We start from the raw sequence: 243,793 nt of genomic DNA on the forward strand, positions 1-243,793 counted from the left end.
GTAACGGGTGACTTTTCGTTTTCAAATGCATCCATCACCAAGTCTGCAGGCTGTGCCATTTCCACCCCGGTGGTGGGCAATGGTACCCGACTGAGAGCATCAGCGCAGTTCTCTGTGCCTGGTCTGTGACGGATTACATAATTATATGCAGACAGCGTGAGCGCCCATCTTTGGATGCGGGCAGAGGCATTGGTATTAATACCTTTGCTCTCTGAGATTAGTGATATGAGCGGCTTATGGTCAGTTTCTAACTCGAACTTAAGCCCAAACAGATACTGGCACACTTTTTTCACCCCGTAAATGCATGCCAGAACTTCTTTTTCAATCATGTTGAAGGCCCTTTTGGCCTTGGACAAACTCCTGGCCGCATAAGCGACCGGTTGCAATGTCCCCGATTCATTTGCTTGTTGTAACACACACCCAACACCGTACGAAGACACATCACAAGCTAGCATTAAACGTTTACATGGGTCATGTAGAACAAGCATATTGTTCGAACATAACAAATTTCTGGCTTTCTCAAAAGCAGTCTCTTGTGATTTCCCCCATACCCAGTCATCTCCCTTGCGTAGCAACACATGTAGAGGTTCTAGCAAGGTGCTATGGGTAGGAAATGACCAAAATAATTGAGGAGTCCCAGGAACGAACGCAGCTCCGTCACGTTCTGTGGTCTCGGCACATTCTTTATGGCCTCCGTCTTGGTGTCGGTGGGTCTGATGCCGTCTGCCACGATTCTTCTCCCTAAGAACTTGACCTCTGGTGCCAGGAAAACACACTTCGAGCGTTTCAACCTGAGTCCCACACTATCTAGCCGACTTAGAACCTCTTCCAGGTTCTGCAAGTGTTCGATGGTGTCCCAACCTGTGATCAATATGTCGTCCTGGAAAGCCACGGTGCGTGGAACCGACTTTAGCAAACTCCCCATGTTCCTTTGGAAAATAGCCACGGCTGCCCGAATCCCAAACGGGCATATATTGTAGATGAACAGACCTTTGTGCGTGTTGATGCAGGTGAGGCCTTTCAAAGATTCCGCCAGTTCCTGCGTCATGTAGGCCGAGGTCAGGTCCAACTTGGTGAATGTCTTCCCTCCTGCCAGCGTCACAAATAGTCATCTGCCTTGGGTAGCGGGTACTGGTCCTGCAGTGAAAAACGGTTAATTGTTACTTTATAGTCCCAACAAATTCTGACTGTGCCATCACCCTTGAGAACCGGTACAATCGGACTGGCCAACTTGTTGAATTCGGCCCTTCGAGCCTGCACCGCCATTCAATGAGTTCATGGCTGAACATGCAAATTCAGTACCCCATTCCTGCTTTCTCGCCATACCCCTTGATCCCCCTAGTAGTAAGGACTACATCTAACTCCTTTTTGAATATATTTAGTGAATTGGCCTCAACAACTTTCTGTGGTAGAGAATTCCACAGGTTCACCACTCTCTGGGTGAAGAAGTTTCTCCTCATCTCAGTCCTAAATGGCTTATCCCTTATCCTTAGACTGTGACCCCTGGTTCTGGACTTCCCCAACATTGGGAACATTCTTCCTGCATCTAACCTGTCTAAACCCGTCAGAATTTTAAACGTTTCTATGAGAGCCCCTCTCATTCTTCTGAACTCCAGTGAATACAAGCCCAGTTGATCCAGTCTTTCTTTATATGTCAGTCACAGCATCCCGGAAATCAGTCTGGTGAACCTTCGCTGCACTCCCTCAATAGCAAGAATGTCCTTCCTCAAGTTAGGAGACCAAAACTGTACACAATACTCCAGGTGTGGCCTCTCCAAGGCCCTGTACAACTGTAGCAACACCTCCCTGCCCCTGTACTCAAATCCCCTCGCTATGAAGGCCAACATGCCATTTGCTTTCTTAACCGCCTGCTGTACCTGCATGCCAACCTTCAATGACTGATGTACCATGACACCCAGGTCTCGTTGCACCTCCCCTTTTCCTAATCTGTCACCATTCAGATAATAGTCTGTCTCTTTGTTTTTACCACCAAAGTGGATAACCTCACATTTATCCACATTATACTTCATCTGCCATGCATTTGCCCACTCACCTAACCTATCCAAGTCACTCCGCAGCCTCATAGCATCCTCCTTGCAGCTCACACTGCCACCCAACTTAGTGTCATCCGCAAGTTTGGATACTACATTTAATCCCCTCGTCCAAATCATTAATGTACAATGTAAACAGCTGGGGCCCCAGCACAGAACCTTGCGGTACCCCATTAGTCACTGCCTGCCATTCTGAAAAGTACCCATTTACTCCTACTCTTTGCTTCCTGTCTGCCAACCAGTTCTCAATCTATGTCAGCACACTACCCCCAATCCCATGTGCTTTAACTTTGCACATTAATTTCTTGTGTGGGACCTTGTCAAAAGCCTTATGAAAGTCCAAATATACCACATCAACTGGTTCTCCCTTGTCCACTCTACTGGAAACATCCTCAAAAAATTCCAGAAGATTTGTCAAGCATGATTTCCCTTTCACAAATCCATACTGACTTGGACCTATCATGTCACCTCTTTCCAAATGCGCTGCTATGACATCCTTAATAATTGATTCCATCATTTTACCCACTACTGAGGTCAGGCTGACCGGTCTATAATTCCGTTTTCTCTTTCCCTCCTTTTTTAAAAAGTGGGGTTACATTGGCTACCCTCCACTCCATAGGAACTGATCCAGAGTCTATGGAATGTTGGAAAATGACTGTCAATGCATCCGCTATTTCCAAGGCCACCTCCTTAAGTACTCTGGGATGCAGTCCATCAGGCCCTGGGGATTTATCGGCCTTCAATCCCATCAATTTCCCCAACACAATTTCCCGACTAATAAGGATTTCCCTCAGTTCCTCCTTCTTAGTAGACCCTCTGACCCCTTTTATATCCGGAAGGTTGTTTGTGTCCTTTTTAGTGAATACCGAACCAAAGTAATTGTTCAATTGGTCTGCCATTTCTTTGTTCCCCGTTATGACTTCCCCTGATTCTGACTGCAGGGGACCTATGTTTGTCTTTACTAACCTTTTTCTCTTTACATATCTATAGAAACTTTTGCAATCCGTCTTAATGTTCCCTGCAAGCTTCCTCTCGTACTCTATTTTCCCTGCCCTAATCAAACCCTTTGTCCTCCTCTGCTGAGTTCTAAATTTCTCCCAGTCCCCAGGTTCACTGCTATTTCTGGCCAATTTGTATGCCACTTCCTTGGCTTTAATACTATCCCTGATTTCCCTTGATAGCCACGGTTGAGCCACCTTCCCTTTTTTATTTTTACACCAGACAGGGATGTACAATTGTTGTAGTTCATCCATGCGGTCTCTAAATGTCTGCCATTGCCCATCCACTGTCAACCCCTTAAGTATCATTCACCAGTCTATCCTTGCCAATTCACACCTCATACCTTCAAAGTTACTCTTCTTTAACTTCTGGACCATGGTCTCTGAATTAACTGTTTCATTCGCCCTCCTAATGTAGAATTCCACCATATTATGGTCACTCTTCCCCAAGGGGCCTCGCACAACGAGATTGCTAATTAATCCTCTCTCATTACACAACACCCAGTCTAAGATGGCCTCCCCCCTAGTTGGTTCCTCGACATATTGGTCTAGAAAACCATCCCTTATGCACTCCAGGAAATCCTCCTCCACCGTATTGCTTCCAGTTTGGTTAGCTCAATCTATATGCATATTAAAGTCACCCATGATAACTGCTGCACCTTTATTGCATGCACCCCTAATTTCCTGTTTGATGCCCTCCCCAACATCACTACTACTGTTTGGAGGTCTGTACACAACTCCCACTAACGTTTTTTGCCCTTTGGTGTTCTGCAGCTCTACCCATATAGATTCCACATCATCCAAGCTAATGTCCTTCCTAACTATTGCATTAATCTCCTCTTTAACCAAGCAATGCTACCCCACCTCCTTTTCCTTTTATTCTATCCTTCCTGAATGTTGAATACCCATGGATGTTGAGTTCTCAACCCTGATCATCCTGGAGCCACGTCTCTGTAATCCCAATCACATCATATCCGTTAACATCTATTTGCACAGTTAATTCATCCACCTTATTACGGATACTCCTTGCATTAAGACACAAAGACTTCAGGCTTGTTTTTTTAGCACCCTTTGTCCTTTTAGAATTATGATGTAGTGTGGCCCTTTTTGTTTCTTGCCTTTGTTTACTCGGACTTCCACTATGCCCTCTCATTGCAGCCTATCCAGCTCGAGCTCCACTTTCTCTCTCATCATGTATGGCACCGCACATGCCTTGTGGTGGATAGGTCGTGTACCGGGGACCAAGTGGATCTGCACCTTCGCCCCAGAGAAATTTCCGATGCCTGGCTCAAACAACGACGGGAACTTGCTCAAAATATCGCTTCTCGGCCTTTTGGCTAAGATCTGCATAACTAACCTGACCAGCCACCATGACCTCCGGGTGGTTTCTCCCTGGTCAGGAAGGTATATGCTTACATTTTTGTAAACAGGAGGTGGGTGGGATGGCTTGACCCATCCACCTCCACGGAGGTGTGTGGGGGACCTGACCCATCCACCTCCATGGCACGAACCTGGTATTGCAGTACTTCCAGGAACGGTGCAGTGGCTCTAGGCCTTTTGGCTAAGAGCATTGGCGCAGAGTGATCCTTGACTGGTGCAGGGTGACCTCTGGCGTTTGTGACTTGACAAAGAATTGGAAACGATTGGCTACGAATTTAAAAAAAAAAAAAAAAAACTTGCTCAAAACCTGGGCACATGAGGCGGCGTAGACGAACGGATGTCGTGCCAGTTCCAGTGGATTTTTCCCAGCCAGCTTCTACCGACAGTGTGGGGTCATCTCCTGGTACAATCCATAGTGGTAGTTCGTGCACCACTCCATCAAAGGAGACTTTTACTGCTGCACTGCCAATTACAGGGATCAGCTCTTTAGTATAAGTTCTCAGCTTGGATATGAATAGGGCTCAGCTTGGGCCTTTGTGCCTTTTTGCACCACAGCCTCTCGAAGGCCTGTTTGCTCATGATAGACTGACTCACACCCGTGTCCAATTCCATGGTTACTGGAATTCTGTTCAGTTCAACTTTTAACATGATCGCTGGCCATTTCGTGGTGAAGGTGTGTACCCCGTACACTTCTGCCTCCTTGGTTCGAGTCTCTAGTTCAGTTTGATCCGCCATGGATCAGTCTTCCTCTGCAATGTGGTGGTTTGCAGAGTTTGCAGCTCATCTGCACATTCGCTGGAAGTGTCCCATTGTTCCACAGCCTTTGCATGCATAGTGTTTGAAGCGGCACTGGTGGGCTCGATGATCACCTCCGCAGCGCCAACAAGGTGTTGATTGCCTCGCATTCACACTTGATGGCGGATTCTGAGTCATCTCAGGTCGTGCAGCTGCAGGCATGTGCGTTCTGCCATATGCATTCCTGCTTGAAAACGACGTTACTTTGTGTACAGTACTTTCCAATGCATCTTTATGCTGTGAAATTTGTTTGGTGTTATCGCTGGTGGACATAAATTCCTGGGCTATCGTTATGGTTTTGCTCAGGTTCGGTGTTTCAACAGTCAATAGTTTGTGAAGTATAGCCTCATGGCCAATGACAAGCACAAAAAAGTCTCTTAGCATTTGCTCCAGGAATTCATCAAATTAGCAATGTCCTGCTAGGCGCCTTAGTTCGGCGACGTAGCTCGCCACTTCCTGGCCTTCAGACCGTTGACATGTGTAAAATCGATACTTTGCCATCAGAATGCTCTCCTTCGGATTTAGGTGCTCCCGGGCCAGCGTACACAGTTCTTCATATGATTTGGTTGTTGGTTTCACCGGAGCAAGAAGATTCTTCATGAGGCCATAGGTTGTTGCCCCGCAGACAGTGAGGAAGATCGCCCTTCATTTGGCAGCGTTCTCATTCCCTTCGAGCTCGTTGGTCACTAAGTATTGATAGAGTCACTCCACGAAGGCTTCCCAATCGTTACCGTCTGAGAATTTTTCCAGTATACCAACAGTTCTCTGCATTTTTGCATGATGGTTCGTTATCTATTACTCGTTGCAAATAAAGCAATGTGACTGATTACTGTAGACTTGACTAAGTGTGACCTTAGTCTCTTTATTCTGACTCCAGAGTGCTGGCACAGCATGGGAGGCCTGCTTATATGCAATGCTCCTTGGGACTCCATCAGATGCGCCCTCTGGTGGCGGTCGAATGCTGGTTACGCGGTGTTGCATACATAACAAGAACTGCACGCAGTACTCCAGCTGTGGCCTAACCAAAGTATTATACAATTTAAGCATAACCTTCCTGCTCTTATATTCTATGCGTCGGCCAATAAAGGCTAGCTTTCCGTATGCCTTCTTAACCACCTTATCCACCTGGCCTGCTACTTTCAGGGATCTGTGGAGAAGCACTCCAAGGTCCCTTTGTTCATATACACTATTAAGTGATATACCCTTTCCTTATTAGCCCTCCCAAAGTGCATCACCTCACACTTCTCTGAATTAAATTCCGTTTGCCACTGCTCTGCCCACCTGACCAGTAGATTGATATCTTCCTGCAGCCCATGACTTTCCATTATCAACCACACAGCCAATTTTAGTGTCGTCGGCAAACTTCATAATCAACTCCCTATATTCAAATCTAAATCTTGATATATACCACAAAAAGCAAGGGACCCAGTACTGAGCCCTGCGGAACCCTACTGGAAACATCCTTCCAGTCACAAAAACATCCATCAATCACTACCCTTTGCTTCCTACTCCCAAGCCAATTTTAGATCCAACTTGCCACCTTGCCCTATATCCATGGGCTTTAACCTTCATGACCAGTCTACCATGTGGGACCTTATCAAAAGATTTGCTAATGTCCATATATACTACCCTCATCAACCCTCTTGGTTACCTCCTCAAAAAATTCAATCAGGTTAGTCAATAGGCAAGCCCGCTCCCAATTGCCTGCAGAATCAGACAGCCCACTGTCACGTGCAATTTCAGTGCAATTCCCGACTGTACTTAAAGAGGAAATGCATCTCTGAAAGGAAGATTACATTTTTCGCTTTCTTTATCTGTGGTGAAACTGCTTTTAAACTGGTGAAAGTTGTTGGAATAGCTTTCTGGCAGTCAGGATGAGCAGAAGGTTGGCTCCACGATTCTCTGATACCTCCGTAGAGGCTTTAGTTGAGGAAGTGAGGTTGAATGAGGAAGCAACTCTTCGTCACAAGCTGCAAGGTCAGGATGAAGCAGATATGGACAGAGGTACTGAAAGTACCTTCACGACCTGGCTTCAGTGTTGGAAGAGGTTCCATGACCTCACAGGAACAGCAAGGGTAGTACACCTATTAGCTTCTCCAACTGGCTCAACAACACCTCATTCTTTTCACCGCCCCTTTAAAAGTGCAGTCTGCGTTTCACACTGCAGGCTAGCTTTAAATAGTAATTGGGTTCCCTGTGAATGTTGCGTGCTGCCTGCATTACGTTCAACGGGCGCGGCCAGACCGTGCATCACGATCCCAGCGCCCGTTTTGGGACCTTATCGAATTTAGCCCGCTCAGAGTTTTGGACTTCAAAGCTTGCATGAGTCTCATTAAGCAACTTAAGAAGTGCATCGGCTTTGATTTTCAACATGTGACGGCAGTACGAGCCAGCCCCAAGCCCACAAATGCGATTATCTGAGGAGAAATCTCCTGTTACAGCATCAATGGTTAGGATGGGGAGCAACATTTGTGCCGATATACAAGTGTTTAGAGATATAGGGCTTGATTTGAACTCCCGGTCAGGAATGTGGAAAATCGAGCTGTGTGTTCATTCCGGAGCGGCAGCAGGCAGGCTCGGACGAGTTTAATTGCAGATCCTTATTAATATTCCACTTACAGATTTCCTGACCAAAGAGGAGGGATGTCGGCAGAAAGCCCAGTCATTAAAATTGGGTGGCAGGTGGCTGCTGCCGGGGATCTGCAGGAATGGTCCCCGGCACAAGGTCTCGGAGGGGAATCCTGGTCGTGGATGGGAGGAAAGCTCACAGCAGGGGTGGCTCAAGGTTTCCTTGTGGAACCCAGAGAAGCATTCCTGCTCCTTCTGACCCATAAGGGAACTAAAAATACATTTTAAAAACTTGCTTTACCAGGCCTCTTCTAGCTCTCACTTTGTTCCTGGCAGAGAAGCCATCACTGCATCCCCACTCCAGCCTTAGTTTAAATAATAGACCGGGCTCCAATAGCATCATCAGAGACTGATCTACATACTTAAAGGGGACCTTGTTGGTTTTTGGTGGGAGTTCGTGCCGCCTGCAATTGATAACTGCAGTCAGCTAGATTGGAGTGGGAAAGGAGTGGGTAAATCCCCACTCCGCTTTAACTGCCCCCTTCCCCCAACCTGGTTTTCTGCGAAAGGAAGACTTGCATTTAGATAGTGTCTTTCACGACCACCGGACATCTCAAAGCGCTTTACATAAGAACATAAGAAATAGGAGCAGGAGTAGGCCATACGGCTCCTCGAACCTGCTCCGCCATTTAATATGATCATGGTTGATCCAATCGGGTCCACTTCCCTGCCTGCTCCCCATAACCCCTTATCGGTTAAGAAGCTGTCTATCTGTCTTAAATTTATTCAATGTCCTGGCTTTCACAGCTCTCTGAGGCAGTGAATTCCACAGATTTACAACCCTTTGAGAGAAGAAATTCCTCCTCAACTCAGTTTTAAATGGATGGCTCCTTATTCTAAGATTATGCCCCCCTAGTTCGAGTCTCCCCTACCCTATCAGTGGAAACATCCTCTCTCCATCCATCTTGTCAAGCCCCCTTATAATCATATACATTTCGATAAGATCACCTCTCATTCTTCTGAATTCTAATGAGTAGAGGCCCAACCTCCTCAACCTTTTCTCATAAGTCAACCCCCTCAACTCCAGAAACAACCTAGTGAACCTTCTCTGAACTGCCTCCAAGCAAATATATCCTTTTATAAATATGGAAACCAAGTATATCCTTTCGTAAATATGGAAACCAATGAAGTACTGTTGGAGTGTAGTCACTGTTGTAATGTGGGAAACATGACTGCCAACTTGCACACAGCAAGCTCCCACAAACAGCAATGTGATAATGACCAGATAATCTGTTTTTGTTATATTGGTTGAGGGATAAATATTGGCCAGGACACCGACGATAACTCCCCTGCTCTTCTTCGAAATAGTGCCTTGGGATCTTTTACATCCACTTGAGAAAGCAGGTTTAACATCTCATCCGAAAGACGGCACCTCCGACAATGCAGCACTCCCTCAGCACTGCACTGGAGTGTTAGCCCAGATTTTTTTATGTGCTCAAGTTCCTGGAGTGGGACTTAAACCTTCTGACTCAGAAGCAAGTGTGCTACCCACTGAGCTACAGCTGACACTGACACTGCTAGGCAGGGAAGTTAACATAAATTGCTTCATAATTCATAGAGATTTACGGCACAAAAGGAGGCCATTCGGCCCATCATGTCTGCGGCGGTCAAAAAAGAACTATCCAGCCTAATCCCGCTTTTGGTCCGTAGCCTTTCAGGTTACGGCACTTCAAGTGCATATACAATACTTTATATTTTAAATGCAATGAGGATTTCTGCCTCAACCACCCTTTCAGGCAGTGAGTTCCAGACCCCCACCACACATCTGCATGAAAAAAATCATCCGTAACTCCCCTCTAATCCTTCTATCAATTATTTTAAAACCAGTAGCAACCATTGACATTAGACTATTTACAAAATGCAAACATTGACAAAATGATTTCACATCCAAATTCCAATTTATATCAAGGAGTAATGCTGCCCAATCAGCAGCATCATTTAGGAAAATTGAGTGCTTGACAACTACAGAAATAATCTGTATTGCAAATAACCCATACTGCAGAAACATAGAAACATAAAAAATAGGTGCAGGAGCAGGCCATTCGGCCCTTCGAGTCTGCACCACCATTCAATATGATCGTGGCTGTTCATGCAACCTCAGTACCCCACCCCTGCCTTCTCTCCATACCCCCGATCCCTTTAGCCATAAAGGCCACATCTAACTCCATTTTGAATATGTCCAACGAACTGGACTCAACAACTTTCTGTGGCAGAGAATTCCACAGGTTCACAATTCTCTGGGTGAAAAGGTTTCTCCTCATCTCGATCCTATATTGGTTACCCCTTATCCTTAGATTGTGACCCCTGGTTCTGGACTTTCCCAAAGATAACAGTTGCAAAACTAACAGTACTAAAAATAATATAACTGTTACTATGCAGATAAAATAATAAACAATTTGTTTTATAGGTGAACTTCGACATTGTCCCTTTTCTCTCAATTAAGCTGATCACTTCAGATTCAAATCAATCTATTCAGATTCAAATCAATCTATAAAGTCTATTTATGGAGATGCTGAAATCTATTTTTAAATATTTAATTAACACAGAATTAATTATTGGCATTCTGTTCCAAGTAACCGCTTCCTCTATGAAAAAAAATATTTTCCTATCTTGAGGATAATTCATTTTAAATCCATGTCTCTAATTCTCCACACACAGTCCAAGTGAAATTACCTGCTTAAAGAAAGAAAGAAAGAAGAAAAACTTGGGGCTCAATTTTCCCCAGTGATTTGTGCTGCTTTTTTGTGGAGCAGGCTGCTCTTCTTGGCCTAATTTGAAAACCAGTTTCCCCAATCAATTTGCACCAGTGTAACTCAGTTACGATTTTTTTAGGTCAGTTTTTTTTTCAGCCAAAGAGGGCGTAACCAGCCACCTACGCCAATTCTGGCCATTTAGGAAAGTTTGACCAGCTGAGAGTTACTCCAATTCTGCTTAGGCCAGCGTATGTGGCCTCTCCAGAAAAACCTTCCGGAGAGTTAAGGAAATCGGTGCAGCAGATGGCCGGACACACTAAACGAATTGAAAAATACATAGCAGCAACTTATCTCCAACCCCGCCTGAAGGGCTTGCTGGTCCGGTCCCATTCTCGGTCCCCATTCTCCCAGTCCCATTCTCTGTCCCCGGTTCACACGCACACGCCAAAAAAATGCTTTGGGGAAAATTGAGCACTTGGATTTATATAGCGTCTTTCATGACCACCGGACGTCTCAAAGTGCTTTACAGCCAATTAAGTACTTTTGGAGTGCAGTCACTGTTGTAATGTGCGAAACATCTACATCATCTTTACCTCTCAGTAGTTTGAAGATCAGGATGATCTTCAAACTTCTTTCTTTTTGTTGTGCATACGTTGGCTGTTTTCAATTCTATTTGCACTGCCTTACATTTATTGGCTCAAAAATAAATCTATCATCCATTAGACCATCTGCTTAATGAGCTCATATTTCTTTATCTCTTTTACATATGGCCACATAGATTGTCATCATTAACATATTGGGCTGGATTTCGGCTCTGCTCATTTCGGGGCAGTAATGGCGGCGGGGCGGTAAATTTTGCGCCCAGGAATAGTTTGCGCCTCAGTGAGCAAAATTGGGCAGCTGGGCCCTGAGTGTGAGGCGGAGCACTGAGGGAGGCGTTGCACACCTCTCCAAGGGCGCTAGGCTGGCTGAGCAACTGAAAATCCTGAGCTTAAAAGCTGGCCTCGGAGCGCTCTGATAGAGGCCTGGGGGGAACAAAACCCCCGAAAAAAACCCAATAAAAACATTCCCAATAAGTAACTCATGCCACAACATAAATAAAAATAAAAAACAATCACACTTGCCTGAGGTGGACATTACTGCCCTCACTGCAGCCCGTATAGGTTGGATTACCTATATTTACAGGCGGTCCCAGTGGGGTGCTGGGAGTTGGCAGCCCGCCCAGAAGAGCTTAGCGCCGCCATTGCCACCCCTCCGGGGCACTAACAGGGGCATCTAAATGCCGAAAATCCAGCCCTTTCAATAATGTTGCAAGAAGTGTTCTCCTCCAAATTTCTTGTTATTATATCCATTTCCACTACACTTTCAGGCAGTGCATTCCAGATGATAACAGCATGTTGCGTCATTTTCCTCATGTCGACTCTGGTTCTTTGACCAATTACCTTAAACCTCTGTCCTCTGGTTACCGACCCTTCTGCCATTGGAAACAGTTTCTATACTCTTATCAAAAAGGCTTCATGATTTTGAACACTTCTATCAAATCTTCACTTAACCTTCTCTGCTTTAAAGAGAACAATCCCTGTTTCTCCAGCCTCTCCACATAACTGAAGTGTATCAACGTGTGTCATGGGCGATGTGGCAGCTTCCATTGCAGCACAGGCGGAAGCAAAGCAACATTGTGGTGCTGCAATAGTCAATGGATGCTCAGACTGCTCTCATACGGTCTCAGCCTCATGCCATGCGATGTCTGGGTGATGTCATGCAGTCTCAGCTGCATGCCACGCAAGCCCTGACTGCTACCATTGCCGCTGGGTCTACCACAGTCAACCTGGGATGACACGGTGCCACAGCAGCCCAGCAATCTGTGCTCCATCAGGGGAGTGGTACTGGGTCAGTGGAGCAGAGGCCTGCTGTCCTCGCTCAAGATGACAGCATTCCCGACCCCATCACTGCCACTCCACCATTGTCACCCAGCCAGCCCAGACTGCCGCCGCCGAGCCTGAGATGGTGGAGTCTGCAGCCGGGCCTTCCAGGCTGGTCGACGGGTGTCCTAAAAGACCATCTGTAGTCTCTGGCCCTGACATACAGCACCCTTCCACCAGCTGTGCTGCAGCCACAGGGGACACACTGTGGAGAAGTTGTAGAATAGGGCGTCAAAAAAGGGGCTATAAGGAAATCTGATCTCTCACCATCTCCCCGAAGGGCGCTGCTCAGTGCCAAGCTCACACCGTGCATCCCACCGTAGGTAATTAGGCCCATACAGCAGTGCCTGGTCTCCAGTCGTCTTGGACCCCCTTGCCACTGGACCAAGACCTTGCTCTGCTAAGCCCGTGTGGTAGCCGGTGTGCAACGGCCACCCCATGTTAAAAGAACTCAAGCACAGGCATCTTCCACCCCTTCAAAATGAAGTTCGGAACCTGGAACGTCAGGACCCTCATGGACAACCCCAACAACGACAGACCGGAACGCCGCACCGCCATCATTGCCCGGGAACTCAGATGCTTCGACGTCGACATCGCCGCCCTAAGCGAGACCCGGCAGGCAAGGGAAGGCCGGTTCAAAGAACAAGGTGGAGGTTACACCTTCTTCTGGAAAGGCAAACCAGAAGAACGCGCCTCCATGGAGTTGGCTTTGCCATCAAGAATAAGCAGGTAGGCCGCCTCAGAAACTCCCCCTGTGGAGTACGCAACAGATGAGGCCAAAGAGGAATTTTACTCCAGCCTCGAATAATTCCTGTCCCGAGTCCCTACGGTCAAACTGATCCTCCTTGGTGACTTCAACGCCAGAGTCGGTAAGGACATAGACCTCTGGGGAGACGTGATTGGTAGGGAAAACCAACTCCAGCGGTACCCTGCTCCTGACAAAATGCCTAGAACACGACTTTGTCATCACGAACACCTTGTTCTGCCAGAGGGACAAGTGCAAGGCATCGTGGCAACACCCTCACTCCAAGCAATGGCATCTGCTCGACTACGTCATCGTCCGAGCGAAGGACCGCAAGGACGTGCGCATCGTCCTGCTCCTGGCGCCTTACCGACGACTGCTGGTGGACCACCACCTAATCCGTTCCGTTACAACATTAATATAGCTTCAAAGTGGCAACAGCAACCGAAGCAATACCGCAGAAAAATCAATGCCAGGGCACTCAAAGACCCAGTTAAGAGAGCCCTATACAGCCAGCGCCTCACTGCCAATCTGGCGACCCTCGATGACCCCAAGACACAGAGTGCCCACAGCATTTGATTTGCCCTCAAGGCCACCATAGCCAGCGCCAGCGAAGAGACGCTCAGTCATTCAACCAGGAAACACTAAAACTGGTTTGACAAGAACAACCAGGAGATCCAGGAGTTAATAAACCGCAAGCACAGGGCATTTCTAAACTTAAAGCAGCAACCCAATTCAGGAGCAGCAAAGCAGCTCTACAGATGGCTGAAAAAAGTCACATTTCGCTACATTATACTCCATCTGCCATACTGCCCACTCACTTAGCCTATCTAGATCCTTTTGCAGGCTCTTTGTGTTCTCCTCACAGCTTACTTTCCCACCTAGCTTTGTATCATCAAACTTGAATACATTACACTCGGTCCCTTCATCTAGTTCATTAATATAGACTGTAAATAGCTGAGGCCCCAGCACTGATCCTTGCGGCACCCCACTAGTTACAATCTGCCAACTTGAAAATGTCCCATTTATGCCTACTCTCAGTTTTCTGGCCATTAACCAATCCTCTATCTATGCTATTATTATCCCCAACTCCATGAGCCCTTATCTTGTGTAATAACCTTTTTTGTGGCACTTTATTGAATGCCTTTTCGAAATCCAAATATACTACATCCACTGGTTCCCCTTTATCTACCCTGTTAGTTATATCCTCAAAAAGTTCAAATAAATCTGAATTTTCATAAAACCATGTCGACTCTGCCTAATCATTTTATGATTTTCTAAATGCCCTAATACCTCTTCCTTAACAATGAATTCCAACATTGTCAGACTAACTGGCTTGTAGTTCCCTGTTTTCTCTCTCCTTTTTCAAATAGAGGCGTTACATTTGCTACCTTTCAATCCGCTGGGACCATTTTAGAATCTAGAGAATTTTGGAAAATCGAAACCAATGCATCCACTATCCCTGTAGCCACTCTTTTAGAACCCTAGAATGTAAGCGATCAGGTCCAGGGGATTTGTCGGCTTTTAGTTCCAATAGTTTCTCTAGTACTTTTTCTCTACTTATGTTAATTACTTTAAGTTCCTCGCCCTCATTAGACCCTTGGTTCCCCACCATTTTTGGTATGCTTTTTGTGTCTTATACTGTGAAAACGGGTACAAAATATTTGTTTTACATTTCTGCCATTTTCTTATTTCCCCATTATAATTTCTCCTGTCTCAGCTTCTAAGGGACCAATGCTTACTTTTGCTACTCTCTTCCTTTGTACATTCTTGTAAAACCTCTGTTCTGATATTTCTTGCTAGTTTTCTATCCTATTCTAATTTTTCCCTTTTTATCAATTCTTTGGTCATCCTTTGCTGGTTTCTGAAACTCTCCTAATACACAAGAACACAAGAAATAGGAGCAGGAGTAGACCATTTGACCCCTCGAGCCTGCTCCGCCATTTAATAAGATCATGGCTGATCTGATCATGGACTCAGTTCCACTTCCCTGCCCGCTCACCTTTATTCCCTTATCATTCAAAAATCTGTCGATCTCGGCCTTAAATATATTCAATGACCTAGTCTCCACAACTCTCTGGGGCAGAGAATTTCACAGATTTACAACCCTCTGAGAGAAGAAATTCCTCCTCATCTCAGTTTTACATGGGCGGCCCCTTATTCTGAGACTATGTCCCCTAGTTTTAGTTTCCCCTATGAGTGGAAATATACTCTCTGCATCCAACTTGTGGAGCCCTCTCATTATCTTATGTTTCGATAAGATCACCACTTATTCTTCTGAACTCCAATGAGTATAGGCCCAACTTACTCAACCTATCTTCATAAGTCAACCTCCTCATCTCCGGAATCAAGCTAGTGAACCTTCTCTGAACATCCTTCAATGCAAGTATATCCTTCCTTCAATACTGAGACTGCATGCAGTACTCCAGATGTGGCCTCACCAATACCCTGTACAGTTATGGCAGGACTTCTCTGCTTTTATACTCTATCCACCCTTGCAATAAAGGCCAACACTCCATTTGCCTTCCTGATTACTTGCTATACCTGCACACTAACTTTTTGTGTTTCATGCACAAGGACCCCCAGCTCTCTCTATATTGAAGCACTTTGCAATTTTTCTCCATTTAAATTATAATTTGCTTTTCTATTTTTTTCTGCCAAAGTGGATTACCTCACATTTTCCTACATTATACTGAAGTTACCAAATGTTTGCCCATCACTTAGCCTGTCTATATCCCTTTGCTGATTTTTTGTGTCCGCCTCACAATTTGCTTTCCCATCCTCATTGTATCATCAGCGAACTTGGCTACATTACACTCGGTCCCTTCATCCAAGTCATTAATATAGATTGTAAATAGTTGAGGACCCAGCACTGATCCCTGCAGTACCCCACTAGTTACTGTTTGCCAACCAGAAAATGATTCATTTATCCCGACTCTCTGTTCTGTTCATTAGCCAATCCTTTATCCATGCTAATATATTACCCCAACCCCATGAACTTTTATCTTGTGCAGTAACCTTTTATGTGGCACCTTATCGAATGCCTTCTGGAAATCCAAATACACCACATCCACTGGTTCCCTCTTTTCCACTCTGCTCGTTACATCCTCAAAGACCTCTAGAAAATTTGTCAAACATGATTTCCCTTTAATAAAACCATGCTGGCTCTGCTTGATTGAATTATGCTTTTCCAAATGTCCTGCTACTACTTCCTTAATAATGGACTCCAGCATTTTCCCAATGACAAATGTTAGGCTAACCAGTCTACAGTTTCCTGCTTTCTGTTTGCCTTCTTTTTTCAATAGGGGCGTTTTATTTATGGTTTTCCAATCGCTGGGACCTCCCCAGAATCAAACAATTTTGGCAGATTACAACCAATGCATCCACTATCTCTGCAGCCACTTCTTTTAGGACCCTAGGATGCAAGCCATTAGGCTTACTACTATTCTTCACAACATTATAAGCTTCTTCTTTCAATCTATTTCTATCCTTAACTTCTTTAGTTAGCCACAGATGAATCACTTTTCCCGTGGAAGTTTTGTTTCTCAATGGAATATATTTTTGTCGAGAATTATGATATATTTCTTTAAATGCTAGCCACTGCTTGTCTACCGCCATACCTTTTAATCTATTTTTCCAATCTACCTTAGCCAACTCGCCCTTCATACCTATGCAATTGGCTTTATTTAAGTTGAAGACTCTAGTTTCGTCCTTAGGCAAGACATTCTAAAACCTAATGGGCCAAAAATTGCAGCCTCTACGGGCACGTACGAGGTGTGCACACACCCGTAGAGGCCGTGTAAGTTCCTGGTTTAAGTGCGTGATGCATATACACAAGAGCCTCTGGGAGGCGCTAATGGGGGGCAAACCCCTTTTTCGACCAGGGATAAGTGGCAGAAGCACCTCAACCAGAATTGCCCCCATCATTGTGGGGATGATAAAGGCTTTGCATCCCGTGGGGGAAATTGCCCTGCGGGATGTGAGGCCACCGTACAGGGGAGGCCGGGGCTCTCCTTAAAGGGGAGTGCCTTTGCGCGCATCTGCCATGTTTTTCTATCGGCTGACTTTTCAGTTGGCCCAACAATGATGTCCGTTGATCGGGCCAAAAAAGTTCCTGGTGGCCCAGTGGTGGCTACCAAAGCCAATGTAGAGTGCTCAGCGGCCCTCCCCTTTAAAAGAAGCACAGCACTGGGAAGTGCACCTCGCTACCACCCCGAGAGCCCCTCAGAAATGAGGCAGAACACCTCAGACAGCGATCCTCCTAGTTTCCGGGGCATTATGGCCTAATTCACCGAGAGGGGCTGTACTTCTAACCCAGGTGCAAAAAGGCTCGGGTTCTGAGGTTACCACTCTGCAACACTTCTATCGAATGCATGAAGCATTCATAATGATATGCAAATTAATGGCCTAAATGGAGATAAATGGGTTTGATCTAGCCATTACAGAGACGTGGTTGCAAGGTGACCAAGGTTGGGAACGAAATGTTCCAGAGTACATGATGTTTTGAAAAGATAGGCAGAATGGAAAAGGAAGGGGGATAGCCCTTATAATAAAGGATAACATAAAGACAGTAGAGAGAAAGGATCTTTGGCCCAATGTGAAATTCTATCATATTAGGATCACTCTACCTCAGAAGATTCTTTACTTTGAGATTGCTAATTAACCCTGTCTCATTACACAATACAAGATCTAAAATAGCCTCTTCGCTGAGAAGATCAGAAAGTGGATTAGTATGTGTGGAGATAAGGAATAACAAGGGGCAGAAAACATTGGTGGGAGTAGTATATAGGCCCCCAAACAGTAGCTATACCATTGGACAGAATATTAAGCAAGAAATAATAGGAGCTTGTAACAAAGGTAATGCAATAATCGTGGGGGACTTTATTCTTCGTAGACTGGACAAATCAAATTGGCAAAGGTAGTCTGGAAGACGAGTTCATGGAATGCAATCGGGACAGTTTCCTAGAACAATACATAATGGAACCAAGCAGCGAAGAGGCTATTTTAGATCTTGTATTGTGTAATGAGACAGGGTTAATTAGCAATCTCAAAGTAAAGAATCCTCTGAGGTAGAGTGATCCTAATATGATAGAATTTCACATTGGGCCAAAAATTGCAGACGGAGGCTTCCCACGGACGCAATCCTCTGACCACCATATGCGATGTACACCTACCTGCAGTCCCTGCGCACACGGAGAATTCCGTTTTGAACCAACAGAGTCCTGGGCAGCGCATGATGCCACGCCGCCCAGGAAGGCTGCGTACGCGAAGCCTATGGCTTTGTTCAGAAAATAGTACCGCCCACAAGATCTGTCAACAAAGTTAATTTAAATAGGCCAGACTTTTTTTTAACTCCAGTCTTCAGTGTTGCAAGTCGCTGCAAAACCTTTAAGGTAAGATGTCTCTTTATAGTTTTTAAAGACTATTGTAATCTATTAGAACATTGAAGAGATATAAAACAATTTAAAGACATTAAAAAAACTTTTAGAACATTTTAAAGATGAACAAATTGATATGAAAAATTTTAAATAGTTTCAAAGACTTTCAAAGAGATTTAAAGCAATTTAAAGGGCTAGACTTTCGCCTTCATTGTCGGCAATTTTCTCGGCGGTTCAGCTGTTTTTCCGCCTGGTGAAAGTTTTAGCGGGGTTTAGCTCCACCCGTTATCGCCAAAAATGGGATGAGAATGATCAGGAGATACAAGAGCTAACAGAGACGGGACCAATGTGCTCGTGGGTGGTTTTGATAGTATGGTTGGGAGGGCTTTAAACGAGCTTGGCCGGGGGATGGGAACCCAGGAGAGGGCTCTGAGCTAGTTAGAGTGGGTGAGAGCTCAGATGAACAGAACCCCAAGAAAGAATGCAAAAGGCAGGAGGCAACAGAGCAGAGTAGCACTGAGGTAAGTGTAAACCACAAGGTGATAGGGACAATATGTATGAATATAAAAGGGCTGCAGCAGGGTTCAAAACTAAAAATCATGGTTTAAAAACTAGTATTAAAACACTTTACCTAAACGCACGCAGCATTCGAAATAAAGTAAATGAGTTGACGGCACAAATCATTACAAATGGGTATGATTTGGTGACCATTACTGAAACGTAGTTGCAGGGTGGCCAAGACTGGGAATTACACATACAGGGGTATCTGACAATTCGGAAAGATAGACAAGAAGGGAAAGGAGGTGAGGTAGCTCTGTTAATAAATGATGATATCAGGGCAGTTGTGAGAGATGATATTGGCTCTAATGAACAAATTGTTGAATCATTGTGGGTGGAGATTAGAGATAGTAAGGGGAAAAAGTCACTGGTGGGTGTAGTTTATAGGCCCCCAAATAATAACTTCACAGTGGGGCAGACAATAATCAGGAGAATAATGGAGGCATGTGAAAAAGGAATGGCAGTAATCGTGGGGGATTTTAACCTACATATCGATTGGTCAAATAAAATCGCACGGGGTAACCTGGAGGAGGAATTCATAGAATGCATACGGGATTGTTTCTCAGAACAGTATGTTACAGAACCTACAAGGGAGTAAGCTATCTTAGATCTGGTCCTGTGTAATTGAACAGGAATAATAAACGATCTCCTAGTAAAAGATCCTGTCGGAATGAGTGATCACAGTATGGTTGAATTTGTAATACAGATTGAGGGTGGGGAAGTAGTGTCTCAAATGAGCGTACTATGCTTAAACAAAGGGGACTACAGTGGGACGAGGGCAGAATTGGCTAAAGTAGACTGGGAACACAGACTAAATGGTGGCACAATTGAGGAACAGTGGAGGACTTTTAAGGAGCTCTTTCATAGTGCTCAACAAAAATATATTCCAGTGAAAAAGGGCGGTAAGAGAAGGGATAACCAGCCGTGGATAACCAAGGAAATAAAGAAGAGTATCAAATTAAAAACCAATGTGTATAAGGTGGCCAAGGTTAGTGGGAAACTAGAAGATTGGGAAAATTTTAAACGACAGCAAAGAATGACTAAGAAAGCAATAAAGAAAAGAAAGATAGACTACGAAAGTAAACTTGCGCAAAACATAAAAACAGATAGTAAAAGTTTTTGCCGATATATAAAATGGAAAAGAGTGACTAAAGTAAATGTTGGTCCCTTAGAAGATGAGAAGGGGGATTTAATAATGGGAAATGTGGAAATGGCTGAGACCTTAAACAATTATTTTGCTTCGGTCTTCACAGTGGAAGACACAAAAACCATGCCAAAAATTGCAGGTCACGGGAATGTGGGAAGGGAGGTCATTGAGACAATCACTATCACTAGCGGGGTCGTGCTGGACAGGCTAATGGGACTCAAGGTAGACAAATCCCCTGGTCCTGATGAAATGCATCCCAGGGTATTAAAAGAGATGGCGAAGTTATAGCAGATGCATTCGTTATAATCTACCAAAATTCTCTGGACTCTGGGGAGGTACCATCGGATTGGAATGCAGCTAATGTAACGCCTCTGTTTAAGAAATTGGGCAGACAAAAGGCAGGTAACTATAGGCCAGTTAGTTTAACATCTGTAGTGGGGAAAATGCTTGAAGCTATCATTAAGGAAGAAATAGCGGGACATCTAGATCGGAATAGTGCAATCAAGCAGACGCAACATGGATTCATGAAGGGGAAATCATGTGTAACTAATTTACTGGAATTCTTTGAGGATATAACGAGCATGGTGGATAGAGGTGTACCGAAGGATGTGGTGTATTTAGATTTCCAAAAGGCATTCGATAAGGTGCCACACAAAAGGTTACTGCAGAAGATAAAGTACGCGGCGTCAGAGGAAATGTATTAGCATGGATAGAGAATTGGCTGGCTAACAGAAAGCAGAGAGTCGGGATAAATGGGTCCTTTTCAGGTTGAAAATCGGTGGTTAGTGGTGTGCCACAGGGATTGGTGCTGGGACCACAACTGTTTACAATACACATAGATGACCTGGAAGAGGGGACTGAGTGTAGTGTAACAAAATTTGCAGATGACACAAAGATTAGTGGGAAAGCGAGTTATGTAGAGGACACAGAGAGGCTGCAAAGAGATTTAGATAGGTTAAGAGAATGGACTAAGGTTTGGCAGATGGAATACAATGTCGGAAAAAGTGAGGTCATCCACCTCAATAAAAAAACAATAAAAGGGAATATTATTTGAATGGGGAGAAATTACAACATGCTGTCGTGCAGAGGGACCTGGGGGTCCTTGTGCATGAATCCCAAAAAGTTAGTTTGCAGGTGCAGCAGGTAATCAGGAAGGCAAATGGAATGTTGGCCTTCATTGCGAGAAGGATGGAGTACAAAAGCAGGGAGGTCCTGCTGCAACTGTACAGGGTATTGGTGAGGCCGCACCTGGAGTACTGCGTGCAGTTTTGGTCACCTTACTTAAGGAAGGATATATTAGCTTTGGAGCGGGTACAGAGACGATTCATTAGGCTGATTCTGGAGATGAGGGGGTTACCTTATGATGATAGATTGAGTAGACTGGGTCTTCACTCGTTGGAGTTCAGAAGGATGAGGGGTGATCTTATAGAAACATTTAAAATAATGAAAGGGAGAGACAAGATAGAGGCACTGGCCGGGGAGACTAGAACTAGGGGGCACAGCCTCAAAATACGGGGGAGCCAATTTAAAACCGAGTTGAGAAGAAATTTCTTCTCCCAGAGGGTTGTGAATCTATGGAATTCTCTGCCCAAGGAAGCAGTTGAGGCTAGCTCATTGAATGTATTCAAATCACAGATGGATAGATTTTTAACCAATTAAGGGTTATGGGGAGCGAGCGGGTAAGTGGAGCTGAGTCCACGGCCAGATCAGCCATGATTTTGTTGAATGGCGGTGCAGGCTCAAGGGGCTAGATGGCCTACTCCTGTTCCTAATTCTTATGTTCTTATTATGTTCTTATGGCTAAGGGGATCAAGGGCCATGGAGAGAAAGCAGGAAATGGGTACTGAGAGAATGATCAGCCATGATCTTATTGAATGGCGGTGCAGGCTCGAATGGCTGAATGGCCTACTCCTGCACCTATTTTCTATGTTTCTATGTTTCTAATAGATCGCAAGCGCAGGGCATTTCTGAGTCTTAAACAACAACCCTGTCATGTATGCAAACTCTTTGTATTCACTATGTAACTTGTGGAAATGTATTTTTATCTAAGCTGTATTTGTGTGCCCTTTGCGATATATATATATCAAAATGGAGTCCTGGCCCTTCCAGAACTTTCTGCATTTTAGCAGTCAGCTTGCATAAACAGCTAAACCTGGTTTGAGATGGCTGATGGCCATCAGATAGCTAGGAGACAAGTCATGCTGAGACAAGTACCCCCCCATGGTGCTCTCCTAGTTCCATGTCACCCCACCCTTATCTTCTAGCCATTATCTCTTGCAGAGACCTCATCCATTTGATGCAAACAGATAAACTGACCAGGAAATTGAACTATCCTGACACAATACAAGACAGGTGATAGCCCATTACCTATGACTCATGGAGTAATGGCCGGCTGGCCAACTGATAACCCTGACAAAAGGAAATATCTGGATACCATGTCAGGACCAGGATATAGTAATTAACTCTTTATCTGTATTCACTGACTGTGAGACAGAGCAATACACAGGGAGAGGCCATAACTTGGGTTTTGCTGTATAAATATCTTGTTAAACTGAACCATTTCGGAGGTGTTCACTTAGCCCTTGACTGAGTGTGACCTACCCCTTGCTAGCAAGCGAATTAAAGAAACTTCTGCCGGAGCTGTAAGTGTCGGAGTCATTCTTTTCGGAGGTCGAGATTTCGACAGTTACTTCTTGGAGGTTCCACCGAGATGCATACTCTCTGTCCTGTGAGTAAAACAGATACAGGCATAGTGCCTCTCCAGTGAAAGGCTTCAGTGGCCAAACAAGGTGAGCCTTTTGCTCACAAGAGGTTTCTTCACTGTTGAGTCGCATATGTAATCTGTTGTCCACAGGGGAGGTACTGCAATCTACAAGACTCGGCATTTAAAAGCTAAAGGTATTTTTTATAACCATTTCTTTCTCAGCTCGCCAGCAGAAGAGAACAGGTTCTGGAAAAATCTCGAAACAGCCCGGGGAAGATTTCAGTAGGTAAGGGAGCGCTAGTCGATCGAAAAGGTTTCCAGGTTCTTATGTGATAAGATTTTTATTGTTTTTAATTCGGAAGGGGTTCTTATGTGATAAGAGTACAGGAAAAAAAAAGAAAGCGCAATCGATCAAAGAATTTGGGTACGGAACCATAAGTTTTATCAGTTTTTTATTAGGATAAGTTAAGGACTCGGTCTGTAGTGGCATACAATGCAGACTGAGAATTTGTTTAGATAAGGTGTAAGGTTATGATTTGTGTACTCGCGGGAATATTGTTTGTTGTCCTTGTATTACTGTTGTGTGCAATACCTTTGTGAGTCATTGCCATTAGAGAAACGGGAAGAGTCACTAGGGAAAATTGTGATTCGGAAAAAAAAAAGACAAGGATTGATTAAGAAAAGAAACAGTAACTGATTGATCAACTATGGTTGGTTCGTTCCAACATATCTCACACACCCAGACTGAGCCCGAATTAAGAGCCTTTTCAGGCCACGTAACGGCCAGGAGAAGTGGGCGTAGAGAACTCGGTTGGCCGAAAGGATTGTGAGATCAGAAACTGTGAAAATCTTAATCATCCAGAATGGGTGCTAGAGCAAGTTAAAACACCACAAAAGGCACACCAGCCTATGTCATGCTCCAGAATTGTGGTCAGTCTTCAATTAACCAAAGAAACAAAAACCGGTAAAGTGGACTAAGGGTGAAAACAGGCCATTTCCACCCGATGGTTCATTTAATTTAGAGAGAACAACATGTCTAGAGGAGTGTCTTATAAACAGAGATCCAGGTAGAAGAAAAAAAAAGGAAAGTAATAGAAAAGACCTGGGTTCCGATTCTTCAAGCCCATGTAAAATTAACAGAGGAAGTAAATCAAATTAAAAAAAAGAGAACCTGATAGTGACTTATGGATTCAAAAAAAAATAAAGCTAGCAAAAAAAAAGCTTTATTGAATGGAGAGAGACTTTTGTGAATGTCTTGTCTTTGAATGAGAGTGCGTGAATGTCTTGTCTTTGAATGAGAGTGCTTCTGTGCTTTTTCCTTGTGTCTGGAAACCTGTTTGGAAAGGTTGTGGAGCTGCCTGTTTGTTTTAGCTCCACCCACTTTTTCAAACAAAGTGAAGTTTTTTAACCCTTCATAGTGTTGTCCTGCATGTGGGAAGTTTAAGACATTTTAAGTTAGAAGCGCAGGTGTGGATTTATTCGGATGAGAAGTTACGGAGCTAGGAAATGCACAAAGGATAGGTTTGTTGAGACATGGTCTCGGTGGTTAAAAGTTGTAATGACTTTTTTTTTAAAAAAGCCTTTGTGGGTCTCTCGAGGTGCAGGCTGGGGGAGTACACTTTCATTGTCCTTGGTGTAAAATCTTGGTACAAAAGCTTCTAGCTCAGTAAGAGGATTTTTTTTGGATAAAGAATGGCAGTACAATATTTGAATTGTGATTTTGAGATATTTCAGGTGATCTCCTTGATCAACATTTTGAGTGCATTGGAAAAATATTGGGTTTGGAAGCCTTTTAATAAGATTAGAAAACAAGTACTTTACATTCTGTGATCTGTGAATCACTATAAGCATAAACGAGAAGTCCGTGTAACACACCGATTCTTCCGGTTCAGAAGCCCACACAAATGGAGGTTTGTCCATGACCTACGAGCTGTGAATGAATCGACTATATTCTCACAATGCTTAAAGGATGTGGAATGAAGTATCCCGGAATGCTTTCCAGAGTCTTAAGCAGTCCCTCACTTCAGCACCAGCCTTGGGATTACCAGATTACACGAAGCTATTCAACTTATTTGTGCATCACAAGTCGGGTTTTGCACAATCTGTTTTGACTCAGTTACATGGGGACAGGCAGCGACCGGTAGCATATTTCAGTACCCAACTAGACCCAGTGGGACGCGGACTACCAGGATGTCTTCCTTCGTTGGCAGCAGCTTATTATGCTATGCAACAGGCTCAGACAATAACTCTAAATCATCAGACCATTTTGTATATCCCACACTCTGTCGAGATTTTACTTACTAAATGTGCCACCTAACACCTAACCTCTGCAAGAACCATGAAATATGAAACTGTTATCAAATCCGAACCTTATCAAAAGATGCACTACCTTAAATCCAGCCACTCTACTCCCCACGGAAGACGACGGCGAACCCCATTCATGTGAAATGGTAACCGAATTAGTGACTAAACCACGTATCAATCTAACAGATGTACCAATGTGTAACCCTGATTTAGTGTACTATGTTGACGGATCAGCCCTACGAAATGATAGGGGCCAACCTAGAGCGGCTTATGCAATTGTAACTCAGTTTAATGTTGTCGAAACAGCTTCTCTTCCAGACTCCTTTTCAGCCCAACAAGCCGAATTGTTTGCGTTAACTCGAGCCTGTATTCTGGCTGAAGGACACAATTAATATCTACACTGACTCCAGGTATGCTTTTGGGGTATCACATGACTATGGACAAATTTGGAAGATTCGCGGGTACCTGACTTCTTCAGGAACCACTATCAAAAATGCAGAACAAGTGGAAAATCTCCTGCGAGCCATTCAATGCCCCTTGAAACTTGCCATTATCAAATGCCAAGCACATACAGGCCAGTCGAATGAGGTGGCATTTGCGAATGCCAGAGCTGATAATGCAGCTAAGTCAGCAGCTCTGTCAAAAGGGGGGATGCAGGTGTCATTGTTCCCACTGAGGAAAAATAATTGTTCAGACCCACCACCCACTATTAATGAGGTGCTGGCCTTTCAGACACAGGCCAGTACGGAGGAGGTGGTGACCTGGACGAAGGATCAATGTTATAAAAATCCAGAAGGAATATGGGTTCACCACGACGGCCGCGTGGTGGCCCCCAGATCCTTACTTCCATGGATTGCCCGATGTGTTCATACATTCACACATGCGGGCAAAGGGGGATTGGCAGATTATATTTTGGCAACTTGGTATGCACCAGGTATTTCGGCAATTGCAAAACAAATCTGTGAAAATTGTGTTACCTGTCAGACAATGAATCCGGGTAAGACGGAAAAAGTAGAGTCTGCCACCCACCCAAATCCAGTGGGGCCTTTTGTACATTTACAAATGGATTTTATTGAATTACCTATGTGTATGGGATTCAAGTATGTATTAGTTATTGTAGATGTGTTCTCTAGATGGATTGAAGCCTTTCCATGTAAAAAGGCCGATGCCACTACTGTTGCTAAATGTTTGTTAAAAGAAATTGTACCGCGCTTCGGAATCCCTGCTAAGCTTTCTAGTGATAACGGGTCACATTTCACGGGAACTGTTATAAGAGAAATGTGTAAAGCTTTGCAGATTAATCAACGTTTTCATTGCAGTTATCATCCACAATCAGCTGGACTTGTTGAAAGATATAATGGAATGCTTAAAAATAAGCTGGCAAAACTATGCAATGACACTGGACTGAAATGGACAGAACTACTGCCCTTAGCTTTGATGGTAATGCGATCTGCAACCAACAGAACAACAGGCCTGTCACCGCATGAGATAGTTATGGGACGTCCCCAACGACTACCTTTTACAGCACCATTTACTGCAAAACAGATGGACATCCACAAAATGGAGGAAAATATGTTGAATTATTGTATTGCACTAACCAAATGTATTTCCAGCTTTCATTCACAGGTAAAGGAAGCCCAAGTCAAGCCAGCGGAAGGGAAGTGTCATAACCTGGAGCCAGGGGAATTCGTTTACATCAAGAATTTTAAAAGAAAAAGCAGTCTACAGCCAAGATTCGAAGGACCATACCAGGTCTTGCTGGCGACCAATACTGCAATCAAGGTAAAGGAAAGACCAACATGGATCCACGCATCCCATTGCAAACGGGCACCTGACCAGGAGGAAGGGAAGAAGGAACCAGAGGAACAGAAAAAGGAAGACTGAATAAGGAACTGTATGGACTATGGGGACTGATGGTGCTGGGCTTGACAGGGTTTTACTTCGCATTATTGATTACACCAGGGGTACAGACCCGCCACCGAAGGGAATTGCACGTAAACGTATTTATGGCACTGAGTCATAAGTATGCTTAAGAAAGAAATTTGTCGAGTTGTTGGATATGTTCCCATGTACCTGTCCACTCCGAAGGGGGTATTCCCCTGAGATCTGACCCCTTTAACGAATCAGAAATGGGAGAATGGTTGATAGTGCCAAATAGGACAAACCTAACTAAGGGGCCAGAAACGAAGGAGCAAACAGAATGGAGGTTGGTACGGTATAAACTTCCAGCCTTCCAGGGATGGTACCAGCCCAATTATGATAATAACCATCAGCCTCCCTTCCTAAGCATTACTCCCAGAATAGGAAATCCTGAAGGTATAATATGCCTAGTGAGTAATGAGACTAAAGGACCAGAAATGGGACGCAGCAAGTGTTCCCAAATGATTAAATGGCAAGCCACAACTAATCCCACTGAGAGAAAGATAGCAACCGTTGGCTGGACAACGGTCCATAACAAAGCCCCAGGTGAAGGGTGGGAAGGTGAGACCACTCGAGTAGGGATAGTGCGAAAGGACCAGGAGCTGACGCCCTATAATTGCACCTACTTTATTTGTGGCCATAAAGCCTACCCATGGTTACCTGCCAACTGGACAGGGTCCTGTTACTTAGGATATGTGGTACCCCTTATCAGATCAGTAAAGACTCTAAGGGAGGCCTATGGAAGTCACAGATTTAAACGGGATTTGACGTGGCTAAACGGAATATTCAAGGTAATGGTGCCACCCTATGGAATAGCATTAACCGAATGGCAGTTACGGGAACTGGCTAACTTAGTCGAATCAGTAGCCAACGCAACTTTCCAAGCCTTTGAAGGGATAAATGATGAAATGGTAGCTATTCGAACAGTGGCTCTCCAAAATCGTATGGCCTTAGATTATCTCCTAGCCAAGGAGGGAGGAACATGCGCATTAATAGGTGAAGAATGCTGTACATATATCCCAGATAAATCAGAAGATATCGGCAGTCTAGCTGAAAACATCAGGAAAAAGGTAATAGAGTATAAACAGACAGTTGGCCAGGACGGTATCACCTTGTGGGGTTGGGCATCAGGATGGTTGGGAGCCCTGGGGAAATCTGTGGTACATGGTTTGATCATATTCCTGCTGATAGTCTTCGCCCTGTATCTATTATTTGTCGTCGTTAAGTGTTGCTGTGCCAGGGTGGGAGAAACTATGTTACCTACCGAGACCACGGCTAGAGTTATGGTAGCAACAACTGCTGAAGGCTCTTGTGTGGAAATGGAAATGGAGAGACTGTACAAGATCAGAATGGATTGAGTTGTCCTTGTGAAGGACAAAATGGGGGAATGTGGAAATGTATTTTTATCTAAGATGATACCATACGGTATTTGTGTGCCCTTTGCAATATATATATATCAAAATGGAGTCCTGGCCCTTCCAGAACTTTCTGCATTTTAGCAGTCAGCTTGCATAAACAGCTAAACCTGGTTTGAGATGGCTGATGGCCATCAGACAGCTAGGAGACAAGTCATGCTGAGACAAGTACCCCCCCATGGTGCTCTCCTATTGTCTACACGACACAAGTTCCATGTCACCCCACCCTTACCTTCTAGCCATTATCTCTTGCAGAGACCTCATCCATTTGATGCAAACAGATAAACTGACCAGGAAATTGAACTATCCTGACACAATACAAGACAGGTGATAGCCCATTACCTATGACTCATGGAGTAATGGCCGGCTGGCCAACTGATAACCCTGACAAAAGGAAATATCTGGATACCATGTCAGGACCAGGATATAGTAATTAACTCTTTATCTGTATTCACTGACTGTGAGACAGAGCAATACACAGGGAGAGGCCATAACTTGGGTTTTACTGTATAAATATCTTGTTAAACTGAACCATTTCGGAGGTGTTCACTTAGCCCTTGACTGAGTGTGACCTACCCCTTGCTAGCAAGCGAATTAAAGAAACTTCTGCCGGAGCTGTAAGTGTCGGAGTCATTCTTTTCGGAGGTCGAGATTTCGACAAACTATGTACAATGTACCACATGAGGGCATTGCTGTTGGAGGCCCAGGGGTTTCCTGCCCTGATGTGCAGGGGATATCAAAGGCAGCCAGCCATGCTGCTCCTCACTTTGCAGTTGTATTAAATGGACTGAAGTCACACAGCTCTTACTCACAGTACAAGGCCTCATGGAGTTATTCGATTGTAATTGCAGATATAATAACTGCCAACGAGAATACGGACTTTCACGCGATTATGGCTACCTTTGGCACACTAAAAGACTTCACAGAAGGTGATGACTGGGATGCCTTCATGGAAAGGCTCGAGCAATATTTCATGGCAAACAATCTGGCGGGGGAGACGGACACATTGGCGGAGAAGTGCATGGCTATACTGCTGACCAGTTGTGGGCCCGAGGTCTACCACCTCGTCAGGGACTTGCTGGCACCCACGAAGGCCAAGGATAAGACATAGATGAGCTGAATGAACGAATTTACGATACCATACAGATGACTTCCTACCAGAATCGGAGCTCACTGGCAAGTACTGTACGTAAAATAACGCCGATTGCAGGCAGAACTGTTCAACTAATAAGAACTGTACAGAGCAGAGCCTACATGCCTGCTGCTGCCAAGTGGTGTAAATGCGAAATCATTAACACAATGCTGGCGTTGCGGGGGTAATCATGGGGCCCATCAATGTCGATTTAAAGACTATGTGTGCAAGAGCTGCAGAACAAGGGGCCACCTCCAGCGAATGTGCAAACGTACTGTGACTCACCACGTGGCAGTGGAGTCGGCAGAAGAGTCCCGATCCAGCGTGGATCACAAAGGACAAGCTAGAGTGGCAACTCAGCCCGAGGGAGCAGAGTGCAGGGTGCACACCCTCTCCACAAAAAGTTCTCCCATGATGATAAAAGTCAAATTAAATGGTATTCCTGTATCCATGGAGCTGGACACGGGGGCGAGTCAGTCAATTATGAGCCAGAAGGCATTTGAAAGGCTGTGGAGCAACAACAAAGCACAAAGACCCAAGCTGAGCCTGATTCAGATAAAGCTGCGCACTTACACCAAGGAACTGATACCAGTTATTAGCAGTGTGAACGCAAAAGTATCCTATGATGGAGAGGCACACGAGCTGCCACTGTAGATTGCATCAGGCGATGGGCCAACACTGCTTGGCAGAAGCTGGATGGGGAAGATGCGGTGGAACTGGGAAGATGTCAAAGTATTGTCAGTGGACAAAGCTTCCTGTGCTCAAGTGCTGAGCAAGTTCCCATCTTTATTTGAACCAGGCACTGGCAACTTTACAGGTGCCAAAGTACAGATCCACTTGGTCCCCGAGGCACGGCCCGTTCATCACAAGGCTCGAGCGATCCCCTACATTATGAGGGAGAAAGTGGAGATCAAATTGGACAGACTTCAATGCGAGGGAATCATATCGCCAGTCGAGTTCAACGAGTGGGTCAGCCCGATTGTTCCAGTACTAAAGAGCGATGGCACGGTCAGAATCTACGGTGACTACAAGGTAACGATCAACCGAGTCTCGTTACAGGACCAGTACCCACTACCCAAAGCCGATGCCCTTTTCGTGACATTAGCAGGGGGAAAGGCGTTCACCAAGCCGGATCTAACCTCCGCTTACATGACCCAGGAGCTGGTTGAGTGACGGAAAAATTAACACGCACAAAGGACTGTTCGTGTAGCACAGGTGCCTGTTCAGGTTTCGTACGGGTGCAGCCATATTCCAAAGAAAATGGAGAGCCTGTTGAAATCGGTTCCATGCACCGTTGTATTTCAGGACGACATCCTCATCCCGGGCCGCGACACCTCCGAACACCTGCACCTGAAAGAAGTTTTAAATCGGCTAAACAGAGTTGGACTCCAGTTGAATCGATCCAAATGTGTCTTCCTGGCGCCAGAGGTAGAATTCCTGGGGAAGAAGATTGCGGCAGACGGCATCAGACCCACAGACTCGAAGACAGAGGCCATCAAGAATGCACCCACACCACGAAATGTAACGGAGCTGCGCTCGTTCCTGGGACTCCTCAACTATTTCGGTAACTTTCTTCCAGGGTTGAGCATCTTGCTGGAACCATTGCACAAGCTGTTAAGCAAGGGAGATGACTGGGCTTGGGGTAAAAATCAAGAGGCCACCTTTGAGAAAGCCAGAAACCTGCTGTGTTCGAATAAGTTGCTGGTATTATATGACCCATGTAAACGTCTAGTTTTAGCATGTGATGCATCGTCGTACGGTGTCGGGTGTGTTTTGCAGCAAGCCAACCGGTTGCATATGTGTCCAGAAGCCTATCAAAGGCCGAAAGAGGCTACAGCATGGTCGAAATGGAGGCTTTAGCCTGTGTTTATGGTGTAAAAAAGATACACCAATATTTGTTTGAACTCAGGTTTGAGTTACAGACGGACCACAAGCCCCTAATCTCACTGTTTTCGGAAAGCAAAGGCATAAACACCAATGCTTCGTCTCGAATCCAAAGATGGGCACTAACATTGTCTGCCTACGACTATGTGATCCAGGTACTGAAAACTGCGCCGATGCTCTCAGCTGACTACCATTGCCCACCACCGGGGTAGAAATGGCGCAACCCGCAGACCTGCTACTGGCCATGAATACCTTAGATAGCGAAGGGTCACCCGTAACGGCCCACCAAATTAAGACCTGGACCAGCCAGGATCCTCTGCTATCCCTTGTAAAAAGTTGTGTCCTCAATGAGAGCTGGTCAGCGGTCCTGAGAGACATGCAAGACGAGATCAAGCCATTTCACCATCGTAAAGACGAAATGTCGATCCATTCAGATTGCCTCTTATGGGGCAATTGCGTTCTCTTGCCAAAGAAAGGCAGGAAAACCTTCATACATGACCTACACAGCACCCACCCAGGCATAGTTATGATGAAGGCCATCGCCAGGTCCCACATCTGGTGGCCCGGCATTGACTTGGACCTGGAGTCGTGAGTGCACCAGTGTAACACGTGCTTACAACTGAGCAATGCTCCCAGGGAGGCTCCACTTAGTCTCTGGTCCTGGCCCTCAAAACCATTGTCCAGGATCCATGTGGATTATACGGGCCCCTTTCTGGGAAAGATGTTCCTGGTTGTTGTGGATGCCTACTCCAAATAGATTGAATGTGCTATAATGGCATCCAGCACGTCCGCAGCCATCATTGAAAGCCTCAGTGCCATGTTTGCCACCCATGGCTTACCCGATATTCTTGTCAGCCACAATGGTCCGTGCTTCACCAGCTCAGAATTCAATGAATTCATGACCTGTAATGGCATCAAGCGTGTCAGATCTGCCCCGTTCAAGCCCGCATCCAACGGCCAAGCGGAGTGGACAGTCCAAACCATAAAGCAGAGCTCGAAACATGTCACTGAAAGCTCCTTACAAACCCAGGTACTGCTCAGCTACAGAACACGACCCCATTCACTTACCGGGGCTCCCCCTGCAGAATTACTAATGAAACGAGCACTCAAAACCAGGCGCTCCTTAGTACACCCTGACCTCAGTGATCAGGTGGAAACCAGACGTTATCAGCAAAACACGTACCATGATCGCGTGGCTGTATCACGCGACATCACTGTAAATGACTCTGTGTTTGTGCTGAATTACGGTCAGGGCCCCAAATGGGTCGCCGGCACTGTATTAGCCAAGGAGGGGAATAAAGTATTTGTTGACAAACTGCTTAACGGTCAAATGTGCAGAAAATATTTGGACCAAACCAAATTACGATTCACATATAACTAGGAACCACCGGAAGAGGACATCATCTTCAGCGACCCATCGACACACGCCCAATCGACAACAGGCCTCACTGCCAACCACGAGGATGATCCCACCATCCCCAACAGTCCAGCCCACCCAGTCGCGCTGCAAGTCAGCAGTGGCCCAACCAACTCACCCAGGCCAGAAGTGACACTCAGACGGTCAACAAGGGAGCGCAGGGCTCCTGTTTGCCTTAACCTGTACTCAACTCATATCAAAGACTTTGGGGGGGAATGATGTCATGTATGCAACCTCTTTGTATTCACTATGTAACAATGTACGATGTACCACCTGAGGGCGCTGCTATTGGAGACCCAGGGGTTTCCTGCCCTGGTGTGCAGGGGATATAAAAGGCAGCCAGCCATGCTGCTCCTCACTTTGCAGTCGTATTAAATGGACTGAAGTCACACAGCTCTTACTCACAGTACAAGGCCTCGTGGAGTTATCTGATTGTAATTGCAGATATAATAAACCCAACCCGGGAGCAGCAAAGCAGCATTACAGACGGCTCAAGGCTGAGGTCCAACAAAAAACCCGGGACCTAAAGAATGGGTAGTGGAGATACAGCAGCTGGCCGACAGCCATGATATGTGAGGATTCTTCATCGCAGTCAAGGACACCTACGGTCCAAACACCCAAGGCCCCACCCCACTGCTGGCCAAGAACGGGGAAACACTCATCAACGACACTGAGGCAGTCAGGGCCTGCTGGAAGGAGCACTTCGAAGATCTCCTCAATCAAGATTCTGCCTTTGACTTGAGTATTCTCGACTCCATCCCGCAGCATGCTACCCGCCACCACCTCAGTAAGACCCCAACACTGCACGAGGTAGAAAAAGCCATAAGGCAGCTTAAAAACAACAAGACTACGGGTGCGGAAGGAATCCCTGCTGAGGCACTGAAGTAAGGCGGAGATCTCAAAGATGCAGTGATCATGACCATCTTTAAAAAAGGGGACAAGTCCAACTGCGGCAACTACAGAGGAATCTCCCTGCTATCAGCCACTTGGAAAGTCGTCACTAGACTCCTCCTCAATCGTCTTCATCCTGTGGCCGAGGAGCACCGCCCGAAGTCGCAGTGCGTATTTCATCCCCTACGGGCACAACGGACCATGATTTTTGCAGTGCGTCAGCTGCAGGAAAAATGCAGGGAACAGCGCCAGCCCTTATACATGGCCTTCTTCGACCTTACAAAGGTCTTTGACACTGTCAACCGTGAGGGTCTATGGAGCGTCCTCCTCCATTTGGGATGCCCACAAAAGTATGTCACCATCCTCTGCCTGCTCCACGATGACATGCAGGCCGTGATTCTTACCAACGGATCCATCACAGATTAATCCACATCCGGACAGGGGTCAAGCAGGGCTGCGTCATTGCCCCAAACCTCTTTCAATCTTCCTCGCTGCCATTCTCCACCTCACAGTCGACAAGCTACAGAGTGGAACTAAGCTACAGAGGAATTTGCTCAACCTTCGCCGTCTCCAGGCCAGATCCAACACCACCCCAACCTCTGTCGTCGAGCTACAGTACGCGGACGACGCCTGCGTCTGCGCACACACAGAGGCTGAACTCCAGGACATAGTCGACGTATTTACCGAGGCGTACGAAAGCATGGGCCTTACACTAAACATCAGAAAGGCAAAGGTTCTCCACCAGCCTGTCCTCGTCGCCAGTCATCAAGATCCACGGCACGGCCCTGGACAACGTGGACCACTTCTCTTATCTCGGGAGCCTCCTATCAACAAGAGCAGGCATTGACGACGCGATCCAACACCACCACCAGTGCGCCAGTGCAGCCTTCGGCCGCCTGAGGAATAGAGTGTTTGAAGACCAGGCCCGCAAAACTGTCACCATGCTCATGGCCGAGAGGGCTATAGTAATACCCTTCCTTCTGTATGGCTCAGAAACATGGACCATATACAGTGGACACCTCAAGTCGCTGGAGAAATACCACCAACGATGTCTCCGCAAGATCCTACAAATCCCCTGGGAGGACAGACACACCAACGTTAGCGTCCTCGACCAGGCCAACATCCCCTGTATTGAAACACTGACCACACTTGATCAGCTCCGCTGGGCAGGCCACATTGTCCGCATGCCAGACACGAGACTCCCAAAGCAAGCACTCCTTCACGGCAAACGAGCCAAAGGTGGGCAGCGGAAATGTTACAAGGACACCCTCAAAGTTTCCCTGATAAAGTGCGACAACCCCACTGACACCTGGGAGTCCCTGGCCAAAGACCATCCTAAGTGGAGGAAGTGCATCCGGGAGGACGCTGAGTTCCTCGAGTCTCGTCGCCGAGAGCATGCAGAAATCAAGCGCAGGCAGCGGAAAGAGCGTGCGGCAAAGCAGTCCCACCTATCCCTTCCCTCAATGACTATCTGTCCCACCTGTGACAGATTGTGGTTTTCATATTGGACTGTACAGCCGCCTAAGAACTCATGTTAAGATTGGAAACAAGTCCTCCTCGATTCCGAGGGACTGCCTATGATGATGATGAATTTGGCGAATACATGGCGGCAGCCACTGTTCCACCAGCTGGCGGCAAGTGGCCATCATTTTCAGATGGTCGGCAGCGCTGCCAATATTAGCGCTTGCTAAAATCATGGAAATGATGCATATGGTGATGTCAGTGAGTGCGCAACGTTCACTTGACCACCGATCTGCGAGTTTGGAGTCTGTCATTCAACTTATCAGCATGTCTTAAGTGCGACGAATTGAGCAAGTGTTGACAAGCAGCAAGGAGGCTCCAGCAGCGGTATTTAAATGGATCATCAGCAACTACTTGCATTTGCACTCATATTCACACTAACGATGCGAACTAATCACCCTTTGATTGACTCTGTGTGACTTCCAACGGCTTTGTTAAATTATTTCAAGGTTCTATAGTAGCAGGGAATGTTGTTGCAAGTGCAGACGCCTTCATTATTATTTAAAGGCTTATGCTAACAAAATTTGCTCACCATCATGGGGGCTCTACTGGCAGTCCCCCTCCCGCTTGAATATCTTCGGGAGAAGGAGCAGAAGCAATGACGAAGATTAGAAGATGTGCGCAGAGGTAGGAGGGCCAGGAGGACTCTCAACAGGAGGCCTTACCAACCTAGGATCTTCTGAGAGCACTTCTCTTATATCCACTTAAGCAAGGAGCAGTGTATTAGGAGACTATGCTTCACCAAGGAGGTGGTCACAGAACTCTGCCAACTCCTGCAACCAGACCTGCAGCCTGAGAGCAAGGCAAACACGCCTCTCTCAGTGGCAGTCAAGGTCACCATGGCCCTCAATTTCTTCGCCAGTGGATCCTTCCAGTCTGCAGCAGGAAACATAGCTTCATAGTTTACCATCCATTGCCGTATTCCAATTTAACTGAGGCTCTCTACACCAGGAGAAGGGACTTCATTGTCTTCTCTCTGAGCAGAGAGAAGCAGAACGAGGGCGCATTTGGCTTTGCCAGAATATCGTCGTTCCCCATGGTGCAGGGGCCATCGACTGCACCCACGTGACTTTGCAGGTGGCATATAACAATCTTGAGATCTTCCATAACTGCACTTAATGTGCAGTTGGTGTGCGACCTCGCCCAGTGATTCTTCAATGTCAATGCCCACTATCCTGGCAGCCATCATGATTCCTACTTCCTGCAATCTTCCAACCACGACAGCAAATTTGGTTGCTTGGAAACGAGGGCTATTCGCTCTGCATGTGGCTCATGACTCCCCTTGACCACCCCAACACTGTTGCCCAGCACTCATATAATGAGAGCCATGCTTCCACCAGGAACATCATCGAGCAGACCCTTGGGCTACTGAAGCAATGGTTCTGCTACCTTGACCAGTTGGGAAGAACCCTCCAGTACTTCCTGGAGCAGGTGCCTCATTTTGTGGTGGTCTGCTGTATGCGTCACAACTTGGCCATCAAGATGGCGTAGCCCTTGCCAGCAGGAATTGCAGGACCACCTCAGGAGAAGAACGAAGGAGAGAAGGAGGAGGAGGAGAAAGAAGAGAAAAAGGACCAGCACGAGGAGGTAGGAGGAGGCAGACAACCAATCACCCTTCCGGACTGTCCGTGAACACCTTATCAGATTCCAATTCCAATGAATGAAACCCCAGATCTCTGCTCACCATATCCCCATCATACCATTCCTCTGTTACGGAACATCACTGCGTCCTCCTGGGCACAAAGCTGAAATGAGAGTCACCACAAAAGACTCCCCAAAAAATTAATAAATTTATCAAAAATCAATTCACTCATATTCACACTAACTATATGAACTAATCACTCTTGTACAATCTCTTAGTCCCTGTCATTCGGGTGCCCTTTCCTGTCCTAGTGCTCATGAGAAGTGCTCCTCCCCCTGTGGCTGCAGCATGGCTAGTGGAAGGCTGCCTGGCAGGACGACCTCAAGCAGCTCTGGCCTCAGAAGACCCGGCTGTAGACTAAACCACCTTGGCATGGGCAGAAGCAGAGTGGGATGGCTGGCAAGCAACAGCAAGGGCAATGGCAGAGTAGCAGTGGTGGACATAGGAATGCCGTCATCTTTCTCCACTGATCCACTGCCATTCCCGTGGGCCTCAGCATTCCTAGCAATCTGTTGCAGCACAGACTGTTGGGCTGCTGCGAGACCCTGCAAGCCCCGGTCAACACTGGTACACCCAGTCATGATGGCAGCAGTCTGAGCTTGGGTGGCATCAAGCTGAGACTGCATGAGAGCGGTCTGCGCTTTCGTTGCAGCACTAAGACGGTTGGTTGCTTCTACCTGTGCTGCAATGACAGCCGCGACATCGCCCATCACACATGCCATCAAGCCTGGGTCGACGAGGTCTCTTTGGGAGTCTTCCATCATTTCTTGCCTGGAAATCCTGGGCTCCAAGCTCTGCGCAGAGTCTCATGCAATATTGGAGGCAGACTCCTCCATGCTCCTTGACATTGCTGAGATGCTCTCTGGCAGGCTTGCCATTGCACCTAGTAATTCGATGTGTATGCCCATCACCCTTCTCTGAAGTCTGCCCCCCATCCAGGTCCTCATCTGAGTCCTGTGCAGTAGACCTTGCACGTAAACTCACCCTCCGGGATGTTAGCCCTCGAACTATCCTTTCTCCTGGCCTACACTAGCCTCTAATGTACATGCAGTGTGCAGTTTATGAGCTGGTGAATGCGGGTGACAGATGCAGTGACACTGTGTCTTCTTCTTCTCCCCCCTTGCTCTCGTACATCGCCTCGGGAGCAGGCTACTCGGGAGCTTGTTGTTGATTATCTGAAAGCAGAAAGGCACAAGAATTGGAATGGGGGAGGAGAGGAAGCAAGAAATGCCACTCACTTTATGCATACAGCATCAGCAGCTTGAAAGCGAGAAGAGATTGTGGGAAGAAGGGGAAGTGGGATCTGAAAAGGATTAGGAATGTCCATACCGTTGTTGTTCTCAAGGGGTTCAACCTCGTCGGTTACCACGGCCTCTATGATCTGCTGTCCAATTATGTCCCGCACGCTCTCCTCCAGTTGGCTAAGGTTCTGTATGGCAGCTTGCCCACCACCTGTCTGCCACTGCTCCTTCCGGTTATGTGCGACCTTGGCCTGCAAGAGAAAGGAAAGTGAGTCAGTGTGTGCGGTGCAATGTGTTTGGGTGATGAGCCTGTCATGGTTGAATAGCTGACATTATGTGTAAGGTGTGACATGTGGGTGTGATTGAGATGTGGTTGTGAGGCTTGCAGCAGTGGTAAGTGTGAGGGTGAGGTGAAACTATAAATGTGAGGTATGCGTCGTGATTGTTAGAGATTGTTGGTAGGTGAGTAATGGGGGTGTGGTGTGTTGAGCAGTGTGTGAGGCTAGTGGTGCAGTTGGTAGGATATGGCATTTGAAGTTGCATTCATTGAACTTGACCACTTGTGTGTGGTCATTAAGTCTCTTGCGGCACTGGATCCATATTCTGGGGCAACACTAGTGGCACTGATGGCTTGGACTATCTCCTCCCACTGTCTTCTGCCATTTTGTCTTGAAGGACGCCCTGTTGGTCGAGGACCTGATGGCTTCTGTGTATCCCAGGACCAAGAAGTCCAGTGCTGCATCTGAGAAGCGCGTGCCCTCTCTCTTCACTGTGGCGACATGGCTGCATCCAGAGTGACAATGAGGTGCTTATGCAACAAAGCCCCTCCCCTTTAAGAAGTGCAGAGAGGCTAGGCAGAATTTTATTGGCCAGTAGACTGCACACGATATTGGCTCCTCTCTTGAGCGCTGAGCAACCACCAGTGCTTTTAGGGCTGGGCTCAGCGCTCCAATCATTATAATGAGCAAAATTTGTGCTGCAGGCACCACTTTAATGGGCGTGGGCAGATTGCGTTTTCGGGCCTAATCTAATTTCATCCCCACTGTCTATACCACACAGGTGCTCATCTCTGAGTTATCGTTTGGGAAAAGATGAGCAAATGATGGTGCACCTTTAGGAAGGCAGTCCCACCTTCCCATTTGCGCAGCTGCAGCACCGGAGTCATCAGTGAGATCTAAAACGACCTCATTTGTTCCATTCGATCATGAGCAAATCCAAGCAACTTTCTTTCACCTCTGCTTTGAAAAAAGGGTGCCTTCCCCTCCAAACAAGGTGTCATATATTCAACCAGCATTGTAACCCATGTATAAACTGACAAGTTGTACACTTTGAGAACAATGACCACTAGATGGTGAACTTTTGGGAGACACTCCTAACCTGGACCTTCAGGTACAAAAGGGGAAGTTCCACCCACGTTCATCACTTGAGTGCGATGGAATAAAGGACAGGTCACAGACTGACCTTCTCTCAAGCATGGGCCTCGTGTGCAATTATACTGTATAGTAAGGACGTATCAATGGCGACAAGAAACTGGGATCTAAACCACGCGAGCATGGCCACTAGCAGAACAGATGAGAGATACTGTGTTAAGGAATGGTTGGGACAGAGAATCAACATTGTTAAAGCAGCACGCAGTTCTCCAGGCAGACAAGGGCAATTGGGCATGCCCCAACATATAGTTGAGCCCAGAGGGGGAGTTCGACAGAGACAATGGCTAGCCGAACGGCACTTCACGCCATTGCAAGGGACAATGTGGCCAGTAATGGGGCCATCAACACCTGTTAATGGTGCACTTAAGGACAGTCACAGAGGTAGTCAGAGACCATCGACTGACAAGGGGCCTTTTGTTTCCAACAACAGCTCATATTGGAGGTGTGGAGGCACACACTCAGCCGGAGTTTGCAGAGATGAGCAAAATACCTGCAGAAATTGCAGAAATGAACACTGGGGAAAATCGCTGGAAGCTGAAGTTCAGTGAGTTCATGTGGAGCACGTATACAGTTCATACACCAGAACGCCACCGATAATGATGAAAGTGCTCCTCAATGGCATCCCAGTATCAATGGAGTTAGACACAGGGGCCAACCAGTCCCTGATGAGTATCAAACAGTTCAAAAAGTTGTGGGTGTCCAAGGCCAGGTGCCAAAATTATCGCTGATTGACGCACAGCTACGGACTTACACAAAGGAGATCATTCCGGTGCTAGGCAGCGCCACGGTAGTCGTGACCCAGAAAGGTACGGAGAACAGGTTGCCACTCTGGATTGTCCCAGGGGACAGTCCCGCACTCCTGGGGAGGAGTTGGCTTGCTGTCATGAACTGGAAATGGGACGATGTCAATGCAATTTCCTCTGTGGAGCGAGTATCATGCTCACAGATCCTGGACAAATTTGACTCACTGTTTCAACCCGGCATTGGCACTTTCATGGGGACCAAGGTAGTGATTCACATAAACCCGGACGCCAGGCCAGTACACCACAAGGCCAGAGCAGTGCTGTACGTGATGTGGGAAAAGATAGAAGGCGAATTGGACCGCCTGTTGAGGGAAGGCATCATCTCGCCAGTCGAATTCAGTGACTGGGCAAGCCCGATTGTGTCGGTGCTCAAGGCGGATGGGTCGGTCAGGATATGTGATTACAAGGCCACCATCAATCGGGTGTCACTCCAAGACCAGTACCTGCTACCGAGACCAGAGGACCTCTTTGCGACGCTATCCGGTGGCAAACTTTTTTCAAAATTGGACCTGACCTCAGCTTACATGACCCAGGAGCTGGCGAGTGAGTCGAAGAAGCTGACCACCATCACGACACACAAGGGGTTGTTTGAGTACAACAGGTGTCCGTTCGGGATTCGCTCCGCCGCCGCGATCTTCCAACGAAATATGGAAAGCCCCCTCAAGTCGATTCCAGGGACGGTGGTTTTTCAAGACGACATCCTCATCACGGGTTGCGATACTGAAGAACACCTCCACAACCTGGAGGAGGTGCTACACAGACTGGACTGGATAGGGCTGCGACTGAGAAAGGCGAAGTGCATCTTCCTAGCTCCAGAGGTAGAATTCCTGGGGATGAGGGTAGCAGCAGACGGGATCAGCCCTACTGCATCCAAGATGGAAGCGATCCAGAGACACCCAGACCCCGTAACACGACGGAGCTGCGTTCGTTCCTGGGGCTCCTGAACCATTTTGGTAACTTTCTTCCCAAATTGAGCATGCTGCTAGAGCCGCTACACGTGTTCCTTCGCAAAGGTCGCAAATGGGTCTGGGGAGACAGCCAGGAAAGGGCTTTTAATAGAGCACGCAATTTGTTATGTTCCAACAATCTGTTAATGCTATATGACCCATGTAAAAAGCTTGTGTTAATGTGGGTTGCGTCGTCCTATGGTGTCGGGTGTGTGTTGCAGCATGTCAATGCCAAGGGTCAGTTACATCCGGTAGCTTATTCCTCCAGAAGTCTGTCCCAGGCAGAAAGGGGCTACGGGATGGTAGAGAAGGAGGCGCTTGCATGTGTATATGCGGTAAAGAAAATGCACCAGTACCTGTTTGGCAGGAAATTTGAGCTGGAGACAGATCACAAACCCCTAACGTCCCTTTTGGCCGACAACAAGGCCATAAATGCAAACGCATCGGCCCGCATATAGAGCTGGGCACTCACATTAGCCGCCTATGACTATACAATTCAGCACAGACTGGGCACCAAAAACTGCGGCGATGCACTCAGAAGGCTCCCACTAGCCACCACTGAGGGGGCTACCGGGCATGCTGCTGAGATGGTCATGGCTGTTGAAGCTTTCGGAAGCGAAGGCTCACCCGTGACAACCCGTCAGATTAAAGTCTGGACAAATAGAGACCCTTTATTGTCTTTAGTCAAGAAATGTGCCATGTACGGGGTATGCCCTGAGGAATTTAAGCCATTTCACAGGCGCAAGGATGAACTCTTGATTCAGGCCAATTGCCTACTGTGGGGAAACCGCGTAGTCACGCCCCAGATGGGCAGAGAGGTGTTCATCAGAGAACTCCACAATGAGCACCCGGGCATTGTCACGATGAAGGCAATTACCAGGTCGCACGTTTGGTGGCCAAGGATAGACACAGATCTGGAACTTTGTGTTCGCAGGTGCAACACGTGTGCCCAGCTGGGCAATGCGCCAAGGGAAACCCCCCTTAGCCCCTGGCCATGGCCCGCCAAGCCTTGGTCACGCATCCATGCGGACTACACAGGTCCTTTCATGGGAAAAGTGTTTTTGGTTGTAGTAGACGCCTACTCCAAATGGATCGAGTGTGACATTTTAAATTCAAGCACATCCTCTGCCACGGTAGAAAGTCTACGGGCAATGTTCGCCGCCCACGGTCTACCGGCTATCTTGGTCAGCGACAATGGCCCGTGCTTCACAAGCACTGAATTCCAGGACTTCATGGCAGACAATGGAATTAGCCATGTCAGTACGGCACCGTTCAAACGGCCAGGCAGAACGAGCAGTGCAGATAATCAAACAGGGGATGCTCAGAATCCAAGGGGGTTCCCTACAAAGTCGCTTATCACGCTTCCTGTTGGCCTACAGATCCCGACTACACTCACTCACAGGGGTTCCACCCGCAGAGCTGCTAATGAAAAGGACGCTCAAAACCAGGTTATCCCTTATGCACCCCATCATGAAAGAAATTGTCGAGGGCAGGCGCCAGTCACAATGTGACTACCATGACAGGAATGTGAGGGCGCGATGTATTGATCTAAATGACCCTGTCTTTGTCCTCAACTACGCTGCAGGGCCCAAATGGCTTGCAGGCACCATGATTGCAAAAGAGGGGAATAGGATTCTGGTAGTTAAACTTACCAATGGACAAATCTGCCGCAAACACGTGGATCAAACAAAAAGGAGGTTCAGCAACCCCGAAGAAGCAGAGGAAGTACACGATATAGAGTTCACTCCACCACAGGTGACCGAACACCGGAACCAAAGGGAGGAGAGCCCAGTCACTGTGGGCAGTCCGTACAGGCCTGAGGCACCGCAAACAGCAGACACTCAACCGGAGCCCCAACTCAGGCGCTCTACAAGAGAGCGTAAACCACCAGAGAGACTCAACCTGTGATCCCAATAAGACTTTGGGGGGGGAGGTGATGTCATGTATTCAACCAGCATTGTAACCCATGTATAAACTGACAAGTTGTACACTGTGAGAACAATGACCACTAGGTGGTGAACTTTTGGGAGACACTCGTAACCTGGACTTTCAGGTATAAAAGGGGAAGCTCCACCCACCTTCATCACTTGAGTGCTGTGGAATAAAGGACAGGTCACAGACTGACCTTCTCTTAAGCATGGGCCTCGTGTGCATTTATACTGTATCGTAAGGACGTATCACAAGGCTCACTTTCTTTATTTCATTTCTTTTACCAAGACCTTCAAAGTATTATCCTCCCTTCCAGCAGGATTTGTGGCAGCCATCCCAGATACCTTTTGCACTTGCTCACAGTTCTCCCTCAAATGCAGCGCTAGTAAAAATGAGCAGGTGCAGCTTGATATAATCTCCCTTTTAAGAGCTAGAATGAGCCAGTGTGAAGGATTGCAGGTTGATTGCTGAATACAAGTCATCTGAAATTGGGTAGTGCTTTGCTTGTTAGTGCCCCTGCTGAGGTCATTAGTGCCTCATTTACCATTCCTTTCCTACCTGGGATGCTAAAGCCCAATTTAGAAGTTAGGATTCTGAATTTCTCCCCCAAAGTGTTTGTGTTTGGACAGTCCTGTTAAATCAGGAATCTTGAAAGATGGCAAGATAAAGAGAGAAAGTAGGACATTTTACTAAGTTAAAGGTGCTATATAATTGGAAGTTGTTGTTGTTCTTGTGTAGATAAGCAAACATGGTCAACCAATGAGGTAAGGTACAGCATAAAGCCAAAACAAGTTTACACAAGTGCAAAGTAAAGTGGAAATCCAGCGCACTGGGACAGCTATGAAACGCAACAAAGGGATACAAAGAAAATATTAAGAGCTGCAAAAAGGAATACAAAAAAACCTGCAAGGGATATCAAGGTTAACAGTAAAAGTTTTTATAAATACATTAAGAGAGATTAAGGGTAATGTGGGCCCATGAAAGAGACACACAGGTGAATGTGTAACCAACAATAAGAAAATGGAAGATTTGTTAAATGAATACTGTCCCAATCACTTATAGCGGGCAAGTGGTGTCAGCATGATTTTCCCGCTTTTCGCGGTAGGCGCTGAAACCAATAATTACCGTGCAAAAGCATCGTGGTTGTGGCCGAGACCTTCAAGAAAGCGTCGTGGTCAGGGCCAGTGTCCTCAAGCCCAGGTAAAACAGTCGGATCTGGAGCTGGTGTTGGAGTCCTCAGCCCATGTAAGAGCATTGGGGTCGGAATCATGGTCGAGGCCGGTGTCCTCAAGCCCATGTAAATACGTCGTGGCAGAGGCCAGAGTCCTCACGAAAGTGCAGGGGCTAGGGTCGGGTTGTCGCTATATATTTTGTTTGCTTATTGACATTCCTGTGAAAGGTACCAAAGGGTGTCCATGGGGATAGGAGTTAACTGACAGCCCCTTGCTCAGACAGATATATAGTTGGTTGATTTAGATCAGCTCTTCAAAGTTGAGCAAGATAAGGGTTCAAGGTTCAGGGCTCAACGGTGGTTAAATAAAATCTCATCAATTTTATGTTACAGATATAGATCCAGGTTTAGAATTATTAACATAGTTAACTGTTTTATTTTTTGCACCTGAACAAGTATAAGTTAAAAGTTCCATAATCAAGTGATTTTCAGCTATTGTTTACTTTGTATTTTTAATGAACCTGATTTGGAGTTTCTAATATAAGTTACACAACGTTAGTGTTTTATTATCCAAGAACTAGAGCTTGTGTCAATTCAGTAAATTACCAGATACTGGGCATACACAGTCACACTCTAGTTTATAGAATGTTGGGGCTTGTTTACAGGAGTGGTAATTGGTGCTGAAAATGAGAGAGATGAAGAAAGATTTGCAATAACCTAGTGGGCTAAAAATTAAGGTACTGAACTCCACCCATCACCGGCAAAACATGGCGAAAAGAGGGCAGCCACCATTCTTTCACCAACTGGTGGCAGGTCCCACAGCATCCTCCATTTTCGAAGGCCATTATGATGTATCCCCCTGCAAAGAAAAATGGCGGACTGGTGACGTCAGAAGACATGCAACACCGACTTAACGTAATCACGGCGAACTTAGAGCCTAGCAATAAGTTCAGTGCTGGGTCTTAAACACGCCAGGTAAACCCAGCATGGAAACAGACTCACAGAGGCGCAGTCAGCACTTCTTAACAGGACACACACATATTTCAGGTAAGTTTGCATTTAAGCTTTTGGGCTGGGTGTTTTTGATTTTACTGAAGTAGTGGTTTAGTGCGATAGATGTTAAAAGTTTTTAAGTGTGTAAGGGGTGCTACTGGACATTTCCAAGGTCTTAGATGGTAAAGAAAGGCCTCTAAGATGACAGAAAATGCTGCACATATTTAGCAGATCCGGCAATATCCGTGGAGAGATGAAACAGAGTTCACGTCTCAGACCGAGATGCTGCCTGACCTGCTGAGTATTTCCAGCATTTCATACTGTAATTTTAGATATACAGCATCACTTGCAGAGAGAAGAGGAAGATGAAAAAGAGGAAGAAACAGAAGGGGAAGAAACAAAAGAGGAGGAAGCAGAATGATGCAACCCAGACTGCCCCTTTCTGGCCAGGATATCCGGGATGAAATCATCCCCCTGCATAATTCTCCTCAATTCTCCTTTCAACATTAGCCCTAAACCTTAACTTCCTTCTGTTACTGACCATCACAGTATCATTTTGGTCACAATGCTGAAATAAAAGCAACCACAAAGCAAACTTTCCAATTTAACTTTATACATCTATCCATCCAGCGTGAGCCTGGAGCAGCTGGAGGGAGATTTAAACATCAGCGTCCCCTGACAACGGAGGCAGCTCGAGCCTGGAGCTATTACAGGTCCTATCAAGAGGACAAAATGAGAAATAAAAAGTAATAAAATTATGACATCACAAGGATGGAGGATGGTGATTGGTTCTTCCAGGTTACTTGAATCTCTGGACAGGGAATGAATCTTAAAGACAGCAAATAACTGACTTAATTTGATTCAATTGCTGATTTTCTAATTTTATCTTAATTTATAATTATGGTATATATTATTTAATTTTGTTTAATTATAATTAATCTTTATTATACTGATTTTACTATTGTATACTGCTTATTGTATTATTTACAATGTAATTTGAATTTCTTTTTTTCGTTTATTCGCCTGTGTCTATCTGCGTGTGCATTTTGGCTGTCGCTTCGGTCCTGGGCCTTTAACCTTTTTAGACTTCCTTCTCACGCTTTTTCTCTCTTTCCCTCAATGGTCAATATCTAATGTGTTGTAAAATTGTTGTGAAGCACCTTGGAACGTTTTACTACATTAAAGGCGCTATATAAATACAAGTTATTATTCTAATATGTCATCAAGAAATAAACATCACTCATACATTCTCTTTGTGACTGTCTTCTGTATGCCTTTGCCTATCCTACTGATGTCATGCAGTGGTACCCCAGTAGCTGCAACATGGCTGGTGGAAGGCTGCTGAGTTTCACTGGGGGGCACTGCAAATGGCCTTGCTAACGACCTTGAGGAGCTGGTGGCTGGGAGTGTAAAATCAAGTGACAGTGTTTCTTTTTCTTCACTCGCCTCTCCCTCTTTCTGGCCAATGGTTGGCTGGACAGGCTGCAATTCTTGGGTGTGGGAAATGAGGAAGACACAAGAGTGGAGTTGTGGTGAGGGGAGGGCAGCAAGCGGTCATGCAAGGAGGACAGCGTATGCGGATACCAGCATCGTGTATCCTTTCTGCCCCAAGGACTCAGCTATGCCCCTAAACTGTCTCCTCCAAGTGGCCGAGGTGATGCTAGGAATGGGAGATGTGCCACGTGTTTGGTACAGATTGTTGGTAGGTGAGTGATTGGAGCCGGGGAAGGGGCAATCGTGCATTGAGCAATGTGTGAGGCTAGTGATGCAGTTGGTAGGAAACATCTTTTAAATATGCATTCACTGACCTTAACCAGTAGTCTGAGGTCATGAAGCTTCTTTCGGCACTGGAGCCAGAAGGTGGGGGCAACACTACCAGCAGTGATGATGGTGATATGATCCCGCATCGATCTCTCTGGAGGGTCTCCTGGCCCATCTGGGTAAAGGATCTCTCTTGCAGTGTTGACCCCCTACACAAAGCTGGAGTGCGGCATGCAAGTCCCTGGGCACCCCTTCCTTGACTTGCTGAGCCATTTGTGCTATTGTTGAAGCACTTTTCACATTGTTTGAGGGTTGGAAGTGCTGAAGACTCCCATTTGGGACATTTTTAATTCAAATTATTTTTTTTAAAAGGTGGTAAGGGCTGAAAACTGCATTTTTTCCACTTAAAATGATTAGTTGTCCTTTAATTCATAGCCCTTTTAATTGCCAACAATTGCTTGTAAACTCCACAGCCTTGCGCCCAGAGGCTATTAGAAGCTGGAATGCCGCTCCCATACACAAATTTTGACTTCCAGTTCTGCACTAATGCCACCAGGTGGGCGTAACACAGTAAGTTAGTGCTGGGCTAAAAATAAGTTAGTCCCTAGCCCAAATTTTTCTTGGGTATCACTGCATCTATTTTCACTGGCCATTAGCCCGAGTTGTCGGAGACACCAGAAACTCTGGTGGCGCCGATTCATTTTTCCCCCAGCATCTTTCATAACCTCAAGTCGTCTCAAAGCACTTTACAGCCAATGAAGTACTTTGAAGTGTAGTCACTGTTGCAATTTGCACACATGTCCCACAAACAACAATGTAATAATGACTAGATAACCTGACTTGAATCCACAACACACTAACTCCGAGGCAAGAATACTATCACTGAGCCACGGCTGACACCTAATGATGTCAAGATCATGGAGAGGGTCCAGAGGAGATTTACTAGCATGGTACCAGGGATGAGGGACTTTAGTTGTGTGGAGAGACTAGAGATATTGGGATTGTTTTTCTTGGAATTGAGAAGATTATGGATAGATTTAATAGAGGTGTTCACATTCATGAAGGATTTTGATAGAGTAAATTAGAAACTGTTTCCACTGGCAGAAGGGTTGGTAACCAGAGAACACAGATTTAAAGTAATTTGCAATTGTGGAATATTTTTACGCAGCGAGTTATTATGATTTGGAATTCATTGTCTGAAAGGGTAATGCAAGCAGATTCACTAGTAATTTTCAAAAGGGAATTGGATAAATACTTGAAGGGAAGAAAATTGAAAGCCTATGGGGAAAGAGCAGAGGAGTGAGTCTAATTGGATAGCTTTTTCAAAGAGCCGGCACATTCACGATGGACCAAACATCTTCCTTAAGTGCTGTAAGATTCTATGATTCTATAAAGAGAAATATTTGCAGCAAAACCTAAAAATGTAACAGCCTTTTTAAGCCTATAATCATATTCCGAAGTAGCCTTTCTTTATTGATACACTTTCAACACACTAATAAACAAATTCAGTTTAACAATACCTTCTTAAAACTATGGAAGCAAACATGGCTGACGCTTGTATTTTCCTTGGTTAGTCATTTGAGCAAGGCAAGATAATTGGCAATCATACGCATAACGTTAGATAATTGCCACACCCATATGTAGCAGGGCAAGATAACAGATGGATATCCCTATTGCAAACCTTTGCATTTTTCTTTGAATCTTCCAAGTGCAGCTGGTTGTAGACACTAACCCCATACTGCTGAACCCTGTTTATTCATTGGCTGCCTTTTTGACCTCTACAGTGCATTCTTCCAATCCCTCATGCTGTTCACAATAATCTGAAATGCTTCTAAGTAGTGGTCTTTTCAGGTTTCTTAACCCCCTCCAATTAGTATTGCATAGCTGCCTTGTAACAATGAACTGTTATTTGCAGCAATAATATACTTATCATGATGGTTATTATGTGAATTAGCAGAATTGTTGCATGCATTTTGATTGCCTGCTCAGTTATGCTTTCATCGTAATGCATCTTCCTCCAAGAAAGTGTGCTGAGTAAACATGTCCATTCCTGAAAATGTACTAAAAAGAGAAAGGGTGTGATTTAATGCACTTTTAATGTGCCAAGAAGAAATTACCCGTCATAACACTTTGGGATTGTTCTGTTCCTGAGCAAAAAACTTTCAAACTGGATAGTGTTGTGTTGACTGTTTGTCCTTCCTTACTATAGAGAGGAACCATGGCACTGAGCGCCTGCTGAATCAATATAATCTTTTAGTAAACAGGTTTACTATTAATAGGAACTGACACCAATGTTCTGCTGCCATCTATACAGAACTGATTTTAGAACTTGCCATGTTGTAGCTATTTGTCGTGCTAAAGTCTACAAAAACGGTATACATTTGGTTGAAAATTCATTTGGTTTTTAGCATTCAGCCAGTCTGTTTTCCTGTCCCTCAACATTGACACCGTTAATGTCAATGTTGCTTTTTTAATAGACATCATATACAATAATACTTTTCATGAAAATCCCATTATGTAAAAACATCTTGTAACTCATAGGAAGCAAAGATAATTTAAGAGTATATTAGGGGAGTTGATTACCATTGAGCAAAGTTCATCGTTTCTTTAATAGATGCATAAAACAGCACCCGATTAAACACAAATAACTGAAGTTATAAAATAACCACAATAAATTATTAATTGGAATAAGGTAGTAAAATTGAAAAATAATTAAAAAGTGAGCTGTAAGGGAGAACTGTAATAGCAAGCAGTATAGATATAAATCTTACCAAGAAATATTGAGCTCTATTTAAACCATTTGTGGTTCCACTGTCACTTATGGAATTGTAAGACATTGTCATACTACAGGTACCAGTTTGAGACTTGTACCTGTTTAAAGCAACATGGGGGCCAGCAAAACCAAGTAATTTACGACTGGTTCAATGTTGTTCTTTTGCCATGAAAAATACCTTTCCTCTCTCTCCTCCTTCTCTTCCATCACTTCTGTCTCACTTTATTCTCGCCAGTTTCTTGTTCCTCCTTGCCATACATTTATCTCTCGGTCATCCGTCCCTTATCTCATTCACTCATCCTTCCCTTCCGCTTTTCTCTCTCACTTCTTTCTCCTCTTCCATCTCTTTTTTGAATCACTCTTTTCTTTCCCTTCTGTCTCTCACTGTTCTCTTGTCTCTATCCCTTTCTTTCTGTCCTTCTTTCTCCTGCTCCTTTCCATGTAGCTCTCATTTTCTGATTCACCCTACCCAATTTTAGTTCACAGTCTTCTTTTCTGGTCTATTGTCATCTCATTTCTGCTTCTTTCCGCTCTGCTTCTCTATCTTGTACTCTTCCCCCAGCCCCGTCCACCCTTTTTCATACCTATCCCTTCTGTTTAGCTTTATATGGGGAGACTGCATGGTAGGGAGCAGCTATAATGCGTGGTTGGATATGGCAAGGGTGGAAAGGCATTGGGGTCTGGGCATGTAGGGGAGGTAGGGTTCTTTGGGTCTGGGAGTAATGGGAGGCATTTCTGAGTTCTAGGAATATTTGGATTAGCCTGTTGGGAATGTGTAAGTGGTGGTAGGGTTTGCTGGACTTTGCCATTATTGAGATGGGGAGGCCAAAATTGTCCCTTTCCTTAAGGCCTCTTAACAGTGGAAATCGGCGGAAACACTGTAGAGTGCAATGGCCGCCAACTTTTCGTGTAATGTCCGCCATTATCAAAATTCCGCTCCTGCGGTATCCCGGTGGTGACCCGCTCCCCCTTTACCGCTTCACTGCTGCCAATTATGCTAAGTGTGGCATTACAGTGCACACCGCGATGTTTCCTCCCCCCCAGATGGCGAAATTCCGCCGTGAAAATCTTCCTCCCGCCGGGCGGTGCCAAAACCTGTTTTTCAAACGTGGTGCAGTGAGGCTGTGGCCTTCTGCAATGGCGGTGCGACTCCCATGTTTTTTTTTGTCAGTCGACTGCCATGTCGGGCTGACAATTATGTCCCTTGATTCAGTCAGGCTGCCAACAGTAGAGTGAGATGGCCCTCATCTCATGGCAGCTCGGTCCTGAGGCTGCATCTCATGCTGTCACATGGGCAGTCTGGTCCTGCCTCCTTTCTACCACATTTACAGGCATCTTAGGGGGTGGTTGGGGGGGCCTGCATGGGCTACTTTCCTAAGAGATATGAGAATGTATTTCTGCTATGCCATTTGTAGTGCTACTATCAACCCACACTGTGATCTATGGATAGTAGGAACATGCGTGCGCACTAGGTCCGTGCAGCAGAGCTTGGTCTCCAGTCGTCTTGGTTAACCCTTGCCACTGGATCAAGACCAAGTTCTGTCAAGCCCGTGTAGTGGCTGGTGTGCAACGGCCTCCCCATGTTAAAAGAATCCATGCACAGGCATCTTCCACCCTTTAGTATGTAGTACAGGACCTAGATTGTCAGGTCCCTCATTGAAACACCTGTGAACTCATCTATTTTTGGTGTGGAAGCAGGTCATCCTCGATACGAGGGACAGCCGAATACTAATATACTTGTAGTGGGTATTGGTTATTTGTGGCCATTAATCAATAGCACTGCACTCTAATGGTATCAATCAGATCAGTAAAGCCCCAAAGCGATGGTTGTCTGTAAGTACTCACCAAGCCTATCAAAGCCAGAAGACACAGACTGCTCCACTCTGGCACCCAAGGCCTCTATTGCAGTAGTCTGAGCTTCCATGACAGAAGCCAAGATTGCCCTGACAAACTCTGTCATGGTGGCCTCCACTGCAGATTGTCCTGGAGCTGCCATACATTCCAGGATGGACTGCAGTGCTGTGAAGCCATTAATCATGGCCATGCAAGTAATGCAGTCCTCCAAGTGAGTTGCCATCTGTTGCACGTCATCAGAGACTCCTGTTAGCACCTGCAAATACATTTGATACTCTGCCATCATCCTTCTCTTAGCAGGACCTGTGAGGTCTTGTATATTCCAGTGAGCAGGAAAGGGTGTAAGAGAAAAGATAGCCATCCGTGGCTAACTAAAGAAATAAAGGACGGTATCCAATTAAAAGCAAGAGCATACAGAGTGCCCCAAATTAGTGGGAGGACAGAAGATTGGGAAGCTTTTAAAAGCCAGCAAAGAATGACTAAAAAAATGATTAAGAAAGGGAAGATAGACTATGAAAGTAAACGAGCACAAAATATAAAAACAGATAGCAAGAGTTTCTATAGGTATACAAAAAGGAAAAGAGTGGCTAAAGTAAATGTTGGTCCCTTAGAGGACAAGACCAGGGAATTAGTAATGGGGAACATGGAGATGGCAGAAACGCTGAACAAATATGTTGTATCAGTCTTTACGGTCAAGGACACTAACAGTATTTCAACAGTGGATAGTCAAGGGGCTATGGTGTGGGGGAGGGGGGATGGAGGACCTCAACACAATCACAATCACAATCACTAAGGAGGTGGTACTCAGTAAGATAATGGGACTAAAGACAGATAAATCCCCTGGACCTGATGTTAAGTATGGAAGAATTCCACAAGACTGAGTACTGTGAGCTAAAACTGATGTGACCTTAGTCTCTTTAATACATCTCCAGAGTGCCTAAGCAGCATGGAAGACAACCTTTCTATACTCCCTTGCACAAGTTGTATAGGTGACCCTTGGCCCCCAACAGTTGCGCCCTCTGGTGGCAAGTCTTACACAGTTACAATGTTTACATACATAACATCACTCCCCCCCAAAGTCTTTGATACAATATATTTACAAGTTGAGACAATCCGGGGCCCTACGGTCCCTGGTTGATCGTCTGAGTTGGTCGGACCATTGCTGCACTGTGGCACGGCTGGTCTGACAGGACTGTTGGGAATGGTGGGTTCATCCTCTTGATTGACAGCGAGGTCGATTTGCTGGTTAGGTGTGTGTTGTTGGATCGATGATGGTGATGTCCTCTTCAGGTTGTTCCTGGTTGTTGGTGAACCGCAGTTTGGTCTGATCCAAATGCTTTCTGCATGTTTGTCCATTCACTAGTTTGACTATAAACACTCTATTCCCCTACTTGGCCAAGACAGTGCCAGCAACCCATTTAGGACCATGACCATAATTCAGGACAAACACAAGGTGATTAATATCAATGTCACATGATACAGCCGCGCGATCGTGATACATGTTTTGCCGGTGATGCTGGGTTTCCACATGATCATTTATATCCGGGTGGACTAGGGAGAGCCTGGTTTTGAGTGCTCTCTTCATTAACAATTCTGCTGGGGGACCTCCAGTCAACGAGTGGGGTTGCATCCGGTAGCTGAGCAGCACCCGAGATAAGCAGGTCTGCAAGGAGCCTTCCATCACGCATTTCAAGCTCTGCTTGATAGATTGGACTGCCCATTCCGCTTGACCGTTGGTTGCAGGCTTAAACGGGGCAGACCTGACATGCTTGATGGCATTGCGGGTCATAAACTCGTTGCTTCATAGCTAGGGGATTTGAGTATAGAAGCAGGGAGGTCTTACTGCAGTTGTACGGGGCCTTAGTGAGGCCTCACCTGGAATATTGTGTTCAGTTTTGGTCTCCTAATCTGAGGAAGGACGTTCTTGCTATTGAGGGAGTGCAGCGAAGGTTAATCAAGACTGACATATGAAGAGAGACTGGTTTGACTGGGATTGTGCTCACTGGAGTTTAGAAGGATGAGAGGGGATCTCATAGAAACATATAAAATTCTGACAGAACTGGACAGGTTAGATGCAGAAAGAATGTTCCCGATGTTGAGGAAGTCCAGAACCAGGGGACATAGTCTAATGATAAGGGTTAAGCCATTTAGGACTGAGATGAGGAGAAACGTCTTCACTCAGAGAGTTGTTAACCTGTGGAATTTCCTACCGCAGAGAGTTGTTGATGCCAGTTCACTGGATATATTCAAGAGGGAGTTAGATATGGTCCTTACGGCTAAAGGGATCAAGGGGTATGGAGAGAAAGCAGGAAAGGGGTACTGAGGTGAATGATCAACCATGATCTTTTTCAATGGTGGTGCAGGCTCGAAGGGCCGAATGGCTTACTCCTGCACCTATTTTCTATGTTTCTATGAATTCCAAGCTGTTAAAGCACGGGTCATTGTCACTGACAAGGATGTCGGACAAGCCATAGATGGCGAACATAGCCGGAGGCTTTCAATGGTGGCAGTGGATGTGCTGGATGACATGATTATGCAGTCAATCCATTTGGAGTAAGCATCCACTACAACTACAAACATCTTTCCGAGAAAGCCGCCAGCAAAATCTACGTGGATCCTGGACCACGGTTTGGAGGGTCATGACCACAGACTCAATGGAGCCTCCCTTGGTGCTTTGCTCAATTGTAAGCACGTATTGCACTGTGTATGCATGACTCTAAGTCTGAGTCAATGCTGGGCCACCAAACATGCGATCTGGCTATTGCCTTCATCGTGACTGTGCCTGGATGGGTATTGTGTAGGTTGCATATAAACGTTTCCCTGCCTTTTTTTGGCAAAACCACGTGATTACCCAATAAGAGACAATCCGACTGGATGTGTAAATGTAGATTCTTTTCTCTCAATCTGGTTCAGCAAAATTACTGAAACGAATACCGTTTGTGCTTTAAACAAAGCAAGCTTTTATTTAAAAAGCAAATCCCGATCGGGGACCTTATCAGACAGAAGGAATGCACTCTGATAGAACGCACCCACTTCCTACGGACAAAGTGACGTTACATTGTAAAGGCACGACGGTTATACATTTTCGGCAAAAGATAACAAGATAGGGCTAGAGTGATATCCTAGTCCAGCCTATCCCTTTTGATCCCTCTTTCCCTTTGTCCACTCATAAGCCGACCTAAGTATGGTCTGATTTTAAACAAAGACCTTCTGTTAATATTTCAGGTTAATAACATGATTTAATAAGACCTTGAGGTTTTTCTGCAAGCTGTGGGTTTTGTTTCAATATGTGTTAGTGTTGTAACATTTCGCAGTCTCGATTCTGAGATGTCATGGCTATTCCTCCATGAATTCTTTGTTAGCTTATACTGTCCCTATACAATTCCCACATTCTCAACTTCAATGTCTCTATACATTTTTAAACATTCACAGATGGACATTTCATTTTTGCGTCAGTGTAATGGCTTAATTTCATCTTGCATTTCAAGGGAACGGCTTACCAGCTCCCATTGAGGACGCAACTTTTTACAAGTGATAGCACAGGATCCTGGCTGGTCCAGGTCCTGATCTGGCGAGCAGTGACGGGTGACCCCTCGCTCTCAAAAGCATCCATGACCAGAAGCAAGTCTGCGGGCTGCGCCATTTCCACCCCGGTAGTGGGCAATGGTAGCCGACTGAGGGCATCAGTTCTCCGTGCCTGTCTGTGGCGGATAACACAGTCATAGGCGAATAATGTTAGTGCCCATCTTTGGATGCGGGATGAAGCATTGGTGTTTATACCTTTGCTTTCTGAAAAAAGCGAAATGAGCGGTTTGTGGTCAGTTTCAAGCTCAAACCGAAGTCCAAATAGGTATTGGTGCATTTTCCTAACCCAATATACATATGCTGATACCTCTTTTTCAACCATACTGTAGGCTCTTTCAGCCTTAGACAGATTTCTAGATGCGTATGCAACTGGTTGAAGTTTGCCCGATACATTGATTTGCTGTAACACACAGCCGACCCCATACGAAGATGCATCACAAGCTAGCACTAATCGTTTACATGGGTCATACGGTACAAGTAGCTTATTTGAACAAAGAAGGTTTCTGGCCTTCTCAAAGGCTGTCTCTTGAGATTGACACCAAACCCAGTTGTCACCCTTACATAGCAACATGTGCAACGGTTCCAGCAAAGTGCTTAATCCAGGTAGAAAGTTAGCAAAATAGTTGAGGAGTCCCAGGAATGAACGCAACTCCGTCACATTCTGTGGTCTGGGTGCATTCTTGATGGCCTCTGTCTTTGAGTCTGTGTGTCTGATGCCATCTGCCGCAATCTTTCTCCCCAAAAATTTGACCACCGGTGCCAGGAAAACACATTTGGAGCATTTCAGCCCGAGTCCCACTCTGTCTAATCGACTTAGAACCTCTTCCAGGCTGTGCAGGTGTTTGGTGATGTCACGACTGGTGATCAGGATGTTGTCTTGAAACACAACGGTACACGGAACCGATTTCAGCAGACTCTCCATGTTCCTCTGGAAGATGGCAGCAACCGAGTGAATCCCAAAAGGGCATCTGTTGTATATAAACAGTCCTTTGTGCATGTTGATGCACGTCAATTTTTTCGAAGATTCAGCCAGCTCCTGTGTCATGTAGGTGGAGGTTAGGTCCAACTTGGTGAACGATGTCCCCCTGCTAATGTGGCGAACAGGTCATCCATCTTGGGTAGCGGGTACTGGTCCTGTAACGAGACTCTGTTGATCGTTACCTTGTAGTCTCCGCAGATTCTGACTGTGCCATTGCTTTTCAACACCGGAACAATCAGACTGGCCCACTCGTTGAACTCGACTGGCGATATGATTCCATCTCGTTGAAGTCTGTCCAGTTCGATCTCGAATTTCTCCCTCATCATATATGGAACTGCTCGAGCCTTGTGATGAATAGGCCTTGTATCGGGGACTAGATGGATCTGCACCTTGGCGCCTGAGAAATTGCCGATGCCTGGTTCAAATAGCGACAGAAACCTGCTCAGCACTTGGGCACCGGAGGCATCATCCACTGAAGATAGTGCTTTGATGTTGACCCAGTTCCATCGAATCTTTCCCAGCCAGCTTCTGCCGAATAGCATTGTGCCATCGCCTGGTACAATCCACAGAGATAAATCATGCACAGCTCCATCGTACGATAACTTAACTGCCGCACTGCCAATGACTGGTATGAGCTCTTTGGTGCAGGTACGCAGCTTTGTCTGAATCGGGCTCAGTTTGGGCCTTTGTGCCTTGTTGCACCACAGTTTCTCAAAAGCCTTCTGGCTCATAATTGACTGACTTGCCCCGTGTCCAGCTCCATTGATACTGGAATACCGTTCAATTTGACTTTCAGCATAATAGGAGGGCTCTTGGTGGTGAAGGTGTGTATCCCATACACTTCTTCCTCGGGTTGAGTCGCCTCTCTTGTTTGTTCTGTGTGATCCGCGCCGGATCAATCATCCTCTGCCGCCTCTGCCACGTGGTGAGTCGCAGCACTCCTGCACATTTGCTGGAGGTGCCCCATTGTTTCGCAGCCTTTGCTTGTAGTGCTTGAATTGACATTGATGGGCTCGATGATTACCCCCGCAGCGCCAACATGGTGCTAATGGATTTGCATCCACGCCCAATGGCGGACTCTGAGTCATCCTAGGTCTTGCAGCTGCAGACGTGTAGGCCCTGCCATATACAGTTCTGCCTGCTAGCGACGTTATTTTATGCACAGTACTTGCCGGTGAGCTTCGATGCTGGGAAGATATCTGTCTGGTATTATCGCTCTTGGATATGAATGCCTGGGCTATCGTTATCGCCTTGCTCAGGTCTAGGGATTCGGCGGACAGCAGCTTGCGAAGAATGACCTCGTGGCCGATGCCAAGCACAATAAAGTCCCGCAGCATTTCCACCAAAAATCCAGCAAATTCGCAAGTTCCCGCAAGGCATCTCAGGTCGGCGACATAACTTGTCACGTCCTGGCCCTCGGAGCGGTGGTGCGTGTAGAAGCGATACCTGGCCATTAAGACACTCTCCTTTGGCTTGAGGTGGTTCTGAACCAGCGTACACAACTCTGTATATGTCTTCTCTGTTGGTTTCTCTGGTGCTAGCAGATTCTCCATGAGGCCGTATATTGTGGACCCACACATGGTGAGGAGAATCGCAATGCACTTGATTGCTGTATCATCCCCATCCAGCTCATTGGCCACAAAGTACTGATCGAGATGCTCAATGAAGGCTTCCCAATCATCACCCTCTACAAATCTCTCTAAGATACCAATGGCAGCCATAACCGCGTGAAAGTTCGTTATCTGTTACTCGTCGCCAATTGTTAAGTGTGGAAGAACTCCACAAGACTGAAACTGTGAGCTAAAACTGATGTAACCTTAGTCTCTTTAATACAACTCCAAAGTGCCTAAGCAGCATGGCAGACAACCTTTTATACTCCCTTGCAGGAGGTGGGGTCTGGTGCGGTAGCTGAGCAAGACTCAGGACAGGTGGGTCTGCAGGGAGCCTTCCGACATGCACTTCAAGCTTTGCTTGATGGTTTGGACTGCCCGTTCTGCCTGGCCATTGGATGCGGGCTTGAACGGGGCAGATGTGGCGTGCTTGATCCCATTGCGGGTCATGAATTCCTTAAATTCAGCGCTGGTGAAGCACGGCCCAGTGTCGCTGGCAAGGACATTAGGCAGGCCGTGCATGGCAAACATGGCTCGTAGGCTTTCGATGGTGGCAGTGGACGTGCTCACAGACATTATTACACACTTAATCCATTTTGAATAAGCATCCACAACAACCATTTCTGACGTCCTCACCCGGTCTGGCCTATATGTGACTCCAGACCCACAGCAATGTGGTTGACTCTCAACAACCCTCTGCAATGACCTAGCAAGCCACTCAGTTGTACCAAACTGCTAAGACAAAGTCAGCACCATGGGAGTACCTTCATTACATTTGGATAAGCAAAATTCGGTCAGGCAGAGTCAGCATAGATTTATGAAGGGAAAGTCCTGTTTGACAAGTTTGCTGAAGTTCTTTGAGGATGTAACAAACAGGGTGGATAAAAGGGAACCAGTGGATGTGGTATATTTGGACTTCCAGAAGGCATTGGACAAGGTGTCACAAGATAAAAGTTCATAAGGTTGGGGGTAATATATTAGCATGGATAGAGGATTGGCTAACTAACAGAGAGTCGGGATAAATGGTTCATTCTCTGGTTGGCAACCAGTAACTAGTTGGGTGCTGTAGGGATCAGTGCTGAGACCCCAACTATTTACAATCTATATTAACGACTTGGAAGAAAAGACTGAGTGTAACATAGCCAAGTTTGCTGACGATACAAAGATGGGAGGAAAAGCAATATGTGAGGAGGACACAAAATAATCTGCAAAAGGACATAGACAGGCTAAGTGAGTGGGCAAAAATTTGGCAGATGGAGTATAATGTTGGAAAGTATGAGGTCATGCATGCACTTTGGCAGAAAAAATATCAAAGAGCAAGTTATTATTTAAATGGAGAAAGATTGCAAAGTGCCGCAGTGCAGCGGGACCTGGGGGTACTTGTGAATGAAACACAAAAGGATAGTATGCAGGTACAGCAAATGATTAGGAAGGCCAATGGTATCTTGGCCTTTATTGCAAAGGGGATGGAGTATAAAAGCAGGGAAGTCTTGCTCCAGCTATACAAGGTTTTGGTGAGGCCACACCTGGAATACTGCGTGCAGTTTTGGTTTCCATATTTACAAAAAGGATATACTTTCTTTTGAGGCAGTTCAGAGAAGGTTCACCAGGTTGATTCTGGAGATGAGGGGGTTAACTTTTGAGGAAAGGTTGAGTTGGTTGGGCCTCTACTCATTGGAATTCAGAAGAATGAGAGGTGATCGTATCGAAACGTATAAAATTATGAGGGGGCTTGACAAGGTGGATGCAGAGAGGATGCATCCACTGATGGGGGAGACTAGAACTAGGCGACATAGAATAAAGAGCTGCCCATTTAAAACAGAGATGAGGAGAAATTTCTTCTCTGAGAGCTGTAAATCTGTGGAATTCACTGCCTCAGAGAGCTGTGGAAGCTGGGACATTGAACAAATTTAATACAGAAATAGACAGTTTCTTAAACGATAAGGGGTTATGGGGAGCGTCGGGGAAGTGGAGCTGAGTCCATGATCAGATCAGCCATGATATTATTGAATGGTTGAGCAGGCTCGAGGGGCCGTATGGCCTACTCCTGTTCCTATTTCTTCTATAGCTATGTGAAGAGAAAAAGATTAGTGAAGACAAACGTAGGTCCCTTGCAGTCAGATTCAGGTGAATTTATAATGGAGAACAAAGAAATGGCGGACCAATTAAGCAAATACTTTGGTTCTGTGTTCACGAAGGAAGACACAAATAACCTTCCGGAAATACTAGGGGTCCAAGGGTCTAGTGAGAAGGAGGAACTGAAGAAAATCCTTATTGGCGGGAAATTGTGTTAGGAAAATTGATGGGATTGAAGGCCGATAAATCCCCGGGGCCTGATAGTCTGCACCCCAGAGTACTTAAGGAAGTAGCCCTAGAAATAATGGATGCATTGGTGATCATTTTCCAACAGTCTATCGACTCTGGATCAGTTCCTATGGACTGTAACAAATGGACTGTAGCTAAATGTAACACCCTTTTTAAGAAAGGAGGGGGAGAGAAAATGGGTAATTATAGACCGGTTAGCCTGACATCAGTAGTGGGGAAAATGTTGGAATCAATTATTAAAGATGAAATAACAGTGCATTTGGAAAGCAGTGACAGGATTGGTCCAAGTCAGCAGGGATTTATGATAGGGAAATCATGTTTGACAAATTTAGAATTTTTTGAGGATGTAACTAATAGAGTGGACAAGGGAGAACCAGTGGATGTGGTGTATTTGGACTTTCAGAAAGCTTTTGACAAGGTCCCACACAAGAGATTGGTGTGCAACATTAAAGCACATGGTATTGGGGGTAATGTACTGATGTGGATAGAGAACTGGTTGGCAGACAGGAAGCAGAGAGTTGGGATAAACGGGTCCTTTTCAGAATGGCAGGCAGTGACTAGTGAGGTGCCGCAGGGCTCAGTGCTGGGACTCCAGCTAATTACAATATACATTAATGATTTAGATGAAGGAATTGAGTGTAATATCTCCAAGTTTGCAGATGACACTAAGCTGGGTGGTGGTGTGAGCTGTGAAGAGGATGCTAAGAGGCTGCAGGGTGACTTGGACAGGTTAGGTGAGTGGGCAAACGCATGACAGATGCAGTATAATGTGGATAAATGTGAGGTTATCCACTTTGGTGGCAAAAACACGAAGGCAGAATATTATCTGAATGGCGGTAGATTAGGAAAAGAGGAGGTGCAACGAGACCTGGGTGTCATGGTACATCAGTCATTGAAAGTTGGCATACAGGTACAGCAGGCGGTGAAGAAGGCAAATGGTATGTCGGCCTTCATAGCTCGGGGATTTGAGTATAGGAGCAGGGAGGTCTTACTGCAGTTGTACAGGGCCTTAGTGAGGCCTCACCTGGAATATTGTGTACAGTTTTGGTCTCCTAATCTGAAGAAGGACGTTCTTGCTATTGAGGGAGTGCAGCGAAGGTTCACCAGACTGATTCCCGGGATGGCAGGACTGACATATGAGGAGAGACTGGATCGACTGGGCCTTTATTCACTGGCATTTAGAAGGATGAGAGGGGATCTCATAGAAACATATAAAATTCTGACAGGACTGGACAGGTTAGATGCAGGCAGAATGTTCCTGATGTTGGGGAAGTCCAGAACCAGTGGACATAGTCTAACGATAAGGGGTAAGCCATTTAGGACTGAGATGAGGAGAAACTTCTTCAGTCAGAGAGTTGTTAATCTGTGGAATTCCCTACCGTAGAGAGTTGTTGATGCCAGTTCGTTGGATATATTCAAGAGGGAGTTAGATATGGCCCTTACGGCTAAAGGGATCAAGGAGTATGGAGAGAAAGCAGGAAAGGGATACTGAGATGAATGATCAGCCATGATCTTATTGAATGGTGGTGTAGGCTCGAAAGGCCGAATGGCCTACTCCTGCACCTATTTTCTATCTATCTATCTATCTAAAAACATTTTGCCTAGAAACGGCCCACCAAAGTCAATGTGGATCCTAGATCACGGTTTGGAGGGCCATGAACACAAACTTAACGCTGCCTCCCTGGGTGCATTGCTCAGCTGAGAGCAAGTGTTTCATTGGCGCACGCAAGACTCCAAATCTGAGTTGATGCCGGGCCACCACATATGGGATCTGCCTATAGGTTTTATCAATACTATGCCTGGTACTGTGTAGGTCGCGGATGAACGTTTCCTTGCCTTTCTGAGGCAAAACCACGCGATTACCCCTCAAAAGACAGTCGGCCTGTAGGGACATTTCGTCTTTGCGCCACTGGAACGGCTTGATTTCGTCATGCATCTCCGCTGGGACGCTGGACCTGCTCCCATGGAGGACACACTTTTGTACAAGGACAGTAAAGGATCCTGGCTGGTCCAGGTCCTGATCTGGTGGGCCGTAACGGGTGACTTTTCATTTTCAACTGCATCCATCACCAATAGCAAGTCTGCAGGCTGCCATTTCCACCCCGGTGGTGGGCAATGGTGGCCGACTGAGAGCATCAGCGAAGTTCTCTGTGCCTGGTCTGTGGCGGATTACATAGTTATATGCAGACAGCGTGAGCGCCCATCTTTGGATGCGAGTAGAGGCATTGGTATTAATCCCTTTGCTCTCTGAGGATAGCGATATGAGCGGCTTATGGTCAGTTTCTAATTCAAACTTAAGACCAAACAATTACTGGTGCATTTTTTTTTACCCCATAAACGCATGCCAGAGCTTCTTTTTCAATCATGCTGTAGGCCCTTTCAGCCTTGGACAAACTCCTGGACACACAAGCAACCGATTGCAATGTTCTCGATTCGTTTGCTTGTTTTAACACACACCCGACCCTGTACGAAAATGCATTGCAAGCTAACATTAAACATTTACATGGATCATACAGAACAAGCAGATTGTTGGAAGATAACAGATTTCTGGCTTTCTCAAAAGCAGCCTCTTGTGATTTCCCCCATACCCAGTCATCTCCCTTGCGTAGCAACACATGTAGCGGTTCTAGCAAGGTGCTTAACCCGGGTACGAAATTACCAAAATTGAGGAGTCCAAGGAACGACCCCAGCTCCGTCACGTTCTGTGGTCTCGGCACGTTCTTGATGGCCTCCATCTTGGCGTCAGTGGTTCTGATGCTGTCTGCCGCGATTCTTCTCCCTGAGAACTCGACCTCTGGCACCAGGAAAACACACTTCGAGCGTTTCAACCTGAGTCCCATACGATCTAGCCGACTTAGAACCTCTTCCAGGTTCTTCAAGTGTTCAATGGTGTCCTGACCTGTGATCAATATGTTGTCCTGGAAAACCAAGGTGCGCGGGACCGATTATAGCAGGCTCTCCATGTTCCTTTGAAAAATAGCCACGGCCGATCGAATCCTAAACGGGCATCTATTGTAGATGAACAGACCTTTGTACGTGTTGATGCAGGTGAGGCCTTTCGAAGATTGCGCCAGTTCCTGCGTCATGTAGGCCGAGGTCAGGTCCAACTTGGTGAACGTCTTCCCTCCTGCCGGCGTCACAAATAGGTCGTCTGCCTTGGGTAGCGGGTACTGGTCGTGCAGCAAAAACGGTTAATAGTTACTTTATAGTCCCCACAAATTCTGACCGTGCCATCGCCCTTGAGGACCAGAACAATCGGACTGGCCCACTCGTTGAACTCCACTGGCGCGATGATGCCTTCTCGTTGCAGCCTGTCCAGCTCGATCTCCACTTTCTCTCGCATCATATATGGCACTGCCCGTGCCTTGTGGTGGATGGGTCATGTAACGGGAACCAGATGGATCTGCACCTTCGCCCCCAAGAAACTTCTGATGCCTGGCTCAAATAACGACGGAAACTTGCTCAGATCCTGGGCACATGAGGCGTCGTCGACAGACGAGAGTGCTCGGATGTCATCCCAGTTCCAGCGGATTTTTCCCAGCCAGCTTTTGCCGAACAGTGTGGGGCCATCTCCTGGTACAATCCATAGTGGGAGTTTGTGCACTGCTCCATCATAGGAGTCTTTTACTGCTGCTCTGCCAATTACAGGGATCAGCTCTTTAGTGTAATTTCTCAGCTTGGTGTGAATAGGGCTCAGCTTGGGCCTCAGCCTGTCGAAGGCCTTTTTGCTCATGATAGACTGACTCGCACCCGTGTCCAGTTCCTTGGATACTGGAATTCTGTTCAGTTCAACTTTTAACATGATCGGTGGACATTTTGTGGTGAAGGTGTGTACCCCATACACTTCTGCCTCCTTGGTTTGAGTCTCTAGTTCAGTTTGATCCGCCATGGATTGGTCTTCCTCTGCAACGTGGTGGTTTGCAGGGTTTGCAGCTCGTCTGCACATTCACTGGAAGTGTCCTATTGTTCCACAGCCTTTGCACGCATAGTGTTTGAAGCGGCATTGATGGGCTCAATGATTGCCTCCGCAGCGCCAACAAGGTGTTAACTGCCTCGCCTTAACGCTTGATGTCGGACTCTGGGTCGTCTGAGGTCATGCAGCTGCCATATGCATTCCTGCCTGAAAACAATGTTACTTTGTGTACAGTACTTGCCGAGACTTCTTTAAGCTGCAAAATTTGTTTGGTGTTTTCGCTGGTGGACATAAATGCTTGGGCTATCGTTATGGTTTTGCTCAGGTTCGGTGTTTCAATAGTCAATAGTTTGCAAAGGATAACCTCATGGCCAATGCCAAGCACAAAAAAGTCTCTTAGCATTTGCTCCAGGAATCCATCGAATTCGCAATGGCCTTAGTTCGGAAACATAGCTCGCCACTTCCTGGCCTTCAGACCATTGACATGTGTAAAATCGATACCTTGCCATCAGAACGCTCTCCTTTGGATTTAGGTGCTCCCGGACCAGTGTACACAGTTCTTCATATGATTTGGTTGTTGGTTTCACCGGAGTGAGAAGATTCTTCATGAGGCCATAGGTTGTTGCCCTGCAGACGGTGAGGAGGATCGCCCTTCGTTTGGCAGCTCCAGGATGATCAGGGCTGGGAACTCAACATCCAGGGGTATTCAACATTCAGGAAGGATAGAATGAAAGGAAAAGGAGGTGGGGTAGCATTGCTGGTTAAGGAGGAGATTAAGGCAATAGTTAGGAAGGACATTAGCTTGGATGATGTGGAATCTATATGGGTAGAGCTGCAGAACACCAAAGGGCAAAAAACATTAGTGGGAGTTGTGTACAGACCTCCAAACAGTAGTAGTGATGTTGGGGAGGGCATCAAACATGAAATTAGGGGTGCGTGCAATAAAGGTGCAGCAGTTATAATGGGTGACTTTAATATGCACATAGATTGGGCTAACCAAACTGGAAGCAATACGGTGGAGGAGGATTTCCTGGAGTGCATAAGGGATGTTTTTTTAGACCAATATGTCGAGGAACCAACTAGGGGGGAGGCCATCTTAGACTGGGTGTTATGTAATGAGAGAGGATAAATTAGCAATCTCGTTGTGTGAGGCCCCTTGGGGAAGAGTGACCATAATATGGTGGAATTCTGCATTGGGATGGAGAATGAAACAGTTAATTCAGAGACCATGGTCCAGAACTTAAAGAAGGCTAACTTTGAAGGTATGAGGCGTGAATTGGCTGGAATGGATTGGCGAATGATACTTAAGGGGTTGACTGTGGATGGGCAATGGCAGACATTTAGAGACCGCATGGATGAACTACAACAATTGTACATTCCTGTCTGGCATAAAAATAAAAAAGGGAAGGTGGCTCAACCGTGGCTATCAAGGGAAATCAGGGATAGTATTAAAGCCAAGGAAGTGGCATACAAATTGGCCAGAAATAGCAGTGAACCTGGGGACTGGGAGAAATTTAGAACTCAGCAGAGGAGGACAAAGGGTTTGATTAGGGCAGGGAAAATGGAGTATGAGAAGAAGCTTGCAGGGAACATTAAGATGGATTGCAAAAGTTTCCATAGATATGTAAAGAGAAAAAGGTTAGTAAAGACAAACGTAGGTCCCCTGCAGTCAGAATCAGGGGAAGTCATAACGGGGAACAAAGAAATGGCGGACCAATTGAACAAGTACTTTGGTTCAGTATTCACGAAGGAGGACACGAACAACCTTCCGGTTATAAAAGGGGTCGGGGGGTCTAGTAAGGAGGAGGAACTGAGGGAAATCCTTATTAGCTGGGAAATTGTGTTGGGGAAATTGATGGGATTGAAGGCCGATAAATCCCCAGGGCCTGATGGACTGCATCCCAGAGTACTTAAGGAGGTGGCCTTGGAAATAGTGGATGCGTTGACAGTCATTTTCCAAAATTCCATTGACTCTGGATCAGTTCCTATGGAGTGGAGGGTAGCCAATGTAACCCCACTTTTTAAAAAAGGAGGGAGAGAGAAAACAGGGAATTATAGACCGGTCAGCCTGACATCGGTAGTGGGTAAAATGATGGAATCAATTATTAAGGATGTCATAGCAGTGCATTTGGAAAGAGGTGACATGATAGGTCCAAGTCAGCATGGATTTGTGAAAGGGAAATCATGCTTGACAAATCTTCTGGAATTTTTTGAGGATGTTTCCAGTAGAGTGGACAAGGGAGAACCAGTTGATGTGGTATATTTGGACTTTCAGAAGGCGTTCGACAAGGTCCCACACAAGAGATTGATGTGCAAAGTTAGAGCACATGGGATTGGGGGTAGTGTACTGACATGGATTGAGAACTGGTTGTCAGACAGGAAGCAAAGAGTAGGAGTAAATGGGTACTTTTCAGAATGGCAGGCAGTGACTAGTGGGGTACCGCAAGGTTCTGTGCTGGGGCCCCAGCTGTTTACACTGTACATTAATGATTTAGATGAGGGGATTGAATGCAATATCTCCAAGTTTGCAGATGACACTAAGCTGGGTGGCAGTGTGAGCTGTGAGGAGGATGCTAAGAGGCTGCAGGGTGACTTGGACAGGTTAGGTGAGTGGGCAAATGCATGGCAGATGCAGTATAATGTAGATAAATGTGAGGTTATCCACTTTGGTGGCAAAAACAGGAAGGCAGAATATTATCTGAATGGCGACAGATTAGGAAAAGGGGAGGTGCAACAAGTCCTGGGTGTCATGGTACATCAGTCATTGAAAATTGGCATCCAGGTACTGCAGGCGGTGAAGAAGGCAAATGGCATGTTGACCTTCATAGCGAGAGGATTTGCGTAAAGGAGCAGGGAGGTCTTACTGGAGTTCTACAGGGCCTTGTTGAGGTCACACCTTGAATATTGTATACAGTTTTGGTCTCCTAATCTGAGGAAGGACATTCATGCTATTGAGGAAGTGCAGCGAAAGTTCACCAGACTGATTCCCGGGATGGCAGGACTGACATATGAAGAAAGACTGGATCGTCTAGGCTTATATTCACTGGAATTTAGAAGAATGAGAGTGGATCTCATAGAAACATATAACATTCTGACGGGATTGGACAGGTTAGATGCAGGAAGAATGTTCCCAATGTTGGGGAAGTCCAGAACCAGGGGTCACAATCTAAGGATAAGGGGTAAGCCATTTTGGACCAAGATGAGGAAAACCCTCTTCACTCAGAGAATTGTGAACCTGTGGAATTCTCTACCACAGAAAGTTGTTGAGGCCAGATTGTTAGATATATTCAAAAGGGAGTTAGATGTGGCCCTTACGGCTAAAGGGATCAAGGCGTATGGAAAGAAAGCAGGAATGGGGTACTGAAGTCGCATGATCAGCCATGATCTTATTGAATGGTGCTGCAGGCTCAAAGGGCCGAATGGCCTACTCCTGCACCTCTTTTCTATGTTTCTATGGGGTCACAGTCTCAAAATAAAGGGTCAGCCATTTAGGACTGAGATGGCATGAAGATTCTCGGAGCGGGCCTCCTTCCAGTGGAAGGTTAGAGTACATTCCAGGGCATCTCCACCGATTCCACTAATGCGTCCACATGTCGTGGCTGAGAAGCGGTGTGCACGATGGCGTCCTCCTTCAATCTCCATTTTCTCGCTCTGAGTAGACGGAGAAGTTGGAATTGCGCATGTGCATACTTATCTTACCACGCCTTGAAGAATCGGCTGTTCACGGGATGTATAGCGGCCTTTGGTAAGTACCTAGTAAAATTAATTTTAAATACCTCTAAACTACCTCTTAATTATGTTAATTGGCTGACCCCTGCTTGGTGTCGGGTTTGTGACGCTCGCGGCCTTCCGCGAGAAGTGGGCGCCGGAGGGACTGGAGTGCATCGTTACCCCCGGCAACCAAATTTTAATTTGATTTTATTTGTTTTAAAGTTTAATTTGCTTTAATTGCCGGAATTTTAGTGTCCCCTCCCCTTTTATAGGGGGCACTTGTAATATATGGTTTTAATGCCCCTCAAAAAAAAACATTTTTTTTAAAAAGGGGCAGTTAAGTGTCTGGAGTGTCCCCCAGATCGGGGGGCACTTGATCTAACGTTTATTTTGTTCCCACCCAAAAGAGTTGTAGGGTCTGTGAACCTCAGCCAGATCCCACACTTTGGAAACTGACAATGAGGCGTGTTCAGAACGGGATCCCGCCCCGTCAATCTCAGCCACTTTGACAGCGGGCCCGCCTCCAAACCCGCACTCGCAGGGATGGTGACATACCAGCCCCGAGAAGGCGCCCGGCCCACCCTGTCACGAATTCGCTGAGCCACTCCTTATACAACGGAGACACAATAAAAAAACAATCCCACTGTTTCCGCATTGCTAAGCAGAATGCCCAATTCTTGATTCGCTTCCTAAAGAAAAAAAATGCTTTTTTTCAACTGGAGACTTTGAGTTAAACAATGTGAACACTGTCATCAAACCAAAGGTCATCTCACCGAGACAAATATATCAAAAGAACCAGGCGCACCCACAGAAAGGTTTAGCCGCAGGGGGAACTTTCCTTTCAGCTTCTGAAAAGTCGTCACATCTTAGCTGTAGCCCATTGTCAATTTCAATCAGCACAATGATAATTGAAAGAAATACAAAGAATGTTCTTATTGTCAGCTTCGGGTTTTTGTTCCTGTTTACTGCATATGGAGGACTTCAAAGTCTCCAGGTAAGTTTTCAGTATAATAAACGTAACCTTTTAATGTAACTTACAATTGGGAACTTCAGGAGGGATACATGTTTACATTGTTGTAATTTGTTTCGCCATTGTAGTATGGTTTGCTCTGGATACATTTCCACCGTCAAACAACACGCGTCTCCCGAGGTCCCAATTTCAGTTCGCGTTACAGGATTCAGACTATTTTCAACATCCCCAAGCTGACAATTTTTTCCACCAGAAAATAAACGGATCATTTATTTATTTTGGGACCTGTATAATGCCAACTGGGTTGTCAATAGGGTTTCCTGCTATTGATGCACGGCAAAGCGGGTTCTAACCCTAACCATGCATCTTAATCTTATTCTTGCCAAGGAATATACTGTAGGCGAGGAATGATCGATCCATCGGTGGGTCCATGTGGCAATGCACGGTGCAATGTGGAAGCAGGGAAATTCCAGGTTCAATCTCCTGCCTGTGCTAAGTTAGCCGATCTCAGGGTGCCAGTGGCAATGCTTCAGTTATTTTCGGTGCCCTTAGACCAGGGAGGGGGAAATCAGGTAGGGTGTCCATTTCTGACCCCCTACCCATTAACCTTTGTGTGTCTACACAGTTGAACTCAATGCCCCAGGTTCACATGTGAAAAATGACCAGTTTGGCCAAAGTACTAGAGGACTGTTTGGACCCAGGGGATGATATGCCAACAAAAGGGGAAATAAAATTTGGAGGGCAAAATTCAGTTTCAAGGTAATATTCTGAGCAGAAAAAAGGAAACCAATTCGATATATATATATATAATTAATCTGTAAACTGAGTATGTACATGCTCAGTGCTACTTTAGGTTTTGATTCAGACAATTTAAATTTTTCGAGTGACATCACAAGAATATCTGCTTGAGAGAATTCTCTGACATACAATTTTACTTTCCTTGGCTGCGTAGTATGCTCTATTTCCACTCTCCCACTCTGTCCGGGGAGGCTTTGAGGGTGTCCTTATAATGTTTCCGCTGTCCTCCTTTGGCTCGTTGACCATGAAGGAGCTCCACACAAAGCATTTGCTTAGGGAGTCTTGTATCTGGCATGCGTACTATGTGGCCTGCCCAGCGAAGCTGATCGAGTGTAGTCAGTGCTTCAATACTTCAATGCGCCTGTCCTCCCAGTGAGCCATTTGGGACCATGTCCATAATTGAGTACAAACACAGGGTCATTGACCTCAATATCGTGTGACAAATTTGCGCGGTCATGGTACACACTTTGTTGATGCTGCTTGCCCTCCACGTGATCATGGAAATCAGGGTGGACAAGAGAGAGCTTTGTTTTGAGTGTACTTTTCAAGAGCAGCTCGGCTGGGCGAACCATGGTGAGTGAGTGGAGTCTGGTGCGGTAGCTGAGCAGCACTCGGGATAGTCAGGTCAGCAAGGAGCCTTCCGACAAGCTTTGCTTGATGGTCTGGACTGCCGTTCTGCCTGGTCGTTGGATGCGGGCTTGAATGGGACAGATGTGATGTGCTTGATCCCATTGCGGGTCATGAATTCCTTGAATTCAGCACTAAAGAAACACAGCCCATTGTCGCTGACTAGGACATCAGGCAGGCTGTGCGTTGCAAACATGGCTCAAAGCCACTCAATGGTGGCCGTGGACGTGCTTACAGACATTATTGCACATTCAATCCATTTTGAGTAAGCATCCACGACAACCAAGAACATTTTGCCTAGAAATGGGCCTGCATAGTCCACGTGGATCCTCGACCATGGTTTGGAGGGCCACGACCACAAACTTAGCGGTGCCTCTCTGGGTGCATTGCTCAGCTGAGAGCAAGTGTTGCACTAGCGCATGCATGACTCTAAATCTGAGTTGATGCCGGGCCACCACACATGGGATCTGGCTATGGCTTTCATCATTACAATGCCTGGGTGGGTGCTGTGCAGTTCAGAGATGAACGTATCTCTGCCTTTCTTGGGCAAGATCACGCGATTACCCCACAACAGACAGTCCGTCTGCAAGGATATTTCGTCTTTGTGCCTGTGGAACGGCTTAATCGCCTCCTGCATCTCCACTGGGGCGCTGGACCAGCTTCCATGGAGGACACAGTTTTTTTTACCAAGGACAGTAAAGGATCCTGGCTGATCTGGTGGGCCGTAACGGGTGACTTTTCGTTTTCGAATGCATCCATTACTGTGAGCAAGTCTGCAGGCTGTGCCATTTCCACCCCGGTGGTGGGCAAAGGTAGCCGACTGAGAGCATCAGTGCAGTTCTCTGTGCCCGGTCTATGGCAGATTACATAGTTGTATGCCGACAGCGTGAGCGCCCATCTTTGGATGCGGCCAGAGGCATTGGTGCTAATCCCTTTGCTCTCAGAGAACAGCGATATGAGCAGCTTGTGGTCAGTTTCAAGCTCAAACATGAGGCCAAACAAGTAGTGGTGCATTTTTTTTACCCCGTAAACACATGCCAGAGCCTATTTTCAATCATGCTGCAGGCCCTTTCGGCCTTGGACAAACTCCTGGACACATAAGTGACCGGTTGCAAAATGCCCGATTCGTTAGCGTGTTGTAACACACACCCGACCCCGTATGATGACGTATCGCAAGCTAGCACTAATCGTTCACAAGGGTTATACAGGACAAGCAGTTTGTTTGAACAGAACAGATTCCTGGCTTTCTCAAAGGCAGTCTCTTGTGAATTCCCCCATACCCAGTCGTCTCCCTTGCGCAGTAGCGCATGTAGGGGTTCTAGCAGGGTGCTAAACTCAGGTAGGAAATTACCGAAATAGTTAAGGAGTCCCAGGAACGACCGCAGCTCCGTCACGTTCTGTGATCTCGGCGCATTCTTGATGGCCTCCGTCTTGGCGTCGGTGTGTCTGATGCCATCTGCTGCGATTCTTCTTCCCAAGAACTCGACCTCCGGCGCCTGGAAAACACACTTTGAGCGTTTCAACCTGAGTCCCACGTGATCCAACTGACTAAGAACCTCTTCCAGATTCTTCAAGTGCTCAATGGTGTCCCGACCTGTAACCAGTATGTCGTCCTGGAAAACCACGATGCAAGGAACCGACTTTAGCAGGCTCTCCATGTTCCATTGGCAGATTGCTGCGGCCGACCGCATCCCGAACGGGTATCTGTTATAGATGAATAGACCTTTGTGCGTGTTGATGCAGGTGAAGCCTTTCGAAGACTCCTCCAGCTCCTGCATCATGTAGGCCGAGGTCAGGTCCAACTTGGTGAATGTCTTCCCTCCAGCCAGGGTCGCAAATAGGTCGTCTGCCTTGGGTAGCGGGTACTTGTCCTGCAGCGAAAAACAATTAATCGTTACTTTATAGTCCCCACAAATTCTGACCATGCAGTCCTCTTTAAGTACCGGGACAATCGGACTGGCCCACTCGCTGAATTCCACTGGTGCGATGATGCCTTCTCGCTGCAGCCTGTCCAGCTCAATTTCCACTTTCTCACGCATCATATATGGTACCGCCAGTGCCTTGTGATGGATGGGTCGCGTATCGGGAACCAAATGGATCTGCTCTTTCGCCCCCGAGAAGCTTCCAATGCCTGGCTCGAACAACCTGCTCAGAACCTGAGCACATGGGGCATCGTCGACGGACGAAAGCGCTCGGATGTCATCCCAGTTCCAGCGGATTTTTCCCAAGCAGCCTCTGCCAAACAATGTGGGGCCATCCCCTGGCATGATCCACAGCGGGAGTTCGTGTACTGCTCCATCATAGGAGACTTTGACTTCAGCACTGCCAATTACAGGGATTAGTTCCTTTGTGTAAGTCCTTAGTTTGGTGCGAATGGGGCTGAGCTTGGGCCTGTGTCCCTTGTTGCACCACAGCCTGTCAAAGGTCTTTTTATTCATTATGGACTGACTCGCACCCGTGTCCAGTTCCATAGATACTGGAATTCCATTCAGTTCGACTTTCAACATTATTGGTGGATATTTCGTGGTGAATGTGTGTATCCCGTACACTTCTGCCTCCTCGGTACGAGTCTCCACTTCAGCCTGATGCACAGTGGATCGATCTTTCTCTGCAACGTGGTGGTTTGCAGGGTTTGCAGCTCGCCTGCACATTCGCTGGCGGTGTCCCGTTGTTCTGCAGCAGTTGCACGCATCGTGCTTGAAGTGGCATTGATGGGGCCGATGATCACCTCCACAGCTCCAACAGGGTGTTAACTGCCTTGCATTAACGATTGATGGCAGACTCTGGGTCATCTGAGGTCGTGCAGCAGCAGCTGGCGTGTACGTTCTGCCATGTATATTCCTGCACAGCACTGGCCGAAACTTCTTTACTCTGCAAAATTTGTTTGGTGTTGTCGCTGGTGGACATAAATGCCTGGGCTATCGTTATGGCTTTGCTTAGATTCAAAGTTTCAACAGTCAACAGTTTGCGAAGGATTACCTCATGGCCAATGCACAGTACAAAAAAGTCTCCAAGCATTTGTTCTAGGAATCCCTCAAATTCGGAATGTCCTGCGAGCGCCTTAGTTTGGTGACATAGCTCGCCATTTCCTAGCGCTCCGATTGTTGACACGTGTAGAACCGATATCTCGCCATCAAAACGCTTTCCTTAGAATTTAGGTGCTCCCGGACCAGCGTACACAATTCTTCTTAGGGTTTAACTGTTGGTTTTACCGAAGCTAGAAGATTCTTCATGAGGCTATAGGTTGGTGCCCCACAGACAGTAAGGAGGATCACCCTTCGTTTGGCAGCATTCTCATCCCCTTCCAGCTCGTTGGCCATAAAATATTGGTCGGGTCTCTCCACGAAGGCCTCCCAATCGTCCCCTTCTGAGAACTTCTCCAGGATATCAGCTGTTCTTTACATTTTCGCACGGTTGTTCGTTACCTCGTCGACAATTGATGCGTTCATAATAAAGGATGAAACTGAGTACAGTGAACAATGAGCAAGTGTGACCTTAGCTCCTTTAACAAGACTCCAGAGTGCAGGTACCTCGTGGGTGGCCTGCTTATATACCGTGCTCCCAAGGGATGCTGGGATCCCTTGGAACTCCAACAAGTAGGCCCTCTGGTGGTAGTGTGATATAGGTTGCAAGGGGTTAAATACATAACAGTAATACTCCCTAACTTTAGGTGACAAAAGGGCAAGAAGCTATGAGGTAGGTAGATGGGAGGGACAGGTGCAAGGTAAACCACTTTATTTTATCAAGTACTTTCAACATGAAACGTACTGTATAAGTTCCAGTATGACTATTATTAAGGAGACATTAAAGTGGCCACACTGGGTAAAAAAAGACAGGGAGGCAATATCAGGGAGATGAGGGACAGGGAGGTAACATCATGATGGACACAGGCAATACTGTGCAGAAGGGAGACATCTCATTTTGATTTTTGTCAAACAATTGAGTTGGCAGCAATTTAGAAGATGTTGCGCTTGCAAATTGCCTGTTCATTCGTGGAATAGTGTTCTTTGTGATTAATGTATACAAGAAAATTGTGCTTGGTGTGCTAACTTCAATAGGGCAAATTTCCAACAGATTCAGGTGTGTGAGGATCATGAAATTGATTGGAGGTCACATTCACTCAGTCCTCATTGAAAACTCCCCTGTGATCAATTAATACAGAAACCAGTCTTTGAAATAACAATGGATCCCACTTCTGCCAAGATTATGTTCTGTTGTGCAAGCATAAATTGCTATTTTAAGCCTATTTGTTAATACTCTGGCTAGCTTATACTCCCCACATAACTGGCTCCAGATCTCAGGCTTCCCAGCTACCAAATTTAATTAAGGGCAGTCAGCATGAATTTGTTAAGGGAAAGTTGTGTTTGACTAACTTGATTGAATTTTTTGAGGAGGTAACAAGGAGGGTCGATGAGGGTAGTGTGTTTGATGTAGTGTACATGGATTTTAGCAAGGCTTTTGATAAGGTCCCACATGGTAGACTGGTCACGAAAGTAAAAGCCAATGGGATCCAAGGCAAAGTGGCAAGTTGGATCCAAAATTGGCTCAGAGGCAGGAAACAAAGTATAATGGTTGATGAGTGTTTTTGTGACTGGAAGGCTGTTTCCAGTGGGGTTCTGCAGGGCTCAGTACTAGGTCCTTTGCTTTTTGTCGTATATATCAATGATTTAGATTTGAATATAGGAGGTATGATTAAGAAGTTTGCAGATCATACAAAAATTAACTGTGTGGTTGATAATGAAGAAGGAAGCTGTAGACTGCAGGAAGATATCAATGAACTGGTCAAGTGGGTAGAACAGTGGCCAATGGAATTCAATCAGGAGAAGTGTGAGGTAATGCATTTGGAGAGGGCTAACAAGGGAATATACATTAAATGGTAGGACACTGAGAAGTGTAGAGGAGCATAGGGACCTCGGAGTGTATGTCCACAGATCCCTGAAGGTAGCAGGCCTGGTAGATCAGGTGGTTAAGAAGTCATATGGAATACTTTCCTTTATTAGCCGAGGCATAGAATACAAGAGTAGGGAGGTTATGCTTGAACTGTATAAAACATTAGTTAGGCCACAGCTAGAGTACCGCTTGCAGTTCTGGTCACCACATTACAGGAAAGATGTGACTGCACTGGAGAGGGTACAAAGGAGATTTACGAGGATGTTGCCTGGACTGGTGTGGTAATGCACCACATTGTATTTGTCCTGCTTTTTGTGGACAGGACATACCTGGGCAGTTTTCCACATTGTCAGGTAGATGCCAGTGTTGTAGCTGTATTGGAACAGCTTGGCTAGAGGCGCGGTTAATTCTGGAGCACAAGTCTTCAGCGCAACAGCCAGGATATTGTCGGGGCCCATAACCTTTGCTATATCCAGTGCACTCTGCCGTTTCTTGCTATCACGTGGAGTGAATCGAGTTGGCTGAAGACTTGCTTCTGTGATGGTGGGGACCTCAGGTAGAGGCCAAGATGGATTATCCATGTCATGTATCTCACACCACTGTATATAACTGTATCTTACTATGCTATACATGACTGTAACTAGATATGACCTGTAATCACAAGCTTACCTTACCACCAGGGGTGCACTTGCAGGAGACGCTGGATACCTGTCCCAGACAGGTATATAAGGACAGGTCTCAGGCAAGTGTGGCATTCGAGAGCTGTGTAATAAAGGTGCAGGTCCTGAGTGACCTTGACTTCAGTATGTGCCTCGTATGAATCTGTACTGCAGGGACAGGACTTTACAATGGCAACGAGTTACGGGATTACAGAATCCACAGAATGGCGAACAACGGCTCAGATGAAAAATACAATGCTGGAGATAATTGGGAGGACTTTATAGAAAGGCTCCAGCAAAGCTTTGTAACCAAAGACTGGTTAGGCGACGACAAGCCCAGACAAGAGAAGAGCCCAACTCTTGACCAGCTGTGGTTCGAAAACATACGCTTTAATGAAGGACCTGCTGGCACCCGAGAAACCAGCAAGCAAGTCGTTTGAAGAGTTGAGCACACTGGTAAGAGATCACCTGAAGCCAGCGAGCAGCCTACACATGGCCAGACACAGGTTCTACAACTACAGGCGCTGTGTGGGCCAGAGCATACCCGACCGTGGCGGAACTTCGGAGGTTGGCAAGCTTATGTGAGTTCTCCAATGAACTAAGGAGAGAAGTACTGAGAGACTTTTTTATTGAAGGAATAGGCCACACAGGCATATTCCGAAAGCTCATAGAAACCAAGAACTTGACCCCAGAGGCAGCAGCACTTGTTGCACAGACATTCTTGGCAGGAGAAGAAGAAACAAGGTTGATCTACACTGCGGGTACGACAATTAACGAAACATCGGAACAAGGGGTTCACAGCGTGAAACAAGCTGCTACCCCCACACACAGACAAAGGCAGGAGATCAGGCCCTCAACAGCAGGCAGTGAGCCAGAAGCCATCAAGGACCACATGAACGGCCGTTCACACCTCATCAACCCACAATGCGAGCAATCAACTACAAACTGAGAGAAGCTCAAGAGAGATCAGCCAGACGCAGCTCATTCTTTGGAAACAATGGAAGCGGTCTGTGCTGGAGATGTGGGGGAAGGCACTCATCAAGGGGGTGTCGATTTCAGCATGCTGTTTGCAGAAACTGCGACTATACAGGGCATCTGGCCCGCATGTGCAGAAAAACGGCAGCTCGGCTGGTATACAAATCGGAAGGGTCGGAAAGCGGACCAGAAGACGGTGGGGACAGTACCCGGGATACCGACGTACAGCAGGTCAACATGATCAATGGCCACTGCTCCTCCAACAAGACGCCTCCAATAATGATGAGGGTCCTACTCAACGGGATACCCGTCAACATGGAGCTGGATACGGGAGAGAGTCAATCTCTCATGAGCGCTCAACAATTTGCACAAAAGAGACAGACAAAAACTCACAAGGATTGACACCAAACTAAGGACCTATACCAAAGAAATCATCCCAGTCCTCGGCAGCGCCATGCTCTCTGTCACACACAAAGGGACAGTGAACCGACTTCCCCTGTGGATTGTCCCCAGAGATCTCCCAGCACTGCTGGGGAGAAGCTGGCTGGCAAAACTAAATTGGAAATGGGTTGATGTTCACGCCATGTCGTCAGAGGAACGGACCTCCTGCTCAACAGTTCTAAGTCGATTTGAACATCTCTTTCAGCCAGGTGTGGGCACCTTCAAAGGGGCTAAATTCAAAATCTACATCACACAGGATGCTAGACTGGTCCATCACAAGGCTAGAGCTGTGCCCGATGTGATGAGGGAAAAGATTGAATATGAACTGGACAGACTTCTGCGGGAAGGCATTATCTCACCCATGGAATTTAGTGACTGGGCAAGTCCCATCGTCCCAGTCATGAAGCCTGATGGATCTGTACGAATTTGTGGGGACTACAAATCTACCATAAACAGAGTCTCCCTACAGGACCAGTACCCGCTGCCCAGAGCAAAGGACTTATTTGCCACATTGGCTGGAGGAAAACTTTTCTCAAAACTAGATCTCACATCTGCGTATATGACGCAAGAATTGACCGATGAGTCCAAGCTACTCACCACCATCAACACGCATCGAGGCCTTTTCATGTACAATCGATGCCCATTCAGCATCAGGTTGGCAGCTGCTATATTCCAGCGCAACATGGAGAGTCTGCTCAAGCCCATCCCGGGGACGGTTGTATTTCAAGACGACATACTTATCATGGGCAGGGACACTGACTCCCATCTCCGCAATTTGGAGGAAGTACTAAAGCGGTTGGATCGGGTAGGCCAAAGAGTTAAGAAATCCAAGTGCCTGTTTCTCGCGCCCGAGGTTGAATTTGTGGGCAGAAGGATTGCCGCTGATGGAATCCGTCCAACAGAGTCCAAAACCGAAGCAATTCGCCTGGCACCCAGGCCCCCGGAATGTCTCAGAACTGCGCGCCTTTCTCGGGCTACTCAGTTACTTTGGGAACTTTATGCAGAACTTAAGCACGCTGCTGGAGACTCTCCACGTGCTACTCAGAAAGGGGTATGATTGGTTTTGGGGGGACGCCCAGGAACGCGCTTTCAATAAGGCACGCAACCTTCTGTGTTCCAACAGTGTTTTGGCTTTCTTTGATCCAGGTAAAAAGCTAGTTCTTACATGTGATGCATCAGTGTATGGAGTCGGGTGCGTTTTACAACATGTCAATAGTGCGGTAAATTACAACCCACAGCTTATGCCTCCAGGTCACTTTCGCGGGCGCAGCGTGGGTATGGAATGGTGGAGAAGGAGGCGCTCGTGTGCGTGTACGGTGTCAAAAAGATACCTTTTCGGGGCCAAGTTCGCGTTAGAAACCGACCACAAGCCCCTCACGTCCCTACTATCCGAAAGCAAGGCAATAAACGCCAACGCCTTGGCGCGCATTCATCGGTGGGCACTCATGCTGGCGTCTTACGATTACACCATAAGGCACAGACCAGGCACAGACAACTGTGCCGACGCGCTTAGCAGGCTACCCCTGGCGACCACGGAAGGGTCTGATGAACAGGACTGTTAGATAGTCATGGCAATCAATGCCTTTGAGTCCACAGGTTCGCCCTTGACGGCTCGCCAAATCAGAGCCTGGACAACCAGCAACCCCACGTTATCCCTGGTAAAAAGATGTGTCCTAACCGGTGACTGGGCAGAGGCTCGCGATGCCTGTCCCGAGGAGATCAAACCTTTCCATAGGCGCATGCATGAGCTGTCACTTCAAGCAGACTGCCTGATGTGGGGCAGCTGAGTAGTTATGCCTCTGCGAGGCAGAGAGGCATTTGTCTGGGAGCTCCACTGCGAGCACCCGGGGATCGTTCTCATGAAGGCCATAGCCAGATCCCACATCTGGTGGCCTGGCATTGACGCAGCCTTGGAGCCCTGCATCCGACGGTGCACCATTTGTGCCCAACTCAGTAATGCCCCCAGGGAGGCACCCCTGAGCCCCTGGCCCACCAAACCGTGGTCGCGGGTGCACGTAGACTATGCGGGCCCATTCATGGGCAAAATGTTCCTCGTAGTTGTAGATGCATTTTCTAAGTGGATCGAATGCACCATTTTAAACTCGAGCACCACCTCCACCACTGTGGAGAGCCTTGGAACCATATTCGCAACGCACGGCATTCCTGACATATTGGTCAGTGATAAAGGTCCGTGCTTCACCAGCGCAGAAATCCAAGATTTTATAAGTGACCACGGCATAAATCACGTTAAGACGGCACCGTTCAAGCCGACTTCCAACAGCCAGGCGGAGCGAGCAGTGCAGATCATTAAACAAGGCATGCTCAAAATCCAAGGTCCCATGCTGCAGGCCCGCCTGTCGCGACTGCTGCTGGCATACAGATCTCGTCCGCATTCATTGACTGGAGTTCCTCCCGCGCAACTATTAATGAAACGGACCTTAAAGACAAGGCTCTCATTAATCCTCAGACATGCATGAAATCGTTGAGGCAAAGCGCGTAAGCTAACCAAGTACCATGACCGAAATTCAAGGGGGAGGTGGAATGAGATAGGGGACAAAGTGTTTGTGCTAAACTATGGCAGGGGTCCCAAATGGCTTGCAGGGACAGTAACAGGCAAGGAAGGAAACAGGCTACTGGTAGTACAAATGGACAATGGCCAAACCTGCCGGAGGCATGTAGACCAAGTCAAAAGTAGATTTACCAACAACACTGCTGAACCAAAGGCAGACTACAATGTGGAACTCACACCATACCTGGTGGACAGACAGAGGGAACAACCTGAGGAAAGGGCAATTCCAACAGACAGCCCAGGCGAGACACCAACAATCATACTGAACGAAACAGACAGCCCAGGCGAGATACCAGAAATCACCCCGAAAGAACAACAGACACCAAGGCAAACAACTGAACCACAACTAAGACGCTCCATGCTAGAGCATAGACCACCTGAGAGACTGAACCTTTCAAGACAATAAGACCTTGGGGGAGGGTGATGTCATGTATCTCACACCACTGTATATAACTGTATCTTACCATGCTATACATGACTGTAACTAGATATGACCTGTAACCACAAGCTTACCTTACCACCATGGGTGCACTTGCAGGAGACACTGGATACCTGTCCCAGACAGGTGCATAAGGACAGGTCTCGGGCAAGTGTGGCATACGAGAGCTGTGTAATAAAGATGCAGGTCCTGAGTGACCTTGACTTCAGTATGTGCCTCGTGTGAATCTGTACTGCAGGGACAGGACTTTACAATCCACTCGACAGTTCTGGCGGAAGGTGGTTGCGAATGCTTTAGCCTTATCTTTTGCACTCTCGTGCCATCATTGAGGATGGGAATGTGCATGGCACCTCCTCCTCCGATTAGTTGTTTTATTGTCCACTACCATTCGTGACTGGATGTGGCAAGACTGCTGAGCTTTGATCTGATCTGTTAGATGTGGGATTGCTTAGCCCTCGCCATAGCATGCTACTTCCATTATTCAGCATGTATATAGTCCTATGTTGTAGCTTCACCATGTTGGCACCTCATTTTTAGGTACACCTGGTGTTGCTCCAGCCATGGCCTTCTATACTACTCATTGAACCAGAGTTTGTTCCCTGGCTTGATATTAATGGTAGAGTGAAGGATATGTTGGGCCATGACATTACAGATTGTGTTGGAATACAATTCTGCTGCTGCTGATGCCCCACAATGCCTCATGGATGCCCAGTTTATAGCTGCTATTTCTGTTCTGAGTTTATCCCATTTAGCATGGTGGCAGTGCCACACAACACAATGGCGTGTCCTCAGTGTGAAGGCGGGACTTTATCTTCACAAGGACAGTGCGGTGGTCACTCCTACCAATGTTCCCATGTACAGATGCATCTGGGACAGTAGATTGGTGAGGATGAGATCAAGCAGGTTTCTCCCTCGTGTTGGTGCTCTCACCACCTGCCAAAGGCCCAGTGTGGCAGCTATGTCCTTCAAGACTCGGCCAGCTCGATCGGTAGTCGTGCTAGCGAGCCACTTTGATGATGGACATCGAAGTCCCACATCCAGAGTACGTTCTGTGCCCTGCTCCGTGCTTCCAAGTGGTGTTCAACATGGAGGAGTACTGATTCATCAATTGATAAAGAAAGGGAAATAGAATATGAGAGTAAACTAGTGAGAGGCATAAAAACAGACTGTAAAAGCATGTATAGATACGTAAAAAGGAAAAGATTAGAGAAAGTAAATGTGGGTCCCTTACAGGTGAGACAGGAGAAATTATAAATGGAGAATAAGGAAATGGCAGAGAAATTAAACAAATACTTTGTGTCTGTCTTAGAATCATAGAATGGTTAAAGCACGGAAGAAGACCATTCAGCCTGTCGAGCTCCTGCTGGCTCTCTACAAGAGCTCCTGAGCAAGTCCCACTCCCCCGCGCTTTCCCCGTAGCCCTGCAATTTTTTTTCTTTTAGGTACTTACCCAACTCCCTTTTGAAAGCAGTGAATCAGTCTGCCTCCAACAACATTTCAGGCTGTGCATTCCAGATCCTAACCACTACTGTGTAAGAGGTTTTTTCTTATGTTCCCTTTGGTTCTTTTGCCAATCACCTTAAATCTGTGTCCTCTGGTTCTTGACCCTTCCGCCAATGGAAACATAAGAACATAATAGGAGCAGGAGTAGGCCATACGGCCCCTCGAGCCTGCTCCACCATTTAATACGATCATGGCTGATCCGATCATGGACTTGGGTTCACTTCCCTGCCCGCTCTCCATAACTCCTTATTCGCTTATCGTTTAAGAAACTGTCTATTTCTGTCTTAAATTTATTTAATGTCCCAGCTTCCACAGCTCTCTGAGGCAGCGAATTCCACAGATCCACAACCCTCTGAGAGAAGAAAGTTCTCCTCATCTCAGTTTTAAATGGGCATCCCTTATTCTAAGATTATGCCCTCTAGTTCTAGTCTTCCCTATCAGTGGAAACATCCTCTGCATCCACCCTGTCAAGCCCCCTCATAATCTTATACGTTTCGATAAGATCACAGAGAAACATAGAAAATAGGTGCAGGAGTAGGCCATTCGGCCATTCGAGCCTGCACCACCATTCAATAAGATCATGGCTGATCATTCCCTTAGTATCCCTTTCCTGCTTTCTCTCCATACCCCTTGATCCCTTTAGCCGTAAGAGCCATATCTAACTCCCTCTTGAATATATCCAATGAACTGGCATAAACAACTCTCTGCAGCAGGGAATTCCACAGGTTAACAACTCTCTGAGTGAAGAAGTTTTTCCTTATCTCAGTCCTAAATGGCCTACACCTTATCCTAAGACTGTGTCCCCTGGTTCTGGACTTTCCCAACAGCGAGAACATTCTACCCACATCTAACCTGTCCCAACCCATCAGAATCTTATATGTTTCTATGAGATTCTCTCTCATCCTTCTAAACTCCAATGTATAAAGGCCCAGTTGATCCAGTTTCTCCTCATATGTCAGTCCTGCCATCCCGGGAATCAGTCTGGTGAACCTTCGCTGCACTCCCTCAATAGCAAGAATGTCCTTCCTCAGATTAGGACACCATCACCTCTCATCCTTCTGAATTCCAATGAGTAGAGGCCCAACCTACTCAATCTTTCCTCGTAAGTCAACCCCCTCATCTCCGGAATCAACCTTGTGAACCTTCTCAAATGCCTCCAAAGCAAGTATATCCTTTCGTAAATATGGAAACCAAAACTGCACGCAGTATTCCAGGTGTGGCCTCATGACAGTTTCTCTCTATCTAGTCTGTCCAAAACCCTCATGATTTTAGACACTTCTGTCAAATCTCCTCTCAATCTTCTTTGCTCCAAAAAGAACAACCCCAGTTTCTCCAGTCTAATAACTGAAGTCCCTCATTCCTGGAATAATTCTCGTTAATATTTTCTGCACTTTCTTTAAGGCCTTCACATCCTTGCTAAAGTGTGTTGCCCAGAATCGGACATAATACTCCAAATGAGGCCAAACCACTGTTTTATGCAGGTTCATCATTATTTCCATGCTTTTGTACTCTACCTCTATTCATGAAGCCCAGGATGCCTTAAGCTTTTTTAACTGCTTTCCCAACCTGCCCTGCCACCTTCAATGATTTGTGCACATATACCCTCAGGTCTCTCTGTTCATGCACCCCCTTTAGTATTGTACCCTTTAGTTTAAAATTCCTCTCCTCATTCTTTCTACCAAAATGTATCACTTCACACTTTTCTGCATTAAATTTAATCTGCCATGTGTCTGCCCATTCCACTAGCCTGTTTATGTTCTCTTGAAGTCTATCACTATTCTCCTCACTGTTCCCTATACTTCCAAGTTTTGTGTCATCTGCAAATTTTGAAATCGTGCCCTGTACACCCACATCCAAGTCATTCATCTATGTCAGGAACAGCAGTGGTCCTAGTAGCGACCCCTGGGGAACACCACTGTGTACCTTCCTCCAGTCCGAAAAACAACCGTTCACCACTACTCTCTTTTTTGTCACTTATCCATTCTGCCACTGTTCCTTTTATTCCATGGGCTTCAACTTTACTGGCACTTTGTCGAACGCCTTTTGGAAATCCCTGTACACCACGTCAACCGCATTGCCCTGATCAAATGTCTCTGTTACCTCATCAAAAAACTCGATCAAGTTGGTTAAACACGATTTGCCTTCAACAAATCCGTGCTGGCTTTCCTTAATTAATCCACACTTGTCCAAGTGATTGTTAATTTTGTCCCTGATTATCGTTTCTAAAAACTTCCCTGCTACCGATGTAAAACTGACTGGCCTATAATTGCTGGGTTTATCTTTACACCCTTTTTTGAACAAGGGTGTAACATTTTGCAATTCTCCAGTCTACTGGCACCACCCCCATTTCTGAGGAGGATTGGAAGATTATGGCCAGTACCTCCAGTACCTTTGGATTACCTTTTATATCCCTCATCATCATAGGCAGTTCCTCGGAATTGAGGAAGACGTGCTTCCACTCTTAGAATGAGTCCTTAGGTGGCTGAGCAGTCCAATATGAGAGCCGCAGTCTCTGTCACAGATGGGACAGACAGTCGTTGAGGATAAGGGTGTGGGTGGGACTGGTTTGCCGCGCATTCCTTCTGCTGCCTGTGCTTGATTTCTGCATGCTCTCGGCGATGAGACTCGAGGTGTTCAGCGTCCTGCTGGATGCACCTCCTCCACTTAGGGTGGTCTCTGGCCAGGGACTCCCAGGTGTCAGTGGGGATGTTGCACTTTATCAGGGAGGCTTTGAGGGTGTCCTTGTAACGTTTCCTCTGCCCACCCTTGGCTTGTTTGCCATGAAGGAGCTCCGAATAGAGCGCTTGCTTTGGGGGTCTCGTGTCTGGCATGCGGACAATGTGGCCCACCCATCAGAGCTGATCAAGCGTGGTCAGTGCCTCAATGCTGGGGATGTTGGCCTGGTCGAGGACGCTAACGTTGGTGCGTCTGTCCTCCCAGGGGATTTGTAGGATCTTGCGGTGGCATCTTTGATGGTATTTCTCCAGCAACTTGAGATGTCTACTGTACATGGTCCATGCCTCTGAGCCATACAGGAGGGCAGGTATTACTACAGTCCTGTAGACCATGAGCTTGGTGGTAGATTTGAGGACCTGGACTTTGAACACTCTTTTCCTTAGGCGGCCGAAGGCTGCGCTGGCGTACTGGAGACAGTGTTGAATCTCCTCATCAATCTCTGCTTTTGTTGATAAGAGGCTCCCGAGGTATGGGAAATGGTCCACATTGTCCAGGGCTGCGCCGTGGATCTTGATGACTGGGGGGGCAGTGCTGTGCGGTGAGGACAGGCTGGTGGAGGATCTTTGTCTTACGGATGTTTAGCGTAAGGCCCATGCTTTCATATGCCTCAGTAAATACATCGACTATATCCTGGAATTCAGCCTCTGAATGTGCGCAGACGCAGGCGTCGTCCGTGTACTGTAGCTCGATGACCTGGCCTGGAGGCGACAAAGGTTAAACAGCTTCCCACTGGTTCTGTAGTTTAGTTCCACTCCAGCGGGGAGCTTGTTGACTGTGAGGTGGAGCATGGCAGCGAGGAAGATTGAGAGGAGGGTTGGAGCGATGACGCAGCCCTGTTTGACCCTGGTCTGGATGTGGATTGGGTCTGTAATGGATCCATTGGTAAGGATCACAGCCTGCCTGTCATCGTGGAGCAGGCAAAGGATGTTGACGAACTTTTGGGGGCATCTGAAATGGAGGAGGACGCTCCATAGACCCTCGCGGTTGACAGTGTCAAAGGCCTTTCTAAGGTCTAAGAAGGCCATGTATAAGGGCTGGTGCTGCTCCACGCATTTTTCCTGCAGCTGTTGCTCTGCAAAGATCATATCCGTTGTGCCTCGTACGGGCGAAATCCGCACTGTGACTCCGGGAGGAGCTCCTTGGCCACAGGGACAAGACGGTTGAGGAAAACTCTAGCGACAACTTTCCCAGTGGCTGATAGCAGGGAGATTCCTCTGTAGCTGCCGCAGTTGGACTTGTCCCCTTTTTTAAAGATCACTGCATCTCTGAGATCTCCCGGCATGCTCTCCTCCCTCCAGATGAGAGAGATGAGGTCATGTATTCGCATCAACAGCGCCTCTCCGCCATACTTTAGCGCCTCAGCAGGGATTCCATCCGCTCCTGTAGCCTTGTTGTTCTTGAGCTGTCTTTTAGCTTTTCCTATCTCGTGCAATGTTGGGGTTTCACTGAGGTGGTGATGGGTCGCATGCTGCGGGATGGAGTCGAGAACACTTGAGTCAAAGGCAGAGTCTCGATTGAGGAGGTCTTCAAAGTGCTCCTTTCAGCGGGCCCTGACTGACTCGGTGTCCTTGATGTGTGTTTCCCTGTTCTTGGCCAGCAGTGGGATGGAGTCTTGGAAGTTAGGGGTGTTAGTGACCTCGACTGCGATGAAGACTCCTCACATATCATGGCTGTCGGCCAGCTGTTGTTTTCTCCTGTGCTTTCTCCATCCACCACCTGTTCTTTAGGTCCCGGGTTTTTTGTTGGACCTCAGCCTTGAGCCGCCTGTAATGTTGCTTTGCTGCTCCCGAGTTGGGTTGTTGCTTGTGGCTCAGAAATGCTCTGTGCTTGCTGTAGTGCATGGAGAAAGAATCAGACTGAACACTGTGAGCTCAAAATAAAGTGTGACTTTAGTCTTTTATTGCAGGTCTCCAGAGTGTCTCTCCAACCTGTGAAGCACTCTTAAATACCTGTGCTCCCAAATGATTATGAGATCCCTGGGACTCCGGGGAATGAGCCCTCTGGTAGCTGTACAGATTATATACAAGTCCAGATACATAACAACATTCCCCCCTAAAGTCAATAGTGTAACTATTTACAATGTGAGTCGATCTGGGGTCTTTCTTGCCCTGGTTGATTGTCTCGGTGTGAAGGCTGGTGTTGTTGAGTCATTTGTTGGTCCCTCGCTGGGCTGCTGTGCAGCTGGCCTTGCTGGGCTGTCTGGTGTGTTGTGTCCTGCAGGGCTGCTGTGGATGATGGGTTCTGCTTCGTGGTCAACCGTGGTGTCGATTGCCACTGGTGTGTGTTGGGGGATCAAAAAAGGTAGGGTCCAAGGTGGGTTGCTCAGGGTAGTCCGTGACTCTGAGTTTGATTTGGTCCAAGTGTTTCTGGTGAATGAGTCCATTTGAAAGTTTGATCTGAAACACCCTGCTCCCCTCTTTGGCCACGACAGTGCCGGGAAGCCACTTGGGACTTTGCCCATAATTTTGATACAAATACAGGATCATTGACTTCAATCTCGCGTGACACATTTGCGCTATCATGGTATGCACTTTGTTGAGGCCGCCTGCTCTCTACCTGTTCATGTAGATCAGGGTGAACTAACGAGAGCCTTGTCTTAAGTGCTCTTTTCATGAGCAGTTCAGCAGGTGGGATCCCAGTGTGTGAGTGTGGTCTCGTGCGGTAACTAAGCAGGACCTGGGATAGGCGAGTCTGCAATGAGCCTTCAGTTACCCTCTTCAAGCCTTGCTTGATGGTTTGCACTGCTCTCTCTGCCTGATCATTGGGCGCTGGTTTAAATGGGGCAGATGTGACATGTTTGATCCCGTTACAGGTCATGAATTCTTTGAACTCAGCACTGGTAAAACATGGCCCGTTGTCGCTCACCAGGACATCGGGTAAGCCGTGTGTGGCAAACATGGCCCGCAGGCTTTCAGTGGTGGCAGCGGACGTGCTAGCCGACATTATCTCACATTCAATCCATTTGGAGTACGCGTCTACAACCACAAGGAACATTTTACCCAAGAACGGGCTTGCATAGTCGACGTGTACACTAGACCACGGTTTGGAGGGCAAAGACCATAAACTTAGCGGCGTCTCCCTGGGTACATTGCTTAACTGCGAGCATGTATTACATCTGTGAACGCAGGACTCTAAGTCCGCATCGATGCCAGGCCACCACACATGGGATCTAGCTATCGCTTTCATCATTACGATGCCTGGGTGGGTATTGTGGAGGTCATTGATGAAGGTGTCTCTGCCCTTCTTGGGGACCACTACTCGATTGCCCCACAGAAGGCAGTCTGCCTGTATAGACATTTCATCTTTGCGCCACTGGAACGGCTTTATCTCTTCCTGCATTTCCACTGGGACACTAGACCAGCTCCCGTGAAGCACACAGCTTTTGATAAGGGGTCCTGGCTTGTCCAGGTTTTGATCTGCCGGGCAGTGATGGGTGATTGCTCACTCTCAAATGCTTCCATAACTATGGCTAGATCCGCGGGCTGCGCTATTTCCACCCCCGTGGTGGGCAATGGCAGCCTACTGAGAGCATCAGCGCAGTTTTCTGTGCCTGGCCTGTGGCAGATGGCGTAGTTGTATGCGGACAACGTGAGCGCCCATCTCTGGATGCAGGCCGATGCATTGGTATTTATCCCTTTGCTCTCGTAAAACTGGGATATAAGTGGCTTATGGTCAGTTTCCAATTCGAATTTTAGCCCAAACAGGTAGTGATGCATTTTCTTTACTCCATAGACACACGCTAACGCTTTTTTTTCAATCATGCTGTAGGCTCTCTCGGCCTTAAACAGACACCTGGATGCATAAGCAACCGGTTGCAGTTTCCCGAAATCATTAGCTTGTTGCAATACACACCCGACGCCATATGACGACGCATCACATGCTAGTACTAAACGCTTACATGGATCATACAACACAAGCAATTTGTTTGAGCATAACAATTTTCTCACTTTTACAAATGCATTTTCTTGGTTTTTGCCCCAAACCCATTCGCCCCCTTTTTCGTAGTAAGATATGTTAGTGAGTGCTGAGACCTGGTAAGAAGTTACCAAAGTAGTTCAAGAGTCCCAGCTCCGTCACGTTCTGTGGTCGCGGTGCGTTCTCGATTGCCTCCGCCTTCGCATTGGTGGGCCTGATGCTGTCCACCGCAATCCTCCTTCCCAAGAACTCCACTTCAGGCGCCAGGAAAACGCAGTTCGAGCGTTTTAACCTGAGCCCCATGCGGTTGAGCCGACTGAGAATCTCCTCCAGGTTCTGCAGATGCTCGACTGTGTTCCGACCTGTGACCAAGATGTCGTCCTGGAAGACCACGGTGTGCGGGACCGACTTCAGTAAACTTTCCATGTTTCTCTGGAATATCACCACCGCTGATCGGATTCCAAACGGGTATCTGTTATAAACAAAAAAACCTTTGTGCGTGTTGATGCAGGTGAGGGCCTTCAATGATTCCTCCAGTTCCTGCGTCATGTAGGCTGAGGTCAGATCCAGTTTCGTTAACGTCTTTTCTCCCGCCAGCGTTGCAAAGAGGTCGTTGTCTTTTGGACGTGGGTATTGGTCCTGCAGGGAGAAACGATTGATAGTTACTTTGTAATCGCCACAGATTCTGACTGTGCCGTCTCCCTTGAGGACTGGGCCAATAGGACTGGCCCACTCGCTGAACCCGATCGGTGAGATGATGCCCTCACTTTGTAGCTGGTCGAGCTCGATTTCTACCCTTTCTTTCATCATGTATGGTACTGCTCTCGCCTTGTGATGTCTGGGTCGCGCCCCCGGAATTAGGTGGATCTGCACTTTTGCTCCTTGGAATTTCCTGATGCCAGGTTCGAACAGCGAAGGAAATTTGTTTAAGACCTGTGCTCACGAAGTGTCGTCAGCGGGCGATAGCCTCAGATGTCGTCCCAGTTCTAGCGTATCTTTCCCAGCCAGCTCCTGCCGAGCAGCGTGGGACTATCGCCCGGTACCACCCAGAGTGGTAGCTTGCGCACCGCTCCATCGTAGGAGACCTGTGCGGCAGCACTGCCGATTACAGGAATCAGTTCTTTCGTGTAAGTTCTTAGTTTCATGCGAATTGGAGATAAGAGTGGCCTTGAGGCCTTGTTGCACCACAACCTTTCGATAGTCTTTTTGCCCATGATGGACTGGCTCACGCCCATGTCCAGCTCCATTGACACCGGGAGTCCGTTTCGTTCAACCTTCAGCATTATCGGGGGACAATTCGTGGTGAATATGTGCACCCCATGTACCTCTGCCTCCTCTATCTGAGGCTCTGGTTTGTTGTGATCCTCCATGGATATGTCCTCCTCTGCAACGTGGTGGTTTGCAGGTTTAGCAGGCCTGGCAGCTCACCTGCACACTCGTTGGAGGTGTCCCATTGTTCCACAGTCCTTGCAAACGTATCCTTTGAATCGGCATGAATGGAAATTATGATCAGCCCCGCAGCGCCAACAAGATGTTAATGGCCTTGCATTCATCACCCTTGATGGTGGACTCAGACCTGTCTTTTCCGTTATGATTCAAAAACAACATCACTTTGTTCACTGTACTTGTAGCAGCACTTGTGTGCTGAGAGATTTTCTTCGTATTGTCACTGGTGGCAATGAATGCCTGGGCTATCGCTATGGCCTTACTCAAGATTGGGATCTCTACAGTCAAAGGTTTGCGAAGTATGGTTTCGTGGCCAATGCCAAGTACGAAAAAGTCTCTGAGCATGTGCCCCAAATGTCCTTCAAATTCGCAATGTCCTGCAAGGCATCTTAGCTCGGCGACATAACTCGGCACTTCCTGGCCTTCAGACCTTTTGTAGGTGTAGAACCGGTACCTCGCCATCAGAACGCTTTCCTTCGGGTTCAAATGCTCTCGGACCAGTGTACACAAATCGTCGTATGACTTCTCCTTGGGTTTCGCTGGAGTGAGCAGATTCTTCATGAGGCCATACGTTGGTGCCCACAGACGGTGAGAAGGATCGCTCTACATTTGGCAGCGCTCTCTTCCCCATCTGACTCGTTGGCCACGAAATATTGGTCGAGTCGCTTCACAAAAGATTCCCAATCATCTCCCTCTGAGAATTTCTCCAGGATGCCCACTGTTCTCTGCATCTTTGGGTTCGCTATCTGTATCTTGTCGTCGGTTGTAGTGTATGGAGAAAGAGTCAGACTGAACACTGTGAGCACAAAGTAAAGTGTGACCTTAGTCTTTTATTGCAGGTCTCCAGAGTGCCTCTCCTACCTGTGAAGCACTCTTAAATACCTGTGCTCCCAAGGGATTATGCTAGGTCTTTAAGTGCCCCGGCATTTACTTTTTTGCGGCACTGCTTCTGCTGTACCCTCCGCTTTGGGGTTATGTTGATGTCAATGATGGATCGGATTAGGCTGTGGTCCGTCCAGCAATCGTCAGTTCCTGTCATGGCGTGGGTGATGCACACATCCTTGCGATCCCTGGCTCGGACGATGACATAGTTGAGCAGGTGCCAGTGTTTGGAGCAAGGGTGTTGCCACGATGCCTTATATTTGTCCCTCTGGCAGAACAGGATGTTGGTGATGAGAAGTTCATGTTCTAGGTATTTTGTCAGGAGTAGGGTACCGCTGGAGTTGCTTTCCCTACTCCCTCTCTGCCAATCACGCCTCCCCAGAGGGCTGTGTCTTTGCCGACCCTGGCGTTGATCAGTTTGTCGCCCGCGGGGACGCGGAACAGAGATGTTGAGAGGTTGGAATAAAAACCCTTTTTGGTCTCATCCGTTTCATCGAGTGTTGGGGCGCATGCACTGAAGACTCCGCATTGGTTCCGGGATAGGGTAAGTCGAAGAGTCATGAGGCATTCGTTAACCCTGCAGGGGGAGTCTTTGAGGCGGTCGACCAGCTCATTTTTGATGGCGAAGCCGACTCCGTGAAGGCGGCGTTCTTCCTCTGGTTTCCCTTTCCAGAAAAAGGTGTAACCTCCATCTTGTTCCTTGTGTGGCCTTCCCCTGCCCACCGGGTCTCGTTTACGGCGGCGATGTCGATGTCAAAGCATCTAAGTTCCCGGGCAACTATGGCGGTGCGGCGTTCCGGCCTGTCACTGTTAGAGTTGTCTATGAGGGTCCTGACGTTCCAGGTCCGAACCTTATGTTAAAGGAGTGGAAGATGCCTGTGCGTGAGTTCTTTTAACGCGGGATGGCCGTTGTACACTGGCCACTTCACGGACTTAGCTGAGCAAGGTCTTGGTTCACTGGCAAGGGGGTCCAAGATGCCTGGAGACCAGGCCCTGCTGTATGAGCCTAATTGCCTACGGCGAGATGTTGGCCGCAAGCTCCGTCCCGAGTAGCGCCCTTGATGGTGGGTGGCTTGAGGCTTAGTTGGGGGCAGGCATGAGAAGGGTCAGTTGTCCGCTGGAGTTCCGGGTAGAAGGTCAGCAAGGAGTGGAAGGGTGGAAGAGTCATAGCCGTGATGGAGGGATGAAGGCCCGCTGCTGGAGGGATGAAAGCCCACCACTGGAGGGGTGTAGGCCCGCCGCAGGAGGGGGGGGGGGAGAGATGATGTCCCGGTCACCTGGTCGGAGGCTCACCTGCTCGCCGAGCATCGTCGTGACTAATCCGGTTTCAAATGTCCGAAAATGATGCTAATAAAACACACTAAACTATTTTCTAGTTAGATTGGGGTACAGTATTCAATTCCTTAGTAAAACATTTTTTTTTAAATAATTCTTAAAAGTTCCTCCATGTTGTTCAAAAGTTTCTCCCAAAGTTTTAAAAGTTTTCCCAAGTTGTTTAATAAAAGTTTCTCCCGAAGTTTTAAAAGTTTTCCCAAGTTGCTTAAAAGTTTCCCAAGTTGTTGAAAAGTTTAAAATGTAAGTTAATAATAAGTTACTTCCTTTGGTATTGTTCCATGGGTGCTGCCAGTCCTCTGCAGTTGTACAAAGCCCTGGGTAGACCTTTTATATTAGCTGCCATTCTATTCTCATACCCTCTCTTTGACCCTCTTATTTTCTTTTTCACTTCTCCTCTGAACATTCTATATTCAGCCTGATTCTCAGATGTATTCTCGACCTGACATCTGTCATAAGCCCTCTTTTTCTGCTTCAACTTACTCTCTATCTCTTTTGTCATAGAAACATAGAAAATAGGTGCAGGAGCAGTCCATTCGGCCCTTCAAGCCTGCACCACCATTCAATATGATCATGGCTGATCATGCAACTTCAGTACCCCATTCCTGCCTTCTCTCCATACCCCCTGATCCCTTTAGCCGTAAGGGCGACATCTAACTTCCTTTTGAATATATCCAACGAACTAGACTCAACAACTTTCTATGGTAGAGAATTCCATAGGTTCACAATTCTCTGGGTGAAAAAGTTTCTCCTCATCTCGGTCCTAGATGGCTTACCCCTTATCCTTAGACTGTGACCCCTGGTTCTGGATTTCCCCAGCATCGGGAACATTCTTCCTGCATCTAAACTGTCCAATCCCGTCAGAATTTTACAGGCTTCTATGAGAACCCCTCTCATTCTTCTAAATTCCAGTGAATATAAGCCTATTCGATCCAGTCTTTCTTCATATGTGAGTCCTGCCATCCCGGGAATCAGTCTGGTGAACCCTTTGCTGCACTCCCTCAATAGCAAGAATGTCCTTCCTCAGATTAGGAGACCAAAACTGCACACAATACTCAAGGTGTGGTCTCACCAAGGCCCTGTACAACTACAGCAAGACCTCTCTGCTCCTATACTCAAATCCTCTCGCTATGAAGGCCAACATGCCATTTGCTTTCTTTACTGCCTGCTGTACCTGCATGCCTACTTTCAAAGACTGATGTACCATGATACCCAGGTCTTGTTGCACCTCCCTTTTTACTAATCTGTCACAATTCAGATAATAATCTGCCTTCCTGTTTTTGCCACCAAAGTGGATAACCTCACACTTATCCACATTATACTGCATCTGCCATGCATTTGCCCACTCACCTAACCTGTCCAAGTCACCCTGCAGCCTCTTAGTATCCTCCTCACAGCTCACACTGCCACCCAGCTTAGTGTCATCTGCAAACTTGGAGATATTACATTCAATTCCTTTGTCTAAATCATTAATATATATTGTAAATAGCTAGGGTCTCAGCGCTGAACCTTGCAGTACCCCACTAGTCACTGCCTACCTGCCATTCTGAAAAGGACCCGTTTATTCCCAATCTTTGCTTCCTGTCTGCCAACCAGTTCTCTATCCACGTCAATATATTACCCCAATCCCATGTGCCTTAATTTTGCACACTAATCTCCTATGTGGGACCTTGTCAAATGCCTTTTGAAAGTCCAAATTCACCACATCCACTGGTTCTCCCTTATCCACTCTACTAGTTACATCCTCAAAAAATTCTAGAAGATTTGTCAAGCATGATTTTCCTTTCATAAATCCATGCTGACTTGGACCGATCCTGTCACTGCTTTCCAAATGCGCTACTATTATACCTTTAATAATTGATTCCAGCATTTTCCCAACTACCAATGTCAGGCTAACCGGTCTATAATTCCCTGTTTTCTCTCCCTCCTTTTTTTAAAAAGTGGGGTTACATTAGCTACCCTCCAATCTATAGGAACTGATCCAGTGTCCATGGAATGTTGGAAAATGACCACCAGCACATCTACTATTTCTGGGGCCACTTAGTTAATTACTCTGGGATGCAGACTGTCAGGCCCTGGGGATTTATCGGCCTTCAATCCCATCAATTTTCCTAACACAATTCTGACCCCTCCTTCAGTTCCTCCTTCTCGCTAGACCCTCGGTCCCCTACTATTTCCGGAAGGTGAAGACAGAACCAAAGTATTTGTTCTATTGGTCTGCCATTTCTTTGTTCCCCATTATAAATTCACCTGATTCTGATTAGGGACCTACATTAGTCTTCACTAATCTTTTTCTCTTCACATATCTATAGAAGCTTTTGCAGTCAGTTTGTATGTTCCCTGCAAGCTTACTCTCATACTCTATTTTCCCCCTCCTAATTAAACCCTCAGTCCTCCTTTGCGGAATTATAAATTTCTTCCAGTCCTCAGGTTTGCTGCTTTTACTGACCAAATTATATGCCTCTTCCTTGGATTTAACACTATCCCTAATTTCCCTTGTTAGCCACGGTTGAGCCACTTTCCCCGTTTTATTTTTACACCAGACAGGGATGTACAATTGTTATAGTTCGTCCATGTGATCTTTAAATGTCTGCCATTGCCTATCTACCGTCAACCCTTTAAGTATCATTCGCCAGTCTATCCTAGCTAATTCACTTCTCATACCATCAAAGTTATCTTTCTTTAAGTTCAGTACCCTAGTCTCTGAATTAACTGTGTCACTAAGAATTCTACCATATTATGGTCACTCTTCCCCAAGGGGCCTCGCACAACAAGATAGCTAATTAATCCTCTCTCATTACACAAAACCCAGTCTAGAATGGCCTGCTGTCTAGTTGGTGCCTCGACATATTGGTCTCGAAAACCATCCCTTATACACTCCAGGAAATCTTCCGCCACCGTATTGCTGCCAGTTTGGTTAGCCCAATCTTTATGTAGATTAAAGCCACCCATGATAACTGCTGTACCTTCATTGCACGCATCCCTAATTTCCTGTTTGGTGCCATCTCCAACCTCACTACTACTGTTTGCTGGTCTGTATACAACTCACACTAACGTTTTCTGCCCTTTGGTGTTTCACAGCTCTACCCATATAGATTCCACATCATCCAAGCTAATGTCCTTCCTTGCTATTGCATTAGTCTCCTCTTTAACCAGTAACACTACCCCACATCCTTTTCCTTTCTGTTTATCCTTCCTGAATATTGAATACCCATGGATGTTGAGTTCCCAGCCTTGGTTACCCTGGAGCCATGTCTCCGTAATCCCAATTACATCATATCCATTAACAGCTATCTGCGCAATTAATTCATCCACCTTATTACAAATGCTCCTCGCATTGAGACTCAAAACCTTCAGGCTTGTTTTTTAACACTCTTTGTCCTTTCAGAATTATGTTGTAATGTGGCCCTTTTTGATTTTTGCCCTTGATTTGCCTGCCCTCCACTTACTTTTCTCCTTCCTACCTTTTGCCTCTACCCCCTTTTTACTTCCCTCTGCCTCCCTGCATAGATTCCCATCCCCCTGCCATATTAGTTTAAACCCCCCCCAACAGCACTAGTAAACACTCTGCCTAGGACATCGGTTCCGGTCCTGCCCAGATGCAGACCGTCCGGTCCCACCTCCCCCAGAATCGGTTCCAATGTCCCAGGAATTTGAATCCCTCCCCCTTGCACCATTCCTCAAGCCACGTATTCAGCTGAACTATCCTGCTATTTCTACTTTGACTAGCACGTGGCACTGGTAGCAAGCCTGAGATTACTACCTTTGCGGTCCTACTTTTTAATTTAACTCCTAGCTCCCTAAATTCAGCTTGTAGGACCTCATCCCATTTTTTTGCCTATATCGTTGGTATCTATATGCACCACGACAGCTGGCTGTTCACCCTCCTCCTCCAGAATGCCCTGCAGCCGCTCCGAGACATCCTTGATCCTTGCACCAGGGAGGCAACATATCATCCTGGAGTCTCGTTTGCGGCCGCAGAAACACCTATCTATTCCCCTTACAATAGAATCCCCTATCACTATAGCTCTCCCACTCTTTTTCCTGCCCTCCTGTGCAGCAGTCACCCTTAGTGCCATGAACTTGGCTGCTGCTGCCTTCCCTTGATGAGCCACCTCCCTCAACAGTATACAAAATTGTATATTTGTTTTGGAGGGAGGTGACCGCAGGGGACCCCTGCACTACCTTTCTTCCCCTGCTCTTCCTGATAGTCACCCATTCCCTATCTGCCTGTGTAACCTTTACCTGCGGTGTGACCAACTCACTAAACGTGCTATCCACGATGTCCTCAGTATCGCGGATGCTCCAGAGTGTATCCATACGCAGCTCCAGTGCCGCAATGCGGTCTGTCAGGAGCTGCAGCTGGACACACTTCCTGCACACATAGTAGCCAGGGACACTAGAAGTGTCCCTGACTTCCCATATAGCACAGGAGGAGCATGATACAGCTCTGGGCTCTCCTGCCATGACTTAACCCATAGATTAAATTAATTTGGCAACAATGCCAAAGGTTTCCTGCTGATAAGAAAAAGAAAAAGAAAAATACTCAGTAATCAACCAGCTAATCACTTACCCGCTTGGCTGTGATGTCACACTTCAATTTCTTTTTACTTCTATTTTGTTTTTTGTCCCTGCACCAGCTAGCTCCTCCGACTGCTGCTCCTCCTGATCTGCCGCTGGTCTTTTATAGGCCTCGATCCTCCCGCTCGCTCCTCCCGCTCCTGCTGGTTCCTCCGACTGCATCCAGGGAGCTCTGACTTTAGTTGCCCTAGCTTTCCCCTTAGTGGGAATGTACCTTGACTGTAACCTAACTATTTCCTCTTTAAAGGTAGCCTATTGTTCCACTGCAATTTTGCCTGCCAATCTTTGATTCCAATTTACCCGGGCCAGATCCATTCTCATCCCACTGAAATTTGCCTTCCTCCAATTATGTATTTTTACTCCAGATTTTTCCGTGTCCTTTTTAATAGCTAATCTAAACCTTATGATACCATGATCACAGTTCCCTAAATGTTCACCTATTGACACTTGCTCCACTTGACCTATCTCATTCCCCAGAACCAGATCCAGCAATGCCTCGTTGGGCCGAAAACATACTGATGAAAAAAGTTCTGACACATTTCAGAAATTCTTCCCCCTCTCTGTCCTTTACACTGTTATTATCTCAGTCTATATTAGGATAGTTGAAGTCCCCTATTATCAGTACTCTATAATTTTTGGACGTCTCTGTAATTTCTCTACAAATTTGCTCCTGCATAATTTTCCCACGAGTTGGTGGCCTATAGAATACAGCTAGTAATGTAATAGCACCTCTATTATTTCTTTACTCTAATCAAATAGATTCTGTCCTTGAGCCCTCCTCTTTCTCCAGCACTGTAACATTCTCCTTAACTAATACTGTCCCATCACCTCCCATCTTCCTGAACACCATATATCCAGGAATATTTAATACCCAATCCTGACCATTTTTGAGCCAGGTCTCTTTTACTGCCACATCATCATTTTCGTATGTGGCTTTTTGCACCTGCAGCTCACCAACCTTGTTTACTATGCTTTGTGTGTTCATATACAAACACTGTAAACCTATCCTAGACCATCCTGTGTTCTCTCTTAGTCTGACCCATCTAAAACCTTACTATTTCTTGCTTTAGTGCTATCCATCTCTCCCAATCCTTTGTTTCTCCTTTCTAATGCTACATCCTGGTGCCCACCCCCCTGCCAACTTGGTTTAAACCATCCCCAACAGCATTAGCAAACCTGCCCACGAGGATCTTGGTAGCGACTCTGTTGAAGTGCAACCTGTCCGGCCTGTACAGGTCCCACCTGCCCCAGAACCAGCTCCAATGCCCAGGAATCTGAAGCATTCCCGCCTACACCATCTCTCCAGCCATGCATTCATCTGCTCTACCCACCTTTTTCTATACTCACTCGCACATGGCACCGGGAGTAATCCAGAGATTACTACCTTTGAGAGCCTACTTTTTAATCTCTTTCCTAGCTCCCTAAAATCTGCCTGCAGGACCTCATCCCTCTTTCTACCTATGTCGTTGGCTGTTCACCCTCCCCCTCAGAATGTTCTGCAGCCATTCAGTGATACCCTTAACCCTGGAACTAGGGAGGCAACATCCCATCCTGGAGTCACGCCTGCGGCCGCAAAAACACCTGTCTGTTCCCCTAACTGTCGAATTCCCTACCACTATTGCTTTCCCTGTCTTTCTCCTCCCCACCCCCATACAGCTGAGACACACGTAGTGCCATAGACATGGCTCTGGCTGTACTCCCCAGATGAACCATCACCCTCACCAGTACTCAGAACAGAATACTGGTTAAAGAGTGAGATGCACTCAGGAAGAAGATGCAAAAAACTTCCTGGAAATAGTAGAGAACCAAGGGTTTAGTGAGAATGAGGAACTGAAAGAAACTAGTGTTAGTAAGAAAATAGTACTGGAGAAATTAATGGGACTAAATACCAATAAGTCCCCTGTACCTGATGGCCTACATCCTAGGGTTTTGAAAGAGGTGGCTATAGAGATAGTGGATGCATTGGCTATCATCTTCCAAAATTCCATAGATTCTAGAATGGTTCCCGCGGATTGAAAGGTAGCAAATGTAACCCCAAAATTTAAGAAAGGAGGGAGAGAGAAAATGGGGAACTGCAGACCAGTTAGCCTGATATCAGTAGTCGGGAAAATGCTAGAATCTATTATTAAGAACGTGGTAATAGGGCACTTATTAAAGAATAATAGGATTGGGCAAATTCAACACTGATTTATGAAAGGGAAATCATGTTTGACAAATCTGTTAAGAGTTTTTTGAGGTTGTAACTGGTAGAATAGATAAGGGGCAATGAGAGGATGTGGTGTATTTGAATTTCAGAAGGCATTCGATAAGGTGCCACTCAAGAGGTTATGAAACAAAATTAGGACTCATGGGATTGGGAGTATATATTAGCATGGATTGAGGATTGGTTAACGGACAGGAAACAGAGAGTAAGAATAAACGAGTCCCTTTCGGGTTGGCGGGCTGTAACTCAAGGATCTATATCAATGATTTGGATGACGGGAACCAAATGTAATATTAAATAGAATGTATGGCACATAAACAGGCCATTCGGCTCAACCAGTCCATGCCGGCGTTATGCTCCACTCGAGCCTCTACCCGTCTTTCCTCAACTAAATCTATCAGCATAACCTCTATTCGCTTCCCCCTCATATGCTTGTATAGCCTCCCCTTAAATGAATCTATACTATTTGCTACAACCACTCCCTGTGGTAGCAAGGTCCACATTCTCACCACTCTTTGGGTAACATACAAACATAGAAAATAGGTGCATGAATAGACCATTCGGCTCTTTGAGCCTGCACCGCCATTCAATATGATCATGGCTGATCATGCAACTTCAGTACCGCATTCCTGCTTTCTCTCCATACCCCTTGATCCCTTTAGCCATTAGGGCCACATCTAACTCCCTTTTGAATATATCTAATAAACTGGCCTCAACAACTTTCTGTGGGAGAGAATTCCACAGGTTCACAATTCTCGGAGTGAAGAAATTTCTCCTCATTTCGGTACTAAATGACTTACCCCTTGTCCTTAGACTGTGACCCCTGGTTCTGGACTTCCCCAACAGTGGGAACATTCTTCCTGCATCTAACCTGTCCGATCCCGTCAGAATTTGATATGTTTCTATGAGATCCACTCTCATTCTTCTAAATTCCAGTGAATATAAGCCTGTTTGATCCAGTCTTTCTTCATATATCAGTCCTGCCATCCCGGGAATCAGTCTGGTGAACCTTCGCTGCACTCCCTCAATAGCAAGAATGTCCTTCCTCAGATTAGGAGACCAAAACTGTACACAATATTCAAGGTGAGGCCTCACCAATGCCCTGTATAACTGCAGTAAGACCTCCCTGCTCCTACACTCAAATCCTCTCACTATGAAGACCAACATGCCATTTGCCTTCTTCACCGCCTGCTGTATCTGCATGCCAACTTTCAATGACTGATGTACCATGACACCCAGGTCTCATTGCACCTCCCTTTTTCCTAATCTGTTGTTGATACGGATTCTTTTCCTTCAATCTGTTTCAGCGAATACACTGATTCGAACACTTTAAAGTTTAGTTCAGACTAACTTTATTCAGGCTTCATCGATGAAGGGTCTTGCTCTGATAAAGGGGCACTGACTCCATGAGTCTGTCGAATCCATCAGAGCAAGCAAAAATCATTACAAAATCAATACATTTATACAGTTCGTGAATGGTACCACCCCTTTTCATTGTCCTATCACATCAGCTACTGTGGCATAGATACAAGCTAAATTAGTAATTTACACAGTTAATTAAGCAATGCCCCTAATCATGAGAGAAGATTAAGTCATCTCCAGCTTATCCTTGTTTTGCAGACAAGGAAGGCACGCATAGTTCTGTTTCTCTGACTATTCCTACATCTGTTGCTACATTCACATATATGGTTCCTCAAGGTTGTTTAACAAAGACAAGTCACTCATTGTTTTCCCCTACAGTGAGATCTAAAGAGTCAGCAATAACCATGAGCGGCCATTTTAGAAAGAGTTAATACATTTGAAATTAGTACGGATAATACATATAAAGTTGGTAGCTACAGTGATACAGATTCTCATTCCCCCCTTTTATCATTTAATGATAACTCTGGTGGCTAATCCAGGAGTATTGCGTTTAACCATTCGCATTCCCGCTCCTGATCCTCTTTGTTGTCATCGAGTAGATCTTTAGTTTGTTGGACCATAATCCAGGGATCCATGGCCGTAAGAGAGTTTTCCAACTTTGCCATCATGACTTTACAACAGACATTAAAACAACTGATGATCAAGCAACAGGTAATTATTATTATAACGAGAATAACTACTCCATGCGTTAAATAGGACCCCCAGGATCCCCATAATAGCCAGTCAAGCCAGCTATTCCCCTTCTTTGGGCCTTGTCGAAACTCATCGAGTTGTTTCCGTATAGCATCAATAGCTTGGGTGATATTGTAGGACTTGTCCGTGACATGGGTGATACATTTGTCTCCTATTATCGTGCAGACCCCTCCTTGTTGGGCCAACTGATAATCTACTGCATAACGGATCTGTTGGGTATATAAGCCACAGCTCAGACAATTCCCGGTTGATAGCATCCAATCCCTTAGAGGTGCTGTTTCCCAGGATGGTCAACCCACAAATAAGATAGTTCCTATTTTTGGCACTAATTACCCGCACTGATCCCCCTACAGATAGGGCCCCGAGGAAACCGTAGCCGAGTGATGATCCCAGCGTGATAGGATCCTCCCAATCGGCACAGAACTCCTTGCTGATGGCCCGTGTTACTATCCTTTTCCGGGTATGAAATCTTTTGGGGCATGGGACAGTGAGTGGTCCTATGGTTCCTACTGCAAAGAGGACCGGGAGGGTCGGTGTTGCTGTCTTGAAGGTGCCGTTGAGGAGGAACACGAATCCTTCCTTAGCTCTATAACACTTTACGTCGGTGTTGCTAACACTCGTAAACTGCTTATACCACCAATTGCTCGGTTCCCTTGAATTTGTGCCCGATGCTACCAATTGGTAAGCATCAAACGGGTATGCCCATGTTTCTGAGCTAACATGAGTTCCGTTACACTGACCGCAGATAACTTGCCTTCCCCCGGTCACGTTCAGGCATCTTTGCTTGTTACAGGTACAGGTAAACTGGCCTCCATGCACTCGACAGTGCTGATGGGCACACTGCGTCTGCACACAGGTGGCATTCCCGGGGACCAGGGCATATACACATCCCCACCCTTGCCCTGAGAAGCAAAGCGGGTAGCTTGCATTGTCTGAGCATACTGCTCCATTCTTTCCCTGGGATCCCCCGCACTCAGGATTTGTGGAGTCTATTAATTCCACACATCTTCCCTGTATACCCCTTTTATATTCGCCCGTTTGTCCCTCACAGGGCGCGTCCAAGGTATCTGCCGTATATAAATCGCGGGGGGTCCACCCAGGGGTGGCCACGAACAGGGCTTCCACTGATTGGGCTAGTGGGTAGCACACGGTTCGATTGCCGTGCAACCGAATATGGGTCTTGAAAAACAAGTTATCTTCTAACCCCTTTAGCTTTGCGACCGTGACGACATAAAGTAACGCAATTATATACGCTATCTTAGGCATGTTTGTTACGCTCAAACAATATTATACATTAGTAGTAGCCGTAAGTTGGATCACAACTGGGTCTTTTCCTCCTCTTGAAAAAAAACCTTCGCCGAGTTGAAGAGTCCGATTTCCTCGTTTCCTCTTTAGTCTACTGCTGGTACAAATGCTCGTCTATCATGCCGGGCGGGGATTCAAACTGCCTTCCTCGGGATTCACTATGCCAATCGAGAAGCTTCTAAGAAGGTCCTTATTCAGCTATGGAGAAGAGGAAGTCTGGAATAGAAATAAGGGTTAGGAAAGCCAGTAAAATGGGTTCATTATAGGGTGATAAGTTTACAGTGGTGCAGGTGAACCCAGGCGCTCCTCCCCTCAACCTTGGCGGCGGTGGGGGTGGTAAGCAACACCTGAAAAGGCCCCTCCCATCGAGGCTCCAATCCCTTCCGAATCCATTTCTTTATCAGGACATACTTTCCTGGTGCCACGAGAGATGATTCAGGTAAGACTGGGAGGTCGAGGTGAGCATCTCGGACCTGGTTGTGGGCTATTCGCAGGTCAAGCCAAGAACATAGGTAGTCATTTCTTCAGTCATATGGTGGAATTGGACAGTGGAGGGGAAATTCTGATTCCATGGGGTCCTAAGGGACCTACCATAAATGACCTCAGCAAGGGTCAATCTAGCCTTCCCGGCGGGGGTAGTTCGGATCTGGAATAGGGCTATGGGAAGGAGTTTGTGCCAATTGAGTCCGGTTGTGCTACCAGTTTTGCAAGCTTGGTTTTAAGAGTTTGATTAGCCTGCTCAACTAGTCCCGCAGCTTGGGGTCGGTAGGCACAGTGCAGCTGCTGGTTAATGCGCATCTGGGAACAGAATTCCTTGTTAACTTGGCCAATAAAGTGAGGGCCATTATCGGAACTCAGTCGAGCTGGGATACCATATCTAGGAACGATTTCCCTCATTAACACCTGAACAACAGTTTGAGCCTTATTATCCAGGGTAGGGTAAGCCTCGATCCATTTGCTAAACACATCTACTATTACTAACACATATTTGTAACACTGAACTCTTTGCAACTCAATGTAGTCCAACTGCAAGGTCTCAAAGGGACCTTCTGGTAGGGCGTCTTACCCCAATCGCAGGGGACTCCTTTCCCCGGATTATGCTGTTGGCAAACAAGGCAGCGACTACTAATGTTCTGGGCCAGCGCCTGGAGTCTAGGATGCCACCAAGTGGCCAAAAGCGTGTCACTTGTTGTCCTTGCTCCACAATGAGTAGCAAAGTGCATACATTCAATAACCCATAGGGCCAACTCGTCAGACATGCAAGTCTGTTCCGCGGGAGTGGTCCAGAGTTTAGAAACATTGTCAGAAGTATATCCATAATCTTTCCACAACAGTTTATCTTTTTCAGGAGCGTCCTCCTGTGCTTTAATGACATCTTGGATGGTTGGCATTGGTTTTTCCGAGGCTGACTTATCCTTTGCAAGCTTTTAGTCTGACTCATCTTTTATCCATGCATGTCGAGGTCATTCCGTGAAATCGGAGGTCAGGGTTAGGTTGGATTTGTGGACTCCCCACCGTGGGGTACATTGGCTCTTTTGCCACAGGTGATGGTGCTATGGCTGTGCACTGTACTATCTGTATCTGTCTGCTCCCGTTTAAAAAAAAATCTCTTTTAGCTTATTTATCTTAGCCTTTTAACTCTTCGATTTGTTTTGTTTGAGTATCTATTTCTTTATTGTATCAGGCAAGTATTATTACATAAGCTCGTTCTATTTTATTCTGACTATCCCACCATTTCCTTTATCTGTCAGGTGAGTCTTTATTCTATTAAGAAATCCAAATTAATAATGTTCAGTATAAAACGGCTGTCAATGGAAAGGGTTAACTCCTTTACAGGTTTGTAAGAAGACCTGATGTCATTACGTGACTTCGCGTAATCATCTGAAAAAAATTTTTTTTTTTAAGTCTTTGTGCCTTCAAAACTTGCTTAGAAATTAGGAATCTGTTAAAACAGCAGAAATCATTAGTAAAGCCGTCATAATCAAAGTCTTCTCATCAGGAAAGGCAGCATTTTAGATTAAACTCCAATTTTTTTTAACTTCTAATTCAAGTACTTGCCAAAGATTTTTTTTTTAATTGATTTAAAACGAGACCACACATTTTTAATAGCTATTTTGTTTACTGAAATTCAATTTCGTCATCAGCCTCGGTCAATGCAAGGCCAACCATTTGACTACGTAGTCTATCAATACCTTTTTCAGAGGTCCGAGTGGAGCTCTTGGTACGTTTTTCGTGCGCGCACTCTCTCTTTAATACATCTAGGGGTTTAACATGTCCTCCTTCCATTAACTTAGTGCCGTTTTCCTGCCAACTTGACAGAAGTGATTCATCCAAATAAATCCACACCTGCGTTTCTAACTTAAAATGTCTTAAAATTTCCCACATACAGGACAACACTAAAAAGGGTTGAAAAAAACTTTCACTCTGTTTGGAGAAGTGAGAGGAGCCTAAATTAATAGACAGCTGTACCGCTTTTCCAAACAGGCTTTTAAAAAACATGAAAAGATAAAAATTCATTCCGCAGTCAAAAAATCACAGAAGGACTCTCACTCAACGACAGACATTCACAAAAGTCTCTCTTCATTCAACAAAGCTTATTAATTAATTTTTTTTCTTTGGCCGGCTCTATTTTTGGATCCATGATTGCCCATTCCTGCGTTGCCCCGCGGTAAATAAATATTTTATCCTTACACAATTTATTTTATCCTTACACAATTCCTCGCGTCGCCCCGCGATTTAGTTCTACACAATTCCTCACGTCGCCCCGCGATTTAGTTTTACACAATTCCTTGCGTCGCCCCGCGGTAATCGTATTCCGGTTAGTCTGTTTAAGTCCAATCAGCGCCTAGACAGGCCAAGTGATATACAAGGTCGACGTCGTACCTGACTTGGACACTTATTTTCTAAGTTTAAAAGGTATTCGACAGATTGACCTGGATCTCGTTCAGATGCTACCTGAGAACTAGCGAGTGGCCAAACTTTCCTCAGACTTTTGGAACTGAAGGAAACCGAAGTGGTATTTAAAGAATACTCACTCCAGTGGCCATTTTCCTCCCGTCTCGTCCAAGGTTAGTTTGGCTCTTAGTTCGCAAGTTACAGGCGGTCGTCCGTTGAGATCCCACTTCTGACACCAAATGTTGATACGGATTCTTTTCCTTCAATCTGTTTCAGCGAATACACTGATTCGAATACTTTAAAGTTTAGTTCAGACTAACTTTATTCAGGCTTCATCGATGAAGGGTCTTGCTCTGATAAAGGGGCACTGACTCCATGAGTCTGTCGAATCCATCAGAGCAAGCAAAAATCATTACAAAATCAATACATTTATACAGTTCGTGAATGGTACCATCCCTTTTCATTGTCCTATCACATCAGCTACTGTGGCATAAATACAAGCTAAATTAGTCATTTACACAGTTAATTAAGCAATGCCCCTAATCATGAGAGAAGATTAAGTCATCTCCAGCTTGTCCTTGTTTTGCAGACAAGGAAGGCACGCATAGTTCTGCTTCTCTGACTATTCCTACATCTGTTGCTACAGTCACATATACGGTTCCTCAAGGTTGTTTAACAAAGACAAGTCACTCATTGTTTTCCCCTACAGTGAGATCTAAAGAGTCAGCAATAACCATGAGCGGCTATTTTAGAAAGAGTTAATACATTTGAAATTAGTACGGATAATACATATAAAGTTGGTAGCTACAGTGATACAGATTCTCACTGTCACCATCCAGATAACATTCTGCCTTCCTGTTTTTGCCACCAGTGGATAACCTCACATGTATCTACATTATACTGCATCTGCCATGCATTTGCCCACTCACTTAACCTGTCCAAGTCACCCTGCAGCCTCTTAGCATCCTCCCCACAGCTCACACTGCCACCCAGCTTAGTGTCATCTGCAAACTTGGAGATATTACATTCAATTCCTTTGCCTAAATCATTAATGTATATTGTAATTAGCTGGGGTCCCAGCACTGAACCTTGCGGTACCTCACTAGTCACTGCCTGCCATTCTGAAAAGGACCCATTTATTCCTACTCTTTGCTTCCTGTCTGCCAACCAGTTCTCTATCCACGTCAATACATTACCCCCAATACCATGTGCCTTAATTTTGCTACTAATCTCTTGTGTGGGACCTTGTCAAAAGCCTTTTGAAAGTCCAAATACACCACATCCACTGGTTCTCCCTTGTCCACTCTCCTAGTTACATCCTCAAAAAATTCTAGAAGATTTGTCAAGCATGATTTCCCTTTCACAAATCCATGCTGACTTGGACCAATCCTGTCACTGCTTTCCAAATCCGCTGCTATTACATCTTTAATAATTGATTCCAACATTTTCCCCACTACCGATGTCAGGCTAACTGGTCTATAATTCCCTGTTTTCTCTCCCTCCATTTTTAAAAAGTGGGGTTACATTAGTAACCCTCCAATCTTTAGGAACTGATCCAGAGTCTATAGAATGTTGGAAAATGACCACCAATGCATCCATTATTTCTAGGGCCACTTCCTTAAGTACTCTGGAATGCAGACTATCAGGCCCTGGGGATTTATCGGCCTTCAATCCCATCAATTTCCCAAACACAATTTTCTGACTAATAAGGATTTCCTTCAGTTCCTCCTTCTCGCTAGACCCTCGGTCCCTTACTATTTCCAGAAGGTGAAGACAGAACCAAAGTATTTGTTCTATTGGTCTGCAATTTCTTTGTTCCCCATTATAAATTCACCTGATTCTTACTGCAAGGGACCTACATTTGTCTTTTTCTCTCCATATATCTATAGAAGCTTTTGCAGTCAGTTTTTATGTTCCCTGCAAGCTTACTCTCATACTCTATTTTCCCCCTCCTAATTAAACCCTGCTGAATTCTAAATTTCTCCCAGTCCTCAGGTTTGCTGCTTTTTCTGGCCAATTTATATGCCTCTTCCTTGGATTTAACACTATCCCTAATATCCCTTTGTAGCCATGTTTAAGCCACCTTCCCCATTTTATTTTTACGCCAGACAGGGATGTACAATTTTTGAAGTTCATCCATGTGATCTTTAAATGTCTGCCATTGCCTATCCACCACCAACCCTTTAAGTATCATTCGCTAGTCTATCCTAGCCAATTCATGTTTCATACCATCGAAGTTACCTTTCTTTAAGTTCAGGATCCTAAATTAACTGTGTCACCCTCCATCTTAACAAAGAATTCTACCTTATTATGGTCACTCTTCCCCAAGGGGCCTCGCACAACAAGATTGTTAATTCATCCTCTCTCATTACACAACACCCAGTCTAGGATGGCCAGCCCGCTAGTTGGTTCCTCGACATATTGTCTAGAAAACCATTCCTTATGCACTCCAGGAAATCCTCCTCCACCGTATTGCTACCAGTTTGGTTAGCCCAATTTATATGTAGATTAAAGTCATCCATGATAACTGCTGTACCTTTATTGCACGCAACACTAATTTCCTGTTTGATGCCATCCCCAACCTCACTACTACTGTTTGGTGGTCTGTACACAACTCCCACTAGCGTTTTCTGCCCTTCAGTGTCCACAGCTCTACCCATACAGATTCCACATCATCCAAGCTAATGTCCTTCCTTACTATTGAGTTAATCTCCTCTTTAACTAGCAACGCTACCCCACCTCCTCTTCCTTTCTGTCTATCCTTCCTGAATATTGAATACCCCTGGATGTTGAGTTCCCAGCCTTGGTCACCCTGGAGCCATGTCTCCGTAATCCCAATTACATCATATCCATTAACAGCTATCTGCACAGTTAATTCATCCATCTTATTACGAATGCGCCTCGCATTGATACACAGAGCCTTCAAGCTTGTTTTTTTAACACTCTTTGTCCTTTTCGAATTATACTGTAATGTGGCCATTTTTGATTTTTGCCTTTGATTTCTCTGCCCTCCACTTTTCCTTATCTCCTTTCTACCTTTTGCTTCTGCCCCCATTTTACTTCCCTCTGTCGCCCTGCATAGATTCCCATCCCCCTGCCATATTAGTTTGGATGCCAACGTTGGTGTGTCTGTCCTCCCAGGGGATTTATAGGATCTTGCGGAGACATCGTTGGTGGTATTTCTCCAACGACTTGAGGTGTCTACTGTACATGGGCCATGTCTCTGAGCCGTACAGGAGGGCGGGTATTACTTGCTCAGCTAAGCCCGTGTGGTAGCGTGCAACGACCACCCCACGTTAAAAGAACTAACGCACAGGCATCTTCCACTCCTTTAACATGAAATTCAGGACTGTATGCAGTCGTCCCAAGTGTGGTCTAACCAAGGTTCGGTACAGGTTAAGCATAACTGCGCTATTTTTCAACTGTGTACCTCTGGAAAGAAAGCCTAGTGTTTGGATTGCTTTTTAATTTATGGCCTTGGTAATCTATGTGGCAACTTTGAGTGATTTATGTATTTGTACTCCGAGATCCCTTTGTTCCTCTTACCCCACCCAACTTCCACTCAAAGCGCAGCGGCACACGTTGAAATACCAAGGTGAATCAACTTACGGGCCTGTGCTGACCGTCACATGGATGCAGCTATCTGCCCCCCCCCCCCCCCACCCCTCGTGACAGGACATCCTTTATCATTGCAGCCTCCCTCCACATGCCATATTTTGGCGCGCGTCTCCCAACGGCCGGCGATTTGAAAACGCTCGCGCCCAACGGCCGGCACGCGCGCACCCTGGGCTCGCGCGCTTCCAACCGCCTCCCCGCTCCTCATCCAACTGAGGCGCAGTAAACAACAACATAACCTCAACTCTTTCTGTATTTGCTGAGCGCAACACCAACATTGTTGATTCGATCTCCAAAAGGAAAGGAAATAATTTTTTTCAACCGGAGACTTTGAGTTAAACAATGTGAACGTTGTCATCAAGCCAAAGGTCATCTCACTGACACAAATATATCAAAAGGACCAGGTGGACCCACAGAAAGGTTTGACTGCAGTGGGGGGAACCTTCCTTCCAGCATCTCATCGTTAAACCCCGCTCGCTGAAAAGTCGTCAGTTCTTAGCTACATGTAGCCCATTGTCAATTTCAATCAGCACAATGATCACTGCAAGAGATACAAATAATGTTCTTATTGTCAGCTTCGGATTTTTAATGCTGTTTACAGCTTTTGGAGGACTTCAAAGTGTCCAGGTAAGTTTCCAGTATAATAAAGGTAACCTTTTAATGTAACTTACAATTGCGAACTTCAGGAGGGATGCATATTTACATTATTATAATTTGTTTCGCCATTGTAATATAGTATGCTCTGGATACATTCCCACCGTCAAACAACACGAGGTCCCAATTTCAGTTAGTGTCACAGGGCTCGGACTATTTTCAACATCCGCAAGTTGACATTTTTTTCCACCACAAAATAAACTGATCATTTATTTTGGGACCTGCATAATGACAACTAGGTTGTCAACAGGGGTTCCTGCTATTGATGCAAGGCAAAACGGATTCTAAACCTAACCATGAACCATAATCTTATTCTTTCCAAGGAATATAATGTAGGCGAAGAATGAACCATCGGTGGGTCCGTGTGGCAGTGCACGGTGCAATGTGGAAGCAGGGAAATTCCAGGTTCAATCTCCTGCCTGTGCTAAGTTAGCTGATCTCAAGGTGCCAGTGGCAATGCTTCAATTGGTTTTGGTGCCCTTAGACTGGGGAGGGGGAAATCAGGTCGGGTGTCCATTTCTGACCCCTACCCATTAACCTTTGTGTGTCTACACAGCTGTACCGTAGTGCCCCTCATAGTGTCCAGGTTCACATGTGAAAAATTAACACTTTGGCCAAAGTACTAGAGGACTGTTTGCACCCAGGGGATGACATGCCAACAAAAGTTAGCACCTTCAAAAGGGGAAATAAAATTCAGTTTCAAAATAAAAATCTGAGCAGAAAAAAGGAAGCCAATTCAATATATATATATCTGTTATATATGCAGACTATAGATATACTCTGTGTAGTCCAATGTATAGTTGCATAAGATAGAGACTTGTTTACCTGATGTACTATCAATAAGATTTACACTGTGTATATATATGCTGGCACCACTAGAGGGAGACTGGGGTTTCCTGCCCTGGTGGCAGGGGCTACATAAAAGGGGAGCCACCATGCGGCTGCCTCATTCTGGAGTTACGAATAAAGGACCAAGGTCACTACAGTTTGAGTACAACACATTGCCTCGTGGAGTCATTCATAAGTACACTACAGACATAATAATATCAATCTGTAAACTGTGTATGTACATGTGCAGTGCTACTGTAGGTTTTGATTCAGCCAATTTAAATTTCTCGGGTGACATCACAAGAATATCATTTTTATTGAGGTAATTCTCTGATTGCAGAAAATACAAATGTGTGAGGATCAGGAAATTGATTGGTGAATACTTCCACTCAGTCCTCACTGAAAAACTCCACCGTAATCAATTAATGTCGAGAAACCAGTCTTTGAAATAACAGGGGGTGCCACTTCTGCCAAGATTATGTTCTGGTGTGCAAGTATAATTGCTATTTTAAGCCTATTTGTTAATACTGTGGTCAGCTTATACTCCCCACATAACTGGCTCCAGATGCATTTCCAAGGTAGGTTCTCCCTATGGCCACCCATTTGAGGAATGTGAAAATCAGGTTTCTCATCCAACACAAGCTTCTGCCATGTGTTTCTGCTATTATCCTGCCATGCACACCATAACCCTGCTTCCAGATACTCGGGCCGTGATTTCTCCTACCTTGGCTGGTCCGGTGCGGCCGGGGTCAGTGGCCGGTCCCGACATCGCTGCTGGCTCCAGCCCATTGTGTAGAATGATTTTCCCCTGATTGGGCCCGCCCAGGGTATTATCTGGACAATTAGAGGAAGCGGGTCTGAGGACGTCATGAGATGACTCGTCATCAGCCGCTTTCCTTAAAAGAACCATGTGCAAATTTAGATTGACAGTTCTGCTGTCAGTGTTCTACAGCATTGCAGTGCTGCAAACACTGACGGAGGTGCACAGCTGCACCCAGGCTCTCCCATGACTCCCTCTGTATGTTTATGGAGGGAGTCACAGCACGCAGAGAGATTGTCTTTGTTTCCAATGCGCGGAAGTGACCTCCGCAGGAGAACAATGCAGCCTTGTTGCCCATTGCACAGGAGGACTCAAGCAGGATGTAGTCAGAAACCAGGCTGCAGTGTCGCAAACCATTCAATGATCTCAGTAGATCACGAAACATTACTGCAAAGCCACACTCAACCTCATCCTGCTGTGCCACTCATCACATTCCCATCACTCTGCCTTCCCTACCTTACTCCTGCACATCCTTATGCACACCAACTTACCTTGCACCTCACCTATCCCTCTCTATCTACATTATTACCTCCCCATCTCACTAGCCACCCCTTACACTCAACCTCATCCTAGCCCATTCATAGCAACAAACAACACACAAGTTCATGTGCTGTCAAAGATTGAAATCTTTATTTTCAACACTTTGCATTCTTGGACAGATTGGTGTGCACCTTTGGAAGTGGCTTAGTGTGTTGCAGTGAATGGTGAGACATAACAGTACCCCCTCCAATGTTGATTAGTGTGAAAGGAATAGCATGGGCATTGTAGGGATGCTTTATGGTGCTGGTGTGGGGTGGTGCCAACCTGGCGCATCATGTGGCAGCCAGGGTGTACAGCGTCAAGTGAAGTCAATCTGGCCATGATGAGGCGATCCCAGGCTTTCTGCGGCCCAAACTGGTCGCGTGCTGATGCCCTGTGTCCTGTGCAGCACCAGTTGATTGCAGAGCAGTTGTTGGTGTTGCTGATGTGCCTGGTGCTGCTGGTGTTTGGGCTGATCGTGGTGGGATTCTGAGGACCAAGATGAGATCGGTTCAAGAGTACCTGAATACAGTGGACACAGAGTTTACTCCAAACACTTGAAACCTGCAAAAAGCTCAATCTGTCTTCTAAATACAGTAAGCACCAGCTTCTGTGCTTGAGATGGGAGCTTTTATGGGAAAAACATTTGCAGCAATCAAGTAAGTAGATGATCCCATGCTGATTCAGCTCTCGACGACCTTACCTGACATGATCCCTGAGCAGCTTTGACCCTGTGGGCAACCTCGTAAAATGGTACAGTGAACTCAAAATACTGTTTAATGGGCTGTTAACAAGGTCATAATGACCTGAATTTCCTCCCCTGCCGCTGCGTGTTGGGTCTGTTCAGCCCTGACAGACCAGACATCTGGGAAAATAGCGTGGCGGCGAGTTGACAGCGGGGTCCTCCCCTGCTGACAGCAAAAAATTATTTCGCAACTGACCCACCACCAAACGCGCTTGCTGAGCCCCCTAAAAATCTCCCCTCGGCTCAGCCTACCATTCCGTCCACACTAGCATCTCCCCATTCTACTTGATATTTTCCTAGATTATGGCACAGTTAGCTGAATCTGATTGCGAAGTCTAAGCATGTGTGGTATGCCAAGTTTTGCAGGATGCATCTGTAACATTCAGTCAACTGAAATGCTAGATTTTTTTTTAGCTTCTAACAGTTTCTGCTCCATTGTTTCTTAAATTATTTGACAAAAAGCTGCAGAACAAATTTCAAAAGCTTTATTTAATTAAAGTTTGCTTGTTTTTTAAATGTTATATTGGTTTGGTAATTGATTTGAAGAAAGGAGACAGAGAGTAGAGAGAAAGAGAATGTACGCTTTTTGGTGGGACAGGACAAGTGGTTTTCCCCAGAGATCTGTACTAGGACCTCAGCTTTTCACTTTTTATATATGAATGACTTGGATGAAGGAATAGAAAGTTGTTTATCCAAGTTTGCAGATGACACTGTAACGAGTGATGAAAGCAGGAAGTTGAAAAGCTATCTAGACAGATTAAGTGAGTGGGCAAAATTGTTGCAAATGGAGTTCCATGTGGGTAAGTGTGAGGTCATGTACTTTGGATACAAGAAAGGCAAATTGAAATATTTTCTTAATGGCAAGAGACTTAGAGCTGTGGAGGGGTAGAGAGATTAGGGTACCAAGGTATTCAAATCACTAAACGTTAGTGCACAGTTACAGAAAGTAATCAAAAAGGCTAATGGAATGTTGGCCTTTATCTCAAGGGGCTGGAATACCAAGGGGAGGGAGTTATGCTTCAGTTATATTGGGCCCAAATTTCTCCAGCCGCTTAGAGCGGCGTAGTTAGACGTGGTGCGCCGACTTCATGGTGGAGAAAATGCGCCGAAAACTTACTGGGGTGATTTGGCCGCTCCTGGATCCCTGTGGTCCTGTGGCATGGCACTGCGAAACCTGCGGGGGGGCGGAGCTTGGGTCACGTTTGTTCAGCGCAGTCAGCAGGGGAACGGGGCTTGGGCCCAGCGTATCTTCGAGTGCCGGCAGGGGGACACATGTCCGTTTGCGTGCGCGCATGAGCAATGCGCGTTGAAGCGTGCGTGCATGTGCAATGGGCCAGGAACCTTGGCAATCGGCCATTTAAAGGGAGAGCATCCTCAGTGCATCAGCAGCATTGGCAGTGGGCCATATTGGAAGGTAAGGTGTTAATATTGATTTTTGGGTGGCTGAGGGAGTGGAAAGGAGTGCTGCATAGGTGCACGTTTTTTCAACATTACCTGAGTGTGAATCCGATACACCAATGACGCAAGAGCATGCAACAAGAATGAAGAACTTCTTGCATGAGGAAGTGGAAAAACTAGTCACTGTCATTGAGGACAGATGGAAGGAGCTGGATATCAGTAAGAGTGGTCCCACAAAAGTTCCACCCAAAGAAATGAGGAGACGCTGGAACCTAAAGAATTCTCTGCAGGGGTGAATACCACAAGAATTGGAAACCAGTGTAAAAAGAAATGGCAGGACATTGGTCAAGTAGTGAGTAAGTATTAACTTGAGTTTTAAAAGAAATTGCAATTGTTACTGTGATCATCTGTATATGTCCCATCCATCAGAAGCTCACCATGCGGCAAAAATTATATTTTTATCTTTGCAGCAGAAATTGGCCGAACAAAAGGGAGAGAACTAGAACAGGAGGGCCACCAAATCTGCACCAACTATCACCATTGGAACAGAGGGTTGCTGAGTCGTACCTGCAGAAAAAGTATCAGCTCTGCACAAGCTGGGCCCACACGTGAGGGTGAGGGTCAATCATGAAAATGCATCGTCGTCCTTCAAATCAACCTGCTGACTGGCCTGCTACACATGAGACTACTCATTCCACCCATCCTGCCACCTCCTTTCCTGCTAATCATTTGACTGATCTGTTGTATTTTGCAGAACAAGAAGATAATCCTGAACATCCTGAAGATAACCAAGAAGAACCAGATGCGTCCGGTCCAGACCAAGGCGGGTGAGGGGAGGAGAGGTCCATGGATCTGTGTTCACGGGAGAATGCTGATCGTGATATGGATCAGTCCATGGTACAGGGCATCACTTTGCCAGACACCTCCATGAGCTCTGCCACGACATTCCTTGAATTCACACCTTCCGAGGTTGCGGGTCTCAGTGGCGGTGGTAGAATGCAGGTTGGAACATCTAGGGCCCCACCGTCCCAGCCTGCGCCTCGCACTGGACGGGTGCCGCTATGCAAACCTATGGCGAGGGGAAGGAGAAACCGACCAGTCTCTCCTGAGATGCAGCCTTCATCAAATGTACATCAGGTTATGTCATTGGGTGAGGAGACCAATGCCCTTACCTGATCACTCGTGGCCACCATCAGTGGGGTGTGTGATGAAGTTGCGACACTGTCAGGAGAAATATCAGCACTGAGGGTGGGCATATCAGAGGGAGTGCAAATGATGGCAGAGGCCATGAGGGAGCTAGCTGCTGCAATAAGGGCACGCAGGCCTAACAATCAAATGCCACTCCCACTGCAATCCTCACACCAGCCTCTGCTGAGACCCAAGTCGGGCTCCCACCACCATCACCACCCCTATGAGGAAGTGCACATTCCCCGATATGTGGGTGAGAGATGGGTGCAGCCTTTCTTTGCTCTTGTTCTTGGGTTGTGGAAGTGCATTGTAAACTTTCCAATAAAAGATTTTTTGCATTAAATCTGAATCATGTTCCATTATCACCACACAAGATTTAGGAACAATTGTAAAACAAAAAAAAGACTGCCGCCCCTAGCCCTGGCCGAAGGGCTAGCCGGTGAGTTCTGCAGTCGGCCAGGCAGGACTGCTCTATTTTCAGTAGCTGATTTATCTTTAATTTATTTTTGATGATGTCGTGAAGATGTTGTGCTGAAGTTATTTTGATGTTGTGCTGATGCTGTGAAGTCTCATCGCCGAGAGCATGCAGAAAGCAAGCACAGGCAGTGGAAGGAGCGTGCGGAAAAAACCAGACTCCCCATCCACCCTCTCCTTCAACGACTGTCCCACCTGTGACAGAGTCTGTAATTCCCGTATTGGACTGTTCAGTCACCTAAGAACTCACTTTTAGATTGGAAGCAAGTCTTCCTCGATTTCGAGGTACTACCTCTGACTGACTAACTGCATATAGTTTTGGTCTCCGTATTTAAGAAAGGATCATGATCATCATCATCGGGATAAATGGTTCATTCTCGGGTTGGCCATCAGTAACAAGTGGGGTGCCGCAGGGATCAGTGCTGGGACCCCAACTATTTACAATCTATATTAACGACTTGGAAGAAGGGACTGAGTGTAACGTAGCCAAGTTTACTGACGATACAAAGATGGGAGGAAAAGCAATGTGAGAGCAGGACAAAAATCTGCAAAAGGACATAGACAGGCTAAGTGAGTGGGCAAAAATTTGGCAGATGGAGTATAATGTCGGAAAGTATGAGGTCATGCACTTTGGCAGAAAAAAATCAAAGAGCAAGTTATTACTTAAATGGAGAAAGATTGCCAAGTGCTGCAGTACAGCGGGACCTGGGGGTACTTGTGCATGAAACACAAAAGGATAGTATGCAGGTACAGCAAGTGATCAGGAAGGCCAATGGAATCTTGGTCTTTATTGCAAAGGGGATGGATTATAAAAGCAGGGAAGTCTTGCTACAGTTATACAGGGTATTGGTAAGGCCACACCTGGAATACTGCATGCAATTTTGATTTCCATATTTACGAAAGAATATACTTGCTTTCGAGGCAGTTCAGAGAAGGTTCACTAGGCTGATTCCGGAGATGAGGTGGTTGACTTATGAGGAAAGGTTGAGTAGGCTGGGCTTCTACTCATTGGAATTCCGAAAATTGAGAGGTGATCTTATCGAAACGTATAACATTATGAGGGGGCTTGACAAGGTAGATGCAGAGAGAATGTTTCCACTGATGGAGAAGACTAGAACTAGGGGGCATAATCTTAGAATAAGGGACTGTCCATTTAAAACTGAGATGAGGAGAAATTTATTTTCTTAGAGCGTTGTGGATTTATAGAATTTGTTGCCTCAGAGAGCTGTGGAAGCTGGGACATTGAATAAATTTTAGACAAAGATAGACAGTTTCTTCACCGATAAGGCATAAGGGGCTATGGGGAGCGGGCAGGACAGTGGAGCTGAGCCCATGATCGGATCAACCAAAATCGTATTAAATGGTGGAGTAGGCTCGAGGTGCCATATGGCCTACTCCTGCTCCTATTTCTTATGTTCTTATGCTCTTATCATAGGCAGTCCCTCGAAATAGAGGAAGACTTGCTTCCACTCTAAAAGTGAATTCTCAGGTGACTGAACAGTCCAATATGAGAATTACAATCTCTGTCACAGGTGGGACAGACAATGGTTGAAGGAAAGGGTGGGTGGGTAGTCTGGTTTTCCACATTCTCCTTCCGCTGTCCGCATTTGGTTTCTGCATGCTCTCGGTGATGAGACTCGAGGTTCTCCGCACCCTTCCGGATGCTCTTCCTCCACTTAGGACGGTCTTGGGCTAGAGATTCCCAGATGCAGGTGGGATGTTGCACTTTATCAAGGAGGCTTTGAGGGTGTCCTTGAAATGTTTCCTCTGCCCACCTGGGACTCGCTTGACGTGTAGGTGTTCCGAGTAGAGCATTTGCTTTGGGAGTCTCGTGTCGGGCATGCGGACAATGTGGCCCGCCCAACGGAGCTGGTCGAATGTGGTCAGTGCTTCGACGCTGGAGATGTTGGCCTGATCGAGAACACTGACATTGGTGCATCTATCCTCCCAGTGGATTTTCAGGATCTTGCAGACGCTGGTGGTACTTCTCCAGCGCTTTGAGGTGTCTACTGTATATGGTCCACGTTTCTGAGCCATATAGGAGGGCGGGTATCACTACTGCCCTGTAGACCATAAGCTTGGTGCCAGATTTGAGTTCCTGGTCTTCAAATACTCTCTTCCTCAGGCAACTGAAGGCTGTGCTGGCACACTGGACTAAAATATATACTAGAAAGTTCACCAGGTTGATTCCAGCGATGAGGGGGTTGACTTATGAAGATAGATTGAGTAGGTTGGACCTATACACATTGGAGTTCAGAAGAATGAGAGGTGATCTTATTGGAACATATAAGATAATGAGGGGACTCGACAAGGTGGATGTGCAGAGAGGGTATATCCACTCATAGGGGAAACTAAAACTAGGGGACATAGTCTCAGAATAAGGGGCCGCCCATTTAAAACTGAGATGAAAAGGAATTTCTTCTCTCAGGGTTGTAAATCTATGGAATTCTCTGCCCCAGAGAGCTGTGGAGGCTGCATCATTGAATATATTTAAGGCGGAGATAGATAGATTTTTGAGCGATAAGGGAATAAAGGGTTATGGGGAGCGGGCAGGGATGTGGAGCTGAGGCCATGATCGGATCAGCCATGATCTTACTAAATGGCGGAGCAGGCTCAAGGGGCCAAATGGCCTACTCCTGCTCCTATTTCTTATGTTAAGGGTGAGGTGAGTGACAGCAGACATTAACAGCTGAACAGTTTAAGGAGCAAGAGGTAATAGGTTGAGTAGGTTGGGCCTATACACTGGAGTTTAGAAGAATGAGAGGTGATCTTATTGATAATGATGGGGACTCGATAAGGTGGATGCAGAGAGGACATTTCCACTCATAAGGGAAACTAAAACTAGGGAGACATAGAGCAAGTGATGGGAATGAGGAAGTGGTAGGAAGGAGAGTGCACAGTGGGACTGCAAAGGAGTAGGGGTACAATGGAGTGAACGGGTATTGGAAGCACAAGTGATGGGATAGTTAGCAACATGTAAAACATATTTGCAAAACTGACTGATAAGGTGTAAGCATTGAGTAGAAAATTTGTATTACATATTACCAAATAGAAGACAACGGTCGTGTCGTGTGGGAAGCAACAGAATGTTGTATCAGAAGATAAGAGAACTAAGTGAATCTTACAAACTTAAGATGGCCACAGTGAAAGACCAAAATGGTCAGATATTTGAAGACGAACAGCTGAGGAGCAAGGGGTGGAGAGAATATTTTTGAAGATCATAAAATGTTTGGAGTGTGATAGATGAATCAATTCTGGAGAAACCACCCTGTACAAAATGGAGTTAGTTGATGCTGGATTTCTTGGAAGACGAAGTAAAGACTTCCATTCATAGTTTGAAAAAGAACTATGATAGCAGTAATATATGCAGAGTTGATAGTGGTAATATATGCAGAGTTGTCGCAGGCAGGTGAGGAACATACTGTGAAAGTAATGCAAAGGCTGTTTAACAATATTCGTTAAGAAAAGAAAATACCTGGGGAAAGGCGATAATGATAATAATCTTCAAAAAGAGGGCGAGCGAATAGCAGCAGCTACAAAAGAATCAGCTCACCGAGTACACCCAAAAAAGTATTTACTAAGACACTGCAGAGGAGAATGAAAAGATACATAGAAGTGGTACGCATGAAGAACAAGCTGGTTTTACACCAGAATAATGTACAATAGATCAACTGTTTGTAATGAGCCCGATTTCAGAGAGAGTTATAGAACACATCATCCATTGTTACAACAACTTCATAGATATTAAGCAGGTCTTTGTCGGTATTTGGCGAGAAGGGATATGGCATATCTTGAGGGTGTATGGTATTCCTGGGAAACTTGTCAGACTGATAGAAAGCAGTTATAACAAGCGCTGTTAGAGTGGATAGGGGACTGTTGGAATGGTTTCGATCAACAGTTGTGGTAAGACAAGAATGCACACTGTCATCTAATTTATTTACTTTAGCAAAATTGTTACACTATTGACTTTGGGGGGAAATGTTGTTATATATGTGGACTTGTATTTACTCTGTACAGCCACCAGAGGGCTCATTCCCCGGAGTCCCATATTGGGAGCACAGGTATTTAGGAAGGCTTCACAGGTTGGAGAGGCACTCTGGAGACCTGCAATAAAAGACTACGGTCACACTTTACTTTGAGCTCACAGTGTTCAGTCTGACTCTTTCTCCATACACAACAACTGGCGACGAGACACAGATAGTGAACCCAAAGATGCAGAGAACAGTGGGCATCCTGGAGAAATTTTCAGAGGGAGATGATTGGGAAACTTTTGTGGAGCGACTCGACCAATACTTCGTGGCCAATGAGCCAGATGGGGAGGAGAGCGCTGCCAAACGTAGAGCGATCCTCTTCACCGTCTGGCCGTCTGGGGGCACCAACGTATGGCCTCATGAAGAATCTGCTCACTCTAGCGAAATCCACGGAGAAATTGTATGATGATTTGTGCACACTGGTCTGAGAGCATTTGAACCCGAAGGAAAACGTTCTGATGGCGAGGGACCAGTTCTATACCTACAAAAGGTCTGAAGGCCAGGAAGTGGCGAGTTATGTCGCCGAGCTGAGATGCCTTGCAGGACATTGCGAATTTGAAGGACATTTGGAGCACATGCTCAAAGACTTTTTCGTACTTGGCATTGGCCTCGAAACCATACTTCGCAAGCTTTTGATTGTAGCGACCCCAACCTCGAGATAGTCCAGGCGTTCATTGCCACCAGTGACTAAGAAAATCTCTCAGCACACAAGTTCTGCTACAAGTACTGGGAACAAAGTGATGTTGTTTTCGAATCGTAACGTACAGGGCAGGTCACACATACCTGCAACTACACGTCCGCAGATGTCTGAGTCCACCATCAAGGGTGATGAATGCAAGGCCATTAACACCTTGTTGGCGCTGTGGGGGTGATCATCACTTCCATTCATGCCGATTCGAAGGATACGTTAGCAAGGGCTGTGGAACAATGGGACACCTCCAACGAGTGTGCATGCGAGCTGCTAAGCCTGTTAAACCTGCAAACCACCACGTTGCAGAGGAGGACAGATCCACGGAGGATCACTACAAATCAGAGCCTCAGATAGAGGAGGCAGAGGTACATGGGGTGTACACATTCACCACGAATTGTTCCCCGATAATGCTGAATGTTGAACTAAATGGACTCCCGGTGTCAATGGAGCTGGACACGGGTGCGAGTCAGTCCATCATGGGCAAAAAGACGTTCGAAAGGTTGTGGTGCAACAAGGCCTCAAGGCCAGTCTTAACTCCAGTTCGCATAAGACTAAGAACTTACACTAAAGAACTGATTCCTGTAATCTGCAGTGCTACCGTAAAGGTCTCCTATGATGGAGCGGTGCACAAGCTACCACTCTGGGTGGTACCGGGCGATGGTCCCACGCTGCTCGGCAGGAGCTGGCTGAGAAAGATATGCTGGAACTAGGACGACGTCCGAGCACTATCACCCGCTGACGTCGCTTCGTGTGCACAGGTCTTAAACAAATTTCCTGTTCAAACCAGGCATCAGGAAATTCCAAGGAGCAAAAGTGCAGATCCACCTAATTCCGGGGGCACGACCCATCCATCACAAGGCAAGAGCATTACCATACATCATGAGAGAAAGGGTAGAGATTGAGCTCGACCGGCTGCGACAAGAGGGCATCATTTCACCGATCGAGTTCAGCGAGTGGGCCAGTCCTATTACCCAGTTCTCAAGGGAGACGGCACAGTCAGAATCTGTGGCGATTACAAAGTAACTATCAATCGTTTCGCCCTGCAGGACCAATACCCACTACCAAAAGCCGCCGACCTCTTTGCAACGCTGACGGGAGGAAAGACGTTCACGAAGCTGGATCTGACTTCAGCCTACATGACGCAGGAACTGGAGGAATCATCGAAGGCCCTCACTTGCATCAACACGCACAAAGGTCTTTTTGTTTATAACAGATGCCCATTTGGAATCCGATCAGTGGTAGCGATATTCCAGAGAAACATGGAAAGTTTACTAAAGTTGGTCCCGCACACCGTGGTCTTCCAGGACGACATCTTGGTCACAGGTCGGAACACAGTCGGGCACTTGCAGAACCTGGTCGACTCAACTGTGTGGGGCTCAGGTTAAAACGCTCGGAGTGCGTTTTCCTGGTGCCTGAAGTGGAGTTCCTGGGAAGCAGGATTGCGGCGGACGGCATCAGGCCCACCAACGCGAAGACAGAGGCAATCGAGAATGCACCGAGGCCACAGAATGTGACGGAGGTGCGATTGTTTCTGGGACTCTTGAACTACTTTGGTAACATCTTACCGGGTTTCAGCACCCTGCTAGAACCACTACATGTCTTACTACGAAAAAGGGGCGAATGGGTTTGGCGCAAAAGCCAAGAAAATGCCTTTGTAAAAGCGAGAAAATCGTTATGCTCAAACAAATTGCTTGTGTTGTATGATCCATGTAAGCGCTTGGTACTAGCATGTGATGTGTCGTCGTATGGCGTCGGGTGTGTATTGCAACAAGCTAATGATTTCTGGAAAGTGCAACCGGTTGCTTATGCATCCAGGAGTCTGTCTAAGGCCGAGAGAGCCTACAGCATGATTGAAAAAGAAGCATTAGCGTGTGTCTACGGGGTAAAGAAAATGCATCAATACCTGTTTGGGCTAAAATTCGAATTGGAAACTGACCATAAGCCACTTATATCCCTGTTTTCTGAGAGTAAAGCGATAAATACCAATGCATCGGCCCGCATCCACAGATGGGCGCTCATGTTGTCCGCATACAATTATGCTATCCGCCACAGGCCAGGCACAGAAAATTGTGCCGATGCTCTCAGTAATCTGCCATTGCCCACCACGGGGGTGGAAATAGCGCAGCCTGCAGATCTAGCTATGGTTATGGAAGCATTTGAGAATGAGCAATCACCCATCACTGCCCGGCAGATCAAAACCTGGACAAGCCAGGACCCCTTATTGTCTCTAGTCAAAAGCTGTGTGTTTCACAGGAGTTGTTCCAGTGGAAATGCAGGAAGAGATAAAGCCGTTCCAGCGGCGCAAAGATGAAATGTCTATACAGGCAGATTGCCTTCTGTGGGGCAATCAAGTAGTGGTCCCCAAGAAGGGCAGAGACACCTTCATCACTGATCTCCACAGTACCCACCCAGGCATCGTAATGATGAAAGCGATAGCCAGATCCCACGTGTGGTGGCCCGGTATCGATGCGGACTTAGAGTCCTGTGTTCACAGATGTAATACATGCTCGCAGTTAAGCAATATACCCAGGGAGGCGCCGCTAAGTTTATGGTCTTGGCCCTCCAAACTGTGGTCTAGTGTACACGTCGACTATGCAGGCCTGTTCTTGGGTAAAATGTTTCTTGTGGTTGTAGACGCGTGCTCCAAGTGGATTGAATGTGAGATAATGTCGGCTAGCACGTCCGCTGCCACCACTGAAAGCCTGCGGGCCATGTTTGCCACACACGGCTTACCCGATGTCCTGGTGAGCGACAATGGGCCATGTTTTACCAGTGCTGAGTTCAAAGAATTCATGACCTGTAACGGGATCAAACATGTCACATCTGCCCCGTTTAAACCAGCGTCCAATGGTCAGGCAGAGAGAGCAGTGCAAACCATCAAGCAAGGCTTGAAGAGGGTAACTAAGCTCACTGCAGACTCACCTATCCCGAGTCCTGCTTAGCTACCGCACGATACCCCACTCACTCACTGGGATCCCACCTGCTGAACTGCTCATGAAAAGAGCACTTAAGACAAGGCTCTCGTTAGTTCATTCTGATCTACATGAACAGGTAGAGAGCAGGCGGCTTCAACAAAGTGCATACCATGATGGCGCAAATGTGTCACGCGAGATTGAAGTCAATGATCCTGTATTTGTATTAAATTATGGACAAGGTCCCAAGTGGCTTCCCGGCACTGTCGTGGCCAAAGAGGGGAGCAGGGTGTTTCAGATCAAACTTTCAAATGGACTCATTCACCGGAAACACTTGGACCAAATCAAACTCAGATTCACAGAGCAACCCACCTTGGACCCTACTTTTTTTGATCCCCCAACATACACACCAGTGACAACCGACACCACGGTTGACCACGAAGCAGAACCCATCATCCACAGCAGCCCAGTAGGGCCCAACACAGCAGGCAGCCCAGCAAGGCCAGTTGCATAGCAGCCCAGCAAGGGCCCAACAAATGATTCAACAACACCAGCTTTCACACCGAGACGATCAACCAGGGCATGAAGGGACCCAGATCGATTCACATTGTAAATAGTTACACTATTGACTTTGGGGGGAAATGTTATATATGTGCATTGTATTTACTCTGTACAGCCACCAGAGGGCTCATTCCCCGGAGTCCCAAGGGATCCCATAATCCCTTGGGAGCACAGGTATTTAAGAAAGCTTTGCAGGTTGGAGAGGCATTCTGGAGACCTGCAATAAAAGACTACGGTCACACTTTACTTTGAGCTCACAGTGTTCAGTCTGACTCTTTCTCCATACACAACAGAAGCAATAATGAATCTTGCATTGAAAGATGATATTGGAGGAGTATCCTTATGTGGCAGGATTGTAAAGAATCTCAGGTTTGCTGATAGTTTTAGAATTTGCCATTAGGTCAATACTAATTTGCAGAGACTAACTGATATTGAGAGTAGACATTTGGATTGGAGATTAACATAAAGAAGATAAAGGTCGTGTCATTTGGGAAGCATCATGACAATGCAGAAACTACAACTGCAGGGGATGCAGACAGATGGAAAAGTTTGTATGCCTTGGTGGGTTAGAGGCAGAAAATGGAGGTTGTGAAGAAGACATCAAAAGAAGGATTCGACTTGCTTCTGCTGCTTTTGGAAGATTAAGCAGGCTATGGAAGACTAAAGAGTTTGGGCCGGATATCACACTAAGAATAATGGTGAGGCTAAGGGGCCGAAATTCACCCAGCTACTGCGAGGTTTGGGCGGCCAATCGGAAAAATCGATTGGTCGACGCGGTCGGGTGCTTTTCCCTCCCCGAGCCATATTCAGCTTCCGGGGCGCTAGGAGGGGCGGCAGAAGATCGAATTTCCACCCCCTTGAACATGTTGTCGCCTCCCAAATCCGTGCCCATCTTTCCTGCAACTCCATGTTTTAATCTCTCCAATCAGGCCTCCGCCCCTGCCACATTACCAAACGGCTCTCATCAATGTCACAAATGACATCCTTTGTGACAGTGGCAAAAGGAAACTATTCTCCTCATCCTTTTTGACTTGTCTGCAGCCTTTGACACGGTTGACCACTCCATCCTTCGCCAACGCCTCTCCACTGCCATCCAGCTGGGTGGGACTGCACTTGCCTGGTTCTATTCTTATCTATCTAATTAGCCAGAGAATCATCTTCGCTTCCCGCTCCAGCATCGTTACCTCTGGTGTCCCCCAAGAATCTATCCTTGGCCCCCTCCTATTTCCCATCTACACGCTGCCCCTTGGCGACATCATGGACGCTGCCAAAATCCAGCTCTACCTCATCAACTCGACCCTTCCACGGTCTCTAAATTGTCAGAATGCTTGTCCGATATCCAGTTCTAGATTAGCAGACATTTTCTCCAATTAAATATTGGGAAGACCGAAGCCATTGTTTTCAGTCCCCGCCACAAGCTCCATTCCCTAGCCACTGACTCCATCCCTCTCCCTAACATCTGATGTTGAACCAGACTGTTCGCAACTTTGGTGTCATATCCGTCTTTTGGATGGGACGTTAAACCAAGGCCCCGTCTGCTCTCTCAGGTTGGCGTAAAATATCCCATGGCACTATTTTGAAGAAGAACAGGAGCGTTATCCCTGATGTCCTGGCAAATATTTATCCCTCAATCATCATAACAAAAACAGATTATCTGGTCATTATTACATTGCTGTTTGTGGGAGCTGCCACATTTCCCACATTACAACAGTGACTACACTCCAAGAGTACTTCATTGGCGGTACAGTGCTTTGAGATGTCCGGTGGTCGTGAAAGGCGCTATATAAATGCAAGTCTTTTTTGCCTCTGAAATGAGCTTCCAACCACTTATCCGCAGCATAACTAAGACCGCCTATTTCCACCACTGTAACATCACCCGTCTCTGCCCTTGCCTCAACTCATCCGCTATTGAAACCCTCATCCATGCCTTTATTACCTCTAGACGTTATATTTCAATGCACTCTTGGCTGGCCTCCCACATTCTACCCTACGTAAACATGAGGTCATCTAAAACTTAGCTGCCCATATCCTAATTTGCGCCAGGTCCCGTTCACCCTTGGCCCCTGTGCTCATTAACTTACATTGGCTCCCGGTTAAGCAACGGCTCCAATTCAAAATTCTCATCCTTGTTTTCAAATCCTTCCATGGCCTCGCCCCAATCGCTCAACTATTGGTGGCCGTACCTTCTGTCATCTAGGCCCTCAGCCCTGGAACTCCCTCCCTAAACCTCTTTGCCTCTCTACCTCTCTTTCCTCCTTTAAGACGCTCCTTAAAACCGAACTCTTTTGATCACCTGCACTAATTTCTCCTTATGTGACTCGGTGTCAATTTTTTTGTGTCTTATAATACTCCTGTGAAGCGCCTTGGGATGTTTTACTATGTTAAATGTGCTCTGTAAATTACAAGTTGTTGTTGTTGTTCTAATACTTTTCTGTGCTTATAAAACTGCATCAATGGGAGATCTGCTGGTATAGCAAAGTCCCTGCATAATTGGGCCCATGTGGATTTTCAAGGCCATCGTTTCGAACATAATAAAACATTTTTTTAAATGTTTCACAATAGCATTCTATAATTTATCCACAAAATTGACGCGGAATCTGCGGTCGAAATGATGGTGACACTGTCAGCATCGCCATCATTACCCCTCTGCAATTGACCGTAACTTCAGGATTTAGTGCATGCACAGATAAAGGCGGAACTCCTGAAGTTGCGATTAGTCATTCCCAGTTTTGCCACAGATTGTGCTGTGGAACTCCCCAGAGCTGGCAATCAATTCAAATCACTTAAATTGATGAAAACTTCCCCTTTTACAACAGAATATCACTGTTTAAAAACTCCCTAAATTATTAAGCCTTGTTGAAAAAGGTATAACTGGGTTTTAAACAGCATACTGACTGTTGATCAACCATTCTGGCCCTGAAAAAACTAGTTTTATATTTGTAGAATGTAAATTTCTTTCCATTAATATGATTAAGAATTATAAGTTTTTGATATAATGGGAGGAAAATTCCAGTTGGAGGCTTCCTTTGGATGAATACCTCCAACCTGAAAATATTTTGCGCAAGTACCTAGTGGTCAGGGAGGCGCCCTCAATTCCGTTCGGAGGCCTTCATTCGATGCGCAGTGTATGGGGAAATTACTTCCATGTATGTATGAAAATGCTAGAGTCACGTATGCCTGGACCACCAATCACTGTCTAGTATTCTCATTGATAATGGGAACTCTGCTTTTACGAGTTCCCATTACTATCAATGAGAATAACACCCTAAAACAAGAAACACACCACAATAAATAAATAAAACACCTCACATATTTAAAATTAATTGAAATTAAAGTTAATTAACTGTTTTAGAAAAAAAATATTTTTTGATTTTCTTTTGTGTTTTAATAGTTTAGAATAAACTTGCCTTAATGGACAGGATTTTTAACATAAAAATGTATGATTAAATTTAATTTTTATATGTTTTAAAACTCTTGCGCTGGTAAAAGTAAGCCTGCTTTTACAGGCGTAAAAGTTTGAAGGAAAATAGCCCAAACACTCCCGCGTGAATGTCCTTCACCTGGGGATACAGAGGATCCATCAAGAACAGATCGGAAAAGCCGTTTTTCAGAGCATGCGAGACCAGAATTTTCAGCACAATGTTTAAATTTTTGTTTATGATATTTCAGCTTCTATCTTAATCATAGGTGTATGTCCCAATCTTTATTTAGCTCTGTAAAATTTATAAAAAGTAAATTAGAATCTGTGCATTTTATTTCCTGGTTTGCTGCCTGTGAGAATTCTTCAATGTGATTGGCTGCTTATCTAGCTTGATGACTTCAATGTTGCTGAAGACTTAAACTTCATTTGATTTGATGGCAGATTCAAATTAAGGTCGGGAGAGCTGAAATCGACGCCACAGAGATAGGTAGATCTTTGTGGGCAGCTTTCTTCAAAGTCAATGACAAGCGGTGTCGCTTCTTCACCGACTGCAAATTCCAGTTTATTGTATTTTGTGCCCTTGGGTTCCTTCACTAATGTTTTTACATGAAGGCTTCTCTTGAATGCCTGGACTTGGAGTTTATGGCCTAGAAATTGGGCCATGGGGAGGTGGGGCTGTGTGCAGGGAACAATAAAAGAAAAAGAAAGACTTGGATTTATATAGCGCCTTTCACGACCACAAGACGTTTCAAAGCTTTTTACAGCCAATGCAGTACTTTTGGAGTGTAATCACTGTTGTAATATAGGAAACACAGTAGCCAATTTGAACATCGGTAAGCTCCCACAAACAACAATGTGATAATGACCGGATAATCTGTTTTTGTTATGTTGATTGAGGGATAAAAATTGGCCAGGCCACTGGGGATAACTCCCCTGTTCTTCTTCGAGATAGTGTCATGGGATCTTTTACGTCCATTGAGAGAGCAGACGAGGCCTCGGTTTAACGTCTCATCTGAAATACGGCACCTCGGACAGTGCAGCGCTCCCTCAGCACTGTACTGGGAGTGTCAGCCTAGATTTTTTGTGCTCAAGTCCCTGGAGTGGGACTGGAACCTACAACCTTCTGACTCAGAGGTGAGAGTGCTACCCACAGAGCCACTGCTGACAATCCCTCTGTCTGAATGGTGAGACTTGTGGCACCCTCATGAATAGGTCTTGGGCCTCATTTCTGTCAATCGAATGAGGTACAAAGAGCCTCAGGTAAATGAGGGGGAGGGGCAATCTGATGTGAAGGAAATCCAAGACTGGGTCGGACTTTTCAGAAGTGGCGGCAATCAAGAGAGAGGGGCAGCGATCGAGAGTGGGGGAGCGGCGTCACTTGTTTTTTAAAATGTGGGATTGGGAGGAGCAATCCTGCTGCTCCCGGCTCCATATTCAGTTGAGTTTTTTTCAAATACATGTTGGTAACAGGTGGTCCCAAAAATGATTGCAAACCAATCTTGCAGTGGCTGCCTCAAACAGATGTTAGACCCCTCATTTGCATAAGCAAAGGGTCTAATGCCTGTTTAAGGTATGAGCACTGCACAATGATATTTTGTCCTTTCCCAATATGGCAGGCAGAGCACTTATAGTCAACAATGAGCATACGTCTCCTGGCTGTTGCCTGAGTGAATTTCTAGGCCTATATTCTTCCCAAAGCTGTCACTCACTTACAACCTGTAGGAAAAGTGCTCCTTAAAATGACAGAATGGTGCCTTCAAGATGCGTTGGGGAAATGCCCAATAAATTGTCTGATGTGTTCTAAAATGGAGTCAGAGGTTCAACTGAATAGTGGGAAATGACTAGAAAGCAAATCTAATTCAAACCATGAAAGTTCTTAACGCCAATAAAGCCATAAATGTTTGTGTAGATAAACAGGACATTCCTTGCTGGTGATAGGCTAAAGTCTTTCAAATATCTTTCTATGAAATAACTCCCAGGAGTGATATCTGATTCTGGCTAGGACTCTGTGTTAAAGAAGAGGAACAGACCCACAACACCACTCAGTGGGACATAATTATGTCACATCCCCTCATATTTGTGTGGGACATCTTGATGGGAGAAAGGTTGATAAGTCATGAATTGAGACAGAGTCTCGCATCTTCAAACACCATGCTCCAGTGACTCAAAAACATCCCCAGGACATAAGAACATAAGAAATAGGAGCAGGAGTAGGCCATTTGCCCTTCCAGCCTGCTCCACCATTTAATAAGATCATGGCTGACCTGATCATGGGCTCAGCTCCACTTCCCTGCCCATTCCCCATAACCCTTTATTCCCTTATCGCTCAAAAATCTGTCTATCTCCGCCTTAAATATATTCAATGGCCCAGCCTCCACAGCTCTCTGGGGCAGAGAATTCCACAGATTTACAACCCTCTGAGAGGAGAAATTCCTCCTCATTACAGTTTTAAATGGGTAGCCCCTTATTCTAAGACTATGCACCTTAGTTTTAGTTTTCCCTATGAGTGGAAATATCCTCTCTGCATCCACCTTGTTGAGCCCCCTCATTGTCTTATATGTTTTGATAAGATCACCTCTCATTCTTCTGAACTCCAATGAGTATAGGCCCAAGTCAACCCCCTCATCTCTGGAATCAACCTAGTGAACCTTCTCTGAACAGCCTCCAATGCAAGTATATCCTTCCTTAAATACAGAGACCAAAACTGTACGCAGTACTCTAGGTATGGCCTCACTAATACCCTGTACAGTTGTAGCAGGAAATTTCTGCTTTTATACTCCATCCCACTTGCAATAAAGGCCAAAATTGCATTTGCCTTCCTGATTACATGCTGTACCCGCATACTAACTTTTTGTGTTTCATGCACAAGGACCACCAGGTCCTTCTGTACTGCAACACTTTGCAATTTTTCTCCATTTAAATTATAATTTGCCTTTCTATTTTTTTGGCCAAAGTGGATAATCTCACATTTTCCCACATTATACTCCATCTGTCAAATTTTTGCCCACTCACTTAGCCTGTCTATATCCCTTTGCAGATTTCTTGTGTCCTCCTCACAATTTGCTCCCTCATCCATCTTTGTATCATCAGAAAACTTGGCTACATTACACTCAGTCCCTTCATCTAAGTCATTAATATAGATTGTAAATAGTTGAGGCCCCAGCACCGATCCCTGCGGCACCCCACTAGTTATTATTTGCCAATTGGAAAATTAACACTTTATCCCGACTATCTGTTTTCTGTTAGTTAGCCAATCCTCTATCCATGCTAATATATTACCCCTGACCCCGTGAACTTTTATCTTGTGCAGTAACCTTTTATGTTGTACCTTATCGAATGCCTTCTGGAAATCCAAATACATCACATCTACTGGTTCCCCCTTATCCACCTTGCTCGTTACATCCTCAAAGAACTGTCAGAAATGATTTCCCTTTCATAAAACCATGTTGACTCTGCTTGATTGAATCATGCTTTTCCAAATGTCCTGCTACTGTTTCCTTAATAATGAACTCCAGCATTTCCCCAACGACAGATGTTCGAGTAACTGGTCTATAGTTTCATTTGCTTTCTGTGTGCCTCCTTTTTAAAATGGGTGGGTTACATTTGTGGTTTTCCAATCCGCTGGGACCTCCCCAGAATCCAGGGAATTTTGGTAGATTACAACCAATATATCCACTATCTTTGCAGCCGCATCTTTTAAGATCCTAGGATGCAGCACATCAGGTTCAGGGGACTTGCCGCCTTGTTATTTATTAGAAGGACCCTTCATGTTTATTAGAAGTAATTAACATCAAAAGGGGTGAGACCTTCTAACAGTCTTCAGCTAATTCGATTCACTCCACGTGATATCAAGAAACAGCTGAGTGCACTGGATACACCAAAAGCTATGTGCCCTGACAACATCCTGACTGCCGTTCTGAAGACTTGTGCTCCAGATCCAGCCGCGTCTCGAGCCAAGCTGTTCCAGTACAACTACAACACTGGCATCTACCCGACAATTGGAAAACTGCCCAAGAACGTCCTGTCCACAAAAAGCAGGACAATTACCGCCCCATCAGTCTACTCTCAATCATCAGCAAAGTGATGGAAGCTGTCATCAACAGTGCCATCAAGTGCCACTTATTCACCAATAACCTGCTCACCGATGCTCAGTTTGGGTTCTATCAGGCTCTCTCAGTCCTGACCTCATTACAGCCTTGGTTCAAACCTGGACAAAAGAGCTGAATTCCAGGGTGAGGCGAGAGTGACCGTCCTTGCCATCAAGGCAGCATTTGACCGAGTGTGGCATCAAGGAGCCCGAGTAAAATTGAAGTCAATAGGAATTGGGGGTAAAACTCTCCACTGGGTGGAGTCATAACTAGCACAAAGGAAGATCGTTGTGGTTGTGGGAGATTAATCATCACAGCCCCAGGACATCGCGACAGGAGTTCCTCAGGGCAGTGTCCTAGGCCAAACCATCTTCAGCTGCTTCATCAATGAACTTCCCTCCACCATAAGGTCAGAAGTGGTGATGTTCGCTGATGATTGCACAGTGTTCAGTTCCATTTACAACTCCTCAGATAATGAAGCAGTCCATGCCCGCATGCAGCAAGACCTGGATGACGAGCTGTTAAGTGGTAAATAACATTCGTGCCACGTAAGTGTCAGGCAATGACCACCTCCAATAAGCGAGAGTCTAACCACCGGCCCGTTGATATTCAGTGGCTTTACCATTGCCGAATCCCTCACCATCAACATCCTGAGGGTCACCATTGACCAGAAATGTATTTAAAATACTGTGGCTACAAGTGCAGCTCAGAGGCTGCGAATTCTGCAATGAGTGTCCAAAGCCTTTTCAGCATCTACAAGGCACAAGTCAGGAGTGTGATGAAATGCTCTCCATTTGCCTGGATGAGTGCAGCTCTAGCAACACTTGATTGGCACTTCATTCACCACCTTCAACATTTACTCCCTGTACCACCGGCGCACCGTGGTCACAGTGTGAACCATATAAAAGATGCACTGCTACAACTCTTCAAGGCTTCTTCGGCAGCACCTTCCAAACTCGCTACCTCTACCACCTAGAAGGACAAGGGCTGCAGGCACATGGAAACACCACCACCTCCAAGCCACACACCATTCTGACTTGGAAGTATATCGTCATTCCATCATCGTTGCTGGGTCAAAATCCTGGAACCCCTTTATGGTGTATGAAATGATACAATGAACTCCATACTGTGAGCCAGTGACCAGGTGTAACCTGGTCAGTCTTTAATGGCTTCCAGAAGCGACAATACAAAGGTGAAGTTCAGGTTCTATACCGGGCCCAGCACGAGTGTACCTATGATCCTGGGGGGGGGGGGAAGGGGGGAGTGGATAGAGAGGGCTTTGGGGGGAGAGAGAGAGAGAGTGCTTGGCGGGGGGGGGGGGGGGGTAGTGGGAGAGACACGTGGGGGTGGTGGTCGGAGGGCAGAGAGGGAACTCGTTGAAGACGGTTCACGTTCTTCCAACCCCCTCGTGTGTGCAAGTTTGCTGCGTGTGTTGCAAAGGTACATTGTTGGGGTGGATGAAATCTAGAAGTCACGACACTGTCACTATTCACTTCATACCCGATAAACCTGTTAACAGTCTGCACACAATGCCCCATCTATGGGGGGCTGGGGGTAAGGTTTTGCGCTTGGGTAAGGGACTTCGGCTGAGGGAGGGATGCACTTGCGCTGGGGTAAGAGACTTCAGCTGGAATTTGGCTGGGGGAGGCAGTATATGTGCTGAGTTAAGGGTCTTCAGCTGGTGGAGGGATGCACTTACGCTGGGATAATGGACCTCAACTGTGGGAGGCAGCACATGTGCTGGGGTAAGAGTCATCAGCTGACAGAGGGATGCACTTACGCTGGGGTAATGGACATCGGCTGGACGTTGGTGGCTTTTGGGGAGATCTATCATCTGTGGCTTCTGAAGTCAAAATGGATCGAATTACAAATTGGAAAATCACTCAGAACTTGGTCTCGGCAGTTCCAGTTACACATTCCAGAGGAACTTCAGGGTGTGGCTTATCCTCCAAGGGGACGAATCAGCAATAGGTCATGTGAAAATGGAGATCCAATCAGAAACGGCTGCATTTCAGTTAGTACAAATAGATGCAACCAAAGTTAAGGGGTTAAGCATTCATCTGGTTCCTTGCCATATCTGTCAGTATACCTAAAACCCAGCATTATTTCAAATATCATGGAGATAATTTTGTAGTTTTCCCCATGGGCAGTACATTCTGAAACTAAGTTGCTTGCAATAATTTGTGATTATAGAGCTCTTTTTTGAATAAAGCTACCCTACAGAATTTAACCATAAACTCATCAGAGGACTGCTTTTTGAACTTTCTATATCTTGCTATGGTCTTATCAGAAGGAAGACAAATATTGACATAGTTTTGCTCATGCTGCTACTAGCCTGTTTGATGTGCTTGTCACCACTTGCAGGTTTTCTGTGAATGTGCACCCTAGCTGGCAGAATGTCACACATTAATTCGGAGTGGCATGTATTAGAACTTTTCCTGATTAAAATCTCCAGCATTAAACTTCCAAAGAACAAAATGGCCCAGAATTTGCGGTCAGTGGCGAAGTCACGGCAATTGCTGCTGACCTTGAAGAAAGCTGTCCACAATGATCTCGCGATCTCTGTGGTAGAATCTTTAGCTTTCTTGACTTTCATTTGATTGTAGCATTATCAAAAGGGGATCACCAGTGTACATTAGCAGTGATGTCATCAAGCTATCTAAGCAGCCAAGCACATTGAAGAATTCTCACAGGCAGCAAACCAGGAAATAGAAAGCACTGATTATCATTCACTATGAAAAATGTTTTTACAGAGAGTGAAATAAAGATTGGGACATACACATTGGGTTAAGGTAGAAGCTGAAATAGCATAAACAAACTTAAAATATATATATATATATATATATTTTCATTATTTTAAAAATCCAGCAATTTTTTTTATCATAATAGAGAAATTTGACATTCCACAAATATAAAATTGATTTTTCAGGGCCAGAACTGTTATTCAGCAGTCAATATACCATTAAAACTCCAGTTATACCTATTCAAACAAGGTATAACTTTTTAATGGCATGGTTAATAGCGATTTAGAGCAGAAAAGTGGATGTTTTCATCAGTTCAAGTGGCTTTACTCATTGCCAGCTATGGGTGGTTACACAGCGCATCCTGTGATAGAGCAGAGAATAAATGGCCGCAAGTTCAGGATTTCCGTGTTTATAGGCGCATATGCTAAATCCTGAAGTTCTGGTCAGTTTCAGAGGGGTGATGACAATGAACGCTGACAGTTTCGCGATCATTACGAACACAAAATTGAGGCCAAAATATTTGGCAGGTCTGGTACATGATGTGTGGACAGAGCAGACATGATTGCCTGGATAGTCTTTTCTGAATCTATATTTTCTTTTATTGGTAAATAATCAACCTTCCAATGTCACTCATTTTAGGTAGTACTTAATTTTCATTATGTAAGTTATGAATGCATTATGTGATTTATCTCACCCCTTATTTTGTTACTGTTTTACAGAGCAGTCTGAACACGGATCAAGGCCTAGGCGTGGCCTCATTAAGTGTCATCTATGCTGCCCTCATCTTCTCTTCAATGTTCCTTCCACCTATAATGATCAGATATCTTGGATGTAAATGGACCATTGTTATCTCCATGTGTTGCTACGTTGCATATTCACTTGGCAATTTTTATGCTAGCTGGTAATAGTAAAAATCTTAACTTTTATTTGTAGTTTGATTGATGTTTCTGTATTATGGTAATTTTTGCAAGTTTATAATCACAGAGCAACTTCGCTCCAGTACTAATGGACTTTTCCAAATCCAGTGACATTTTAAATAAGCATATCACATAATCAGACAATTGTAGCATTATACAAGCTCTGAAGAAGCAGGTTTGAAATATAAAATAATATGAGCTTTCCCAGTAGTCTAGTAAGACCACCTGCACTAACTCTTACAAAATGTAAGATCGCCGGATTGATTTCCAATTTGTCTCAGCTAGGAGCAGATTTTGAGATTTTACAAATTGCTTTAGCACCTCAGACTAAGGAAAGATACTTCAGTTAGCGTTCCCATTCCTGATGACCCCTGTAGTAAGTTTATGGGAGGAACTTTGACACAAAAAAATTGGTGGGTTGGGAGCGGGTGGGGGTGAAAATTTAAAAATGATGAACCCCGACTCCAGTCTGCCTCCAACCCACCCACTTCTGCGCTTTATGGAGGCATACAGGGTCTGAGATTAAGCTTCCTCGATATGTCACAACACCAGTGTCTTAGGAGGCTCAGGGAATCGCGTCAGGTGGTGGCAGACATTTGTACCCTGCTGGAAGAAGATCGACTGCCAACTGGACCTGGTAGCCACACTTTACCAGTGGCTGTCAAAGTCACCACTGCCCTCAACTCTTTTGCCTCTGGATCCTTCCAGGGCTCATCCAGGGACATTTGCAGGATCTCAGAGTCGGTGGCACACAAATGCATAAGACAAGTGACTGACGCTTTGCCAGGGACAGCAATTGTGTCACCTTTGCCTGCTATAACACCAGTCAGAATGAGCAGGCGCTTGGGTTTGGGGCTCTGGCTGGCTCCCCGCAGGTACAGGGTGTCATCGACTGCACACATATGGCAATTAAGGCACCCATAGATCACCCAGGAATGTTCTTTAACTGCAAGGACTTCCACTCCATCAATGTGCAGCTCATGTACAACCACAGAAAGATCTTTATGCAGGTATGCGCAAGATTCCCGGGCAGCTGCCATGATGTTTTTGTCCTGTGGCAGTCTACCCTCCCAATGTCTTTGCACCTGGAAGCAGACTTACTTGCTGGCTGCTCGGAGACAAGGGATCCCCACTTAAAATATGGCTGATGACACCACTCATAAAAGCGAGGAAATGGGTGGATGCCATATCATCACCAGATGTGTCCTATAACAAGCCATCAGCATGCTCAAGATGCACTTCAGGTGCTGGGACAGATCTGGAGGCGCCGTTCAGTACACATCAGCCAGGGTCTCCAGAATAGTCATAGTATACTGCGCTCTGCACAAACCTCTGTGCAGCAGCGAGGTTTGGACTGGCAGGAGGTACAGGGTGCAGAGCAAAGAGCATTCTCGGATCATTCCAAGGTAGAGGAGGGGATAAGTAAGAGGCAGAGGAGGAGGAGGAAGATGATGCGGGCAGTGCACCACCAGCAGGACACATTGCTGCCCGGGATGCCCTCATTATTGTGAGATTCACTTATGTTCACCGGCGCACCCATCTAACAACCATGTGCAAAAGCCACTTTCGCCTCTCCCCCCACCACACATGTCACTAACAAAAATCTGTCCTGCAAACAACCAAGCCTCCATTTCACAGCCCCCATTGCTCGGCGTCAATTTATGTCTTCCCATTCATCATCACACAACTGAAGAGGCCACTTGCCAGCCAGCTACCAAGAATGGGCAAGTTGTGAAAGTGGTGCAAAAGAATAATGGGCCATAATTTGCGGTCCCTATGGGTGCGTACAAGGTGCGAAAGCACCCATAGGGGCCGAGTAAGTTCCAGATTTTCGTGCGCGAAATGCATGCACAAAAACCATGAACTTGTGATCTATCAAGAATTTTCTTGACAGACCCATCGCATTCCCGGGAAAAGGGCATTCGCGGGCGGAGAGTTGGGCTATTTACCCAACTGCCCGTGAAATTCTTACACCTGGTAAAAGCAGGCATACCAACGTAAGAGTTAAAAAAAACAATTTTATCGATCATTTATGCTTTAAAAATCCAGTGCAATAAGGTAAGTTTATTTTTAGCCCCGTTAAAACGTGTATATTTATTTTTCAAAAAATTAAATTTTTGTTAATGGCATTTTCATTCATTTTAAATATGTAATATTTTAATTTTATTTGATGTGTAGATGTATTTTTTGGAGGCATTCCCATTCATGCTTATGGGGTTTCCATACATACGGAATCCCATAAGCATGAATGAGGATTTCCTACTTTTATTGGTTGGGCCGGCCCACGTGATTCCAGGGGCACTTGCGAACCGCCTGCGTCCCTGGGATACGTAGCCCTCTACCTGCAGGTAGCCAGAGAGGCCCAGGACCATGAATTTCCATACCTCTAGATACGCGGGCATTTCTTTTGCGGATCTGAGGCATTTTCCCGCGGGAAACCTCTGACCGTAAATTCAAGGCCAATACTTATGTGGCTCACGTGTAAAACAGAAACGTAACATTTTAACAATGTGTAACTCACCCACGTGCATACCCTTGTGCGACTACAAATCGTTTCTCTTCCTTTTCCGACCACTTCTATGAGGTGCAACCCTTGTAGCTTCCACAGAAGTAGAGGCAGGCTGCTTAGCTCCCTGCTCTGAGAGCTGAGATGTTCTTGGCCGAAGTACTTTGTGTTTTGGAACCCATGAGGGTCCCACCAAAGACTGCTCCACTTGTACCTGTGCAGGGGCAGACTCGGACATCGGGAGATGAGGCAGCATGTGGGGTACTGACGAGGGTGGAGGGAAGGCAATGGGTGAGAAGTGGAAGCACTTTGAGCCTAGTCCGTGCTTCCATGCTCCCAACATCACTTCATGGCCCAGCCGCACTTCACTACTAGCAATGAGCTGCAGATACTTTGCTGCAGATCAGTGGAGCGATGAGTGTGGCACTACGCTCATGCTGCTTACCTCTTGTGCCACCTCCAACCATGCCTTCTTGATATTCTCAGCTGGCTTCTTTCTCCTATCGCTAGGGAACAGTACATCTGTCCAGGTCCTCATAGCCCCCATAAGCACATCCAGGGAGGCGTCATTGAACCGAGGCTCAGCCTTTGACTTTCTGGACTCCATTCTGGCACTTCCTTTTTGGCTCCTGTATTCTATGCACCTGTGAGTATGCTCACAGATTTGTAGAGTTGTTGAGGGTCAGTGGCGGGTGGACTCTCTGCCGGAGGAGTTCAGGCCTTTTGCCTGGAGCACCATCTATCTCCTCTATCTTGGAGTCCACCTTAGCCCAGACGAGGAATCCTGGCCGGCGAACTGGCAAGAGCTGGAGGCCAAAGTCACCGCTCGCCTAGGACGCTGGACAGGACTGCTCCGAGTGCTGTCCTACAGGGGTCGAGCGCTAGTCATAAACCCGTTATGCTGTGGTACCGATTGGTCACTTTGACCCCTCCCCCTGCGTTTGTCACCAAGATCCAGAAGAAGCTGGTTGACTTCTTCTGGAACAACAGGAAGCACTGGGTCTCTGCTGCGGTTCTGAGTCTCCCGCTTAGGGAGAGCAGTCAGGCGTTGGTGTGCATCAGCACCCAGGCTGCGACTTTCCGTTTTCAGACCCTGCAGAGATACCTGTATGTCGAGCATCCTCCTAGCTGGTATGCGCTTGCGACGTATTTTTTCTGCCAGCAGTACTGCCTCAATTATGACTCGCAGCTCCTGTTTGTGAACTCTGGTAGACGTCCGGACCGCTATGCGGGGACTACGTGTCTTTTACCAGGAACTCATTAGGGTCTGGAACAGAGTTGCCACCAAGCGCAGTTCTCCCCGGTCTGGAGTGGTGGCTGTCCTTCGGGAGCGCTGCTCAAGAATCCATACCTCCACGAACGCGGTTTTAGGTGGCAGGCAGACGAGAGGGCTGTGTTTGGCAAGCTGACCAGGGTCAGGGACCTGCTCGATGGCGGAGGAGCGGTCTGGATGGCGCCTGAGGAGCTGGTACGGCGCCTGTCCTGGGCCGACGTCCGGTGCGCGGCAAATGCCATCGAGTCGCTAAAAGCAGCGCTGGGCCTTGACTCCGTTAGGTGTGTCGAGGATGCACAAGCACGTGGGGCGATTCCATCCAAACTGACCCCCGTCCGGACGGAATTCCTCATCAGCACCAAGCCCCGAAACCTCCCTCAGGAGCCGGCGCCTCACAACTTGATTTCCTCTGGGAAATTCCCTCCGTGCCTTTCAGTTCTGCGCAGAGGGGATTCCTGTACGGACTGCTCTTGCACACTCTCCACTTTGCCATCCTCGTCTGACGTCCAGACACGCCATGGCGTACCATCTTGCCATCCGGGGGAGGCGGGGGTCCCCAGTGGAGTGCTCTCTACGTGGGAGTCCTCCCTTTATTTATTGAGAGGGTGTTGCACAGAGCAGTCTTGTGCAATAGGTTTTTAAGTCGGTTCACGGACGCCTTCAATTTCTGCGGTCTGGAAGAGTACATGTTCCACGTCTATGTTGAATGTGTGAGATTGCAGCCCCTCTTCCAATATTTGAAGGGGCTGCTCCTCAAATTCTGGTTGCACTTCAATCCCACGCTCCTGATCTTTGGGCACCCTGTGCGGAGGGGAGTGGGCAGGGAGGAAGGCCTCCTCGTAGGACTGTTTCTGGGCATGGCCAAGGTGGCTATCAACCGATCCAGGCAGCGGGTAGTCGAGGGGGTCGTTCAGCCTGACTGCCTGCCTCTCTTTCGCGGTTACATCTGAGCCAGGGAGTCCCTGGAGATGGAACACGCGGTGTCCACCGGTACACTCGCAGCCTTCCACGAGAGGTGGGCGCCGGAGAGACTGGAGTGCATCATCACCTCCGGCAACCAAATTTTAAATTTGATTTTATGTCTAAAGTTTAATTTGTTTAATTTGCCGGTTTTAGTGCCTCCCCCCGCGCCCCCCCCCCGCCTTTTAGCCAGGGGCACTTGTATAATTTCTGTTTTTAGTACCCTAAACCGCCACCCCCTACCCTCACCAAAAAAAAAGGGGCACTGGAAAAAAAATTATTTTGGAGTGTGAGACCCCCCTTGCAAAGGGCATTTGTTTAAAGTGCACAATTAAAATAGTTGAACTGGTAATGTGTAGTGTGATTGTTAAACCTTTGCTAATAAACTAACTAGTTCTTAATAGCATTGTGTTGCTATGAATTCTTAAGCAAAGAACCCATGAAGCAAATACATTACAGTTCCCAACTCCAAATTCCTTCAAATTACATGTTTGAGGTGTCGCTCTCAATACTAAAGTTGAAATCGCATCATGCAGGTTGTTATCAATCCTGCTGCCGCTAATTAGGTGGGAAATCCAGAAATGATATGGAAATGCCGTGCTTGGGTTAAAAAACCACTGACAGACGCGTTGCATTTGACCACAGGAAGAAGGCATCCAAGGGCAATTGGCGAATAGGTCAGAGGAAGAGGTTAGCCAAAATAGACATGCTGTTCTCATAGAAAAAATCTTACCTTGAGTTTCACATTTGGTTGGTGCATTAACAGCTGTCTACTTTTTCCCCCTGCCTTCCACAAATATGCCATTGTCTACAAATCCTTCTCTGCATGCATCAAACCATCTGATGAAAGTCACTCCCAAATCTTGCCAAGAACAATGTCAATATGCACAACTGCAAGCGTTCTCTGATACTTTTAGATTAAAAATATATTTTCTGTATCTCAAAGAACTATGGGCAAATTACAGCAGGCTAGGAATAAATCTCAGTGCATCAAATCAGTCCACAGGAATAGATTTGGTTGGCGAGTTGAGGAGAGCAATCGGATTGAATAATGTTTCTGCAGGGACCATGGGGAATTGGCTGGGATGGACTGCTGAAAATGACACAGGGAACAGATCATGTCATCAGAACTTAAAAAGATATGGTAGGTACAGCCAACATGAAAAGAGATGGTATAATGTGACTAATGCAGACTGTAATCAATTGTCTATAACAAAGCGTGACGCATAGTGGGTGGAGGACGAATTTCCTTGCTACTTTTGGCGTATTTCTATTGCATAATTGGGGCAAGTAAATTATTAGGAAAATTGCGCACAAGTTGGTTTTGCTTGTTTTCTGTCACTTCCCGAGTTCCATCTCAGTTTTTGATCCTTCCACCCAATGGGGCAGAAATTGGGCTCTGTAGCACCCATTTTTTAGACGCTCTGCAGCCTCCTAATGGTGGAAAATGGTGTCCGAGATATGCATGCACATTTCCAATAGGAACTGCGCCAGACGCCATGTTGGTAAAGGGATTTGCGCGAGCACACCTAACAACCACTGATAACATGTAGAGCAAGTGGATTATGATGTCAATCAGTGTCCAGTGCTGATTTGATGCAGACACTACCATTTCCAAATGCCACACTCTATCCTACATCCTGTATTAACCTAGAACAACTGAACATGAAATTAAACAGCATGAAAGATGGCCCCATCAATGCTATTTGAAGGTATTAGGAACTATTTAGTTAGTTGCTTGATTATTTTTTCTGGTGCAATTGTACATTTTTTTTTAGTTTTCCAAACTTACTTAAAATTTAAAAAGTCTACAGGGACTTTGACGGGTTCTGAAGTACTTTTTTGTTCATTTAGTAGCTTGGGTTGAGACAAGTTGCTTCCTGACATGGGTGGCATGGTAGGCCATCCTCTTGGAATTGAGCATGACTGGGAGAGTGAGCAGAGGCCACACAGAGCAGAACAAGCTGCTAGAAGAGGGAGGAAGAGGAGGAGAGGGGGAAGGGATCTCAGCAGGAGGCCATATCCACCAAGAGTTTTTAGGGAGCAAATCTCTTACTTCAAGTGAGGACCAATATTTGAGAAGTCTTTGTTTCACTGAAGAGGTCATGAATGAAATCTGCCAATTGCTGCAACCACAACTGCAACCTCAAAGCAGGGCAAGGACAGCATTACATGTGGCTGTCAAGGTCACTGTGGCTCTTAACCTTTATGTATCTGGCTCTTTACAGGCTGCTGCTGGAGATATAAGCAACATCTCGCAGTTTGCAGTGCACTGCTGCATAAGGGAGGTCACTAATTCTCTGCACACAGAGAGACAGCTTCATCTCATTCCCTTTTGCCAGAGACTAGCAGGCAAGCAGAGCAAGCACGAGGGTTTGGATGGATTGCAGGCTTCCCCATGCTCCAGGGTATCATTGATTACACACGCATTACCTTGCGGGCGCCTCATCTGAACTGTGCCATTTTCCTGAACCAAAAGAGATTCCATTCCTTTTCCACTCCAAACAAATGTTTGGAAAATTTTTATAACTAAAAATACTGCAAAACTAAACAGTTGACATAGACCCTCTACAGGACAAATTCTTGTCAGTGACTTTGGCAGTATAATTATGTTAAGATGAGTCAATTTGTGCCTGGCACATTAAAGGATAATATAATCGTGGAACATTTGAAATATTTGAAAAAAAATCAGTTTTAGGAAATCATTTAGGTTATTCCACCAATTAAAGAAGATTGGTTGGGGTTGCTTAATGTATCTATATTGTTATACACAGTTGCTATTACTAATGCATAACTTACAACTTCTACTAGCTCAATTACAGTTGGTGTGAGTGCTTCACTTTGGATGTTGAAATTGAACATATGGCTAAATTAAATGGGTACTATTCAAATCAACACTTATGATCAGCACTGTTAAACAGATTTAATCTATTGTCATTTTCTGTGTTTATGAAATAACAAACATGACAGAGCAAGTGCCTACTGTTGAGTGATGGAGTATAAAAGCAGGGAAGTCTTGCTACAGTTGTACAAGATATTGGTGAGGCTACACCTGGAATACTGCGTTTGGAATATTTGGTTTCCATATTTACGAAGGATATACTTGCTTTGGAGGCAGTGCAGAGAAGGTTCACAAGGTTGATTCCGGAGGTGAGGGGTTTGACTTATGAGGAAAGGTTGTGTAGGTTGGGCCTCTACTCATTGGAACTCAGAAGAATGAGAAGTGATCTTATCGCAACGTATAAGATTATGAGGGAGCTTGACAAGGTGGATGCAGAGAGGATGTTTCCACTGATGGGGGAGACTAGAACTAGGGGGCATAATCTTAGAATAAGGGGCCGCCCATTTAAAACTGAGATGAGGAGAAATTTCTTCTGTGAGGGTTGTGAATCTGTGGAATTCGCTGCCTCAGAGAGCTGTGCAAGCTGGGACATTGAATAAATTTAAGACAGAAATGGACAGTTTCTTAAACGACAAGGCAATAAGGGGTTATGGGGAGCGGGCAGGGAAGTGGACCTGAGTCCATGATCGGATCAGCCATGATCGTATTAAATGGCGGAGCAGGCTCAAGGGGCCGTATGTCCTTCTCCTGCTCCTATTTCTTATGTTCTTATGTAACCATAGAATATGCTTGTCCAGGCGTACATGTTTTGCAAAACCAAACATAGTACGGGAATAATATCAATTAATCAATCCTTGATGTGAATTATGAAAATAATATGATATAAATCATAATTGCAATGAATAAGACATTAAAGGTTAGTCCTAGAGTTATAATGAAGATCTTGTTCTTCACAGGTACACACTTATTCCTACTGCAATAATCCTTGGATTAGGAGGAGCTCCACTTTGGTCTGCTAAGTGCACCTATCTTACCATTTGTGGTAACCATTATGCAAAGGATCACGATAAGATTGCAGAAAATATAGTAAACCACTACTTTGGGATTTTCTTCCTTATATTTCAGTCATCTGCTGTTTGGGGGAATCTGGTGTCTTCACTAATATTTCAATACTCTTCTGCTAAAGGTAAGAAGACATATTTTATTGGAAGTACGATAATATGGGCTGCATTGTTATTTATTAAAATAAATACGTTAATGCTTCTGTGAAAGAAGCAGAGAAAAGAATTTGGTATGAGCGCATTACACATCATAATTTCTACCTTTACTTCTTTAGAAAATTTTCCGAATTACTCTATGGGACTTATGTTTCTGAAAAAGTCAATGATTTGTGGGCTACAGTGTCAGCCTTTTGAGTTAGAAGGTTGTGGGTTCACGTCCCACTCCAGAGACTTGAGCACAAAAATCTAGGCTGACACTCCCAGTACTGAGAGAGTGCTGCACTGTCAGAAGTGCCATTTTTCAGTTGAGAGGTTAAACCAAGGCCCTGTCTGCTCTCTCAGTTGGATGTAAAAGATCCCATGGCACTATTTCAAAGAAGAACAGGGGAGTTACCCCCCCAGTGTCCTGGCCAATATTTATCCCTCAATCAACATTACTAAAAATAGATTATTTGGTCATTATCACATTGCTGTTTGTGGGAGCTTGCTGTGCAAAAATTGGCTGCTGTGTTTCCTACATTACAACAGTGACTACACTTCAAAAGTACTTTATTGGCTGCAAAGTGCTTTGGGACATCCGGTGGTCATGAAAGGCACTATATAAATGCAAGTTTTTTTTAATGGCAGTATATTGGATATATTCAAGAGGGAGTTAGATATGGCCCTTACGGCTAAGGGGATCAAGGGGTATGGAGAGAAAGCAGGAAAGGGGTACTGAGGGAATGATCAGCCATGATCTTATTGAATTGTGGTGCAGGCTCGAAGGGCCGAATGGCCTACTCCTGCACCTATTTTCTATGTTTCTATGTTTATATATAGCAGGATGGATTCTGCTTGTTACAGAGTTAGAGGGACACTTGAGCATATTAAATTCATGAGGAAATGTCAGCACTCTCCCCATATGTCATAACCCAGAATCCTTGCTCCATTCAATGCAAAAAACATGGGTCTAGAAATTTGATTGTGCAGCGCCCATTGTTTGGGCTCTATGGGTGGTGTTTTGGGTTGAAAATGGTGTCCGAGCAGCATACGCACAATTCTGGCACGGGTTGCGCTGGATGCCATCTTGGTAAGGGCATTGGTGTCAGCGCTGGGAGTGTGTACTCGATGTAGAGTAGGCAGATTGTGATATCAATCAACGTGCAATACTGATTTGATGCCAGCACTTCCATTTACGTCATCAATGCTGGAAGTAACGCCCTGTGTTAACCTCGCATGGCTGAACATGCGTTCAGCAGTTACAAGGACCTCTACCAGCAATATTTAGATGGGGAGTGGAGCAGAGGCAACAAAGAAGAGGACAATCTGCACGCAGAGGGAGGAGAGGGAGGACAGGGAGAAGGGCTCTCAGCAGGAGGCCTTACTCATCTAAGGTCTTCCGAGTAATTCTCTTATCTCAACCTGAGACGTCTGCACTTTATGAAGGAGGTGCTCACAGAACTCTTCCAATCAGACCGGCAGCTTCACACTCAGGCAAGGATAGCCCAATGGCTGTGAAGGTGACTGTGGCCCTGAATATCATCACGTCGGTATCCTTCCCAGCTGGAACAGTTGACATCTGTAACATCTCCTAGTTCGCCATACACTGCTGCATAAGAGAGATGGCAGAAGTTGTTTATGTCAGGGGAGGGGACTTCATTGTCTTCTCTCTGACCAGAGAGAAGGAGGCAGAGCATGGACATGGCTTTGCCAGGAGAGCGGCCTTCCCCATGGTGCAGGATGCCATTGACTGCACGCACATGGCTTTGTGGGCGCTGTATCTAATTGCTGAGATGTACCGCAAGCACAAAGGTTACAACTCACTGAATGTGTCATTAATGTGTGACCATGCTCAGTACATCATGGTATCCTGGTAGCAGTCATGATGCATTTATTCTGCGGCAGTCTGCTGTTCCCTCAGTCCTTTTGAGCCACAAAGACAAATGAGAGGCTGGCTACTGAGCGACAAGGGCTATCCTGGCTCCGCTCTGCAACCCAACCACATGTGGCCAGCATACATACGAGAGCCATGCTACCACAAGAAACATCATAGAGCAGACCAGTGGGGTGCTGAAGCAATGGTTCCGCTGCCTAGACTAATTCTGCAGGAGCCCTACAATACTCTGCTGTATTCTGCTATGTTCTCCACAACTTGGCCAGCATGAGGGTACAGCCCTTGCCACCAGGGATACCGCTACCAGCTCAGGAGGAGGAGGAAACAGAACAACAATAACAACAACAACTTGTATTTATATAGATCCTTTAATGTAGAGAAATGTCCCAAGGTACTTCACAGGTGTATTATGCGATAAAAATTTGACACCGAGTTGCATAAGTAGAAATTTGCGCAGGTGACCAAAAGCTTTGGCAAAGAGATATGTTTTAAGGAGTGTCTTGAAGGAGGAAAGAGAGGTTCAGAAGTTCAGGCAGAGAGTTCCAGAGCTCGGGGCCTGGGCAACAGAAGGCACGGCCACCAATAGTTGAGTGATTATAATCAGGGATGCTCAGGGGGACTGAATTAGAGGAGTGCAGACATCTCCGGGGACGTTGTGGGGCTGGAGGAGATCACAGAGATAGGGATGCGCGAGGCCACGGAGGGATTTGAAAATAAGGATAAGAATTTTGAAATTGAGGCGTTGCTTAACCAGAAACCAATGTAGGTCAGTGAGCACAGGGGTGATGGGTGAATGGGACTTGGTGCGAGTTAGAATATGGGCAGCCGAGTTTTGGATCGCCTCTAGGGTAGAATGTGGGAGGCTAGCCAGGAGTACGTTGGAATAGTCAAATCTATAGGTAACAAAGGCATGGATGAGGGTTTCAGCAGCAGATGAGCTGAGGCAGGGCGGAGACTGGCGAAGTTATGGAGGTGGAAATAGGCGGTATTAGTTATGCTGCGGATTTGTGGTCAAAAGCTCATTTCAGGGTCAAATATCACACCAAGGTTGCAAACCATCTGGTTCAGCCACAGACAGGTTTGAGGAGAGGGATGGAGTCCGTGTTTAGGGAATGGATTTTGTGGTGGGAACCAAAAACAATGGCTTCGGTCTTCCCAATATTCAATTGGAGAACATTTCTGCTCATCCAGAACTGGATGTCGGATAAGCAGTCTGACAATTTAGAGACTGTGGACAGGTCGAGAGAAGTGGTAGTGAGGTAGAGCTGGGTATCATCAGCGTACATGTGGAAACTGACGCTGTGTTTCCAGATGATGTCACCAAGGGGCAACATGTAGATGAGAAATAGGAGGAAGGAGGCAACCAAGACAGCCCCTTTCTGGCTGGGATTTCAGGAATTGAATTATCCACCTGCAGTACCAATGACCACAACCCCAATTCCCCTTTCAACATTAGTCCCACACCTTACCTTCCCTCTGTAATTGACCATCACAGTATTCTCTTGGTCACTATGCTGAAATAAAAGCAAATATTCCAATCAAACTTTATCCATCTATCCATCCGAAATACATCAAAAATCAACTAATCACCCTTGTGCATTCTCTTAGTAAATGTCTTTTGTGTGCCTTTGCCTATCCTAGTGCTCCTACGCAGTGCTACCCCAGTGGCTGTGGCATGGGTGGTGGAAGGCTGCTTTCAGTGGGGGAGACCTCAGATGGCATTGCAGCGTGGCTTCTGCTTGTGCTACAGTGGAAGCTGAGACCACAAGTACATTAATGGATCTGCCCACCCCTTCCACACTGGGAAGGATGGGCTCCAAGCTCTACCCAAAGCCCTATGCAAGGCTGGAGCTGAACTCCTCCCTTTGGCAGGATGTTGTGGTGAGGTGGGGCGGGTAAGCAAGAGGTGCATGTTTCAACTATGTGCAGATTGTAACAGAAGAAATTGTGGGAAGAGGTGGAAGTGGGATGTGAGAAGGAGGGTAACGTATGAGGGTACCTGCATCTTCTATTCTTTCAGCCCGGCCGCTGGCCAAGGGCGCAGCCATGCCTCTGCCAAGGATGACCATCGCCATCTCCTCCAAGGGGCTGAGGTCATACAGGCGAGCCTGTCCCCCAGATGGTTAATGTCTGTGGGCACCGGTTATGCACTACCTTTACCTGCAAGAAAAGGGAAGTTTGTCAGCGTGTGTGGTGCAATGGGTTTGGGTGATGTACCCATCATGGTTGAATAGCTGAGAGTGTGTCCAAGCTGTGAGATATGGGTGTGAGGCTTGCAGCAGTGGTAAGAGTGTGCAGTTGAGGTGAAGCTATCAATGTGTGGTTTGAGTTCTGATTGATAGAGATTGTAGGCAGGTGAGTGATGAGAGGTCTGGTGCATTGAGCAGTGTGTTAGGCCAGTGGTGCAGATGACGGGATATAGTGATTGAAGATGAATTCACTGATCTTGACCACATGTGAGGTCATTAAATGTCTTCCTGCACTGCAGCCAAGTCCTCGCGGCTATACTGCTGGAATTGACCACATCGACTATCTGCTCCCAGTGCAGACTTGTCTGCTGCCTGGAGGGTCTCCTGGCCCACTGTGGAAAGAGGACCTCTCTCCTCGAGTTGACCTCCTGAACCAAGGCCTCCAGTGCTGCATTCGAGAACCTTGGAGCCCTTTCTCTGTTGAGCTATTACTCAGACTATCAGACATCTTCTTTATAACACTTGCCTCCACAACCAGTTCCAGCTCCTGTTGCAGACAGAAGGCACTTCCCCTTTAAGAGCTGCAGACTGCCTGTAAGAAGTGAAGGCTAGCTTAAATTGAATTAATATCGTACGATCTTGGGATCCCTGCTGAGCGTTCAGCCACTTATCAGAGTGTTCATCATTTGGCTGAACGCTAATCATGTAAAGTAACAGGCAGCACAAATTTTATGTGTTGCCTGCAGACCTCTGAAAGGACGCAGGTTGCTATCACATCATGATCACCGCTGCTGTTTTTGGTGGATACCAAACTTCTAGGCCCTAAGAAAGCCATACTGCCATTATATAGGGCCTTGGTGAGACCACACCTGGAATACTGATAACAGTTTTGGGGGCCGAAATTGCCTTGCGCTGAGTTTGGGGCGCATAATTTGAATTAAGTGAAAACTTAGCGCCTGCCGAGATGGGCAAGAGGAAGTTTGTAAATTCGGCACTTTGCTTTCCAAATCGGAGAGCTGTGTTGTTGGAGTGCTAAATGGCCTCCGCCTGGTGCTGCAGGGGCAGTGGTGGAAAGGTGCAGCTAATTTTGGGTGAATTTCATTCACTCATAATGAGTGACCTGGTCATTGAGCTTCTTAAAGGGGATGTCTTGCAGCTTTGTTCTGCTGATTCTCTTGTTCTTCACAGTTGAGTAACTGCTTAATGAGGGCCATCATGGCAGCTGACAGTGGCAGCTGTTTCTCAGACACCGAATTGGAGACACTGGTGGGGGCAGTGGAGGACAGGTGGCACATCTTTTCCCTCCAGCTGGGAGGTCAGCTCCACAGCTTCTTGGATCTATCTGGGCAGAGGTGGCACCTCCGTCACTGACTGCACATCAAAAGTGTCACAAGAAGTTCTGCGACCTCAGTCGTCCGGTCAAGGTGAGTACATGTTCCTCAACTCTTACCTATGAACCTGTGAGCCTCTGTCTGTTTCCACAACTCATACAAGGCAGTCTCTCTGCAGACTCAGCAAAACAGCATTTAACTCAGGATGTGTGCTTACTTACAGTTATTGCCTCATTTGATGCTTTGCTTAGAATCACAGCTGCTTAAGAACAGAGGAACATAAGAATTAGGAGCAGGAGTAGGCCATTCCGCGCCTCAAGCCTGTTCCGCCATTCAATGAGATCATGGCTGATCTTCTACCTTAACTCCACTTTCCTGCATTATCCCCATATCCCTTGATTCCCTTAATATTCAAAAATCTATCGATTTCTGTCTTGAATATACTCAACGACTAAGCCTCCACAGCCCTCTGGGGTAGAGAATTCCAAAGACTTACCACCCTCTGAGTGAAGAAATGTCTCCTCATCTCAGTCGACCACTTATTCTGAGACTGTGGCCCCTGGTTCTGGACTCCTCAGCCAGAGGAAACATCCTCCCTGCATCTACCCTGTCAAGCCCTGTAAGAATGTTGTTATGTTTCAATAAGATCAACTCTCATTCTTTTAAACTCTAGAGAATATAGGCCTAGTCTGCTCAATCTCTCCTCATAGGACAATCCCTCATCCCAGGAATCAGTCTGGTGAGCCTTCTTTCCTTAGGTAAGGAAACCAAAACTGTACACAATACTTTAGGTGTGATCTCACCAGAGCTCTATATAATTGCAGGAAGATGTATTTACTCTTATAATCAAATCCTTTGGCTTTTTTAATTGCTTGCTGTGCCTGCATGTTAACTTTCAGCAATTTGAGTACAAGAACACACTGGTCCCTCCAAACACCAATCTCCCACCATTTAAAAAATACTCTGATTTTCTATTTTTCCTACCAAAAGTGGATAACTTCACATTTCTCCACATTTTATTTTATTTGCCATGTTCTTGCCCACTCACTTGGCCTGTCTATATCCCCTTGAAGTCTCTTTGCATCCTCCTCACAACTTACATTCCCACTTAGCTTTGTATCATCAGCAAACTTGGATATATTACATTTGGTTCCCTCATCCAAAGCATTGATATTGACTGTGAATAGCTGGGGCCCAAGCACCAATCCTTGCGGCACCCCACTAGTTACAGCCTGCCATCCTGAAAATGACCCATTTATTCCTACTTTCTGTTTTCTGTCCGTTAACCAATCCCATGAGCCCTAATTTTGTTCAATAACCTCTTGTGTGGCACCTTATCAAATGCCTTCTGAAAATCCAAATACACTACATCCACTGGTCCCCCCTCATCTATTCTGCTATTTACAACCTCAAAAAACTCCAACAGATTTGTCAAACATGATTTCCCTTTCATAAATCCATGTTGACTCTGCCCAATCCTATTATTATTTCTAAGTGCCCTGTTACCACGTGCTTAATAATAGATTCTAGCATTTTCCCTACTACTGATGCCAGGCTAACTGGCCTGTAGTTCCCCGTTTTTTCTCCCCTTCCATTCTGAAATAGTGGGGTTACATTTGCTACCTTCCAATCTGCAGGAACCGTTCTAGAATCTGGAATTTTGGAAGATGACAACCGATGCAAACGCTATCTCTATAGCCACCTCTTTCAAAACCCTAGGATGTAGGCCATCAGGTCCAGGGGATTTATAGGCTTTCAGTCAATTTCTGTCTCCAGTACTATTTTTTTACTAATACTCATTTCTTTCAGTTCCTCATTCTCGTTGGACCCTTTGTACGCCACTATTTCTGGGAAGTTTTTCGTGTCTTCTTCCTGCCTTCTTAAGCTGCCCATGCATTTATTCCACATAAATAACTGCACTGTTACTCATCAAACTTTCTTTTGCAGGCCAAGATGGCACATAACTGGCTACAGCAGCAGCAAACAGGAGGGAGGGGGGAGTCTGAACTGCGATAGCTCATAGACCTGCAGCAGCTAGTACTTCGCCTTATTGGCTTATGGCAGTGGGGACCGCTGGGGCCAACTTTGGTAAGTGAAAGGCTTCTTCTCATCCCACCTTCCATTTGAAGCAGAAGGCCTTATCATTAGCTGCCCTACATTCTGATCACCTTTCTTCCTGCATGCCTGCCCCACTTCCCTCACTTTTATGCGATTCTTGTGCCATTTGTGTTTTCAGACAGTGCCCCGTGGTCCAGCCTATGCCTGAACCCCCCCAAACCAGTCTATAGGGAGAAGAAATGGGGGAGATGGCGGGAGAGGAGGAGAAGGAGGACGATGAAAGTGTCACTGCTTCTCACACTCACATGCACCAGCTCAGATACTGGGAGTACATGGTCGTTTAAGTTGAGCTTAGGAGAGGGGTCTGCACTGGTGATGCACCGGGGCCTAGCGGACTGCAGCAGGGTCAAGGGGTAAGGCAATCTCGGGAGCCAGCTCCCTGGAGAGTAAGTTAGCGCACGAGTTCTGCTCCACAGGACTCAGATGAGGATCTCGTTGGGGAGGCATTTGAAGAAAGCGTGATGACCTTGCACTCCAACATGATGGGGGCAATGGCAAGAGTGCCCAAGAGCCTGTCGCAAGCGGTAAGGAGCGTGGAGGAGTCTGCCTCCCACATTGCACACCATGAAGCCATCATTGCCAGTGTATAGACGATGGTGGCTTCCAGACTGACAGTGTGGATCCAGACCTCATGAGTCATCTCATGGGCGATGTGACAGCTTCTATTGGGGCACAGGCGGAAGCAACACAACGTCTCGGTGCCGCAATAGAGTCAATGGTTGCTCGCATGGATGCTCAGACTGCTCTCATGCAGTCTCAGCATGATGGCACGCAACGTCTTGGTGATGTCATGCAGTCTCAGCTGCATGCCACACAAGCCCTGACTGCTGCCATCGCCGCTGGATCCACCACGGCCCACCAGTGATCACATGGTGCAGCAGCAGTCCAGCAATCTGTGCTCCATCAGATTGGTGCAAAGACTGAGGAGAAGCCCTGGGGGAGTGGCACTGGGTCAGAGGAGCAGGAACCTGCTGTCTCTTTCAGGATGACAGCATTTCTGATCCCATTCTGTCATTGCAACCTTCCAGGCCAAGAGCTGATCAGGGGCATCCTAGAAGGCCATCTGTAGTCTCTGGCCTGGAAACACAACAGCCTTCCACCAGCCATGCTACAGCCACAGAGGATACACTGCGGTGTAGTAATAGAGTAGGTTTACAGAAAAGGGGATAAAAGGAGAGGCACAAGGGTGAATGGTATATGTTCTGTTAATGTTGCACTTTTTAAACATAAATGTTGATTTTCATCATTACTGTTTGGTCTTGTCTCTCATTTCAGTGTTGGGCATGTGGTATAGAAGGAAGAGCTCATTGATGTGTTTATGGGAGGCACAAAGGAAGCAGTAAGTGGCGAAGACCTTATTGGAACCAAGATCTTATGAGACGATCTCGGACCTCCTTTGCAGGATCGGGATGGTGTCGATGCATACTGCCTGCCGGCTGTGCGTCCTCCTGCAGCTCCTCCTCCTCCTGGTTCTGCTGCTCCTCCTGCTCCTGAGGTGCAACGGCTATGGTCTTCGGGTAATGACTGTGCCCTCATAATTGCCAGGTTGTGAATCATGTAGCAAATGGTGACAAATAGGGACACCCGGTCAGGCGAGTACCGCAGGACTCCTCCTGAGCGGTCAAGGCAGCGGAACCGTTGCTTGAGCACTCCAATGGTCTGCTTAATGATGCTCCTGGTGGCAGCATGGCTGTCAGTGTAAGCGTGCTAGGCAGGAGTGGTGGGGTTGCGGAGAGGAATCATGAGCCAGATGCATAACGGATAGCCCTTGTCTCCGAGGAGCCAGCCAAGAGCTGCACTGGCTGGAACAGAGTTGACACACCGGTTTGGTGCAAGATGAAGGCATCATGGCTGCTGCCAGGATAGCGGGCATTAATGGCCACCAACTGCATATTGAGTGAATGGTATCCTTTTCGATTTCAAAGGATCTCAAAATAGCAGTTTGGAGCCCTCAAGACGACACTGTGCAGTCTATGGCACCCTGCAACATGGGAAAGCCTGCTGGTCAGACAAAGCCAATTGACCGCTCCAGCTGCTTCTATCTGGTTATGGGAAATGAGATGTATTGCATCCTTCTGTAGAGAACATCTGTGACGTCACGAATGGAGCAATGGGCGGCAAACTGGGAGATGTTCGAGATGTCTGCTGTGGCTACCTGGAAAGAATCATTGGCATAGAAATTGAGTACGATGATGACCTTCACTGCCACTGAGAGAAACATCCTCACAATTGTTTGAGGCTCAATGTCTGGCTGCAGCAGATGGCATAGCTCCATCACCATGCCTTTCCTAAATTGCAGCCTTCAGACACACTGCTCCTCAGTGAAGTTAACGTAGGAAAACTGTGGCCGAGAGACCGTGGGTGCATACGGCCTTCTGTTGCCACATCAGTGCATGCGTCTTCCTCTGCTCACCTCCTCATGGACTTCTTCATGTTGCTCCTGCTGTTCCTGTCTCTCTCCATCCTCTTGTTGGTGTGCCTCTGCCTGCTGCACTTTGTTCCCTTTGTCTCTCCTTGTCCCTTTCCTTCTGTCTGTACCTGTCCCTCTCCCTCTCCCTCTCCCTGATCCTCCTCGGTGCATGGGCCTATCCATGGGCCTCTCCCAGTGCAGGTCCCCCTCCCAGTGGGAGCCTTTCTCTTTCCTTCTCCGGATGCTGCTGCCTTGTTAACTTACGGCGCCGTTGTCTTCTGCGAATCATCCTCCGATGGTGAAATGGCAGGAGGCGGTCCACTGCCAACACTGAACTCATGATTGCCAAAGAATCTTGTTGTGTCCAAATCGATCTGACTAAATCAGGGGGAGCGATTGGAAGCAAAGTAAATGGAGGGCCAGCAATCAATGATGGCGGTGGCACATCAAAAAAAAAAAATAGCTGCAAAGTGGAAAATAATTTTGCTGACAAAAAAAAATCGGCAACACTTGTCTTTAAATATCGCTAGTGCCGTAGCTTCCCAACTTGAAATCTACAGCAAAAGCTATCATTGGCTTTGGCAAGCGCTAGGTAGACGGGCGGTCACAAGGCCATGCGCACGATGATGACATCATCATTGCCGTGCGCAGAGGAGTGACGTGAGCGACGCTGGAGCGGGGGCGCTAAGCCATCGTGCCGTCGACGAAGAGATTGGCAGTTCTGCGCGGGTCCTTGGGGCTAACTCATTACTGCTTCATTAGTACTGGGCGGAGGGCTGCTGCACTTGTTCCCTTTGTCTCTCCCTTGCATACTTGCACAAAGGGGCAATTTTGGCCCCTTGGTCTCAACCTAAGGAAGGATATACTTGCCTTAGATGGAGTACAATAAAGATTCACTAGACTGATTCTTGGGATGAGGAAATTGTGATGTAAGGAGAGATTGTGTAGACTCAGCCTATATTCCCTAGAGCTTAGAAGAATGAACGAGAGGTGATCTAATTGAAACAGATAACATTCTTAAGGGGCTTGACAGGGTCGATGCTGGCTACAAGAATCTAGAACTAGGAGTCACAGGCTCAGAATAAAAGGTTGGCCACTTAGGATAAAGAGAAATTTGAGATAAACAGAAATGTCTTCACTCAAAGGGTTGTGAATCTTTGAAATCCTCTACCGCAGAGGGCTGTGGAGGCTCAGTCGTTGAGTATATTCATGATAGAGATCAATAGATTCTTGGATACCAACAAAATCAAGCCTTGACATTTCTCACTGCTTTTGAATTTACCCTTTCCTCAATCTTCCGACTCTCCCACTTCCCTTCATTCATTAAAGCACTATCTACCGCTTTAGGTATTAGATTCGTCAGGACACTGGTCCCAGCCCGGATTAAATGAAGCCAGAACCAATGGAACAGCTCCTTCTTTCCCCAGTAATGGTGTCTTTGCCCCATGAAGTGAAACCCCTGCCTCCCACATCACTCTTTGAGCCACACATTTAATCTTCTAACCTGTTTGTCCCTATGCCAATTTGCGCATGGCTCAGGTAACAATCCAGAGATTATTACTTGTGAGGTTCTGTGTTTTAATTTCAACCCTCGCTCTTCAAACTCTTTCAGCAGAACCTCATTCCTAGTTCTACCTATGTCGTTGGTTCCTACATGAACCACGACAACTGGATCAGTCCCCCTCCCACTCCAAGATCTTCCCCAGCTGTGTGGAGATATCCTCAACCCTGGCGATGGGCAGGCAACACATCTGTAGGAACTCCTGGTTGCGGCTGCAGAGAACAGTATCTTTCCCCCTAACTATACTATCCCCTACACTACAATATTCCTTTTCACTCCCCCCCACTTGAATGGCCCCCTGTATCATGGTGCCATGGTTAGTTTGCTATTCCACCATGCAGACTTTGCCTTCATCGTGAACCTCATGTTGTTGGATAAAGGCAAAGGCTGATGCTGCCCTGGGATTCCACGTACCTGCCTGAGTCACAGTCACACCCTCCGTCCCTGACCACTAACCAGACCTGTACCACTACCTAACCAAAGGGATGTGATTGCCTCCTGGATCAAAGTGTCCAGGTAACTCTCCCTCTCCTTGATGCCCCACAATGTCTGCATCTCAACCTCCAGCTCAATAACTCTGAGCTGAAGTTCCTCGAGATGCAAACACTTACTGCAGATGTGGTCGTCCAGGATCGTGATTCTCTCCACGTACTCCCACATGCTGCAGTTATGACACACCACCTGCACTGTCATCCCTATATAACCTTGTTTAATTTACTTAATTCATAAATTAAAATTTATGTATTTCATCAATTTGGCTCAAAATTTTTAGTTTTTGTAAGTTGATTTAGTTTAAGTTATAGGCAGATGAAATTAAACAGTTACCACAAACCATTGCAAGTATTGGAGGCAAAAAGCAGCATTTCCATCCCCCTCTGCACCAAATTCACACACTCACCAAATTCCCAACTTTTGCACTCTGGTTATGCTGCACTCCGTTTCTGATCAACTATGTGTGAGCACTCTCTGAGAGTAGGAGGTACAGAATGTGTGAGTAAGAGGAGAAGGAGGTAGAGTGAGGTGTGGTGCACTAATTGTAGGAGAGTGTAGGGAAGCAGATGGGAGTATTATGAGTTGAGAGAGTAATTGAGGAGCGAGGTAAGATTCTTACCTTGACAGTTCTGCTGAGCTCATTAAACTTTATTCTGCATTGCAGTCATGTCTTGGGAGCTAAGCTCTTTGGATTGACCTCCAGACCCACCACGGGTGACAGAAGTGTACCTGGAGGGCTTTTGGCCCCTCTCTCTTCCCTCCACTCCCCCCAGAGGTAACATAATCTCCCACTTCTGACATAGGTAGAAAGAGGAATGAGGTCCTGCAGGCAGAATTTACGGAGCTAGGAGAGAGATTAAAAAGTAGGACCTCAAAAGTAGTAATCTCCGCATTACTCCTGGTGCCACGAGCTAGTGAGTACAGAAATAGGAGGATAGAACAGATGAATGCGTGGCTAGAGAGCTGATGCAGGAGGGAGGGCTTTAGATTCCTCAGGCATCGGGACCATTTCTGGGGGAGGTGGGACCTGTACAAGCCGGAGGGGTTGCACTTCAACAGAGCCGGGACCAATATCCTCACGGAGTTTGCTAGTGCTGTTGGGAAGGGTTCAAACTAGCTTGGCAGGAAGATGGGAACTTGAGAATAAATTCAGGAGGAAGGGGAGTAAAGATGGAATTGGAAAGCAAAAATTTAGAAAGTGAATATGAAGGACAGAGGAAACAAGAGCTAGAAAGTAGTCAACAAGGAGATCTGACTGTACTAAATGGTGTATACTTCAATGCAAGGAGTATAGTGAATAAGACAGATGAACTGAGAGCACAGGTAGACACTTGAGAGTATGATATTATAGCTATTACAGAGACATGGCTAAAAGAGGGGCAGGTATGGCAGCTCAACATTCCTGGTTACAGGATTTTCAGATGGGATAGAGAGAGGGGTAAAAAGGGAGGGGGGTGTCACGGTATTGTTTAAGGAAACTATTACAGCTGTGAGGAGGGTTGATATGATAGAGGGATCATCAAACCAAGCCATATGGGTCGAACTGAAAAACCAAAAAGGGGTGATCACAATGCTGGGAGTTTAATATAAAACCCCAAACAAACAGTGAGAGAGAGATAGAAGAGCAAATATGTCGACAAATTTCTGAGAAGTGCAAAAACTATAGGGCAGTAATACTAGGGGATTTCAACTATCATAATATTAACTGGGACAAAATGAGTGTGAAGGGTATAGAGGGTGCGGAATTCCTAAAATGCATTCAAGAGAACCTTTTTTAGCCAGTATGCAGCAAGCCCAACATGGGAGGGGGTGGTTCAGGATTTAGATTTAGGTAATGAAGCTGGGCAGGTGGAAGGGATATCAATGGGAGAGCATTTAGGTGCTAGTGACCATAGAAACATAGAAAATAGGTGCAGGAGTAGGCCATTCGGCCCTTCGAGCCTGCACCACCATTCAATATGATCATGGCTGATCATGCAACATCAGTCCCGCATTCCTGCTTTCTCTTAATACCCCTTGATCCCTTTAGTCGTAAGGGCCACATCAACTCCCTTTTGAATATATCTAACGAACTGTCCTCAACAACTTTCTGTGGTAGAGAATTCCACAGGTTCACAATTCTCTGAGTAAAGAAGTTTCTCCTTATCTCAGTCCTAAATGACTTACCCCTTATCCTTAGACTGTGACCCCTGGTTCTGGACTTCCCCAACATCGGGAACATTCTTCCTGCATCGAAGCTGTCCAATCCCGTCAGAATTTTATATGTTTCCATGACATCCCCTCTCATGCTTTTAAATTCCAGTGAATATAAGCCTAGTCAATCCAGTCTTTCTTAATATGTCAGTCCTGCCATCACGGGAATCAGTCTGGTGAACCTTCGCTGCACTCCCTCAATAGCAAGAATGTCCTTCCTCAGATTAGGAGACCAAAACTGTACACAATATTCAAGTTGTGACCTCACCAAGGCCCTATACAACTGCAGTAAGACCTCCCTGTTCCAATACTCAAATCCTCTCATTATGAAGGCCAACATGCCATTTGCCGGCCAACATGCAATTTGCCTTCTTCATCGCCTGCTTTACCTGCATGCGAACTTTCAATGACTGATGTACCATGACACCCAGGTCTCGTTGCACCTCCCCTTTTCCTAATCTGTCACCATTCAGATAATATTCTGCCTTCCTGTTTTTGCCACCAAAGTGGATAACCTCACATTTATCTACGTTATACTGCATCTGCCATGCATTTGCCCATTCACCTAACCTGTCCAAGTTATCCTGCAGCCTCTTAGCATCTTCCTCACAGCTCACACTGCCACTCAGCTTAGTGTCATCTACATTCAATTAGAACATAAGAACATAAGAAATAGGAACAGGAGTAGGCCATCTAGCCCCTCGAGCCTGATCCGCCATTCAATAAGATCATGGCTGATCTGGACGTGGACTCAGCTCCATTTACCCGCCCTCTCCCCGTAACCCTTAATTCCCTTATTGGTTAAAAATCTATCTATCTTTGACTTGAAAACATTCAATGAGCTAGCCTCAACTGCTTCCTTGGGCAGAGAATTCCACAGATTCACAACCCTCTGGGAGAAGAAATTCTTTCTCAACTCGGTTTTAAATTGGCTCCTCCGTATTTTGAGGCTGTGCCCCCGAGTTCTAGTCTCCCCTACCAATGGAAACAACCACTCTGCCTCTATCTTGTCTATCCCTTTCATGATTTTAAATGTTTCTATAAGATCACCCCTCATTCTTCTGAACTCCAACGAGTAAAGACCCAGTCTACTCAATCTATCATCATAAAGTAACCTCCTCATTTCTGGAATCAGCCTAGTGAAACGTCTCTGTACCCCTTCCAAAGCTAGTATATCCTTCCTTAAGTAAGGTGACCAAAACTGCACGCAGTACTCCAGGTGCGGCCTTACCAATACCTTATACAGTTGCAGCAAGACCTCCCTGCTTTTGTACTCCATCCCTCTGGCAATGAAGGCCAATATTCCATTCGCCTTCCTGATTACCTGCTGCACCAGCAAACTAACCTTTTGGGATTCATGCACAAGGACCCCCAGGTCCCTCTGCACCACAGCATATTATAATTTCTCCGCATTCAAATAATATTCCCTTTTACTGTTTTTTTTCCCAAGGTGGATGACCTCACACTTTCCGACATTGTATTCCATCTGCCAAACCTTAGCCCATTCGCTTAACCTATCCAAATCTCCTTGCAGCCTCTCAGTCCTCTACACAATCCGCTTTCCCAATAATCTTAGTGTCATCTGCAAATTTTGTTTCACTACACTCTGTCCCCTCTTCTAGGTCATCTATGTATATTGTAAACAGTTGTGGTCCCAGCACTGATCCCTGTGGCACACCACTGATTTCCAATCGCAAAAGGACCCACTTATCCCGACTCTGCTTTCTGTTCGCCAGCCAATTCTCTATCCATGATAATACATTTCCTCTGACTCCACGTGCCTTTATCTTCTGCAGTAACCTTTTGTGTGGCACCTTATCGAATGCCTTTTGGAAATCTAAATACACCATATCCATCGGTAAACCTCTATCCACCATGCTCGTTATATCCTCAAAGAATTCCAGTAAGTTAGTTAAACATGATTTCCCTTTCATGAATCCATGCTGCGTTTGCTTGATTGCACTATTCCTATCTAGATGTCCCGCTATTTCTTCCTTAATGATAGTTTCAAGCATTTTCCCCACTACAGATGTTAAACTAATCAGCCTATAGTTACCTGCCTCTTTTGCCTGCCCCCTTTTTTAAACAGAGGCGTTACATTAGCTGCTTTCCAATCCGCTGGTACCTCCCCAGAATTCAGAGAATTTTGGTAGATTATAACGAATGCATCTGCTATAACTTCCGCCATCTCTTTTAATACCCTGGGATGCATTTCATCAGGACCAGGGGACTTGTCTACCTTCAGTCCCATTAGCCTGTCCAGCACTAGTGATAGTGATTGTCTCAAGGTCCTCCCTTCCCACATTCCTGTGGCCTGCAATTTTTGGCATGGTTTTTGTGTCTTCCACTGTGAACACCGAAGCAAAATAATTGTTTCAGGTCTCAGCCATTTCCACATTTCCCATTATTAAATCCCCCTTTTCATCTTCTAAGGGACCAACATTTACTTTCGTCACTCTTTTCCATTTTATATATCTGTAAAAGCTTTTACTATCTGTTTTTATGTTTTGCGCAAGTTTACCTTCGTAATCTAACTTCCCTTTCTTTATTGCTTTTTTAGTCATTCTTTGCTGTTGCTTAAAATTTTCCCAATACTCCAGTTTCCCACTAACCTTGGCCACCTTATACGCATTGGTCTTTGATTTGATACTTTCCTTTATTTCCTTGGTTATCCACGGCTGGTTATCCCTTCTCTTGCCGCCCTTCTTTTTCACTGGAATATATTTTTGTTGCGCACTATGATAGAGCTCCTTAAAAGTCCTCCACTGTTCCTCAATTGTGCCACCGTTTAGTCCTTGTTTCCAGTCTACTTTAGCCAATTCTGCCCTCATCCCACTGTAGTCCCCTTTCTTTAAGCATAGCACGCTCGTTTCTGACACAACTTCCTCATCCTCAATCTGTATTACAAATTCAACCATATTGTGATCACTCATTCCGAGAGGATCTTTTACGAGGAGATTGTTTATTTTTCCTGTCTCATTACACAGGACCAGATCTAAGATGGCTTTCTCCCTTGTAGGTTCTGTTACATACTGTTCTAAGAAACAATCTCGTATGCATTCTATGAATTCCTCCTCCAGGCTACCCTGTGCGATTTGATTTGACCAATCGATATGTAGATTAAAATTCCCCATGACTACTGCCGTTCCTTTTTCACATGCCTCCATTATTCCCTTGATTATTGCCCGCCCCACCGTGAAGTTATTATTTGGGGGCCTATAAACTACGCCGACCAGTGACTTTTTCCCCTTACTATCTCTAATCTCCACCCACAATGATTCAACATTTTGTTCATTGGAGCCAATATCATCCCTCACAACTGCCCTGATATCATCTTTTATTAACAGAGCTACCCCACCTCCTTTCCCTTCTTGCCTATCTTTCTGAATCGTCAGATACCCCTGTATGTTTAATTTCCAGTCTTGACCACCTTGCAACCATGTTTCTGTAATGGCCACCAAATCATACCCATTTGTAATGATTTGTGCTGTCAACTCATTTACTTTATTTCGAATGCTGCGTGCATTTAGGTAGAGTGTTTTCATCCTAGTTTTTAAACCATGATTTTTAGTTTTGACCCCTCCTGTAGCCCTTTTATATTCAGTGGCCCTTTTTGTTTCTTGTCTTTGGTTTCTCTGCCCTCCACTTTTACTCATCTCTTTTGTGTCTTTTGTTTTTGTCTCCTTTTTGTTTCCCTCTGTCTCCCTGTATTGGTTCCCATCCCCCTGCCATATTAGTTTAACTCCTCACCAACAGCACTAGCAAACACTCCCCGTAGGACATTGGTTCCGCTCCTGCCCAAGTGCAGACCGTCCAGTTTGTACTGGTCCCACCTCCCCCAGAACCTGTTCCAATGCCCCACGAATTTGAATCCCTCCCTGCTGCACCACTGCTCAAGCCACATATTCATCTGTGCTATCCTGCGATTCCTACTCTGACTAGCATGTGGCACTGGTAGCAATCCCGAGATTACTACTTTTGAGGTCCTACTTTTTAATTTAGCTCCTAGCTTCTTAAATTCGTCTCATAGGACCTCATCCCTTTTTTTTACCTATGTCGTTGGTACCAATGTGCACCACGACAACTGGCTGTTCTCCCTCTCTTTTTAGAATGTCCTGCACTCGCTCAGAGACATCCTTGACCCTCACACCAGGGAGGCAACATACCATCCTGGAGTCTCGATTGCGGCCGCAGAAATGCCAATCTATTCCCCTTATGATTGAATCCCCTATCACTATCGCTCTCCCACTCTTTTTCATGCCCTCCTATACAACAGAGCCAGCCATGGTGCCATGAACTTGGCTGCTGCTGCTCCCCCCTGATGAGTCATCTCCCTCAACAGCACTCAAAGCAGTGTATCTGTTTTGCAGGGAGATGACCAGATGGGACCCCTGCACTACCTTCTTTGTACTACTCTTCCTGCTGGTCTTCCATTCCCTAGCTGGCTGTGGATCCTTCTCATGCAGTAAGACCAACTCACTACACGTGCCACTTATGTCATTCTCAGCATCGTGGATGCTCCAGAGTGAATCCACCCTCAGCTCCAATTCCGCAACGCGGTCCGTCAGGAGATGGAGGCGGATACACTTCTCACACACGTAGTTGTCAGGGACACCGGAAGTGGCCCTGAGTTCCCACATGGTACAGGAGGAGCATATCACGTGACCGAGCTCTCCTGCCATGCCTTAACCCTTAGATAACTTTAATTTGGTAACAACAATGTTACAGTTTACTTACTGATACAAAAAATAAAAAGAAAAGCTACTCACCAATCACCAGCCAATCACTTACCCCCTTGGCTGTGACGTCATCTTTTGATTCCTTTCTACTTTTTTTTTGCTTTCTCTCCCGCTGTAGCTGCACAAGTACGCCTTTATAGGCTGCTCCGACGCTGCTCCCGCCTCTCACCAACTGCCGCTGGCTCTTGAGCTCCCGCTGGGCCTTTATAGGCCGCTCCGACGCTGCTCCCGCCTCTCACCAACTGCCGCTGGCTCTTGAGCTCCCGCTGGGCCTTTATAGGCCGCTCCGACGCTGCTCCCGCCTCTCACCAAATTCTTTCGTCTAAATCATTAATGTATATTGTAAATAGCTGGGGTCCCAGCACTGAACCTTGCGATACCTCACTAGTCACTGCCTGCCATTCTGAAAAGGACCCGTTTATTTCTACTCTTTGCTTCCTGTCTGCCAACCAGTTCTCTATCCACGTCAATACATTACCCCCAATACCATGTGCTTTAATTTTGCACGCTAATCTCTTGTGTGAGACCTTGTCAAAAACCTTTTGAAAGTCCAAATTCAGTTAGATTTAAGGTAGTTATGGAAAAGGACAAGGATAGACCAGGAATAAAAGTTCTAAATTGGGGAAAAGCCAACTTTGCTAAACTGAAAGCTGATTTAGCCATTGTGGACTGGAAATAGCTACTTGAAGGTAAATCAGTGTCAGAGCAGTGGGAGACATTCAAGGGGGAGATCCGGAGGGCTCAGGCCAAATATTTGATCTTAAAGAAAAAAGGTGGAACTAACAAATCTAGAGCCCTCTGGATGTTTAGGGATATACAGGGTAGGATAAAGAAAAAGAGAGGCTTATGACAGATACCGAGGGCTAAATACTGCATAATCTCCAGAGGAGTACAGAAAGTCCAGGGTGAAATTAAAAAAAATATTAGGAAAGCAAAAGAGAGCATGAAAAATTCTTGGCAAGTAAAATCAAGGAAAACCCAAAGATGTTTTATAAATATATGAAGAGCAAGAGGATAACTAAAGAAAGGGCAGGGCCTATTAGAGACCATGAGGGTAATGTGTATGTGGAGGCGGAAGTTGTGGGTATGGTTCTTAATGAATACTTTGCGTCTGTTTTCACAAGAGAGGGGCTATGCGGACACTGCTATCGAGGAGGAGTATGAAATATTAGATGAAATACACATAGAGAGAGAGGAGGTATTAAGGGATTTAGCAGCTTTGAAAGTGGATAATTACCCAGGCCCGGATGAAATGTATCCTTAAGCGAAGCAAAAGAGGATAAAACAGAGGCTTTGACCATCATTTTCCAATCCTCTCTGGCTTTAGGTTTGGTACCAGAGGACTGGAGGACTGCTGATGTGGTATCTTTGTTTAAGAAGGGAGAAAAGGATAGATCGAGTAATTACAGGCCAGTCAGCCTAACCTCAGTTGTGCGAAAATTATTGGAAAAACTCCTGAAGGACAGGATAAATCTTCATTTAGAAAGACACGGATTAATTAAGGATAGTCAGCACGGATTCGTTAAGGGAAGGTCGTGTCTGACTAACTTGATTGAATTTTTCGAGGAGGTAACCAGGAGGGTCGATGAGGGCAAAGCGTATGATGTAGTGTATATGGATTTTAGCAAAGCTTTTATACGGCTCCACGTAGCAGAATGGTCACGAAAGTAAAAGCTCATGGGATCCAGGGCAAAGTGGCAAGTTGTATCCAAAATTGGCTCAGAGGCAGGAAGCAAAGGGTAATGGTTGATGTGTGTTTTTGTGAGGCGAAGGATGTTTCCAGTGGGGTTCCTCAGGGCTCAGTGCTGAGTCCCTTGCTTTTTGTGGTATAAAGCATCAGTGATCTAGACTTGAATATAGTGGGTATGATTAAGAAGTTTGCAGATGATACTAAAATCGGCTGTGTGGTTGATAATGAAGAAGAAAGCTGCGGAGTGCAGGAAGATATCAATCCACTGGTCAGGTGGGCAGAACAGTGGCAAATGGAATCTAATCCAGACAAGTGTGAGGTAATGCATTTGGGGAGGGATAACAAGGAAAGGGAATATACATTAAAGGGTAGCACACTGAGAAGTGTAGAGGAACAAAGGGACTTTGGAGTGCATGTCCACAGATCCCTGAAGTTAGCAGGCCAGGTAGATAAGGTGGTTAAGAAGACATACGAATGCTTGCCTTTATTAGCCGAGGCATAGAATCAAGAGCAGAGGGGTTATGCTTGAACTGTATAAAACACTGGTTAGGCCACAGCTGGAGTACTGCGTGCAGTTCTGGTCACCGCATTACAGGAAGAACGTGATTACACTGGCGAGTGTACAGAGGAGATTTACGAGGATGTTGACGGGAGTGGAGAATCTTAGCTATGAGGACAGATTGGATAGACTGGGTATGTTTTCCTTGGAACAGAGGAGGCTGAGGGGAGACCTCATTGAGGTGTATAAAATTATGAGGGGCCTGGATAGAGTGGGTAGAGGGGTCAACAACCAGGGGGCATAAATTTAAAGTAATTGGTAGAAGGTTAGAAACATAGAAATTTACAGCGCAGAAGGAGGTCATTTCGGCCCATCGTGTCTGCGCCGGCCGACAAAGAGCCGCACGGCCCTTGGTCAGCAGCCCTAAAGGTTACATATAAACCTATGAACAATGACAGAAAGGCAAAGAGCACCCAGTCCAACCAGTCCACCTCACACAACTGCGACACCACTTATACTGAAAACATCTACACTCCACCCCAACCGGAGCCATGTGATCTCCTGGGAGAGGCAAAAACCAGATAGAAACCCAGGCCAATTTAGGGAGAAGAAATCTGGGAAAATTCCTCTCCAACCCATCCAGGTGATCGACACTAGTCCAGGAGATCACCCTGGCCATATTCTATTCCCTGCAGTACTTATCATTATATTTGCGCCGTCCAACAAAAGGTCATCCAGTCTAATCCCAATTACCAGCTCTAGGTCTGTAATCCTGCAGGTTACGGCACTTTAAGTGCCCATCCAACCATCTCTTAAAAGTGGTGAGGGTTTCTGCATCCACCACTCTTCCAGGCAGCGAGTTCCAGATCCCCACAACCCTCTGTGTAAAGAAGCCCCCCCTCAACTTCCCTCTAAACCTTCCACCAACCACCTTAAAACTATGCCCCCCCGTAATAGATCCCTCCACTAATGGAAATAGAGCCTTACTATCCACTATGTCCCGGCCACTCAATATTTTGTACACCTCGATGAGGTCTCCTCTCCACCTCCTCTGTTCCAATGAGAACAAAACCAGCCTATCCAATCTGTCCTCATAATTAAGATTCTCCATTCCAGTCAGCATCCTAATAAATCGCCTCTGCACCCTCTCTAGTGCAATCACGTCCTTCTTATAATACGGCGACCAGAACTGCACGCAGTACTCCAGCTGTGGCCTAACCAATGTGTTATACAATTTCAGCATAAACTCCCTGCTCTTATATTCTATGCCTCGGCCAATAAAGGCAAGCATTCCGTATGCCTTCTTAACCACCTTATCCACCTGGCATGCTACTTTCAGGCATCTGTGGGCAAGCACTTCAAGGTCCCTTTGTTCATCTACACTATTAAGTGGCCTACCGCTTAATGTGTATACTCTTTCCTTATTAGCCCTCCCAAAGTGCTTCACCTCACACTTCTCTGAATTAAATTCCGTTTGCCAGTACTCTGCCCACCTGTCCAGTAGATTGATATCCTCCTGCAGCCCATGAACGTTCCTCTTCATTTTCAACCACACAACCAATTTTAGTGTCGTCTGCAAACTTCTTAATCATACTCCCTATATTCAAATCTAAATCGTTGATATATACTACAAAAAGCAAGGGACCCAGTACTGAGCCCTGCAGAACCCCACTGGAAACATCCTTCCAGTCACAAAAACATCCATCAATCATTACCCTTTGCTTTCTACCTTCAAGCCAATTTTGGATCCAACTTGCCACTTTTCCCTGGATCCCATGGGCTTTAACCTTCATGACCAGTCTATCATGTGGGACCTTATCAAAAGCCTTGCTAAAGTCCATATATATTACATCGTACGCACTACCCTCATCGACCCTCTTAGTTACTTCCTCAAAAAATTCAATCAGGTTAGTCAAACACGATCTTTCCTTAACAAATCCATGCTGACTGTCCCTAATTAATCCTTGCCTTTCCAAATGCAGATTTATCCTGTCTTTCAGGATTTTTTCCAATAATTTTCCCACCACTGAGGTTAGGCTGATAGGCCTGTAAATACTCGGTCTATCCCTTTTTTCCTTCTTAAATAAGGGTACTACATTAGCAGTCCTCCACTCCTCTGACACTATGCCGAGATCCAAAGAGGACAGGAAAATGGTCAAGGCCTCTTCTATTTCCTCCTTTACTTCACTCAACAGACTGGGATGCATTTCATCCGGACTTGGGGACTTATCTACTTTCAAAGCTGCTAAACCCCTTAATACTTCCTCTCTCACTATATTTATTTCATCCAGAATATCACACTCCTCCTTGATAGCAGTATCTGCATTACCCCTTTCCTTTGTGAAAACAGATGCAAAGTATTCTTTAAGAACCCTACCAATATCTTCCGCCTCCACACAAAGATTACCCTCATGGTCTCTAATAGGCCCTACCCTTTCTTTGGTTACCCTCTTAATATATTTATAGAACATCTTAGGGTTTTCCTTAATTTTACTGGCCAAGAATTTCTCGTGTTCTCTCTTAGCATTCCTAATATCGTTTTTAATTTTGCCTCTTAACTTTCTATATTCCTCTAAAGATTTTAAAGTATTTAGCCGTTGGTATATGACATAAGCATCCCTTTTTTTCTTAATCCTCCCCTGTAGGTCCCTAGACATCCAGGGGGCTCTAGAATTATTTTTCCCTGCCTTTTTCTTTAAGGGCACATATTTGGCCTGAGCCTTCCAGATCTCCTCCTTGAATGCCTCCCACTGTTCCGACACTGAATTACCCCCAATTAGCTGTTTGCAGTCCACTATGGCCAAATCACTCCTTAACTTAACAAAATGAGCTTTTCTCTAATTCGGAACTTTTATTCCAGGCCTATTCTTGTCTTTATCCATAACCAACTTGAATCTGACTGAATTATGGTCACTGGCACCCAAATGCTCTCCCACTAATCCCCCTTCAACCTGCCCAGCTTCATTCCGCAAAACTAAATCCAAGACCGCCCCCTCTCATGTTGGGCTTGCTATATATTGACTAAAAATATTCTCTTGAATGCATTTCAAGAAATCCGCACCCTCTATACCTTCACACTAAATTTGTCCCAATCAATATTTGGATAGTTAAAATCCCCTACTATTACTATCCTATGGTTTTTGGACTTCACAGCAATTTGCCTACATATTTGCTTCTCTATCTCCCTCCCACTGTTTGGGGGTCTATAATACACGCCCAGCAGTGTGATCGCCCCTTTTTTACTTTTCAATTTGACCCATATGGCCTCATTTGATGATCCCTCTAACATGTTGAGGCCAGTTCGTTAGATATATTCAAAAGGGAGATAGATGTGGCCCTTATGGCTAAAGGGATCAAGGGGTATGGAAAGAAAGCATGAATGGGGTACTGAAGTGCATGATCAGCCATGATCATATTGAATGGTGGTGCAGGCTCGAAGGGCTGAATGGCCTACTCCTGCACCTATTTTCTATGTTTCTATATCATCCCTCCTCACCGCTGTAATAGTTTCTTTAATCAGTACCGCAACACCCCCACCCCCTTTATACCCCCCTCTCTATCTTGTTTAAAAATCCTGTAGCCAGGGATATTGATCTGCCAAACCTGCCCCTCTTTCAGCTATGTTTCTGTAATGGCTATAATGTCATACTCCCAAGTTTCTACCTGTGCTCTTAGTTCATCTGCCTTATTCGCTATACTCCTTGCATTAAAGTATATACCATCCAGCACAGGAAGACCTCCTTGCTTACTACGTACTAAGCCCTGTTTCCTCTGTCTTACAGATTCGCTTTTTAGATTCTTGCTATCCAATTTCTGCTTACTTCCTTCCCTTTTGAATTCGTTCTCAGGTTCCTATTCCCCTGCCAAGCTAGTTTAAACTCTCCCCAACAGCACCAGCAAAACTCCCCGCGAGGATATTGGTCCCGGCGCTGTTGAGGTGCAACCCATTCGGTTTGTACAGATCCCATCTCCCCTAGAAGCAGTCCCAATGCCTCAAGATTTAAAAGTCCTCCCTCTGACACCAACTTTTCAGCCACGTGTTCATCCTCTCTATCCTTCTCTGCTTATACTCATTAGCACATGCCACCGGTAGTAACCCGGAGATTACTACCTTTGAGGTCCTACCCTTTAACTTTCTTCCTAGCACCCTGAATTCTTCCTGTAGGATCTCATCCCTCATTTTACCTATGTCATTGGCCCTGAGTGACATCCTTGACCCTAGCACCAGGGAGGCACGTCTACGGCCGCAGAAACGCCTGTTTGTTCCCCTAGCTATAGAATCCTCCATCACGAGGGCTCTTTTGTTCTTCGTCCCTCCCCCCTATGCAGCTGAGCCACCCGTGGTGCCTTGGAATTGGCTCTGGCTGCACTGCCCAGAGGTACCATCGTCCTTACCGATACTCAGAAGTGAATATCGGTTTGAAAGCTAGATGGACTCACAGGGACCTGCCTAGCACACTTACTACGTCTGGTGGTCACCCACTTCCCCTCTACCTGCATGCTTTTAAGCTGCGGGGTGACCACCTCCTGAAACGTACAATCCGCGTAGCTCTCGGTCTTGCGGATGCATCATATTGATTCCACTCGCTGCTCCAGCTCCAAAACACGGAGCTCGAGCAGTTGAAGCTGGAGACACCTCCTGCACACATGGTTGTCCAGGTCACGCAAAGCATCCAGGACTTCCCACATGCCGCAGGATGTGCACTCCATGGGACTGAGCTGTACTGCCATCCTTCTAGTTAGCCTTATCTAGTTTAAAATCTACTTAAAAAGAAATAGAGAAAAGAGACCTACTCAGCAACTCACCTCACTGCCCTCTGTGGCCTCCCAAACTCACCAATCTCTGTGGCCTCCCAAACTCACCAACCTCTGTGGCCTCCCGAACTCACCGACCTCTGTGACCTCCTGACCTCACGGCCTCCGACCTCCCGATCTACTTAAAAAGAAATAGAGAAAAGAGAGCTACTTACCAACTCACCTCACCGACCTCCGAGGCCTCCGAACTCCCGGTTAGAGGGGATTTGAGGGGAAATTTCTTCATGCAGAGGGTGGTGGGGGTCTGGAACTCACTGCCTGAAGGGGTGTTAGAGGCAGAAACCCTCACCACATTTAAAAGTACTCGGATGTGCACCTGAAGTGCCGTAACCTGCAAGGTTAAGGACCTAGAGCTGGAAAGTGGGATTAGGCTGGATAGCCTCTTGTTGGCCGGCATGGACACACTGGTCCGAATGGCCTCCTTCCGTACTGTAAACGTCTATGATTCCATGTTTCTTGTCCACTGCCTGGTCCAGGGCCTCCAAATTGTCATTAGAAAACATGAAAGCCCAATCCACAGGTCTTGTAGTCATTTGATCCTTCACAAGTGTTCCCTTCTGTTTGAAGCCACAGTGTGCATCATCTTTACGAGGTACTGGCTACTTTTAAGTGATGTCAGAGACAACCGATTTCCCACCACCCCAAACAGGTGCGCAGCTAATAAGCAGTGCGTGCAGCACTGGCTGCAAGTCTGACCCATTATAATGAACTCCCAGCTCCAATTTCACATTTTTGGGCTCAGTTTACCTCTGAGTCAGAAGGTTGTGGGTTCAAGTCCCACTCCAGGAACTTGAGCACATAAATCTAGGCTGACGCTCCAATGAAGTGCTGAGGGAGTGCTGCACTGTTGGAGGTGCCGTCTTTTGGATGAGATGTTAAACCAAGGCTCTGTCTGCCCTCAAGTGGACGTAAAAGATCCCATGGCACTTTTTCGAAGAAGAGCAGGTCAGTCATCCCCAGTGTCCTGGCCAATATTTATCCCTCAATCAACATAACAAAAAAGTAGATTACCTGGTCATTATCGCATTACTGTTTGTGGGATAAAAACAGAGAATGCTGGAAATCTCAGCGGGTCAGGCAGTATCTAGAGTTAACGTTTTGGGTCATGACGCTTCGTCAGAACTGCTGAATGTTCGAAAAGAGCACCTTCTTAAGCACTGAAAAGGGGGGAGGTGAAGAAAGAACAAAAGTGATAGGGTGGAAGGCTGGAGAAATTAGAGAGACAAAAGGGATGATGGCCGAATTGAAATGGTAATGACAGAAGTCAGAAAAAGGTTACTCTGGATAGGGTGTGAATGGCGTAGTAATGACCAGCTGACATGATAGACAAAGAGAAAAAAAAGAGAGAAGAAAGAAGAAAAAAAACATAAGATGAGGGGGCAGGAGGGAAAGGGAGCCAAAAGATGACCAGAGGTTATGCTCTGAAATTGTTGAACTCGATGTTGAGTCAAGAAGAAGGCTGTAAAGTGCCTAAACAAAAGATGAGGTGCTGTTCCTCGAGCTTGCGTTGAGCTTCATTAGAACAGTGGAGGAGTCCGAGGATGGAGATATCAGAGTAGGAGTGGTGGAGAATTAAAGTGACAGGCGACCGGAAGCTCAGGGTCACACTTACGGACTGAACGGAGGTGTTCAGCAAAGCAGTCACCCAATCTACGCTTGGTCTCCCCAATGTAGAGGAGACCACATCGTGAGCAGCGAATACAGTATAGCAGCGAAGGAATATTTGGGGCCCTGGATAATCGTGAGGGAGGAGGTTAAAGGGCAGGTGTTGCATCTGGACTCAAAATCGAGTTCAACAATTTCAAAGCATAATCTCTGGCCACCTTTGGCTCCCTTTCCCTCCACCTCCTTCCCCCCACCTTGTTTTGTTCTTCTTTCTTCTCTCTTTTATTTCTCTTTGTCTATAATGGCAGCTGGTCATTATTTCGCCATTCACACCCTATCCAGAGTAATCTTTTTCTGACTTCTGTCATTACCATTTCAATTTGACCATCATCACTTTTGTGTCTCTAATCTCTCCTGCCTTCCACACTATCACTTTTGTTCTTTCTTCCCCTCCCCCTTTCAGTGCTTAAGAATGTGCTCTTTTCGAACATTCGGCAGTTCTGACGAAGGATCGTTGACCTGAAACATTAACTCTGTTTTTTTTCTCCACAGATGCTGCCTGATCCGCTGAGATTTCTAGCATTCTCTGTTTTTATTTCAGATTCCAGCATCCGCAGTATTTTGCTTTTGTATTACTGTTTGTGGGAGTTTGCTGTGCTCAAGTTGGCAGCCGCGTTTCCCACATTACAACAGTGACTACACTCCAAAAGTATTTAATTGGCTGTAAAGCGCTTTGAGATGTCCAGTGGTCCTGAAAGGCGCTTTATAAATGCAAGTTTTTCTTTTCTTTCTCAATTGAATTTCTAGACCTATGAATCTGCTGACTTGTATTAATAGGGTTCTTGGGCTATAGTTTTGGCTAAAGTTGCTAACAAGAGTTCTAATCAATGATAGGTTTAATTGCAATCTGTTAATTAAATCATATTAAAGACAAATTGGAGGTGTTATCTCCTCCTTTCTTGAAATTTTCCAAAGCAATAAACACACCAAAAGTAACATTTACATCACAATATTAATTTAACTTCTTTGACTAAATATGAATTGAAAACTGTGAATGCATATGTAATATATGAAGATTATAGTAATTCTGATAAGCATATTCAAAATTACTGATACTCTTCTGTCAAGCAATGACTTAATTACAAAAGAAAGTTGGGGTCCTGTAACAAAACTTGAATTTGTGCTGTGTTAGCAAGTAAAACGCATTCTTTGGCTTTCAGCTAACATCACTGAAGAGCATTTATCATACTGTGGGCCCGTGAATTGCCCAAAATATGATGACTTGATTTTTATGAATACAACATTCGTCCGCCCTTCTAACATCACAATTTACACCCTCGCAGGGATTTATACCGGTAAGTAACAATTATTTGCAGCAAATCTAACAATGTAAATGTCATGGTTCTGCTTAGTTTGGTTCATACCATGTGTTCTTTAGTTGTACTCATTCTTGTCCCAGATCTTCATTATTAGGGAGAGCTCCTATAGGATGTGACATGAAAATCACTTTGCTTTCTTCTACTGTGGGCTGAAATGCGAAGCCACTTCTAGCCAAGTTAATATGGCAGATCCAGAGGAATGTAGCCGTCATTATCATTTGCTTCTGGAGGCATGTATATTTGTTTATATTACCACACTGCCTCTGAAAGCAGAGCTATCTTTGGAGGTATCTCTGTAATATAAATGGGGAACAAAGTGTTGTCCGCTGGTAACGTAACACAGTTAAAAGTTTGCTCGAGTCCCACTTGCTGCTAACTACAATGCACATTCTATTGTCTTACTTTTAATACTCAATTTCATTTCATTCACATGTAGGATAAATTAAAATGATGAATTGTACAAAATTTTAGACTTAATGCATTCAGCACAGTAGTGAACCCCTTTTAGTTCTTGGTCTGGACAGCACATTTATTTTTATACTTTGATTGCTGAAATGGAATAACAAAGGAATGATTACAGCAATCATGTTCCAGATTTATGAAAGGTGCTGGTGCTGCCCTTGTTTTGCAGGCGCAAAATGGATGCCTAAGCATCCAATATGATGGGCGGGGCATGCACACTCATTACTCACCAGCAGTGCATCCCAACCACATTGGTCCAGGCAGAACAAGAGGCGTCCAAGGCCCACGCCTGAAATAAACCCCCCTATTTGCATATGCAAAGAGCCTCACGGTTGTTTTAGCTGCCTTTATAAAATTGCACTGCCCTGAATGCCGGCACCAGGTTGGCTGTGTTTAGTTAAATATGGGCTACATGTGGCCTTAAAGGGACAGCTGCAGGCCACCACCAAGAAGGTAAGTTTTGTAAAATGCACTTACATGAGTGTCGAACCACAAGGTGCAGAAGTGCTCCTCCTGGCTCCATTGCAATGCCAAAATGGTTGCCAGCCCCTGCACAGCCCCTTTTCAATCTTCCTCTCCCAATTGCCCCCTCCCTTCCGATTGCTTGGCCCCTCTCCAGGTTACTCCTTTTCTCCTGATTAACCATTTACCCACCCAATCATAACCCGTCTATCTCCCAGGAACTGCCTGAGGGCTGCTACATTGAAATCCTCTTCACTGATGAGGTGCCTGAAGATGCCCAGAAGTCGTCTGCAGCTTGCCGATCTCATGTAAGTGAGGCCCAAGGCCCAATAAAGGGTATGTCTCGAGCTTACCTGTCCCGGTGCAGGGATCGCTCCCTGCACCTAGTTCGTGCAAGAATCAATTTCTCAGCCATGCAGTACAAAAATGCATGTTAAACACCATATTTTGGTAATTTGTGAAATCTGTTAAGATTTAAGAAGATATTTCTAATATCAAATGTATTGGATCCATATTAATCACTAAGAAAGTATATTTCTAGATTTATTTCATAATAGGATGTAATAAAGAGATAGCTGTTCCTTTTTTGTGCATAGGTGTTGTTTTAGCACTCTAATTTTGTTCAAAACAATGCATGTTCTTTGGATATCTTTTCAGGCACTGATATCTAATTATTTACAATCAACACTTTTAAAGAGTGATACACTAGTGATGTGTTGAGCTGCCAAATATTTTACATGTTGTGGATATAAATTTTCACTCAGCAGGAGGTACTGACAAGTTGACGATCCAATGACCAGAGAGTGGCCATGCAACAAGTCTCGGCTGTTACCTGTCAGCCAGCCAGCCCAGACTGTTGCAGCCCATGCCTTCCTCTTCCTGTTCCTCCACTTCCTATTGCACTTACTCCTTCTCCCCTTCCTCTTCCTCATTTTCCTCCTTTTCCTCATGCTCCTCGCCTGATAGATAGTGGCAAGGGCTCTTCCCTCATAATCGGCAGGTTGTGCAGCATGCAGCATATTACCACAGATTTTGATACCCGCTCAGCTGAGTACTGTAGGGCTCCTCCAGAGCAGTCCAGGCAACGGAAACATTGCTTGAGGATGCTGATGCTGTGGTCTGTAATATTCCTTGTGGTAGCAAGGTTCTCATTGTATGCCTGCTGTACACATGTGCTTGGATTCCGTGCCGGAGTCACGAGCCAAGTTGAGTGGATACCCCTTGTCACCCAGTAGCCAGCTTGTCATGGTGGTTCAAATACAGGTGGCACAAAAGACTGTCACAGAATGAAGGAATTGTGATGACTGCCAGGATAAGAGGCATTCACCTGCATGATGCATTGCCTGTGGTCGCACACCAGCTGTGCATTGAGGGAGTGGTATCACTTTCAGTTCATGAAAATGGCCGAGGCACACGCAAGGCAATGTGCGTGTTGTCAATGACACTCTGCACCATGGGGAAGCTTGCAATCCGTGCAGACCATCATGCTCGCTCCACCTGCTTGTTTCTGGCAAGAGGGAATGAGATGAAGCTGTGTATAGAGAGCCTCAGTGACTTCGCTTATTCAGCAGTGTACTGCGAACTGCGAGCTGTATATCTCCAGCAGCAGCCTCGAAGGAGCCAGACATATGAAAGTTAAGAGCCATCATCATAGGCAGTCCCTCGGAATCGAGGAAGACTTGCTTCCACTCTAAAAATGAGTCCTTAAGTGGCTGATTAGTCCAATACGAGAACCACAGTCCCTGTCACAGGTGGGACAGATAGTCGTTGAGGGAAAGGGTGGGTGGGATTGGTTTGCCGCATGCTCTTTCCGCTGCCTGCACTTGATTTCTGCATTCTCTTGACGATGTGACTCGAGGTGCTCAGTGCCCTCCCGGATCCACTTCCTCCACTTAGGGCGGACTTTGGACAGGGACTCCCAGGTGTCGGTGGGGATGTTGCATTTTATCAGGGAGGCTTTGAGGGTGTCCTTGTAACGTTTCCTCTGCCCACCTTTGGCTCGCTTGCCGTGAAGGAGTTCCGAGTAGAGCGCTTGCTTTGGGAGCGTCGTGTCTGGCATGCGAACTATGTGGCCTGCCCAGCGGAGCTGATCAAGTGTGGTCAGTGCTTCAATGCTGGGGATGTTGGCCTGGTCGAGGACATTAACGTTGGTGCGTCTGTCCTTCCAGGGAATTTGTAGAATTTTGCAGAGACACGTTAGTGGTATTGCTCCAGCGACTTGAGGTGTCTACTGTACATGGTCCATGTCTTTGAGCCATACAGGAGGATAGGTATTACTATAGCCCTGTAGACCATGAGCTTTGAGGGCCTGGTGGTGGATTTGGGCGCCTGGTCTTCAAACACTCTTTTCCTCAGGTGGCCGAAGGCTGGCCAGGTGCACTGGAACCACAGTCACCTTGACAGCCACAGGCAATCCTTGCCCTGCTTTGAGGTTGCAGTTGTGGCTGCAGCAGTTGGCAGATTTCAATCCTGACCTCTTTGGTAAAGCAAAGACATCTCCAGCATTGGTCCTCGCTGAAGTTGAGATGGAGAATTTCTCCCCAAAGTCTTTCGGCGGATATGGCCTCCTGCTGAGAGCCCTTCTCCCCATTATCCTCCTTCCTCCTCAAGCAGCATGTCCTGGTTTGCATGGCCTCTTAATTCTCCCAGTCATACTCAATTTCAAGATGAAGCCCTACCAAGCCATCCATATCTCGAAACAAATTGTTTTAGCACAGCTTTTAAATGAACAAAGTACTTCAGCACCAGCTGGGCCACTTCCTGTAGACTATTGAAACTTTAGGAAAGCCGAAATTGGTGAAGGGCAAGGACTGCCCAAAGGACCGCCGATAGCCACCGAGATACCTGATGGTACTCTGGGTGGGGTTTTCGGCAAAATGGTCCTTGAAGGGGTGGCTGGCAACAAAAGAGGGACTTACGCCGTCAATCTGAGCGGCAGTGGACGGGAGCTGTCATTCTCGGCGGCCAAGTGCCGCCAAGGATGAAGTCAGACCCATGGAGGGTCGAAGAGCTGCAAATAAAAAGCATTAAAAAAAATCGGAAGTCCTTCAGGGGACCCCATCATGGTAAGTTGCTGTAAAGAAAAAGTATTAAAATTGTTTACTAACCTTTTTTTTTCAGCTCTTCATTCTTACCGTTGGGAATAGACCAGCCTCCTCGCAGTGGTCCACTCCCGTTCTGGCGCCGACTCCCGTCCGCACCAATCTGACATCTCGGTGGGCGGGAAGTCAGTTGCACCACTTGGCCCAGCAGACGGTTCCCGGCAGTTCTCCCCTCCTGCCCGCTCCAGAGCAAATGGAAGCTGGCACGGGGCACAATTCAAGGAGGAATGTCGGCGGCAGTGGGCGGTAAGGCCATCAATTTCGGCCCCGAGGGAAGTATAGGAAAGCTCCAGAAATTAGCACAATTTCATCAGCAATCAGAAGAAATAATCCAGCAACTAACCTGTAAGTAGTTCATGATCCCTTTAAGTATGGCTCAGAGACATGGGCCATGTACAGTAGACACCTCAAGTCGCTGGAGAAATACCACCAATGATGCCCCCGTAAGATACTACACATCCCCTGGGAGGACAGACGCACCAAGATTAGCATCCTCAACCAGCCCAACAGCCCCAGCATTGAAGCATTGGCCACACTTGATCAGCTCCGCTGGGCAGGCCACATAGTTCGCATGCCAGACACGAGGTTTCCAAAGCAAGCGCTCACTTGGAACTCCTTCACGGCAAACAAGCCAAAGGTGGGCAGAGGAAACATTACAGGGACACCCTCAAAGCCTTCCTGATAAAGTGCAACATCCCCACTGAGACCTGGGAGTCCCTGATCAAAGAACGCCCTAAGTGGAGGAAGTGCATCCGGGAGGGCGCTGAGCATCTCGAGTCTCATCGCTGAGTGCATGCAGAAATCAAGCACAGGCAGTGGAAAGAGTGTGTGGCAAATCTGTCCCACCCACCCTTTTCCTCAATGATTATCTATCCCACCTGTGATTGGGACTGTGGCTCTCGTATTGGACTGTTCAACCACCTAAGGACTCATTTTAAGAGTGGAAGCAAGTCTTCCTCGATTCCGAGGGACTGCCTATGATGATGATGATGATGATAAGTAGCGCTGATGGGTGTCCTTTATGCTGTTTAACATCGTATTGAACTGTGCGAGTTTATGGGCTAGATTTTCATTATTGTGCAGATTACCCAAAAATGGGCGTTATTTCCAGCGTTGGCGTTTATTATGGGTACTGAGATCGCCGGATTATTGCCCATTTTCCAAACCCCAACTTTCCACTTTATAAAATGGGCATTTGCGGGAGCGATGTGTAATGGGCGTTAGCGGTAATTTTCTTGTCCTTCTGCCATAAAATGTCGGTGTCCATAGCAACACCATGGCAACAGTCGTTTCCCGCGTTTCAGGAGGTCAGGGGTCATCAATACATGCACAGAAGAGGGGAGAGAGAGAGAGAGCAAAGAGGAAGTGAAAGCATGTGTGGGTGTGTTGTCTGGTTGTTTGGCTGTTGTGGGAGGTAGGAAAGATATTTTGGAGCAGTAAGAAGAATTGAGAGTACATATTACTTGGTTTACTGAGATTTTGTGAAAAAAATATTATTTACATGGTGGAGGCGAGACAGCATGATGTGGAGGGAGAGGAGGCTGGGGAGAGTAGTGAAGTAGGAGAGGAGCTCGAAGTGGGAGGACGAAAACGAGCTTGGACATTCTCCGACGAGGCAAATGCCTTCCTCCTGCAGGGGGTGGAGTCACGCTGGGGTCAATTCACTTGGGGTGGGCATGGGAAGCCCATCCCAAAGGTTTACCAGAAAATTTGGGCCGACATAGCTGAGGTGGTCTCGTCGGTGACGCACGAGGTGCGTGAGGGCAACCAATGCCGCAAGTGTTGGAACGACCTTGTCGGATCCACCAGAGTAAGTATTACATTTATTTACTGTTATTTATATATTTATATAACTTGAATTGTAAGTGTAATGAGTGAATAAATTCAGATCTGATGTATTGCACTTAGACCGGTAATGTTTTACTCAAAGCCTACGTTTACGTTGTATGTCTTTAAGTTAATAATGATAATAATTATTACATCTATCGGTTATGTGTTGTATTAGTTTCTGTGACAGTACCTAGCAATGATCTTACGCAATGATCTCATGCCATGTTGTGCTGTTGTTACCTTTTGCAGAAGAAACTTTCGAAGAATAGGGCCGAGCAGCGGCGCACGGGTGGCGGCCCACCAGTCATCAGCGAGCCAACAGACCTTGAGGAGCGGGCGCTGGCACTAGTGGGAAGCCACCCCTGGTCGGCCTCGCAAGCAGCAGCAGAACCTGATGTGATGCCACGTAAGTAAAGTATACTGGTTGACAGATAGGAAGCAAAGAGTAGGAATAAACAGGTCCGTTTCAGAACGGCAGGCAGTGACTGGTGGGGTTCCGCAAGGTTTAGTGCTGGGACCAGCTATTTACAATATACATAAATAATTTAGAAGAAGGAATTGAATGTAATATCTCCAAGTTTGCAGATGACACTAAGCTGGGTGGCAGTGTGAACTGTGAGGAGGATGCTAACAGGCTGCAGGGTGACTTGGACAGGTTAGGTGAATGGGAAAATGCATGGCAGATGCAGTATAATGTAGATAAATGTGAGGTTATCCACTTTGGAGGCAAAAACAGGAAGGCAGAATATTATCTGAATGGTGACAGATTAGAAAAAGGGGAGGTGCAACGAGACCTGGTGTCATGGTACATCAGTCATTGAAAGTTGGCTTGCAGGTGGTGAAGAAGGCAAATGGCATGTTGGCCTTCATAGCGAGAGGATTTGAGTATAGGAGCAGGGAGGTCTTACTGCAGTTGTTCAGGGCCTTGGTTAGGCCACACCTTGAATATTGTGTACAGTTTTCGTCTCCTAATCTGAGGAAGGACATTCTTGCTATTGAGGGAGCACAGCGAAGGTTCCCCAGACTGATTTACGGGATGGCAGGACTGACATATGAAGAAAGACTGGATCAACTAGGCTTATATTCACTGGAATTTAGAATAATGAGAGGGGATCTCACAGAAACATATAAAATTCTGATGGGATTGGACAGGTTAGATGCAGGAAGTCCAGAACCAGGGGTCACAATCTAAGGATAAGGGGTAAACCATTTAGGATTGAGATGAGGAGAAACTTCTTCACTCAGAGAATTGTGAACCTGTGGAATGCAGTTGAACCTGTGAAAGTTGCTGAGGCCAGTTTGTTAAATATATTCAAAAGGGAGTTTGATGTGGCCCTTATGGTTAAAGGGATCAAGGGGTATAGAGAGAAAGCAGGAATGGGGTACTGAAGTTGCAAGATCAGCCATGATCATATTGAATGGTGGTGCAGGCTCGAAGGGCCGAATGGCCTACTCCTACACCTATTTTCTATGTTTCTATGTAAAGTCAATAGATGCCACACCCACTCATATCCAAACAATAACATATGATAGATGATTGATGAAAGTGTAGTGCATGGAGAAAGAGTCAGACTGAACACTGTGAGCTCAAAGTAAAGTGTGTCCTTAGTCTTTGATTGATGGTCTCCAGAGTTGCCCTCCAATCTGTGAAGCCTCCTTAAATACCTGTGCTCCCAAGGGATTATGGGATCCCTTGGGACACAAGGGGATGAGCCCTCTGCTGGCTGTACAGAGTAAGTACAAGTTTACATACATAACAGAAAGTGTTATCCAATTAATGATGGGCTCATGAGAATCATTGTAGTGCAGAATTTGGTTATGCTCATGAAATGTGATGTCTGTGATCATTTTGATAGTGGTAGTGCTTTTTTCGTGCATATGCTGTATGTAGCGTTTGATTCACCCTGTGACCCTCGCACCCTCTTCTCTAATAACCTCATTTATGTTTTGTAGCTCAGCCAGCAGCGCAGTTGCATGCAACACCACTGAGCCAAGGTGCGGATCCGGTGCTGGTGCTGAGGAGCCCCGAATCTTGCCCGTGGAGCTGCAGGGTGCTTTTTCTACTGATGACAGTGCAGACTTTGAGCAGCCTGCAGCGACGAGCTCCATCATCTATACAACCCCAATGACATCTCCTCCTTCACCGTGGAGTTGGCAGGCCCAAGCACTTTCCGCAGGGCACCCCAAGTGTTTCCATGCTGGTGCCGACCCCGCAGAGTTGGTTCGATGCAGCAGGACTGCTCCACGAGCAGCAGATCTAAGCGGGCACATGGTTAGTTTGTCCAGGAGGAGTGTTAAAATAGGTCAGCAGATCCTCCAGGCAATGGGGGGGGCATATCCCATTAGCTGGCCACTATGTCCGCCACCATGACCGAGTATGTGCTGCGGATAGTGGAGGCCCTGGAGGTGATAGCCAGGAACATTGGTGTCACAGGGCGGAACGCGGTACTGAACCCCAAGGTGCCGCACCCCCATTGCCACGGACACATGCAAGCCAGGAGGAAGCTCTTGCTTCTGGCTCGGAGGACGTTCCCTCCTCGGGACCGTCCTCTCCAGTATCCGTCCAACCAGCAGATCTGCCATCATCCCCCTCAATGAAGCATCGCCTGTGGAGCACTTCGGCAAGGTGGCTTGGAGTCTGGAGGGGAAGGGTTAGAGGTGGGGAGGAGAAGCAGGCGGGAAAGGAAAGTGAGGTGCATGGTCGCAGGAGTTGTATTGGTGATGGTATTTTGATGTTGTTGTTGCTATTTTGTTGGGGTAAGGGGGAGGGATGTACCTTGTTTTTTTGCATTTGTGTTCTTTTAAATTGTTGTTCGGAGTGTAGAAAATGTTATAGATGATTTAAATGTGTTAATGTTGTTGTGGGATGGAGTGTTTTGTACAGTTCTGAGTATGACTTAATACAGATATTAAATTACTTTTATTTTACATACCATTGTTGCGCATTTTTTCAGATAAGACCGTTCTCCTCCTCCTCCTCCTCCTCCTCAGTCTGCCACCTCTTTGATTGGGCACATAATGCTCTTCAATAAACCTTCTGCCATCTCTAGTCTGCAGCATGTGCGTAGTCATCAAGACAGGCTGAGAAATTACAGGCCCCATTACAATAACTATCAGTATTAGACATATTGTTCACAAACAATAAATTTACCTACTAAAACAAATAAAATAAATTCAATTTGTCCACAGTATGATAAGATGTTTGTTCAGATGTTCAAAACACCTTAAATTAACTCCAGATTACATCAAAACTCCCCAGAAGTTAAAGCAGCCATTTTTATGAAAACTCCTCCGATTTACAACATGGCGTCCATACCGTTGGGTTTAGTTCAGGTAAGAGCAACTTTTTCTCAGAGTTTGTTTCGGCGAGCGATATTTTTGCCGATATGTGGTCGAGATGCCGAAAGTAACGCTCGGCGATATTAGGGCTGTTAGTTTCCATTTTTCTGATGTTTACAGCAGGAAAAAATTGACGGGCGGTATTATTAATTCTTGGCGTTAACTAAATGCCGAAAGTAACGCTGGACAATAAGTGAGGGATAAATGGGTGTTACTTTCCACTTTTTTGCGAAATAGGCGATATCTGGGCGGTATACCTCATCTTAGCGTTAAAATGGATGTTAAGTGGGCAATAGCGATGCAAAACTTATGGAAAGTCTAGCCCTAAGACTGGAGTGTGGCATTCAAAAATGGCAGTGCTAACATTGCACACAGTCATCACCTCTGCATGCTGCCGGTAGTTGTTAGGTGCATGTGAGCAAACCCCTTTACCAAGATGGTGTCCGGTGCACTTCAAGATGGAAGTGTCCATGCGAATCTAAGATGCCTTTTTTAAAGTTTGTGGAGGCCACATAGTGCCTAAAACATGGGCACTACAGAGCTCAATTTCTTCTCCAATATCTACAAGTAGTAGACAGACAGAGAAATAAACACAATAACCCCATTATTCCTCTGGGTAGATATCTAACTTTCATCGATTCTTTCAATCCTGGCAAATTGGGAAGGAAAGCTCAAGATTTTCATCGGCCTCTAGTCACACACACTGTCCTAGATGATTCATTATATCCTGATAGCAGTTATTGTGAATAAGACCCTCAGAAATTAGGTAGTTCCTACAAAACACCAGGGGGAGGGAAAATGCCCTCTTCTTTAAGGCCCATTACCACCTCAAATGGGGCGGTATGGCCTTACCGCCCAGTGGTGACCCCTTACGCCCTTTGAAGGAAATTCCCCCTGAGAGCGCGGTCACCATTGGTTGATGCCCCCGACAATTTTGCAAGGCAGGAAGCTGCAGTTGGTTGGGTGGCGTGACCACCCTTATAGGGGAGGGCGCACTCCCGCGGTCACCATTTTATTTTAACTGTAGGCCGACTCCTGTGTCGCTGGCCTGACAGAACCCCTCCCTGGTGGCCCAGTGAGCTCCACGTCGACCTTGCAGCGTTCCTCCCCTTCTAAGTGAAGGGGAAGGACGTTGCGATGCATCAGCACGACACAGCACATTCGCATTGCGCAGATGTCATCGCGACGGCGCTGACATGGTCAGTGCCCTGCTCCTCCGCAAACCCGCCCCTACACCACCTCAAACAGCGCTCCAAAGTTCTGGGAGACAGTATCAGAGTTAAAGAGCCTAATTTTCCAGCTCTTCCCTCAGACTCCCGCCGGGTGGCAAATTTCCAGTTAATTCAAAGTAGCCTCCCCAATTTCCCGCTGAGAGCAATTTTGGCCCCCAGATGGCAACTTATTTACCACCTAAGCATGTAACTATCACCTTGGCTTTATTGTCTAACTTTCTATCGCAACCTTGGGCCCGTTGTATTGACAAAAAGAAGTCAACAGGTAGGAATCACACATCCTGCACTTTTAGCAGAAACTAAACAGCACAGTCATCTAAATTGTACACTGACATATTAAACATCTGGGAATGAATAACTTAAACATTTCATTATTTCTAGCTATAGTACAAATCCACAAACCATTTATAAGTTAAAAGAAAGCAAAAACCTTAAACATGTAAGATTCAACCAAATTCTAGTCCTACGTACACACGAATAGAGTCCCTTGCAATTCGTGTAACATGGAGACCTTCAGACATTACTGTTTATTATAAATTGAGCTTCACCGCATTTTTATAATTGTATATTAAGTTTACTGCTGTCACAATAGTCCAGTATTTCCTGAAGACTTGTATTTTACACTGTAAAGGTCCTAGGAACTTATGGCATGAGTTATGCAATTATTCACAGCACGTCATAATTTTCTGGAACATTTTTGCCACTCTGCCAAAATCATGCAAAATTGATTATGATAGCCCTGGATCTCAGGCAGATTTTTTTTTATTCATTCACGGAATGTGGGCATCGCTGGCATGGCCAGCATTTATTGTCCATCCCTAATTGCCCTTGAGAAGATGGTGGTGCGACACACTTTTGTGTCACTGCAGTCTATGCAGTGAAGGTACTCCCATAGTGCTATTCGGGAGGGAGTTCCAGGATTTTGACCCAGCGACAATGAAGGAACGGTGATATAATTCCAAATCAGGATGGTGTGTGACTTCGAGGGGAACTTGAAGGTGGTGGTGTTCCCATGAGCCTGCTGCCCTTGTCCTTCTAGGTAGTTTGGGAGGTGCTATTGAAGAAGGTTGCCAATTTGCTGCAGTGGCTCTTGCAGATGGTACACACTGCAGACACGGTGTGCTGGTGGTGGAGGGAGTGAATAAGAACATAAGAAATAGGAGCAATAAGACCAGCTCTCATTTGTTTAAGGTGAGGAGGTTGGGGTGCAAATCAAGTGGGCTGCTTTGTTGATGGTGTCGAGTTTCTTGAGAGCGTTGTTGCAGTTGCACTCATCCAGGCAAAGCGGAGAGTATTCCATCACACTTGAGTTGTGCCTTGTAGATGGTGGAAAGACTTTGGGAGTCAGGAGGTGAGTCACTCACCACAGAATACCCAACATCTGACCTGCTCTTTATTTATGTGGCTGCTCCAGTTAAGATTCTGGTCAATAGTGACTCCCAGGATTTTGATGGTGGGTATTCGATGATGGTAATGCCATTTAATATCAAGAGAAGGTGGTTAGACGCTCGTTTGTTGGAGATGGCCATTGTCTGGCAATTGTGTTATGTGAATGTTATTTACCACTTATCAGCCCAAGCCTGAATGCTGTCCAGGTCTTGCTGCATGCGGGCATCGACTGTTTTATTATCTGAGGAGTTGCGAATGGAACTGAACACTGCAATCATCAGCGAAAATCTCCACTTCTGACCTTATGATGGACGGAAGGTCATTGGTGAAGCTGCTGAAGATGGTTTGGTCTAGAATGCTGTCTTGAGGAATTCCTGAAGCGATGTCCTGGGGCTGAGTTGATTGGCCCCCAACTGCCACAACCACAACCATCTTTTTTTGTGCTAGGTAAAATTTCCTGTATTTATGTCACCTTTTTTTGCCATTTACATAAGAAATAGAAATGAATATAATCATGGCAGCTCTTCTACCTCAACTCCACCTTCCTGCACTATCCCCATTTTCCTTGATTCCCTTAGTATCCAAAAATCAAATGATCTCTGTATGAATGTGCTCAACACCTGAGCATCCACAGCAGGAATTTCCAAAGATTCACAACACTTTGAGTGAAGAAATATCTCCTTACCTCAGTCCTAAATGGCAGACCACTTATTATGAGACTTTGACTGGGATAAATGGGTCATTTTCCAGTTGGTAAACAGTAACTAGTGGGGTGCCGCAGGGATCGGTGCTGGGGCTTCAACTATTTACAATCTATATTAATGACTTGGATGAAGGGACTGAGTGTAATGTAGCCAAATTTGCTGATGATAAAAAGATGGATGGGAAAGCAAATTGTGAGGAGGACACAAAAAATCTGCAAAGGGATATAGACAGGCTAAGTGAGTGGGCAAAAATTTGGCAAATAGAGTATAATGTGGGAAAATGTGAGGTTATCCACTTTGACAGAAAAAATAGAAAACCAAATTATTATTTAAATGGAGAAAAATTGCAAAGTGCTGCAGTACAGAGGGACCTAGGGGTCCTTGTGCATGAAACACAAAACGTTAGTATGCAGGTACAGCAAGTAATCAAGAAGGCAAATGTAATGTTAGCCTTTATTGCAAGGGGGATAGAGTATAAAAGCAGAGAAGACCTGCTACAACTGTACAGGGTATTGGTGAGGCCACACCGAGAATACTGCGTACTGTTTTGATCTCCGTATTTAGGGAAAGATATACTTCATTGGAGACTGTTCAGAGAAGGTTCACTAGGTTGATTCTGGAGATGAGGGGTTTGACTTATGAAGATTGGTTGAGTAGGTTGGGCCTATACACATTGGAGTTCAGAAGAATGAGAGGTGATCTTATTGAAACATTTAAGATAATGAGGGGGCTGGATGGAGAAAGGATATTTCCACTCATTGGGGAAACTAAAACTGGGGGACATAGGGCTAGAATCTCCACTTTTGTGCTTATCACCCAAAAATCTGCGTTATTTCCAGCGTGCGCATTAAAAAAGGATTTTCCGATTGCTGGCTTCTCGGACATTCTCAAAACACCTAGTTTATATTTTTGAAAATGGGTGTAACCGCGAGCGATATCAAATGGGCGATAGCATTACATTTTTTTGACCTTAAGAACATAAGAACATAAGAAATGGGAGCAGGAGTAGGCCATACGGCACCTCGAGCCTGCTCCTAAATTCAATAAGATCGCGGCCGATCTGATCATGGACCCAGCTCTACTTCCCCGCCTGCTCCTCATAACCCCTTATCCAGACTAGATCAACTGGGCTTGTATTCACTGGAGTTCAGAAGAATGAGAGGGGACCTCATAGAAACGTTTAAAATTCTGACGGGGTTAGACAGGTTAGATGCAGGAAGAATGTTCCCAATGTTGGGGAAGTCCAGAACCAAGGGACACAGTCTAAGGATAAGGGGTAAGCCATTTAGGACCGAGATGAGGAGGAATTTCTTCACCCAGAGAGTGGTGAACCTGTGGAATTCTCTGCCACAGAAAGTTGTTGAGGCCATTTCACTAAATATATTCAAAAAGGAGTTAGATGAAGTCCTTACTACTAGGGGAATCAAGGGGTATGCTGAGAAAGCAGGAATGGGGTACTGAAGTTGCATGTTCAGCCATGAACTCATTGAATGGCGGTGCAGGCTAGAAGGGCCGAATGGCCTACTCCTGCACCTATTTTCTATGTTTCTATGTTTATCATTCAAGAAACTGTATATTTCTATCTTAAATTTATTCAATATCCCAGCTTCCACAGCTCTCTGAGGCAGCAAATTCCACAGATTTACAACCCTCTGAGAGAAGAAATTTCTCTTCATCTCTGTTTTAAATGGGCGGCCCCTTATTCTAAGATCATGCCCTCTAGTTTTAGTCTACCCTATCAGTGGAAACATCCTCTCTGCATCCACCTTGTCAAGCCCCCTCATAATCTTATACGTTTCGATAAGATCACCTCTCATTCTTCTGAACGCCAATGAGTAGAGGCCCAACCTACTCAACCTTTCCTTATGTCAACCCCCTCATCCCCGGAATTAACCTAGTGAACCTTCTCTGAACTGCCTCCAAAGCAAATATATCCTTTCGTAAATATGGAAATTCAAAACTGCATGCAGTATTCCAGGTGTGGTCTCACCAATACCTTATCTAGCTGTAGCAAGAGTTTCCTGCTTTTGTACTCTATCTCCTTTGCAATAAAGCCCAAGATACCATTGGCCTTCCTGATCACCTGCTGTACCTGCATACTATCCTTTTGTGTTCCATGCACAAGTACCCCCAGGTCCCGCTGTACTGCGGCACTTTGCAATCTTTCTCCATTTAAATAATAACTTGCTCTTTGATTTTTTTTCTGCCAAAGTGCATGACCTCACACTTTCCAACATTATACTCCATCTATCAAATTTTTGCCCACTCCCTTAGCCTGTCTATGTTCTTTTGCACATTGTGTCCTCCTCACACATTGCTTTTCCTCCCATCTTTGTATCATTAGTTCGTTAGATATATTCAAGTGGGAGTTGGATATGGCCCTTACGGCTAAAGGGATCAAGGGGTATGGAGAGAAAGCAGGAAGGGGTAGTGAGGTGAATGATCAGCCATGATCTTATTGAATGGTGGTGCAGGCTTGAAGGGCCGAATGGCCTACTCCTGCACCTATTTTCTATGTTTCTATGTCAGCAAACGTGGCTACGTTGCACTCTGTCCCTTCTTCCAAGTCGTTAATATAGATTATAAATAGTTGGGGTCCCAGCACTGATCCCTGTGGTATCGCATTAGTTACTGGTTGCTAACCAGAGAATGAACCATTTATCCCGACTCTCTGTTTTCTGTTAGTTAGCCAATCCTCTATCTATGCTAATATATTACCCCCAATCCTGTGAACTTTTACCTTGTGCAGTAACCTTTTATGTGGCACCTTGTCAAATACATCGCATCCACTGGTTCCTCTTTATCCACCCTGTTCATTACATCCTCAAAGAACCCCAGCAAATTTGTCAAACATGACTTCCCCTTCATAAATCCATGCTGACTCTGCCTGACCGAATTTTGCTTTTCCAAATGTCCTGCTACTGCTTCTTTAATAATGGACTCCAACATTTCCCAACCACAGATGTTAGGCTAACTGGTCTATAGTTTCCTGCTTTTTGTCTGCCTCCTGCCTTAAAGTGTGGCCGTCCTTAGCAACGGCATGGCAATGCTTGATTCCTGCGATTCAGGAGGTCAAGGGTCATCATGACATGTGCAGAAGAGGAGACAGAGAGAGAGGGAGCTCAGAGGCACTGAAAGCGTGTGTGGCTGTGGTGTGTGCTTGTTTGGCTGTTGTGGGAGGAACAACGGAGATTTACCAGCAGCAAAAAGCCTACTAAGCATCAAGAACATAGTTGGCACCGAGTTTTTGTCCAACAAATAAGATATAACATGGAAAGGTTGGAGGAGGCCCTGGAGCTGGTAGCCAGGAACACTGGTGGTAGAGGGCTCCCAGTGGTCCCGGAGCGCCGCACTGCACCCCAAGGTGACGCACCCCCATTGCCAACCACACGAGAGCCAGCAGCAACATCTTGCTTATGGCTCGGCGCACAATCCCACCTCGGGACCATCCTCTCCCGTATCAGTCCAAGCAGCACTTCAGCCAGCACCACCGTCCCCTGAAGCATCGCCTGAGGACCTCCTCGGCCAAGTGGCTTGGAGTCAGGAGGGGAAAGGGTAGGGGTGGGTGGGGGGGTGGGGGAGGGTTGGTTTGTACAGAAATACTGATGATTTCAGACTAATGTTTGGTTTAAATGTTTTTTATTTCACAAAACCTTGTAGCACATTGGCTCAGATAGCTGCACCATTACATGCTGGTGATTCCTTAACATCAAAGGGTATAGTCACACTTAGCTTCAATCAACTTAAACTTTAACTGTCACCAAGTTAATGCCCACCATTGATGTATGACCTGCTCATCCAGCAGTGTGTCAGCCTTGTAAATAACACCAAGGTTCTTTCAGGCAAAGCGATCATTGATGAGCTCCTGACGTAAGGCTCTTGCAGCTATCATGCCACCATGGGCCATTTCATGTGGTCTACAGGGTGGCGGGAGGCATGACTTCAGCATCAGCCTGATCGTCTGGGCCGATGTCAGCGTCCGCCTCCTTGTCCTCCTCTTCCTCTGGTGAGGTGGACTGTCAGACTCATCAGGCAATTCTTGTCCCCTCCTGATAGCCAAGTTGTGTAGCATGGAGCACACCACGACGAATTGAGCTACCTGCTCAGGGTCGTATTGGAGCTCGCCTCCTGAGTGGTCCAGGCTGCTTCAGCACTCCAATGGTTTTCTCCACGATTTTGTGAGTTGTTCTGTGGCTCTCATTGTATCGCCTCTCAGCCTCGTTGTGGGTGTCACAGAGCGGGGTCATCAGCCAGGTGGCGAGTCCATATCCTTTGTCCTCAAGCATCCAGCATTGACCTTGTGGCTCATTGTTAAACAAGTCAGATACAGTGCTCTCACGCAGGATGTAAGCATCATGGATGCTGGCCGGAAATTGAGCATTCACTGCTAGTATAATTTGCTGGTGGTCAACAATCAGTTGGACATTCAGGGAGTGGAATCCCTTGCAGTTCCTGAAAACCTCAGCATCCTGAAAAGGTGCCCGCATCGTGATTTGCGTACAGGCTATTGCTCCCTGCACCTTGGGGAAGTTTGCAATTCTGGAGAATCCTAGAGCCCTCTCACTCTGTGCCTTTCTGGTCATAGGGAAGCTGATCAAATCGCTCCTGCGTGCATATAGGGCTTCAGTGACCTGTCTAATGCAGCGATGTGTGGCATGCTGAGAAAGTCCGCAAATGTCTCCAGCTGTGGCCTGAAAAGCACCCGAGGCGTAGAACGACAGTGCCACGGTGACTTTGACCTCGACGGACAGTGTAATACTAATGGTGCTGGCAGGCTGCAGATCTGCCCTTATCAGCTGGCAGGAAGCACAGTCTCCGAAGGCAGGTGGTGTCGGGCAAGTCGAGGTAATAATGCTTCTCCATGTACTTGTGCGGTGTGTAACCTTTTGGTCCTCCTCATCTGTCTGTCACTTCATACATTGGGCATATAATGCAGTGGAGCATTCCTTCAGCGATGTCGAGTCTGCTGCATGTATTTGGTCATCAAGAGATGGTGAGAAAGGACAGGCCCCATTGCAGTAGCTCTCTGTTTGCCACCAATTGCTCACAAACAAGGAATGTCCCGATGAACACACCTCTTCAATTCCAATCGGTCACAGTGTGGTCAAGATGTTTTTAGAGATGTTCACATCAACTCCAGTGACCTGCAGAGTGTGTGCCAGGTGGTGAAATTGACGATGGGCGATCTCCATGGCCGCTAGTTTGGGTAAATATGCTCTTTACGACAAAAAACAGTGGGCGGGCGTTAATATTGAATCTCGGCGTTAATTCCGTGCGGAAAGTAACACTGAGCGATATTATGGACGTTGAATTCATCCATTTTCCTGATTCCGTCCAAAAAAAGTGAGCGGACGGTAATATTTTTTCTCAGCGTTAAGCACATGGGGAAAGTAACGTGGCGATAAGTTTCCGAAAAATGCCCGCCAGTTTCTATTTTGTTCCAAAATGGACGATATATGGGCGTTATACGTCATTTCACTGATAAAATGGGCGTTAAGTAGGTGTTAAGCATGCAAAAAAAGTGGAGGTTCTAGCCCATAGTCTCAGAATAAGGGGTCGCCCATTTAAAATTGAGACGAGGAATTTCTTTCAGAGGGTTGTAAATCTATGGAATTCTCTGCCCCAAAGAGCTGTGGAGGCTGGGTCATTGAATTTTTAAAGGCAGAGGTAGACAGATTTTTGAGCGATAAGGGAATAAAAAGTTATGTGGAGCGGGCAGGGAAATGGAGCTGAGTCCATGATCAGATCAACCATGATCTTATTAAATGGCGGAGCAGGCTCAAGGGACCAAATGGCCTACTCCTGCTTCTATTTCTTATGTGACCCCTGGTTCTGGATTCCATCAGCCAGGGGAAACATCCTCCCAGCATCTACCGTGTCAAGCCGCTGAAGAATTTTATACATTTCAATGAGATCACTTCTCATTCTTCTAAACTCTAGGGAATATATGCCTAGTCTACTCAATCTATCTTCATCGGACATACGAGGGAACAGTAGCGTGGTGCTTATGTTACAGGACTAGTAATTCAGAGGACTGGATGAAGGATCCAGAAATGTGAGTTGAAATCCCACCAGAGGTGGCGGCACTGTAGTATACGGTCGGGAGGGAGTGGCACTGGAAGTCCTGAACATTGACTCCGGACACCATGAAGTCTCATGGCTTCAGGTCAGGCAAACGCAAAGAAACCTCTTGCTAATTACCACCTACCGCCCTCTCTCAACTGATGAATCAGTACTCCTCCATGTTGAACACCAGTTGGAAGAAGCAGCACTGAGGGTAGCAAGGGCACAGAATGTATTCTGGGTGGGGGACTTCAATGTCCATCACCAAGAGTGGCTTGGTAGCATCACTACTGACCGAACTGGCTAAGTCCTGAAGGACATAGCTGTCAGACTGGGCCTGCAGCAGGTGATGAGAGAATCAACACGAGGGAAAAACTGCTTGACCTTGTCCTCACCAATTTACCTGTCACAGGTGCATCTGCCCATGACAGCTATTGTAGGAGTGACCACCACACAGTCCTTGTGGAGACAAAGTCCCATCACTACATTGAAGACATCCTCCATCGTGTTGTATGGCACTACCACAGTGCTAAATGGGATAGATTCAGAACAGATCTAGTAGCTCAAAACTGGGCATCCATGAGGCGCTGTGGGCCATCAGCAGCTTTGTATTCCACCACAATCTGTAACCTCATGGCCTGGCATATCTCTCTCTACCATTACTCAAACCATGGGACCAATCCTGGTTCAATGAGGAGTGTAGAGGAGAATGCCAGGAGCAGCACCAGGCGTACCTAAAAATGAGGTGCCAACCTAGGGAAGCTGCAACACAGGACGACATACATGCTAAACAGTGGAAGCAGCACACTATAGACAGAGCTAAGTGATTCCACAATCAACAGATCAGATCAAAGCTCCCAAGTCCTGTTACATCTAGTCATAAATGGTGATGGACAATTAAACAACTAATGGGAGGAGGAGGCTCCATGAATATCTTCATTCCCAATGATGGTGGAGCCCAGCATGTGAGTGCAAAAGGCAAGGCTGAAGCATTTGCAATCACATTCAGCCAGAAGTGCAGAGTGGATAATTCATATCGACAGCTTCCTGAGGTTCCCACCATCACAGAAGTCAATCTTCAGCCAATTCAATTCCCTCCACCTGATATCAAGAAGTGGCAGAGCACACTGGATCCAACAAAGGCTATGGACTCCGATAACATCCCGGCTGTTGTGCTGAAGCCTTGTGCTCCAGAACTAGCCGCGGCCTCTAGCCAAGCTGTTCCAGTACAGCTACAACACTGGCATCTATCTGACAATGTGGAAAACTGCTCAGGTATGTCCTGTCTACAAAAAGAAAGACAAATCCAATCTGGCCAATTACCACCCCATCAGTCTACTCTCAATCATCAGCAAAGTGATGGAAGATGTCATCAGCAGTGCAATCAAATGGCACTTACTCACCAATATCATAGGCAGTCCCTTGAAATTGAGGAAGACTTGTTTTCGCTCTAAAAGTGAGTTCTTAGGTGACTGAACAGTCCAATATGGGAATTACAGTCTCTGTTACAGGTGGGTTAGATAGTCGTTGAAGGAAAGGGTGGGTAGGACTAGTTTGCCGCACGCTCCTTCCGCTGCCTGCGCTTGTTTTCTACATGCTCTCGGCGACAAGACTCGAGGTGCTCAGCGCCCTCCTGGATGCACTTCCTCCACTTAGGGCAGTTTTTGGCCAGGGACTCCCAGGTGTCAGTGGGGATGTTGCATTTTATCAAGGAGGCTTTGAGGGTGTCTTTGAAATATTTCCTCTGCCCATCTTGGGCTTGCTTGCCGTGTAGGAGTTCCGAGTAGAGCGCTTGCTTTTGGAGTCTTGTGTCAGGCATGCGAACAATGTGGCCTGCCCAATGGAGCTGGTCGAGTGTGGTCAGTGCTTCAATGCTGGGGATGTTGGCCTGATTAAGGACGCTAATGTTGATGCGTCTGTCCCCCTAGGGGATTTGCAGGATCGTGCGGAGACATTGTTGGTGGTATTTCTCCAGCGATTTGAGGTGTCTACTGTATATGGTCCACGTCTCTGAGCCATACAGGAGGGCGGTTATCACTACAGCCCTGTAGACCATGAACTGCTTAGCAGACTTAAGGGCTTGATCTTTGAACACTCTTTTCCTCAGGCAGCTGAAGGCTGCGCTGGCGCACTGGAGGCGGTGTTGAACCTCGTCGTTAATGTCTGTCCTTGCTGATAATAGGCTCCTGAGGTATGGAAAGTGGTCCATGTTGTCCTGGGCTGCGCTATGGATCTTGATGACTGGGGGGGAAGTGCTGTGTGGCGGGGTCAGGTTAGTGGAGGACCTTTGTCTTACGGATGTTTAGTGTAAAGCCCATGCTTTCGTATGCCTCAGTGAAGGTGTTGACTATGACTTAGAATTCAGTCTCTGAATGTGCGCAGACTCATGCGTTGTCCACGTACTGTAGCTCGCGACAGAGGTTGGGACGGTCTTGGATCTGGCCTGGAGACAATGAAGGTTGAACAGGTTCTCACTGGTTCTCCAGCGGGGAGCTTGTTGAGTGTGAGGTGGGACATTGCAGCGAGGAAGATCGAGAAGAGGATTGGCGCGATGACGTAGCCCTGCTTGACCCCAATAACCAGCTCACCAATGCTCAGTTTGGGTTCTACCAGGACCACTCGGCTCCAGATCTCATTTCAGCCTTGGATTCAAACATGGACAAAAGAGCTGAATTCCAGAGGTGAGGTGAGAGTGACTGCCCTTGACATCAAGACAGTATTTGACCGAGTGTGGCATCAAGGAGCCCTAGTAAAATTCAAGTCAATGAGAATAAAACTCTCCACTGGCTGGAGTCATACCTAGCACAAAGTAAGACGATTGTGATTGTTGGAAATCAATCATCACAGCCCCAGCACATCGCTGCAGGAGTTCCTCGGGGCAGTGTCCTCGGCCCAACCAACTTCAGCTGTTCATCAATGACCTCACGCCATCATAAGTTCAGAAGCGGGGATGTTGGCTGTGTCCAGTTCCATTCGCAACTCCTCAGATAATGAAGCGGTCCATGCCCGCATGCAGCAAGACCTGGACAATATTCAGACTTGGGCTGATAAATGGCAAGTAATATTCACGCCACACAAGTGCCAGGCAATGACTATCTCCAACAAGCGAGAGTCTAACTACCACTCCTTGATATTCAATGGCATTAGCATCGACGAATCCCCTACCATCAACATCCTGAGGTTCACCGTTGGCCAGAAACGTAACTGGATCAGCCACATAGATTCTGTGGTAAAGAGAGTAGGTCAGATGTTGGGTATTCTGTGGTGAATGACTCACCACCTGATTTCCAAAAGCCTTTCCACCATCTACAAGGCACAAGTCAGGAGTGTGATAGAATACTCTCCACTTGCCTGGATGTGTGCTGCTCCAACAACAAAGAAGCTCGACACCATCCAGGACAAATCAGCCCACATAATTGGCACCTCATCCACCACCTTAAACATTTACTCCTTCCATCACTGGTGCACCGTGGCTGCAGTGTGTATAAGCTGTACTGCAGCAATTCGCCAAGGCTTCTTCGACAGCACCTTCTTAAGGGCAATTAGGGATGGGTCATAAATGCTGGCCCTGCCAGCGATGCCCCACATCCCAGGAGCGAATATTTTTTTTAAATTCCCCCATTCCAAGAATGAGTCTAGTGAATCTTTAGTTGCAGTCCCTCTAAGGCAAGCATATCCTTCCTTAGGTTAGAAGCCCAAAACTGTATATAGTACTCCAGATATGGTCTCACTAGGGCCCTATATAATTGCAGTAAGATCCCTTTACTGTTATATTCCAATCCTTTTGTAACAAAGGCTAACATACAATTTGATTTTCTAATTGCTTGCTGTACCTGCGTGTTAACTTTGTGATTCGTGTACAAGGACGCCCAGGTCTCTCTGAATACCAACATTCTCCAATCTTCCGCCATTTAAAAAATATTCTGCTTTTCTATTTTTCCGACCAAAGTGGTTACCTTCACATTTCTCCACATAATGGGCTCAATTTTCCCCAAGCCCGTTTTCTGGCATATTGCCAGAGTTGTGCCGCTTATTTAGGTCAAGAAATGCATGAGAAAAACTTGTCCGAAGTTTCCCCGATGTTTGTGCTGTAATCCGAACCCTCGCAGCGTGGCCAGTCGCCTCGGGGGGGTGGGGGGTGGGAGCCTGCGGTCTGCACTGGAAAAAGGAGCCGGCCTGCTGCGCATGCGTGGGAAAAAAACTGACGTTCTTGACGTAGCTGAAATGGCCGCATATGTGCAGTAGAGCTCCGAGTTGGCAATCGGCTGTCTGCGACCCTCTCCAATCCCTGAATGAGGTGCCTTCCTGGTCCGCTGTGGTCCCCGAGTACGTGCCTTCCCGGCCTGTGGCCTACGAGTGAGTGCCAGTCAGTTTTCTCCTTCCCCCGCCAAGCTTCTCCGGTCCCGAGTGAGTGCTGGTCCAGGTCCATTCCGTTTCCCGCCCTTAGCCCAGGCCGAATGGCCTCCGATTTAGTTACCTGCACCGATTTCTTTAATTCTCCGCAAGGGTTTTCTCGAGAGGCCATATATGCTGAGCCTAAGTAGAAATGAAGTAACTATCAGCTGGCCAAAGTTCCCTAAATGGCCAGAATTAGCATAGGTGGCTCGTTACATCCCCTTTTGAGGAAAAAAAAACATACCTAAAAAAAACGTAACTAAATTTACACTGGTGCAAATTGATTGGGGAAACTGGGGATTTTTAAGTTAGGCCAGAAAAAGCAGCCTGCTCCAAAAAAAAACACGCAAATACTGGGGAAAATTGTGCCCTACATTTCATCTGCCATCATCTTGCCCTCACTTAACCTGCCTATATCCCTTTGCACCCTTCTCAGAACTTACTTTCCCATCTAGCTTTATATCATCAGCAAACATGGATACATCACACTTAGTCTCCTCATCTAAATCATTGATATAAATTGTAAATAGCTGATGCCAAAGCAATGATCCTTGCTGAATACCACTAATTACAGCCTGCCAACCCAAAAATGATACGTTTATTCCTACTCTCTATTTTCTGTCTGTTAACCAATTCTCAATCCATGCTAATATATTACCCACAATACCATAAGCCCTAATTTTGTGTAGTAACTGCTTGTGTAGCACCTTATTGAATACATTTTGAAAATCCAAATACATTGGGGCCAAAATTCAGCGTCTCAAAGAGACCTGTTATTATCCATTTGCGGCGGCCATTCTTAAAAATCGAATGGCCACCGCTTTGGGGTCAACCTGACCTAAATTCAGGTTAGGCGTTTTTCAGTCTAGACCCGATCCCGCCCGTTTCTGATGACAGCTGAAAGCGAGTCATCAGGGGTTGCACTGCCAATTTTAATAACAAAAATACTTACCTTCTGATATTCAGCTCCATCTGTTGATCTTCCGCCACGCGGTGCCCCCGACAGGTTTTTCTGTCAGTGTACCCTCTCCGCACTGAGTGTGACCCGGCAACACAGCGGCCCTTAAAAGTGGAGGGCCCATGGCCGCAATGTAAAAATTTTTGCCGGCTGACTCTTGGGTGTCACACCGCTGTCCCAGCCGAAACCCTCCCTGGTGGCCCAGTGGCTGAAGATTTAAAATAACAGAATCTCTCCCCTTTAACGGAGGAGCTAGAGCATGATGACGCACACACGCTTTGACGTCACCACTACTCCACCACTCATTGACAGCAGCGGAGTTCCTGACCAACCGATTTTCAGCCAGTCAGCCTGGCTTTAATTCTATGGCCCATCCCCATTATGAGTCATTTCCTGTGGGACTTTGAAAACATTTAAAAATCCTGAAAATGGTTCTTCTGACCACATCAGAGTTCCCAGCGGTATGTACCATTCTAAAAATCATCAGCTTTCTGGCACACCTGAATTTTGGCCCCATTATATCCACTGGTTCCCCTTTATCTTCCTGCTAGTTCCAACCTCAAAACGCTCTAACAGATTTGTCAAACATGACTTCCCTTGCATAAATCTGTCTTGACTCTGCCCAATCATATAATGATTTTCTAAGTGCCCTGTTACCACATCTATAATTTCCTATATTACAACAGTGACTACACTTCAAAAAACTGCTTCATTGGCTGTAAAGCATTTGGGGCGTCCGGTGGCTGCGAAAGGTGCTATATAAATGCAATTTGTTCTTTAATAATAGAATCTCTGGCATTTTCCCGACTACTGATGCCAGGCTAACTGGCCTAGATTTCCCTGTATTCTCTCTCCCTCCTTTTCTGAATAACGGGTTTATATTTGGTACATTCCAATGCTATCAGCTGTGGCTCAGTTAGTAGCACCCTTACTTCTGAGTCAGAAAGTTGTGGATTCATAATTCCACTCCAAAGACTTGAGCACAAACATTTAGGCTAACACTCCAGTGCAGTACTGAAGGAGTGCTGCACTGTTGGATATGCCGTTTTTTGGATGAGATGTTAAACCATGACACTATATCGAAGAAAAGTAGGAGAGATATCCCTGGTGTCCAGGCCAATGTTTACCCTTCAATCCACATCACTAAAACAGATTATCTGGCCATTATCACATTGTTGTTCGAGGGAGCTTGCTCCGTGCAAATTGGCTGCTGTGTTTCCTACATTACAACAGTGACTACACTTCAGAAAAGTACTTAATCAGATGTAAAGCACTTTGGGTCGTCTGGTGGTTGTGGACACTGCTATATAAATGAAAGTCTTTCTTTGAATCCACAGGGATTGTTCAAAAATCTAGCGAGTCCTAGAAGATCAACAACAACAACAACTTGTTGATATAGCGCCTTTAACGTAGTGAAACGTCCCAAGGCGCTTCACAGGAGTATTATGAGATAAAAAATTTTACACCGAGCCGTATAAGTAGAAATTAGCACAGGTGACCAGAAGCTTGGTCAAAGAGGTAGGTTTTAAGGAACATCTTGAAGGAGGAAAGAGAGGTAGAGAGGTGGCGAGGTTTAGGCAGGGAATTCCAGAGCTTGGGGCCCAGGCAACAGAAGGCAAGGCCACCAATGGTTGAGCAATTAGAATCATGGATGTTCAAGAGGGCAGAATTAGAGGACTGCAGACATCTTGGGGGGTTGTGGGGCTGGAGGAGATTACAGAGATAAGGAGGGATGAGGCCATGGAGGGATTTGAAAATAAGGATGAGAATTTTTAAATCGCGGCGTTGCTTAACCAGAAGCCAATGTAGGTCAGCAAGCACAGGAGTGATGGATGAGCAGAACTTGGTGTGAGGTTAGGACATGGGCAGCCGAGTTTTGGATCACCTCGAGTTCACGTAGGGTAGAATGTGGGAGGACAGCCAGCTGTGCGTTGGAATAGTCACGTCTAGAGGTAACAAAGACATGCAGCAGCAGATGAGCTGAGGCAAGGGCGGAGAGGGGCGCTGTTACTGAGGTGGAAGGCTTAGTTATGCCATGGATATATCAAAACCAATGCATCCATTGGGCCCAAGTTTCCACACGCGCCTAGAATAGTGCAGTCCCGACCTGAACGCCCGTTTCTCGCGCCACAAAGTGCGCCTAAAAAAATCCTCCGTATTCTCCACCTCCCTGCAGGTCCTCTGGCCCTCGGCGCAGCCAACACGAGCTGTGGGGGGGCGGAGCCAGGTCCCTGCGCTGAAAACAGTGCCGGGACCTCTGCACAAGCGCGCTACAGTGGGCCGAACTGTGTGGGAAGGGCCCGAAGCACGCAGCCCCTAGCCCTGGCCGAATGGCCTCACTGGGGCTGCGTGAATAAGGCTCCTCCCACGGCCAGCTCCTGCTTTCCCCCCACAACCAGACCCGACACCCGCTCCCCACCCCCCCCCCCCTCCGGACCAGACCCGACACCCACTCCTCCCCCCCCGCCTCCGGATTAGACCCGACACCCGCTCCCCACCCCCCCCCGCCTCTGGACCAGACCCGACACCCGCTCCCAGCCTCCCCCTGCCTCCGGACCAGACCCGACACCCGCTCTTCCGCCCCCGACTGGACCTGACCCGACCCACACTCCTGCCCCCCGACCCGACCCGACCCCCTCCCCACTGGACCCGACCTGACCTCCCCCCCTCCCTCTCCCTCCCTCTCTCTCCCTACCCCCCTCTCTCTCCCTCCCACCCCCTCTCTCTCCCTCCCCCCCCCTCTCTCTCCCTCTCTTCCCCCCCCGACCCGAACCGAACCTCCCCGACCCGACCCGACCCAACGCCACCTACCTGTAAATCTGGTGCTGGGGATGGGCCCTGCCCGAAGTCTCAGGCCGGCCCATTCAGCCTTTGGTCCCGAAAGGCCTGCCTGAAGCACTTTCACACAGGTTGGAAGATGGTTTATTTAATCTTTTCTTTGCTTATAAATGTTTATTCAGGTTGGATTTCTTTGTATAATATTTGTATAAGTATAAATAAGGATTTATTATAGAATTTAATGACTTCCCTTCCCCCCCCCCACCTCGTTTAGACGCCTAATTTGTAACCTGCGCCTGATTTTTTAATGTGTAGAACAGGTTTTTTCAGTTCTACAAAAATCTTCACTTGCTCCATTCTACTTTAGTTTGGAGTACGTTTTCACTGTGGAAACTTTTAAATCAGGCGTCAGTGGCCGGACACGCCCCCTTTTGAAGAAAAAATTCTGTTCCAAAGTAGAACTATTCTACCTGACTAGAACTGCAGAAAAAAAATGTGGAGAATTGCGATTTCTAAGATAGTCCGTTCTCCACCAGTTGCTCCTAAAAATCAGGCGCAAATCATGTGGAAACTTGGGCCCATAATCTCAGTAGCCACCTCTTTTAAAGCCCTAGCATGTAGTACATCAGATCCTGTGGAATTGTCAGCTTTTGGTGCCATTAATTTTTCCAGTACTATTTCTTTATTAATACTAATTTTTTTAAGTTCCTCATTCTCCCTAGACCCTTGGTTCTTCACTATTTCTGGAATATTTTTTGTGTCTTCTTCTGTGATGACAGATGAAAAGTATTTGTTTAAGGGTCCTGCCATTTCCTTATTCCCCACTATAATTTTTCCTGTCTCTGCTTGTAAAGGGCCTACATTTACTTTCACCAAAAATCTTCCTTTTTACATACCTATATGGGTAGAAGCTTTTACAATTTCTCTTTATGTCTCTTGCTTGTTTACGGTCATATTCTGTTTCTTTTCTTGATCAATTTCTTGGTCCTCTTTTGCAAAATTCTAATATCCTCCCAATCCTCAGGCTTACTACTCTTTTTGGCAACATTAGATTGAAAAATAATGGAGAAATAATGGTATTTCAATTCCTGATTTCAAAATAATTGATTAAAGCAGAATAAAATCTCTTCTTTTTCTTGATAGTTTTAATTCTTAGCTAAACCCCATCCAAACAATTCTTCATTTTCATTGTCATTTGTTATGTCTTACAAATTTGATTTATTTTTTTGAAGAAGTCACCAAGATTGTCGATTTAGACTTCCGAAATTGTTTTTGACAAGGTGCCACACAAGAGGCTGCTCTTATAAACCTTTGGTATTAGTGGTAATATATTGAGCTGGATTAGGAACTAGCTGAAAGGCCATAGGTAAGAAGTTGTTATAGATGGATTTGAATCTGTTTGGCGACCAGTCATCAATGGTGTCCCGCAGGGATTGGTATTGGGACCGTTGTCCTAGTTTTTATTAATGATCTAAATGTAGGTATTGACAGCACAATCTGCAAATTTGCAGATGATATTAAGATGTGCACAAGTGTTTGGACTGTAGACCACACTCTATTGCTACAGTTGGATCTTTAAGTGTTGAGAGATTGGGGTCATGACTGGAAAATTATGTTTAATTTTGAAACGTGCAGTGTTATGTTCAAAATACATACACCCGAGAGGGAAAATGTTAAAGAAGGTGGAGAAAGAAAGAGATCCGGGCATTTCTAGTGCATAGACCGCTAAAGATTCATGAGCAATGCCATGAAACAATAGCTAGTTAGCAATAGCGGTGCCAGCAGCAATGCTCAGATAGGTTCTGGGAGGCGGAGTGAGGCAAGTAGAAGCGGGTGTGTGAGTGGACAACTGGCGACCCGCAGTCGTGCTCTGGAGCCTGAAGAAGCAATCCAGCTGCTCCACATTAAGGCAAGTTAAAATTAAAATATCTTCTGTTTATGTTGGTGGCCTCCAGCAGTCCTTTTAAGGACCACTGGTTAGGCCGCAGTTGGAACCGGAAACACTGAACGGAGCATACCTGATGCATGCTCCACTTAGTTTCTGACCAATTTCAAGATGGGTTCTTAAACAGACCTTAGGCCCCAATGGCTGTTTTAGGTTCTCATCCTTATTTTCAAATCCCTCCATGGCCTCACCCCTCCCTATCTCTGTAATCTCCTCTAGTCCCACAATCCGCCAAGATGTCTGCGCTCCTCTAATTCTGCCCTCTTGTGCATCCATGATTATAATCGCTCAACCATTGATGGCCGTGCCTTCTGTTACCTCGGCCCTAAGCTCTGGAACTCCTTGCCTAAACCTCTCTGCCTCTCTACCTATCTTTCCGCCTTCAAGGCGCTCCTTAAAACCTACCTCTTTGACCAAGCTTTTGGTCACCTGCGTTAATTTCTACTTATGCAGCTTGGTGGCAAATTTTTCGTCTCATAATACTCGTGTGAAATGCCTTGGGATGTTTCACTACGTTAAAGGCGCAATATAAAAACAAGTTGCTGATGTTGTAAGGTGGCAGTCATGGACGCTTGCATGTCGCCTGAGTCAATATGGCATTGGACTTATTTCAGGCATCCTTGTGACACGAGACATAGTCCCATGAAATTGGAGCTTTGTTTGCCCCTCTTTCACGTCTGAGAAATGGGACAAATGAGGTCAAAGGGTTCATACCCCTTTTTTTAAATGCAAGGCATTTTAGCAGCATAAATTATTATGGATATCCTCTAAATAAACGGTAAAAAGTAATAAACAGTAATCTGTAATTTCATCATCACCATAGGCAGTCCCTCGAAATCGAGGAAGACTTACTTCCACTCTAAAAGTGATCTCAGGTGGCTGTTCAGTACAATGCGGGAATTACAGTCTCTAACAGGTGGGGTCGTTGAAGGAAAGGGTGGGTGGGGAGGCTGGTTTGGCGCACAATCCTTCCGGTGTCTGTGCTTGGTTTCTGCATGCTCTCGGTGACGAGACTCGAGATGCTCAGCGCCTTCCCAAATGCTCTTCCTTCATTTTGGGTTGTCTTGGGCCAGGGATTCCCAGGTGCCAGTGGGGATGTTACACTTAAACAAGGAGGCTTTGAGAGTACCCTTGAAGCGTTTCCTCTGCCCACCTGGGGCTCACATGCCATACCATATAGGAGTTTCAAGTAGAGCACTTGCTTAGGGACTCTCGTGTGGCCCGCCCACCGGAGCTGGTTCGAGTGTGGTCAGTGCTTCGATGCTGGGGGATGATGGCCTGAGTGAGAACACTGACGTTGGTGCATCTATCCTCCCAGTGGATTTGCAGGATCTTGCGGGGGCAGCGCTGGTGGTATTCTCCAGTGCTTTGAGGTTCTACTCTGTATAGTTCACATCTCTGAGCCATCTAGAAGGGCGGGTATCATTACTGCACTGTAGACCATAAGCTTGGTGCCAGATTTAAGGTTCTGGTCTTCAAACACTCTTCCAAAGGCTGCATTGGCACACTGGAGGTGGTGTTGGACCTCGTCATCGATGTCTGCTCTTGCTGATAGTAGGCTCCCGAGGTATGGAAAATGGTCCACGTTGTCAATTTACAATGTGCAGGAAAACTGAATACAGTAGCTGAATGTGTCCATGACTTAAAACAATCTTTTGCAAGTTATCTCGTTCAGTAGAGTGAAAAGATATGAAATTCAGAATTGTTACTCAGATCATACTAATATTGATTTGCTTAATTAATTAATTGATGCAGATATCGTTAGCCATTGGCTACAATGCTTCTGAGGTTCCTAATTCACCATTAGGAATCATGGGGGAACATTTTCCGGGAGATCAGCAGGCGCAGTCGGTGGTGGGTCAGGTGGAAAGTGCTTTTTTTTGACAGCGGGTCAGGACCACGCTGTCAACCCGCCGCCACCACCTTTATCAAATGTCGGGCCTGTCACTGCTGAACAGACCTGACATGCAGCGGCAGGGGAGGCAATTCAGGTCATTATGACCTTGTTAACAGAGGATTAAAAACAATTTTGAGCTCACCTGTAGAATTTACTAGTTCGTCAATAGGGTCCACGCTGCTCGAGGATCATGTCTGTTAAGCTGGGCGGAAGTTGAATGGCCATAGAATCATCTCATTACTAGACTTTATACCTCACCATTCACTGCAACTCACTAAGTCACTTCTGGCTCACAGGGTCTTAAAAGAAGTGGCTGCAGAGATATTGAATCTACCAAAATTCCCTGGAGAGTTCCCAGTGGATTGGAAAATCGCACATGTAGCACCCCTATTTAAAAAAGGAGGCAGACAGAAAGCAGTAAACTGTAGACCAATTAGCCTAACATTTGTCGTTGGGAAAATATTGGAGTCCATTATTAAGGAAGCAGTAGCAGGACATTTGGAAAAGGATAATACAGTCAAGCAGAGTCAACATGGTTTTATGAAAGGGAAATCATGTTTGACAAATTTACTGGAGTTCTTTGAGGATGTAACGAGCAGGGTGGATAAGGGGGAACCAGTGGATGTAGTGTATTTGGATTTCCAGTAGGCATTCGATAAGGTGCCACATAAAAGGCTACTGCACAAGATAAAAGCTCACAGGGTTGGGGGTAATATACTAGCGTGGATAGCAGATTGGCTAACTAACAGAAAACAGAGAGTTGGGATAAATGGGTCATTTTTCGGTTGGCAAATGGTAACTAGTGGGATGCCACAGGGATCGGTGCTGGGGCCTCAACTATTTACAATCTATATTAATGACTTGGATGAAGGGACCGAGTGTAATGTAGCCAAGTTTGTTGATGATACAAAGATGAGTGATAAAGCAAGTTGTGAGGAGGACACAAAAAATCAGCAAATGGATATAGACTGACTAAATGGGCAAACATTTGGCGGATGGAGTTTAATGTGGGAAAGTGCGCGGTTATCCACTTTGGCAGGAAAAATAAAAAAGCAATTATTATTTAAATGGAGACAAATTACAAAATGTTGCAGTAAAGAGGGACCTGGGGGTCCTTGTGCATGAAACACAAAAAGTTAGAATGCAGATAATCAGGAAGGCAAATGGAATGGTGGCATTTATTGCAAAGGGAATGGAGTATAAAAGCAGGGAGTCCTGCTACAACTGTACTGAGTATTAGTGAGGCCACACCTAGTGTACTGTGTACAGTTTGGTCACCTTATTTAAGGAGGGATATACTTGTATTGGAGGCAGTTCAGAGAAAGTTCACTAGGTTGATTCCTGAGAAGAAGGGGTTGACATGAAGATAGATTGAGTAGGTTGGGCCTATACTCATTGCTGTTTAGAAGAATGAGAGGTGATCTTATTGAAACATATAAGATATTGAGGGGGCTCGACAAGGTAGATGCAGAGAGAATGTTTCCCCTCGAGGGGGAATCTAAAACTAGGGGGCATAGTTTCAGAATAAGGGGTCGCCCATTTAAAACTGAGATGAGGAGGAATTTCTTCTCTCAGAGGGTTGTAAATCTGTGGAATTCTGTGCCGCAGAGAGCTGTGGAAGCTGGGTCATTGAATATATTTAAGGTGGAGATAGACAGATTTTTGAGAGTTAAAGGAGTAAAGGGTTATGGGGAGCGGGCAGGGAAGTGGAGCTGAGCCCAGGATCAGATCAGCCATGATCTTATTAAATGGTGGAGCAGGCTCGAGGGGCAAGATGGCCTACTCCTGCTCCTATTTCTTATGTTTCAAAGGTGCACACAAATCTGTACAAGAACACAAAGTGCTGAAAATAAAGATTTCAATGTTTGACAGCACAATAACAGAAACTTTACATGAACATTGGAGAAAACACACGTGCCTACCCCTTGTGTCTTGTTAGTTGGTATGCTTGAACTAGGATGAAGTTGAGTGTAAGGGGTGGCTATTGAGATGAGGAAGTGATAATGTAGATAGAGAGGGATGGGTGGAGCTGCATGGTAATTTGGTGTGAGTAAGGATGTGCAGGAGTAGGTTAGGGAAGGAAGAGTGATGGAGATGCGATGAGTGGCACAGCAGGATGCGGTTGAGCGTGGCTTTGCAGTAACGTTTTGCAAGCTACTGAGATCATTGAAAGATTTGTGCCACTGCAGCCTGGCCCTCCAGAACAAATCTCTACTTGTCTCCTACTCTGCAATGGACAATCAGGATGCGTTGGTCTCCTGGGGAAGTCTCTTCCGCCCATTGGAAGGGAAGAGACCTCCCTGTGTGTTGTGGAGGGAATCATGGGAAAGCCTGGGTGCAGCTATGCACCTCTGTCAGTGTTTCCAGCACCTCAATGCTGTAGAACACTGACAGCGCAACTGTCAAAATCAATTCGGACATGGTCCCTTTAAGGGACATCAAATGACGTCATCACACCCACTTCCTTTTAATTGGTCGGGAACCTTGCTGGACGGGCTTAACGAGCCCAATCAGGGGAAAGTTGTGTGGGAGGCCAGGATGGAGAGAGGAGCGGGTCAGACCCTGCTACCAACGTCACTCACCTCGTTCCCACCTTGGTAGGCGAAATCGCAGCCTTTGTGTCTGTCTTCACAAAAGACAGGAACGATGCAGACATTGTAGTTAAGGAGGAGGAGCTTGAAATGTTAGATGAGATAAACATAGTGAGAGAGGAAGTATTAAGGGGCTTAGCATCTTTGAAAGTAGCTAAATCGCCAGATCCAGATGAAATGCATCCCAGGCTGTTAAGAGAAGCAAGGGAGGAAATAGCAGAGCCTTTGACCATCATTTTTCAATCCTCTCTGACTACAGGTGTAGTGCCGGAGGACTAGGACTGTTAATGTACCGTTGTTCAAAAAGGGAGCAAGGGATAGACCAAGTAAATACAGACCAGTCATCCTAACCTCGGTGGTGGGAAAAGTGTTGCAAAAAATTCTGAGTGTCAGTATTAAGCGTCATTTGTAAAGTTACAGATTAATCAAGGACAGTCAGCATGGATTTGTTAAGGGAAGGTTGTGCCTAACTAACTTGATTGTATTTTTTGAGAAGGTAACAACAAAGGTCGATGAGACAGTGCATTTGATGTAGTCTACATAGATTTTAGAAAGGCATTTGACAAGGTTCCACATGGCAGACTGGTCACAAAAGTAAAAGCCCATGTGATCCAAGGGAAAGTGACAATTTGGATCCAAAATTGTGTCAGTGGAAGGAAGCAAAAGATAATGGTTGATGGGTGTTTTTGTGACTGGAAGGCTGTTTCCAGTGGGGTTCCGCAGGGCTCAGTACTAGGTCCCCTGCTTTTTGTGGTATACATCAATGATTTACACTTCAATGCAGGGGGCATGATTAAGAAGTTTACAGATGATACAAAAATTGGCCGTGTGGTTGATAGTGAGGAAAAATGCTGTAGACTGCAGGAGGATATCAATGAACTGGTCAGATGAGCTGAAAAGCTGCAAATGGATTTCTATCCAGAGAAGTGTGAGGTAATGCATTTGGGGAGTGCTAACAAGGCAAGGGAATACACAATAAATGGGAGGATACTGAGAATTGTAAAGGAACAGAGGGACCTTGGAGTGCATGTCCCTAGATCCCTGAAGGTAGCAGGACAGGTAGATAAAGTAGGTTAAGAAGACATATGGGATAGAATATAAGACCAAGAAGGTTATGCTAGAACTGTATAAAACACTAGTTAGGCCACAACTAGAGTACTGTGTGCCGTTCTGGTCACCACATTGCAGGAATGATGTGATAGCACTTAAGAGGGTACAGAGGAGATTTACAAGGATGTTGCCAGGACTGTAGAATTTTAGCTAAGAGTAAAGATTAGATAGAATCATAGAATGGTTACAGCATGGAAGAAGGCCATTCGACCCATCGAGCCCATGCCAACTTTGTGCAAGAGCACCTCAGCAAGTCCCACTCTGCCGCCCTTCCCCCATAACCCTTCAATTCTTTTACTTTTAGGTACTTGTCCAACTGCCTTTTGAAAGCCGTGATTGATCTGTCTCCACCATCACAATCACTAAGGAGGTGGTACTCAGTAAGATAATGGGACTAAAGGCAGATAAATCCCCTGGACCTGATGGCTTGCATCCGAGGGTCTTAAGAGAAGTCGCAGCAGGGATTGTGGATGCATTGGTATTAATTTACCAAAATTCCCTGGATTCTGGGGAGGTCCCAGCAGATTGGAAAACTGCAAATGTAACGTCCGTATTTAAAAAAGGAGGCAGACAAAAAGCAAGAAACTATAGACCAGTTAGCCTAACATCTGTGGTTGGGAAAATGTTGGAGTCCATTATTAAAGAAGCAGTAGCCGGACATTTGGAAAAGCAAAATTCAGTCAAGCAGTCAGCATGGATTTATGAAGAGGAAGTCATGTTTGACAAATTTTCTGGAGTTCTTTGAGGATATAACGAACAGGGTGGATATAGGGGAACCAGTGGATGTGGTGTATTTGAATTTGCAGAAGGCATTTGACAATGTGCCTCATAAAAGGTTACTGCACATGATAAAAGTTCACAGGGTTGGGGGTAATATATTAGCATGGATAGAGGATTGGCTAACCAACAGAAAACAGAGAGTAGAGATAAATGGTTCATTTTCTGGTTGGCAACCGGTAACTAGTGGGGTGCAACAGGGATCAGTGCTGGGACCCCAACTATTTACAATCTATATTAATGACTTGGAAGAAGGGACTGAGTGTAACGTAGTCAAGTTTGCCGACGATACAAAGATGGGAGGAAAAGCAATGTGTGAGGAGGACACACAAAATATGCAAAAGGACAATGAAGTATAATGTTGGAAAGTGTGAGGTCATGCACTTTGTCAGAAAAAAAATCAAAGAGCAAGTTATTATTTAAATGGAGAAAGATTGCAAAGTGCCGCAGTACAGCGGGACCTGGGGGTACTTGTGCATGAAACACAAAAGGATAGTATGCAGGTACAGCAAGTGATCAGGAAGGCCAATGGTATCTTGGCCTTTATTGCAAAGGGATGGACTATAAAAGCAGGAAAGTCTTGCTAAAGTTATATAAGGTATTGGTGAGGCCACACCTGGAATACTGCATGCAATTTTGGTTTCCATATTTACGAAAGGATATACTTGCTTTGGAGGCAGTTCAGAGAAGGTTCACTAGGTTGATTCCGGGAATGAGGGGGTTGACTTATGAGGAAAGGTTGAGTCGGTTGGGCCTCTACTCAGTGGAATTCAGAAGAATGAGAAGTGATCTTATCGAAACGTATAAGATTATGTGGGGGCTTGACAAGGTGGATGCAGAGAGGATGTTTTCACTGATGGGGGAGACTAGAACTAGAGGGCAGGATCTTAGAATAAGGGGCTGCCCATTTAAAACAGAGATGAAGAGAAATTTCTTCTCTCAGAGGGTTGTAAATCTGTGGAATTCCCTGCCTTAGAGAGCTGTGGAAGCTGGGACATTGGATAAATTTAAGACAGAAATAGATAGTTTCTTTAATGATAAGGGGTTATGGGGAGCGGGCGGGGAAGTGGAGCTGAGTCCATGATCAGATCAGCCATGATCTTATTGAATGGCGGAGCAGGCTCGAGGGGCCATATGGCCTACTCCTGTTCCCATTTCTTATGTCCTTATGTTCTTATGTTCTTATCCTTTCAGGCAGTGCATTCCAGATCCTAACCAGTCGCTGTGTAAAAACCTTTATCCTCATGTCGCCTTTGGTTCTTTTGCCAATCACCTTAAATCTGTGACCTCTGGTTTTCAACCCTTCTGCCAGTGGGAACAGTTTCTCTCTATCTACTCTGTCCCGTAAGCTTTTTTAATTGCTTTCTCAACCTGTCCTGCCACCTTCAATGATTTGTGCACTTATACCCCGAGGTCTCTCTGTTCATGTATCCCCTTTAGAATTGTACCCTTTAGCTTATATTGTCTCTCCTCATTCTTTCTACCAAAATGCATTACTTCACACTTTTCTGCGTTAAATTTCATCTGCCACGTGCCCCGCCCATTCCATCAGCCTGTCGATCTCCTCCTGAAATCTATCACTATACTCCTTGCTGTTCACTGTACTTCCAAGTTTTGTGTCATCTGAAAATTTTGAAATTGTGCTCTGTACACCCACATCCAAATCATTAATATATATCAAGAAAAGCAGTGGTCCTATAACCGACCCCTGGGGAACCATAGTATACCTTCCTCCAGGCCGAAAAACAACTGTTCACCACTTCTCTCGATTTCCTGTCACTTAGCCAATTTCATATCCAGCATATCCATGCTGTCACTGTCCCTTTTATTCCATGGGCTTCAACTTTGCTGGTAAGCCGACTATCGAACGCCTTTTGGAAATGCATTGACATCACGTCAACCACATTGTTACCTCATCAAAAAACTCGATCAGATCGGTTAAGCACGGTTTGCCTTTCACAAATTTGTGCTGGCTTTTCTTAATTAATCCACACTTGTCCAAGTGACTGTTAATTTTGTCCCTGATTATTGTTTCTAAAAGCTGGGTTTATTTTCTTTGGAATAGAGCAGGCTCAGGTGAGACCTGATTGAGATTAATAAAATTATGAGGGGCCTGGATAGAGTGGCGAGGAAGGACCTGTTTCCCCTAGCAGAGGTCAATAACAAGGGGCATAGATTTAAAGTAATTGGTAGAAGGATTAGAGGGGTGCTGAGGAGAACCTTTTTCACCCAGATGGTGGTGGGGGCCTGGAACTCACTGCCTGAAAGGGTGATAGAGGTAGAAACTCTCACCACATATAATAAAATGCTTTGATATGCACTTGAAGTGCAGTAACCTATAAGGCTACACACAACAACTGGAAAGTGGGATTAGGCTAGGTAGCACTTTTCAGCCGGCACAGACATGATGGATTGAATGTCCTCCTTCTGTGCCGTAAATTTCTATGATTCTACACCTCTGTGAAGCAGTGGTGATATTTTTCTACATTACTTTTAAAGGTGCTATATAAGTACAAATTTTTGTCTCAAGATAAATCTGCAAAAGTAAGTAACTTTAATGGTGATATTGTTTATCCTTTGGGATAATACATGAAGATTCCCAACCACCCATTTTCTCATGATTACAGCCTTTTTAATGCTAAGTCAATGTGAATTAACCCTTTGTAAACTGAGGCTGACATTATATCATCCACATTAAATTAAACCAAAAATCTCTTCTAGGTCAAATAGTTAAAAAATTTCAACATGTTAATGTATCTTATAGTCTCTTGAACACTCTTAGTTCAAACTAACTCTATTTATTTGGGAGATCTCAGACAGCCATGTGCAGCTTAAAATGGAGTTCCTTATCAGACAAGCAGCTTTCTTAAATACAGATCCAGGGCTCTAGACCTCCTAGCTAGGGGACACAATACATTATATCGTTATACCTTTCCTTTCATAAGAAACAAATTAGATTACAGAGAGCTTCAATATAAACTGGTAATTAACTTCTTATGAATACATGTAGTAAACAACTTATCATCATAGGCAGTCCCTCGAAACGAAGATGACTTGCTTCCACGCCGAAAAGGGATGAGTTCACAGGTGTTTCAATGAAGGGCCTGATATTCCAGGTCCCGAACTATATCCTGAAGGGTGGAAGATGCCTGTGCGTGGATTTTTTTAACGTGTGGTGGCCGTTACACACCAGCCACCACATGGGCGTGACAGAGCTAGGTCTTGGTCCAGTGGCAAGGATTAACCAAGGCGACTGGAGACCAGCTCTGCTGCATGGACCTAGAGCATACACATATTGCAATGTGGGCTGGCCCGTGTTGCCCCTGGGCCCTCGCCTCTTCTGGGCCCCGAACTCTCGCCTCTCCTGGGCCCCGATCACATTCCTCTATGAACTCCTGCCGCTCCTTCGTCATTCACACTCACTCTCTCACTCTCACTCTCACGCTCACGCTCGCTCACACCTACAAACAACTACAAGTTGTAGTAAACAACTACAAGTTTAATAAACAATAAAAACTTTGTCTTCTTGATTCTTTATCCAAGCGTCCAGCGTCATTTCTTATTTCTGTACATAGTGTTCCAGGTATTTTGGTGTTATGCGGATTCTGTTGCTTCGCCTCAAACTCGTTGTTTCAGTGGCATTCGGTGCATTGACCGCTTTAGTCCCGTTATCAGTGCTCTGAGGGGAAATATCAGGCAACATATCCCTATTTTCGCTTGTCGTCATTGAAGTGCTGTTTTGCGGTTTAATTGGCTATGTTGGCAGTGGATCGTGTGTGGGTGTCACTGAGATCTCTGGAGTTTCGATGAATGTCTCAGCTTTCTTTCTCAGATGTTTCCTATTTCGGCAATATTCACGGCCATCTTCTATAATGACCTGATATGACCGATTGCTGACTTGTTTCTGAACCTGAGCTTTTTGCCACACTTTGCTGTCTCTCATTTGTTTGAGTCTCACCGTTTCTCCTTCCTGCAGTGTAGGAAGTGCTGTAGAATCTCTGTTGTAGTAGTGTGCTTGTTTGTCATTGTTGATGATGACGTTGTGTATGATTCTTGATTTGAGTAGTTCATTTGCAATTGGAATGTTTGACTTTGCGTGGCAACCAAGTAAGCGTTGTGCTGGCAAACTATCAAGGCCTTTAGTTGGTGTGTTTCGCCAGATGAGAAGGTTCCTGTAGGCTTCCTTTGGACGAACACCTCCGACCTGAGAATATTTTGCGAAAATATCTGGTGATCACGGAGGTGCCTTCGATTCCGGTCGGAGGCCTTCATTCGATGCGCAGTGTATGGGGAGAGGACTTCCCTGTACGTACGGAAATGCTGGAGTCACGTGGGCCTGGACCACCAATCACTGTCTAATATTCTCATTGATATAATAATGGGAACTCTGATTTACGAATTCCCATTACTATCAATGAGAAAACCCTCCTAAAACAAGAAACATAACATATTTAAATTTAATTGAAATTAAAGTTAATTCAATGTTTTATAAAACATTTTTTTTTTGGAATTTTTTTTTAATGTGTTTTAATAGGCTTTAAAATAAACTTACCTTAATGGACAGGGTTTTTAACATAAAAATGTATGATTAAATTTAATATTTATATGTTTTAAACTCTTACGCTGGTAAAAGCAAGCTATATGCCTACTTTTACCAGGCATAGAAGTTTAAAGGACATTTGTTGGGTACGAGTTGGGAAAATAGCCCAATCTCTCCCGAGCGAATGTCCTTGTCCCAGGGATGCGGCGCATGTGCGTTGCACCCTGAAAACCGGCTTTTGCGAGGCCTCACTGGGTCTGTGTGCACTTCGTACGGACACGGCAAGGCCGGAATTTTCGGGCACACTAATTATTTGTATGTTTTGAAAATGATGTGGACTTGACAGCACAACTGTTTCACATTCTATGATTTAACTCCTCATTGAAAATTGCCTCTCAGCTTTCTGCTTAAGGTAAGCTTATGAAGTCTTGGAGAGAAGTGTCCCTGATTTTCTGATTGCTTGTTCTAATACTACTTTTTGTTGGCTTGTCCTTCCTGTAGGACTTGGTGTAGGTGGAGTGATCCTTGTTGCTTTATTTCTGGATCAGCTCGATAAGCAGCAAGTGAAGGAGTTCAGAGAGAGGAAAATAAAGCTATTTACTGTCCTTGTGGCTACCTTTACACAGCTAAAGGACAAGCGCCAATGTCTACTCATTGTCATGACAATGTACAGTGGGTTTGAACAGGGCTTCCTTGCAGGTGATTATACAAAGGTAAGAGCCGTAAATGCACTTGTAATAATAAAATTAAGTATCCTAACTAACTGCATTGACATTATGGTACACCAGGACTCATTTTATATTTATAGAAGACCTTTAAATTGCACAATCATAAAAAAATCACTAATTTACAAAAGCATTTTTAAAATTCAAATTACAGGTTCTTTAATAATGTCACATTCATTTTAAAGTGGCAGTGTGCCTGTATTGGTGAATTTTTGTGTTGGCACAAATTCTGCAGCACTCTGCTTCTAAATCTCAGTTTGAATACTGCCTAGTAAGGGGTAATTTTTCTACACTCACTAAGATTAGTAAAAAAAAGTTGTCATAAGTATAAACAAAGGAAACATAGGGGCTGAAATTGATGTCCTTACCGCTCAATGCCGCCGACATTCCTCCTCGAGTTGCGCCCAGTGGCAGTTTCGATTTGGGCTGGAGCGGACGGGAGAGAGAACCGTTGGGAACCGCCCGCTGACGTCAGCGGATAGCCAAGTGGCGTAAGTGAACTCCCGACCGCCGAGATGCCAGATTGGTGCAGGCGAGAGTCTGCGCCAGAACGGGGGTGGACTGCTTCGAGGAGGCTGGTCTGTCCCCGACGGTAAGTATGAAGAGCTGAAAAAAAAGGTTAGCAAACAATTTAAAAACATTTTCTGTACAGCGACTTACCTTGATGGGGTCCCCTGAAGGTCTTCCGATGTTTTTAAAACATTTTTTTGATGCTTTTTATTTGCGGGACTTCGACCCTCCGTGGGCCTGACTCCATCCTCGGTGGCATTTGGGTCGCAAGCGCCTTTGCCGCCGAGAATGAGAGCTCCCGCCTGCTCCCGCCCAGATTGACGGCGTAAGTCCTTCTTTTGCTGCCGGCCGCATTTTCGAGGACCTTTTTGCCGTAAAACCCTGCCCAGAGTACTGTCAGGTATCTCAGCAGCCATCGGCGGTCCTTTGGGCAGTTGGGCAGCCCTTGCCCTTCACCAATTTCGGCCCCATAATTTATACTTAGGCTGAATTTTAGAACATAAGAACAAGAATTAAGAGCAGGGTAGGCCATTTGGTTTCTCGAGCCTGCTCCGCCATTCAATAAGATCCTGGCTGATCTGATCTTGGCCTCAACTCCACTTCCCTGCCCGCTCCCCATAACCCTTGACTCCTTTATCGCTCAAACATCTAAGGTTTATCTCCATCTTAAATATTTTCAATGACTCAGCCACCACAGCTCTCTGTGGTAGAGAATTCCAAAGATTCACGATGCTCTGAGAGAAGAAATTCCTCCTCATCACCGTTTTAAATGGGAGAACCCTTATTCTGAAACTATGTCTCCTAGTTCTAGATTCCCCCATGAGGGGAAACATCCTCTCTGCATCTACCCTGTCTAGCCCCCTCAGAATAAGATCACCTCTCATTCTTCTAAACTCCATTGTGTATAGACCCAATCTGCTCAACCTTTTTTCATAAGACAAGCCCATCACCTCAGGAATCAACCTCATGAACCTTCTCTGAACTGCCTCCAATGCAAGTATATCCCTCCTTAAATAAGGAGGCCAAAACTGTACACTATGCTCCAGATGTGGTCTCACCAATGTCCTGTACAGTTGTAGCAGGACTTCTTTCTTTTATACTCTATCCCCCTTGCAATAAGGGCCAACATTCCATTTGCCTTCCTGATTACTTGCTGTACCTGCATGCCAACTTTTTGTGTTTCATGTACAAGGACCTCCAGATCCCTCTGTACAACAGCATTTTGTAATCTCTCCCCATTTAAATAATAATTTGCTTTTTTATTTTTCCTACCAAAGTGGATAACCTCACATTTTCCCCACATTATACTCCATCTGCCAAATGTTTGCCCACTCACTTAACCTATCTATATCCCTTTGCAGATTCTTTGTGTCCTCACAACTTGGTATCCCACTCATCTTTGTATCATCAGCAAATTTGGCTACATTACACTAGGTCCCTTCATCCAAGTCATTAATATAGATTGTAATTAGTTGAGTACTGAGGAGCGTATACCTAGTAAAACAATTACCCCAATATTTACAGGGAGGCTGCGAGGGGATGGGGGAGGCCGAAAATGGTCTAAGAACCCAGCAAGCCAAGGAAACGGAGGTCCTGGTGAATTTAACCTCATGGTCATTTCCCACCCAATAGCCGGCCAATTCGGCCAGCTGCCGAGTGGGAAAAGCAGTGGGAAGGGGGAAGATCAGCAATAGGAGCTGGAGGCGGGGAAAGAGAAGCCATTGCTTGGGGGCGAGTTTTGTTGAGGTTTCTGTGTCAATGTAGTCTTTGGGCTAGAAATTCCATATCGTTCCGGTTGGGGCGTTATCTTTTGAAAAGTTGTAAGTTTGGCAGCAAGCGCTAATCAAACTCCACGCCTGCGAAATTGAGTCCCTCTGCTGAAAGAATGCAGGGAGCACTAAATCAGGCACTAATGGCATAGGTGAGTGGCGTTAGGCTCCAAGCGGTAATGAAAATTAGGTATTGTGTAATCGGAAGTGAACATTGGCGAAGGCACCTTCCAGCCATTAAAGGGGAGGGTCACTGGAGTCTGCACACCAGCCCCCAATGATTCGGGGAGTGCAGAACAGTGATATGCTTTTGGATGAAATGCGAAGGCCTTTGACAATCCGTACTCTCTGGCATGCTTAAATAACCTTTGGAATGGAAGTACTGGGGTGCATCCTTTTAAGTAGCACCCCACCAGCTGCCAGCTGGCTTGTTCACACCTCCGCTCCCTCTCATTGTCAGCATGAGGCGGTAAGGTGGGGGTCGCTACTGAAATTTGCAGATTGGGTGCCCCCCATAGCACGCTCGCTGATGTCATGATCTGCATGGTGAAAGGTGCCGAGGCGCTAACTGTTATCGTTGGCGCTACGGAGATTCGCTGTGGCACGCTTAAATTACCTTTGGAATGGATGTACTGGGGTGCATCCCTTTAAGTAGCGCCCCACCAGATGATGGGGCAGGAACTTGAGCTGGGGGATAGGGCAGAAACTTGGGCTGGGTGATGGTGCAGGAACTTGGGCAGTCAAATCCTTTCAAAATCTTAAAGACATCTATCAGGTCACCCCTCAGCCTTTTCTTTTCCAGAGTCACTATTCCTATCTATCAGCTCAGCAGTGACGATGGGGCCGAATGAATGCACTCCATAATTGTTGGTTCTGAACTAGCTTGGCAACTTTAGTCATCTACATCCCTGTCTGTGATAAATCACTCTTGACATTTTCTATCCAGTGCTTCCTTCGTCTAGTTCAAGCGAATAGCATAGATGCATTTCAGGGGAAGCTAGATAAGCGCTTGAGCAAGAAGGAAATGCTCAAAATTTTGTGTAATAACCTTTTGTGATGGAGTATGCTTGACAAGACAGAGTGGAGGGATGTGAACTACAGGATGGAGGTGAATCTGCAACTGTGCTGATCTTTCCTGCTCTGGTTAGGTCATTAAATCGCTTACTGCACTGGATCCAAGTACAAGGAACAATATTCCTGTTATTGACCACCTCAGCCATCACTAAGCATGCCTTCTTCATGATAGAAAACATAGAAAATAGGTGCAGGAGTAGGCCATTCGACCTTTCGAGCCTGCGCCACCATTCAATAAGATCATGGCTGATCACTCCCTCAGTACCCCTTTCCTGCTTTCTCTCCATACTCTTTGATCCCCTTAGCCGTAAGGGCCATATCTAACTCCCTCTTGAATATATCCAATGAACTGGCATCAACAACTCTCTGCGGCAGGGAATTCCACAGGTTAACAACTCTCTGAGTGAAGAAGTGTCTCCTCATCTCAGTCCTAAATCTTTATCCTCAGACTATGTCCCCTGGTTCTGGACTTCCCCAACATCGGGAACATTCTTCCCGCATCTAACCTGTCCAGTCCCGTCAGCTAATGTAACGCCTCTGTTTAAAAAAGGGGGCAGGCAAAAGGCAGGTAACTATAGGCCGGTTAGTTTGACATCTGTAGTGGGGAAAATGCTTGAAACTATCATTAAGGAAGAAATAGCGGGACATCTAGATAGGAATAGTGCAATCAAGCAAACACAGCATGGATTCATGAAGGGGAAATCATGTTTAACTAACTTACTGGAATTCTTTGAGGATATAACGAGCATGGTGGATAGAGGTGTACCGATGGATGTGGTGTATTTAGATTTCCAAAAGGCATTCGATAAGGTGCCACACAAAAGGTTACTGCAGAAGATAAAGTACGCGGAGTCAGTGGAAATGTATTAGCATGGATAGAGAATTGGCTGGCGAACAGAAAGCAGAGAGTCGGGATAAATGGGTCCTTTTCCGGTTGGAAATCAGTGGTTAGTGGTGTGCCACAGGGATCAGTGCTGGGACCACAACTGTTTACAATATACATAGACGACCTAGAAGAGGGGACAGAGTGTAGTGCAACAAAATTTGCAGATGACACTAAGATTAGTGGGAAAGCGGGTTGTGTAGAGGACTCAGAGAGGCTGCAAGGAGATTTGGATAGGTTAAGCGAATGGGCTAAGGTTTGGCAGATGGAATACAATGTCGGAAAGTGTGAGGTCAGCCACCTTGGGAAAAAAAACAGTAAAAGGGAATATTATTTGAATGGGGAGAAATTACAACATGCTGTGGTGCAGAGGGACCTGGGGGTCCTTGTGCATGAATCCCAAAAGGTTAGTTTGCAGGTGCAGCAGGTAATCAGGAAGGCGAATGGAATGTTGGCCCTCATTGCGAGAGGGATGGAGTACAAAAGCAGGGAGGTGTTGCTGCAACTGTATAAGGTATTGGTAAGGCCGCACCTGGAGTACTGCGTGCAGTTTTGATCACCTTACTTAAGGAAGGATATACTAGCTTTGGAAGAGGTACAGAGACGATTCACTCGGCTGATTCCAGAAATGAGGGGGTTACCTTATGATGATAGATTGAGTAGACTGGGTCTTTACTCGTTGGAGTTCAGAAGGATGAGGGGTGATCTTATAGAAACATTTAAAATCATGAAAGGGATAGACAAGATAGAGGCAGAGAGGTTGTTTCCACTGGTAGGGGAGTCTAGAACTAGGGGGCACAGCCTCAAAATACGGAGGAGCCAATTTAAAACCGAGTTGAGAAAGAATTTCTTCTCCCAGAGGGTTGTGAATCTGGAATTCTCTGCCCAAGGAAGCAGTTGAGGCTAGCTCATTGAATGTTTTCAAGTCAAAGATAGATAGACTTTTAACCAATAAGGGAATTAAGGGTTACGGGGAGAGGGCGGGTAAGTGGAGCTGAGTCCACGACCAGATCAGCCATGATCTTATTGAATGGCGGAGCAGGCTCGAGGGGCTAGATGGCTACTCCTGTTCCTAATTCTTATGTTCTTATCTTCTTATCTTCTACGTTTCTATGAGATTCCCTCTCATCCTTCTAACCTCCAGTGAATAAAGGCCCAGTTGATCCAGTCTCTCCTCATATGACAGTCCAGCCATCCCTGGAATCAGTGGTGAACCTTCGCTGCACTCCCTCAATCGCAGCAGCATTCTTCTTGCCGTTGTTGAGGAATGTTTCCTCCTTCCTGCTCTTTACTGCATCCAGCTGTACATAAAGTGATACTTCATTGAAACGGGACGCAGCCTTTAACCGTCCTGACTCCATGTTCGAACCTTTTGGTGTCTTTACAAATCCTTCTAACCCCTTCTAATTCCATCTTAGAATTGGCCCTTAAAATCGTCGAGTTGAGATTGTGTCATGTGAGTTGACGCACACACACATTGGAGCTGCGAAACCAGAAGTAAAAAGATAATGAGGTATCCATGTTGAAATTGGACATTCCCATGTGCCTGAATATCTGCCGGAATTCATGCCCAGTATTGCCCCCCCCAATGATTAGAACTCGCCTCTGCATTATTATTGTAGCAGTCATGCATTACCTTACATTACCATACAGGGAATGGTAGCATAGTGGTTATGTTACTGGACCAGTAATCCAGAGGCCTGGACTAATGATCCGGTGTGTTCAAATCCCACCATGGCAGCTGGGGAATTTAAATTCAATTAATTAAATAAAATCTGGATTAAAAAGCTAGTATCAGTAATGCTGACCATGAAACTTCCGGATTGTCTAAAAAACCCATCTGGTTCACTAATGTTCTTTAGGGAAGGGAATCTGCTGTCCTTACCTGGTTTGGCCGATATGTGACTCCACACCCACAGCAATGTGGTTGACTCTTAACTGCCCTCTGAAATTCCACCGACAGGACAGACCCACCAGAGGAGGTGGCACAGTGGTCAGGGGGAGTGGCTTTGGATGTCCTCAACCTTGACTCTGAACCCCATGCAGTCTCATGGCTTCAGCTCAACCATGGGCAAGGAAACCTGCAGATTACCACCTACTGCCTTCCCTCATTAGCTGATGAATCAGAACTTCTTCATGTTGAACACCATTTGAAGAAGCACTGAGGGTAGCACGTGCAAAGAATGTATCTCCGGATGGGGGACTTCAGTCTCCATCACCAGGAGTAGCTCGGTAGCACCACTACTGACCGAGCTGGCCGAGTCCTGAAAGACATAGCTGCCAGACTGACTGCGGCAGGTGATGAGAGAACCAACACGAGGGAAAAACCAACTTGACCTCGTCCTCAACAATCAACCTGTCGCAGATGCATCTGTCCATGACAGCATTGGTAGCAGTGACCACCACACAGTCCTTGTGGAGACGAAGTCCCATCTTCACACTTAGGACACCCTCCATTGTGTTGTGTGGCTCTTACCACTGTGCTAAATGGGATAAATTCAGAAGAGATCTAGCAGCTCAAAACTGGGCATCCATGTGGTGCTGTGGGCTATCAGCAGCAGCAGAATTGTATGCTACCACAATCTGTAACCTCATGGTCCGGCATATCCCTCACTCTACTATTACCATCAAGCCAAGGGACCATCCCTGGCTCACATCCCCCGATGTACCTAAAAATGAGGTGCCAACCTAGGGAAGCTGCAACACAGGACGACATACATGCTAAACAATGGAAGCAGCACACTATAGACAGTGTTAAGCAATTCAACAATCAACAGGATCAGATACGCGCATAGCAACCCCAAGCATTTTGAGAGTGCAGGGCTGATCAATCGCAGCCTGGAAAAACATCAAAATATAGCACACTGGGGACATTAGTAAATTTTGGCCTACCTGACCACCACTGCCTTTAATTAGCGCTCCACAAGTGGCCAGCCGAGGTGACAACGCCTCCTGCAGCCGCCATTGATGACGCCCGGCGATGTTGCAGAGGCAGAAGCAAATTTTTACATCCGGGGCGATAACCGGGCAGTGTGCACCGGATGACATCATGATCTCCGGAGTGCAACAGATCGAGGCGGTAAGTAACCTGCCATGGAAGTTTGCAAGTATCGGTGATTTCGCCGCTCCAAATCGGTAAGCCCTTTGCGCCCCGATATCACCCCCCGGAGGTGCTGATGGGAGGCACAAAGGAGGCCAATTTCTCCCAAATAATTGTAGCACAGATTTGCCATGATCTAACTGAATGGCGGAACAGGCTTGAAGGCTGGAATGCTCTACTCTTGTTGCTGTCTTCCACAGAGCATCAAACAGGCCCTGAACCTGTCCCCCTCCCTCCAAATCACTAATGCAAGCATCCTCCACCCATTTCTCCCCTGTCCTACTCTGCTTGGTCTTCCCTTCATTCCCCTCCCTACCCCCCGACCAATACCAATATCCTCCCTGTCCTATTTCCCATTTTTCATTCCCCTACTCCCTTCTTGTCCCCATATCTATTCCTCTCACCACTGTACCCTCCAGTCACCCATTCTCCCTTCTTTCTCCCCGTCCATCTCTCCTATCATTTGATTCTCTGTGTGGAATGTTATGGAAGATGGGACTAGTATTTCTGTAGTTAATAAATAAAATGCTGCCACACTCTGTCGAATGCTGACCTGATGTCAAGGGCAGTCACTCTCACCTCATATTTGGAATTCACCTCTTTTGTCAATGTTTGGAAGAAGGCTGCAATGAGCCAGGTAGCCCTGGTAGACCCAAATTGAGCATCTATGAGTATGTTATTGGTGAGTAATTGCCGCTTGATAGCACTGTTGACGACTCCTTCCATCAATTGCTGATGATTGAGAATATACTGATACAACGCTAATTGGCCGTGATTGGTAGCTATTACAATTACTATGCTTTAATTTGGCAAGAATATAGTATATATTCAGAATAGATGCAATTTTCTCCAAGATTCCCAAGAGAAAGCAACATAACTTCACTTAAATGTTTAGTCTCACATATAGACACACTTAACAGATATTCATATTCTTTCTTTTCTACCAACAGGCGTATGTCACTTGTGCTCTTGGAATAGAATTTGTTGGTTATTCTCAGATCTGCTTTGGTGCTTCTAATTCCATTTTCTCCGTGATTTTCGGAAAACTATCAAAATATACTGGGCGATTTCCACTGTTCTTTTTTGGTGAGTTAAGTTGTGTTTTTGTACCTTAAGATGGCAAAACTCAAAGGAATGTTGGGGTCTGCCTTATAAAGCATATCAAATGTTTCCGGCAAAAAAAGGACTGTTCATGCAAGTCACCAAGTAATACATCACCAGAGCATACATTCTCATTGCTGAATAAGAAATAGTTAAAACAATCATAGCACATTTCCTATATTAGTTGCATCATGTGAAATATGGCATAGGAGGACTGACTTAATGAATGAATGCTCCAGTAGGAATATCAAGAAAATATTGTCCCATTCCCATGAGGGAGGAGAAAGCAGGGGAGAAGAGAGGAGAATGGGAAAGGGGAAGAGGCGCAGAAGAAGAGGGTTGAGTGTTGTCCAAGACAGAATTGGTACACTGTGGATGGGTCCTGAGACCAGAATGTTAGGCTGTGGGGCGTGGGGGAAGATGCCAACCCCAAAGTTTAAGGGGTCGAAATTCGGTAATTTGAGGCGGTGTCACTGCCTGAGTGTGTTGGGTGCAGGCTCAAACTGCCAAATTCAATTTCTACGGCCAAAGATGAGAGAACAGCGCTAAAAAGTGGCATTGCATACTCATCTTTGGACAGGAGCTCAGGAGACCGACAGAATTTTGCATCGGGAAACAGCCGTAATGCGAGCTGGAAAACGGCACGAAAAGAAAAAAAACCCTCAACTTCTCCGACCCACACACAAACTTCCCCACTGTTACAACTCATTAAAAAAATGAAGAAATAAAGAAAGAAAAAAACTTACCTTGCTCTCTGGCCGATACCGCCCGAGTTCCACTGTTTACTCATCACTTTTTCCAGGCTGTAAGAACGCCTGCCGGGTCAGCCGACGTTCAAACTAAATATCACGATAGAGGCGCCAAGGAGGCGTTGCACGCTGGATGATGTCACCACGCAGGTGGCATTAGCCGGCGCAGTGTTAGCTCTTGGAGCCTCTGCCAAAGAGCCGACTGAATTTCTGAGCAGGTGTGGACGCTGCTTACCGTCGCAGGTAGGCCTTTGCCACCCGTTAGCCGCTTCCCGCCAGCGGTAACGTTGGCGGTAGAAACTGAATTTTGACCCCTAATTGTTGCTCAGGGGAGGCTAGCGTGTTCAAGTTGGAATGCAAAACTGACAATGGTAAATCCCAGAATGTTGTTCACTTTGGGTGCTGGAGATACTGAGAAACTACAAGTGCCAAAGTAAAATGGGATGCTTTGGAATGTCAGCTCATTCCCACGTGCCTTTCCCACAAGTGCATCTGTCAACGTGGAGCTGACCCGACCTGCAATGCAGGGGACCTAATTGAAATCATTGAGGTACTTTACAGGCACTTAAGAGCCTTTCCCCCGCTACTTTTTAACTTTCCCTATATGGCCACGGGATTGACGCAGTTCGGGAACCACGTCTGTCAACCTGAGGCATGATTCCATGGCCATTGACAGCATGAAAAACAAACCCAAATAAAAACATGTTGATTACATCGGTGAATAGATTGATGGAGATTCTGTTCTACTTGGAAAGTGATTGGTAAATGTTAATTTTTCACTGTTCATTCTCAGTTGTTGCCTTCTAACTCAACAGTAATTGCAGTGAATTGTTCTGCACTATAAAAAATGACATATACCATTTGAATACATTTTTGTGTTGTTTCTTGTCAAGTTTTTCTCACAGTATGCTGTGATTGTCCAGTTACACACAAAATCAAGTCATCAACCTTTACAATTTCATTCTTAGCACTCTTTCCACTGGTTTAATTTGCTTTCAGTCCCTGAATATGGCAAATTACATTTTTCAGCCTGAGACCTTCTGTGGTGAATTTCTGTGGAGGTTCTGTCATTTGTCCATTGTTAACTTCAATGGAAGAGCTGCAGAAATCCCAGAAACACATAAGCACCACTTACACTGTTTGTCAGGGTTTCTGCAGCTGTTCCGCTGAACTTGCATAAAATTGTAAATCCACCCCTTTCCAATTACTTTTAAATCTGCTTAATTTTATGTATTACCTATCCATACACATCTTTTATTTGTACCAATTACTGAAACAAAAGTCTATAGATTTGTGACTAAAGCAGCAATAACTTCTTAATGAATGTACATTTTAAATTCTGTTCTTGATTGTATTTGTAGTTGGCGTCATATTAGTGATTTTATTTAAATATTTCTTTGTCACTCATATATAATTTTTATTATATGATTGTACGGTAAAGATTCAGCTATGTTAGATTAAACTTAAAATTTAATGTGGCCAGGGTCCCTTTAAGGATCCTGGCTTAAAACATGTCATGAGTGACGTCACCAGACCCGATCCATCTAATTGGGCTGGGTAATGCGCTGGATGGGCTTAATGGCTTAATAGGCCCCATTAAGGTAAGTTAATTCTGTACAGTGAGCTCGGGACCAGCCATGGACACTGGCCGCCCCGGACCCGCTAAGGTAAGAAAAATTCCGGCCAATGTCATTGGAATGTTGCAACCATTCAACATTTTTTATATAATAGATTTATGATTTACCATTCAAAGTAGGACTTGTTTAAAATAATTTAAATATTAAAATGAGGCCAGCATATGCCACTAGTGAAATCTAATTTTTCAGCCCAAATCACCCACTATGGGGCTACATGCCACTTTGTTCAACAAATGCCCACCAGCAGTGAAGTTAAAAAGGCTATTTAATACTTAAAAGATTATTAAACTTTAATACTTTGAAGTTAATCTAGTAAATACATTTAAGTTTGGGCTAAGCCACACAAGAAATGGAGAGAGATATGAAGCAATGATGTGTGTATGAAATGTTCCAGTAATCAAATGTGAAGAATTCAGACCAAAGTACCGTTGTAATAAGTGTCTGCAGATCGAAGAATTAAAAGACAAGGGCTAGAAATTCATTGTTGCCAAGAAATGGGCAGTGTTTAGACTAAAAATGGTTAAGTAGCACCAATTAAAAATCGTCTAGGCTGCACGCAAAATTTGATCTTCCTCCTCATTAAAATGATTACAGTCATGATTCTCATCTAAAAACCCAAGCTCATTGGTATGCCACTGAAAAGATGGACCAATATCAGGGCAGTCTAAACACAAGTAATGATTACCACAGGCTTTTTTCACTGCTTAAAGGGAAGGTTCATTGATGCTGCAGCATCTCATTCTCAGCATTGTTGGATGTACAGCTGCCTCAACAACCATAAGAATGAGGACAAGGAGAAAGAGCACTTATTTACAAATCCTGATGGCTGATCGGTGCCCCAGGGAGAGGGCCCGGAGGTTTTGAGATCTAATATATAGCTCCATCTAGTGGACTACTGCTCCACCTAGTGGACTATTATGATAATGCGGCCATTGCTGTAAATACAATAAAGGCATCAGGTGACAGGTCACCTGACAAGTTCCTATGTTAAGAGCCATCTTGAAATCTGTGTGTTTGTGATGTCGTAGAGAATATACCACATTTAGCGATGAAGGATCGGATTCCTGGATACACTACCTGAAATTTTTGTTGGTAGATGATTCCAACCAAACATCAGAGAGACTAGAGAGATCCTTTGTGTTGCACAACAGCTAAAAATCCAAGATAAATTACAAGCATACTTGGTTGAACTGAAGAGTCCAGATGGCCAGACCTATGGGAATAATAGGGCGCTTGGGTGTGTTTCAAATGCAACCGTGAGACTTTCGAAGTGTATGTGGAGCGGCTAGAAATGTTTTTCATCGCAAATGATGAAAATCGTAACTGGGTGGTGTTAGAAAGAAAACAGGCTATTTTCTTGACTGTAGCAGGCTCCGAGGTGTATGAAACCCTGAAAAATTTGCATCTTCCCGTCAAGCCAAAGGACACAATCCTTACGGAGATTCTAAGCAAGTTAGAACAGCACTACAGTCCTGAGCCCTTAGAAATTGCTGAAAGTTATCGTTTCGGAAAACAAGATCAGTTAATTGACAAAGTATCAGTGAATGCATTGTAACATTAAAGAAGCTATCTATTCACTGTCTTTTCGGAAACTTTCAGGACCGAGCATTGCTTAACCGCTTTGGTTGTGGGATGAAGAATGAAGCAATCAGAAGAAAGTTGTTGACAACCCCTAACTTGACTTTTGATTGAGCTTGTCAGACAGCTATGTCAATGGATATGGCTGACCAATATCCCCGATAATTTTGTACCATTTGCAGTCGGCAGAAACCGAGGTGAATCGCCTGCAGGTTAAAATAAAAGGCAGTTGGGCCCCAAGGCCTCAGCAACTGGCCACGGTAACAGAGCATTGAAGTCGTGCTATCGGTGCCTGGGACAACACATTGCTCAAAGTTGCGAAGGCAGAGTGTTTGTTCTGCAGGAAAATTGTGCATGTTGCGAAGGCATGCTGACTGAAGATTAAACTTTCAAGGCTATAAGTAGAAATCCCCAGAGACTATATAGCATAGAAGAAAAGCAACAGCACAAAGAAATACACATTATCAGGAGCATGAAGGTATCTAACAGCGATTCGAAACGTATCAGCAACCAAGTAGATGTTGCAGGAACCAGCATACCCATGGAAATCGACACTGATGCATCCATGAGCGTAGTACCGGAATCGCCACTACGCCAACCTGACCCTGCCACACAGCACTGCCCCCCGGTCATCAGAATCTACGACGCAGCCTTGGACAATGTGGACCATTTTCCATACCTTGGGAGCCTACTATCAGCAAGGACAGATATCGACGACGAGATCCAACACCGGCTCCAGTGTGCCAGTGCAGCCTTCGGTCACCTGAGGAAGAGAGTGTTTGAAGGCCGGCACCTCAAATCTGGCACCAAGCTTATGGTCTATAGTGCAGTAGTGATACCCGCCCTCCTACATGGCTCAGAGACGTGGACCATATACAGTAGACATCTCAAAGCGCTGGAGAAGTACCATCAGCGCTGCCTCTGCAAGATCCTGCAAATCCACTGGAAGGATAGACATAGAAACATAGAAAATAAGTGCAGGAGTAGGCCATTCGGCCCTTCGAGCCTGCACCACCATTCAATAAAATCATGACTGATCATTCACTTCAGTAACCCTTTCCTGCTTTCTCTCCTTACCCCTTGATCCCTTTAGCCATAAGGGCCATATCTAATTCCCCCTTGAACATATCTAATGAACTGGCCTCAACAACTTTCTGCGGTAGAGAATTCCACAGGTTAACAACTCTCTGAATGAAGAAGATTCTCCTCATCTCGGTCCTAAATGCCTTACCCCTTATCCTTAGACTGTGACCCCTGGTTTTGGACTTCCCCAGTATCGGGAACATTCTTCCTGCTTCTAACCTGTCCAATCCCGTCAGAATTTTATATGTTTCCATGAGATCCCCTCTCATTCTTCTAAACTCCAGTGAATACAGGCCCAGTCGATCCAGTCTCCCCTTAAATGTCAGTCCTGCCATCCCGGGAATCAGTCTGGTGAACCTTCGCTGCACTCCCTCATTAGCAACAGCGTCCTTCCTCGGATTAGGAGACCAAAACATTTATCCACATTATACTGCATCTGCCATGCATTTGCCCACTCACCTAACCTGTCCAAGTCACCCTGCAGCCTCTTAGCATCCTCCTCACAGCTCACACCGCCACCCAGCTTAGTGTCATCTGCAAACTTGGAGATATTACACTCAATTCCATCATCAAAAGACTAGAGACTGAGAGCATTATCTCTAAGATAGATCTATGTAATTGGGCTACACCCATTGATGTATATTGTAAATAGCTGGGGTCCCAGCACTGAACCCTGCGGCACCCCACTAGTCACTGCCTGCCATTCTGAAAAGGACCCGTTTATCCCGACTCTCTGCTTCCTATCTGCCAACCAGTTCTCTATCCATGTCAATACATTACCCCCAATACCATGTATTTTAATTTTGCACACTAATCTCTTGTGTGGGACCTTGTCAAAGGCCTTTTGAAAGTCCAAATACACCACATCCACTGGTTCTCCCTTGTCCACTCTACATTCTGTACATTCTCAAAAAATTCTAGAAGATTTGTCAAGCACGATTTCCCTTTCATAAATCCATGCTGACTTGGACCGATCCTGTCACTGCTTTCCAAATGTGCTGCTATTTCATCTTTAATAATTGATTCCAATATTTTCTCCACTACTGATGTCAGGCTAACTGGTCTATAATTCCCCATTTTCTCTCCCTCCTTTTTGAAAAGTGGTGTTACATTAGCTACCCTCCAGTCCATAAGAACTGATCCAGAGCTGATAGACTGTTGGAAAATGATCACCAATGCATCCACTATTTCTAGGGCCACTTCCTTAAGTATTCTGGGATACAGATTATCAGGCTCTGGGGATTTATCGGCCTTCAATCCGATCAATTTCTCTAACACAATTTCCTAACTAACGTCAGTGTTCTCGCTCAAGCCAACATCCCCATCATCGAAGCACTGACCACACTCGACCGGCTCCATTGGGCGGGCCACATCGTCCGCATGCCTGACACGAGACTCCCAAAGCAAGCATTCTACTCAGAACTCCTACATGCAAGCGAGCCCCAGGTGGGCAGAGGAAAAGTTTCAAGGACATCCTCAAAGCCTCCATGATAAAGTACAATATCCCCACTGGCACCTGGGAATCCCTGCCCCAAGACCTCCCAAAGTGGAAGAAGGAGGGCGTTGAGCACCTCGAGTCTCATCGCCACGAGCATACAGAAACCAAGCGCAGACAGCGGAAGGAGCGTGCGGCAAACCGGACTCCCCATCCACCCTTTCCTTCAACCATTATCTGTCCCATCTGTGACAAAGCCTGTAATTCCCATATTGGACTGCACAATCACCTGAGAAGTAACTTTTAGAGTTCCTCAATTTCGAGAGTCTGCCTATGATGATGATGACCGGAATCGCTATATCTCGACAAATTGCGTGAATTCCCATTGGAGAAATCCAAGGTAGAGCCGTGAGGCTACTCAGGAGAGCAAATTCCTGTGGTAGGTCGTATCACTGTACCGGTGAAATACAAAGATCAATTTCAGAGTTTGCCTCTCTTAGTAGTGGCAGGAGACCAGCCTACCTTACGAGGAAGAAATTGGTTGGAATCTCTGAAGCTGGATTGGAATGAGATATTTCGTGTTGAAACGAGATTTGCATCAAAGGATGATGTCATTAAAAAGTATCCTATTGTGTTCTGCAAAACAGGCTGTCCAATCCAAAGCTTCAAGGCGAGTATCAGAGTATAGAAGGACCCTGGACCAGTTTACTGCAAGCCATGTCCCGTACCATACGCACTAAAGGAGAAGGTTGAGCAAGAACTCAAAAGACTAGAGACTGAGAGCATTATCTCTAAGATAGATCTATGTAATTGGGCTACACCCATTGTTGTGAACCTAAGTTAGATGGTAAGGTAAAGTTGTATGGTGATTATAAAGTAACCGTAAACCAAGTTCTAGAGGGTAATCTCCCCAATACATTGCCAAATGTAAAAGATTTGTTCACAACACTGATAGGTGGTCAGATCTTCTCAAAGTTAGATCTTACAAATGTCCACTTACAACTTGAACTAGATGAGTCCAAGTCATGCTTGACTAACTACTCATCTAGAACTATGTCAATTTAATAGGTTACCAGTTGGAGTGTTGTCTGCCCCCGTCATATTCCAAGGGGTGATGAACCAGATTTTGCAAGGTATTGAAAGGGTAGTATGTTATTTAAATGATATACTAATTTCAACACCAAACAGGCAAATCCATAATAACATATTGAATGAAGTGCTCAAACGGCTAAAGAAGCAGAGTACGAGTGACTGCTCACAAGTGTGAGTTATTTCAAATAAAGCGGATAGCAAGGGCCTATTTCCCTTGGTGGAGGGGTCACTTATGAGGGGGCATAGTTTTAAGGTGGTTGGTGGAAGGTTTCAAGGGGATTTGAGGGGAGGTTTCTTCACGCAGAGGGTTGCGGGGGTCTGGAACTCTCTGCCTGGAAGGGTGGTGGATGCAGAAACACTCACCACATTTAAAAGGTGCTTGGATGGGCACTTGAAGTGCTGTAACCTACAGAGTTACAGACCTAGAGCTGGTAAGTGGGATTAGACTGGATAACCTCTTGTTGGCTGGTGCAGATACGATGGTAAGTACTGCAGGGAATCGAATACAGCCAGGGTGACCTCCTGGACTAGTTTTGATCACCTGGATGGGTCGGAGAGGAATTTTCCCAGATTTTTTTCCCCAATTGGCCTGGATTTTTATCTGGTTTTTGCCTCTCCCAGGAGATCGCATGGCTCCGGTTGGGGTGGAGTGTAGAATGTTGCAGTGCAAAGAGTGTCGCAGTTGTGTGGGGTGGACTGATTGGGCTGGATGCTCTTTACCTTTCGGCCATTGTTCATTGTTCATAGGTTTATATGTAACCTTCAGGGCTGCTGAGCGAGGGCCATGTGGCTCTTTGTCAGCTGGCGCAGACACAATGGGCCGAAATGCCTCCTTCTGCACTAAATTTCTATGTTTCTATTTCAAAACTCAGTGGAATACTTAGGGCACAGAGTAGACAAAGATAGTTTACATGCAACCAAGGGAAAGCTGGATGCAATTAGAAACGCACCCAATCCTAAGAATGTCAGTGAACTGCGATCATTTTTGAGTCTTTTGAACTATGATGGGAAGTTCCTACCAAATTTGGCTACAGTGTTGCATCCACTGAATGAGCTGTTGAAAAACAGGTCCATTGGAAGTGGTCAGAAGAATGCGGCGCAGCATTCAAGGAGTGTAAAAGCCAGTTGGCAGAGAACACCATGTTAGTTCACTATGGCATATCTAAGGTGATCAAGCTAGCATGTGACGCCTCGCCATATGGAATTGGGGCAGTGATCTCTCATGTACTACGTAGTGGGGAGGAGAGACCAATTGCTTTTGCCTCACGCTCTCTCAGTGCCAAAGAGCGTAATTATGCGCAGATCGAAAGAGAAGCTTTGGCATTAATTTTTGGGGTCAAGAAGTTCCATAAATACTTGTATGGTCATAAGTTTACCATTGTTACAGACCATAAGCCCCTGACAGTAATCTTCCATCCAAAGTCCCCAGTTCCAACATTAGCTGCAGCCCAAATGCAGAGATGGGCTTTGATTTTGTCAGCATTGAGTACAGACAATCAGCTGTTCACAGTCATGCTGATGCTATGTCTAGATTACCATCCCCATCACAAGTTACACCAGATGGGGAAGAAGTGTTCTATTTGTCATACATTGATGAACTGCCAGTCACAGCTGAAGAGATTGGTAGTGCAACCAAAAGTGACCCAGTAATGTCAAAGGTGTATGATTACATAGCAAATGGCTGGCCAAACTGTGGGCTAGGATTTCCTATGGCTTACCGCCCAGTTTCTGTGTGATATTGGCCATTGTGGGCGGTAATCAGATGAGTGAAAGTTTCCTTACCTGAGTTACGCCGGTGGTTTTGAGGTTCCATTGGGGAGCAGATCGCCGGCGGCACCGTCCTCAGATCGCCCTGATGCTATATTTGGCTGAGTGGTGACCCGTAGGTAAGTTTAAAAAACCGCCCACGAGGATCCGCGGAGCTGGGCGATAGGTAAGCAGCTCTTCAAGAAAAAGGTTAGTAATTGTTTTTTTACTAATTATTTTAAAAATGTGTTGTGGTGATTTAGTTTTAAGGTGTCTTGGGAATGTTTTTTTGATTTTTTTAATTGATGTTTTTTGAAAAATTATTTTTATTGTTTTTCTGGTGTTCGGCCCAACCCATCAATTTTTATTGATTTTTTTAATTTTTCGCCCATTTTGTTTACGAACAATCGACCCTAAATTGCACTTTTGCACCCAGAATGGGGGTGCAAGGCCCATGTTTTACGCTCGGTGGATTTTTTTAATTTTGGGGGGGGGAAGTTTTTGCTGGCAATAATCTTCCCAGTCTTACCAGTCATTTAGGCTGCGATCGGGCGCTGGCGAGCTGATAGGAAATTCTAGCCTCAGGTATCAGAAAAAAATATTCATCCATTCTTCATTCATAGGAATTAATTGTTCGTGGATAAAGATTGTATCATGTGAGGCGTAAGAGTGGTTATCCCAAATAAATTCAGGTCCAAATTATTAGGAGATCTTCATGGCCAGCACCTGGGAATGTGCTTGACCAAGATTTTTGCACGCAGTTACTTATGTGGCCAGATTTCGATAAAGATATAGAGTACATTGTTAGTCAGCATACAACATGTCGATCAGTAAGCAAAAAACCACCATCAGTACCGTTACAGCCATGGAAATGGCCTTCCAGGGTGTGGCAAAGGTTACATATCTATTTTGCTGAGCTATAAGGATAGCAATTGTTCATTGTGATTGATAGCCATTCGAAGTGTTTCCGATATGGGAGGCGAAATTGGTGAAGACCCCTGCCCGCCCAAGTGCCACTCAAAAAAATTCTTCACAGGTCGCAAGTTCCAGGTTTTCGTGCATGTGCTTCGAGCACGGAACTTGGTGGAACTTGTGCGACCCTTATGGGCAGGTACGCACCCGTAGGGGCCACAACTTACGGCCCATTAATATAAAAATATCAATCATGGGAAATCAATGCATGCCTGGCTGCCAATAAATTATTTTATTACTTAATTGAAGTTTTCAATTAAGTTCCTAGAACATGTCAATAAAAATGTTACCCTCAGGAAACCTGCAAAGCAATTTACTTTGCTGATTAGCACAGAACTTGGTGAGAGTTGGGTGAATCTGCTCAATGGAGAGGCTTGCTAAATAAAGTGACAACAGGAATTTGGTGAGAATGGGAATTTGGTGGAGGGGGGAAGGAGGTGTTAGGTAATTTAAAGAAGGGACAAAAGTAAATATATACATAATCAGAATAATTAATTAGATCTAAGGGAATAAAATTAAAATGAACTTAGTAGAGGATACCAACATTAAAGGGAGCCGAATTGTAATAAATAAAAATCTGATACACATCATTTTTTTCTTATTCGTTCATGACACTGCCCTTTGGAACTCCTGCAGCGATGTCTGGGGCTGTGATGATTGACCACCAACCACCACAACCATTTTCCTTTGTGCTAGAATGATTCCAGCCAGTGGGGAGTGTTTCCCCTGATTTCCATTGAATTCAGTTTCACTAGGGCATCTTGATGCCACACTCGGTCAAATGCTGCCTTGTGTCAAGGGCAGTCACTCTCACCTCCCTTCTGGAATTCAGCTCCTTTGTCCATGTTTGGACCAAAGCTGTAATGAGATTTGGAGCCGAGTGGTCCTGGCAGAACCCAAACTGGGCATCGGTGAGCAGGTTATTGGTGAGTAAGTGCCGCTTGATAGCACTGTCGATGACATCTTCCATCACTTTGCTGATGATTGAAAGTAGAGAGATGGTGTGGTAATTGGCCAGATTGTATTTGTCCTGCTTTTCGTGGAAAGGACATACCTGGGCAGTTTTCCACATTGTCGAATAGATGCTAGTGTTCTCATTGTACAGGAACAGCTTGGTTAGTTCTGGAGCACAAGTCTTCAGCACGACAGCTGAGATGTTGTCGGGGAACATAGCCTTTGCTGTATCCAATAATCAATAGCTAGGAATATGGGGATAATAAAACTAAAAACATATTCATAAAACGTAAGTAGATAAACTTTTAAGCAAAATTATGGGACAGCTTAGACCTGTTGCTGCAATTCCTGTGCCATGTGGGAACCCCAGGATACTTCATGTGCCTCCAGTTGCTTGAGCTCAAGCTCAGGATTTCTGAGCTTGAGGAGTGGCTGGAGTTACTGTAGGGCTTATGGGAGACTGCGAATTTATTGGAGGGCATATTCCAGGAGATGGTCATCCCATGGCTGCAGAGAGTTCAGGGGACAGACAGGTGTTTTTGCAACCACCGACTTAAGTCCCACAAAGTGCTGCCTTGGTGCAAGTGGAAAATTCAGCACTGAGAGGGTACAAATCATTTTGAGGGGGAGAAAGGGAACAGCCAGAAGTCGTAGTCCATGTGGGAACCCAATGATATAGGAAGGAAAAGAGTTGAAGGTCTTGAGAACCTCAAAGTTAATAATCTCTGGATTAATCCCAGTGCCACAGACTAGAGAGTATAGAAATAGTAGGATAAGAGAGGTTAATGCGTGGCTGGAGAAATGGTGCAGGAGGAAGGGCTTTAGGTTCCTGGGGCATTGAGACCAATTTTGAGACATGAGGACCTGTTCAAGATGGACAGGTTTCACCTCAACAGAGCTGGGACCAATGTCCTCATGGGGAGGTTAATTAATGCTGTATGGAAGGTTTAAACTAATTTGACAGGGGTTATGCACCAGGATGAAATATTAAGATGGTGATAATGTGGGACTTCAGTTATCCTAATATAGGTTGGGATAGTAACAAAGGGGTAAAGAGGGGGATGAATTCCTGAAATATGTACAGGAATTTTCTTGATCAGTGTGTTTCCAGCCCAACGAGGAAGGAAGCAGTCTGAATCTATTTCTGGGGAATGACGTGGAGCAAGTTGAGCATGTTTCAATGGGGGAACATTTGGGGAATAGTGATCGTAATACCTACAGGTTTAGAATAGTTACGGAAAAGGCCTAGAAACAATCAAGCATAAAAATACTTAACTGGAGGAGGGCTAATTTCAGTAATTTGAAAAGGAATCGGCCCCGATGCATTACAATCAAAAATTGGTGGATAAAACAGCAATTTAACAATGGGAGACCTTCAAAGAGGAGTTGGTTCGGGTACAGAGTAGACACATTGCCACAAAGGGCAAAGGAAGGGGATCCAAAGCTAGAGCTCCCTGAATGACTAAAAATATTGAGGTTAAAATGATACAGAAAATGGAAGCTTATGACAAATGTAAGGTCCATAATACAGAAGACAACCAAGCTGAATACAGAAAGTACAGTGGAGATCTAAAAATTAGAATGAGAGGGGCAAAGCGAGAGTACGTGAATAGATTAGCAGCTAACATAAAAAGGGAACCAAACATTTTTTAATAAACATATACATAGTAAAAGGATAGTAAAAGAAAGGTGGGGCTGATGAGAGACCAAAAAGGAGATCTTCTTGTTGAGGCAGAAGGCACGGCTGAGGTGCTAATTGAGCACTTTGCATCTGTCTTCTCTAGAGATGATGATGCTGCCAATGTAGCAGTAAAAAGTAATGAAATTGGATAGGATAAAAATAGATAAAGAGGAGGTATTTAAAAGGTTGGCAGTACTAAAGTCACTCAGTCTGGATGGGATGCATCCTAGATTACTGAGGGAAGTAAGCGTGGAAATTGTGGAGCCTCTGGCCATAATCTTCCACTCTTCCTTCAATGTGGGACTGGAGGATTACAAATGTAATACCCCTGTTACACAAAAGGAGAGCGGGATAAACCCGGCAACTACAGGCCAGACAGCCTGACATCAGAGGTGGAAAATAATTTAGAGACAATAATCTGGGACAAAATTAATTGGTACTTGGAAAAGTATGGGCTACTAAATGAAAGTCAGCACAGATTTATTAAAGGGAAATTGTATTTGACGAACTTGATTGAGTTCACTGATGAAGTAATGGAGTGAGTTGATAAGGGTAGTGGGGTTGATGTGTATATGGATTTTCAAAAGGTGTTTGATAAAGTACCACATAATAGACTTGTTAGCAAAATTTAAGTCCATGGGATTAAAGGGATAGTGGCAGTGTGGATATGAAATTGGCTAAAGGGCAGAAAGCAGAGAGTAGTAGTGAATGGTTGTTTTTCAGACTGGAGGTATACAGTGATGTTCCCCAGGGGTCAGTATGAGGACAGCTGCTCTTTTCAATATATATTAATGGCCCGGACTTAGGTATACAGAGCATAATTTCAAAGTTTGCAGATGGCACGAAACTCGCAAATGTAGTAAACAATAAAGAGGATAGTAACAGACTTCAGGAGGACATGGACAGACTGGCGAAATGGGAAGATACATCGCAAATGAAATTTAATGCAGAGAAATGTGAAGTGATACATTTTGATAGGAAGAATGAGGAGAGGCGATATAAACTAAATGGTACAATTTTAAAGGGGGTGCAGGAACAGAGAGACCTAGGAGTGTAAATCTTTAACAGTGGCAGGACAAATTGATGAGGCTATTAAAAAGCAGATGGGAGACTTGGCTTTATCAATAGAGGCATGGAGTACAAAAGCAAGGAAGTTACATTAAATCTTTATAAAACAGCTGGAGTATTGTATTCAATTCTGGGTGCCACACTTTAGAAAGGATGCAAGACTTTAGAGAGGGTGCAGAAGAGATTTACTAAAATGTACCTGGGATGAGGAAAGTCAGTTATGTGTAAAGACTGCATAAGCTGGGGTTGTTCTCCTTAGAGCAGAGAAGGTTAAAAGGAGATTTGAAAGGTGTTCAAAATCATGAACGATTGTGATAAGGAGAAACCAGAGGACACAGATTTAAGGTGATCATTTTACGCAGCAAGTTGTTGTGATCTGGAATGCTCATTATCCCCATGGGAATAATGAGCATCAAGTACAGTTCCCTAGCCACTGACTCCATCCCTCTCTCCAACTTCTGTCTCAACTTTGGTATCATATTTGACCCTGAAATAAGTTGCCGATTACATTTCCAGGGCATAACTAAGATTGCCTATTTCCACCTCCGTAACATCGCATATCTCAGCCCTTGCCTCAGCTCATCCACTGCTGAAACCCTCATTCATGTCTTTGTTACCTCTAGACTTGACTATTCAAACACATGCCAGGCTGGCCTCCCACGTTTTACCCTCTGTAAACTTGAAGTCATCCAAAACTGAGCTGCCCATGTCCTAATATCCAAGTCCCATTCATCCATCACCCCTGTTCTTGCTGTGAGCTACATTAGCTCCCGGTTAAGCAATGCCTCGATTTCAAAATTCTCATCCCTGTTTTTAGACCCCTCCCTGGCCTCACCCCTCCCTATCTCTGTAATTTCCTCCAACCCCAGGACCCCGCTGAGATGTCTGCGCTCCTCTAATTCTGCCCTCTTGAGTATCCCTGATTATAATCGCACAACCATTGGTCGCAGTGCCTTCTGTTGCCTAGGCCCTAAGCTCTGGAATTCCCTGCCTAAACCTCTCTTTCCTCCTTTAAGACGCTCCTTAAAACCTGACTCTTTGACCAAGATTTTGGTCATCTGCCCTAGTTTCTCCTTGTGTGGTTTGGTGTCAAATCTTTTGTCTTATAATGCTTCTGTGAAGCACCTTGGGTCGTTTTACTACATTAAAGGGACTATATGAATACAAGTTGTTTATGTTGTTGACTCTTCAGAGGAGCCTCCAACTTTGGAGGGTGCACCATCAGCAGACCCAAGCACACCCAGCACCAGCACAGATACATACACCTCAGTGGGTCCTTTGCGCCATGGAGTAGAGTTGTTATCTGGTGTCTCACGATTCACAAGTGAGCAAGAGAAGATGGTGTTGACAGGGACAGCAGTGGAGACTCCTTGCCAGAGGGGGCAAGACGCTCCAAGCTCTGCTGAGCTGGACGCAGACACTGAGCATCAGGGGCCATCGATAAAGAGGGTGATCTTGGATGCATAGCAACAATTGAATGAGATTCTGGCATCTTTTGCAGCCACGATGTCTGCAAATGGAGGAGTACATCTCCAACATGAGCACCACCATATTGCAGGTGATGGCGACGATGTGCTGTTCCATGGAAAGGATGGCCACCTGCAAGGAGCAGCAAATGCACCTATCACATGAGAACATGTTAGCTGTGGACAACAGATGGCAGGCACTCATAGACCTCATCTTGAGGAAGAATGTAGACGTAGACATTGCTAGCAGTGTGGGTGGCCCATGAGAGGGATGAAGGTGAGGGAGGACATAGAAGTGGGGTTCCTCTCATAGCACTCCCACTTCTCCCCTGTTGCCTCCCCCTCAGTCAGAGCTCCACATGCTTCTTTGGATTGTGATGGCTGAGTCTGTTCCTGCACAATCGCAGACGTTTACGGGGCCATTAGAGGCTCCAAAACCCAGAGGACGTCTGTCAAAAGTGTCTTAACGAGTCACAGCGGGGAAGTGCCTGCCTCTACCTCTGTTGAAGCCACAGGGGTTGCACCTTGTAGAAGCACTCGGAAAAGAAAAATGACACAAAGTAGATGTACGCGAGTATGCACATGGATGTATGAAAAAATTTTAGTGTTAAGTTTGTTATTTTGATGACACACAAATGTTTCTCTTTGTACCACTTTCGGGTCTTGTCCATTTTTGCCTCAAACCTTGGAAGTGGCTTTGTCACTTGGAGTGAATGGTGACACATTACTCAACTTGGAGCATTGGGGCTTTGGGTGAGAGGAGTGGCTTGGTCATTGTAGGGATGCATTATGGTGTTGTTAGGGAAGAGGAATGGTACAGCATGTGGCAGCCATGTGGCTGCATTGGAGCACATTAAGTAAATCTGTCCATGATGAGGCTACTCTGGCCTTTTGGGCAGCAATATACACCGCTGCTGGTGCCATCTCCACCTCAGGCTCTTCCTCCTCATCTTCCACCTGTTCCTGCTCCTCTGAAGAGGCTGTGCACTGTGCCTTGCTCCTCCTGCAGCTCCAATCCTCACTGCTGCACTATGTTGTGCAGTGCGGAACAGACGACGATGATTCTGGAGACCCTGGCTGGTGCATACTGAAGGGCTCCTCCAGATCTGTCAAGGCATCTGAAATGCATCTTCAGCATGCCGATTGTTTGCTCTATGACACATCTGGTGTAGATGTGGCTCTCATTATTTATTTCCATGGCCTCAATACTTGGCCTCCTCAGGAGTGTCATGAACCACGTCTTCAGTGGATAGTCCTTGTCTCCAAGCAGCCAGCCGGTAAGTTTGTTTGGAGGTGTAAAGAGTTGAGGGAGGGTGGACTGGTGCAGAATGAAAGAGTCATGACAGCTGCCAGGGAATCTGGTGCACATAATCATCTTTTTATGGTTGCAGACGAGCTGCAACATTGAGGGAGTGAAAGCCCTTGCGGTTCACAAACATGCCTGGATGATGGGGTGCCTTCATGGCCACATGTGTGCAGTCGATGATGCCCTGCACCTGTGGGAAGTCAGCCAGAGCCACAAAACCGAGCACCCGCTCAGTAACATTGGCCTCATCAGTGGCAAATTCGTATAATTGGCTGACTTGTGAAACATGGCATCGGTCACCTGGGTGATGCATCTGCTGGTGGCCGACTGCGAGATTTCACAATTGTCTGCTGCATATTCCTGGAAGGAGCCTGAGGCGAAGAAGTTGAAGGCGGTGGTGATTTTGACAGCCACTGGTAAGAAGTGTCCACCAGGACCTCGAGGTAGCAGGTCTTGTTCCAGCAAGCTGCAAATGTCTGTGATGACCTGGCGCAATAGCCTGATCCTCCTGATGCACTGCTCCTCAGTCTTGTTGAAGAAGCTCATCCTCTGCCTGTATACCCTGTATTGGGGTTATCGTCTCCAGAGCCCTGTGGTGCCTCCCTCTGATGTGGAGCATCAGGTCGATGAGAAGAAGGCTGCTGTTGTGATTGCTACTGCTGCTGTGACTGGTGTTTTTGGTGGTGGGGATCATCTTGGTCCAATTCTGAGGACCAAGGTGAGATTGTATAAGCGGCACTCAATCTGATGTAGTAGATGGTGATTAAGGTGGAGATCAGAGGGCCAATCCCTCAATGTTGTGATAGTGAGTAGCAATGTGGTGAGAGTGACTTCCGAGGTTTCAAAAATGACCCAAATCTGTGGACAAAATGGAGTGAACAAGAGCCTTTCCATGAGGCAAGTAATGAGATGTAATGTTGCAGTATTTATGTGTTTTCCCAGCTGTCAGTGAATGAACTCACCAATGGTCACTGAGCTACCATCTCCCCTTTACAGGCGAGGTACCTGACTTCCCTGAATCCCGTGCTCCTGCAGTTCAAGTCAAAAGCTAGCATTAAAGTCACTTAAGGGTCTCTCAACAATTACTTAATTATTTCAATTAAGTCACCCACCTCTACCAATCACATCCGTGTTACGCCTTCAAAGCCGCCTGAGTTAAATGTGTGAGTCAGTGGGATGACGGGTTCCTGACATGCTCACTATTTTCGGGATTTTTATTGCCGACCCATTCCCAAGCCCGCACGGGCGGCAATGGGAAAATTCCGGCCCGGAAATTGCTGTCAGGTTTAACCAATAATAACGGCGATGCTGACAGCCTCGCCGTTATTACTACAGCATATTGCGGGCCAACAACTTGCATTTATATGGGGGCTTTAACGTTGGAATGTTGTCAAACAAAATTTGACACCGAGCCATATAAGGAGATATTGGGGCAGATGACCAAAAGCTTGGTCAATTAGGTCATTTTTAAGGAGCATCTTAAAGGAGGTAGTGAGGTTTAGGCATGGAATTGCAGAGCCTAGGGCCTTGGCTGAGCGAAAAAAATCAGGGATGCACAAGAGTCTAGAATGGAGGAGAGATAGGGAAGGGCGAATCCATGGAGGGATTTGAAAACAAGGATGAGAATTTTAAAATCCAGTGCCATTCCGTAATGGTTTAAGTGGCTGTGGTGTTAATTCATCAAACTCGATCTCACATTGATGTTAATGCGGGGTGCTGAGCTGTGATTATTAGTTCGTCAACTCTTTCGGCAAGGGTCACTGTGGAGCAGCTCAAAAGTCTCAGCAAATTGTGGCATGGTGTATGTAATGGCATAGGTCACTTGACATTATTTCCGCACCTTAGACTATGGTGCACGTTTTCAGCAAGTTCAGATCTGTTGTGATATGCTAAAAAGATCTGCATGTTGATTTTTATTTGTTTCATGTCACAGCAACCCTTACGAATCTGGGATCAATAACTGCATTGTTTTTATGGCATCCAAGGCCGGAACAACTGCCAGTGTTTTTTGTGTTTCCTTTTCTTTGGGGAGTAGCTGATGCTGTTTGGCAGACCCAGACTAACGGTATGTTGAAAATGTAACTGTTAAAATGGAAACGGAAAAGTAAAATTAATATTGCATCAGAAAAACTATAGCAACACAATAAGGAATATGATGAAGTAGGGACAGAATATCTGATATAAGACTATGGGCTGGATTTTTGGCTTTGATCTTTTTGGGGCGATAATGGCAGCGGGGCGGGGAGGTTAGTGCCTGGGAATAGTTTGCACCTCAGTAGGTAAGTTTGGGCAGCTGGGCCCTAAGTTAGGGGGCACAATGCTAAGGGAGGCGTTGTACACATCTCTTGGGCGCTAACATGGGAAACTCCCGAGCTAAAGAGCCGGGCCGGGAGCGCTCCGAGAGACACCTTGGCGGGGGGGGGGGGAAAGCAAAATAAACTCCACAAAAACATTCCCAAAACATTGCCCATGCCACCACAACACAAATTGTTAAAAAAAATTAAAAGAAAAAATAATCGCACTTACCCTAAGAGTCCATTATTTATCTCTTCGCTGTCGGGATGGATGGACTGCCTGATTTCCCAGGCGTTCACTGCGGGGCACGCTGCGGGGCATACGGGCAAAAATCAAAACTTGCACCGGTGTCGCAACCAGGGACGTTGCACACTGGGTGCAGCTCTTCCGGGCTGTGCTGCTCAGTGCCACTGCTAAACCGAAGCTCGCTGCGGTGTGCTGGAGGCTGACCGCCTGGCCAAATTACCTCACCCCCGCTATTGCCGCCACTCCAGGGTGAAAAACGGAGTGGAGAAGACCTGAAAATCCAGCCCTATATTCCGTATTGTTTTTCCTGATCATTACAACTTAAGCAACATAGATTTGTCCAATTCGAAATGTTCGCGATGAATATTGTTCTCTTTAAGAACAGAAGTGGAAAGCACTTAAGTTCATTTTTTTCAGTGTTACAACTGTGCCTGGCTCTGGAGAGTTTGTCAATTTTTGACTTAGCAGGGTAATCTTCAACCTCGCCACCTGGGCAGTAACCTGGTGGAGTGGATCACTCGGCTGTTTTAGAACTTATCTGATTTTCATCCTCATTGAAATCAATGGAATAAGAATTGGGCAGAATCTACCCCAGGCAGACAATCTGCTCCACCATTACCCCAGCCATTCAATGAAGTGCTACATGGATGTGAGTTGGTCATCTGAGGTCTGGAGTTGACAGGATGGAAGCTACCAACATTTGGCTAATTGCTTTGACCCTTGACTCCTGCCTCCAAACATGAATTGGGATTGAGGACCATGGTTAAAAATGTGTGTCCCAGATTGGGCCACCCTCCTAACTGATAGAGAATGTGTGGTCATGAGTGGCTTTGAGGGGAGAAAATTGTAGAAAGAAAAAAAATGGGAACATAAATGATAATTGAAAATAAGATGAATTTGGAAAATAATTTCTACGGGATAAAAGCAGAAATTTGACTTAATAATTGTGCTTTCTCCTTCAAGCTCTGTATGGAGTTCTATTTGTGGACCACAAAGAGGCTGCATTTGCCAACTACCGGCTGTGGGAGTCTGTGGGATTTGTTACAGCATTTGCTTATTCAAACTTTTTGTGCATAAAGGTCAAGTTGACTATCTTGTTGCTAGTCCTGCTATTAGGCATGATATTATATGGAATCGTGGAGTACATTGAATTTAAGGAACCTAACAGTGAAAGATCTCAACCTATTTCAAACATTATATTCGGTGCTCACCTAAAAAGAAAGAAGAAGAAAGTCGAAGAGGAAGGGGACGAGATAGAGCAACCTGAAACCACTGAGCAACCTGAAACCACTGATGAGAAATCTGTTGATGAAAATTACACCGAAACCCAAAATATATCTTCAGGGACAAAACTATAAAAGCAGCATTTTCATTGATTTCTTCGGATGCCTCAGCAAATGACAGCATCCACATTCTTTCAAAGATCAACCGTACAATTTCAAATGTACTTATAATTTACTTAAAATGAAAATATAATTTTTTTAAGATATTTCAATTATTATATTAATTTTAAAATGACCAGGATTGACTTTTATAATATTCCATCTTTAAATAAGTTAGATAATATAATTGAATTTAATCTGTTTATGGAAACTCTTGTTTAGCCAGTTACACAAGCAAAGGTGTTGAAGAAAAAGTCCAAACTGTAACGCAAGGTTCAGAGAGGATTTTGCAGCAACCTGTACTGCAACTCTTTTGAAGTCCAACACCCCCTGCAGTTTAAAGAATGGGCTGGCCACCTTTGATTCATACACTTGTAAAAGTGTTCCGCAACTTGGTGAATATCCTATGGTGCATTAATATTTTTTCCATGAGGTTACCTAACCAATTCCCATTATAATGCTCAGGCAATTGGTGTTTGCAATGCTTGTAGCCAGAAATACATCTCTCCAATTCAAATATCTGGCATAAAACCCCGCAAAACATCATAATGTCATTCTTGTATTTAGTGTCAGCTGTGGCATAGTTGGTAGTGCACTAGTGAGTTGTAGGTCTCAAGTCCCATGCCTGAGACCCGAGCTCAAAATCCAGGCTGACACTCCAGTGCAGTACTGAGGGCATTGCACTGTCGGGAGTGCCGCCTTCAGAATGAGATGTTAAACCGAGGCCCCATTTGACTTTTCAGGAGAACGTAAAAGATCCCATGGCACTATTTCGAAGAATAGCAGGGGAGTTATCCCCGGTGTCCTGGCCAATATTTATCCTCCAACAAAAACCACTAAAACATTTTCTGATCATTGCTGTTTGTGGTGGCTTGCTGTGCACAAATTCGCTGCCGCGTTTCCTACAACAGTAACTACACATCAAAAAGTATTATATTGGCTGTAAAGCACTTTGGGACGTCCTGAGGTCATGACCGCTGCTATATAAATACAAGTCTTTCTTTATTTCGGGTTTTATTCTAACTTATTGAATCTTTCAGCGATATCATATGTGATTATGTATAAGTTTCTGGAATTTTAAATTAAATTAAAGGAACCTTTATCATCCTTATCAGAATAAAAAGAAATTCATACTAATGCTTATTCTAGGTTAGCTGTTACATGGATACATGTTTATTTAGATCAAGTTTAATCCTTCAGTACTTAGATTTCGGGTCTGAACAATTTAGACTGAAAAGTTTGGCGATTACAAATAAAAATACAATATCTGTTGATCAAAGTTGAAGATGCCCTGAATAAACCGCATGGCCTCTGATGGCCTGCACTAGACCACCAGGGCAGCATGCAACAAGGCCTGCAGCCCGGCATCCAAGACGGAGTGCCACGCTAGAGCCGTAATTGTTGAGCCAACCCAAGAGTCGGCCAACAAAAAAAGATGGTGGCCTAGGACCCTCCGCTTTAATGAACGTCACGCGAGCGGATGTCTGCTGGCTTTGTGACCCGCGGGGTAATTTCCCCCGCAGGGCAGTGTAGTGTCACCACTCATGGCGATGACATCATTGTTGGTCGCGCGGTGGCCTGGGGCACTAACCGTGGGGTGCGGCGCTGCGGAGATGCTAATGGGGCTATAAAAAGGGGC

General features: G+C 45.8%; 1 protein-coding gene and 1 pseudogene across 2 annotated transcripts; both read left to right on the top strand.

Annotated features, from left to right (window-relative positions):
• Nucleotides 1-4,366: 4,366 nt before the first annotated feature.
• Nucleotides 4,367-4,597, top strand: LOC139274357 (U2 spliceosomal RNA; annotated as a pseudogene).
• A 104,590-nt stretch (nucleotides 4,598-109,187) lies between these two features.
• On the top strand, nucleotides 109,188-243,204 carry unc93a (unc-93 homolog A). 2 transcript variants are annotated; one of them, XM_070889977.1, is made up of 8 exons: nucleotides 109,188-109,670; nucleotides 134,837-135,018; nucleotides 143,572-143,801; nucleotides 172,571-172,705; nucleotides 212,804-213,015; nucleotides 221,314-221,449; nucleotides 240,165-240,296; nucleotides 241,736-243,204. In XM_070889977.1, exons 1-8 carry the CDS (start codon nucleotides 109,578-109,580, stop codon nucleotides 242,128-242,130), a joined length of 1,515 nt encoding a protein of 504 aa, XP_070746078.1. In that variant the 5' UTR covers nucleotides 109,188-109,577; the 3' UTR covers nucleotides 242,131-243,204. The 2 variants fall into 2 exon arrangements, with proteins under 2 accessions (XP_070746078.1, XP_070746079.1); XM_070889978.1 differs by lacking the exons at nucleotides 109,188-109,670; nucleotides 134,837-135,018 and adding an exon at nucleotides 140,889-140,917.
• The last annotated feature ends 589 nt before the right edge of the window (nucleotides 243,205-243,793 follow it).

This window comes from Pristiophorus japonicus, chromosome 9 (genome assembly GCF_044704955.1).
Source record: "Pristiophorus japonicus isolate sPriJap1 chromosome 9, sPriJap1.hap1, whole genome shotgun sequence".
Lineage (NCBI taxonomy): Eukaryota > Metazoa > Chordata > Chondrichthyes > Pristiophoridae > Pristiophorus > Pristiophorus japonicus.

Bases quoted from the DNA above. Each gene is read 5' to 3' on its own strand.
- unc93a (XM_070889977.1), top strand. From the start codon at position 109,578: ATGATCACTGCAAGAGATACAAATAATGTTCTTATTGTCAGCTTCGGA. The intron at 109,671-134,836 runs GTAAGTTTCCAG...ACTGTTTTACAG, and splicing joins GAGGACTTCAAAGTGTCCAG to AGCAGTCTGAACACGGATCA. The intron at 143,802-172,570 runs GTAAGAAGACAT...TTTGGCTTTCAG, and splicing joins TCAATACTCTTCTGCTAAAG to CTAACATCACTGAAGAGCAT.